At 43.2% G+C, this 207905-nt stretch overlaps 2 protein-coding genes and 2 pseudogenes across 11 annotated transcripts, besides 13 other annotated features; 3 read left to right on the forward strand and 1 right to left on the reverse strand.

Annotated features, from left to right (window-relative positions):
- Window positions 21523-135725, forward strand: SHLD1 (shieldin complex subunit 1). Of its 10 annotated transcripts, none has more exons than XM_047439931.1 (4): window positions 21731-21809; window positions 28042-28178; window positions 44192-44373; window positions 134354-135725. In XM_047439931.1, the coding sequence occupies exons 1-4, from the start codon at window positions 21744-21746 to the stop codon at window positions 134791-134793; spliced, it is 825 nt and encodes a 274-aa protein (XP_047295887.1). In that variant the 5' UTR covers window positions 21731-21743; the 3' UTR covers window positions 134794-135725. The 10 variants fall into 10 exon arrangements, with proteins under 10 accessions (XP_011527479.1, XP_011527484.1, XP_011527480.1 ...); NM_001303477.2 differs by lacking the exon at window positions 28042-28178 and adding an exon at window positions 36424-36514; NM_001303478.2 differs by lacking the exon at window positions 28042-28178 and adding an exon at window positions 59973-60042.
- Window positions 21557-21606: an enhancer, noted in NCBI's record as "active region_17527". NCBI's record gives its function as "activates an Ori minimal core promoter by ATAC-STARR-seq in GM12878 lymphoblastoid cells {active_cell/tissue: GM12878}" and the evidence as "EXISTENCE:reporter gene assay evidence [ECO:0000049][PMID:35858748]".
- Window positions 31960-32109: an enhancer, noted in NCBI's record as "active region_17528". NCBI's record gives its function as "activates an Ori minimal core promoter by ATAC-STARR-seq in GM12878 lymphoblastoid cells {active_cell/tissue: GM12878}" and the evidence as "EXISTENCE:reporter gene assay evidence [ECO:0000049][PMID:35858748]".
- Window positions 33733-33782: an enhancer, noted in NCBI's record as "active region_17529". NCBI's record gives its function as "activates an Ori minimal core promoter by ATAC-STARR-seq in GM12878 lymphoblastoid cells {active_cell/tissue: GM12878}" and the evidence as "EXISTENCE:reporter gene assay evidence [ECO:0000049][PMID:35858748]".
- Window positions 69453-69652: an enhancer, noted in NCBI's record as "active region_17530". NCBI's record gives its function as "activates an Ori minimal core promoter by ATAC-STARR-seq in GM12878 lymphoblastoid cells {active_cell/tissue: GM12878}" and the evidence as "EXISTENCE:reporter gene assay evidence [ECO:0000049][PMID:35858748]".
- Window positions 94158-94297: an enhancer, noted in NCBI's record as "active region_17531". NCBI's record gives its function as "activates an Ori minimal core promoter by ATAC-STARR-seq in GM12878 lymphoblastoid cells {active_cell/tissue: GM12878}" and the evidence as "EXISTENCE:reporter gene assay evidence [ECO:0000049][PMID:35858748]".
- Window positions 98183-98684: an enhancer, noted in NCBI's record as "H3K4me1 hESC enhancer chr20:5807499-5808000 (GRCh37/hg19 assembly coordinates)". NCBI's record gives its function as "activates a minimal SCP1, AML or CMV promoter by ChIP-STARR-seq in naive H9 embryonic stem cells {active_cell/tissue: H9 hESC(naive)}" and the evidence as "EXISTENCE:reporter gene assay evidence [ECO:0000049][PMID:30033119]".
- Window positions 115647-115716: an enhancer, noted in NCBI's record as "active region_17532". NCBI's record gives its function as "activates an Ori minimal core promoter by ATAC-STARR-seq in GM12878 lymphoblastoid cells {active_cell/tissue: GM12878}" and the evidence as "EXISTENCE:reporter gene assay evidence [ECO:0000049][PMID:35858748]".
- Window positions 148479-148679: a silencer, noted in NCBI's record as "peak4135 fragment used in MPRA reporter construct". NCBI's record gives its function as "represses an SCP1 promoter by STARR-seq MPRAs in K562 erythroleukemia cells {active_cell/tissue: K562}" and the evidence as "EXISTENCE:reporter gene assay evidence [ECO:0000049][PMID:32103011]".
- On the forward strand, window positions 161385-161543 carry RNU1-55P (RNA, U1 small nuclear 55, pseudogene; annotated as a pseudogene).
- Window positions 163631-163841: a silencer, noted in NCBI's record as "fragment chr20:5872947-5873157 (GRCh37/hg19 assembly coordinates)". NCBI's record gives its function as "represses an EF-1alpha promoter that drives an FKBP-Casp9 reporter gene in an ReSE screen in HepG2 liver carcinoma cells {active_cell/tissue: HepG2}" and the evidence as "EXISTENCE:reporter gene assay evidence [ECO:0000049][PMID:32094911]".
- Window positions 182840-196683, forward strand: CHGB (chromogranin B). The gene is made up of 5 exons (NM_001819.3): window positions 182840-183012; window positions 187656-187702; window positions 188156-188249; window positions 193665-195430; window positions 196302-196683. The coding sequence occupies exons 1-5, from the start codon at window positions 182964-182966 to the stop codon at window positions 196377-196379; spliced, it is 2034 nt and encodes a 677-aa protein (NP_001810.2). The 5' UTR covers window positions 182840-182963; the 3' UTR covers window positions 196380-196683.
- Window positions 182970-183039: a silencer, noted in NCBI's record as "silent region_12658". NCBI's record gives its function as "represses an Ori minimal core promoter by ATAC-STARR-seq in GM12878 lymphoblastoid cells {active_cell/tissue: GM12878}" and the evidence as "EXISTENCE:reporter gene assay evidence [ECO:0000049][PMID:35858748]".
- Window positions 183080-183129: a silencer, noted in NCBI's record as "silent region_12659". NCBI's record gives its function as "represses an Ori minimal core promoter by ATAC-STARR-seq in GM12878 lymphoblastoid cells {active_cell/tissue: GM12878}" and the evidence as "EXISTENCE:reporter gene assay evidence [ECO:0000049][PMID:35858748]".
- Window positions 195140-196339: an enhancer, noted in NCBI's record as "BRD4-independent group 4 enhancer chr20:5904456-5905655 (GRCh37/hg19 assembly coordinates)". NCBI's record gives its function as "activates an origin of replication core promoter dependent on BRD2, P300/CBP, MED14 and CDK7 cofactors, and independent of BRD4, by STARR-seq in HCT116 cells {active_cell/tissue: HCT116}" and the evidence as "EXISTENCE:reporter gene assay evidence [ECO:0000049][PMID:35650434]".
- KANK1P1 (KN motif and ankyrin repeat domains 1 pseudogene 1) lies at window positions 198475-200649 on the reverse strand (annotated as a pseudogene).
- Window positions 205278-205327: a silencer, noted in NCBI's record as "silent region_12660". NCBI's record gives its function as "represses an Ori minimal core promoter by ATAC-STARR-seq in GM12878 lymphoblastoid cells {active_cell/tissue: GM12878}" and the evidence as "EXISTENCE:reporter gene assay evidence [ECO:0000049][PMID:35858748]".

A 207905-nucleotide genomic window follows, 5' to 3' on the forward strand; every position in this document is an offset into this window, starting at 1 on the left:
AATGGCATGATCTTGGCTCACCGCAACCTCTGCCTCCCAGGTTCAAGCAATTCTCCTGCCTGGGACTACAGGTGTGTGCCACCACGCCCAGCTAATTTTGTATTTATAGTAGAGACGGGGTTTCTCCATGTTGGTCAGGCTGGTCTTGAACTCCCAACCTCAGGTGACCCACCCGCCTTGGCCTCCCAAAGTGCTGGGATTATAGCCCTCCTCGGCCTCCCAAAGTGCTGGGATTATAGGTGTGAGGCACCGTGCCCAGCTTTTTTTTTTTTTTTTTAGACAGGGTCTCACTTGTCACCCAGACTGAAGTTCAATGGTGCAATCTCAGCTCACTGCAGCCTCTACCTCCTGGACTCAAGGGATCCTCCTGTCTCAGCCTCTTAAGTAGCTGGCACCTGGTGCACCCCACCACACTCAACTAATTTTTTTTATTTGTAAGGATGAGGTCTCACTATGCTGCCCAGGCTGGTCTTGAACTCCTGGGCTTAAGCAATCCTCCCACCTCGGCCTCCCAAAGTGCTGGGATTACAGGAGTGAGCCACTGCACCCAGCTGCAGGTAGCCTCTTGAAGCTGGAATAGGCAAGGAAACATTCTTCTCTGGAGTCTCCAGAAGGAATTCAGCCCTGCTGACCCAACAAACTGTGTTGTTTTAAGCCACTAAGTTTCTGGTAATTTTTTATAGCAGTAATAGGAAACTAATGCAAATAGCTTTTTTTGGTGGTTGTTTGTTTTAGATATTGCATGAGGTTTATTGTGAAAGCTGGGAAGAATTAATTTCTACAAGTCTTTATGAACTGAGACTGGATCAATGTGATGGGGGTTTAAATGAAGTCCTGGGCAGTGCCTTCTGGAAGCAATACATGAAGAGATGAAGAACAAAATCCAAGATCACTGTCCTAAAATAAACTTTCCTTCTGCTTAGGGGCATAATGACTCACATAGGGTATAACATAAACATCGCATCTGACACTTGAACTGCTTAAGTTTGTTATTGCAGGCCTGGATCATATTTATATAAATCTGAATACGCTTTCAATTTGGCCAGGAATTTGTTAACACTTTTTTTTGAGATGAGGTCTTGCTGTTACCCAGGCTGGAATGCAGTGGCACCATCTTGGCTCACTGCAACCTCCACCTCCTGGGTTCAAGTGATCCTCTCACCACAGCCTCCCAAGTAGCTGGAACTACAGGTATGCACCACCACACCTGGCTAATTTTTTTGTATTTTTTTGTAGAGACGGGTTTTCACCATGTTGTCCAGGCTGGTCTCGAACTCCTGAGCTCAAGCAATCCTCCTGCCTCGCCCTCCCAAAGTTCTGGGATTACAGGTGTGAGCCACCATGCCCAGCAACACACCCCCACTTGTTGTTTTTGAGACAGTGTCGCTCTGTTGCCCAGGCTGGAGTGCAGTGGTGCAATCTCAGCTCACTCACTTGAGTCAGCTCACTTGATCAATCTCATCCTCGACCTTGCAGGCTTAAGTGATCCTCCCCCTCCAGCCTCCTAAGTAGCTGAGACCACAGATGTGCACCACCATTCCTAGCTAATTTTAAAACTTTTTTGTAGAGATAGGTTTCACTGAGTTGCCCAGGCTGGCCTTGAACTTCTGGACTCAAGCAATCCTCCCACCTCGGCCTCCCAAAGTGGTGGGATTACAGGCATGAACAGCTGCACCAGGCTTGTTGACACTTCTGACCCCAGGTTGTATGAAACAGTGATACATGCCATGTCAATAGACTATTCAAAACTCAAATATGATAACTGTGAAGTGGGAAGTTAGCCATGCCTCAATGCTACAGTTAGCTACAACTAAACAAATGGAATATTTTATTTTTCAAATCTTTGTTAGGGCATGTAAAAAATAGGATTCTCTTGAGAAAGGCCCAACTCATGTTTTCTGTGTGCCCATTTAGACTCACTTGTGCCCTTCTCCATCCTGCTGTGTCCCTGGGCTTCACTGCCTTCCAGCTTAAGAATTTGGCAAATGGAGAACCCTTGCAGGCAATCAAAGGGAATGAAGAGGGTGACTTTCCTCACAAATAACCTGCTACTCAAATCCTGATTCAAGGTCTTCTTCTGGGAGAACCCAGTCTAAGACAGCATGTATCTAGGAGCTGCCCCCTCTTTAGGATGGGTCCTTGCAGACTTGCTTGTACCACCCATAGCCGTCTGGACCCAAGTTGGGCACCTGGCCCATGCTGTACCCATCAGATTCTCTCTTTCTCTCTCTCTTTTTTTTTTTTTTGAGACAGTCTCACACTGTCACTCAGGCTGGAGTGCAGTGGTGCAATCTTGGCTCACAGCAACCTCCACCTCCCAAGTTCAAGCTATTCTCTTGTCTCAGCCTCCCAAGTAGCTGAGATTACGGGCGCACCACCATGCCTGGCTAATTTTTGTATTTTTAGTAGAGACAGGGTTTCTACTAAAACAGTCAGCCATGTTGGCCAGGCTGGTCTCAAACTCCTGACCTCAAGTGATCCACCTGTCTTGGCCTCTCAAAGTGCTGGGATTACAGGCGTGAGACACCGTGCATGGCCCTATCAGATTCTCTTTCCCTGAGTTTTTGTATGGGAACAGAGAGCACGTTGATTAGTGTCTGCAGAAGCCTGGAGCTTTCACATGTGAACTTGGAAACTTTGCAGGGACATAGTTTACCATGTGGGTAGGGAAAGCAAAGAAAGCCTTTCTGCAGAAAGGGAGAAAGAGAGAGAGACAGAGAGACAGACAGACAGACTAGGAGAGAGACAGGAGAATGGGCAAGAGAATAAGAGATGAGAGATTGCTTTCTGTTCTAGGGTCCCTCCCTTTCTGAAACCCTCCTACATCCAGCTCCTGGTCTGTGAATGCTGCCAATATATGTACAATAAATTCCCTATTGTCTCTCAAGCTAGCTCAAATAACTTCTATTACATATCACCAAAGAGTCCGTTAGTCCAGAAAAGCATCATAAAATTACACTCTGATTCTCAGTGAGCCAGAAAGTTCTGCCCTCACTATGCCCCTTGTAAGAATTTCCTTCTCACAGCCCTGAAAGGGCAATGATTGTTAATCTCCCCACAGGTGAATGAACAAGTCTTCCACTACCCTCCGGCATTCATAAAACCTGACTTGAAGACCTGGCTGGCCATAGAGTAAGGCCTTTGTGGTTCAAGACAATCCGGGGTGGAACAATGTATTTCCTAACTGCCTTAGCTAGAACTGCACAAGCTCATGAAGCAACCCCAAATTTAGAGATATGTGGCAGTAGGAGGGAAGGCAGGATATGCACAGGCAAGAACAGACTGTGATGCCAATTCTGCAAGCTTCCTGACTCCTGCTTGCTGTCTACCAGGGTTGCCAGATCCTCAGCCTCGCTGTCTTTGTGACTGGGCTGCTCGAAGCTGTGGCTATAACAGGCAGCTCTCAATGTCATGCTGACACTGGGGAGCAGCAGCACCTTGACACAAAATCTCTTCTTTCTCCCAGCCTGCCACAGTTCATGAGATCCTCATTATTGCGTTGTTCTTTTGCTTAAAGTATGATTGACAGAATGTCACTTTCAGAAGCACAGTGTATATTACAAAAGAACAGAAAGAAGACTGGAAGCATAGTCACTACCTATATGTTCTGCTGCTCTGGGCCATGGAGCTGCTCAATGACCCCAGGTTTGGTCGCCAGAACCCTCACTGCTACTTTATCCTCCATAGACATCCATCCACACAGACCTCTCCCACTGAAGTCCTGCCACCTCCCAGGAGCTCTTGCAGAGGCAGGGGCTGGATCCATCTCTTCTCCTAGTGTTGGGGGGTGAGTGTGTCCAGGGTGGGGAATCCATCATCGCACCCCTGATCTTATCCTAGAAAAAGAAAACTGCTTTCTCTTCCCTCTCTGGGACAATTGATATAATTCTTCTAGACAGACCAGCCCTCTTAAACAAAGGCCTGAGACTGGGGAATGTGTTCGGCCCCTATGTTCCTGGCCAAAGAAGCCCGGAAGTTTATCCTTTCGTTCCAGAATAGAGTGGCAGCAGGGAGATTTCTTTCTTGCTTTTTGGTGATGAGAGAAAGGATAGAAGCAAGGGATTACAGCAGAAACAATGAAAGGGCCGCAAACTCTGCTGGGCTTAGATTCATTCATTTGTTGAACAAATATCTGTTGAGTGTCTATACCAAGTACTGGGAATACAAAAACAAGGTCCTGCTCTTGTGAAACTTAGAGACTGAACAAGGAGATGGTTAGAAATCAGATAATCACTCCAAGACAGCGGTTTTCAACCAGGGGGCAATTTTGCCCTCCAGGGGACATTTGGGAGTATCTGGAGACATTTTTGTCACAACTGCAGGGGCTGCTACTGACATCTAATAGGTAGAGGCCAAGGATGCTGCTGAACAGCCTACAATACACGGAACAACCCCTGTACAATAAAGAATGATCTGGCCCAAAATGCCAATAGTGCCAAGGCTGAGAAACCCTGCACTAAGGCAGTGGTTATCAAAGTGTGCTCCACAGACAGGTGGCATCAGCATCGCCTGGGAACTTGTTGGAAATGCAGATTCTTCAGTCCTATTCTAAACCTACTGAATCAGAAATTCTGGAGGTGGAAGCCAGTGACCTATGTTTTAATGAGCCCTCCAGGGGATTCTGGTGCACACTAATGTTTGAGAACCACTTAATTAAGGAATGGAAGGGATCTATCATTACAAACGGAGACAAATGTTCTGAAGGAAAAGGACTGTACCAATGCTACTCACAAAGCGGATCGGCGGCATCAGCATCATCAGACAGCTCATTAGAAATATGAATTATTGGCAGGGCGCGGTGGTTCACGTCTGTAATCCCAGCACTTTGGGAGGCCGAGGCGGGCGGATCATGAGGTCAGGAGATCGAGACCATCCTGGCTAACACGGTGAAACCCCATCTCTACTAAAAATACAAAAAATTAGCGGGGCATGGTGGCAGGCGCCTGTAGTCCCAGCTACGCGGGAGGCTGAGGCAGGAGAATGGCGTGAACCCGGGAGGCGGAGTTCACAGTGAGCCAAGATCCTGCCACCGCACTCCAGCCTGGGCGACAGCGTGAGACTCTGTCTCAAAAAAAGGAAAGAAAAAGAAAAAAAGAAACACAAATCATTGTGCCCCATCCTAGACCTACTCAATCAAGGGGAGGTGGGTAGGGACCAGATCAAGAAAACCACGAAGGGGGGTGGCATTCTAAGTAATTAAGACTTTACAGGCTGGGTGCAGTGGCTCACACCTATAATCCCAGCAGTTTGGGAGGCTGAGGTGGGAGGATCATCTGAGGTCAGAAGTTCGAGACCAGCCTGGCCAGCATGGTAAAACCCCATCTCTACTATAAATACAAAAATTAGTCAGGCATAGTGGTGGACACCTGTAATCCTAGCTACTCTGAAGGCTGAGGCAGGAGAATTGCTTGAACCCAGGAGGCGGAGGTTGCAGTGAGCCGAGATTGCGCCACTGTACTCCAGCCTGGTCGACAGAGCAAGACTGTCTCAAAAAAACTAAAAACAAAAACAAAAACCCTAGAAGATAGGTGTTGTAGGGGAGAATGATGGAGATAAGGTTGTAGATAGGAAGATGGGAAGCTGAGGTACCTCATGCCTGAAAGCATCCATTTGTCCGGGTTGGCAGAGGTCAGAGAAGGAGGAAGACAATGGCTTTAGAAGATAGTGAAGGTTTAAAGCAGGCTTCATGGGACTGGAAGAGGGAGCTGACCAGGTACCAGTGCACAATTAACCGAGGTGCCAGGGTCTGCTTGAGGGTCAGTGGTCACGTACGTGGCCACTAACTGCAGCTGTGTAGTACTCAGCAGTCTTGGTGTGGGGACTAGAAATATGAAGATTGGCTCAATCTATGAATTTTCTCCAAATTTCATTCCCTGCGACACAGCTCCTCTTTTAATTCTTCTGATTATATGCTGGGGCAGAGACTGTTACTTGAACCCTATTATTCATTCTAACTTAACTGGGCACATGGCTTCCTTGAGTAAAGATTACATTTCTAAGCCTGTCTTCCAAGTTTGATGTGGTCACATGACAAAGTTCTGACTAAAAGGATATAACTGGAAGTTTTGTACATGATTTGATTACCAGTCCTTAAAGGGGCAGGCATGACCATCATTCTTTCTTCCTGTTTCCCCCTGGCTGGAATGCAGACACAATGGCTTGAACTCAAGCAACTGCTTTGGGTCATGAAGGGGAAACCACGTGTTTAAATGGCAAAGAAACAAGATAGAAGAAATCTTAGTCTGGTATGATAATGAAGCCTGTAATCAGCACTGGACCAGCTGCCCCTGGTCCAGTGCTGATTTTTTTACATGAAGAAAAAATCTACATGCACAAGTTTTCTGTTATATGTAACTGAAGCTAATCCGAAATTGTCCGTTCTCCCTGCTCTCGTGGTCAGCCTCACCTGCATTTATATTCTGTCAATTCCAGATGCCTATGTCTTTCTCAACTCCCTGTTTCAGCTTCCTCTGGGTCTTTTTGAATACCTAACTCATGGTTTGACCTGGCATCAGCTCTGCTTGTTCAAATCTCTGATCAAAGGCATACCAAATTTGCCTCTGGGGCATCTCTGTTTATATTTTACTTCTGATTAAATTGCAGTGGAAATCCCACAAATTATTTCTCACTTATTTTTGGTACTGCATCATTTTCATAGTGCTATCAATAACTATGCCATCATGTTTTATAGAAGAAAACGTATGAATTCCTTTATATCTTGTGGGTGGAAAAAGGTATTTCTAACTCAAAGTTGAGATGTAATAAAAGATTAATAAATGTGATAATTTAAAAAGAAGAGGCCAGGCATGTTGGCTCACACCTGTAATCCTGGCACTTTGGGAGGCCAAGGCAGGCAGCTCACCTGAGGTCAGGAGTTTGAGACTAGCCTGGCCAACAAGGTGAAACCCCATCTCTACTAAAAATATAAAAATTAGCTAGGCATGGTGGCAGGCGCCTGTAATCCTAGTTACTTGGGAGGCTGAGGCAGGAGAATTGCTTCAATCTGGGAGGCCGAGGTTGTAGTCAGCCGAGATCGCGCCACTGCACTCCAGCCTGGGTGACAAAGCAAGGCTTCGTCTTAAAAAAAAAAAAAATCACACACACACACACACACACACACACACACACACACGCACGCACACAATAAAATGAAGAAATTTTGCATGACAAAAAGTACAATAAGCAAACTAAAAAATAACCCCACCATAAATAAAGTCAAAAGACAGGTAAATGACTTGGAGGAAATAATTTGCAACATGTATTACATGTGTTATGGATAAAGGGATTAATCCCCTTATCTGTCTATTGAACAAGTTGAGAGGGAGAAATTGGCTGGAGAACAGAAAGGAAGAGAAGGGGAGGGAAAGGAAGAAAAGGGAAGAGAAGGAAGGGGAGAGGAGGGGAGGAGAGGAGAGGAGAAGGAAGGGAAGAAAATGAACAGAGTGAGTATCCTGTGAACATGCTGGGACAGAGGATAGGGCATAGGAAGACAAAAAGGGACTGTCATCAACTTTGGTGCTAAACGAAGGGAAAGAGGAGCAGGTGGCCCAGATCTGGATGGGTTTGGATGTTTAATTGCATGAGGAAGCAAGTCAACAGCTGCGAAGGAGAAGAGGGAAATTTAAAATAATCCTGGTGGAGGGGAGGAGCCTGTATTTGGCTAAAAGACCAGACTCTGTTGAGTGAGTGCAGCTGGTGAGGATGAATTTACAAAGGAGTTGTTGTCCCTATGAGTGACTTTTCCCTGGCAGTTCTTGAGAATAGAGTTATTTGACTTTTTATTGTCTTCTCACGCAAAGGAGTCCCTTCTAATTTGACTTTGTCATTATGGGAACTTTTTCCCTACAGATCCATAAGGAGGAAAGAAATGAAGGGATGGTCAGCAAAAAGCAGTTTAATTACTACTAAAAATAGCATAGGCCGGGTGCAGTGGCTCACAACTATAATCCTAGCACTTTGGGAGGCTGAGATGGGTGGATCACTTGAGGTCAGGAGTTCGTGACCATCCTGGCCAACATGGCAAAACCCTGTCTCTACTAAAAATATAAAAATTAGTTGGGCTCAGTGGCATGTACCTGTAATCCCAGCTATTAGAGAGGCTGAGGCAGGAGAACAGCTTGAACCTGGGAGGCAGAGGTGGCAGTAAGCCGAGATCATGCCACTGCACTCCAGCCTGGGCAACAGAGCGAGACTCCATCTTAAAAAAAAAAAAAAAAAAAGCATAGACAAGGCATGGTGGTTTACGCCTGTAATCCCAGCACTGTGGGAGCCTGAGGTGGGAGGACTGCTTGAGCCCAGGAGTTCAAGACCAGTCTGGACAACACAGTGAAACTCCCTGTGTAGCTAGGCATGGTGGTACATGCCTTGTATTCCCAGCTACTTGGTGGGAAGTGGGGAGGGAGAATAGGGTGGACTGCTAAGGCAGGAAGATCACTTGATCGTGGGAGATCAAGGCTGCAGTGAGCCATGATCGTGCCACAGCACTCCAGCCTGGGTGACACAGTGAAATCCTGTCTCAAAATAAATACAAATTTTAAAAGTATGTTCAATTCATTAAGTTTGTCAAGTAAAACAAGTAAGCAACATCAGACACAGAGAGAGGTAGAAAAACTCAGAAGTTTCTGAAAGGGACATTACGGACAACTGTTAGGGGAAGGCTGGTGGTAAGTTTTTCTTATCACCTTAATTCAGAGGACACTCTCACTACTTTTTGCAACATGGTTGGGTGACTAAGCCCTTGCTCAGAGTTCAAAGTCCTAATGCTATTAATCTCTGAGATGATTCTCTGAAGAGGGTAGGACGCAGATTGTCTACGTCTGAAGTGGCTGTGGGTGCAGAAGATATCTAAACATTTGCAATTTGTTTGTTCCTTCTTTGCCACAACCCCACCCCCACTCCATGCAATCTGCAGATTAAATACACATGAATTGTTTCCTGTTATGAAAATCTCCTCTGCTGGGTGCAGTGGCTCATGCCATGACTGAGATCACGCCATTGCACTTCAGCCTGGGCGACAGGGCGAGACTCCATCCCAAAAAAAAAAAAGAAAATCTCCTCATGCCCAGGGCTCATAAGAATGGCCTTGGGCCTTAGGGGATGGTAAATTACATGCTAAGAGAATGTGAACATGGCTAAGTTATTTTGTAAAGGGGAAAAGGCATTAGGACCTTGGCATCCTTAATGAGAGCAGAATACTGACTAATGCTCCATAGAAAAGATTAGCAAATCTGTAATGACAATATTATTAAAAAGAAAAAAAAAAAGCCAGTCCTCTGGGGTTCAGAGGAAGGAAAAGTCTCAGGTGTCCTGCCTGGAAAGCTATGTCTGCATCTAAGTACTGCCAGAGCCCCAGCTCTGTGGGTCTGCAGGGCTGTGCACCAGAAGACCGAAAAGCTGCTATGGAGTCACTGGTCTGCTTTGATGGGTAGCTGCTGTTTGTTGGGAAACTGCTGTTTTCAGGTAGGGAAGGATGTGATGTCAGGGAGAACCCAGCCAGAGTTGAGATTTCCTTGCTGTTTGAAGGTAGATTGTCAGCGTGGGCTTGTTTCTGTGGGTTATGTTGACCTGGAAGTCTTCCAGCCCTTAGATCCATAGGGCTGGTTCTAGGCAAGAAGGTCTGTGTCTCCCTCCTGAGAAGCCTCCGATACCCCCTGACTCTGGGAGAGACTTCTAGGCATCATTCTAATAACCCAGCTTCAAACTTACTGCCTATGCAGAGAGCTGATGTGAAAGTATTTGCATTTTGAAGGGGGACTCCACAGGACTCAAAGAAATGCATTTCATTTTGTTTTGTTTTAAGATAGTCTCACTCTGTTACCCAGGCTGGAGTGCAGTGGCACAATCTAGGCTCACTGCAACCTCTGCCTCCCAGGTTGAAGCAATTCTCCTGCCTCAGCCTCCTGAGTAGCTGGGACTACAGGCGTGTGCCACCATGCCTGGCTAATTTTTTGTATTTTTTGGTAGAGATGGGGTTTCACCATGTTGGCCAGGCTGGTCTCCAACTCCTGGCTTCAAGTGATCCACCTGCCTCGGCCTCTGAAAGTGCTGGGATTGCAGGCGTGAGCCACCACATCTGTCCAGGAATGCATTTCTAATGGTGGAACTGCAAGTACGTAGAGTGAAAAAGATACTTTGGGCAGGATGTTCTACCCTGTGCTGTTCAAATTACCTGTTAAATAGGAATCAGGTAATTTGTGGGTATTAGTGGGTAGCCACCCACTTCATCCTTTTGAGAGCCTGGCTCTGCCCTTTGGAAGTTTAGAAACATCTGGCTCACCGTTTTTCTGAAAAGTATGCTGACTTCAGTCAGTTGTAAGGACTTACTGATAATGAGTATTTACAACTAGACACTATTAGTGGACAGCAGGTTAAGTGCTTTTCTCTTTCAGAGAAAAGGTTTTATTATCTCCTTTTTTTTTTTTTAGGGGGGGACAGGGTCTCACTCTGTTACCCAGGCTGGAGTGTTGTGGCATGGTGTCGGCTCACTGCAACCTCCATCTCTCAGGTTCAAGCAATTCTCCTGCCTCAGCCTCTCGAGTAGCTGGGATTACAGGCACCCACTATCACACCCAGCTAATTTTTGTATTTTTAGTAGAGACCATGTTTCACCATGTTGGCCAGGCTGGCCTCAAACTCCTGACCTCAGGTGACCCACCCGCCTCGGCCTCCCAAAGTGCTGGGATTACAGGCGTGAGCCACCGTGCCCGGCTGCCTCCTTTTTATAGAACAGGAACAACAGGAGCCCCAGGAGCTGGTGCTGCGGCCTGCAGGAGACATGAAGTTAGCACTTTGCCTCTCTCCTGAGTCTATATGGCCATCCACAACAAAGGAGGAAGCCAATTAAAGATAATAAGCCTAAGGAAAGCGATGTCTTCAGATTATTTTCTACTTCAATTGAGTTGGGGCATCTGAGTTTCTTAATTACACATTTTTCTTTCATTTATGCTTTTATTAGTGATTTTCCATGGCTTGGGCTTTAAGAAAGCCACTTTAGCAACGAGGCACTCTGACACTGGGGTTGTTATAACACACATGAGAGATGTTTCTAAAACACACAGAGGATTTGGGTCACAGCTATTCAGTACAGGGTTGTCTGCTGTATCTATTTTAATGATTTAATAATTAATGAGTTCAACATGCTCTGGTTCAATTTTTTTCTTCAATTAATACTAACTTTCAAATTATTTTCTGAGATTGGGAATAGTAATTGTTATTCATTTTCAGATAATAGCACTCTTCGCAGTTTTTTTTTTTTTTTTTTCGAGACAGAGTCTTGCTCTGTCACCCAGGCTGGAGTGCAGTGGCATTATCTCGGCTCACTGGAACCTCTACCTCCAGGGTTCAAGCGATTCTCCTGCCTCAGCCTCCCAAGTAGCTGGGACTATAGGCACGTTCCACCATGCCAGGCTAATTTTTTGTATTTTTAGTAGAGACGGGGTTTCACCGTGTTAGCCAGGATGGTCTCGATCTCCTGACCTCGTGATCCGCCCGCCTCGGCCTCCCAAAGTGCTGGGAATACAGGTTTGAGCCACTACGCCCGGCTCTTTGCAGTTTTAGTATTTTAATATCTTTTTAGCCAACTCTGCCACATATGAGCTCTGTCACGGCTTATCTATTAATACATTCTCTGCCTCAGTTTCTTCATCTGTAAAAGGGACATAATAATAGTATCTTTTTTTTAAGAGGTGCTGGGGAATGAACCCAGGGAATAACAATATCTTAATCACAGCATTGTAGTGAAGAGTAAATAAAGAAATTCATGTAAATCATGCTCTTATTACAGTTCTGGAACCCTCTACCAAGTTTAGCTATTATTAACATTATTATAATTGTTTTGAATTACAAAATTAGTATGTGCTTGTTATTAAAAAAAAAAAAAAGAAAAAAGTTCAGGCCGAGTGTAGTGGCTCATGCCTATAATCCCAGCACTTTGGGATACTCAGTTGGATCGCTGAGCTCAGGAGTTCGAGACCAGCCTGGACAACATGGTGAAACCCCATCTCAACAAAAAATACAAAAATTAGCTGTGCCTAGTGGTGTGTGCCTGTAGTCCCAGCTTCTCGGGAGGCTGAGGTGAGAGGATCACTTCAGCCTGGGAGGCGGAGGTTGCAGTGAGCCAAGATCGTGCCACTGCACTCTGACCTGGGTGACAGAGTAAGACTCTGCCCCCAACAACAACAACAACAACAAAAGGCGAGGCACTGTGGCTCATGCTTGCAATCCTAGCACTTTGGGAGGCTGAGGCAAGAGGATCATTTGAGGTCAGGAGTTTGAGACCAGCCTGGCCTGGCCAACATGGTGAAACCCTGTCCTACTAAGAAATACAAAAAAATGAGCTGGGCATGGTGGTGCGCACCTGTAATCCCAGCTACTCAGAGGCTGAGGCAAGAAAATAGGTTGAACCCAAGAGGCAGAGGTTACAATGAGCCAAGACCAAGCCACTATACTCCAGCCTGGGTGACAGAATGAGACCCTGTCTCAAAAAAAAAAAAAAAAATTCAAAACAATCTAAAACATAGAGGTTTATAAAGTAAGAAATGATAGCGTCCTCTCTTGACCCAGCCCCACCCAATCCTGCTTTCTGGAGATAACCACTGTATTTGGACCACAGTCTTTCCAGGCATACTCATGCAATGTCTTGGAACTTTGCCTGTCCCATCTAACAAATTGACCATGACATCTCTCCACAGCAGCTCTGCGGGAAGCACCTCTTTACATAATATGGGTATCATCTGACCTTGCCTGATTTGTATGTGGCTCCAGTATGTGTTTAGAGTGTCTTTCACATTACTGTGTAGTTAAACCCTCCTTCTTTTCCTTAGACCTACTGGGTTTTGTCTAATGCTTTTAAAGACCTTTGCAGTCAGGAGCATTGAGAAATACACTTGCCAGGATTGGAAAATGAAGAGGTCCGGTGTGGTGGCCTGTAATCCCATCATTTTGGGAGGCTGAGGCAGGAGGATTGCTTTAGTCCAGGAGTTTGAAACTAGCCTAGGCAACATAGTGAGACCTCGTCTCTACAAAAAATGATAAAAAAAAAAATCAGCTGGGCATGGTGATGTACTCCTGTAATCCTAGCTTCTCAGGTGTGTTAGGTGATAGATCACTTGAGCCCAGGAGGTTGAGGCTGCAGTGAGCTCTAATCATGCCACTGCATTCCAGCCTGGGCAACAGAGTGAGACCGTATCCGGAAAAAAAAAAATCCACTCAAAGGTATTTGTCAAAAAAACAAGTGGATATTCAAAAAGAGAAAAAAAACTGAGTGATTGTTACATCTTTGACAGTGAGATGTTTCTATTAATATGCTTTTTAAGTTGAAAGATAAAGTTGTATATATTTACCATGTACAACATGATGTTTTAAAATACACATACATTATGGAATGACTAAATCTAGCTAATTAACACGGGCATTGCCTCACATAGTTTTCACTTTTGTGGTAAGAACACTTCACATCTGCCCTCTTAGCATTTTCCAAGAATACAATGTATTATTGACTATCACCACCACAATGTATAACAGATCTCTTGAAGTTATTCCTCCTATTTAACTGGAATTTTGGCCATCATCTCTCCAGACTGTCCTCCTCACAACCACCTCATCTCCTGGTAACCACCAGTTTACTTTCTCTCTCCTCTTTTTTTCATTTTTATTTTTTTGAGATGGAGTGTAGCTTTGTCGCTCAGACTGGAGTGCAGTGGCACAATCTTGGCTCACTGCAGCCTCTGCCTCCCACATTCAAGTGATTCTCCTGCCTCAGCCTCCCAAGTAGCTGGGATTACAGGTGCATGCCACCATGCCCAGCTAATTTTTGTATTTTTAGTAGAGACAAGGTTTCACCATGTTGGCCAGGCTGGTCTCCAACTCCAGACTTCAGGAGATCCGCCCGCTTCAGCCTCCCAAAGTACTGGGATTACAGGCATGAGCCCCCATGCCTGGCCCACCATTTTACTCTCTACCTCTGCAAGATCAACTTTTTTGGTTTCTACATTTAAGTGAGATCACACAGTATTTGTCTTTCTGTGACTGGCTTATTTCACTTAACATAATGTCCTCTAGGTTCACTGCGTGTTGTTGCAAATGACAGGAGTTTTCTTTTATGGCTAAATAGTATTCCATTGTTTGTATATACCATATTTTCTTTATCAGTTTATCCATTGATGGACACTTAGACTGATTTCTTTCTTCCTTTCTTTCTTTTTTTTTGAGACAGAGTCTCACTCTGTTGCCCAGGCTGGAGTGCAGAGGCGTGATCTTGGCTCACTACAACCTCCACATCCCGGGTTCAAGTGATTCTCCAGCCTCAGCCTCTTGAGTAGCTGGGATTACAGGCATGCACCAACACACTCGGCTAATTTTTGTATTTTTATTACAGACGGGGTTTCACCATGTTGGCCAGGCTGGTCTCAAACTCCTGACCTCAAGCGTTCCATCCACTGTGGCCTCCCAGAGTGTTGGGATTACAGGTGTGAGCCACCGTGCCCAGCCTGGTCAATTTCATGTCTTGGCTATTGTGACTAGTGATGCAAAGAACATGGGAGTGCAGATATCTTTATGAGGTAGTGATTTATTTTCCTTTGGATATATACCTGGTAGTGGGATTGCTGGATCTTATGATAGTTCTATTTTTAATTTTTTGAGGATTTTCTATAATGCTTTCCAAAATGACTATACTACTTTACATTTTCACCAACAGGTACAAGGGTTCCCTTTTCCATCCTCACTAGCACTTGTTACCTCTTGTCTTTTCTTTTTTTGTCTTTTTTTTTTTTTGAGACGGAGTCTTGCTGTTGTCACCCGGGCTGGAGTGCAATGGCATGATCTTGGCTCACTTCAACCTCGGCCTCCTGGGTTCAAGCAATTCTCCTGCCTCAGCCTCCCGAGTAGATGAGATTACAGGTGCCCGTCACCACTCCTGGCTAATTTTTGTATTTTTAGTAGAGACAGGGCTTCACCATGTTGGCCAGGCTGGTCTCAAACTCCTGACCTCATGTGATCCACCCGCCTATGCCTCCCAAAGTGCTGGGATTACAGGCGTGAGCCACTGCACCAGCCCGGCCTACAGTGTGTCTTTTTGATAACAACTATTCTAACCGGTGTGAGGTAATATCTCACTGTGGTTTTAATTTGATTTTCCTTGATTATTAATGATGTTGAACTTTTTTAATACATCTATTGGCCATTTGTATGTCTTCTTTTGAGAAATGTCTATTCTGATCCTTTGGCCATTTTAAAATCAGGTCATTTCTTTCCTTGCCATTAAGTTGTTTGAATTCCTTATGTGTTTTGGATATTAACTCCCTATTAGATGCATAGTTTGCAAATATTTTCTCCCATTCTGTAGGTTGCCTCTTCACTTTGTGGTTTGCTGTGCAGAAGCTTTTAGGTTGATGTAATCCCATTTGTCTATTTTTGCTTTTGTTGCCCATGCTTTTGGAATCACTTCAAAGAGTCATTGCCCAGGCCAGGCGTGGTGGCTCGTGCCTGTAATCCCAGCACTTTGAGAGGCTGAAGCAGGTGGATCACCTGAGGTCAGGAGTTTGAGACCAGCCTGGCCAACATGGTGAAACACCCTCTCTACAATCTACAAAAAATACCAGGGCATGGTGGCACGTACCTGTAGTCCCAGCTATTAGGGAGGCTGAGACAGGAGAAACGCTTGAAGCTCAGGAGGGGGAGGTTGCAGTGAGCCAAGATGGTACACTGCACTTCAGCCTGGACGACAGAATGAGACTCTAGCTCAAAAAAAAAAAAAAACAAACTTGAAGATAGGCAGCATTGTAAGCACATAAAAATCTTTATCACCGGCCGGGCACAGTGGCTTACACCTGTAATCCCAGTACTTTGGGAGGCTGAGGCAGGTGGATCACAAGGTCAGGAGTTCGAGACTAGCCTGGCCAACATGGTGAAACCCCGTCTCTACTAAAAATACAAAAATTAGCAGAGCATGGTGGCTTCGCGCCTGTAATCCCAGCTACTTGGGAGGCTGAGGCAGGAGAATAGGTTGAACCCAGGAGGCAGAGGTTACAGTGAGCCAAGATTGCCCCACTGCATTCCAGCCTGGGCGACAGAGCAAGGCTCCGTCTCACAAAAAAAAAAAAAAAAAAAAAAGGAGTTTACAGTCCATCTGATATTTTTTCTTCTTGGCTGTCAACTTACTGTTTAATTATGCCTTTAGACTACTGCATGATTGAAAAAGCACTAAGATGTCTTTTTTTTTTTTGTCTTTTTTTTTTTTTTTTTTGAGAAGGAGTTTTGCTCTGTTGCCAGGCTGGAGTGCAGTGGTGCAATCTCAGCTCACTGCAACCTCTGCATCCTGGATTCAAGTGATTCTCCTGCCTCAGCCTGCCGAGTAGCTAGGACTACAGGCGTGCGCCAACACGCCCAGCTAATTTTTGTACTTTTAGTAGAGATGGGGTTTCACCATGTTGGCCAGGATGGTCATGATCTCTTGACCTTGTGACCCACCCGCCTTGGCCTCCCAAAGTGCTGGGATTACAGGCGTGGGCCACTGTGCCCAGCCTTTTTCTTTTTCTTTTTCTTTTTTTTTTTTTTTGAGACAGAGTCTCGCTCTGCCCCCCAGGCTGGAGTGCAGTGGCACGATCTCAGCTCACTGCAATCTCCACCTCCCAGGTTCAAGTGATTCTCCTGCCTCAGCCTCCCAAGTAGCTGGGACTACAGGTGCCCACCACCATGCCCAACCAATTTTTGTATTTTTAGTAGAGATGGTGTTTCACCATGTTGGCTAGGCTGGTCTCGAACTCCTGACCTCAAGTGATCCACCTGCCTCGGCCTCTCAAAGTGCTGGGATTACAGGCATAAGCCACCGCACCCGGTATAACCCCATCTCTACATAAAATACAAAAGTTAGCTGAAAGTGGTGGCAGGTACCTGTAGTCCTAGCTACTTGGAAGGCTGAAGTGGAAGGATGGCTTAAGCACAGGAGGTGGAGGTTGCAACGAGCCAAGATTGTGGCACTGCACTCCAACGTCGGCAACAGAGCCAGACCCTGTCTCAAAAAAAAAAAAAAAAAAAAATGCCTTGAGACTCATTAATTATTATACTTAACCCTTGAACTTTTGTGACGTTTCCTTATCTCTTTCTTAAAGCCAAGTCCTTAGATGAGAAAGTAATTAGATCAAGGTTCAGAATGGCAAAGAGAGATAAGATAATTGCAAATAACATCATCCTACTTTGAAAGAGCTATTTTGGTCTTTCAACTAAAATGACTTTTTCTGCTGAAAGAGATTTGGCTGAAGTAGCTGGCTCAGCTGATGGCAGAGAATCAACAAAATATGAAGAGCTTCATAAAATTGTGGCATAACCCAATTTATGCAGCCATTATATAATCAATGGCAAAACAGAAGGGAATCTAAAACAATTTATAATTTACTTTGGGAATACAATAAACTATTTTGTTGTCTCTGGCAAGATTTTGTTGTGATGCTTATTTCAATTAGTTTTCATTTCTTAGGCATGGACTAACTAAAAGTGTCAAGACAGTATGGTCGGAGGCATGCTTATGAAACTGCCTTTGCAAAAATTACAACTGAGAAAATTATGACAGTGAAAGAGATCTGACCTAACTGACTCCATCTTGCTTCTAACCTCCAAGCTGTCCTTGTTCATTCCTGGGTGTAGGCTGCACTAACTTTGGGAGTTTATGGCTTCACTTTGAAACAAAGATGATAACAACCCTTCCCCAAAACAAATCCCTTTCCTGGAGACTAGACTGCCTTTGCAGGACTAGTAAATAAGCCTCAGGGTTAGAAATCATGGTTTAGGATTCATGCAGCTGGCTGGCGGTGGGGAGGGGGGAATCACTTGAGGTCAGGAGTTCAAGACCAGCCTAGCAAACCTGATGAAACCCCATCTCTACTAAAAATACAAAAATTAGCCGGGTGTGGTGGCACGCACCTGTAGTCCCAGCTACTTGGGAGACTGAGGCAGGAGAATCGCTTGAATCCCTGAGGCGGAGGTTGCAGTAAGCCAAGATAGCACCAGTGCACTCCAGCCCGGGTAACAAAGCAAGACTCCACAACAACAAAAACAACAACAACAAACTAAGACCAGTGCTTGAGATATTTTCCAGACCTTGCACTTGACGGATTAGCTGGCATCGCTCAGATCAATAAACAGGCTCATCTGGTCTTGTGGCCCCCACCCAGGAATTGACTGAGTGCAACAGGACAGATTCGACTCCCTATGATTTCATCTCTGACTTGATCAATCAGCACTCCCCACTTTCTGATCCCCCTACCTACCAAATTATCCTTAAAAAACTCAATACCTGAGTTTCAGGTACTAATCTGAGTACTAATAAACTCTGGTTTCCCGTGCAGCTGGCTCTGCATTTATTACTCTTTATCTATTGCAATTCCCATGCTTGATAAATCAGCTCTGTCTAGGCAACGGGCAAGAAGAACCCACTGGGTGGTTACACTTATGTGGCAAAAAAAGTCACTATCGACTTCAGAAATTTGCACCAGCAGCCCACAGAAAGAAAAATAAGGCTCATCATGGAAAAGCCACAACAGAATAAATAAGAGTTAATTTATACCTAGACTTTTTTTTCAAGCAAAGGTAGACACTAGCAAAGGCTTTAAGGTTTGTTTCACTGATAACAAGCCATGAAGAAGTCATGTTTCTGAGATTTCTTAGAGGGTATAAAGTTGAGTGGGTTGTGAATGAGGAGTGGGGAACAGGTGAGACCTGGGAAAAGACTTATTTATTCGTGCATATAACAATGATTTCACTTATATGTGAGTCACTGAGCTGGGCTCTGAAATACAAGCAGAGAAAAAGATAAACGTGGTCTTTGCCTTTGAGATACTTACAGTTTGGTGGGAAAAGCAGAAAGGACAAAGGAGTTTAGAGCAATCTGGGTAAACAGAGGAAAGTGAGCTATTCTTGCAAGGGACCACTAACTCTTTTCAGATAAGTCAGAGAAGGTTCCTGGAGGAAAAATTGGTTAAAGCTGAGATTGTAAGGAAGATAAACATCAAAGAAGAGAGAAGAGTGTTCGTAAGGGAAGAAATTGCATGGGGGAAGAGCTCAGAATTGAGAGAAGGCAAGCATGGAGTATTTAAGGAAAAGAAAGTCCGGGCATGGTGGCTCACACCTGTAATCCCAGCACTTTGGGAGGCCAAGGTGGCGGATCATCTGAGGTCTGGAGTTCGAGACCAGCCTGACCAACATGGTGAAAACCCATCTCTACTAAAAATAAAAAAATTAGCTGGGCATGGTGGCACATGCCTGTAATCCCAGCTGCTCAGGAGGCTGAGGCAGGAGAATTGCTTGAACCCGGGAGGCAGAGGTTGCAGTGAGCCAAGATCGCGCCACTGCACTCCAGCCTGGGCGACACAGTGAGACTCCATCTCCAAAAAATAAATAAATAAATAAATAAATAAAAGGAAAAGAAAATAGTGTATAGGTAAAATATTTATCTTAAGTCCAGGACTCCTAATTTATGGGTTATTATTCCAATTTAGGCATCGATAGGAGGCTATGAGTATACACTACTCTTTCAAGAAAATGGTGAAAGGGGAAAAGAGCCCTCAGTTTTGTTAAATTTTATAAGAGGCAATTGATTTGGTCTGACCTCCTCCACTAGGCCCCAGCAGGCCAGGCCAAATCAGAACTGAGTTACTTGTGCTAAGTGCCATGTAATCAAACTGAACTTTGAAACAAGCCCATCTTCCAGAAAACGGGAGATTCCAGTCAATCTGAGTAAATATAATAAGGAAGTCTTCTCTGTTTTAACCCTACAAGGAAAGTAACTTTGAAATGATCAATTTGCAGGGCCGGGTGCGGTGGCTCATGGCTGTAATCACAGCACTTTGGGAGGCCCAGGCGGGAAAATCACTTGAGATCAGGAGTTCAAGACTAGTCTGGCCAACATGGCAAAACCCTGTCTCTACTAGAAATACAAAAATTAGCCGGGCATGGTGGTGCACGCCTGTGATCCAGGTACTAGGGAGGCTGACACACAAGAATCACTTTAACTCAGGAGATGGAAGTTGAGATCGCACCAGGACACTCCAGCCTGGACGACAGAGTAAGACTGTCTCAAAAAAAAAAAGAAAAAAAAAAGGACGATCAATTTGCTTTTTGTTCAAATCTCTTTCTGCATTCTTTAGCCCCTTTTCTGCCTATGAAGCTAACCTTGTCTGCTCAGCTCATTGGAACATTCAATCTTATAGAATGAGATGCTGCCTGATTCTAGAATTGTAAACAAAAGCCAATTAGATCTTTAAGCTAAATCTTAATTTTGTAATTTTGTCTTTAGACAGTCTCTTTTTTGTGGTCCTGCAGTTGTGGCAGTTATGTAGTTATCTGCATGCATCAGAATATTACAATATTTTCATCCTCATCTTTAATTTCTACTTTTCATATTTTTAAAATGTAGACATTCAAGTTTATTTATTTATTTATTAAAACCATTTTGTAGGCCGGGCACGGTGGCTCACGCCTGTAATCCCAGCACTTTGGGAGGCCCAGGCAGGCGGATCACGAGGCCAGGAGATCGAGACCATCCTGGCTAACACGGTGAAACCCCGTCTCTACTAAAAATACAAAAAATTAGCCGGGCGTGGTAGCGGGCGCCTGTAGTCCCAGCTACTTGGGAGGCTGAGGCAGGAGAATGGCGTGAACCCGGGAGGCGGAGCTTGCAGTGAGCCGAGATGGCGCCACCGCACTCCAGCCTGGGCAACAGAGCGAGACTCCGTCTCAAAAAAAAAAAAACAAAACCATTTTGTAGAGACAAGGTCTCCACTGTGTTGCCCAGGTGGGTCTTGAACTCCTTGCCTCAAGTAATCCTCCCATCTTGGCCTCCCAAAGCAGTGGGATTACAGGGGCATGCCACCCCACCCTCTCCAAGACATTGAATTTTATTTATTTTTTTTTTTGAGACGGAGTTTCGCTCTCGTTGCCCAGGCTGGAGTGCAATGGCACGATCTTGGCTCACCACAACCTCCACCTTCTGGGTTCAAGCGATTCTCCTGCCTTAGTCTCCCGGGTAGCTGCGATTACAGGCTGCACCACCACACCCAGCTAATTTTGTATTTTTAGTAGAGACAGGGTTTCTCTGTTGGTAAGGCTGGTCTCGAACTCCCGACCTCAGGTGATCCTCCTGCCTCGGCCTACCAAAGTGCTGGGATTACAGGCGTGAGCCACTGAGCCCAGACGAATTTTTTTTTTTAAAAGGCAAGGTCTAGCTCTGTTGCCCAGGCTGGACTGCAGTGGCAAGAACATGGCCAACTGCAGCCTTGACCTCTCAGGCTCAAGCAATTCTCCCACCTCAGCCCCCCAACTACCTGGGCCTACAGACATGTGCCACCATGCCTCGCTAATTAAAAAAAAATTTTTTTTGTAGAGACAGTGTCTCCCTATGTTGCCCAGGCTGGTCTCAAACTCCTGGCCTCAAGTGATCCGTCTCAGCCTCCCAAAGTGCTGGGACTACAGGCGTAAGCCACCGCTCCCGGCCAACATTTAAATTTTTGAATATTTTTTCTGTTCCCTTAGGGTTTACCAAGCACATTTATCGACAAGCCTCCTCAGGAAATTGCCCAAAATAGCCACATGTGGCAAGCCTCATTGACAGGCCAAAAGCCTCAGTCAACATGGCCGCGACCGGCTTCCATTGCCCTTCACTGCCCGCAGTAAGGATGGCTCCGGTGACTTCCTTCGAACCTCACATTTCCCATAAAAAAGATGGCGCCATTGCTTCCGCGTTCCGGTTGCGGATGGTGAGTGTGTCGGGGGGCTTGGCGGCTTTTCTCCTCAGTTTTCTGGAGTGCTTTGGAGGAGAGGTAAGCGCGGGATGGGATGGGGGGGGGTTGGAGTGGTGGGGGCGGGGGTCACAGCAATGCATCTGATCGTTCTCTCTCAATTAGGAAGTTATGGAGGCTTTCCTAGGCATGTCAGGATTTCCTGCTAGCTCCCCGCCCCTTCCGCCCCAACACACGGTGTCTGCAGCCTGTGCTTTGGGGAATTTTGGGAATTTGTGGATAGTGAGTATGGATAAGCTTCGGTTTTGTTGTTTTTTTTTAAATTTTTTCAGTGACCTGCCACTTCAGGAGGTTCTGCTAAAAAACCAACAAACAAAAAAACAGCTTTCTTGGGAAATTTCTATTCACCTACTAAGTAAAATTTGCCCATTTAAAGCGTAAAAAAAAATCAAGCCTAGCATAGTGGCATTCGCCTGTAGTTCCAGCTGCTCAGGAGACTGAGGTGGGAGAATCGCTTGTGCCCCGGAGTTCCAGGCTGCAGTGAGCCCAGATCGCGCCACTGCACTCCAGCCTGGAAGACAGAGCAAGACAACGTACCCAAAAATAAATAATAAAGGGTAACATTAAGGGTTTTTTTGTTGTTGTTGACAGAATTGTGCATCTATTACTGTGATCTCATTTTAGAATACTTTCATCACTCCAAAGAAAAATCCTGCCTCCAGTAGCAGTCATTCTACATTCACCACGTCCACTCCGCCTCAAGTCCTAGACAATTGCTAGTATACTTTCTGTCTGTATAGCCTTGCCAATTCGCACGTTTGATATAAATGAAATCATACAGTGCAGCTGGCTTCTTTCATTAAGTATAATGTCAATGTTTTTGTGACTAGCTTCTTTCATGACTTTTGTTCTTTTTTTAAACGGAGTCTCATGACTCTCACTCTGTAGCCCAGGCTGGAGTATAGTGGCACGATCTTGGCTCACTGCAACCTCTGCTGCCCAGGTTCAAGCTAGTCTCCTGCCTGAGCCTCCCGAGTAGCTGGGACTACAGGCGCCTGCCACCACGTTCGACTAATTTTTGTATTTTTAGTAGAGACGAGGTTTCACCATCTTGGCCAGGCTGGTCTTGAACTCCTCAGCTCTTGATCAACCTGCCTCAGCCTCTCAAAGTGCTGAGATTACAGGTGTGAGCCACCACGCCCGGCTATCTTCTTATACTATGTATAATATTTTCAAAGCTTGTCTTTGTATCATGTGTCAGACTGTTAGCAAATAAATAAAACTCTGTAAACTATTTTAAAGCGGTTTATTCTGAGCCAGTATGATTGACCATCGCCCAGAGAGAAAACACAAACCCAAAAAGTCTTTAGTAAGTGATCCCGAGGCAGTTGGGTTATAGTTTGTTTTTTTTACATTTTAGGGAGACAGGAGTTAACAGGCAAAGACATAAATCAATACATGGAAGGTATACATTGGTTAGACCCAAAAAGGTGGATATGTCCAAGGGTGGTCTTAGAAGTCTTAGGTGGATTTTAGGGATTCTTTAGCTGACAGTTGCTTGAGAGAGTTAAGCTTTGTCTAAAGACTTGAAGTCAGTAGAAAAGAATGCTTGAACTAAGATAAGGGAGTTGTGTGGTTCAAGGTCCTTGTTACGTAGATGAAGTGTGAGTAGCAGCCTCAGAGAATAGATGGGCTAGGTGCCATGACTAGAGATGGGCTGGGCTCCATGGCTCACACCTGTAATCTCAACGCTTTGTGAGGCCGTGGCAGGCAGATCACTTGAGGTCAGGAGTTCAAGACCAGCCTGGCCAACATGATGAAACACCATCTCTACGAAAAATAAAAAAATTAGCCAGGCACGGTGGCGTGCGCCTGTAATCCCAGCTACTTGGAAGGCTGAGACACAAGAATTGCTTGAACCCAGGAGACAAAGGTTGCAGTGAGCTGAGATCGCACTACTGCACTCTAGCCTGGATGACAGAGTGAGACTCCATCTCAAAAAAAAAAAAAACAAAAAAGAGAGAATAGATGGTAAATGTCTCTTTTTGGAAATTTAGGTGTCAGAATTAATCTTTCCTGGATCTGGGAAAGGCCTAGAAAAGGAAATCCTGGCTGCATTAATGGAGATTCTCTACAGATGCAAATTTCTGTTACAAAAGACAGCTTTGTAGCTTTGTAGGGCCATTTTAAAATATGTCAAAGAAATATATTTTGGGGTTTTTTTTTTTTTTTTTTGAGGCAGAGTCTTTGTTCTGTCACCCAAACTGGAGTGCAGTAGTGCGATCTCGGCTCACTGCAACCTCTGCTTCCCAGGTTCAAGCAGTTCTCCGTCTCAGCTTCTGGAGCAGCTGGGATTACAGGTGTGCACCACCACACCTGACTAATTTTTGTATTTTGTTTGTTTGTTTGTTTTTGAGATGGAGTCTTGCCCTGTCACCTAGGCTGTAGTGCAGTGGCGCAGTCTCAGCTCACTGCAACCTCCACCTCCTGGGTTCAAGCGATTCTCCTGCCTCAGCCTACGGCGTAGCTGGGATTACAGGCACGCATTGCCATGCCTAGCTAATTTTTTGTATTTTCAGTAGAGATGGGGGGGTTTCACCATGTTGGTCAGGCTGGTCTCAAACTCCTGACCTCAAGTGATCCACCCGCCTCTGCCTCCCAAAGTGCTGGGATTACAGGCATGAGCCACCGCACCTGGCCGACATAAAATATTTTTATTTCATTCAGGGTTTGCTATCTGTCATGTGATGCTATACCAGTGTCAGGTTGGAAGATAAGCCACATTATACCAGGTTAATAAAAAAAGAAAATCCCATTTAACAAGATTTTATGGTCTGTAGGATGTATCCTAACCTATGTCTTGCATGGCCTAGGTCTTGTTTATAATTTGGTATCTTTTTTAACAATATATATAAATATAAAACATAGAGACAGGGTCTTGCCGTGTGGCCCAGGCTGGAGTCGAACTCCTGGTCTCAAAGGATCCTCCCACCTCGGCCTTCCAAAGTGATACAGAAGCTAAAAAGAAATTAATTAGGCAGTTAGCGAGGGTTAGGGAGTCCTTGGTAAAGTTTTCCTTTTAATAAAAAGCAGCCCCAAATCATTTCTAACAAAAAACAGCCTGAAAAATCAAGCTGCAAGCGTAGATAAGCAAGCTGGAAGCTTGCATAGGTAAATGCCGGCAGCTGTGCCACTAGAAAAGGGATTTCTGGAAGCCAGGTATATTCAACATAGAGGTTTCCTCTTCCCTTTACTTTGTCGCCACGTGTACAAGCAACATGGCACTGGCCAGGTTAAATCTCTATTTGTATAATAAAAGATTAGGGTGGGATGGCCAGCCTCTTAGCATGCTTTGTTAAAGGCACACCTGGTCCAACCAACCCTCTCTCTGTGCCCTATGTAAATCAGACACTGGCTCCTCAAGCTCATCTATAAAACCAACCTCATCTTGCCCCAAATGGGGGAGATCCGTTCGGAACCCCCCTCCCTCTGCATGGGAGAGCTTTTCTCTTTTGCCTATTAGACTTTCCTCTCTTAAACACACTCCTTGTGTGTTAGCGTCTTTGATTTCCTTGTCATGAGACAGTGAACCTTGGGTATTACCGCAGACAAACGACGCCGCTTCAGAAGTGCTGGGATTACAGGCATGAGCCACCACACCTAGCCATAATTTGGTATCTTATTGCCACAGAGTCTGTTTTGTCAGTCATATGATCTATTTTTTTTTCTTGAGACAGGGTCTTGCTCTGTCACCCAGGCTGGAATGCAGTGGTGTCATCTCAGCTCACTGCAGCCTCAACCTCCTGGGCTCAAGCAATCCTCCCATCTCAGCCTTCTGAGTAGCTAGGACTACAGGCAGGCACCACCATGCCTGGCTAGTTTTTGTATTTTTTGTAGAGTCGGGTTTTCACCATGTTGCGCAGGCTGGTCTTGAACTCCTGGGCTTAAGTGATCTTCCTGCCTCAGCCTCCCAAAGTGCTGGGACTACAGGTGTCAGCCCCTGCACCTGGCCATGATCTCTATTTTTAACATTAATGCTGGTCATTTGTGCCTAAACTCCAAAAAGAGGTGGTTATAACAAGGTATGTCTGACCTCCTTTCCCATTGTTGATGAAAAAAGCCAAACTCTGTAAAATATTTAAAGAGGTTTATTCCGAGCCAAATATGAGTGACCATGGCCCGTAACACAGCATCAGGAGGTCCTGAGAACTTGTGCCCAAGGTAGTTAGATTACAGCTTGGTTTTATACATTTTAGGCCTCAAAATGTATAAATGTTTGGGGAGAGGGTTTCAGGTCATAGGTGAATTCAAACTGATTGGCAATTGGTTGCTTTGCCTGAAGTGTTGAAATCAGCATAAAGAAATGCTTGAGTTGGGCCGGGCGTGGTGGCTCACGCCTGTAATGCCAGCACTTTGGGAGGCCGACGCGGGCGGATCACCTGAGGTCAAAAGTTCAAGACCAGCCTGGCCAACATGGTGAAACCCCATCTCTACTAAAAATACAAAAATTACCTGGGCGTGGTGGCACATGCCTGTAATTCCAGCTACTCGGGAGGCTGAGGCAGGAGAATTGGTTGAACCTGGGAGGTGGAGGTTGCAGTGAGCCGAGATCGTGCCATTGCACTCCAGCCTGGGCAACAGAGCGAGACCCTGTCTCAAAAAAAAAAAAAGAAAAAAGAAGAGAAATGCTTGAGTTAAGGGGGTTTGTGGGAGCCAAGGTTCTTGTTGTATAGATGAAGCCTCTAAGTAACAGGCTTTAGAGAGAATAGGTACTAAATATCTCTTACAAGGCCTTAAAAGAGGCTTCTGGATGAGACCTACTAAGGCAGGGATCCTCAATCCCCGGGCCATGGACCAGCACCAGTCTGGAGGTGAGTGGCAGGCGAACTAGCATTACTCTCTGAGCTCTGCCTCCTGTTACATCAGTGGTGGTATTAGATTCTCATATGAGTGTGAACCCTATTGTGAACTGCACATGCAAGGGATCTAGGTTGTGTGTTCCTCATGAGAATTTAATGCCTGATGATCGGAAGTAGAACAGTTTCATCCCAAAACCGTCCCCCCACCCCCAGTCCATGGAAAAATTGTCTTCCATGAAACTGGTCCCTGGTGTCAGAAAGGTTGGGGGCTACTGTAGTAAGGGAAGAACATTTTCTTTTTCTTTTTCTTTTTTTTTTTGAGATGGAGTTTCACTCTTGTTGCCCAGGCTGGAGTGGAATGGTGTCATCTAGGCTCACCACAACCTCCGCCTCCCAGGTTCAAGCGGTTCTCCTGCTTCAGCCTCCCCAGTAGCTGGGATTACAGGCACGCACCACCGCGCCTGGCTAATTTTGTATTTTTAGTAGAGACGGGGTTTCTCCATGTTGGTCAGGGTGGTCTCAAACTCTCAACCTCAAGTGATCCGCCCACCTCGGCTTCCTGGAGTGCTGGGATTACAGGCATGGGCCACCACGTCTGGCGGGAAAAACATTTTGATAGCATGCAAATGTCCCCTCAAAAGATGGCTTTGCAGAGCCATTTCAAACTATGACAAAGAAAATATGTTTTGGGGTAAAATCCTTTGATTTCCTTCAGGGCCTGCAGTCATGTGATGCTATACCAGAGTCAGGTTGGAGTTGCGTATCTTATTGCTATGAAGAATCTGTTTTGTCAGTCTTATGATCTCTATTTTAATGTTAAGGCTGGTCAGTTGTGCCTACACTTCGAAGAGAGAAAAGTATAAGGAGGCATCTCTGACCCCCCTTTCCATCATCGCCTGAACTAGTTTTTCAGGTTTTCTTTGTGGCTCATGTCTGTAATCCCAGCACTTCGGTAGGCCAAGGTGGGAGGATTGCTTGGGCCTAGGAGTTTGAGATCAGCCTGGGCAATATAGTGAGACCCCCATCTTTACAAAAAAAAAAAATTTTTAAGCATTATATTGATCTTTAGTGACCTAAATATCAAAGATATTTCTATTTGGGGGACATTGCCATCTTAAAATATTAAGTCTTTTGATCCACGAACATGGGATAGCTTTCCATTCCTTTAGATCTTTTATTTCTTCCAACATTTAAAAATAGTTTTCAGTATACATCTTACATGTCTTTAATGTATTTCTAGGATTGTATTCTTTTCTATGCCATTGTAAATGGAATTGTGTTCTTAATTTTGTGATCATTTATTGCTAGCATACATAAATATGAATGATTTTTCTGCATTGATCTTGTATCATGTGACCTTGTTTAACTTTATTCATTCTATAAGATTTTTTTTAGCAGATTCCTTAGGATTTTCATTTTCTTTCTTTCTTTCTTTTTTTTTTTTTTTTTTTGAGATGGAGTCTCACTCTTGTAGCCCAAGCTGGAGTACAATGACAATCTCAGCTCACTGCAACCTCCGTCTTCCATCAGCTTCCCAAAGTGTTGGGATTACAGGCGTAAGCCACCACATCTGGCCTAGGATTTTCTATATGTAAGATCATATCTGCTAATAGAGATAGTTTTACTGTTCCCTCTCCAATCTGAATGTCCCTGCCTAATTGCCCTGGCTAAGGCTTCTAGTACAATATTGAATAGAAGTGATAAGAGTAGACATCCTTATCTTGTTCCTAATCTTTGAGGGAAAAGCATTCAGTCTTTTACCATGAAGTATGGTATTAATTATGGGTTTTTCTTTTTCTTTTTTTCTTTCTTTCTTTTTTTTTTTTTTTTTTTGAGACAGAGTTGCTCTGTCACCCAGGCTGGAGTACAGTGGTGCAATCTTGGCTCACTGCAACCTCTGCCTCCTGGGTTCAAGTGATTCTTCTGCCTTAGCAGGAGAGTTACAGGGTAGCTGGGATTACAAAGTACACCACCACGCCCAGCTATTTTTTGTATTTTTAGTAGAGATGGGATTTTACCATGTTGGCCAGGCTGGTCTCGAATTCCTGGCCTCAAGCAGTCTGTCCACCTTGACCTCCCAAAGTGCCTGGTGTAAGCCACTATGCCCAGCCTTTTTCTCTCTTTATTTTTTATTTTTTTACTTAGCAACCTACTTGATAAACTATGGGTTTTTCAAAAATGCCCTTTATCAGGTTGAGGAAGTTTATTTCTATTCTAACTTTGTGGAGTATTTTAATCATGAAAGGGTGTTTGACTTTGTCAAAAACTTGTGTGTGTGTGTATATGTGTGTATCTGTTTTGGGTTTTGTCCTTTATTCTACTAATGTAGCATATTACAGCAATTCTTTTCTTTTCTTTTTATGAGATGGAGTTTCACTCTTGTTGCCTAGGCCGGAGTGCAGTGGCACCAACTCTGCTCACTGCAACCTCCGCCTCCCAGGTTCAAGCAATTCTCCTGCCTCAGCCCCCCGAGTACCTGGGATTACAGGTGCCCACCACCACACCTGGCTAATTTTTGTATTTTTAGTAGAGATGGGGTTTCACCATGTTGGCCAGACTGGTTTTGAACTCCTGACCTCAGGTGATCCACCCGCCTCAGCCTCCCAAAGTACTGGGATTACAGGCATGAGCCACCATGCCCAGTCCACATCAATTATTTTCAAATGTTAAAACAACTTTGAATTCCTGGGATTAGGTCCATGTTAGAGTATGATCCTCTTATATGTTGCTAGATTTGATTTCTTGCGCTATCTTTACCTGGCTTTGATGCAGGTAAATACCCTGATGTCAGGGTAATACAGGATGCATAGAGTGAATTGAGAAGCGTTTCCTCCTCTTCCATGTGTTAGAAGCGTTATCCAGGAGAGGGAGATGCACCTCTGCTGGAAGGAAGGACAAGTGCAGTGGGAGGAAGCAGGGTAAATTGGAGAACCTGAAGGAGGTCCATTATGTCAGATGCAGGGACAGTGAGGGGGCCTGAGGTACAAGCTAAGGTGGGGGGATTTGGGCTAGAGATGTTTCTTGGTGGTAATTAATGTCTCAGAGAAGGAAAGGGAAGGGAAGGGAGGGGAGGGGAGGGGAAGGGAGGGGGAGGGGAAGGAGAGGGGGAGGGGAAGGGAAAGGAAGGGAAGGAAGTGAGCTTTGGGCCAAGTATTATTTTTTTTTATATTTTTTTTTTTTAGATGGAGTCTCGCTCTGTTGTCCAGGCTGGAGTGCAATGGCACGATCTCAGCTCACTGCAACCTCCACCCCCTGAGTTCAAGTGATTCTCCTGCCTCAGCCTTCCGAGTAGCTGGGATTATAGGTGTCTGTCATCATGCCTGGCTAATTTTTGTATTTTTAGTAGAGATGGGGGGTTTCACCATGTTGGTCAGGCTGGTCTCAAACTGCTGACCTTGTGATCCACCAACTTCAGCCTCCCAAAGTGCTGGGATTACAGGTGTGAGCCACTGCACCTGGCCTTGGGCCAAGTTTTAAGGAAGTCCATTTTGAGATGGAGGATAGGAACAGGCAAAGAGGTGGGAGGACGCTTTGGGAAGGTCATCCTGAAAAGAAAAGAAGTACCTGCAAGTTATGAGTTGAAATGAGCCAATTGTGGGGTCTTTTGAGAAGTCTGTGGAGGGGAGAGGGGACTAGCTATGAGGAGAGCAGATGTCAAATGTGTTTTTTTTTTTTTCTCATCTTTCTTGACAAGTTTTTTTTTTTTTTTTTTTCTGAGATGGAGTCTCGCACTGCCCACCGGGATAGAGTGCAATGGCGCGATCTCTGCTCACTGCAACCTCCATCTCCTGGCTTCAAGTGATTCTCCTGCCTCAGCCTCCCAAGTAGCTAGGATTACAGGCACCCGCCACCACGCCCAGCTAATTTTTTGTATTTTTAGTAGAGACGGGGTTCCGTTATGTTGCCAGGCTGGTCTCAAACTCCTGACCTCGTGATCCGCCCACCTCGGCCTCCCAAAGTGCTGGGATTACAGGCATGAGCCACGGTGCCCAGCCGACACCTTTTTTTAATTAATTTTTTTTTTGAAAGTCTTGCTCTATTGCCCAGGCTGGAGTACAGTGGTGCAATCTCAGCTCACTGCAACCTCTGCCTCTTGGCTTCAAGCGATTCTCATGCCTCAGCCTCTCCAGTAGCTGGGATTATGGGTGTCCACAACCACGCCCAGATAATTTTTTGTATTTTTACTAGAGATGGGATTTCACCATGTTGGCAAGGCTGGTCTCGAACTTCTGGCCCCAAGTGATCCACCCACCTTGGCCTCCTAAAGTGCTGGGATTACGGTCTAAAAATTTTTTAGACAGGGTCTAGCTCTGCTGCTCAGGCTGGAGTGCAGTGGCATAATCACAGCTGACTGTAGCCTCGACCTCCTGAGCTCAAGTGATCCTCCCACCTCAGCCTCCTAAGTAGCTGGGAGTACTGGTACTTGCCACCACGACTTGCTAATTTTTTTTGTTTGTTTGTTTTGTAGAGATGGGGTTTCACCATGTTACCCAGGCTGGTCTCAAATTATTGGGCTCAAGCAATCTACCTGCCTTGGCTTCCCAAATTGCTAGGATTGCAGGCATTAGCCACTGTGCCCAGCCAACTTTTTATTTTGATATAATTTTATATCTTAAAAAAAATGCAAGACTAGTACAAAGAGTTCCCAAATAATGTTTTCCAGATTCATCAGTTATCTACACTTGCACCATTTAACCATTTACTTTATCATTCTCTGTCTCTGTATTTTTATACACACACACACACACACACATATACATATACATCTATATTTGACAGTATATTGCAGACATCATGTCTCCTTATCTTTAAATATTTAAGTGGCATTTCCAATGAACATCCTCTTTTTTGTTGAAAATGGGGGAGATTTGGGTATGTTGAAGAGTTTAAGTGAAAGGTCCAGTCGAACAGAAAACAGAGAAGGGATTGTTGTTGCTGAAGGCTTCTGGAAAGGTCTAGAGAGTGGGATGTAAAACCCAGGTGTGTGTGTGTGAGGGGGGCCTTTGCTAGGGGAGGGTCAGCTCCGCAGTTGCAAGGAGAGGTGAAGTGGAGTGCAGGTGTGGGAGGCTTTGTTATGTTTGATAGGGGAGTTTAGGAAGTTCCTCTCTGCTGGCTTCTGTATGTGTGTGTGTGTGAATTAAGGACCAAGATGAGGCCGGGCTTGGTGGCTTACACCTGTAATCCCAACACTTTGGGAGGCTGAGACGGGTGGATCACCTAAGGTCAGGAGTTCATGACCAGCCTGACCAACATGGCAAAACCCTGTCTCTACTTAAAATACAAAAATTAGTCGGGCATGGTGGCTTGCACCTGTAGTCCTGGCTATCCGGGAGGCTGAGGCAGGAGAATTGCTTGAGCCCGGGAGGAGGAGGTTGCAGTGAGCCGAGATCATGCCACTGCACTCCAGCCTGGGCGACAGAGCGAGACTCTGTCTAAAAAATAAAAAAAAAACAACAAGGTGATTATGAAAAAGAGGAGGAAGGTGTGTGAGTGTTGGAGGAGGGTCTGCATTGAAGAAGAGTGGAGAAAACATGAAGTGGTCAAGGAGAAGAGAAGAGACAGTTACGAAATAAGCATTTTAGTATTCATTTAGTGAGACAGCCTGTTTCAGGTTGACACTTGTTCACCTAGAGCACAGCCAATCTGCCCTGTTTGGTGACTCACATGGAGAGTGAGGGGTGGTTGAGTTCATCTAGGCTGGGGTTTTGCCAAAGGGGTGTGATGAAAGGACAAAATGGGGAGGGGGAGGGAAGTTTAGGACATTAACAAGATTATGGATCATAGAACGTACTGGATAAGGATGAAAGAAGCTGCAGCCATAAAAAACAATGAGTTCATGTCCTTTGCAGGGACATGGATGAAGCTGGAAGCCATCATTCTCAGCAAACTAACACAGGAGCAGAAAACCAAACACCACATGTTCTCACTCATAAGTGGGAGTTGAACAGTGAGAACACAGGGACACAGGGAGGGGAACATCACACACTGGGGCCTGTCAGGGGTTAGGGTCAAGGGGAAAGAGAGCATTAAGACAAATATCTAATGCATGCAGGGCTTAAAACCTAGATGACGGGTTGATAGGTGCAGTAAACCACCATGGCACATGTATACCTACATAACAAATATGCACCTTCTGCACATGTATCCCAGGACTTAAAGTAAAATTAAAAAAAAAAAAAGGATGAAAGAAACAAAATGGCCCCTGGATGGGAAACAGAGGAGCAAGTGAACTAGAGGCAGGCTGAGAAGATAGGAGCCTGTAATTTGTTTCTTAATGATTACTATTTTACTTATCAGAGCTAGCCATCAGTGAGCCACAGATACTGTGCTAAATATTTTTCATGTCTTAATTTCTTTTTTTTTTTTTTGAGATGGAGGCTCACTTTGTCGCCCAGGCTGGAGTGCAGTGGTGTGATATCGGCTCACTGCAACCTCCGCTTCCCAGGTTCAAGTGATTCTCCTGCCTCAGCCTCCCAAGTAGCTGGGATTACAGGTGCACGCCACCGCGCCCAGCTAATTTTTGTATTTTTAGTAGAGATGGGGTTTTACCATGTTGGCCAGGCTGCTCTCGAACTACTGACCTCAAGTCATCCACCTGCCTCGGCCTACCAAAGTGCTGAGATTACAGGCATGAGCCACTGCACCCGGCCTCATGTATTAATTTCATATAATTCTTATGACATCTCTAGAAGGTAAGTATTTTTTTTTCACTAAAAATTACAGGTGGCTCACACCTGTAATCCTAGCACTTTGGGAGGCTGAGGCAGGTAGATCACCTGAGGTCAGGAGTTCAAGACCAGCCTGACCAACATGGTGAAACCTCATCTCTACTAAAAATATAAAATTTAGATGGGTGTGGTGGTGGGCACCTGTAATCCCAGCTACTCGGGAGGCTGAGGCAAGAGAATTGCTTGAACCTGGGAGGCAGAGGTTGCAGTGAGCCGAGATTGCACAACAGCCTGGGTGACAGAGTGAGACTCTGTCTCAGAAAAAAAAAAAATTCTTTTATTTATTGACACCAGTTTTGGTTTAGAAATACCTTCTCTCTTTAGATTTTTCACAACATGCATTTAAGGGAAGGGAATTAGAAATAAATAAATAACAAGCTGATGCCTAAGTCACTTCTAAACTCACCCTAGCCCGAATTAACCCCACAGGCCCACTGGATCTGGGAATCCAGCCATACTCTCTGAGTGGGTAATGATGTAGAGGGGTGAGCTTTTGGCCAATGGCAGAAATAAAAGTGAGCAAACCAGCAGGTACATTTAATAACAAAAATGTTAGTCTTTCTCACCTGCAGGATTTGGGGACCAGTGCCTGCTCAACACTTTTTGGGTACTTGCTGAGTCCCTTGGCTATTGTGGGGGAGGCACTTGTCATTTCCCGCCATATGAAGGCAGCAGACTGTGAAAGAGAAAGTAAAAATAGCACCACAGGCCAGGCGTGGTGGCTCACGTCTGTAATCCCAGCACTTTGGGAGACTGAGGCAGGTGGGTCACGAGGTTAGGAAACAGAGACCATCCTGGCCAACATGGTGAAACTCAGTCTTTACTAAAATACAAAAAATTAGCCAGGTGTGGTAGTGCGCGCCTGTAGTCCCAGCTACTTGGGAGGCTGAGGCAGGGGAATTGTTTGAACCTGGGAGGCGGAGGTTGCAGTGAGCCGAGATCGCGCCGTTGCACTCTAACCTGGTGACAGAGTGAGACTCCGTCTCAAAAAAAAAAAAAAAAAAAATAGCACCTAATTGCCACAAAGAAGTGTGTCTGTGGCTGGGCACAGTGGCTCACGCCTATAATCCCAGCACTTTGGGAGGCCGAGGCAGGCGGATCACCTGAGGTCAGGAGTTCGAGACCAGCCTGACCAACACGCAGAAACCCCGTCTCTACTAAAAACACAAAATTATCCAGGCGTAGTGGCGCATGCCTGTAATCCCAGCTACTCAGAAGGTTGAGGCAGGAGAATCGCTTGAACCTGGGAGGCGGAGGTTGCGCCATTGCACTCCAGCCTGGGCAACAAGAGCAAAACTCCATCTCAAAAAAAAAAAAAAAAAAAAAAGAACTGTGCCTGTAAGATAAGTATTATCATTGTAAAAGGAAAATAAAAAGTCAGGACCCCAGTTGACTCTGCCAAAAGGAACAAATTAAGCTGAAAGCTGAGTCATGCAAGAAGCTGTCTTTCCTTTTGTTCCTAAGTAGAATACTACAGGTAAAAGGTTAAATATCTCCACAGGTAGCTACTGTATGTTCATCTTATCTTCTGTAAAGTGCCCATTTACTGAGCATGAGACCAATGTGTAATTGACGATTCTCCTGCCTGTTCCTTTTCTCTTGTGACACATGGACAACCATACTCTTCCTCTTTCCCCTAAGCCCACTTTTCCCTTTTAAATATTGAAGCTCTCAAATTCATCTTTGGAAAAAGGCACAGACCACCGGCAGTTCCTGTGATTCTGGTTTATTTCTTCTGGACATGTCCTTAAAGTCAGCAAAATAAACTTCTAAACTGATTGAGACCTGTCTCAGATACTTTTTGGTTTACATCATCAAGCCATTTTATAGACAAGGAAACTGGCCGGGCGCAATGGCTCACGCCTGTAATCCCAGCACTTTGAGAGGCTGAGGTGGGTGGATCACTTGAGGTCAGGAGTTCAAGACCAGCCTGGTCAGCATGGTGAAACCCCGTCTTTACTAAAAAAAAAAAAAAAAAAAAAAATAGAAAAATCAGCTGGGCATGGTGACATGCACCTGTAATCCCAGCTACTCGGGAGACTGAGGCAGGATAATTGCTTAAACCCAGGAGGCGGAGGCTGCTGTGAGTCGAGATCGTGCCACTGCACTCCAGCCTGGGTGACAGAGCAAGGCTCTGTCTCAAAAAAAAAAAAAATATATATATATTTATATTTATATATATATATATATTTTTATATATATATATTTTATATATATATATATTTGTGTGTGTGTATATATATATATATATATACATTTCTTTGTCTATTTATAGAACAGGTTAAGTGACTTGTCCAAAGTAACACAGCTAAAAAGTGACAGCAGGGGTTCAAACCCATTCTCTTTAACTCCACAAATGAGTATGGTTCTCCAATTCATGCTTCCTTCAGCTAACAGAGTGTTCAAAAATGCAGATTGTAAAGGCCAAGTGAGGTGGCTTATGCCTGTAATTTCAGCACTTTGGGGAGCCAGAGTGTGAAGATGGCTGGCCTGAGCCCAGGAATTCAAGACCAGCCTGGGCAATATAGTGAGACCTTGTCTCAAAAAAAAAAAAAAAAAAAAATTTTGCCAAGTATGGTGTCTCATGCCTGCAGTCCCAACTACTCAGGAAGCCAACACAGGAGGATCACTTGAGCCCAGGAGGTTGAGGCTGTAGTCAGCTACGATCACACCACTGCACTCCAGCCTGGGCATCAGACCTTTTATTAAGATATAAATGGAAATAATGTGTTTTAAAAATATGATGAATTGATGAGTGGGTAGAAAGTTGGATAGATGGATCGTTGTGTGATGAAGCAAGTCATAGAAAGAGTCTAGGGGTAGCTCTATGGATGTTTGAAACTTTTCATGCAAAATATTTGGAGGGAAGTGGCTGAATGGAAGAAAAATAAGTGAAGTGAAATCACTTCTTATGTGTGCACCTTGATTGACTTGTATTTGTAGGTCTGTAAGAATCTGTAGAGTAATAGAAGAATGGCTGTCTCCTCCTGGTAAACAGGTTTTTATGCCCTATACTTAGAGACTTCTTGTGCCTGCAACCCAGGGAACCCTACTCTCCAGTATTGAAAAAGAATGTTTATTTATTTATTATTTTAATTTTTTTTACAGACAAGGTCTTGCTATGTTGCCCAGGCTGGTCTTGAACTCCTGGCCTCAAGCGATCCTCCCAACTTGGCCTCGCAAAGTGCTGGGACTACAGGTGTGAGCCACTGTGCGCAGAAAAAAAAAAGAATATTTACAATAACTTTTTTTCATATTTGTTTATTTATTTATTTTTTGAGACAGAGTCTCACTTTGTCACCCAGGCTGGAGTGCAGTGGCACGATCTCAGCTCACTGCAACCTCCGCCTCCTGGGTTCAAGTGATTCTTCTGCCTGAGCCTACTGAGTAGCTGGGACTACAGGTGCACGTCACCACACCCGGCTAATTTTTTTTGTATTTTTAGTAGAGACGGGGGTTTCACCATATTGGCCGGGGTGGTCTCAAACTTCTGACCTTGTGATCCACCCACCTCAGCCTCCCAAAGTGCTGGGATTACAGGTGTGAGCCACCACGCCAGGCCACGTAATTAAATCACCCTTAAGAGAGGAAAATAAGCACTTCTAGAGAAGGAAGTTGAACCACATTATCAAAAGGTTTGGGACAAAGGATAATAATTACATTCTACTTGCTGGCCCAAGGTTGTTCACACCACAGGAAGGGTTTAATCTGCCTCCACTTCTGGTTTTTTACTTCCGTACAAATTCACTGAGTCCCAAATAATGTATTTTATACGCACAAATCCTTTTTTTTTTTTTTTTTTTTTTTTTTTAAGTAGAGGACAGGGTTTCACTATGTTGGCCAGGCTGGTCTCAAACTCCTGACCTCACGTGATCCACCCATCTCGGGGTCCCAAAGTGCTGGGATTACAGACATCAGCTACTGCGCCCAGCTGACATGTCTTCTTTTTGTGGTCCAGTTCCCAGTTTGTGATGTATTTGGCATTTAAGTGATTCTGAAAACAAAGAAAATATAGGTATCATTTCAATGTGCTATTTGTTTTCAAAAAGGATTCCATTCATTTCATATTGCTGATGACACTCTCAGTTGATGGTTGATTTCACGGCACCTTTGCAGGCAGGCAGGATATGCCAGCATCATTCATTGACCCGTTTGTTCCCTTCCAGAAGCCTCTAGAGCAGAGTGTTAGGTAACATGAAGGGAGAAGGGGGAGGACAGAGTTGCCTGGTGCAGAGGTGTTTGCTGAAGCTTCAGGCTTGGTTGGCTAATATAGAACCTGTGAAAAGACAGGATGTTCTTGCTTCTTTAGGAACCTTGATCACTCCATTCCTTTCAAGACCAACCAGCTGATAGCTTGGCTCACTCTCAGCCTGAGCGAATGTGTACAACAGCACGTGACTGGGTGTCCTCAAACAAAAAGATCTTGCCAGGTCTCACTGTTGATTTGTTTTAATATGTCTCCTATCTTTGCCTAATCGCATGGTAGTTTAGGCTGCAATACTGGGGCTATGCAGACACAGGATGCTGGGAGGACTTTTGGCTGCGTTCATCCTAGCTTGGCTGCTTTCGAGATGTGTTTCCCTGGGCAAGTGACTTTACTACTCTCTGTGTCTGAGTCTGACTGTTAAAGAGGGTACTGATAGGATTACCTGCCTCATAGGGTTGTGACAGATGAAGCTCTTAGCACAATGCCTGGCCTCTAACAAGCATTCAATAAATGGGAACTACTCTTATGATTACACTGCTCATGTTATTCTGAAATTACTTCTTTTTAAAATTAATTATATTTTTTCTCTTCTTATAGCGTCAGGGTCTGGCTATGTTGGCCAGGTTGGTCTTGAACTCTTGGCCTCAAGCAGTCCTCCCACTTCTGCCTCCCAAAGTGCTAGGATTACAGGCTTGAGCCACCATGCCCAGTCTGAAATTACTTCTTTCATGCAAACATATGTTTTTGAGATCTTTGAAGTTCTGACTGTCGTTTTAACAGCTGCATAGGATGCCATAATTTGGATATTGCCTCCTCTGAAAACTGTTTCTTTTCCTGTCACCTCTAACCCAGTTAATAAAAAACCCAGTCACCGAAACTGTCTCTCCTTGTTGACTCTCAGCTCCTCTTTAACACATTTCTCCATTCACATTTTCTTTTCTTTTCTTTTCTTTTCTTTTTGAGACAGAGTCTCGCTCTGTCACCCAAGCTGGAGTGCAGTGGCACAATCTCGCATCACTGTATCCCCAACTGCCTGGCTCAAGTGATCATCCCATCTCAGCCTCCCGAGTTGCTGGGACTACAGGCATGCACCACTCTGCCTGGCTAACATGTATTTTTTAAATTTTTAATAGATACAAGGTCTTGCTATGTTGCCCAGGCTGGTCTCAAATTCTTGAGCAGCAATCCTCCTGCCTCAGCCTCCCAAAGTGGTGGGATTACAGGTATCAGCCACCGCGCCTGGCCTCTTTATTCATTTATTAAGTTCTACTCTCATTTCAGTTAGTAAATCTATTCTTAATCTCTCTGAATCTATTCTTGACCCGTGGGTCCCTGACCTCATTCATGTGCTCTTCCTTTCCCACCCGGACCACTGCAGGCGAATGAATTCTTGTTCATGAGATTGCCTGCCACCAGGCTTAAGTGCGACAAGTCCACCTGCTACCCAGCTGTCAAATCTGCAGATCTGACCTGATAACTGCTCTGCATGTGCCCATGGCACTCATGACACCTGGTGCCAGCTATCATAAGAGTTATTGATGACAGCAACTTATGAGTCAGAGAGTAATGGAGGGGTAGGGAACACCTAGTGTAATGTCCAAATGCTGAATCCACTAAGCCACCTTGGAGGTTTCCAGAGCTTAATTAAAGAGTCTTTGTATCCAAGTTGCTGATAGCAGCCAGGCCTTCCCAGAGCTGGCTACAGGAGGAGAAGGGCTCTGTAGCCATCCAGCTGAGACCACAGAGTTTGTCCTTTCCCGTTTACTCACTGAGTGACGAATTCTTTTTTTTTTTTTTTTTGAGACAGAGTCTTGCTTTTTCACCCAGGCTGGAGTGCAGTGGTGTGATCTCGGCTCACTGCGACCTCTGCCTCCCGGGTTCAAGCAATTCTTGGGCCTCAACCTCCCAAGTAGCTGGGATTACAGGTGTGTGCCACCATGCCCAGCTAATTTTATAGTTTTAGTAGAGAAGAGGTTTCACCATGTTGGCCAGACTGGTCTGAAACTGCTGACCTCAGGTGATCCACCCGCCTTGGCCTCCCAAAGTGCTGGGATTACAGCACTTGAGCCACAACGCCCAGCCAATTCTTGACACTCACTTTAAACCCCTGATACGCTGTGGCACTGTGCTTGTCCGAGCTGGTTCTTCCTGAGTGCACACTTTCCCCTAGCCATGGCTGGCCTGCCCCACGCTTGGGGAGAACCTCTTCCAGAAAGCCTCCTGCCCCTTCTGGGCTCTTCTGTCTTGACTCACTGTGTTAACAAGGTATGTGTCTGTGTTTGGGTCACTCCAAACTAGGAGGGAAGGGTCTGTGACATTCACCTTTGTGTTCCCAGTGCCTGGCACCAGGCCTGTCACATTAAATAATTGACTGACTGCATGTTTGGTCCGTAGAGGAAAATGCAAATCACCTGTAATCATATTACCCAGATAACTAGTGAAATTAATTCACTGGATATACCCTTCTAGACATTTTTCCTCCTAGCTTTATCTATCTATATTTCTTACACATACATCTTACACATGGCATTTTATTTTATATAATCTGGATCAAACCCTACTTAATGTTTTAGAACCTTTTTACATTGAATATATCATGTGTGTGTATGCACGTGGGCACATTGGCTGGGAATCAAGCCCAGGTCAACTGCTTGGAAGGCGGCTATGCTCACCACATTTAACGTATCATGGACAGTTCTTCTCATGTAATTGTTTTTTTTTTTTTTTTTGGTAAGACACAGGTCTCACTCTCGTTTGGGCTGGAGTGCATTGGCACAATCACAGCTCACTGCAGCCTTGACCTCCCAGGCTCAAGTGATCCTCCCAACTCTGCCTCCTGAGTAGCTGGGACTATAGGCACATGCCACCATACTTGGCTAATTTTTAAAATTTTTTGTAAAAATTGGGTCTTGCTATGTTGCCCAGGCTGGTCTTCAACTCCTGGGCTCAAGAGATGCTTCTGCCTCGGCCCCGCAAAGTGCTGGAATTACAGGCGTGAGCCACTGCACCCAGCCTTATCAAATATTCTTGTAGGCCTTGAGTTATGGTGCTGTGTGGTATTTCATTGAGAGAGTGCTCTCTGATTGAACCATTCCCTTTTCTGACATGCAGTTTATTTTCCAGCTGAAATTATTAATGTTTCTTCTCTGCTGAGAGCAATTCTTTCTCATGATGAAGAAAACAGGGTAAACAAATACTGAGTTAAAGACCATCAATAGCAGGGGAAAGTACAGCAGTCCTGCCTTACCCTTGAGGTGGACTACGGACCCCCCAGGGGATACCCGAAATGGCAGATGGTACTGAACCCAATATGTACTACGTTTTTTCCTATGCATATATACATACCTATGATAAAGGTTAATTTATAAATTAGGCACAGTAGGAGATGAACAACAAAACTAATAATAGAACAGTTATTAAAATATACTGTAATATAAGTTATGTGAATGTGGTCTCTCTCTCAAAATATCTTATTGTACTATAGTCACCCTTCTTTTTGTGGTGATGTGAGATGATGAAATGCCTACGTGGCTGAGCACTGTGGCTCACACCTGTAATCCCAGCACTTTGGGAGGCTGAGACGGGTGGATCATCTGAGGTCAGGGGTTCGAGACCAGCCTGGCCAACATGGCAAAACTCCGTCTCTACTAAAAATACAAAAATTAGCCAGGTGTGGTGGCACATGCCTGTAATCCCAGCTGCTTGGGAGGCTGAGGCAGGAGAATCGCTTGAACCCAGGAGGCGGAGGTTGCAGTGAGCCGAGATTGTGCCATTGCACTCCAGCCTGGGCAACAAGAGTGAAACTCCTTCTCAAAAAAAAAAAAAAAAAAAAAAGGAATTACCTATGTGATGAGATGAAGAGAGGTGAATGGCGCAGGCACTGTTAGTGTTCGGCTACTATTGACTTTCTGAGGTTACATCAGAAGGAGGATCCTCTGCTTCAGGCAATACTGGATCATTGAGCCATGAAGATCTCAATGCTTGGGGATCCTTGATAGTGTTTTTTGATGAAAACTTTTGGAAGAACATTCTAATCAGAGGTTGTTGCCTTTCTCTAACTCAAAAGTGTTGCTGCGAAGTTGTAGGCGATTTTAAGCTGCATTCCATCTGAGGATCATATGCCATAATTTTGTGCTTTAATGTCAGTGCAGTTTGAAACACTTCAGCAAATTTTAGTAATGTCCACATGGCTGGTTCTGGTTTAGTTTTTTCTTCATCTTCCTCTTCCTCTGTGGAGGACATGAAAGTTCTTCCAGTTCCTCATTTGCTAACACTTCTCAAAGGCCTTCAGTATGTCCTTCTATTTCATCAAGCATATCAGCAAATCCTTCTCCATCAACTTGTCTTGTTGCATGGATGATTTTCCTAATTCATCTATCAATTTCAGGCAAGCCTTTAAAATCATTCACAACTTCCACTCCATCAGTCCTTCCAGCAGGCATTTGGTTTGTGGTTTAATTCATCCATTGCAACTTGATGAGTGCTATTGCATCAGCAATAGTGAATGATTTCCAGCACTACATTATTTCCAGTTTAGGGTCTGCATCCATTGCTGTTGAATGTGATCAAATACCAGGCAGATGTATGTGGCCTTGAGAAAATGAATGATGTCCTAGTCAAGCGGCTGAAGCAAAAGGTTGTATTTGCAGGTAAAAATACAACCTCAGCATTTTCATTTTCATGGCAAACAGATTCAGGATGGTTAGGTACATTATCTATTATTAATAGGTCCTTAAATTCCAGCCCTTCCTCTTTCAAATATTTTTTCACTTCTGGGAACCATTGATACATTGGTGGAACCACTCTATAAACAAGACAGCTGTCACCCATACTTTCTGATTATATGGCTAGAACACAAGCATAAATAATTTTTGGTTTTGCTTTTGAGAGCACATGGGTTCTTTGCTCTGTACACTATGCTTAGCTTTATCATATGCCCTGCAGCGTTGCCACAGAGTACCAGAGTTAATCTGGTACTTTCCAGTCTTTTCATGCTTTATGCCCTGGTGCTTCCTTTGCACTTTTATGAATGTAGGTTCTATTGGTCATCTTCTTCCAGAAGAGGCCAGTTTTATTGCAATTGAAGACTTGCTGTGTATGGTATCTTTTCTCCTTAATCTACTTCTTCAAGTCTGCTAAAAATGTTGCAGCAGCTTCTTCACTGGCAAATGCAACCTTTTTAGTAATTTTTATGCTTTTCAGCCCAAACCTATTCTTGAATCTGTGTAACTGTCCCTTACTTGCAGTAAATGGCTTGGTGTCACTTGTTTCAGGGGATCCTTGCTGATGTCTTTGTGTAGGTTCTGTGCTTTCTGGTACAACACACTGCTATCAGAACACCTTTCTGTTCATATCTTCCACGCACAAATGTAAGGCCTTTTTCATCTTAACTAAGCACTTATGTACTGTGGCCATAACTCCATAACTTTTTTTTTTTTTTGAGACAGAGTCTTGCTCTGTAGCCCAGGCTGGAGTGCAGTGGTGCAATCTCGGCTCACTACAACCTCCGTGTGGCTATAACTTTTGCAGTTTGAGGTGTGTCAGCAAGACTAACATGAATTTCTTTTTCCTTCTTCACAATTTCACGGATAGAAGATTCATTGTTACAGTAGATCTTAGTAGCCTAGGCATATGATTTTTTTCTTTGCTTATTGAGTTGAGAACTTTTACCTTTTTTTTTTTTTTTTTTTTTTTTTTTTGAGATGGAGGTTTGCTCTTGTTGCCCAGGCTGGAGTGCAATAGCACGGTCTCCGCTCACTGCAACCTCCGCTTCGCAAGTTCAAGGGATTCTCTTGCCTCTGACTCCCAAGTAGCTGGGATTACAGGCACCCACCACCAAGCCTGGCTAAATTTTTGTATTTGTAGTAGAGACAGGGTTTCACCATGTTGGCCAGGCTGGTCTTGAACTCCTGACCTCAGGTGATCCACCCACCTCAGCCTCCCAAAGTGCTGGGATTACAGGTATGAGCCAGTGTGCCTGGCCAACTTTTACCTTTTTGCCTAAAGAAAGTATTTTGTGGCCTATCTTTGGCATATCTGACTTGCTGGCATCACTACTCTTGTGTTTTGGGGCCATTAATAAGTAAAATAAGGGTTACTTGAACACAAGCACTGTGATACCACAACAGTCCATCTGGTAACTGAAAAGGCTACTGAATGACTAAGGGGCAGGTAGCATGTACAGTTCAGATACGCTGGACAGGGGTAATTAATGTCCCAGGTGGGATGGAGTGGGACAGCATGAGATTTCATTACAATACTCAGAATGGTGCACAATTTGAAATTTATGAATTGTTTATTTCTGGAGTTTTCCATGTAATATTTTTGAACCACAGTTGGGTGAGATCAACTGAAACTGCAGAGAGCAAAATCGCACATAAGGGGGGACTACTGTAAATCATTCTGATTTCACTGTTGTTTGACCTTTAAAATTTTTTGGGTGGGTATGGTGGCTCACACCTATAATCCCATCACTTTGGGAGGCTGAGGTGGGAGGATTGCTTGAGCCCAGGAGTTCAAGACCAGCCTGGGCAACTTAGTGAGACCTGATCTCTACAAAAATAAAAATAAAAATAAAAAACAAATAAAATTCTTCAAGCTCTGTCTCCAATGAAGGATCCTGCTATGTGGTGCCTTTTGTACTGAATTGTTTTCTTTTTTCCATGGCAGGACTATGGCAGCCAGGGACGCCACTTCAGGCAGCCTGTCAGAGGAGAGCAGTGCTTTGGACCTGCCATCAGCGTGTGACATAAGAGATTACGTCCTGCAGGGACCCAGCCAAGAAGCCAACAGCGAGGCTTTCAGTTCTTTGGAATTCCATTCTTTTCCTTATTCTTCTGATGTGGATCCAGGTAATAAGCAGAGTTTAAAACAAACTAACTTAAAAACAACTAGCAGCAATACGGGTGTGTGATAGTTTGTTTCTCTCTCTTCCAATAGCAGATCTCTGAGAATGCTTCATTGTCTTAGGCAGAAAAACATCTTACCTAAGCAAAGCTTTCAGGAGGAACTTCAAAGGACAGCTTACCTGGCACAGCAATGACAAGGAGCTGTTTCCTGGATGTCTTTTTGTTATTGTTGCTGTTAATCTCAGGTCTCTTTCTAATCTCCCTCAAAATGAATTCAGAAGCAGGGGAATATTTGGTTCAACAAAGAGAGAGTGGAATTTTTTTTTGTTTTGTTCTTTTAAAACTTCAGAAAATAGCAATGTGGGCCTGTTATGTGTGATGAGTAATAAAAATAGAGACTTTAGCATTCCTTGTATGAAGTATGCTGTGGATTTAAGTAACAACCTTTCTACAAGGTTTCCTGACTAGATTGCCGAAACATCTATTATTTAAACTAATGATAATTCCCTGATGTAGGTAGTGGCCGTCTTTAGTGGTAAAGCCCTCTCTTTCATATTAATTACCTGATCTGAGTCTGGAGGCCCGCAGACCTGGATTTATTTATTTATTCATTTATTTCTTGTTAGTTTTGGTTAATCCCCTGGGTTTATCACACAGACCTGGATTTAAAGTTCAGCTCTGCCACTTGCTGGCTATGTGACTTGGGGCGTGTTCCTTAACCCCTCTGAGCTCCAGAGTCGTCTACAAAATGGTGATCAGAATGCTTGCTCCACCCAGTCAGGTTTAGCTTAAGGTAAACCTGTAAGATACTTAGCATGGTTTTTCTGCCATCGATGGGTGCTCAGTCAATGTTGTTGTCGTTAATATTAAGAAATCCAAATGGCCGGGTGTGGTAGCTCACACCTGTAATCCTAACACTTTGGGAGGCCGAGGCGGGTGGATCACCTAAGGTCAGGAGTTCAAGACCAGCCTGGCCAACATGGTGAAACCCTGTCTCTACTAAAAATACAAAAATTAGCCAGGTGTGGTGGCGGGCGCCTGTAATACCAGCTACTCGGGAGGCTGAAGCAGGAGAATCGCTTGAACCCGGAAGGTGGAGGTTGCAGTGAGCTGAGATCGTGCCACTTCACTCCAGTCTGAGCGAAAGAGCAAAACTCTGTCTCAAAACAAAAAACAAAAAACAAACAACAACAAAAAACAAATCCAAATATATATTTTTAGAAAGAACTCATTGTGGGTACTAAGCAAATGTAGGCTTTAATGATGATGAATTCAGTGATGACTACAGGTAGGATGTGTAACTGTCATTGCCTTCAAGAATTCTATGGAGAAATATGTTTGGGATTCTCTGCTGATTTTCAGGACACAGAGTAATCAGGATCAGTAAGTCTCCTGTTTAATTTAGTACCTGACTGTGTTAGTTCATTCTCACACTGCTATAAAGAGATACCTGAGACTGGGTAATTTATAGAGAAAAGAGGTTTAATTGGCTCACAGTTCTGCAGGCTGTACGGGAAGCATAGAAGCACCTGCTAGGCATCAATCAGGGCGGAAGGCAAAGGGGAAGCTGGCACTTCACATGGCTGAAGCAGGAGGAAGAAAGAGAGGGGGAAGGTGCTACACACTTTTAAACAACCAGATCTCATGGGAACTCAGCACCAAGGGGATGGTGCTGTAAACCAATTAGGAGGAACTGCCCCATGAACCAATCACCTCCCACCAGGCCCCACTTCCAACACTGGGGATGACAATTCCACATGACATTTCGGCAGGGACACAAATCCAAACCATATCACTGACCAAGAATTAGATAATTCTTTATCCTTTTCCTTTCTAGACTTAACATCTTAGTTCCTTTAACCTTCCCTTTTTTCCCTGCCATCCTGCTGCCTCTACATGACTTTCCATCCCTAAAACTGATTTTGTTCATCATCCCTGGGTAGCAACAGCATTTCTTAGAATGAGTGAATGGAGGCAGTTGAACAGAACTTTGTTTGTGTATGTATTTATTTATTTAGAGACAGGGTTTTGCTCTGTGCCTAGGCTGGAATACTGTGGTGCCATCATAGCTCACTGCAGCCTTGAACTCCTGAGCTGAAGCTATCCTCCTGCCTCAGCCTCCCAAGTAGCTGGGATTACAGGCTCACATCACCATACATGGCTTTTTTTTTTTTAATTTTTTTGTAGAGACAGGGTCTTGCTGTGTTGCCCAGGCAAGTCTCGAACTCTTGGCCTCAAGTGATCCTCCCACCATGGCCTCCCAAAGTGCTGGGATAATGGGAGTGAGCAACCATATCCAGTTTGAACAGAACTTTAGAAGTATTAGCATGTTGAAATACTTCAAGGCAATGGCTCTATTCCCTTAGGGAATTCAGTGTGGACTCAGTTTTTACTTTTTATTGCCTGTTAGTTGACTAATCTGTAGAAAAGCAACTGTTATTAATTGGAATTGGTTGACAGCTCTAAAAATAAGGAGCATGTTGAAATATTTATGTAGGGGTATTTGTTAAAAATATGGATATTCTATGCCAAAAAGGTTGTTTGGGGAACCCATGTCTAAACATGGGAAGGGGTACTCAAACGCTAAGACAACCATTTTACACGGTAGTAGTGGTGGTCGTGCTGGATTAGACAGCCTGGTTGGAATTCTGGTTCTGCTTCTTCCCCTGGTTTGACTTTGGGCGAGCCACTTAGCCCCTCTGTACCTGTCTCCTTATTTGTAAAATGGAGATGATAACAGCACCTCCTTGTTGGGGAGGTTATAAGGTTGTACAAGGTAGTGCATGAGGCATAGTGTGTGGCAGGGAGTGGACTCTCAGGAGATCCAATTCCTCATCAGCTGGGGTGCTTAGCACACTGCAGTACTGCCTGGTCAGCTCAGGATTTTTTTTTTTTTTTTTTTTTTGAGATGGAGTCTCGCTCTGTCACCCAGGCTAGAGCACAGTGGCGTGATCTTGGCTCACTGCAACCTCCACCTCCCAGGTTCAAGCAATTCTCCTGTCTCAGCCTCCCAAGTAGCTGGAATTACAGGTGAGCGCAACCACACCTGGCTAATTTTTGTGTTTTTAGTAGAGACGGGGTTCACCATGTTGGCCAGGCTGGTCTTGAACTCCTGACCTCAAGTGATCCACCCGCTGTGGTCATCCCAGGCATGAGCCACTGCTCTGGGATTACAGGCGTGAGCCACTGCGCCCAGCCAGCTCAGGCTTTTATCACAAATACCATACACTGGGTGGCTTCTCACAGCTCCAGAGGCTGGAAAGTCTAAGGTCAAGGTGCCAGCAGATTTGGTGTCTGGTGCTGTCCCTGTTCTTGATTTGTAGACAGCCACCGTCTTCCTGTGTCCTCATATGGCCTAGAGAGAGAGCCTCTTTCTCATGTCTCTTATAAGGGCACTAATGCCATCATGAGGCTTCCACCCTCAAAACTTAATTACCTCTAGCTGGGCACAGTGGCTCATGCCTGTAATCCCAGCACTTTGGGAGGCCGAGGCGGGTGCATCGCCTGAGGTCAGGGGTTCTAGACCAGCCTGGCCAACATGGTAAAACCCTGTCTCTAATAAAAATACAAAAATTAGCCGGGCGTGGTGGCAGGCGCCTGTAATCCCAGATACTCGGGGGCCTGAGGCAGGAGAATCACTTGAACCCAGGAGGTGGAGGTTGTAGTGAGCCAAGACCGCACCATTGCACTCCAGCCCCGGCAACAGAGCAAGACTCCGACTCAAAAATAATAATAATAATAAATAAGTAAGCATAAAAAAAAAGCATTCACATTGGTTTACTCATCCTACCCCATGGAAGGCTCTGGGTGTGATAATTGCTCTCTGCATACTCCACACTGCAGTGTTTTAGGGCACATTAATAGTGATCACTCCCATTTATTGAGCATTTACTACCTGTCAGGTTTTATACTGTCAGGCTCCATGCTAAATATTTCACAAACATCATCACTTTTTTTTTTTCTTTTCAAGACAGAGTCTCACTCTGTTGCCCAGGCTGAGTGCAGTGGCACAATCTCGGCTCACTGCAACCTCCACCTCCCTGGTTAAAGCAATTCTCCTGCCTCAGCCTCCTGAGTAGCTGGGATTACAGGCGTGCACCACCATGCCCAGCTAATATTTATATTTTTAGTAGAGATGAGGTTTCACCATGTTGGCAAGGCTGGTCTTGAACTCCTGACCTCAAGTGATCCACCTGCCTCAGCCTCCCAAAGTGTTGGGATTACAGGTGTGAGCCACCACACCCAGCCCAAACATCACCACTTTTAATTCTTATCACATACCTGAGAAGTGGAAATCATTCCCATTTAATAAGTGAGGAAACAAACTTGGAAAAGTTAGGAAACTTTCCCAGTGTCACTTAGCAAATGACAGAGCTGACTGAATCCAAAGGAAATGTTTCACTTTTTTTTTCTTTTTCGAGGTATGATCCTGCTTTGTTGCCCAGGCTGAAGTGCAGTATTGTGGTTCCCCTGGACTCAAGCAATCTTCCCTTCTCAGCCTCTGAAGTAGTTAAGACTATAGGCGTGTGTTATCCTGCCTAGCTAATTAAAAAAAATTTTATTTTTTTTTTTTGTTTAGAGATGAGATCTCACTATGTTGCCCAGGCTGGTCTTGAACTCCTGGGCCCAAGCGATCCTCCCGCCTCAACCTCTCAGTGTTGGGATTACAGGCATGAGCCACCACACCCAGCTAAAATCACATTGTTATTGGAAGAAAAAGAAAGCTTTTTCTAACCTGGGAAGTGACCAAGAGGATGATACCACTGAGACAAGGAACTGCTGCAAATAAATTTAGGCAAGTTTTGTTAACTTGATAGAACAAACACTTTGGAGAGGTGGAAGGAGTTTTAGGGAGGAATATTAACTTTTTGATACTATTTTATTCAAACTTAAACATTTTAAAACAATTTTTATTTTGCTGTGCACTCTGCAATTCTGTAGTACTTTTATATGTTTTGCCACAATACCCACTAGGTTTGTTTTTAAAAAGGACCAGGGCTGTGAGTGGTGGCTCATGCCTGTTATCTGGCATATCTGGTATATTATGAGGCTGAGGCAGGAGGATCCCTTTTTCTTTTTTTTTTTTTTTTTTTTGAGACAGAGTCTCGTTCTGTCGCCCAGGCTGGAGTGCAGTGGCGCGATCTCGGCTCACTGCAAGCTCCGCCTCCTGGGTTCACGCCATTCTCCTGCGTCAGCCTCCCAAGTAGCTAGGACTACAGGTGCCCACCACCATGCCTGGCTAGTTTTTTTTTTTTTTTTTGTATTTTTAGTAGAGATGAGGTTTCACCGTGTTAGCCAGGATGGTCTCGATCTCCTGACCTTGTGATCCGCTTGAGAGGATCCCTTGAGTTCAGGAGTTTGAGACCAGCCTGGACAACGTAGCAAAACCCTGTCTCTACTAAAAAAAAATTTAAAAATTAGCCGGGTGTGGTGGTACACACCTGTGGTTCCAGCTACTCTGGAGGCTGAGGTGGGAGAATCACTTGAGCCTGGGAGGTGGAGGTTGCAGTGAGCCATGATCGTGCTACTGCACCCCAACCTGGGCGACAGAGCAAGACCTTGTCAAAAAAAAAAAAAAAAATAAGGACCAGATCACCCAGAGCTTCCCAAGAACTAAGTGAGAATGGTATCTTTCAGCCATGACAGGAGCAGGGAATACACTAGAATCAAATGGAAGCCCAGCCGTTCTGTTATTTAATAACACCATCTCTAGTAGATCACCCTAAGCAGAAATAAACGTGCTCAGGTTTATCTATCACAAAGAGAACTTCATTTTAACATCACTAGGAGACTTTTACACAGCATGGAAGGCTGTTGATTTTTCTGTAAACATTCCAGAGCTACCTTTTGTGAGAAATTATCTACAAAAGTCAGTTAGGAGGCCAGATGCAGTGGCTCATGCCTGTAATCCCAGCACTTTGGGAGGGCGAAGCAGGTGTATCGCTTGAGGCCAGAAATTCAAGACCAGCCTGGACAACATGGTGAAATCTCATCTCTACTAAAAATACAAAAATCAGCCAGGCATGGTGGTGGGCACCTGTAATCCCAGCTACTGGGAGGCTGAGGCATGAGAATCACTTGAACCTGGGAGGTGGAGGCTGCAGTGAGCCAAGATGACACTACTGCACTCTAGTCTGGGCAACAGAGTGAGACTCTGTCTAAAAAAAAAAAAAAAAGTCAGTTAGGAGAGGTTATCACTGGTAATCTTGCTGTTACCAAGCAATGAACTTGAGGTGACAGCCTTAAACTCTGAAGGAGGTCACTGCCCTAACAGCCCAACCTGGTTTACTCCGACCTAACCATTTTCCACCTTAAGTTTCAGAATTGTCCAGGGGCCTGGGTTTTTCATTTATAAGTTGAGTCCATTTTCTTTTCCATGCCTCTTGTTCATAGGTAGCTGTAGTTACGGGTTCTCTCCCCATGGCCCTTCAGGAGGCTCTTGCCGACATTTTAATCTAATTCTGATGACTCTGGATCTATTGTTTGCTCAGAGACATGCCCACCTTTACACTAATCTCTACTGGGCCACCATTCTATCTCAGATTCTTAACACCTCCAGTTCCCAAGCCAGTTTGATGTTCTCTCTTGCTTACTTGCTGTTATGTGTTGTAAGGAAGTTGATCTTCCAGGGATTGGGAAATATAGCCAAGGTTTCCAGTTGGAGGGTCATTCAGGGTGACTCACCATTGGTCTCTGCCCATCCTGGTATTTACTCAGTGAGGCACACACTGTTGGCTACCTTCATGTAGCTTGTGCTTGGCTCAAAATAGAGTTGACTATCTCAAGAACTGGCAGAGTATGGCAGGTTGCTTACAGCTGAATGGGGGGTCTAAGGGTGAACTTGGGACCTGGCTCCCCCAGCTACTGGGTGAAATAGAGCCAAGCTTTGGTCATTAGGATTCATTAACTTGGCATAGTTTTTACAATTTCTGTTTTTTTTTTTTTTTTTTTTTTTGGAGACAGAGTCTTGCTCTGTCACCCAGGCTGGAGTGCAGTGGTGCAATCTCAGCTCACTGCAACCTCTGCTTCCCAGGCTCAAGTGATTCTCATGCCTCAGCCTCCCTAGTAGCTGGGATTACAGGGGTGCACCACCACACCCAGCTAATTTTTGTATTTTTAGTGGAGACAAGGTTTTGCCATGTTGGCCAGTCTGGTCTCAAACTCCTGGCCTCAAGTGATTTGCCCACCTCAGCCTCCCAAAGTGCTGAATTACAGGTGTGAGCCAGTGCACCCGGCTTGACTGTAAGAGTTCAGTCATATCATCTGTTATCAAATTCTTCAGTCAAAATCCAGACACAGAGTTGGCAAGGGGTTGGGGTTCACAGTGGAGGCGTGGCGTAGTCTTCTGGTGGCACAGCACAGCCCAGCAACAGGCACGCTGGAGAGAATACCCAGAAATCCAGGCAGGTGGCAGGCAGTGTGCAGGTGCCTTCTCAGTGAGTAGCAAGGTCCCAGCTTCCAGGTTGGAGTCAGTGTCACAGTTCTAACCCCTGGAAGAGTAGTAGGCCAAGGAAGGGTGACCTTAGATTTAGGATATAGCAAGGACCGCTGCAAAACCCAGTTACAAGAACATGGGCCCAGGCTTAGGCTTAACTTGTGTAAAGGATTCCCCATTTCACCTTGCAGCTGCCCCTGACCATGGGCCTATCCCTGCCCTGCTTTTCCCAGCCAGGCTTTTTGAAGGGGCTGCCTGCCTTCCTCCTCACTTCTTCATCTCAGGATTGCTCCTCATTCCCAGGCACATGGCCTCTACCTCCATTCCCCTCTGGACTAAGCCTGCCCTTACTCAGATGCCAATGATCTTCCCTAGGAGCCAAACTGGATGGACGCTTCTCTGTCCTTTTGCTATGTGCCCAACTGCCGCATCACTGTTCATACTCTGGAGGAGCAAATTAGTAGCAAGGACATGAGACTTAAGAGCACTTTCCAGAAAACTACTGGGCTGATAAGAATCTGAGAGTGTTAGAAAAACCTCAAAAGCCTTAGTCATTCCAGTATGAGTATGTAAAGATGGGTAAAACTAGGCTATATATGTCTAATAAAGACACAGTCCATCTGGCCTGAAGTTCCCACCCAGCCACTCCTCATGAAATGATGGTAAAATAAACAACTTTTCACTTAAAGCAGGTGCAGGATTATAAAATCCTCCCCTCAGCCCTTCCTAGTGAGATATGGCAGAAGACCTGCTACTGCCAAACAGGGCTTCCTGAGAGCGAGTGCAGAGGCTCATGCCTATAATCCCAGCACTTTGGGAGGTCAAGGTGGGAGGATTGCTTGAGCCCAGGAGTTCGAGGCTACAGTGAGCTATGATTGTACCACTGCACTCTAGCCTGCGGGACAGAGTGAGACCCTCTTTCTAAAGAAAGAAAAATATAGAGTGTTCCTGGAACACCTTTTCCATAACATTCTTCTGTTTAGGTCCCTTTGAGATGTCATATTACACTACTTTTGTCTTTAGACTGAGTCTCGCTCTGTTGTCCAGGCTGGAGTGCAATGGTGCAATCTCGGCTCCCTGCAACCTCCGCCTCCTGGGTTCAAGCGATTCTCCTGCCTCAGCCTCCTGAGTAGCTGGGATTACAGGCACCCACCACCCTGCCCAGCTATTTTTTTGTATTTTTAGTAGAGACAGGGTTTCACCATGTTGGCCAGGCTGGTCTTGAACTCCTGACCTCAAGTCATCCGTCCACCTTGGCCTCCCGAAGTGTTCGGATTACAGGTGTGAGCTACCACACCCGGCCAATCTTACACTACTTCTTTCCTTCCAGCTCCAATCAAAAAGCTCCTCTGCCTTGTTTTCGGGACTCTGTGTAATCTGCTGCCTGGAATATTTGTTCAAAATATTTAATAACCAATACAGCAGTATTGCAATATTTCAACAACCGGCACGACTGTACAGGTGCACACGAGCTGAATAGAGGCCCCTGCTGCTGTCCAACTGCACATTAACACAGGCCTGCCAGTCCTGTCGGGCTTGCTTTTAGGCTGAGCCAACTGTTAATGTCTTAGCTGCATTGTTCCCCTCTCTGGAATGTGCCCCCTCCTCCCTGGTCAACTCCAGTCCACTCCAGAGATGGCTGAATTGAATCCATTAATTAGTCCCAGGTACAGACTTGCTGCTGGACTTGAACACCCTGTCTGTTAGATACTTGTTTTCTTTCTCGTTTGCTGCTTGGCTCAAGGGAAGCACAGAGTATACAGAATGGAAGAGCGGAGTTAAGAAACAGATGATCTTGGTTAAACCTCTCAAAAGCAAGATCACAAAGGTCACCCGAAGGCCCAGTCCCACATGTACTGCTAGAGCTTGATAAACTCTGGGTAGCTCATGTGGCGTATCTCACCTGCACCCTCTGGAACCTTTGTCCTGGAGAGCATCCAAGGTACTTTCTAATATAGGACAAGGAGTTTTCTCTGAAGTCGTTGTTAGACATTAACAATACAGATGTAGGAAATATCAGCCCTTTCCTCAAACTTGAACTTCTGCCTAAGAGCAGTGTCGGGGAAATTGGTTGCATGTAGACAGCAAATTGAATGTTAAACACAATAAGTCTTTGATGATTAAAGGCCATAGCTGGCAGGCAGTTATAAGTTTAAAGTAAATAGTGATTTAATGCACCTTTAGTCTTATTCTGGGAATCTGTCAACATCCCACTCTTCAAAGCCCATTTTGTAACTTGTGTATTTAGGCATTTCATCCAAGGAATTTAGTATTTAAGAGTAAAAAAAAGTTTGTTGTCTTCCTCTCTATAATTCATATTTCTTTGGAATTCTATAAAATTTTATTTCCAAAAGGAATGAATTATAAGCTCTTAGATAAAAAAACTCAAAATAAAATTTATATACTAGTTGTCAAATTCTTGATGTGTTGTTGTAGTTTTAAAATAGGAGTCAGGGTATATTTTAGATATATACATAAAATGCTAAAGACATTTTATAGTTGCATTAAGTGATATCCAACCTAGTGGCTAATACCCAGTCACTAGACCAAACCTGAGATACAGAGAGTATGGAGAGGAAAGGAAAGAAGGGAACAATGGTTATTGAACCAATTCTCTGAGAAATAACTGAGGACACAATTGGGTACATTTTATCAGATACCAAGTAGATGGGCTTTATTTGGAAGGTTTGGGTATTCTGTGTGGCAGTGCTTCTCTGCTTTTGTTGCCTCTTCCTAGATTTGGGGTTTTTGTTGTTGTTGTTGTTTTGAGACAGAGTCTCACTCCATCACCCAGGCTGGAGTGCAGTGGCAAGGTCTCGGCTCACTGCGACCTCCGCCTCCCAGTTTCAAGGATTCTCCTGCCTCAGCCTCCCGAGTAGCTGGCACTACAGGAGCCCGCCACCACACCCGGCTAATTTTTGTATTTTTAGTAGAGACAAGGTTTCACCATGTTGGCCAGGCTGGTCTCAAACCCCTGACCTCAGTTGATCCACCTACCTTGGCCTCCCAAAGTGCTGGGATTATAGGCGAGAGCCACCATGCCCAGCCTCCTAGATTGAGTTATGCAGATTCAGCTATCTAGACTGGATTTTCAGCTCCAGAATCGGATTTTGAGCTCTTTGCATGCTGCTGTTAGAAGGCAGCAGTGAATTTTAATTGTATGGCCTGAGGCGTGAAGGATAAACCATAAGTGTATATGACTGAGGCTCACAGAGTTAGAGAAGGTTACAGTCTCCGAGCTGGTGGTTCCTCACAGCTCTTTAGGAACTACAAGTTTGAGATTGAGTGGGGTCATGAGCTTGTGGGGCCCTGGATGCTCTACCTTATGCATCCAGGCAGGCATTCATCCAAAGAAAGGGTGCCAGAACCAGGAGGAGTTCGAAAACCACTAAGCGGCCGGGTGCGGTGGCTCACGCCTGTAATCCCAGCACTTTGGGAGGCCGAGGCTGGTGGATCACTTGAAGCCAGGAGTTTGAGACCAGCCTGGTCAACATGGCAAAACGCCGTCTCTACTAAAAATACAAAAATTAGCCAGGTTGGTGGTGTGAGCCTGTAATTCCAGCTACTCAGGAGGCTGAGGCAGGAGAATTGCTTGAACCCGGGAGGCGGAGGTTGCAGTGAGCCGAGATGGCGCCACGGGCACTCCAGCCTGGGCGACAAAGTGAGACTGTCTTAAAAAAAAAAAAAAGAAAAAAGAAAACCACAGAGCCCAGCTAATCCTCTCATTTTCCACATGGGGAAGTTGAATCCCAGGATAATGAAGAAAATCACCCAAGGCCATGTAGTAACCTGGCAACTCCTATTTTCTGGGTGACCCTCTGTGCAGACTAACTGTAACTTCTCTATCCCTTCTTTAAAACTAAAAAAGTATAGTTCTCTATAACTTTCGATATGTACTGCTAAATTATGTGTCACATTAAATAGTCACTGGAGAGGATAATAATAGAATTATTTTATTTATTTATTTATTTTTAATTTTTTTTATTTTATTTTTGAGTTGGAGTCTCCTCTGCTGTCCAGGCTGGAGTGCAGTGGCGCGATCTCGGCTCACTGCAAGCTCCGCCTCCCGGGTTCACGCCATTCTCCTGCCTCAGCCTCCCGAGTAGCTGGGACTACAGGCGCCCGCCACCACGCCCGGCTAATTTTTTATATTTTTAGTAGAGACGGGGTTTCACCGTGTTAGCCAGGTTGGTCTCGATCGCCTGACCTTGTGATCCGCCCGCCTCAGCCTCCCAAAGTGCTGGGATTACAGGCGTGAGCCACCGCGCCCGGCCCAGAATTATTTTTAAAAGCTCAAGAATGTTATTTGCCACCTGTGACATCTCTCGTTGTTCCTCACTCTTAAGTTTCAAGGGCACGTGCTATGGGGGAAGAGGCTTATTTACTTCTGTGTACTTTGCCTGCAGTCACAGTTTTAAAAAGAAATCCCAACTGAGTTGAAAAACTGGCCATGTTACTGTCTCAAGCCACACCTCCGGGGCACTTATCTGCCGAGTCCAGGTGCACAGCAGTGTGACCTCATGTTCTGGCCTGATAGCTCCTCTCAAGGGCTTCTTCAAGTAAGCATTCATCTGACTTTTTACTCAGCTATGTCTTCTTAAAATACAAGGAAACAACTTGATTACAATAGTCAATCCCAAAGACCGTAGGCCATAAGACCCCCATTTCAAACAGACACCGTCACTAGTTTCATTCATTGTTATGTATTTATGAGATAAAGGCTATACACAAGGGAAGACCAAAAGATGGCTGGTTTTTCCATTTGTTGTGCACTTACATTTCAGGCACTGTGCTATGCATTTCACACACGTTGTTCTTTTGATTCTCACAGCCACACCCAAGAAGTAAATCCTATTATGATCTCCTTGTTACTCATGAGGAAACAGTTTTAGAGAGGCTCGTTTCATATTAATGTTACCCACAGACTGGTGGAAATCTGAGACTCAAACCTGGGTCAGGTTGACTGCAAAGGCAGACCTTTAAAGAAATGCAGACATCTAGGTATGATTACATACTATGCATTAAGAATTAAGCTTTAGGCCAGGCACGATGTCTCACGCCTGTAATCCCAGCACTTTGGGAGGCCAAAGTGGGCGGATCACCTGAGGTCAGGAGTTCGAGACCAGCCTGGCCAACACAGTGAAACCCCGTCTCTACTAAAAATACAAAAATTAGCTGGGCATGGTGGTACACGCCTGTAGTCTCAGCTACTCGGGAGGCTGAGACAGGAGAATTGCTTGAACCCGGGAGACAGAGGTTGCAGTGAGCCGAGACTGTGCCACTGCACTCCAGCCTGGGTAACAGAGTAAGACTCCGTCTCCAAAAAAAAAAAAAAAAAGCTTTAAATATGCAGTTACTTCTTTAAGTCTGAGCTAGCATCTTTCTACTAAGTCAGTATCTTCAAGCCGATATTGGTACCCTGTCAGGGTGACTGTGACTCCTGGTCCACTGGACCAGCATTGTGTCCACTCTTCACTGTGCTCTCCTTTCCATTTCTCCCATCTTCCTGTTGTGGAAGAAGCTTGAACTACTTGTGCACTAATTGGAGAGAAGGTGTTGGGGCTCAGAAAGCAGTACCCCAAAATGAAGGTCTCTGCAGCAGCCTCAGAAGCAAAAGTTTTCCTTTGACCTTTGTCTGCCCTCTTGTCTGAGTCTCATTCTCCACCCAAGGCCAGCCATAGAAGCTAGAATCCCTCTTCCCCAAGGTGGGTCATAGAAACCAGAACCCCCTTTCTCCAAACCAGCCATAGAACCTAAAAATATTACTCTAATTTTCCCTCTGCCTTTCTGGGTAAAACTTGGCCATAAAGAAATTATCTGGCTGGGTGCAGTGGCTCACCCTTGTGATCCCAGCACTTTGGGAAGCCGAGACGGGAGGTTCGCTTGAAGCCAGGAGTTCGAGACCAGCCTGGCCAACATAGCAAGACCTCGCCTCTACAAATAAAATAAATTAACTGGGCATGGTAGCATGCACCTACAGTCCCAGGTACTTAGGAGGCTGAGGTGGGAGGATTGCTTGAGCGCAGGAGGTTGGGGCTACAGTAAGCTACAGTCGTGCCACTGCACTTTAACCTGAGTGACAGAATGAGACCTCATCTCTTTTAAATTAAAAAAAAAAAGAAAAGAAAAATTATCTGACCTACTTTGTTTGACTGTAGGTGATAAGACCCCCATTTCAGAGAAGGTCCTGTCCCATGCCCTGAAGGAAGGAGCGCTGCTCAGAGAGGCCAAGAAGAATCTAGACAGACAGGCCTTGCTGGGCTCCCCACTGAATCTATTAACATTAGATCTTACCTTTTTTGTTCAATCATATTTCTACACTTTGATTCCCCTTTCCCAGTGCCTCCCATCTGCCCCAGTGAATATGGGCAGGGAAGGGGAATCTCTGCCCCAGGAAGACAAAAAGGCTTCTCAAGCCAGATCATTTGATCATTTGTTGAATTGGCAGGATCCTCTCATGTGTGCCTCCTGACCACACTGCTATTTCTGCTGTTGTAGAAATATGAAGGTCTTATTTCTACAACAAAGTCCATAGTTTATTGAACCTAAGCATAAAAATGGACAATTTCCCCTGTATCTTTGGGTTTGCATTCTGAAGGCTTCAGTGCATACACATTAAATAAATTTGTATGCCTTTCTCCCATCAATCAATCTGCCTCATGTCAGTGATTTTCAACAAACCTCCAGGGGGCCAAGGGCCTTGGTCCCCACAAAGGCATTGCCTTCTCAGTTAAATTTCTCACACCAGGTAGGATCCAACTTCTTATGTGAAAACCCAGGGAAGAAAACAAGTCAGGAATTTTAACTCCCTTTGCTGGAATCAATGAAGCCCTTGATCACTTTTTCTACCCAGAAGAAATTTTCTCATCTGGTGCCAGAACTCTTCTTATTCTTGGCTCTTTGCCCTTGAAGTTGCTGTTTGTCTGCTGAGTGGCTGCCCTTGGCCAACCTTTTAGCTCCCTGGAGTTTTTGATAGTTGGCTTTTGGTAACATGCTTGAAGTTACAAAAACCCAGCTTATTAGAACATAACTTTTAAGGATAAAGGCTTTTATGTTAATTCCTGGGTCCCCCATGTTTGACTGACCAGGTTCATGTTTTGCCCACTGCCTGGCCTAATCACACAATGCCTGCAGCTTCTGCCTGCTACGCCTAGACCCTGGTGTGAGTAGGGAATAAGGGTCAGTCAGTTCCTGGCACATGGTAGGTGCTCAGTAAAGGCTGGTGAATGAATAAATGAAAAACACATATAAGTGAAACTTGATAAGGTTTAAAAATGGAGATCAAGTATTTATCACGGTGCCCTGCTCATCCATTTGTAAAATTATCATAAAATTTAAAGCTCTGTGTGATCTGTGTAGGATAATATAACATTTCTAAGTTAAAAGCATATATTATTACATAAGCCCTGCAGATTTGTTTAACTCTTGACTAGAAAGTCAACTAGTCTCTCTCAAAAGCCCCTGGCTTTTTTTCCTTGAAAAGAAAACAAGTAGAGAAATGAACAGCTGTAAGGAGATATAGTGCTACTGAGAATAGAATGTTATTCCTACATTTCCCCATCATGAAGAAAGCATGTTCCTAGTGGAGTTGTTTCTTTTTTAGCAAATATTTCTGTAATAACCATGTATGCAATTATGGCTTTAAGGATACCCCTAAATTGCTTTCAAAGCTATTTTCTTAAGAAAACTGTATTCCATATTTTAAGTATGTGAGGTTTTTTTCCTTCTTAAAAATAATACAATTGAGGGGCAAATTTAAATAAATTGTAAAAAACAAAAAAACAGAGGTGTACCCCCATTTCTTCCTAGTATATTCAGTAGTTGTTGTTTTGTCCAGAATTTTCTTTTACAAATTGGAAAATATTAGGGATTGTAAAATGCAGTATAAATAAGATGAGGAAGTGACCCTCAGACTAACACCATTTTAGAAGTTGAGTTTGAGGAAAAATGGTTAAAATAATATTGCATGTTTTCAGCCAATAATACCCAGAGAGCTGCTGCTCTGAGCCTAGGCCTGGAGGTGGTGCCTGGCGAGTTCTTGCTATCAGACAGTGTTTGAGTCTACTGCCCTCTGGTGGCTACTTGTTACACTTTCCTGAGCCTTACTGAGAAAAAGAATTTAAACGTACCAGATGTGTGTTAAACCTTTCTCATTTGTTCTTTGCAGAGTTCTGTGCCTACTCGAGGTAGAATTAAAAGTTCTCAGAGATTATTTTACTCAACTGAAATCCAAGGAGGTAATTTCTCTTAAGGTCACCACTGTTAGTTATATTCACTGCACATGAATTATATAATTTGAAATCTTTTTTCATTTATCCAGCTGGGTTGATTTCAGGCTAGAATACACACATGAATAGTGATGTCTAATTTTTTTTGCTGGGCTCAGTGGCTCATGCCTGTAATCCCAGCACTTTGGGAGGCTGAGGCAGGTGGATCACTTGAGATCAGGAGATCGAGACCAGATTGGCCACCATGGTAAAAACCCTGTCTCTACTAAAAATACAAAAAATTATCTGGGCATAGTGGCACGCACCTGTAATCCCAGCTACTTGGGAGGCTGAGGCATGAGATTCACTTGAACCCAGAAGGTTGCAGTGAGCTGAGATCGAGCCACTGCACTCCAGCCTGGGAGACAGAGAGAGTGAGACTGTCTCAAAAACAAAAAAACAAAAAAGAAGAAAAGAAAAAGTGATGTCTGATTTTTCTTTATACGTTTGCCAATAAAAGTTGTGCTTTTTTTTTTTTTTTTGGCAAAGATAAGACCAAAGGATTTAAATTTTACTTTTTTGATGAAATTATAGTACCATTAAAGGGTAATTGGCCAGGTGCAGTGGCTCACACCTGTAATCCCAACACTTTGGGAGGCCAAGGTGGGCAGATCACCTAAGGTCAAGAGTTTGAGACCAGCCTGGCCAACATGGTGAAACCCTGTCTCTACTAAAGATACAAAAATTAGCTGGGCGTGGTGGTGGGCACCTGTAATCCCAGCTACTAGGGAGGCTGAGGCAGGAGAATCACTTGAACCCAGGAGGCAGAGGTTGCAGTGAGCTGAGATTGTGCCATTGCACTCCAGCCTGGGTGACAAGAGCAAAACTTGATCTAAAAAAAAAAAAAAAAAAGTAATCACAAAATTGAGAAAAAAAAAACTTTTGGAACTTGTAATCTAATAAGATGGCATGAAACTATTTCTCCTTGTTCTTCCCTGCTAAGCAACTATGAACCCTGGAAATGCAAGAGGCAACCAAAGGAGAACTTGGAGATTTAGTAAGAAGGTGAATTAGTTTGGGGCCCCAGGACTGGAGGAACAATATGGTGTCCGAGTGTCTTCTGTCCTCCTACCCAACTGAAGAAGGTGACCCAGACCCAGTGCATCCTAACCTGCAACCTAGCAACAAGAAGGTGGCCCGGGACCTTCTCCCCAGGACTGACAGATTATCTATCCAACATGACCAGGAAAGCCCAGCCCCCGGGAAGGGGAGATTAATAGGAGGCCACTAAGTAGCCAGAGGAAGTGCTCACCTTCAGAGGGCCTGGGACTTCCTTCCCCTGCTGAGTGAGAGCTCTGTGGCAAGCATGCACATGTGGGAGGATTCTGCCAGTTCAACAAATGATCTGGCCTGGGAAGCCTCTTTGTTCCCCTGGGCCAGAGCCTCCCTCCCCTGCCTACATTCACTGGGGAGCTGGGGGGCACTGGCAGAGGGGATCCCACTACCTCAGACAGCCCAACCCAGGGACCTTCTTCCTCCCAGGGAGCCTGAAACTTCCTTCCTCCCCTAGAGATTCCCATACTCTGAGCATGAGGCCTGGGAAAACATCTTCCATTCCTTCAGGCAGCACTAGCAGGAGCCTGTGGAAACTCAGCAGTTCCAGATAAACCAAACAGATCAAAAACAGCAAAAGCACTGAAAATTAAACTTTCATTGAAACCACAATCACAAAAGTAGGCCAGGACCTGCATGCTAACATAAAGGATTTCTTTTTTTTTTTTTTTTTTTGAGTTGGAGTCTCACTGTTTCACCGAGGCTGGAGTGCAATGGTGCGATCTCGGCTCACTGCAAACTCCGCCCCCTGGGTTCAAGCTATTCTCCCGCCTCAGCCTCCTGAGAAGCTGGGATTACAGGCACCTGCCTCCATGCCCGGCTATTTTTTTGTATTTTTAGTAGAGACGGGGTTTCACCGTGTTGGCCAGGCTGGTCTTGAACTCCTGACCTCAGGTGATCCACCCACCTTGGCCTCCCAAAGTGCTGGGATTACAGGTGTGAGCCACCACGCCTGGCCAAAATAAAAGATTTCAGTAGGACCAAAATTCTCTAAATGTAATAGACAAAATGTTTAGATACAACTAAAGATCACTTGTCATACCAAGAACCAAAAAATTACGACTTGAATGAAAAAAGACAGTCATGGCTGAGCGCGGTGGCTCACGCCTGTACTCCCAGCACTTTGGGAGGCTGAGGCAGGTGGATCACTTGAGGCCAGGAGTTTGAGACCACGTTGGATGATATAGTAAGACCCTGTCTCTACAAAAAATAAAAAAATTTGCCAGGCAGGGTGGCACGCACTTTTAGTCCTAGCTACTTGGGAGGCTGAGGCAAGAGGATCGCCTGATCCCAGGAGTTCAAAGCTGCAGTGGGCTGTGATTGTGCCACTATATGCCATCTTGAGCAACAGAGAAATACCTTATTTGACAAGGATTTTAAAGCAGCCATTATAAAAATGCCTGAACAATCAATTATAAGTTCTCTTGAAATAATGAAAAAACAGAAAATCTTAGCAAATAAATAAAAGTTATAAAAAGAAGCAAGTCAGTTGGGCACAGTGGCTTCCACCTGTAATCCTAGCACTCTGGGAGGCTGAGGCAGTAGATGGCTTGAGCCCAGGAGTTCAAGACCAGTCTGGGTAACATGGCGAAACCTCGTCTCTACAAAAAATACAAAAATTAGCTGGGTGTGATGGGGCACTCATGTAGTCCCAGCTACTTCGGGAACTGAGCTGGGAGGATCGCTATTGTCCTGGAGGTCGAGGCTGCAGTGAGCCATAATTGCACCACTGCACTCCAGCGTGGACCACAAAGCAAGACCCTGTCTCAAAAAAAAAAAAAAAAAAAAAAGGAAATGATATAAATGATAGAACTGAAAAATATAGCCAAACATTGATAAATTGGACCTCATAAAAATTAAAAACCTTTGCTTTGTGAAAGCCCATGTGAAGAGAATGAAAAGACAGGCCACAGACTGGGAGAAAATATTTGCAAATCCCATACCTGACAAAGAACTAGTTTCTACAATATGTAAAGAACTCTCAAAACTCGACTCTCAAAAAAAAATGCAGTTCACTTTTACAGGTCAATACACAATTCAGTTTCTCCACATCCTTGCCAACAACACTTGTTATTTTCTGCTTTTTTGATAGTGACCATCCTAATGGGTGTGAGGTGATATCTCACTCTGGTTTTGACTTGCACTTTTCTGATGATTGGTAACGTTGAACATATTTTCCACATGTTTATTGGCCATTTGCATACCATCTTTGAAGAAACATCTATTGAAATCCTTTGCCTATTTTTAAAATTGGGTTGATTTTTTTTGTTATTGAGTTGTAGGAGTTCTTTATGTATTCTAGATACTAACTTCTTATCAGATATGTGATTTGCAAATATTTTCTTCCTTTTTATAGATGGCCTTTTCACTCTGTTGATTATGTCCTTTGATGTGCAAAAGTTTTTGAGTTTGTCCATTTTTGCTTTTGTTTCCTGTACTTTCGGTGTCATGTCTAAGAAATCATTGCCAAGTCTAATGTCATGAAGCTTTTCCTCTGTGCTTTCTTCTAGGAGTTTTATAGTTTTAGGGCTTATGTTTAGGTCTTTAATCCATTTTTGAATTAATTTTTGTATATTGTGTAAGATAAGGTTTTGAGTTTGTTCTTTTTATCTTTTTGTTTGTTTGTTTGTTTTTGTTTTTTTGAGACAGAGTCTCACTGTATCCCTCAGGCTGAAGTACAGTGGCATGATCTCGGCTTACTGCAACCTCTGCTTCCTGGGTTCAAGCGATTCTCATGCCTCAGTCCCCCAAATAGCTGGGATTACACGTGTGTGCCACCACGCCTGGCTAATTTTTGAATTTTTAGTAGAGACAGAGTTTCACCATGTTGGCCAGGCTGGTCTCGAACTCCTGACCTCAGGTGATCTGCCGTTTTCTTTTTTTTAAAAAAAAAAAAGAAAAAGAGTCTTGGTCTGTTGCCCAGGCTGGAGTCCAGTGGCATGATCCCGGCTCACTGTAGCCTCTGGCTCCTGGGTTCAAGAGATTCATGTGCCTCAGCCTCCCGAGTAGCTGGGATTACAGGCGTGCGCCAATATGCCTGGCTGATTTTTTGTATTTTTAGTAGAGACGGGGTTTCATCATGTTGGCCAGGCTGGTCTCGAACTCCCGATGTCAAGTGATCTGCCCACCTCGGCCTCCCAAACTGCTGAGATCACAGGCATGAGCCACCACGCCTGGCCTCGACTTTGTTCTTTTGCATGTGGATATGCTGTTTTCCCCTCACCATTTGTTGGAGAGACCTTCTTTTCCCTATTGAGTAGTCTTGGCACCCTTGTCAAAGATCATTTGAGCATATACGTAAGGGTTTATTTCTGGGTCTTTGTCCTGTTCCATTGGTCCGTATGTCTGTCTTTATGACAGTGCCACACTGTTTTGATTACTGTAGCTATGTTTTGAATCAGGAAGTGTGGGTCCTCCAACTTTTTTTTTCCTCGGAATTGTTTTTGCTATTTGGAGGTCTGTATGTATTCTTTTTTGATGTACCTATAAATATATTTTAGTGTGGATAAATATGTGCATGTAAATTTATGTATTTTAGTGCATTTGTTTATGTAGAGATTTTAACAACAAAAAACCTGTAACAAAAACATGCTGTTCTGCAACTTGCCTTTTAAAATTCCACATTAGGCCAGGCACAGTGGCTCACGTTGTGGGTTTTTTTTGATGTATAGAGATTTTAGATTCCTATATAGTCAAGCTTATCAATCAATGCTTCTGCTTTAGCATAAAATTAGGAAAACCATTCTTGCTTTCCAAGATTATATAAATAGGCACCTCCATTTCTTAGTATTTTTAAAAGTTTAATTTTCAACTTTGAAGTCTTTATTTTAGGGTAAAGTATGAAACAAGATGATAGCTCTATTGTTTTCCAAATGGAAGCCAGTTGTCTCAATGTTATTTATTTAATCATTGTATTCCTTTCTCTCTGGTATTTTTTTTCTTTCACTTTTGTTGCCCAGGCTGGAGTGCAGTGACACGATCTCGGCTCACTTCAACCTTCGTCCCTGGTTCAAGTGATTCTCCTGCCTCATCCTCCTGAGTAGATGGGATTATAAGCACATGCCACCGTGCCTGGCTAATTTTTTTGTATTTTCAGTAGAGACAGGGTTTCACCATGTTGGCCAGGCTGGTCTTGAACTCCTGACTTCAGGTGATCTGCCCACATCAGCCTCCCAAAGTGCTGGGATTACAGGCCTGAGCCACCACGCCAGGCCCCTTTCTCTCTGGTTTTAGATGTTCCCCTCACTTAAAAAAAAAAATCACGTTCTACATTTTCTGATTGTTTGTTTGTTTTGGAGCCTGACTGGTCTGAGTTTTCACCTTGATTCTATAGCTAGCTAAACATGCTAGCTTTCTGACCTTGAGCAAGTGACTGCACTTCACTCTTTCTTAGTTTCCTCATCTATAAGATGAGGACAATAACACTATCTGCTTCATAGGTTGTCATGAGGATTGAGTGAGACACCTGGAGCTGAGTAGACTTAGCAAAGGCTAGCTGTCATTACCACCACTGCTGTTACAACTAGTGCTGCTACTGGGGTTGGTTTCTGGATTCACTTCTTTCTTGAGTTCCTTTCAGGAGTCTAAGACTTCCACTTCTTTATGTTGCTCAGTACGAGGCAAAAAAGTGACTTTTCCTGGGACAGGCCCCTTACAGAGAAGTTATTCGGATTAACACTGACCAAAAGTATCTATAGAATTACTTCTTAGCATTTGCTATGAAAATATATATTTTCTGCTAACTTTGGATATAATTTTAGGCAAATTATTGCATCCTGTTCTTATATAATCTCTTCATTGTGAGTGTCATGTATATTTGTCAACAGATGCCTTCTTATTTGCAAAGTGCTTTGATTTGTATTTGAAAGGTGTTCCTATGTTGTATTCTACAAATAGTCTTATGGTGAAGGATCCCTGTTAATCTGGGGTGTCTTTAAGCAAAGCCATGTTTGTGAGACTGTATTAGATACTATGTTTATTAGACGTCTAATCAGTGAAATGAATGAGACCATTTTTAAAATTGTTTTCTCTGTACCGTGCTACAGATTGAGGGTGATATAAATCAGTGAGAACACAGGATTCCTGTGCTCATGGAGTTGATCGTCTAGTTGGGAAAATAAGATATGTAAACTTATTTGTTTACATATGTAAACAAAGTGATGGCCGAGCTTGGTGGCTCACACCTGTAATCCCAGCACTTTGGGAGACCAAGGTGGGCAGATCATCTGAGGTCAGGAGTTCGGGACCAGCCTGGCCAACATGGTGAAACTCTGTCTCTACTAAAAATTCAAAAATTAGCCAGGCGTGGTGGCACACACCTGTAATCCCAGCTACTCGGGGGGCTGAGGCACAAGAATCACTTGAACCCAGGAAGCAGAGGTTGCAGTAAGCCGAGATCACACCACTGTACTTCAGCCTGAGGGATAGAGTGAGACTCTGTCTCAAAAAAAACAAAAACAAAACAAAACAAAAAACACACACACACACGCAAAACCAAAGTGATAAAATCAGGCTGTATAGGCTGGGCATGGTGGCTAATCCCTGTAATCCCAGCATTTTGGGAAGCCAAGGTGGGCAGATCACTTGAAGTCAGGAGTTCAAGACTAGCCTGGCCAATATGGCAAAACCCCCCTCTGTACTAAAAATACAAAAAATTAGCTGGATGTGGTGGCACGTGCCTGTAATCCCAGCTACTTGGGAGGCTGAGGCAGGAGAATTGCTTGAACCCGGGAGGCAGAGGTTGCAGTGAGCTGAGATCATGCCACTGCACTCCAGCCTGGGTGACAGAGCAAGACTCTGGTCTCGCAAAAAAAAAAAAAAAAAAAAAAATCAGGCTGTGTAAGTTTCATAACTACACAGAACAAATAGAAATGAACAAACTCATTACAAAAAATATCATCTATTGGCCGGGTGTGGTGGCTCATGCCTGTAATCCCAGCACTTTGGGAGGCCGAGGCAGGTGGATCACGAGGTCAGGAGATCGAGACCATCCTGGCTAACACGGTGAAACCCCGTCTCTACTAAAAATACAAAAAAAAAATTAGCCGGGTTTGGTGGCGGGCACCTGTAGTCCCAGCTACTCGGGAGGCTGAGGCAGGAGAATGGCATGAACCCAGAACCCGGGAGGCAGAGCTTGCAGTGAGCCGAGATCGCACCACTGCACTCCAGCCTGGGCAACAGAGCGAGACTCTGTCTCAAAAAAAAAAAAGAAAGAAAGAAAATATCATCTATTCCGGAACAGTAGATATCTACTTATTTCTCCACATCAGAATTCTCTATGTAAAGATTAGCTGTTGAAGCTATTACATTCTGGGTGGTGCTAGAAATCATTACTTAAGGAATAGAAATTAGAATGTTGTTATACATTTACCAAAGCAAAAGAGCAATAATCCAAATTTTAATCAGATCTTAGAGGAAACATTTTTATAGCTGTTTATTACAAGACCTCAGAGTTTTCTTACTGTGAGCACTCTCAAAATTATCTAAAGTATTTTTTTAATTGAACTATTGGTCATAGTTATTAATGTTATTAATATATTACTATAAAAAGGCATAGAAAAATCATAATAAGAAACAGATAATTGCTAAACTATGATTTGAGTTGCCCCTCTAGAGTTTTTTCTTTTGTGGTCTATGTGAAAGGCACCCTATGGTTTTCCATTGCTTTATCTCTTTTTTAAAACCCATAGCGAATTCCCTAAATTTGAATTTGAAACATTTTCAGCGTGAGTTAGAAAGGGGGGAGATGAGGCCGGGCGCAGTGGCTCATGCCTGTAATTCCAGCTCTTTGGGAGGCTAAGGCGGGTGGATCACTTGAGTCTAGGAGTTTGAGACCAGCCTGGGCAACATGGAGAAACCCCATCTCTACAAAAAAATACAAAAAATTAGCCAGGCAGAGTGGCATGCGCATATAGTGCCAGCTACTCTAGAGGCTGAGGTGGAAGGATTGCTTGAGCCCAAGAGGCGGAGGTTGCAGTGAGCCATAATTGCACCACTGCACTCCAGCCTGGACAACAGGACAAGACCCTGTCTCAGAAAAAAAAAAAAAAAAAGGTGGAGAGGTGAGTTAAAGGATAATTGGCTGCAGTTTTACAGTCTACAGTTTTAGACTGTAAATCGGCATATCACTTTTCAAATATTAACTCAACCTTCAACAGGCATGAGAAGCTGAAGTTGTTTCTAACTAGCCAGGAAAATGAGAAGTATTATTGCATATCTCTCAGCATATTAGGAAGAATTGGAAGAAAAACAGACCCAGAGCTCTGGATTCTATCTTTTGCTCCAAAGTAATGATAGGAAGCTTTATTCATCTAACAATGGATGCTGTGATTTTAAAAATTTAAAACTACTCTTCTTGATGAAATAAGGAAAAACAAAAGGGGGAAGGAAAGGAATTAGGAAAGGAAAGAGGGAGAGGGGAGCAAGGGAGTGATTAGTATGCTTACATTTTATACTCTTGTGAGGATTAAGAATAATGTGTGTGGGCTGGGCACAGTGGCTCATGCCTGTAATCCCAACACTTTGGGAGCCTGAGTTAGGAGGATGGCTTGAGCTCTGGAGTTCAAGATCAGCCTGGGCAACATAGTGAGACCCCATCTCTACAAAATATAAACAAAATAAGCTGGGCATGGTGACGAGTGCCTGTAGTCCCAGCTACTCAAGAGGCAGAGGTGGGAGGATTGCTTGAGTCCTGGAGGTCAAGGCTGCAAGTGAGCTATGAACATACCACTGCACTCCAGTCTGAGTGACAGAGCTAGACTCCATCTCAAAAAAGAAGAAGAAGAATATGTGTGAAGTCCCATATAGTCCCAGTCCCAGCACACTGTCCCTACTTACTTACTAGACACAGTATTATAGTATCTGTGACAGTGATGGGCATGTAAAATTGTATGTTTAGTCAAATCATATTTGACTGGAGACATGTCTAACTTGTTTAATAAGTCACATTTATAATGCCTTTGCTACTCATGAACATCCAGTCACTTGATTTCACTGATACCTGCAGTCCTAGGCTTGCCAGTGTCCCAGGCCTCTTTGTTCACTATTTCCTGGGCTACTGCTTAGGCTCTATGCCTATTATACATGTAGATATGACCCTCTGTTCTCTGTCATCAACAGCAGTTGAATCAGAGGCCTTGTTTTGGTTATCTCTTGCTGCCTAACTACCCCAAAATTTAGTGGTGTGGAACAACAACCATTATGTTCTCTCTCACAATTTTGTGGGTTGATGTGCTTCAGCTGAGTGGTTCTTATGGTCCATGTGATATTGGCTGGGGCTGCAGTCACTTGGGGGCTTGAATGGTCTGGAATGTTCAAGGCTGCTCATTCACATGGCTGATAGTTGATGCTAGTCATCAGCTGGGAGCCCAGCTGGGCTGTCAGCTGAAGTGGCCACCTGTGGTCTCTCCATGCCCATGTGGCTCAGGCTTCTGACAACATGGTGGCTGAGTTCTGAGAGGGGAAATCGCAAGAGTGAGCCTTCCAAGAGAAGAAAAGTAGAAACTCTCAGTTCTCTTTTTTTTTTTTTGAGACGAAGTCTTTCTGTCACCCAGGCTAGAGTGCAGTGGCGTGATCTCGGCTCACTGCCAGCTCCGCCTCCCGGGTTCACACCATTGTCCTGCCTCAGCCTCCTGAGTAGATGGGACTACAGGCGCCTGCCACCATGTCTGGCTAATTTTTTGTATTTTTAGTAGAGACAGGGTTTCACCGTGTTAGCCAGGATGGTCTCAATCTCCTGACCTTGTGATCCGCCCGCCTCGGCCTCCCAAAGTGCTGGGATTACAGGCGTAAGCCACTGCGCCTGGCCTAACATTTTAGTTTTCTTTTTTTTTTTTTTTTTTGAGACGGAGTCTTACTCTGTCGCCCAGGCTGGAGTGCAGTGGCGAGAGCTCGGCTCACTGCAAGCTCCGCCTCCCAGGTTCACGCCATTCTCCTGGCTCAACCTCCAGAGTAGCTGGGACTACAGGCACCCACCACCGTGCCCGGCTAATTTTTTTGTATTTTTAATAGAGATGGGGTTTCACCGGGTTAGCCAGGATGGTCTCGATCTCCTGACCTCGTGATCCGCCCACCTCAGCCTCCCTCAGTTCTCTTAAAAACTAGCCTCAGCCAGTTGTGGGGGCTCATGCCTGTAATCCCCATACTTTGGAAGGCCAAGGTGGGTGGATCACTTGAGCCCAGGAGTTTGAGACCATTTGTGAGTCTCTACATGGCAACATGGCAAAACCCCGTCTCTACAAAAAAATACAAATACAAAAATTAGCCAGGCATGGTGGCGTTCACTTGTAGTCCTAGCTACTCAGGAGGCTGAGGTGGGAGGATCACCTGAGCCTGGGAGGCGGAGGTTGCAGTGAGTCGTGATTGCACCACTGCACTCTAGCCTGGATGACTGAGCGAGACTCTGTCTCAGAAAAAAAAAAAAATTAAAGGCTAGCCTCACTTCTGTTGCATTCCCTCCCCTCCCCTCCCCTATTCTCTCTCTCTCGCTCTCTCTCTTTCTTGCTTTCTTTCTCTCTTTCTTTTTGAGCCAGGGTCTCACTTTGTCCCTGAGGCTGTAGTGCATTGGCACCATCTTGGCTCACTGCGGCCTCAACTTCCCGGGTTCAAACAATCCTCCTATCTTGGCCCCCCAAGTAGCTGAGACTACAGACATGCACCACCATGCCTGGCTAATTTTTTTTTTTTTTTTTTTTTTTTTTGGAGAGACAGGGTTTTGCCATGTTGCCCAGGCTGGTCTCAAAACTCCTGAGCTCAAGCAATTTGCTCACCTTGGCCTCCCAAAGTGCTGGGATTACAGGTGTGAGCCACCGCGCCCAGCCTTCTGTTATCACAGGCCAGCTCAAATTCAAAGAGTGAAGGAATTGACTCAGCTCTTGATGAGAGATTGGCATGTGCATATAGGGAATGGCCTTCTTACTATAGGGTCAGTACCATATTCCTTTCAAATTGCCTTCATGAAGTGTAAGTCTTTTTAAAAGGATACTTACAAACTCAAGATTCATACCCTAGAAGTAATTCTGGAAAAGGTGGTAAGATATCATTGACCTAAACATGAGAACCTGGAATGATTTGTCTTGGACCCAGTTGTATGGCATTGGAACCATACTTGTGTCAGTACATAAACATGAAAGAGCTAATCTCTTTTGAATGGAAAATGTGGCCCAATTCTGTAAGAAAGGGTTTAAGGCCATACGTGATTATTGCTAGAGCAGTGGTTCTCAAAGTGATTTTGTCCTTCAGGGGGTATTTGGCAATGTCTGGAGACATTTTTGGTTGTTGCAACTGGGTAGGGGGCAGTGCTACTGGCATGTAGTGCATAAAGGCCAGAGATGAAGCTAAGCATGATACAATGCACAGTGCAGCCCTCTCCCACAACAAAGAATTGCAGCCCAAACATGTCAATAGTTTCAAGGCTGCCTGAGCTACAGCAAAGATTCTTCCCACACTGTCTTGGAAGTTCATACAAAGTACATTGCTTTTTATACTCCAAGACATCATTTGTGCCTTTTTTCCTATAAAAAACTTTTCTATCTGTATATTTCCAAATTCAAATTGTGAGATTTCTTTAAAGGCTCTTTACAACTTCTATTTATTTTTTGTATTTAAATAATTTATAGGGCCGGGCGTGGTGGCTCACGCCTGTACTCCCAGCACTTTGGGAGGCCAAGGTGGGTGGATCACTTGAGGTAAGGAGGTCGAGACCAGCCTGGCCAACATGATGAAACCCTCTACTAGAAATACAAAAATTAGCTGGGCACGGTGGCAGACACCTGTAATCCCAACTATTCAGGAGGCTGAGAAAGGAGAATTGCTTGAACCTGGGGCGGAGGTTGCAGTGAGCCAAGATTGTGCCACTGCACCCCAGCCTGGGCAACAGACCGAGACTGTCTCAAAAAAAAAAAAAAAAAGAATTTATGTACAGAGGTTGGATCAAGGTGACTTGTAGGGCACACCAGTTCCATCCCTTTTCTTCTACCTCAAACTCTAAGAGATGACAAGAAAAAAATTACATCTATGTATAAATCCATCTTTATCTGTATCTATACCTGTGTGTGTGTGTGTGCGTATGTCTATATCTCCTGAAAAGGAAGAAGAGGTGATGACTATGGATCAGAAATTTTGAGCATCATTGAAAGGCTGTGCATCAGGAAAGGCTAAATTATGCTGTGGTAACAACTCCCAAATTGAAGTTGTTTAAAAAACTATAGACTATTTCTCATTCATGCTCATTTGGACTGTCAGAGGGCTAGTTGTTTAGGGACCTAACAGCCACCATCTTTTTTTTTTTTTTTTTCTTTTTGAGACAGAGTTTCTCTCTTATCACCCAGGCTGGAGTGCAGTGGTGCGATCTTGGCTCACTGCAACCTCCATCTCCCAGGTTCAAGCCATTCTCCTGCCTCAGCCTCCCAAGTAGCTGGGATTACAGGCGTGTGCCACCAGGCCAGCTAATTTTGTATTTTTAGTAGAGACGGGGTTTCACCATGTTGGTCAGACTAGTCTCAAACTCCTTACCTCAAGCGATCCACCCACTTCCGCCTCCCAAAGTGCTGCGATTATAGGCATGAGCCACCATGCCTGGCCCAGCCACCATCTTGAATGTTGCTATTGCCTTACAGAGGCAAAAAGAGAACTCCGAAGGGCTTCTCATTGGCAGTTGAATGCTCTGCCCTGGAAGTGAACGAGAATCAAGTATCCTACTCACAGTTCATTGCTCAGGACTACTTACGTGGCCCCAGGACGTGCAGTCCTGTCAGTGGCCTGGAGAGGGGAGAATGGAAAATGTTTGACATATGGCTTGATTAACTCCTTCAAAGGCCAGGACAGATGGGCTCTACTGGAAGGAAGAAGCCACAGCTCAAGTGTGCACAGGGCAGGGCTCCTCTGGAAGATGGGAGTGGCTCCTGAAGATATAGCAGGGAGGAGAGGACCCTGTACAAAAGACAGAGTAATTTATTAGAGTACTCTCACAGGAATAACCTGGGAGATTGATTCCCCCGCCCCCCGTATCCCATAGATGGGAAAATTAGGAGGAGTGCTCTATTTTAACATTTGGAAATGTCTTAACATTTGATCTTTAATGTGCTATGGAAGTTACATAAGTCTCCACTATAAAGTTCCGTGTTCAAAAGCATTGTGCCTAGTACTGTGTGTGCTACATTGGATGTTCTCAGTGGGTACTCATTGAATTGAATGATGGTTCTAAACTTACCACAGGAAAAATGCATACACTGTTTTTAAAAATTATCATTGTTATTATTATACCATTATTCTATCTTACAGAGAAGTTTGGATTTGGAAACAAGTTAGAGTCCTGTGAGGGCCTTTTAAGGAATTTCTCCTGCCCAGGAAGCTGCCAGGATCCAAAGAAAAAGCATGTCCAGATCCCAACTTCCCTTGTATTGCTGCTTATTTTTCCTTGCAATTTCCCTGACCCAGCCACCATGCTTGCTCTTTGCACCTTCTCAGCTTTGTGAAAGGATGTCCTTGGTCCTCCAGGCCCTGCTTTCCTGTTGGTGGCCTCTATCTGGATTGGGTCTCTTGAGACACTGTTAGGGGTCAGACTTCCTGGGGCCAGATCTGCTACCCACTAGCTCTGTGACTTTGGGCAAGCTTCTTAATCCTTCTGGGCCACACTTTCCTCATTTGGAAACTTTGAATAATACTAGTACGTACATCATAAGGTACTAGGGTTAGTATGAGATGCAGTGATACTTACAAAGTGGTTAGAGCAGTACCTGGTGCTTTGTAAGTGTCTGATCCATGTTAGCCATCGATGTCATCACCACCTCTCCTCCAAGCTATATCCATGTCTTTTCTTTTCTTCTTTCCTTCCTTTCTTCCTTTCTATTTTTCTTTTTCTTTTCATTTTTTTGACAGGGTCTCACTCTGTTGCTCAGGCTGGAGTGCAGTGGCGTGATCATGGCTCACTGCAGCCTAGACCTCCTGGGCTCAGGTGATCTTCCCACCTCAGCCTCCTGGGTAGCTGGGACTACACATGTGCGCCACGTTGCCCAGTGTCTCAAGCAATTCATCCACCTTGGTCTCCTAAAGTGCTGAGATTACTGGCGTGAGCCACTGTGCCCGGCCTCTTGAGCTTTCTTTTAATGATTATACCAAGAATTCTTCATCACTCACTGCAGGGCCAGGACCAAGACAAAGTGTTAAATGGGTTCCATTTTGCTCTGGCTTCCATCTGGCTTGATTACCAGTCCCGGCCTTCCCTTCTCGCTGTTCTGGGCTTATTCTTGCCTTTAATATACAGTCAATAAGCAACTCAAGAGGGGCCGTATTTCAATCCAGCATTCCTGAAGACCAGGGGGCCTTGTGAACACATTTGTTCTTCACCTTATTTGATTGCAGATCTTTTTTTTTTCTTTTTCATTTTCTTTGAGACAAAGTTTTGCTCTGTTACCCAGGTTAGAGTATAGTGGCGTGATCATAACTCACTGCAGCTTTGAACTCCTGGGCTCTAGCAGACCTACCTCAGCCTCCCAGGTAGCTGGGACTTGAGATGAGTACCACCATGCCTGGCTAATTTTTTAAAAAAATTCTTTTGTAGAGACAAGGTCTCACTATGTTGCCCAGGCTGGTCTTGAACTCCTGGCCTCAAGTGATCCTTCCGTCTCAGCCTCCCAAAGCATTGGGATTATAGGCATGAGCCACCAAGCCCAGTCTGTAGATCCTTTTGAAAATCTGATAGAAAGAATGAAAGCTCTCCCAAATGTGGGAGCCTGTGGCTTCAGGGGAGTCTCCAGAATTCTAGGCATTAGATTTAACATTTAAAAAAAAACAAGGGCCAGTCGCGGTGGCTCACACCTGTAATCCCAGCACTTCGGGAGGCCGAAGCAGGCAGATCACAAGGTCAAGAGATCGAGACCATCCTGGTCAACATGGTGAAAGCCCATCTCTACTAAAAATAAAAAAAAAATTAGCTGGGCGTGGTGGCACACACCTGTAGTCCCAGCTACTCAGAAGGCTAAGGCAGGAGAATCGCTTGAAGCTGGGAGGTGGAGGTTGCAGTGAACCGAGATCGCGCCACTGCACTCCAGCCTGATGACAGAGTGAGACTCTGTCTCAAAAAAATAAAAAAGATTAAAAAAAAAAAACAAAACAAGAATGACGAAAGAGCAGGTGGTGTGGACTTGCTATTTGGAGGTTGAGGGCCTGTCTTCTGCCCCTTCGATCATTAAGGAAGTTATCCAGTCTTATGGCGAGATCAATATCATTACTGTATGGCCGGGCGCAGTGGCTCACACCTGTAATGTTAGCACTTTGAGATGCCGAGGCGGGCAGATCACTTGAGGCCAGGAGTTTGAGACCAGCCTGGCCAACATAACAAAACCTCATCTCTACTAAAAATACAAAAAAAATTAGCTGGGCGTGGTGGCACATGCCTGTAATCCTAGCTACTTAGGAGGCTGAGGTATGAGAATCATTTGAACCCAGGAGGCAGAGGTTGCAATGAGCCGTACTTACTATATATATATAGTAACTTACTATAGGTCTTTGTATATATATATAGTTACTGTAAGACATTTGTATATCGCAAAAAAAAACTATATATATATATACAGTTACTGTAAGACATTAGTATAGTGTAAAAAAAAACTAGAAAAAAAAACCAAAAAACAAACAAGAAAATCTAGCTCCTGTGTGTTTTTTACATGACCTTGTGGCACCTGCAGGCTAATTTTGTTTGTTCAGGTTTTGCCACATCCTGTGATCGTTCATTATCTTTGACTTGATATGTGACCGTACAAGAACATTTCAGTTATGGCCTAACATAATATGTGCTCTAAAAATTCCATTGCAGAAATCATACTTGATGAAGGTGGCCGTCATTCATTTTTGTCACCTAATCATGAATGCCAGTGCCACTTTCCATTTCAGGACTGGCATGGAAAGTTATGCCTGTGCATCAAACAAAAGTTTGCATGAAGAAGGAGCCTCTTGTTCAATTTTGCATGAGATGTTTCCTATTGACTTTGAAAACTTGAAGTGTTTGAAGGCAAGGGGGAAAGCAAATCAACCCAAGAGATTCCACATATTCAAAGACTCCAGCACTTTGTTTACCTAACACAGAACTGTGTGCTGGTGGCGAAATAAAGCCTTTGCCCTGAACAGGAAATCTTGGTGGAGTCCAGGCAGCAGGAGGCCTGGCAGCATTCCACAGTGATCAGCTGAAGGAAAAACAAGAGTTTACAATACTAACCCCAAATGCCCTTTTTGTCTCCCAGGAGAATAATACTATCTTGGCCTAGGAGGGTTGTGCCTTCATGCTCAACTCTTGGTCTAACAGTCATGAAGCTGCAGTAACATTCTGTTTTCCCCTCCTTAATCTTCTTTATCAAAGTCTTAATCCTTTGCTGCTGTTGTTTTTGAGATGGAGTTTCGCTCTTGTTGCCCAGGCTGGAGTGCAGTGGCGCGATCTCGGCTTGCCACGAACTCTGCCCTCTGGGTTCAAGTGATTCTCCTGCCTCAGCCTCCCAAGTAGCTGGGATTACAGGCATGTGCCACCATGCCTGGCTAATTTTGTATTTTTAGTAGAGACAGAGTTTCTCCGTGTTGGTCAGGCTGGTCTTGAACTCCAGACCTCAGGTGATCCGCCCACCTCAGCCTCCCGAAGTGCTGAGATTACAGGCGTGAGACCCCTAATCCTTTTTGTTTGTTTATATTATGAAATTAGGCCATTCTATAAGTGGTACACTTTTCAATTTCTTAAAAAAGGGAAAGGTAAATTATTTGGGGCAGACAACAAAATAGGAATGTAAATGCTTGAACTGTTGATTAAATTTGTGTGTTGTGTTGTTTTGTTTTGCTTTTTGAGCCAGAGTTTTGCTGTGTTTCCCAGGCTGGAGTGCAGTGGCGCAATCTCGGCTCACTGCAACCTCTGCCTCCTGGGTTCAAATGATTCTCATGCCTCAGTCTCCCGAGTAGCTGTGATTACAGGTGTGCACCACCACATCCAGCTAATTTTTGTATTTTTGGTAGAGACAGGGTTTCACCATTTTGGCCAGGCTGGTCTCAAACTCCCAACCTCAGGTGATCCGCCCTCCTTGGCCTCCCAAAGTGCTGGGATCATAGACATGAGCCACTGCGCCTGGCCTAAATTTGTGTTTAATATGGCAGGAGTGACGGCTGGGTCTGGTGACCTCCATTTCTCTATTGAATGGGGAGAAAGCACAGCCTTTGGGGTTTGAAGGGCATTATCGCTTTAAACATGTTTTTTGATTTAAATTTTTAAATATTTTTTAGAGATGCGGCCTTGCTCTGTTGCCCAGGCTAGTTTAGAACTCCTGGGTTCAAGTGATTCTCCTGCGTCAGCCTCCCAAAATGTTGGGATAATAGGTGTGAGCTACCACATCTGGCTGCTTTATAATTTTTTACTTGGCGTTTCTTTATCTGTTTTATGGGGACAATAATATCTACCTGATGGGTGGACACATAGTAGCTGACATAAGTGAGAATCTCCACCCACAAACTTTAAAACTGTTGCTTACGCATCATGCTATTGGTCCACAGTATATGGATTTGTGGATCGTGTCTTCTTCCTTCCATTTGAAAACTAGAACATTTGCTTATCTCCCGTCCCTCTATCACTTACCCCATCCTTTGTGATGGTTTTGAAGCACTGATCATTTTCCTGTATTACTGTGGGGAAGTGGATTATCTGCAATACATGCCTTGTGTTCATTTCCTCTCCTACCAGTCAGGCATGCAGTTTTGATAAACTACCTCCCAAGTTCTGAAGGAATTAGGCTTAACCTAAAATAAACAAAACAATAGAATTTTGATAGAAGTGGAACAGAGGCCTGCAGTGTTGTCCCAGGAGCTGTTGAGGGCAGTGGCGCCTGCTTCTGGCCATGGACAGAGAGATTCAGCATCACCATGTCATTGCAGAATGAAGGGAGAGTTGGCTTTGTTAACCACCTTGGCTGCCCGTGATGCACTGATCAGTTAAGATACCAACATTTCTTATTTACATCCTGTGTTGTTGTTTCTCCGCACCCAAGGGATGTGAACAGAGTGGTGGCAGTGATGGTTGCCAGCCCTCTGTCACCACCCTCTCCACTAGAATGCCATGTATTATGTATTTCCACTGAAGGACTTGATTTTAGCACCGAAGAGTGAGTGAGTGGTCGTGTAACCTGTACCTGCAATCTTGGCCTTGAATTCTCATTTTATTCCTCAATGCACTGGCTTAGAAATCAGCTGGCTGGTAGCTGTGAGCCAGGCCCATGCCCACTGCTTTCAGCTGGAGCCCTGCAGGGCTTTGCCCTCCTGGGTGGCCTTTGCCTGGTACGCCTCTCTTGTGCTGGGCTGAGGGCAGCTCTTGGTTATGTATGATTAGCTCAAATTGTGATTCAAAATTGGCACAATTATATCATCCTAATTAAAAAAATAAACCTGAAAATGTAGTATAAATTCCTAACTTCTGAAAATTCCTCGTAATACCCATCCCAGTTTTCAAAGCAGTTTCATAAGTTACTATTTATTTTTTCCTTCTTTTCTTTTCATTCCTTCCTTCTTCCTTCCTTCCTTTCCTTCCTTCTTTCCTTCTTTTCTTTCTCTCTCTTTCTTCCTCTTTCTCTTTTTTCCTTTTTTTTGAATTGGGGATCTTGCTCTCTTTTGATAATGCGATCATATCTCACTGCAGCCTTGAACTCCTGGGCTCAAGCCATCCTCCTGCCTCAGTCTCCTGTGTAGCTGGGACTACAGGTGTGTTCCACCATGCTTGGCTAAGTTTTTACATTTTTTTGTAGAGTTGAGGTCTCGTCATGTTGCCCAGGCTGGTTGCAAACTTCCAGGCTAAAGTGATCTCCCACCTCAGCCTCCTGAGTCACTGGGACATATTTCTGTGGAATCTCCCAGTTTGGCAAAACATTAACCCTAGAATTACTTTAACATTGTTGGAAAAGAGGTACCCCTTCGACTTCCTTTTGGAGAATATAGCCTCAGAATTTATGCTCCCTAGAAACCAGAAGTGATTTCAAGCAATGAGCTAGAAAGAGGAAATCTCTCTTCTTTTTGTAGACTTACTGCTACTAGTCTTTGGAGGAAGGTCCCCAGGTGGGTATATGTATCATTGTTGTGACACTTGTGATAAGGTTAGCCTATTTTTAATGATAAAGCACTAATCATCCTTTTCTTTTAAAAAATCGTTATAAAAATAAACAGTACAAAAGAGTATAAAATGAAATGTAAGGGCGGGCGCGGTGGCTCATGCCTGTAATCCCAGCCCTTTGGGAGGCCAGGGTGGGCAGATCGCGAGGCCAGGAGTTCGAGACCGGCTTGGCCAACATTGTGAGACCCTGTCTTTACTAAAAATATAAAAATTAGCTGGGCATGGTGGCACACACCTGTAATTCCAGCCACTCGAGAGGCTGAGGCAGGAGAATCCCTTGAACCTGGGACACAGAGGTTGCAGTGAGTCAAGATCACGCCACTGCACTCCAGCAAGACTCCATCTCAAAAAAAAAAGAAACGTAAAAGTCCTAGGTCTTCATGCTTCTCCCCAGAAGTAATTATTGTAGATAACTTTTGTGTATCCTTCCATATACACACCTACAGATCTATATACATAAATATAGATAGACATACATACATATGTACATGTGTATATTGTACACACACAAACAGCACGTATATCTTTTTTTCTAAATACCAATGGAATTTTACCAAAATATTATCTTGCATCTTGCCCTTTTTTCACTTATTGCTATAATAAGGCAGCTTGCCATGTTGGTACATGTAGCTCTCTCATATTTTTACTGTCTGCATAGTATCCCATTGTATGATTGGATCATAGTTTATTTAACGAGATGTCTATTGATGGATGTTTAGATTGACCCATGTTTTTACTCATAAACAATCTTGCAGGGAATCTCCTCTTACACAGCTTATCTAATGCATTTGGTGAATGAATATTCTCATTCATGGAGTCAAACTTGGTAACTATATTGTTGTATTTTGAATATTAGTGATTTAGTGGATTTAAGCAGAAAATATTTTAATGAAATTTAATGGCTAAGTAACAAAAGATCGCCTTTATTTGCACAAGAAACATTCTTACAGATGGTGAAAGTGTTACAGAAGCCAGTTTAGTTGGGTTAATATTATCGGTTAGGAGTTAATTCACAGTAAAGTGTTTGTTTTAGAACATCAAATTAATATGCCATGAAGGAATTTAAGGGGGTGGCATTTTTTATGAGTTGCCATAGTGGCAGATACAGAGTTGTGGCACATACCTCATGAGAATGTACTTCCAGAGGTAGAACTAAAAAAGAATAATTTCTCATAAGAGGAGGTGAGAAATGTTGGGGGTGGATTTTTCTTTCTAAAACCATGCTCATAAGTGATGAAAAGGACAGCTTTTAAAAATCACCAAAGAACTAAATGTATGACTAAATAGTGGAAAGGATCTTAACGTACATGTTTGCACAAAAATAAGAAACTCATTTTAATTCCATGAAACAAATACTAACTATGGTTTAGAGTGAATCTTGACAGCATTCATAGATATGGCTCTCCTTAAATAGACTCTTAGAATTAGATGTATTTGCTCTGAGCTCAGAGTTAAATCCTCATTTCCCCTTATGTCACACCCTACTGCCAAGTGTCTGATTAGCAGCATCCTGAAAGGAAAAGCCGGCTGCCTCCCCTGAAGTGGGTCCCCAGTTCTGTAGTCCAGCTTGCTCCAGAGGTTATTGTCACTCTGCCACCAAAAACAACCAATACAGTCAAAGCTCAGCAGCTCCAGCTCTAGCTGGATGAATTATCTTCTAACCACTCTTACCCCACATTGTACAACTGCATCCATCCTTCCTCAGTTGTACAGACAACTTAAATATTTCCTCTACACCATTGGTTCTCAACCAGTGGCCGTTGCCCCGTGCTGCCACCACCAGGGGACATTTGGTGGAGTTTGGAGACATTTTTGGTTGTTAAAGCCATAGGATGCTACTGACATATAGTCGGGAGAGGCCAGGGATGCTTCTAAATATCCTGCAATGCACAGAATAGTTCCCCCACCCAACAAAGAATTATCTAGCCCGATAGCGCTGAGGGTATGAAACCCTGCTGTACACAGTGATGTCACATACTGAGGTCTCATTGTTATTTCAGTTTTCTGGCATATCTAGTTTATCACATACTACACCTTTGTCAAAAATTGGATTGTTCGGCCAGGCGCAGTGGCTCACACCTGTAATCCCAGCACTTTGGGAGGCCGAGGCAGGCAGATCATGAAGTCAGGAGTTCTAGACCAGCCTGGCCAACATGGTGAAACCCCATCTCTACTAAAAATACAAAAATTAGCCAGGCGTGATGCTGCGCGCCTGTAATCGCAGCTACTTGGGAGGCTGAGGGAGGAGAACTGCTTGAACCCGGGTGGTGGAGGTTGCAGTGAGCCAAGATCGTGCCACTGCACTCCAGCCTGGGTGACAAAGCAAGACTCTGTCTCGGAAAAAAAAAAAAATTGTATTGTTCAATAATGGACCACCTTAGACATCGAGTAACTAAGGGGACTGATACTGTGGTAGAGTGATCTTAGCATTAGGCTAGGTGGCAATTAGGAGATAGGTGTTCTAATCTCATTATTGCCTCTAATTAGCTATGGGACCTTCCGAGCCATTTAATTATCTTTTGTGAAATGAGAGCATTTGCCTAAGTTGCCTAGAGTCTTTCTAAGTCTTAAAATATTCCATTACTCTGCCATTGCACATATATTTTTTAAGTGGGATAAGGATGAACAGTAGGTACATACAGGTGTTCCATTGATTCTTTCTATTTCCCCTACCAATAGACGTATTTCTGTAGGCCTGGCATGATGGCTCACGCCTATAATCCCAGCACCTTGGGAGGCTGAGGTAAGCAGATCACTTGAGATCAAGAGTTTTGAGACCAGACTGGCCAACGTGGTGAAACCATGTCTCCACAAAAAATACAAAGGTTAGCCAGGCATGGTGGTGCATGCCTGTAACTACATCCCAGCTACTTGGGTGGCTGAGGCAGGAGAATCGCTTGAACCCAGGAGGTGGAGGTTACAGTGAGCAGATGTCATGCCACTGCACTCCAGAGTGAGACTCTGTCTCAAAAAAAAAAAAAAAAGATAATTCTGTTATATAATCTTTTGTTAACTCTGCAGATGTCCTGGCTTTAAGATCGTCCTGTATGATCATCCAATGCTGAGAAGTGCTGATGACCTAATACTAATATATCACATAAGACACTTCATTTTCCAGCAACAGTAATATATAGCATTAGTTCATTCATACATCTACTTTTGATCAGACATTTACTGAGGGGTGATCGATGCCAAGTATTTGATCCATATAGTAATCCTGCAGCCAGGCAGGAAAAGGCTTATTCTCTCCAAATTACGTACCAGAAGCCACAGCTCAGAGAGATGTCCCAGGTCATATGACTCCATAAGTGACAGTTCCAAGACAGATGTTTCCAGGACTCCCTTAATTCTTGGAGAGAGCACCTTCCTTCTGTGATCTAGCGAAGTCATAGGACAGGAGAGCCACAGCCAGCAACTGAGAGTGGAAACTTTACTTATCAGATTAGAAAACATATGCCCCCAGAAAGGTGAAATCTCACAAAATAGACACAAACCTCAGGAGTTTTAATTAAAAAGGACAGCTTTTTAATTCCCTTCTCTTCCAGTTCTCTAAATAATGTATTTCTGACATTAAGTGTATTAGGACCAGACTGGTGTCTTCTGGCAGTAGAATGGTAGACAAAAAAAAATGTGTTTTCAAGCTGGAGACCTGAGGCTGGGCATGGTGGCTCACGCCTGTAAAACCAGTGCTTTGGGAGACCAAGGAGGGAGGATTGCTTGAGCCCAGGAGTTCAAGACCAGCCTGGGGAACATAGTGAGACTGTGTCTCTACAAAAAAATTTAAAAATTAGCCAGGTGTGGTGGTGCACACCTTTGGTCCCAACTATTTGGGAGACTGAGGTGGGAGGAGCACTTGAGCCCAGGAGGTCGAGGCTGCAGTGAGCCATGACCATGCCACTGCACTCCAGCCTGGGCAACAATGTGAAACTGTGTCTCTGAAAAAAAAAAAAATGAATTTGAACACCTGCACTAAACCCCATCTCCACCACTGCCGGCTGTATAACCCAAGGCGAGTTACTTTCTCTTAAGCCTTAATTTTCTCATCTGTAAAATGGGGATTACTAATACTTAGTTCATAGGATTGCTATGAAGGGTAAGTGGGATAATATGTATCTGTAAGTCCTAGTCTAGGAACTTCTTTTTCTTTTTCTTTTTTTTTTCTTTTTTTTTCTTTTTTTTTTTGAGGACCCGACCTTTTATTTTGCCAAGCAAAAATCTTAAAAACAACCTATACCAATATCTCCACAAATCTATTAGCATTTCATAAAAGAAAGGATATTTTAACATTCAAAATGAAAGAAGGACCTAATCCCAAAATAAAGATCAGTTTTCTGTAGTCCCTAGTGTTTTTTTCTCACGTATCCATGGACTAGTAAGGGTTTCATCATGGCCTAGCATGAGTCCATAGGCCACTGCTTGGAAAACTTCTATGTATCCAGTATACAATGCACTGATTACTGTGCTCAGTGCTTAACAGGCAACTGGAAGATGGTAAGAACTATTATTAATAACAGACACTTAGAGGTTTTGATATATGTAACTTTAGAGTCCTTCTTTCCATTTCTAAAAATTCCGACAATTTTTGAACAAGTGAACGAGTGGCCTCTTGTAAGACAACAGAGCCAGAAGTCCTCAGGAGCTCAGTACAATTGTGTCTTTGCTTTATAAAATAAATCATCATGAATGAGAAGTAGCTTTGCCATGTGTATTACTTTCACCAGGTATTATGCCTCACTAAATGCAGAGTTCTTTTCTGTTTCTCCGTATTATGTTAGATTGTTTACCTGAACCCTGATGGCTAGCTTCTTTACAGGGTTGTGAATGTTGTCCCTTCAGTCATTAGCGAAATGCTTATTGTGTATCTACTATGCTGCAGACCCTGTTCCTAGGGTCGGGGATACACAGTGAACAAAATAGACAAAGGCTCTCCCTCTCTTTAAGGGGCTTTTTATTTTTATTTTTATTTTTTTATTGAGACGGGGTCTCACTCTGTCACCCAGGCTGGAGTGCAGTGATATAATCGTGGCTTACCACAGCCTCAACCTCCCAGGCTCAGGTGACACTCCTACCTCAGCCTCCTAAGTACCTGGGACCACAGGTGTGTGCCACCATGCCTGGCTATTTTTTTCTATTTTTAGTAGAGGTGGGGTTTCACCATGTTGCCCCGGCTGCTCTAGAACTTCTGGGCTCAAGTGATCCACTCGCCTCGACCTCCCAAAGTGCTGGGATTACAGGCGTGAGTCACCATGCCTGGTCTTTAAAGGGCTTTTTAAATTCTAGTTCTTTGGCTGGGTGCTGTGGCTCACGTCTGTAATCCCAGCATTTTGGGAGGCCGAGGCAGGCGGATCACCTGAGCTAAGGAGTTCAAAACCAGCCTGACCAACGTGGTGAAACCCTGTCTCTACTAAAAATACAAAAAAAATAGCGAGGCGTGGTGGCACGTGCCTGTAGTCCCAGCTACTTGGGAGGCTGAGGCAGGAGAATTGTTTGAACCCAGGAGGTGGAGGTGCAGTGAGCCGAGATTGTGCCACTGCACTCCAGCTTGGGTGACAGAGCAAGACTATGTCTCTAAATAAATAAATAATTCTAGTTCTTAGGATCATGGTTGGAAGGGGCAGAAGGGGTATATAGACACTAAAAGAAATCTGTAACAGCTGCTGCTGTGAAGAAAGGAAAGCAGTGTTAGAGATGAAGGGTGTGATTAAAATATGATGGCCTGGATAGGTTTCTCTGATAAGGCAATGTGTGTGTAGAGTCTGGAAGAATTTTGGTATTAAAGGAGTAAATTAATACATTTTTGTTTTGCTTGTAAACTTAATTCTCTGATGAAGTGCCTCTTCTATTACCTTTCTGTGGAAGAGGAGAAAATGCAAATATTGGAAAAGAGCAAGAGAAATAGTAACATACTTATGGCACTATTTCCTCCATTTATAGAGCAAAAATGAAACAAACAAAAAACTGAATTAAGTGGCTTTTAAACTAAGACACAAGCCTGCTTTTCTCAAACACCTTTTTCCTTTTCTTTCTTTTTTTTTTTTTTTTTTTTTTTTTGAGACAGGGTCTCACTCTGTCTCCCACGCTGGAGTGCAGTGGCACAGTCTCAGCTCACTGCAAACGCCGCCTCCCTGGTTCAAGCGATTCTCCTACCTCAGCCTCCAGAGTGGCTGGGACTACAGGCGTGTGCCACCATGCCCGGCTAATTTTTGTATTTTTTTTTGTAGAGATGGGGTTTCTCCATGTTGCCAAGGCTGGTCTTGAACTCCTGAGCTCAAGCGATCCACCCACCTTGGCCTCCCAAAGTGCTGGGATTATAGGCATGAGCCACCGCGCCCGACCCCTCAAAACACCTATTATTACTGCTTTTCCTTTATGGCTGCCTGGGTATCAATCCAAGAAGCATCTTTGAAAGTGTTAAATATTTACTTACACTGGCAAAAGTAAGCTTCATCTGTGAAATTGTCTTATAGGACCCAAGAATCTTAAAGAAAAATATTGACCACTCAGTGGTGGCTTATTTAGGAATATCTGTATATTTTTTGTTAAATGTTCTAGAATTTAAAATTCTTCTGAGCACAGTCCCTATAGAATTGAATTAATTCTTTTACATAATTCCAAAGTTGAAAAAGATGAATGACTTGTCTACTTTCAGCTAGATTTTAACTTTTGAGGTAAAATTGCTAACATCCTTTCAAGTAAGTTCTTTATTTCCAAAATTACTTTTTCTTTTTCTTCTTCTTTTTTTTTTTTTTTTTTTTTTTGAGATAGGGTCTCACTCTGTCACCCAGGCTGCAGTGCAGTGGTGCAATTTCCTCAGCTCACTGCAACCTCTGCCTCCCAGGCTCAAGTGATCCTCTCATCTCAGCCTCCTGAGTAGCTGGTACCACAGGCGCATGCCACCACACCCACTAATTTTTTGTAGAGACGGGTTTCATCATGTTGCCCAGGCTGGTCTCGAATTCCTGGGCTCAAGAGATCTGCCCACCTTGGCCTCCCAAATTGCTGGGATTACAGTCATGAACCACTGCGCCCGGCCCCAAAATTACTTTTTCTAATGACACACAACACCAGAGGATTGGAAGGAAACATCCAGAATTTGCTCCAGTGTTCTTTTTCATCACTTATGTTCCTTGGGGGTTTCTGTGGTTCCAGAAGCCATTCATGCCTGCGAGACAGCGGCCCTGGGGGAGAATTGAGCTTTTTTCTCTCCTGAGCAGATACGCTTGTTGGATTGCATTAAATGAGCCCCTTGAACCACTGTGCTCAGCCTTGTCTGCACATCGGCATCAACTGCAAGTTTTAATGATCTTGATGCCCGGGACTCATCTCCAGAAGCTCTGATTTAATTGGTATATAGGGCAGCCTGGGAATCAGGATTTTGTAAAAGCTCAAGTGCTTCTAATATGCAGCCACGCTGAAAAACCACTGCCTTAGAGCAGTGCTTCTCAAAATGTAATGTGACTATTAACCACCCAGGGATCCTATTAAAATACAGATTCTAATTCAGTAAAGTGTGAGGTGGAGGCCAATGATGTGTAAATAAGACCATAGAGCAGGAGTCAGCAGCCTCTGGCCTGTGGACCAATTCTGACCCTATGCCTGTTTTTGTACAGCCTGCAAGCTAATAATGACTTTCACATTTTAAAATGATTATTTTTAAAAAGAAGAAGATGTAACTGGGCATTGAAGGTCCACAAAGCCTAAAATATTTACTATCTGGCCCTATACAGGAAAAGTTTGCTAACCCATGATCTATCTTCATAAGGTTCCCCATAACCACTGAAAGTCTCTTCTCAGTATTATCCCACTTTATTGGATCCTATAGCCTCTTGTCTTAGGAATTCCCATACTTAGGAATTTGTTTTTATATAAAAGAAATGAGGTCTGGGTATAGTGGCTCATGCCTGTAATCCCAGCACTTTGGGAGGCCATGATGGGCTGATTGCTTGAGGCCGGGAGTTTGAGAGCAGTCTGGCCAACATGGCAAAATCCTGTCTCTACAGAAAATACAAAAATTATCCAGGTGTGGTGGTGTGTGCCTGTAATTCCAGCTACTCCAGAGGTTGAGGCATGAGAATCACTTGAACCCAGGAGACAGAGGTTGCAGTGAGCTGAGATCACACCACTGCACTCCAGTCTGGGTGACAGAGTGAGACTCTGCCTCAAAAAAACGAAAAAAAAAAAAAAAAAAGAAAGAAAAAGAAATGGCATAAACTGGTAGAATACACAGCCCATGAATTGTTGGTCATAAAATTAACTGCAAATGTAAATATTATTTTAAAATTTCAACTCTATATTTTTTAAAAATTATTTTGTGATTTTATTGTAAATGTAGTTCCAAAAAGACACATTTTCCTTGAATGACATTTTTTTTATTTTAAGTAAAGATTGCCAGGACAGAGAGAACCAAGAGTCACTGAAGATTCCCCTTCAGAAATAGTAAAGTTCTACTGCGTATATTCGGGGTTTGCCAACAATGATTTGAAAAATAAAAGGTTGCTTTCTACTGAAATGCTGAATGAATAAATTTGGGTGCATGAGAGATTCACTGTCTGTGGGTAAACAAGGGGCAGTGTGAGTCTTAAAAAGGAAGATTGTTGAGGGCAATATCTACATTTCACAGATGAGGAAACTGAGCTTTGGAAAATGCAAGTGAAAATCTGAGGACCATAGCGAAATAGTGGCAGGACGAGAACTGGAAGTTGCTCTCCTGATTTGTTTCCAGTTCATATTTTTTCTGTGATTCTGCATTCTACTCAAGAACTAATATTATGATTAAAATGCCTGACAGTATAAAAGGACCAGTTTAAAAACTATCACAGATATTCCTATTTGTCATACATTATGTTTTCCTTTAAGACCCTGAGGATAGGCTGGGCGCAGTAGCTCACACCTGTAATCTCAGCACTTTGGGAGGCCGAGGCGGGTGGTTCACTTGAGCTCAGGAGTTCAAGACCAGCCTGGGCTACATGGCAACCCTGTCTCTACAAAAAATACCAATAAATAGCTGGGCGTGGTGGTGCCTGCCTGTAGCCCCAGTTATCTTGGGGGCTGAGGCAAGAGGATCACTTGAGCTCAGGTGATGGAGGCTACAGTGAGCCGAGATTGTGCCACTGCACTCCAGCCTGGGTGACAAAGTGAGACCCTATCTCAATAAATAAATAAAATGAAAATAAAACCTTGAGGATATTTATAATATTAGCTGCTTTCACGTCCTTGTTTGTTAATTCCATCATCTTTATCATTTCAAGATCTGTTTCTGTTGACTGATTTTTCTCCTGATTATAGGTAATATTTTCCTGCTTCTTCCCATGTCTAGTAATTATGAGATGCTGGACTTAGTGATATTACATTGTAGAGTGTCTGTATTTTGCTGCCTTTTTATAAAAAGTATCAAAGTTTGTTATGGCAGGCAGTTAAATTACTTGCTTATCAACTTGATCCTTTCAAGACTTGTTTTTAAGCTCACGGGATATTTTCTCTCTCTCTCTCTCTCTCTCTCTCTCTCTCTCTCTCTGTGTGTGTGTGTGTGTGTGTGTGTGTGTGTGTGTGTGTGTTGGGATTACAGGCGTGAGCCACTGCATCCAGCCTAAACTCACTAGGGAGATTTTTTGAATAGCCTGTACTCTGTAGCTAGTTTAGCTTGCTACCAAGGTTTAGCCTTTCTGGGTCTGTACTGAATATCCCAGGTATTCAACAGTCATCTCACTCTGGCTGTCAGAACATGCATGTCTCCCAGCCCTGTGTGAGTTCTGGAAGTTGTTCAGCTCACAGCTCCCCTGGCTGTGCCTGGCATTATGACTTAGTGTTCACTGTGAAATACTCAAAAGAATCCCTATGCTGATTTCTGGAGCTCTTTATCTGTTTAGCTCCCTCATCTCCAGGACTCAGCTTCAGAAATTCCAGGCACCTGAAACTGATCTCTGTCTCTTTGCTGAGGAAACTGCTGTGAGGCAGTGAGATTGCTGTGCTCTGTTTGGATTCCCCTTCCCTGCGCTGTGGTCTAGGAAGTGCCTCCAGCAGAACACTGGGGGCAATTGTAGGCACATCTTGCGTCCCTTCTCTCAGTGATCAAAGTCCTATACTAACTGTGACCAGGATCTGAAAGCAGTTGTTTTTTGTCCAGTTTTCTTTTCTTTTTCTCCTTTTTTTCTTTTTCTTTCTTTTTTTTATTTTTTTATTTTTTTTGAGACAGCCTTGCTCTGTTGGAGTGCAGTAGCACTATCTCGGCTCACTGCAACCTCTGCCTCCCAGGTTCAAGCGATTCTCCTGCCTCAGCCTCCCAAGTAGCTGGGATTACAGACACCTGCCACCACGCCTGGCTAAGTTTTGTATTTTTAGTAGAGATGGGGTTTCACCATGTTGGCCAGGCTGCTCTAGAACACCTGACCTTAAGTGATCCACCCGCCACAGCCTCCCAAAATACTGGGATTACAGGCGTGAGCCACTGCACCAGGCCATTTTGTCCAGTTTTATAGCCATTTATAGCAGAAGGGCAAATTTGGTATAGTTAACTCTGCCATTGCCAGAGGCTGTTCACTTAGATTTGTCTTGTAACATTTTTCTGTAGTAAGTAAAGGCAGGGATCCTGTACCCATTTTATAGGTTAAATAATGCAGAGTTGCCAAGAAATAAGAGGGTTGGAATCACATACTGGGTTGGTTGGTAGGTAGGTCATATGATCCAGGAACTCTTGGTCCTTGCAAGGAGATAGGAGGAAATGCTCAAATTTGTCTCCCCAAATGGGGGCCTGGGTTGAGGTTTATAAGCATATGGTAATGAGGCGTGAATGAGGTGACTGGATTGATCTTGGAATGAGGTGATTGATTGGATCTTACAATAAGGCGATGATGTTGGGGGTCATGATCTAACTGGAATCCACCATGGGGTGACTCCAGGGCTCAATCTGATTGGATCCTGGATCCTGCCATGCAGTGTCCACTTCTGTTTTGTTTTGTTTTGTTGAGATGGAGTCTTGCTCCATTGTCCAGGCTGGAGTGCAGTGGCATGATCTCAGCTCACTGCAACCTCTGCCTCCTGGGTTCAAGCAATTCTTGGGCCTCAGCCTCCCAAGTAGCTGGGACTACAGGTGTGCGCCATCACACCCAGCTGATTTTTGTGTTTTTAGTAGAAACAGGTTTCTCCATGTTGGCCAGGCTGGTCTTGAACCCCTGACCTCAAGTGATCTGCCCGCCTCAGCCTCCCAAAGTGCTGGGATTACAAGTGTGAGCCACCGTGCCCCGCCAGTGTCTACTTCTTAATTCAGTCCCACTCCTCGGTCTGAGCACTTAGGTTCCCCCTAGTGGAACTAAGCATGGTTGCATGCTTGGTTCATCTGGGCATGCTCAGGTTATGAGACCTGAGGGTCCGTGACAACTGAAAAACAACTCACAACTTTGTTACGTAAAAGTTGAACCAGATTGATCTGGTGTGACCACACTCTTACCCTTATCTGTTATTTCTCATTCCAAACTTTGCTTATTAACTGTAATGTTTGCCTTTGTAATTGCTTCACTTTCATCACATATAAGAAGTACTCAATGAATGCTTACTGATTTCATGCACTGTAGGAACAACACCGACTATTGTCATGTTGGCTGTTGTCATATTAAAACATCATGTAGGCCAGTCATGGTGGTTCACATCTGTAATCCCAGCACTTTGGGAGGCTGAGACAGGAGGATCCTTTGAGGTCAGGAGTTCGAGACCAGCCTGGGCAACACAGCAAGACCCTGTTTCTACAAAAAATAAAAAAATTAGCCAGGCATGGTGGAGTACACCTTTAGTCCTAGCTACTTGGGAGGTTGAGGCAGGAGGATGGCTTGAGCCCAGGAAGCCAGGGCTGCAGTGAGCCATGATGGTGCAACTGCACTCCAGCCTGAATGACAGCGTGAGACCCAGTCTCTTAAAAACAACAACAATAAAATCATCATGTAACTTGCTAAGACAGCCACACCTTTGTGTTGTGCCTAAAAAATTACTGAGTTCTGGTGGATACATAATGAGGACTTGACAGTGTTTTTTTTTTGTTTTTTGTTTTGTTTTTAGAAGGAGTCTTGCTCTGTCGCCCAGACAGGCTGGAGTGCAGTGCTGTGATCTCAGCTCACTGCAACCTCCATCTCCTGGGTTCAAGTGATTATCCCGCCTCAGCCTCCCCAGTAGCTGGGATTACAGGCGTGTGCCACCATGCCTGGCTGATTTTTCTATTTTTAGTAGAGACAAGGTTTCACCATGTTGGTTGTCCAGGCTTGTCTCCTGACCTCAGGTGATCCGCCCACCTCGGCCTCCCAAAGTGCTGGGATTATAGGCGTGAGCCACCATGCCCAGCCAGTCTTATTAAATGCTTCAAATATATGTCACATTCAGCTTCATGTCCCTGATGGTTCCCTGCACCATGCTACGCCAATAAACACTCAACGGATACTCAACGGATACAAAAGAGTATTTGGTAGATCTTCAGAGACGGAAAGCAAATTCAGTGCCTTTATTCAGCAAAAATTCAATGAGCAGCTGCTATGTGCTGGACACTGTGCTAGCCCCTGGGGATGAAGTGTGAATTAAAGGCAGTGTCTGCCCTCTTGAAGTTCACCACCCAGTGATAGAACACCCAAGAAACCAGCCTCCAAGATGTTCAGATTAAAAGAAATTCTTCCACAGTGACATTTTCACCAGGCAAACTCAGAGTTGTTTGACATGAGAAGGTTTAAAAAAGGATAGTTGTGAAAGACCAGGCAAAGTTCACAAAGTGAAGAAGGGAAAATATTATTTCAGACTGATATTAAATGATGGCCTAGCCTGCTGCCATACTGTCTCACAGGGAAAAGTTTTATTTATGTCTCCTTTGATCTTTTCTCCTTTTTGTCTCTAGGTTTGATGTACAAGCTTTAGCTTGGGCCTTTGATTTACAGTGTTCTGGAGAAAGAGACCAGGGATGACAAAGCCAACCAGGCTGTTACCTAAAAACCTGATATATTGTCCTAGATCTAGGCTGTCTTAGAGCTACACAAAGAATTTCCAGCAGACTGCTCAGGAAGAGCCTGCTGGGAAGGCAGTTCCCCTAAAGTCCCATAAAATAAAGAGCTTCCCAGTCCTTCTTTGATATCCACGGTTTGCTTAAGTATTGGATGTTAAGGCAGCAACTTCTAGTCCTGTGGAAAATCTTTTAATATCTGTGCTTAATCAACTGAGAAAATAAAAATTTATAGATCCATCAATGACAAATATATTAAACATGGGGCTTTAAAAATTGCCTGGAAGTCTGTGACCAACATTTTTTTAGCCTGTAAAATATAGTTTGTTTAAACTTATTAAGGCTGGGCGTGGTGGTGGCTCACGCCTATAATCCCAGCACTTTGGGAGGCTGAGGTGGGCGGATCACCTGAGGTCAGGAGTTCGAGACCAGACTGGCCAACATGGTGAAACCCCGTTTCTACTAAAAATACAAAAATCAGCCGGGCGTGGTGGTGTGCACCTATAATCCCAGCTGCTCAGGAGGTTGAGGCACGAGAATCGCTTGAACCAGGAGGCGGAGGTTGCAGTGAGCTGAGATCACACCACTGCACTCCAGCCTGGGTGACAGAGCATGACTCTATCTCAAAACAAAACAAAACAAAACAAAAAAACTTGATTATAGTATACTGGATATTGAGGGATAGGGAATTTAGTTATCAGCTGGGAGTAATAACAAATTTCTGGAAAACTCAAACATCGATCATATCAGAGTTTCTGAGGATCAGAAATCCAGGAGGGGCTTAATAGGGTAGTTCTGGCTCAGGGTCTGTCATGAGGTGGCCGCCAAGTGAAACCTTCCCTGGAGCTGGAAGAGCTGCTTCAGAGAAGACTGCCACCGGATGCTTGGCTGGAGTTTTCAGTTTTTCTCCACATGGGCCTCTCCCAGGGCTGCTGAGTGTCCTTGAACTGTGGCAGTCAGCTTCCCCACAGTGAGTCGTGAGAGAGGGAGACAGCCAAACAGAAGCCCTGGAGTCTTTCATGATCTCATCTCAGACATGATGGGCCATCTCCTCTGCTGCACTCGACAGTCATACAGACCAACCCTGGGACCACATGCAAGGGGACCACCTGAGGGTGTGAGTGCTAGGAGGTGAGGAGCCATCCTGGATGCTGGCTACCTCATAGGTGACTGGCCAGGCAAAGTTTATTAACTAAAAGTTCTTTGTGTTGACTCAGGTGAACTAACATTTACTGCTTCAGTTGTTCATTTAATTTAATTTTCTTGAGAGATTTAAAGTAAGTGCTCAAAGCCAGGCATGGTGGCTCATGCCTGTAATCCCAGCACTTTGGGAGCCCAAGGCGGGCAGATCACCTGAGGTCAGGAGTTTGACACCAGCCCAGCCAACACGATGAAACCCCATCTCTACTAAAAATACAGAAAATTAGCCGGGCGTGGTGACGGGTGCCTGTAGTGCCAGCTACTTGGGAGGCTGAGGCAGGAGAATCACTTGAACCTGGGAGGCAGAGGCTGCAGTGAACCAAGATCGCACCACTGCACTCCAGCCTGGGCTACAGAGTGAGACTCTATCTCAAAAAAATTAATTAATTAAAAATAAATAAATGAATAAAGTGAGTGCTCAGAGCTGTGTTGCTTTGTTGTGTGCATGTGTGTGAGTGTGTGTGCTTGTGTCCCTAAGTCCCAGCAGTGAGACAAATTGTGTGGTTCCTTATCGTACCTGAGAAGCAGGGAGCAGCCACCAAGAAGACTGTTACAGTGGGTGAGTTGTTTATGCCCTGCTTAAGGCCAGCCCCTCCACTTAATCTTCATCTCCTCTCTCCTAGTCATGGACTTCACACCCACCGTTAACCCCTCACTCCTGCATTATCAATCTTTCTCTCTTGACTGGCTCATTCTTGGCTACATACAAAGATGATGTAATATTTCCCATCTAAAAAAAAAAATCCATGACCCCAGGTTCCTCTTTAGGTCCTGCCCTGTTTCTCTGTTCCTTTTTATAGCAGAAGGCTATGAAAGATGTGTCTTATTTGTCTATACTCACTCTCTCCACCTCTTACCTTCCCGATTTCTCTCCAACCCACTCCAGTCACACTTTTGCCTTCCCTCCCCCACCCCGCCCCCACCCCCATATATACTCCACCACTGCTATTGTTATGGAACTGTGGTGTCTTTTGTCCTTCCAAATCCAGTGGTCGGTTCCCAGTCCTTTGTATTTGACCAAGCAGCAGCGTTTTACACTGTTGATCCCCCCCTTCCCGGATACCTGTTCTTCCCTTGGCTCCTGGGACCCCTCCCTCAGCTTCTCCTCCTGCCCTCACTGGCTGCTGTTTCTCATCCTCCTCTGCTGGCTCTTCAAGGCACTTCTTACTGACCTCAGGCCTCAGGCCTCTTCCCTCCACCCCTCTGCCTTCAGTCCCTTTTGTATTTTTTTGTAGAGACAGGATTTTGGCATGTTGGCCAGATTGGTCTCAAACTCCTGACCTCAAGTGATCCACCTGACTCGGCTTCCCAAAGGCATGAGTCATAGTGCCTGGTCTAGCATAGACTTGTTTTTTGTTGTTTTTTGTTTTTTTTTTTTTGAGATGGAGTTTTGCTGTTGTCACCAGGCCGGAGTGTAATGACGCGATCTCAGCTCACTATAACCTCTGCCTCCTGGGTTCAAGCAATTTTCCTGCCTCAGCCTTCCTAGTAGCTGGGATTACAGGCGCCCGCCACCACACCCAGTTAATTTTTGTATTTTTAGTAGAGACAGGGTTTCACCATGTTGGCCAGGCTGGTCTCGAACTCCTGTCCTCAAGTGATCTGCCCACCTCAGCCTCCCACACTGTTGGGATTACAGGCATGAGTCACCGCGCCCAGCCAAAAATCTCATAATGTTCTAAGAAAGTTTACACAGTTGTGTTGGGCTGCATTCAAAGCCATCCTGGGTTGCATGGGCAAGCTTCCTCCACTGCCTGCATCTGTCCCCATAGGCCACCTCTAGAATGTGTTCCAAATAGAGTAATGTCTCACCACCTCCTCCACTCTACCCAAACCCCAGCCACCATCTTCCACAACTCCTGCAGTAGCCTCGTACCTGGGCTCCAGTCCCATGCTTGCCCTCCTTGGTCTCCTTTCCAGCAGCAGCACCAGAATGTCACTTCCACCTGCTTAAAACCTTTCAGTGCGCTTAGGACACAATCCAAGCTGCTCCATCAGCTCTCTGGGCCCCACAGGATCTGGCTTCTCCCTGCCTGGCTGTGACTGCTTCTCCCACCTCTTCCCAGCCGCACTGGCCTTCTTTCTGGTCTTCACACATAAGCTCACTCCCACCTCCGGGATTTTGCACTTGCTGGTCCCTTAGTCTGGAATGTTCTTCCACTACAGCAAGACCTGTTCCCTCACTTTCTTCAGATCTCTGCTCAGATGTGACTTCCAAGAAGCCTTCTTGCCTTCCCCATCCAACCTGGGCCTCCATTCACCTCGCTCTCTATCCCCTTCCTCTATTTTATCTTTCATTATGGCATTTATCACTGCCTGTGGTTAAATTCCTTATTTATTTGTTTATTTTCTGTTTCACCACTGGAATATAAGCTCCACAGAGCAAGTAGCTTGTCTCTCTTGTTCACTCCTGTATCTCCAGCACCTAGAATAAGCCTGGCATACAGTAGCTGCTCAGGAAATTTGTGCAAAATGATGAATAATTAATTATTATTTCTCTTCTATGATCATTGAAGAGCTATGTTTTTGTTGTTGTTTGTTTTTTTTTTTTTTTTGGGACAAACCTGGCTCCCAACCTCAACTTCAGGAGATGAAGGTTGCATTTTTAAGGGAAAAAAATGTACCCAAGGAACAATTTGATGACAAAATCTCCAATTTTCTGTAACATGGATTGAAGTTTGTGTCTTCCCAGTTTTATTCGAAGATCCTAAAATTCATACTGCTTTTTCCAAATCCTAACATTTAGATTGTTTTTCAAATCTAAAGTTGTGGATGAATTCTTGTGACTTCTGTACGTACTTTGACTGCTACGGTCACTCGAAGCTTCCTTTTCAAAACCACAGGATGGCTTAGCTAAACCATGTCCTTTCCAAACTACTTTACTGAGTCCCTCCTGTTATACCCCAAAGAGAAGATGTACTCCTTTATTAGCAGTTGGAACCTGAAAGAATAAATAATTCAAAATAGATTCAGCCTTTGTTGGTTTCTATGACTATGAAGGTATGGAACATCATTCATTAACAAGTGTCGTCGGCTGACTGCCTTCTCTTGCACATAAAAAATGAGCATGCATATAATCGCAGCAACCTGCCTTTGCTGCAGAGTGAACAGCTTCAGAAATGGACCATTCTGTCTCATCCTGTCTTTACATATGTGGGACCCAGCATGAGGCTATTCAGAAACAACAGAATCAGGTCGAGGCCAGTCAATACAGTCGGTAGCTGTTATTGAATGCCCACTGGGTGGCTGCAGGCTCCTGGCTGACCACGTTTCTAAGAGCTGGTTAATGGAGTCCTCGTTACAGTCTTGGTTAAGCTAGCACATTTAACAGCCCGCAGTGCAAATGAAAAATACATAGGTCTGACTAGGGAGCATTTTCCCTTTCTGTCTTTTTCCGTAAAGAGAGGAAAGTGATTGCTCTGGAAGTTTCTGACATTAATAGCCATGTTGGCATGTGGCTGTAAGACAACCTGAGTTAAGATGGTGATATGCCACTTAAAATAACAAGGCCGGCACAGTGGCTCATGCCTGTAATCCCAGTGCTTTGGGAGGCCAAGGTGGGAGGCTGGGCTTAAGCCCAGGAGATCAAGGCTGTAGTGAGCTATGATTGTGCCATTGCGCTCCTGCCTGGGTGACAGAGCAGAACCCTGTCTCTAAAAGAAAAAAGTAATAGGGTGTGCTGTGCTATTGTTACATTTATAAACCACTCCTTATTTTCCAGAGCATGGTTGTTTTTATGATCTTATCTGCTGCAAGAGACCTTAAATGATATTGATCAATATTTTCCTGACAGTGTAAGTTTTCATTCTCAGAACTGAGTATTATGCAACTGACGACATGGGGAGTGGGGCTTGAATTTTCTGGACCACTCAGGGTTGGGATGTGAGTGCCACTGGAGAGCCCCTTGGCCCACAGGAAGGAAGGGCTGCACATGGGTATAGGGCCACACGGAGGTACTGTATGAGTGGTGGGAGGCCAGCTGGCATCAAGCACTGTTCTCTACCATCAGTGGGTGTGAATACGACTGCAGGTTATTTTTCTGTGCTGTTCAGGTTTTGCTTTTATTTCTCTTTTGTTGGTCTGATCAAGCTGTTTATTGTTTGCAGATGGTAACAAAATATAATTAAGTTGTTTGTTGTTGAAGCTCCTGTAGGAAAAAATTATCTAGTTTTATCAACTCTGTAACCACAGCCCTCCTTTTCCCATATTGAAATAGCTATTTATATGATTTTTTTATAATGTGAAGTTCTTAGGAACATAGTTATTATAGCAGAGCTAATTGTAATATGTTTGAATGCAAGGATCCAAATCATTGAGGATTACTGCCATTCTGATACCTGTACAAAATTATGCACTGTCAAAAAAAAAAAAAAGAAAAAGATTATGCATTGTCATTGAGGCAGTTTGTATAGGATAGCAAGATCTTCTCCAAGTGGCTTTCCTTTGACAGTCCTCACAGATGGCTTTCCTGTGAGTTGCCATCACAGTCCCTTGCCTCCCCCAACATCTCCAGCTCTGAAGTCCTCCTCCTTGACCTCAATCGGAGTAGTCAGTTCAGTGCAGTAGTTGAGAATATGACTCTGGTACCGGACTCTCCTGGGTTTGAATCTGAACTTCACCACTTACTAGTTTGGGATGTTGACCAAGTCACTTGGCCTCTCTGTGCCTCAGTTTCCTCATCTGTTAAATACGATGCCTCATACAGAATCTGCATGGGTTAAATGAATTCTGTGAAAGCCTGGGGAAGAGGGCCTGGCACGCATAGGTTTCACGTAAGTGCTGTGGTCTGTGGCTAGTCTGTCATCGCCCCTCCCTCATATCCCCCCCTTCACCACATCACCACCTACCATCCCCCAGTCCCCTCTTTCTCCCAGACCCTCCCTCTCTGCATTTGCCCCTAATGCCGTCAGTAGCCCCCACTCCCACCCCATTTCCTTGCTGCTTGACTGTATCAGCTCAAGTCCTGGTGGAGAAGAGATGAAACAGTCCAACCAGGTAAAGTGAGGAGAGCTTAATGAAGAGCTTATGTACAAAGGCATGAGTGGGCGTGGCACCCACAGGGAAAGCACAGAGCCTGGGGCCCGCCACCATGAGAGCGTGTGCTCGCAGCAGCTGTGTGGAGGGGCTGTCTTGATGCGAGCTGTGGGCCTGCTGGAGGGATGCCGCCAGCCCAGGAAGGGATCCAAGGATGTAAATAGTCCAACCTTGCCTCCTCCCTCCTTCCACCTCCTGCCAGGCCTCCTCTTGGCTCCCAACCCGAAGCTGGAGGGCAAGGGCAGCCATCAGCCATAGTCCACGTAGTCCGCCTCCCAAGGGCAGAGCAGGGTGGAGACGGGGAGAGCAGATATAGACCAGAGGTCAAGTGGAAGAGCTCTGCACAGTGCCCTATGGCACCCCCAGTCTGCAGCCCCCACCCAGCCTGGAGTCATGGGCCCCCGCAGTCTGGCCCACCTGCCTTCACCCACAGGCCCCCCATCTCTGTCCCCATACCCTCCTCCCCTGCCATTCTGCCAGTCTGCAGCCTGCTCACCAAATACACAATGACCTTTGCACTTCTTTTCAACTTTTCACACCTCTTCCCTTTCCCAGGAGTGCCTTTCCCTCCTAGGCCTGGAGAAATGCTATATAGTCTTAGGATCCAGCCTGAATCCCCTTGCTCTCTGCAGATTTCCCTTGCCTCCAGTTAGCTTCCCTTACGGCTGATTCGACACGTACTTCATTACAGTGCGTACTTCACTAGGGTGCACTTCATGCTGTGGTCTTGCCAGTTATTTGTGGACCACTTCCTCTATAGACCAGATCATTCACTCTTGTGGGTAGAAACTACACCATGGTCATCTCTGCATTCCTTTGTGGTACCTCCAAGTAGTTGAAATAAAAACAAGTGCTCAAAAAATTAGTTGCATTGAAATGACTGATGCAAAGATACGATGAATATCATTTACTTGGTTAAAGGTGGTGTTAGTTATAAAGAGTAGAGTCAGCATATTCAACACTGATTAACTATATTGCATGTTGTATGTAACCAAGTCACTCCCTAACTTGCCTCCCCCCAACATACATCTAGATTTAGTCACTGTCATCTCCTCTGGGGACACCCTTTGTGTCACTTATTAGAATTTATCTGTATAATTATTTATCCTGGGTTCTACCTCCTCTTCTAGATCTTTAACTCCGTAAGGGCAGGGGCCATATCTGTGCTAGTCATCACAGAGTCTCTAGACCTTAGAACAGTGTGATAGGTCTTTCATAGCTGTTTGTTGAATGAATAAATATGTTGGTCATAATACATTATAACATATCGTAACCTTAAAGGCCTGCAGAATGGGGACTCTAGGTGCCATGGAAGGGCCTATGAAGTTCCTTTCCATGCCCCTCAAACCATTTCCTGCTGCTGGAAGGAGTCATTTCTTGATGACTCCATTCCCACATCATTAGAGCAGCCACCCTTTCCACTTGCATGGAAGTAGGTCTTGTACCAAGAAGAACAAATTTCCTTTTCCTTCTGTCACCATAAGGAATATAGTAATATTGGGGGAATTATTCTTTTTCTGCAATTCTTTTGCTTCGCATTTCACTGTCCTTATTGTGCTGATTTGCAGTTTCTTAAATTGATGGTGCCAAGTAAAATATATTTGATTGTAGTTTGTACCATTTCAAATCGATTTAGTAATTTTGAAGATGTGTAATAGGCATTATCAGGTCTTAAAATTGAAAATTGGCATGATTTTATGTCATTTTATATCATTTCACTAATGTGATAGTCTAGCCAGATTCTATTATTATTGTCATTATTATTATTTTGAGATAGGATCTCTCTTTGTTACCCAGGCTGGAGTACAGTGGTGCAATGTTGGCTCACTGCAGCCTCAACATCCCCAGGCTCAGGTGATTCTCCCACCTCAGCCTCCTGAGTAGCCGAGACTACAGGCATGCACCACCATGCCTGGCTCATTTTTTGAATTATTTTTGTAGAGACAGAGTCTCACTATGTTGCCCAGGCTGGTCTCAACTCCTGGGCTCAATCTATCTGCCCGCCTTGGCCTCCCAAAGTGCTGGGATTACAGGTGTGAGCCATCATGCCCAGCCAGATTTTATTATTAATTAATGAGTTCAGGGAGTTCTTTTTAAAGGTCACAAATGATGTTTAATAACATGAAAAAAGATTATCTTTTGGAAACAGAAAGTAGCAACATAGCCTACAAGCCTTAATTTATTTAAGCCCTACTATTACTCACTAATCTTTTTATTTGAGGTTTAACATTCTGACCAATATGTTCTGGAAAGGAAATTAAACTCAACATTTGAGATAACAGAGCTCTTATGAAGCTTATATACTGGAGATATTGGAAAAAGATACTAATCTCCCTCTCCCCTCAAAAAGCAAGAAAGCAATTAGTCTGGAGGGACTGTCTAAATAGGATTGTCTAAAGGAAAACCTGCAAAAAAATTGGGCAGATGGTCTTTATAAACTTAGAGAAGATTAACTCCGCAGCCATGTTGTAACAGGTTTTTACGGATGCATTTGTTGCAAATTAATTGCCTCTTTTCGGCCTTAATAACCTAAATTTAAGTTTGGGGGTTTGCATAGAAGCAATTCAAAGCTCAATACTGTCATGTTTTTCATTAATTTACCAGTGAGTGGTTGGGTTTGTATGAATAATTTGATTTATTTTGAAGTTAAATGTAATTATAAGTTGTGTTTTGCTAGGCAGCTTGTCCTTTATAATAGAATTTGCCTTGAACTACAATATAATTTATTCTACCCTTCTTGGTTAACAGCCTCTTCTTTAGGAAAAAAAAACACAGGCAATATCTGTGAAGATAATATTTTTAAGGTAGATGCAATAGAATGGTTTGGGAGTCTTTCAGTCTTGGGTGATAGAAGATCAGATTTGGTACAGATCTGGTATAGAACCCCATCATTAGGACTAAAAGCAGGCAAAAGCAGAACTGGGCCCTCAGTTCTCAGATAAGCTGTTATACCTATTTGCAGTTTCTTCAAAAGTGAGCATACATAGACAGTTCTACTCCCAGGTAAGTACCTAAGAGAAATGCATCCGTATGTTCATGGAGAGACATGCACTGAAATAGTCACAGCAACACTCATAACGGCCCTAACTAGAAACTCTATACATGCCCTTTATCAGATAAATAAATGGTAGTGTGTTCACATCACGGAATACTATTCATCATTGAAAATGAACAAACTGCCACTGTATGCATATAAGGTTGAGTGAAAGAAGCCAGATAGCAAAGAGTACATACTGCATGATTCCATTTATATAAAGTATAAAAGACAAAGCAATGTGGCCAGATGCGGTGGCTCACGCCTGTACTCCCAGCACTTTGGGAGGCTGAGGTGGGCAGATCACCTAAGGTCGGGAGTTCTAGACCAGCCTGACCAACATGGACCAACATGACCAACCCTGTCTCTACTAAAAATACAAAATTAGCCAGGCGTAGTGGCACATGCCTGTAATCTCAGCTACTCAGGAGGCTGAGGCAGGAGAATTGCTTGAACCCAGGAGGCAGAGGTTGCAGTGAGCCGAGATTGCGCCATTGCACTCCAGCCTGGGCAACAAGAGTGAAACTCCGTCTTAAAAAAAAAAAAAAAAAAGCAATGTAGGTGTTAGAATGGTGGTAAGTCTTAGAAGGTAATAGTTGAAAGGAGGCAAAAGGAGGTCTTCTGGGGTTCTGGTGCTGTTCTGTTTCTTGATCTCAGTGCTGATTATACTGGGTATATTCAGTTTGTAAAAGTTAATAGAGCTTATGATTTAGTATACCATGAATATTATATACCATGATTTGTAACTCAGCTCCTCTTATTACCGCTTAAATTTTATTTATTTATTTAATTTTTTAGGGACTACATTATGCATTAGGCACTTTGATATACGCACGTTATAATTTAATAAAAAGTAAAAAAAAATCAGTTTGAAAATAAGGCATTGCAATAATTTAAGGAAGAGTTGGTCACCATCCTTCTGTGCTTCACCTCTAGGTGGGTGCTTCGTGCTGGCTTATGAGAAAAGGAACACCACAGCAGTGCAGACCATTGAAAATGACAGTGATCCAAGGTTAAAGGTCACACAAGTATTTAATTGTCTTTAAGCAGAACTTTATTACCTACCAAAAGAAACTGTTGAGATACTTCAGCCTAGCCATGGTCTTTTTGTGAAGAACCATAAGCATTTATCCAACTCCCCACCTCCTTTGGGGGTCAACTCAGGTTTCTTGGCTCAGTGAAGTCTTTATAGCACCTCTAGCTTCTGTTCTCTGTAAGCTGTAATTTACAGCCATCATCAAAAGAGCATAGTTTAGCGGTTAATACTACTTTACGTATTTTATTTCTTTTGAATATTCCTTGACCACAAGTTCGTTGAAGCCAACAGCCCACCTTTCATATCTCCATTCAGGAGATATGAAAGGCTGTGCTGTTGCTTACATTTCTGGAACCATGTGGTGACTGGCCGGCAAACATTTAATAAATACTGGACAAGTGATGGACTGTGGCCTTGAAGAAACAGGAAGATGAACAGAAGCCCTACCTGAGGCAGCAGCAAAGATTCGCTTTTAAGTGACAGTAGTTGTGTTGCTTCCCTGGAGTTGTCTCCATTTCAGTTGCCGAATCCCTTTGATCTCTCTCTCTCTCTCTCTCTCAATTTTCTTGTTTACATGTTCATTGTAGAAGATTAGGAAATGTGAAATGTGAAAAAAGCACAAAGAAGAAAAAGGTAAACACTCATAATCCTTCTACAGAGGGAAGCTCTTACTATTTTGTTGTATTTTTTTTTCTTCTTTGGCTTTTCCTATAATACATGTGCTTTCATGCTCTCTGCCCCGTGTTCCCCACCCTTTCTTTTCATTTCTTTCTTTGAAACGGAGCCTTGCTCTTTTGCCCAAGCTGGAATGCTGTGCAGCTGTCTTGGCAACCTCCGCCTACCTGCTTCAAGTGATCCTCCCACCTCAGCCTCGCAGGTAGCTGGGATTACAAGCGCGCACCACTGCGCCCAGCAAATTTTTGTATTTTCAATAGCGATGGGGTTTCACCATGTTGGCCAGGCTGGTCTCAAACTCCTGGCCTCAAGTGATCTGCCCACCTTGGCTTCCCAAAGTGCTGGGATTACAAGCATGAGCCTCTGCGCTGGGCCTCTCTTCATTTCTAGAGAATAATGGAAGTGAATCCAGGAGACAGACTTCTCCACATTGTTAAAAGCTCCTCGGGCAGAGTGGAACTGCACGTGTTGCCACTTTGATTTTCTTTACTCCAAATACAAAGGTGTAACTTGGATTAAGATCGGGGCTTTCACGTCTTGCTGGAAAATAGTAAGCCATAATTTGTAACTCAGCTCCTCTTATTCACCACTTAAATTTTATTTATTTAATTTTCTTTTTTAGAGACAGGATCTTGCTATGTTGCCTGGGTTGGTCTCAAACTCCTGGGCTCAAGTGATCCACCTGCCTCAGTCTCCTGAATAGCTGGGACTATAGGCATGTGTCATCACACCCAGCTACGGCTTAAATTTTTAAGATTAGTTTGGCTAGTATATACATTATGCTCCAAATCACGAAAAAAAAGTATTCTTCCGGGGTAAAACCATGCAGTCTACTAATATAATCATCCTCAGTCTCATCCTGAAAGCAGGGATCATACAAACCTGCTCAGCCTGCATGTGTACCCCTGAACTTAAAAGCTGGAAATCAAAATAATAAATAAATAAATAAATAAATAAATAAATAAATAAATAAATAAATAAATGGGGAAAAAAGCAGGTATCCAACATATTTTAGACCTTAAAATCCCATTAATCCTGGTCCTCTCCTGAGAATTATAACAGAAGATTTGCTTTTCCAGGTAGAGGGTATCTGAGCAGTTGTGCAAGGCTGTGCTGTTGCTTACATTTCTGGAACCATGCGGTGACTGGCCAGTGTTGCATGGCTGACGTGTCCTCCTTCTCCTGACCTGGAGCTCCTGGGCTGCTGTGCTCCTGGTGCATACACCATACAGTGCTAGTACTCTTGCTCTTTCCTCCTAAAAATAGACTCCTAAAACAGTCCTAAAATAGACTCCTCGGCTTCTCTCCTTTTTGACTTTTTTTCCACGAGACTCCTCTGAGCTTGTCCCCAGTTTTGCTTTAGACTCCTGAAATATTTATTTGTTTTTTAATATCTTAACTTTTATTTTAGGTTGAGGGGTACACGTGCAGGTTTATTATATAGGTAAACTCACAACTCGGGTTTGGTGTACAGATTATTTCGGACTTCCGAAATGTTGAAATAATACTCATTTAAATGAGGTTGTCCATTGGTAAGAAGAAAAATCACTCCTGCAACCCTGACAGACTGTTTCTCCTGACCTTTAAAAGACCTTAATGGGTACATTGTTTTGTTTGTTCCGCTCTGCCCTGGTTGAGGGCAATGTGACATTTGCATTATCTCTCTAGGCCTCTGCTTGATTATGTTGCTATAAATTACTGTCTGTCCTGAACAGAGTCCATCTAACTGAGTGTCCTGCTGCCTGTAGGAAGAGAGAGAGAGAGACAGAGACAGGGAGAAACAGAGAGAGAGAGAGACAGAGACAGGGAGAGACAGAGAGAGAGAGACAGAGACAGGGAGAAACACAGAGAGAGAGAAAATAGTTTTCTGGAAAAGAGAAAAGAAACATAATTTGGATTCATGTCTAGACAGAGATAGGGAGAAAAAGAGAGAGAAAGAGAGAGGGGGCAGGTGAGGGGCGGAATAGTTGTCCAGAAAAGAGAAAAGAAACATAATTTAGATTCACATCTTTGTCATTTCCATTTGCTCTAACGCTTAGCCTACATTCAGTTACCTAAAGTGGTCCTATAGCCCTCTCTTCTGGAACCCCATTCATCTCAGATAATACTTCTGTCATTGGCATTGAGGAGGTGAAACTTCAAGTGGTATTTACATTTGATTCCCTTCAGCTTTGTGACCCTTAGGATCCAGATATCTGCCTACTTTGTAGATGTGATATTTATGTTCTGCTGATTTTCAGTGAACAGTGCTCAATTTTGGGGAAAGCAGATCGGGAGCTACCATTCCTGTCTGAGCCTTCTCCTGGAGGCCGGGAGGGTGTCAGGACTTAGCAGGGAAAAGAGCTCCCTGCCTCCAGGAGAAAGGTTTATGGAAGAGTCTTCCTGCCTTCAGGAGTGGGTTCTCCTATCCTGTGAGTCCTTCTCTTCAAATATAACTTTTCCAAGTTAATTTTTTTGAATAGAGAAATTAGCATGTGTGACTTTTATGCAGAAGAACTTAGGAAAGAGATTATTTATATAATAATATAGGCAAAAAATGCTACAAACTCATCCAGCTGGGTTACATTCTAATTTGACCAATGAGCTGAGTCAAGTAGCATTCTTTTTTTGTTTTTTTAATTAAAAGTACTTGTCCTCAATGTGAAAAAACAATCTACAGAAGTACAGATGTTTGAGAAGAGTAATGGTAATGAAAACAGTAGTTAGTATTAATCAAGCTTAGTAGCACTTTGCCTGGATTGCCTCATCCCATCCTCTTACAGTTCTGTGGGCTAGATACTGTTGTGCAAAGGTCTTTGGTAAAGATCTGTTTGATGTTTTTCACCCTGTGTCTTAGTCTATTTGGGCTTCTATAACAAAATACTGTAGATTATGTGGCTTATAAGCAATAGAATATTATTTCTTACAGTTCTAGAGGCTGGGAAGTCCAAGATCAAGGTGCTAACAGATTCAGCATCTGGTGAAGACCACTTCCTGGTTCACAGAGGGCACCTTCTAGTTGTGCCTTTACATGGTGGAAGGGGCAGGGGGGCTTTCTGGGGTCTCCTTTATGAGTTCCATTCATGAGGACTCCTCCTTCATGACCTAATCATCTCCCAATGGCCCTATGTCTTAATACTATCACCTTGGAGGTTAGGATTTCAACATATGAATAGGGGAACACATTCAGATGATAGCAGGCTACCCTTCTCAAACTTATTAGAAAATGGAGTCCTTTTTTTTCATGGAAGCCCCACAACCATCCCTGAGAACATAGGTGGTATTCTGCAGACACAGTTTGGGAAATAAGAGAAGTCTACCTCTACACTGCTGGCTAGGGGTTGAGCTGGGAACAGACACATTTGCCTCCCCTTTGTACTATCTAGCTTTCCAGATTCTTCCCGCTAGTTGTGTTGATGGTGATTTGGGATTGTTCTTTCACATTCAAAGCTAGGGCTATACACTAATTCATTCATTCTCATTCACTAAAAAATATCTACCATCACACTGTGCCAGGAGACCATAGCTAGAACAGGGTCCCTGCCTCTGGGAAGTCCCCGTGCCATAAGAAAACAAACACAGATATTCAATGGGAGGTAAGACCTGCCAAGTACCATCTACTGAGCACTGCAGAAGCTGTGGTGGGGGCTGGCCAGCTCTACCTGGGGAACTGGGGAAGGCTTCCTAGGGGAGGGGATGGGCACAGCGTCCCCAGGGAGCACCAGGTGAAGAAAACTGGGAAGCAGAGAGTTGAGAATGTGTTTGGCAGCATGTGAGTGCCAGGGCTTTCAGCAGTGGGGGCTGGTGGAGGAGCACAGATGGCCTTTAAAGTCAACTCTGAGTCACTCTCTGAAATTACAGAAATTCAAAGAGAAGGATCTGGAAATCCTCCAACAAGTTATTTGACCTTCTGGTCTCTCAATAACCATTTGGTATCTAGCTGATAAATGGAAATTCTCTGCAAAATTGTGTTATACAGGAAAAGTTGCAGAAAAATTGTTAGAGAAAGAAAATCATTCTCCTGCCTTCACCTGTAAACCATAGAGCTCACATTTTTCCTAAGGGGCTTTATGCTAGCAACTTGCCCCTGGATTCTCCATTCATGCCTCAATCTACTAACATGACCGATCGGAGGTTAAATAAAACTTCCAAAGCAGGACCAGGAGTTATTCAGCTTCACTATGTAACAGTGGTTGAGATAGAAACTATTTTCTGTCTATTTTTTTTTCTCGTTGCCTTGACAACTGGTTGTTTTTTTTTTTTAAGCTTTTGATTTTTTTCAACAACATGAGCTGCTTCCTTTGGTTGAGCTGAGACATGTGTACAGATTTATATCTTATTCAGAGAGTCTCTAGTGTAAATGTTTACGAGATACCAATTTTTTATTTTTCAGAATCTTCAGTGTTGAACAGAGTAGATAATTGCACAAAACTGTTAGCCTGCCTGATTAACCAAACAAAGGCAAATCAGTAGTGATTTTCCATGTCTGATGTCAAATACTGTAAAAAATGATTCCAATTCATTTTTACACAATATCATGGAATATTTTAATATTTGGCTTTTTAATGTCCCTGACCAGGTCTGTGTGAAAGTTGTTTCCATATACCAGAAGTGCATGTCCTCCTTCCTGCACTCCCCCTTGCTCCCATGGCTCTAGCCACAGTGGCCTCTCATCCTTGCAAAGCTGTTCCCATCTCATGGCCTTTGCCATTTCCTCTGCCTGGAATCTGCCTACCCCGGATATTCGCATTGCCCGCTCCCTCCTTGCATTTATGTCTCTGATTCAATGCCACCTTCTCCTCCTGGACCTTCCTGTCTAAAACACCATCCTTACTTGTCACTGGCCAGTCAGGACGTGGGAGGATCCCTCTCTGGAAAAACAGTTCAGTCATCCTATATGAAACTCCCCAGACCATAAGCCCTACCCATAGCAAGAGCTTCCAATGAGCATTTTAATGCCTCACCCTTAGATTTGAACTCACAGCCAAAAATCACCAGCTATTTGAGGAAATCCCCTATTACAAAATATAGAGACCAAGACTGATAAATAAAGAACTTAAAAGAAACAGAGACAAGGATGGAGCAGGAGAAATCTGCAACAAAACAAAACAAACAAAAAAATGGAAAATGGGGCAATGGGGCAGAGGAAGGCATCCTAGAAATCATACAAGAAATATAGGAGTGGAACTGAGTGGGGCCCAGGTCAGCAGCTATGGAGCAAGCCTGGAGGGCAGCCAGGCCAACTGGAGCAATAGGACAGAAGATTCTCCGGGAGGGCTGGGGTCCTGAGGAGCTATCGCAACAGGCTACATGTGGAAATTTGTATTGAGAGGCTATTGGAGGGTATGGGTAAAATTAGGATACAGTTGACTCTTGAACAACAGAGGGGTTAGGAGTATTGGCCTCCCCTCCGCCCACCACCTGCAATAATTTTTGACTCTCCAAAACCTTTTTTTTCTTCCGCTTTTATTGTAAGCTCAGGGTTACCTGTGCAGGATGTGCAAGTTTGTTACATAGGTAAATGTGTGCCATGGTGGTTTGCTGCACACATCATCCCATCACCTAGGTGTTAAGCCCAGCGTCCATTAGCTGTTCTTCCTGATGCTCTCCCTCCCCCCACACACCCCCCACCTCCAACAGGCCCCGCTGTGTGTTGTTCCCCTCCATGTGCCCATGTGTTCTCATCATTCAGCTCCCACTTATAAGTGAGAACATGCGGTGTTTGGTTTTCTGTTCCTGCATTAGTTTGCTGAGGATAATGGCTTCCAGTTCTATCCATGTCCCTGCAAAGGACATGATCTCGTTCCTTTTTATGGCTGCACTGACTCCCCAAAACTTTAACTACTAACAGCCTGCTGTTGACCAGAAGCCTTACAGATCATATGAACAGTGGATTAACAACATAAATAGATTAGTATCTACATATGTTTTACACATTCATGACATACCTAATTTTTCTTATTTTTTTGATATTTTTAGGCTACGCAATTTGTCTGCAAGTTTTTTCAAATTGTTGCAAATCTCCAAAACATTTTCCAATATGTTTATTGAAAAGAATTCTCATATAAGTGGACCTGCACAGTTCAAACCTACCTTGTTCAAGGATCAGCTGTAGTTACAAAACAAAGCAGGCAAAGACGGAAAAAAAATACCTATTTACCACAGAAGCAATAACATTGTACAGTAAATGAAACGTAGTACATTTAGTAGCGATCAATCTTTGTATAGTTATGATAGTATAAACACTGAATATTGCTCTAATAAAAATTGGATATGAGCATATTTAGAGAATGGGGCAAGGGAAGCACCTGTGTATCTGTGCATATATGAGTTTGTGTGCATGTGTGTGCCTGAGACTTATATGCTTACCTGCTGTAATAGGATGTCAACACATAATGTCTAAAACTGATACATTATCATATATGAGCATATTAATTAGACATATAAAGATTTTAAAAGCCAAAAGGAATAGTAAGTTGGAGTGGTAGATTATGGGAAATGGAAAGGAGAATGGAAGGAATAGAAAACTTCTTTTTCATTGTAAGACTTTTAGTCTCATCTGACTTTTAAAAGCTATGAGTATATATTATGTAGATAAAAATAAAAATTAGTTATGAATTAAAAGATAAATTTTGGCAGGGTGCAGTGGCTCATGCCTGTAATCCCAACACTTTGGGAGGCCAAGGCAGGCAGATCACCTGAGGTCAGGAGTTCAAGACCAGCCTGACCAACATGGCAAAACCCCATCTCTACTAAAACTACAAAAATTAGCCAGGCATGGTGGCAGGTGCCTGTAATCCCAGCTACTCGGGAGGCTGAGGCAGGAGAATTGTTTGAGTCTGTGAGGTGGACGTTGCAGCGAGGCAGAGGTTGCAGTGAGCTGAGACGGCGCCACTGCACTCCAGCCTGGGTGACGGAGCGAGACTCTGTCTCAAAAATAAATAAAGAATTAAAAATAAAAGATAAATTTTAAGCAGCCCTGCTTCTGTGTACATGTCACTGATAGTTTGATGTGCATTTGATTAATATTAAATTTTGTCCAGCATGTGGCTGATGTCCTTGTCAGGCTCATGTGTTTAACTAAACCCATTTTAACTTGCTCCTGGAGTAATTAACTCAGACTCACCTTGCTGGAAGTCATGCTGAAGATATCTATCATTTCCTCCTACACCATGGAGATAGATTGGACTGTGGCTCATGCTAGTTGAGGTTGTATGCTTATTAGAAATGGAGTAGATGCATGTGATATTAAATTGAGCTCTTTAATTTCTTTAGATTTAATGACGTACCTTTGTCATGTACTTAATCTTCAGCAAATATTTACCCTTCCAAAACTGGCAGATTTGCATTTTACAACTTGTCATGTCAAATGAAATATTTTCTCTTTTCTTTGCCCCTAGAAGGATTTCTGCTCAAAATTATAATCTTTTAAAAAATAGCTGACACATTCTCCTTTGTGGGGAATATTCAACATTTCTATCCTGTGATTTGAAACTGACCCTTCTCACTTCTCTCCAGCTTTAGCCTATACATATTGATATATTTATTTTGGATACAGTTTAATGTTTTTATTCTTATATCTGGGTCATAGAGAGATGAATGGGTAAATGAAGAGATGGATGAATGGATAAATTAGATAGAAAGATAGATAGATAGATAGATAGATAGATAGATAGATAGATGATAGATAGACAGATAGACAGAAAAGCAGACCAAAGTATACCACAGATGTGTGGAAGTACATGTTCAGATAACAGAAAATACACTGCAAGCTTTAGTCTCAAGCTCCCTAGACCATAAAAGCTTATAGAATGGTCAGCTTTCCAAAGCAGAGGCTAAATAACTGTCATTCTGTTGCATCCAACATAGCTTCCCAAACTTTGTTGATGTAGGATTAGTAAGATGTTCCATTAGAAACTCCTAAAATAACTTCAGGATGCTTTTAAGTATTCTTTTCATTTGTGCCATGGAACTAATGTGAGGAGCTGGCAGTTGGAGGTGGTTATCGAAGCCTGGGAATGGATGTCTCCAGTCACTGTTTGGTGGAAGAACCTTTTTCAGGTTGTCCCTGCGCCCCCACAATACTTGAGAACACTTTCTAGACCAGAATAAAATGCTCAAGTAAATTAATGACATCTGTTTGCATTTTGAAGATGAGAAACTGTGAGACTTTTAATTCCTAGAGGTAATAGCAGGATAATTGAGTACAGTAAATTAGAAGTTGCTATTTATGAGCAAAAGTATGTATGACTAGAGACTTCATCCCCATGAGCTTGCCTGTTCACCATATTGTTATTTTCTTGCATGCTTTATTAGTCTTTGGAGCCATACTTCTTGAGTTTGAATCCTGGCTCTGCCACTTAACTAGCTAGCTGCATGCCTTTGAACAAGTTTCGTAATCTCTGTGCCTCAGTTTCATAATTTGTGAATCTGTTGATTAGTCCACTCAATACCTATTCCAATCCCCTTTTAGCTTGATTTTTTTTTTCATCTGACAGAGAATGGAAACTTTCCATTTCCAGAATCCCTCAAAGCTACTGTTCAGGGTTTGTTAACTAAATGCATTTCCATAAACCTTTGAATTCAGATCTAGATTGTGTGGGATGAGAGATGGGACATAGGACCTTCATTTTTTGCTGGTATGGATAGTGGCAGAGGCAGCATCGTTCTGGAACTAGTCGCTGTAGTGATAGCGTCCTGATTTAACAGTCAGCTTTTTTATTGGGAAGCTTCCAGTTGTTAGTTTGGAGCAACATCTGAACCGGCAGCTTCCTAATTCTTTAGGTTCTTAATAGTGATCAAGGCAACAGCCCCTTTGGCCGTTCATTTCTGCTGAATGGTTTAAGAAGTAATTCCTAAAAGCTAGGCCTAAAGTCCATTTCTGCAGCTCTCCTAACAATGATGTCAACTATGTGTTCCTTAATATGTCTTTTTGCTTGAAGCAGCCAAAGTGATTTATGTTGGTTGTAACTAAAAACCCAGAAGAATCAACTTACCTAATAGGGCTTTTGTGAGTTGTAATAAGGTAAGGCATTTAAAGTGCTTAGAACATTATCTGGATTGCTATTTCTTTTTTTTAATATTCTTAGGGCTTGTTCTGGCCTTAGTCAATGGAACACCTACAACCATAAATAAAAGATATTTATTAGTTTCTTTGTTCATTCATTCATTCATTTATTCATTCACTGAAACAAATATTTAGTGAATGTCTTGTCAAGGCATGTTTCAGTAGCCTTAGGATAGTGGTTACCAATTAGAACCATCTAGGAATCTTTTTGAAAAAACTTAATTTCTATGCCACATCCATAACTTACTGAAAATAGCGAGTGTGTGTGTGTGTGTGTGTGTGTGTGTGTGTGCACATGCATATGTATACATAAATATTTTTTTAATTGGAATACCATTTACATATAGTAAAGTACATAAATCTTATGTGTTACAGTTTGGTGAATTTTTATATATGTGGGTGTATACCCACATAACCACTACCTAGATCAAAATATAGAAAAACAGAAATTTGCATGAAAGATTTATTGTGTGCATGGGTGTTTTGGGGGCCCCATTAGGAGCTAAAGCTTCAAATGCATTTGAGGTTTTGCCACTTAGAGGTCAAAAAAATTTAGTCATCCAGAATGACCAGTATAATTAGGTTATTTTTCATTTCTTTTTCTTCTTCATAGCATCCTTCAAATTTGTATTCCTTTTTAGGTTTATGCATTTATATGTGAAATGAAATTTATGGAGAACCTTAGATAACAGAAAATTCTAAAATGTTAATAAGGCAGTAAATGTTATCAGTAATAACTCCATGACTCATAATTTCTGCCTCTGTTTATCTTATGATTGGCATAATTTATTGACTAAAAGTACATTTAACTGCTTTCTTGAAGCTTAAACAGCTTCTTTCTCATGATCTCTTCAAAGAGTGAATATCATGAAAGAGTAGAAATAATTATTTTCCCTTTTTTCCAAAAGAGTGTTTGGAATAGATATCTTTGTCTGTGGGCCAATGGCTGCACACTCAGTAGTGCAATGCAGAGGCTATTAGAGCAGCACGCATGAGCTGAGTTAGGAAGATAAAGTTACTTAAAAAGCAAATGGAAATAGTTGACTATGGAGAAAGAGAACATTGTCTACAAAACATTAATAGCCTTTACAATTTTTATAAAACCAACCTAGAACAACTTTGAAGTTGAATGATTTTGCATAACTGGCTTATTATGGAATGAAACTTTCAGAAACAAAATATAGAGTGGAGATGAACTGTATACTTTTAAGATGATCACGTGTGATTTGAGATCAGAGTCTAGCATTGGAATACTGTTTCAAGGATAGCTGGACTACCTTGGTGAATTAAATAGATGTGTCACTAAAGGAATAGAAAACCTTGAAATTGTATGTAGCTCCTTCCTCTACCTTCAGATAAAATTTCTGTACATCAGCCTAAGTGGTAAGAATATTGTCTATTTCAAGCACTTTTAGAAAATGAGCTTTGGATATAAGGGCAATCTGGGTATGACATTTATTATTTTGGTCGATCTGGCCAGTTAAGAGACTGATGTCTTAACTCCTTCACCATTGCCTGCACGTCCCTAAGTTGGTAATTATTTTCTTGGAACTTTGAAGGTCTTGTTTCATTGCCTTCTTGTTTACAGAACATTGTGATTAATAAATTTGAGGATTTGTGCTTTATCAGTTCTGAGAAATTCCCACCCATTAACTCGTTGTCTCATTGTGCATTGCCTTTCCTTCGTTCTCTCTGTTAGCTCTTTCTGAAATTCCAATTACATGCATGTTGGACCATCTCACTTTGACTTCCATATCTCTTATTTTTTTCTCTATCTCTCTCTCTATGCTAAATTGTAAGTAATATCTTCAACTCTGATTTCTATTTTCTAATTATCTTTCCACTGGACTCTAGTCTTGTTTTACCTATTTGCTGAGGTATAAATACCTATTACTATATTTTTTCTTTTTCTGTAATTTAACATTTTCTCATTGTGCTTTTTGTTTATTTTTCTCATTTACCTGTTCATTTTTTGTAGTCTCTTGTTCCTAACTCAAACTTTCAACTTCCCATTTTATTTCTTTAACATATTAAGCATATTTGCCTTATATCCTGATTGTGTTAACGCCAATATCTGAAGCCACCATGGGCCTTGTTTGCTGGCTCACTTTGCTTACTCCCACTCGGTAAAGGTAGATTTGTTTTTTCCCTGTGCATTTTGAGCTCATGTTCAATGGAACTCTGTGTGGACGGTTTCTTTTGGTGTTTGGTTGAAAGTACATCCCTCTAAGGTTTACGCTTGCTTTCACTAGACATATGAGGGCATGTCAGTCTGGAACCATATTAAAATAAATAGCTGGCTTAGAGGTTTTTAGACCACAAAAATAGTTTCAATTTGAGCACAAACACATGTGAGTTCTGGCTCATGATCAATTGTTTTTTTCTTTTTTTTTTTTCCTTTTATTTTCTTTTATCAGGTTAAATCTTGGGGCAGATATTTCTTTTTTTTCTCTCTCTCTCTACCCAGAGCCAAGGCCAAGACAAGTTTTTGTTTGTTTTGTTTTACTATAACCTTTTACAAGGCGTATTTTGTTCTCTAGTTCACTTTTTCTCTGGTGGCGTAACTTCAGGGCTCTCAGCTTTATGTGGTGATTTCTTGTTAAGCACCCCCACCTTGCCATGGCCCTAGGCTTTGTGTCCTGAACCCTGTGTGGACGTTGAAGCTGACATGCTAGGTCTAGACACCAGCTCAGGGTTTGCAGACCTCTCAGAACTTCTATTCTCATTTTGCTTTTGGTCTGTACAGGCTTTCCTTGCTTTGTTACCAGCTCAGTCAAACATTTTAAAAGATTTTTCAAAAATATTTTATCCAACAGTTTTAGATGTTTGGTAACAGGAAGGATTTTCAGAATATCTTGTCTACCATATTCTTTTGTCAAAAATAAGTAACTATTTCTGTGACCACACTAGAGGTATCCTCGCGAAGGTGGAAATTCAATTCCATGTATTCCTCACTTCTAGCCCTTAATAACTCATGTTAGAAAATTTCCCAACACAAATGCATCCCAAACCCATCTTTCTCTGTCACTTAGCCTCAGTTTTCACTTGTCTTCTGTCTATATTCCTTTTCTGCGTAAGTTGTATCACGCAAATTTTAGATTTTGTGGCTTTTTTCCAGTTTCTTTGAGTTTTCTGTGTTCTCCAATGTTATGTGCTTCAGGAGAGAAGGCTCAAAGCTTTGCTCTCCTTAAATTCAAGTGTAAATGGGAGGCATGGGTGTTGAGAGTGATCTCCTATAACTGATCTCATGGTGTTTCCTTCTTGTCTTGCCCGTTTAATTCAGCGCTGTGATTCTGACTCAGCCAGCAGTCATTCTGTGAACTCTAGATCTTCTCTGCCTATTTTCACAATTTTTTGTTTTATTTTTAATGCTGCCTGTTTCTCTTCTTCAGTGTATTTACTAACTCAAACTTTTCCTGAAGCTCTTTGCTTGATTAATAGCTGTCATCAACTTACAAAAACCACTGCCACCATCAGGCTCTCTGGAGGTTGAGTCATTTCAGTCCCACCCACATCCTGGTGCAGGTCCCCCTTAGAGGGATGTGTTTGGGGATGGCTGGAGGGCTCTACCAGCCTGGGCTTCTGTGTTTGACACTCCCACACACTGAGGCACCTGCTGTTTCTGCCCACACTAGGATCATGTTTACTTTGCAGAGGGTGCACCAGGGACCTCTGTATAATCATAGTCCTCCTGCTGTGAGATGGGTAATGTTCACTATGATTCATCCCTTCAACTCTAATGCCAGGATGGGGCAGTAGCTATTGGTAAGGCTGATGTTCCTTCCAGTTACAGTTACAAATAAATGCTTGTTTGTCTGGAGTTTCCTTTTGATATAATATCTATCACTGTGTAGTAGACATATATATATATATATATATATATATATATTTTTTTTTTTTTGAGACACAGTCTCACTCTGTCGCCTAGGCTGGAGTGTAGTAGTGCGATCTCGGTTCACTGCAACCTCCGCCTCCTGGGTTCAAATGATTCTTGTGCCTCAGCCTCCCGAGTAGCTGGGACTACAGGTGCACGCCACCATGCCTGGCTAATATTTTTTGTATTTTTAGTAGAGATGGGGTTTCACCACGTTGGCCAGGCTGGTCTCAAACTCCTGACCTCAGGTGATCCACCTGCCTCGGCCTCCCAAAATGGTGAGCTTACAGGCATGAGCCACCGTGCCCAGCCAGACATATATTAATAGAAGCATTCACTATTCACTTTGAAAAATCCCAGACGTTAAAGAACAAGTACCTTAATACTCTAACAACTCTGCTGTGGGTACTATTCTTGTTACTAAGGTACTAATTATAAAGTATCTTTTATTTATTGAGCACTTAGCATGTGCTGGGCTTCCTGCTAATAAATCATTTAATCCTTACAAGAGCCCTATGAGGTAGGAGCTGTTACTAACCCCATCTTATAGATGAGGACATGGAGATTCAGAGATGTGAAGTAACTTGCCCAGGATCTCATAGCCAGTAAAGGACTTGCTAGGACTCAAACTCAAGGCTTCTTCCCAAGTCCATGCTCACAGACATCTCTTCTCTTAGGACAAAACCAGATTTCTGATCTATGGCAATGAACTTTTGCAAAGGCCAGAACTTAAGTCTACCTTACAAGGTAACATATTTGAAAGTAAAACTGTGTTGCCTGCATTGCACAGAACTGATGTTAGAATACCTTTGCGAAAACTGCTTTGAGAACCAGCATGTGTAACATAAGAAAATCAATTTTCTTTTGTAGACAAACCTTGCCTTTCACCCCAGGCCATGTTATCCTGCTTGATCACCTACATTATTTACAGATTTCACTCCTCATGCCTCTTAACAGTTTCTAAAAAGGAGATTCTGTCCCCTGAGGATGGAGATTTGTCACCAATGAGGACATTCATAAGAAGCTTCCAGAGGGAGTGAAGATGACTCCTAAGGGGCTCCAACAGGTTCTCAGCGATGTCATTTTACAAATAAGAGCTCGGCCCTTGGGGTGATTACTTTAAAGGGGAAGTGCTCGGCTGTATCAGTACATTCTAGTGTGTTTGTTTACAATCCATTCTCTGACTTCATAGATATACTTAATGTCGACTTGATATGGAATGAAATCTGTTTACAAAAATCCACATCTAACAAAACTTCTATGGCATATGGAAAAACGCCAGACTTTCCTCATCTATTACAGATGTTACCTTCTCTGGGAAAGGCTTATTGCAAATGTCAACACTGAAACTGGCTCTGTTTTGATAGAAATCTTGTTCTGTTTCTCTTTAAATCTAAGAACTACCAAATATTGACTTGTTGATTTGGACAGATTGTGGGAGGCCCACAATCTCCTCTTGAAGGAAAAAGGATCAGGTTTCTGCTTCCCCAGGAAACGGGGAATTATCTCTCTGCTGAATATGTATGTATCAAGCAACCCTCTGGTGTCATTTTTAAAGTGCTTATATTTTTCTTACGCGTAAGGTTGACGTTTGAAGCATCATCTTAATTAGCTGCTCACATTTAATGTGACTTGGCCGCAGTAAACAGTCGTAATCAAAATAGCAATGTTGCCATAGCAACCAAGATCCAACTCAATTGCTTTTCCTTTCTACTCACAAGTGCTGCTTACCATCTAGGCAAGGATATGAAACAAATCTACTGAAACCTCGTGTGTGAAATGAAAGTTTAAAAACCACTGGGGAAAAACATCCCTGAATGATTGTTTTAAGTGTTTCAGTGAAGCTCCTGGCTCCAAATGGCTCCTGAAGGAAATTGCCTCCCTGGTTCTCTTGTCTGACAGCTTTGCCTCCTGAGAGCTGTTCCCCACACGTGGACGGGATCGGGGGAACCATAGATTTATTCCAGCTGAAGCTGCAAGGTCCAGAAAGTGGGAGAGTTGATCCAGATAATTCCCCATGGCTTTTCTAGCTATAAAGTGTTAGGTTCCGATCCTTTAACTTGGTTATTTCTTTATTGCAAAATGCAAAACCACGCTGTTTTAAAACAAGCCTCGGGGTAAGCCTCAGTTTCATGGAAAAGAAGACAGAGGATTATTAATCATTTTTATGCTGTAAGCCGGTAGTTCCTAAATTTTTATTATCTGAATCCTTTAGGGAAGCCCTCGAACTCCCCTGCTCGGCCCATCATCACCAGCACTTGTTCTAATGACGTCAAATGATAGCCATATGAAGATCATATTAGGGTTTTTTTTTTCTTTGTTGTTAATTATTGCATATCTTGGTATGAAGATCATATTAATGAAGAAAATTAATGAGCAGATAGACCTTTTCTGTGTTCTAATTGCCAACCCCTTCTTCCAGTGATCCTGGAGACTTGGTCTTGGTCTCAATTTTCTCATCTGGAAAATAAGACACAGTAGAGCTGGATATTTTCCCTGCTCTTGGATCCAGCTTGGTACATGACTTCTTTATTAAATAGAATAGAAAACCAGTATCACCTTTGGTAGTGATAAGCCGATGCCGTGAGGGTTGTTTTGCTTGAGAAAACAAAAACAAACCCTGTGGCTTCTCCGGAGGTCCTTGTTTCACCCTCACCTTCTTTTTATCGCTTTCCATGTAAGAGACGGAAATAATCTAATTGTGAGATTAATCAGAGAAATCAGACAAAAATGTTTTCTGTGTAATTCATTTTGTATGCCATTAAAAAGAAATAAGATAAAAAGAGAGAGTGAAAAAAAGTAGGAACATGGTCAATAATATGAATAAGCAGTTCACAGAAAAGGAAACACAAGTGGCCCCTAACTGTATGAAAAGCAGCTCCGCCATAGAAGTTGTCAGGGAAATGGAAACCCAAATTGGAGATACAACTTTAGTGTCTGACAATATCAGAATTTGGCAAAGATGTGGAGAAACAGGAAAACCCAAACACTGCTGGTGGGGGTGTGATTGTTATTCTACAACCATTTTGGAGAGCAATTTGGCAGGATCTAGTCAAGTCGAAAATGCACATTCCCTTCGATTCCATAATTCTCCTTTTGGATGTATTTCCGGAGAAAGTCTCCTGATACATGTGCACAAGGCGGTATTTATCAGGAGGTTCACTGAGGCCTTATTTGTGATAGTGAAAATTAAATATAGCCTACCTGTCTATCAGAAAAGAATGGATGAAAAATAATGTAGCATGTTCCTATATTAGAATACTATAGAGCAGTTTTACATAATCAGCAATGGCTAAAAGTAAAACATCATAAAGTAGCATGCAAAACTTTGTATTTTGAAAACAAAATGCAAAACTTTGCATATTGAAAGTTAAAATGACTACCACACACAAAGCAACACTCTTGCATATGGATACATATATATGTGTGTGTATGTGTGTATATATTTATATGGTATCAAAAATGGGCTGAGGGCTGGGCATGGTGGCTCATGCCTGTAATCCCAGCACTTTGGGAGGCCGAGGCGGGCAGATCACTTGAGGCCAGGAGTTTGAGAACAGCCTGGCCAACATGGCAAAATCCCCTCTCTACTGAAAATACAAAAATTAGCTGGATGCCAGCTACTAGGGTGGCTGAGGCACAAGAATCACTTGAACCCGGGAGGCAGAGATTGCAATGAGCCAAGATTAATTTTTAAAAAGTTGGGGAGGGGCTTTTGGTCAATGTCAAAACCACAACTACTTTTGCACCAACCTATAATATCTGTGAAGAAACAGTCAGCTTTAAGTGTTTCATAAGAAGAAAGTTTTGAAGCAAATAGGACAATGTGTTCATTGCCAATTTGGGGTGGTGTGAGCTTGGATGTTACAGTTCTCTGTTAATTTTTCAAGAAAAATATAAAATGCCAAAGTAGAAGATTGCTTACAAATCAGAACATTGGTCTTATTAAATTGCCCTGGCGCCTACTTTTAGGACTATTTACTAAACACACCTGTCTTTGTTTTTTTTCCGGCATTCATTTTATTCCTCCGTGGTGGCCTCTTAGAGGACCGCGTCCTCTGCTCATGGCATCTGTGTGTCATTAGGATGAAGGGTGATAGCATATGCCACTTTCCCTCTGAGTGATTCATCCAGTTTGAACTTTCAGATATAAACAAGTACAGAGACTGTGGTTTCAAAAGCACCTGACCAAACCATCCATCCCTTTGAAATGTTAATTTGTATTAAATATCTTGATATCCACACACTCTCACTTTGTGAGGATGTGGTTTTGTCCTTTAAAGGAACAGTTGCAAATTCTAAAATATATGAATCGTGGAAGGCAGGGTTGCTATTAGGAAAAAGGAAGCTTAAGTTTATTGTTTTTCTGTAACTAATTTTATGTAACTAATAAGATAGGATGTAAGGTGCCCTAGAACTCCAACCCTGGTGTTACGACGCAGCAGGGAAAAGCCAGACTAAACCAGAAAGAGAACTCCAGCGAGGTGCCGATGGTTCAGAGTGAATCAGGGCCAATTCACTTGCTGGACAGTAACCAAAAGGTTTGTACAGCTAGGAAGTGGGAGAAATGCCAGTGGTGAAAACAGGGAAAAGGAAAGGAGGATTGGCTTGGAGTGTCATAGGACAAATCCGTGGAGGTTTAGCCAAAAACAAAAGTCTGTAGACACCTTATTGTTTATAACATGGACTGGGATGATTTCCAGCATCAAATCTCAGCCCTCTGGGACATAACTGTGTGGTAGGAACTTTCCACTGTTAACCCAGGTATATCAGCCCCACTCCTCCAGCACCAGGTTGCATAATGTGTCATAATACATGTATACATGTAATGAATTGTGTGATCAAGGGCCCTCTAGAAAATGAAAAGGGGTGCCATTAATAATTCATTGAGGGGCCGGGCGCGGTGGCTCACGCCTGTAATCCCAGCACTTTGGGAGGCCGAGGCGGGTGGATCATGAGGTCAGGAGATCGAGACCATCCTGGCTAACAAGGTGAAACCCCGTCTCTACTAAAAATACAAAAAATTAGCCGGGCGCGGTGGCGGGCGCCTGTAGTCCCAGCTACTCGGGAGGCTGAGGCAGGAGAATGGCGTGAACCCGGGAAGCGGAGCTTGCAGTGAGCCGAGATTCCGCCACTGCAGTCCGCAGTCCGGCCTGGGCGACAGAGCGAGACTCCGTCTCAAAAAAAAAAAAAAAAAAAAAAAATTCATTGAGGCTAGGGTGATGGCTTATGCCTGTAATCTCAGCACTTTGGGAGGCCGGAGCAGGAGGATCACCTGAGCCCAGGAATTCAAGACCAGCCTGGGCAACACAGCAAGACCCCGTCTCAATAATAATAATAATAATAATAATAATAATAATAATAATTAACTGAGACAACAGGCCTAAACCAGGACTGTCCTGGGCAAACTTTCCAGTCACTCTATTGAGTACCAGTCCCTCTAGTAAGAGCACACGTTTATGGAAAGGAATGCCTGAAGTTGAAAGGTTAGCAGAAGTGTTTACCTGGCTTCTTAGTCTAGCCCCCACGCCCTCCAGAGCCTAACCCCATTTCTTCCTCTCTTGTAAGGATTCTCTGCACCTTCCAGACCACCTCTCACTAGGCTCTTGGGCATTCTCATGTCTGCACCTAGCACTGGGCTTCCCCTCCCTGAAGTAACTTTCTTCCTCGACCTGGTCTGTCTGAGGATGACTTGCCTTCCCAGTTCCAGCTTTTTTTAGTTTTAATTTTTTTTTTTTTTTTTGAGATGGAGTCTTGCTCTGTCGCCCAAGTGGGAGTGCAGTGGTGTGATCTCGGCTCACTGCAACCTCCACCTCCCGGGTTCAAGCAATTCTCCTGCCTCAGCCTCCCGAGTAGCTGGGATTACAGGTGTGTGCCACCACACCCAGCTAATTTTTGTATTTTTAGTAGAGACGAGGGTTTCACCATGTTGGCCAGACTGGTCTCTAACTCCTGACCTCGCGATCTTCTTGCCTGGGCCTCCCAAAGTGCTGGGATTACAGGCATGAGCCAACGCACCTGGCGCCCAGTCCCAGCTTTACTTCTCATCCGGCTTTACTCTGCATTGCCTCCTGGAACTTGGCCATCCTTCACTGAGCTGAACCTGTGCCTTGGCTGGTCGATGCTCCATAATTATTGAGTATGAAAGGGAGGGACAAGTGGGCCACTTTGGAAGGCTGGTCCTTGCTTCTTTGCAGGAGTGGTCTCCAGGGGCAGCTGGCCAAGGAGGACAATACAGCACACAGACCAACTAGTATGGACGTCTCATGCTCTCTAACAGTGGGGGACATTGTAGCACAGCACAAATCAACATGGCTGCCATCCGAATGCCACCTGATCTCTGGGAGCTTCAACACAAATCTTCAGGAAAGATTATTGGAACCAAAGCTTTCTTAAACCACAACTATAAAGAATGTCTATCCAGGAATGGTGGCTCATATTTGTAATCTCAGCTACTTGGGAGCCTGAGGCCAGAGGATCACTTAAGCCCAGGAGTTTGAGACCAGCCTGACCAACATGGTGAGACCCCATCTCTACAAAAAATTTTTAAATATTAGCTGGGCATCATGGTGGTGCATGCCTGCAGTTCTAGCTACTCAGGAGGCTGAGGTGGGAGGATCCCTTGAACCTAGGACTTCGAGGCTACAGTGATCTATGATCATGCCACTCTGCTCTAGCTTAGGTAACAGAGTGAGACCCCTGTCTCCTTAAAAAAAAAAAAAAGAAAAGAGAAGTCTACACCAGCCGTTGTCCAATAAAAATATTATGTGAGTAACATAGGTCATTTTAAATGTTCTAGTAGCTATAGTTTAAAACATAAAACAAAAAAGAAGAAAAAATAAAAACCTAAACTATTAATTTTAATAATATGTTTTATCTAACTCAATATATCCAACATATTTTCATTTTAACATGTAATTGACATTTTTAAATTACTGAGATATATATTTGATATCGTTTGGATGTCTGTCCCGTCTAAATCTCATGTTGAAATGTAATCCCCAGTGTTGGAAGATGGGGCCTGGTGGCGGGGGGGCATTTTTAAATTTTTAATTAAATTTTAATTTAATTAAAATTAAATTAATTAACATCTTTAGGAAATATCCCTGAGTAGTATTGTGTTTGGGCCATGAGGGTGGATCCCTCATGGCTTGGTGCTGTCCTCGAAATAGTGAGTGAGTTCTCATGAGACCTGGCTGTTGAAGAGTGTAGCGTCTCACACCCCACTCTCTCTCTTGCTCCTACTTTGGCTGTGTGACATGCCTGCTCCAGCTTCACCTTCCACCATTAATAAAAGCTCCCTGAGGCCTCCTTAGAAGCCTAGCAGATGCCAGCGCCATGCTTGTACAGCCTGCAGAACTATGAGCCAATTAAACCTCTTTTCTTTATAAATTACTCAATCTCAGGTATTTATTTATAGCAACACAAGAACGGACTAATACAATATTATTTTTTCATCCTAAGTTTTTGAAGTCTGGTGTGATTTTCTGCTTATGGATCCATTCAGACTGGCTACATTTCAAGTGCCCAGTGCTACATATGGCTAGTGGCTGACTGCTGTATTGGACAGTACAGATCTAGATGCATTATGTTGCTCAAATCACCTTCCTTTCCTTCCTTCCTTTCCCTCCCTTCCTTCCTTCCTTCCTTCCTTCCTTCTCTCTCTCTCTCTGTCTTTCTTTCTTTCTTTTGAGACAGAGTATTGCCCTGTCACCCAGGCTGAAGTGCAGTGGTGTGATCTGCAACCTCCACCTCCTGGGTTCAAGACAGTCTCCTGCCTCAGCCTCCTGAGTAGCTGGGATTACAGGCATATGCCACCACTCCCGGCTAACTTTTGTATTTTTAGTAGAGACGGGGTTTTGCCATGTTGGCCAGGCTGGTCTCTAACTCCTGACCTCAAGTGATCCGCCTGCCTCAGCCTCCCAAAGTGCTGGGATTACAGGCGTGAGCCACTGCATCTGGCCTCAAATCACTTTCATTAGAGTGTGTAGACTTCCTTACTTTTATTGCTATTATAAAGTTTTTTAAAAAAATCCTTGAACTATGTCAGTCTTTAGGAAATATCCCCGAGTATTATGTGTGTTGGGACTAGAGAGGAGTTTGGCTACTCATACTTTTAACTTTTGTTGCTTGTGTTTCTCATTCAGAAGTGGTTACCTTTGTTTCATTCATTTGTTTATTCATTCCACAAATGTACCAAGTTCCTGGGCTCTGGAATTATTAAACATACAGGAAAGAGGTCTATTGTGTATTAAAGGTTTATTATGCCTATGAAAATAAAACTCATCAAATAAAAACATCCAAATTTTTAAATATACTGGGTATCTACCATGTGCCAGACACTGTGTTAGGCCCTGGGGAAACAGCAGGTAACAAGAGAGACAAAAATCCTTGAGTGGGAGAAGATAGAAAATAAACAAATGGTCGGGCATGGTGGCTCACTTGAGGTCAGGAGTTCAAGACCAGCCTGGCCAACATGGCGAAACCCCATCTCTACTAAAAATACAAAAATTAGCTGGGTGTGATGGTGCACGCCTGCAGTCCCAGCTACTCGGGAGGCTGAGGCAGGAGAATCGCTTGAACCTGGGAGGCAGAGTTTGCAGTCAGCCAAGATCGCGCCACTGCACTCCAGCCTGAGCGACAGATCGAGACTCCATCTCAAAAATAAATAAATAAATAATAAACAAATCGTGTGTGTGTGTGTATTTAGGTGATATTAGGTTTGTTGTTTTTCATTCAAGACCTTTTATGAAAATAGTTACAAGGCCACGGTTATCTGTTTTTTCCTTAATCTAAAACTTTGACTGATTGGGTTGTTTAGGTGACAGAGTGATCCAAACTTTTATTACTGATGTAAGTATACCCTCAGTAGTGTAGTCCAGGGTTGGGCTGCTGTCATCTACTAACCTGCCCATTAGTGTCAGAAGGTTTGCCTGGGTATTCCCTAGACTATGTCCCCTGCCTCTGTTGCTCAGGGTGATCTTTGATAAACACCCTAGCCAGCACTGCAACCACCTTTTATTTGCCTGTTCATAATAGCAGAGTCTCCACGTCTACTTTTTTTTTTTTTTTGGAGATAGGGTCTGGCTCTGTCGCCTAGGCTGGAGTGCATGATGTGACCACTGCTCACTGCAGCCTCCACCTCCTAGCCTCAAGCAATCTTCCTGCCTTAGCCTCCCGAGTAGCTGGGACTATAGGCATTCACTGCCATGCTCAGCTAATTTTTTTTTTTTTTTTTAGACAGAGTTTTGCTCTTGTTGCCCAGGCTGGAGTGCAATGGTGTGATCTCAGCTCACTGCAACCTCCACCTCCCGGGTTCAAGCAATTCTCCTGCCTCAGCCTCCCAAGAAGCTGAGATTACAGGCATGTTCTACCATGCCCAGCTAATTTTTGTATTTGTAGTACAGATGGGGTTTCACCATGTTGGTCAGGCTTGTGTCAAACTCCTGACTTCCAGTGATCTGCCCACCTCGGCCTCCCAAAGTGCTAGGATTACAGGCGTGAGCCACCACACCCGGCCTTATGTTTTTTGGTATTTTTTTGGTAGAGACAGGGTTTCGCCATGTTGCCCAAGCTTGTCTCAAACTCCTGAACTCACGTGATTTGTCCGCGTTGGCCTCCCAAAGTTCTGGGATTACAGGTGTGAGCCACAGCGCCCAGCCTCCACTTCTGCTATGATAAAATTGTGTTCCTTGGTAGAAGCATTCCTCCTTAAGTTACTAAGGCTTCTAAACTAGCAGAACACAGAAACCCAAGAAAGGCAATCAAGCTATGAGTGGGACTTTAGATATTAGCTTTGTAAGAAACGTAAGGCAGGGAAGGGAGATAGCGACAGCCAAGACTCAGGGGAGTGGGAGAAATGTAATTTTTAAAAAATATGATAAAATGCACATAACATGAAGTCTTAATCATTTTGAAGCATATAGTTCTGTAGTATTAAGTTCATTTGTATTGTTGTCAACCAGTCTCCAGAACTCATCATGTAAAACTGAAACTCTGTACCCATTAAACACTAAATCTGCATTTTCACCTTTTCCCTCTCCCCAGCTTCTGGTAACCACCATTCTGTTTTCTGTCTCTATGACTCTTTTTTTTTTTTAAGAGACAGGTCTTGTGCAGTCACCCAGGCTGGAGTCCAGTGGCAGTGGCGTGATCACAGTCCATTGCTGCCTTGATCTCCTGGACTCAAGTGATCCTCCCACCTCAGCCTCCCAAGTAGCCGGGACTACAGGCATGAACCACCATGGCCGGCTAAATTTTTAATTTTTTTTTTGTAGAGGCAGGGTCTTGCTATGTTGCCTAGGTTGGTCTCAAACTCCTGGCTTCAAGTGATCCTCCTGCCTTGGCCTCCTAAAGTGCTGGGATTACAGGTGTGAGCCATAGCACCCAACCCTGTCTCTATAAATCTGACCACTTTAGGTACCTCATCTAAGTGGAATCATACAGTATTTTTCCTATTGTGGCTGGCTTATTTCACTTAGCATAATGTCCTCAGGGTTCGTTCATGTTGTAGCGTGTGTCACAGTGTCCTTTCTTTTTAAGGCTGAATAATATTTCATTGTGTGCACATACTAACACATTTTGTTTTATTTTGTTTTATTTTTGAGACAGAGTCTCGCTCTGTCACCTAGACTGGAGTACAGTGGGATGATCTTGGCTCATGGCAACCTCCACCTCCCGCGTTCAAGAGATTCTTGTGCCTCAGCCACCCGAGTAGCTGGGACTACAGGTGCATGTCACCACGCCTGGCTAATTTTTGTATTTTTAGTAGATACAGGGTTTCATCATGTTGCCCAGGCTGGTCTTGAACTCCTGGGCTCAAGAGATCCACTTTCCTTGGCCCCCCAAAGTGCTGGGATTATAGACATGAGCCGCCGCACCTGGCCTGCCAACCACATTTTATTTATCCATTTATCTGTTGATAGCTGGGTTGCTTCTAACTCTTGGCTAATGTGAATATGAGAAATGCAATTTGAAATAGTGTGCCCAGGAAATGTATGGTAAACTGAATTATTGTTCACCAATATTCTCTGCCTCTCCCTACAGGATATTCTTTCATCCTCATCCTTTTGAAATCAGGCTTGGCCATATGACTTCACGTTAGCCAGTGAAATATGAACAGAAGTAATAGAGCTGTCCCAGTCACTGCTGATTTCCCCATACTCTTTTTCCTCTGCTATAGTCACTAGGCAATGTTGAGATAGTAGCTGCTCTGTTGGTCTGGGTTCTGGAGTGAGGGTGAGGATGAACAGATCTACTTGTATATGTGTATACTTGTAGTATGACACAGATCTCTGGGTAATGAGAATTAACCCTTTGCTGTTTCATGCCCTGGATATTTGGGGCTTGCTTGTTAGGCAGCATAACCTGGCCCATTCTGACTGAGAAGGCCTCACTGATTAACGTCTGAGCAGAGACCTAGAGGACGTGATATGTGGAGCAAGCATGTTCGATGGCAGAGCAACAGCAAGTGCAAAGATTCTAAAGAGAAGTTTGTTTCAAGGCTCAGGAAAGAAGCCAGATTTATGAAGGAGGCAGTGAAACAGACAGAGTGGTAGGTGCTAGTCAGACTCTCATGCAGCCCATAGGGCTGGGCTGGAGGTGGGACTGAATCTTGTTCACCCAATGATTCTGTTCCCTCCTCCTTTCCTCCATGGAGCATGGAATGGGTGGCAGTAGTGAGGGGGTAGAAGAAGGAATGAAGGAGAAAAAAGTGAGGCGTGGAGCAGGAAGATGCAGACTAGCCCAGATCCATGGCCCATGGCCCCTCATATACTAAAAATGATAGTATCACACATGGAGGCACCTTATCCAGGGCATGGTGAGGCTTCTGAAGTCTGACTTCTGTCATAAGATGAATAGTGCATCAAGAGTTGCTGATAAGTGATCATTGATGACCGGAACATCCCCCACTACTCCCTGGTTCACCTTGTCATTTTCATGCCTGTGACTTTAAAAAAAATTTTCTTTTAATTTTATTTTTTAATTGGAAGAAGCATTTTATATTTGCAGTTCAACTGATAATGCCAACACTTGTTACTGTACAGCACATTACAGGATTTGTGGTTGCAAAAAGTTACGTAATTTAAGTTTACTGGTATTGCTACTCACCTAAGTCTAAACTAAATCTTATGTTCCCATTTGCAATTTAATTTGTAAATTAAAGGTTTTGTTTGTTTGTTTTTGTTTCTATTTTGTTTTGTTTTGTTTTGTTGAAACAGAGTCTCACTCTGTCGCCCAGGCTGGAGTGCAGTGGTGCAATCTCGGCTCACTGCAACCTCTGCCTCCCGGGTTCAAGTGATTCTCTTGCCTCCCGAGTAGCTGGGACTGCAGGTGCCCACCACCATGCCCAGCCAATTTTTGTGTTTTTAGTAGAGACGGGGTTTCGCCATGTTGGCCAGGCTGGTCTCTAACTCCTGAGCTCAGGTGATCCACCCGCCTTGGCCTCCCAAGGTGCTGAGCCACCACACCCGGCCAAATTAAAATGTTTTAAACATATAAGTCCATTATGAACATTAGTTTAAAAGGGGACCCATGACTATTTTTAGAGCCACACAAGCCCAGGGAGCCTCCAACAGACCAACCAAGGAAGCGGGGCCTGGGAACTTAGGAGTGTGCCATGCAGGGCCCTGAAAAAGGGACAGCTTCCCATCCAAGCAGCATAGAAGGAAACCTAATAAGCCACATACTCCTTCTTTCCTTAAATCCTGATACTTTTTCATTTTTAAAAACTTAAGTCTTGGTCAGGTGCTGTGTCTCACACCTATAATCTCAGCACTTTGGGAGGCCGAGGCGGGCAGATTACTTGAGCTAAGGAGTTTGAGATCAGCCTGGGCAACGTGGTGAAACCCCGTCTCTACAAAAAATAGAAAAAAGTTAGCCGGACCTGGTGGCATGCACCTGTAGACCCAGCTACTCAGGACTGAGGTGGGAGGATCGCCTGAGCCCAGAAGGTGGGCTCAGGCAGTGAGCTGTGTTGCGCCATGGCACTCCAACCTGGGGACAACAGAGCAAAACCCTGTCTAAAAAAAAAACCAGGTGCCCTGGCTCACGCCTGTAATTCTAACACTTTGGGAGGCCAAGGCAGGTGGATCACGAGGTCAGGAGATCGAGACCATCCCGGCTAACACGGTGAAACCCCGTCTCTACTGAAAATACAAAAAATTAGCCGGGCATGGTGGCGGGTGCCTGTAGTGCCAGCTAGCCAGGAGGCTGAGGCAGGAGAATCACTTGAACCCCGGAGGCAGAGGTTGCAGTGAGCCAAGATCGCGCCACTGCACTCCAGCCTGGGCGACAGAGTGAGACTCCATCTCAAAAAAAAAAAAAAAAAAGTCTTAGATTTCTTTCAGCTCTGTAACCTCCTTGAAACCATACATAGGTCCTCTTAATCAGCAATTGCTAGTAAAAGAAACTCTGGACAATCAAGCAGGGTGGGTGGGTGGCTATTGATTCAGATGCATGCAGAAGGCAGAATTCTAAATATCAAATCTATTTAGTAGAAACTTGTTACAGTTGAAGGCAAAAATGTTTCACGGAGATGAAACCCTGCTGTGCATTTATGAACCACAGAAATAGCCATGGAAAGTTCTCTGGAAGAATCCCTCATTAGATATCTGGGTTTCTAAAGGCTAATGGCATCTCTTGCAGAACACAACTATTAATCTCAAGTGCTCCATGCCAGTTGACTGTCTTCTGAATTCAAATAAGCACCTACAACTCCTAAATATATAAAAATATTTTTAGGTGTATAACAATCTCAAGTATCAGGCTGAGCGTGGTGGCTCATGCCTATAATCCTAGCACTTTGGAAGGCCAAGGTGAGCAAATCACTTGAGGCCAGGAGTTCGAGACCAGCCTGGCCAACATGGCAAAACCCCATCTCTACCAAAAATACAAAAAATTAGCCAGGCATGGTGGCACACACCTGTGGTCCCAGCTACTCGGGTGGCTGAGGTGAGAGGATCATTTGAGCCCAGGAGGTGGAGGCTGCAGTGAGTTGAGATCATGCCACTGCACTCCAGCTTGGGTGACAGAGTAAGACTTCACCTCAAAAGGAATCTGAAGTATCTATATGTTATCTCTTTTCTTGTTGGCAAAGAGAAAATTTAACAATTGGATGCATGCAAAAGCATTGTGATATCAAGCCCTGCCCTCCTCCTTTTCTTCTTGTAAATTTCTAAAGAAATCCTATTCATGATGGAAAATATATAAAAAGGCAAGTTCCATTCAATTTAAATAATACCAGAATCACTGGGACCAGGGCCAATGGTTTTCCCCCTCAACCATTGTTGTGGGGTAAAAAAGCCATCTCATGGTCTGAGAAGGGAAAATGTGTAACTCGAATAGGTACCAGCAAGAAGGGTGCTGTGCAGGGAATGGGGACCAACAGCAAAAGTCTCTTAGGGAGCTCAAGGCAAATCAACATATTACAGTGCAGCGGGAGTCAACATTGAGTTCCCACTCCTTTCAAGATCCATCCTTTGACCCAGGGGAGGGGTGAGGGGCAGGGGGACATTATTGGTATTTGGGAGATGGACCATTCTTTGTTTGTCCTGTGCACTGTAGAATGTTTACATCCTTGACCCCACTCACTAAATGCAAGTAGCACTTTGCAATCCCTGACACAAAAACATCCCTAGACTCTCCCTGAAGACGTTGCTATCCCCCTTTGACAGCTCTACAAGGTTGGAATATACCAACAGAGAGAATAAGGTGGGGTTTGAACGTAACTGGGAGGATGCATCACTGAGCACGAACTGACTAGTACCATCATTCTTTCCACACATGGACACATCAGGAAAGGAAAAGCAATTAGCTACATTTGCTGGCAAAGAAATGGTGACATCCAAAAGCTACAACAGCCTTATGATTAGAGAGGAGGCTTTATAGTTGGTAGTAAAGCAAATTTTAAAAGGAAATCAAAAACTGAAATGGACTGCAGGCAGCATTCAAAATAACTGACATAGTAAATGACTCAACCCGTATGTCATTGGTCTTCTGAAGGGGAAGGGTTGTTTCTCTGAAGACGACTGGCAGACTGCCTGACATGTGCATGAAAAGTATAGGAGACAGCTAGCTTTTAGCCTCTTTTGTGGACACTGGATTTCAAAATTTTTAAATTAAATGAAACACAGATGAAAATTTTAAATCCTGCATATCAAAGCACATTGACAATTTACTTACCAAGTACGTGCCATGTTGCTTGGCGTTTTCTATTGTACGTGGACAGTTTTGAGGGTTCAACTTTCCCAGTGTTGTTGGTGGGCATCCCCCGCTCTCTCCCACCCACCCCATTGGCCCTTCCCAGCTTCTGTCTTCCAGCCACCACCTCCCAACCCCTACCCAGGACAAGGTCATCTGCGGGTAAGAAGGTAGGAAGGGACCCTTCATCCTGCCATCACGGGACCCCATTCCCTCTCCTTCTCCCTTCAGCTTTCTAACAGCAGCATCATTTGTTAGGCAATTACCCAAGCTAAGGCTTCTTATTTGGTTGCTTGATATTAAAGTAGGCCAGCAAAGGAAGTTTTTACATCTATCCCCCCAGAGGTTTGTTTTAATTTTTTTACAACAATTTTTTAAAACAAAGAGCCCTTTTTTATGAATTATTTGAGATTTGCTCACAAAAAATCAGGCCACCAATCCTGATTTTTCTACAAACAAGGACATTCTCTTCTAAAACAATAAAATCATCAAAATCAAGAAATTAACAGTGATGCATTACTACCATCTAATCCTCAGACCCCATTCACAGCTCTCCAGTTGCCCCAGTAATGTGCTTTACAATGAAAAGATGAAGTTTAAAAAAAGTTTTTTTTTGCATTTGGCTGTCATGGCTGTTTTAGCCTCCTTCATTCTGGGACAGTAGCTCAGTCCTTCCTTGGTTTTCACAAACCTGGCACTTCTGAAGAGTACAGGCCAAGAACTCCTCTCCTGCTGCTTCTATGCCATCAGAACAAGAAAGAGACCAGCATCTGTCTCCCTCCCCTTCCACCCATCCTGGAGGCTTCAGTCCAGTGATAGTGTTCTTGGGAAGAACTTGGGTAAAAGCTCTGGGCATAGCAAGGTCAAGGAAAGTTTCTTTACTATTCTTTAAAAAAAAAAAAAAAAAAAAAAAAAAAAAAAAAAAGACGGGCCTGGGACATAGCTTTAAGCTTTCTGGAAACTAGTGTAGTGGAAATACCATCCCTGCTATCGAATTTTTTACAAAGCGTGTTCTCTGTTTTGGGTGCCCCCTGGCCATTCTGAGTTCTCTCTCTCCTTGAGCCTCCAGGCTGGGTCTCAGGCTGCTGAAGAAAGGCCAGTTGGCAGAGGAGGAGAACTGGAACCAGCCAAGGAGACATTTAGTTTCTATTTCTTCTTGCCACTGGCCTTTTGTTCATCAACTCTGCTTCTCCATTGCGTGGTCCTTTCAGAATAAGATTGCAGGTCACCTCCTCTGAAGAGGGAGCATGCACTCATTCTGCTACCCTGGCACTGCATGTTTCCACAGAGTCCACAGTGTCCCAGTTAATGTCACTACATCATTTCATATCTATGTACATCCTGTGACTATATTTCAGTTGTTTAATGTCTGTAACGATGTCTCTTCTTCCTACTTAGATTCCAAGTACCTCAGATGAGGGACATGATCTTCAGCATCCATCTGTCTATCTTCAACAACTTGTAATGAGTTGCCTTAATATCAGCTTTCTATAAATAAGTGTTGAATGGATGAATGCTTGTCCATGTGTAGGCCTGCGTGTGACTCAAAGAACACATGTCCATATTCTTTTAGAATGTGCTGATAACTTCCGGATAATCTATTTCTCTGATCTTTACATTACCATAGACATTCTAGAAGAGAGATTGTTTAGTAAAACCCTCATTTTAAAGTTGAGAAAGTTGAAGCCCAGAAAGGTTGTATGACTTGTCCAAGATGTCATTTCCAGCTAGTAGCAAAACTAGGGCCCAAACCAAAATCCTACCTCCTTTCCTAAAGCTCCACCCACTGTACCATGCACCTTACTTCAGCATTGGCAAGTACAGATATGTTTATTGTAGCTACTGATTGAGTTCGTAGGGGCAGGGAAATGTCAAAGCTAGTGATTTATAAAAGCTTATATCAGGGTCAGGCGTGGAGGTCCAAGAGCAGGGTGCCTGCCTGGTCAGCTTCTGGTGAGGGCTCCTTTCCTGGCTTGTAGACAGCCGCCTTCTCACTGTGTGCTCACATGGCTTTTCCTTAGTGCTTGCAAAGAGAAAGAAAAAAGAGATCTCCTTTTCTCTTCCTCCTCTTATAAGGATCCTTTCAGATTAGGATTCTACCTATAGACCTCATTTAACTTTAATTACCTCCTAAAAAGCCCTCTCTCCAAATATAGTCATGTTGGGGGTTACAGCTTCAACACGTGAATTTTTTGCGGACACAATTCAGTCCATAGCATAGTGATAGCGTAAAAATTTAAAACACCTTCAACATACTATAATATGATATGAAAATAGTTGTTGTAGTGTGTAGTGGGTCCCCCACCAGGTGACTTAAGAGTGTATGTCTGCTGCTTGAACCCTGAAGGCTGAGCAGTGAGCCAAGGCCATGGTGCCCAGCTGAGGAGTAGGTGTCCTTGAGAACCCAGACATCCCGGAGAGAATCTGAGAACCTACCAAGGAAAACAGTCCCATCGTGCACACGCACGGATCTCTAGAGCTATCCTGCTGCCATCCAGGAGTGCCCTGTTATAAGCCCTAATAAACTCAACTACTCATCAAGCTGGACTTGTCCAAGTTATTCTTTGGTCTTTCAGCACCTTCCCAGTTTGGGGGTGGGTACTACAGTCCCAAGTTTTTCCTGTAACAGCTGAGATCTATTGGTGACAAAGTTACAGGTACTGCTATTAATACTGTGGTTTGCTGCCTACATTCATCATGGGAGGAAATGCTTAATTTCAGGTTGTGGTTAGTGAAAATAAATAAATATATATGTATATTTTTTACATCCAAGTTCACAGGCACCCTGAATTTCTATACAGGGACATCGGGCTAAGAATCCTTGGTCCACACAAGTAATATGTTCTCGTTGTGAGCAAGCAAGTGGCATAACCTCAGGATGGTGAGAACAGATTTTGAAATCAGCTGATATTTCCCATTGCCAGTTACTCAGGAACAGTAAGCATGTTGAACTGAAAATAGACATCATCTGCTCTTGGCTTGCTTTCTGATATTTTTGATTGTGTGTTTGAGTATTGGAATACGTTTTGTCTTGCAGACACCAGTAACTTAAATATAGAACAAAATAACTCCTGGACCGCTGAGAACTTCTGGCTTGACCCTGCTGTGAAAGGCCAGTCAGAGAAGGAAGAGGATGATGGCCTTCGGAAATCCCTGGATAGATTCTATGAAATGTTTGGTCATCCACAGCCAGGCTCTGCAAACTCACTCTCTGCATCTGTCTGCAAGTGCCTGTCTCAGAAAATCACTCAACTAAGAGGCCAGGAGAGCCAAAAGTATGCCCTCCGCAGTTTTCAAATGGCCCGGGTGATCTTCAACCGGGACGGCTGCTCCGTCTTACAGAGGCATTCCAGGGACACCCACTTCTACCCACTGGAGGAAGGAAGTACATCTTTGGATGATGAAAAGCCAAACCCAGGACTGTCAAAGGATATTACTCATTTCCTCTTGCAGCAGAATGTAATGAAAGACCTGTAACTGGTGCCGGGCAGTGTGCAGGGTAGTAATGGAGGTGCTGTGCCATGACCAGCAGTGTTGGTGGCCACCCAGATCCCCTAGGGTCTCTGGCCAGCTCTGTGTGCCCAATCCCAATTAAGTGCTTTGAGGTTAAAGGCTGGCACCTGTGACCTGGTATTGGAGCCAGTCAGCCCATATGGAGAGCCAGCAGGGTCTGGGAGTTCTCCGTCCTCTTGGCCAAGGCCGCTGACTGACTGGGCTACGAGTCAAAAGCCCAGCTCCCTTGCCTCAAGGAAGGACATTCTCTGAGGAGTAATTTATGCTCTAGCACTCCCTTTCCTCTAGATCGGCCTGAGGCTGGGACATTACATGAAATCACACCCTTGCTGGGCTTAATCCCTTTCCCTACCCTCCCATTTATTTACTGGTGTCTCTGGGAGCCTTTCCTTAATAAACCTCTTATATCTGAATCCTTGACTCAGAGTCTACTTCTGGGAGAATTCACCCTGAGAGAACATGCTTCTGTGAGATGAGGTTTTAGAAGGATACAAAGCTCTACACCGAATCAGGTATAAGGAATTATATCAAGTTGTAAAACTGAGACCATGTCATTGAGAATACATGTCCTAAAATAATATAAAGATTGAAATACAGTTGAGAAAAGTATATCACATCTTGATCACACCCTTGCCTCCTCTCCAAAGCTAGAAATCCATGTTTTATCATACTAACTGGGTGTGGAAGGAACATTTGGACAATCTAAAATAACAGCGAAAATTCACAATTCTTTTTAAAATCTCTTGTCTTTTATCAGATTGCAAACGTGAAAGGTGAGAAGGTAACAAATGTGCACCACCCACCACAGTATATGTAAGCACAATTATGCTACGCTAGGCTGATGCCACGTGGCCTTGTCAAGTTGTGTTTGAAGAGAATAAATAATCCTTTGCCCAGGTGGGGCCCTACTTTCTCTTGTCTTCTGCCTGCCTGCACCCTCTGTCACCTTGTGAACGCTTGGCCCCTCACCCCTGCCCTGTCCTTGCCTCCAACACCCTGAGCTCCATTTGCAAAGGCTTGCCCAGAGCAGGACTTCTTGGCCACCTTGTCCCTGTCCTCCAGGCATGAGCCCTTCCTCACCAGGGAGCTCTTTAAATAGCCAGTGCAGGTTTGCACTGGCAGATGCTCCGCTCTGCGGGTCGTGTCCTGAACCCCCATTTGAGACTCAGTTGGTAGAATTACATCACCTGGCACCGGGATCTCAAGCTGCAATTGGAAGCCTCATGCTAATCCCTATCGCAGCAGTGCTTTCAACAAATTGCATTGGCAGAAAGGGTTATATTGCCTTTGGGTTGGGGGGAACAACAAAAGAAGCTGGCAGCCCTGAGCAACTAGATTTTGAGACACTTGAGGTGAAATTTAATTGGCCTAAGATTCCAAAAGCTTTCCAGAAAGCGGATTATGCAAACGGGTCAGCCTTAAAGTATACATTGAGAGTGAGTGTGCCATCTCAGGAAGGTATCCCAGGGACTCTTGGATGGAGAGAGAAGCCTTTTAAAGGTTAGGAATGACACACTCACACTCAGGCTTCCAGTGCTGGGGAGATTAGGTGTAAGAAACAGTGTTCCAGATTGAAGTGTAGAGGCACCTCCTGGAAGGAGACCCAGATGATAGAAATAGGAAATGAACAGGTCCTTGAGAGACACTGGAGAAAACAAGACTTCAGGTTTTCCTCTGACAAGCAATCGTCTGCTTCTTTCTCCATGGGCGTTTCCTATTCAACTGGCCCCCAAATAATCGTGAAGCCAGGGGGACTTATAATTGAAAACCTGGCAATTAAATTTTAAGGTAGCTAGCTTTATTGTTTTTTTAATGAGAGGCATATTAATAGATGTCCTTGAAGAACGCTATCATTTTTAGTATGACTCAGTCACTGCAATGTTTGCGGTTCGTCTCCATGGCTACCCACAGAAGGAAACTGGATTATTTTATGTTGTTTTTAAAAGGACAAAAAATACGAGTTATTTGAATCTTCATGTTGGAAAGCAGCAGCTTCTATTTGGCAATGAGATTTTAGTGTCAAACATTTCATAACCTTTATTTAAATATGTGTGCCAAGAGTGCCCGGTGAGAGGATAGCCCAAAAGTAGAGAGTTTAGAAGTCTCAAAGTCAGAATCACCTCAGGTTTAAAAAGAGTGTGGTGTGTGTTTACTTGCATCTGAATAAGTGTTTGTGACAGGTCAATACAAGATATTTGATTCCCTGCAAACTCACTGCTTAATTTGATCTCTGTGAGGTTAGGATGGCATTTTCCATTTATCTCTGTGAATCTTTAATAAAGGCTAACAGATAAGGATATTGAGGCTTTGGCCTTTGGCATTATTGTCTAATTCTGCCCCACAGATAAATTCACCAACATTATACCATCTCATGCATGTTATGACTGGCCTGTGATATCATCTGTGGCTCTTTTCAGGTCTTTGTGAGACATCAGAACTAAGAGCGCAGAAACATCACAACCCTTAAGAAGAGAACTCCTACCGATGTCTTAAATTCATGTGCTATTACTCATTTCATTAGTCTATTTCTTTGCATAACCTATGTAAAGGCCCATGTAACAGATCTTATTACCAGTAATTAGCACAAAACAATAGAGCCATGCTTTTTTATTTTAAAATAATTTATTTGAAAAAATAGAGATGGGATCTTGCTGTGTTGGCCAGGTTGATCTTGAACTCTTGACCTCAAGCAATCCTCCCACATCAGCCTCCCAAAGTGCTAGGATTACATGTGTGAGCCACTGTGCCCGGCCAGCTTTTTAAACTTTTTAAAGCTTTTAACACTTTTTATTGGATAATAATGATTACACAGAAACATACATATATCATACAAGTGAACACCTTGATGATTTTCACAAACACCCTGCCTGTGTAGCCAGCATCCTGATCAAGCAACAGATATTACCCACCAGCCCAGGCCCCCTTTTAAGTAGAGAACCGATGAGAACAGTTTGCTGTGACCAGTGTTTCTCAAACTGCTAGTAGCACAAATAATTTTAGATACTACATGGAAAAACAATGTTTATTTTAATTGGTAATCTATTCAGTTTAATATGTTAGAAAAATAGAACTACCACATCTAGTCCATGCTTTCAGATGTATTGCATAGGACAAGCCTAATATTAGTATTTGAAATTTAAAACTGGACTGAATTAATTTAAAAATTAATAATAGTGCAGGTAACATATATGTCCAAATGTATAAAAGTGGTATACCTGAAAATGACTAAGGTTTGGAATTCAGTGGTGTATTAATCTGTTCTTATGCTGCTTATAAAGACATACCCAAGACTGGGTAATTTATGCAGGAAAGATGTTTAATTGACTCACAATTCCACATGGCTGAGGAGGCCTCACAATCATGGCCGAAAACAAATGAGAAGCAAAGTCACGTCTTACATGGCGGCAGGCAAGAGAGCTTGTGTAGGAACTCCCCTTTATAAACCCATCAGATCTTGCAAGACTTATTTAACACTATCATGAGAACAGCATGAGAAAGACCCACCCCCATGATTCAATTACCTCCCACCTGGTTCCTCCCATGACACATGGGAATTATGGGAGCTACAATTCAAGATGAGATTTGAGTGGATACACAGCCAAACCACATCAAGTGGGATAGGTGATCCATCATATCCCATTAGTGTCCCACCATTGCTCTTCTGGAATACTGCAAGAAACTTCCATCTGGTCAATCCATATGTACCTTTGCCTCTCTTTACCCTGCAGCCACAATGCAAATTCTTTTAAAAAGCTAAACATGCATGAATAGCCAAAAAATTTAAAAGAAGGAACTAGCCTTCTCAAATGTGAAAACATTTTTAATTCTATAGTAATTAAAGCAGCAAAAAAGGCATAGACAAAAGAAAAGAGTACAGTCCATAAATAGATATAAATGCCTATGGAAATTGAGTATATGGCGAAGGTGGCATTGCAAACCCATAAGGGAAAGGTGGAGGTTTTAGCAACTGCTCTTATTCACTGGCTCCCCACACTGGGGGAGGGAGAGTGAAAAAGGCTGGATTCCCCATCTTATTTCTCATATCAAAATGAATATTAGATGGATTAAACACTCAAAAAAATAAAATAACAAAAATGCTAGAATAAAACACAGGTGATATGGATACCTAAATAGAGATATCTATATAGAGATATATTGGAACAGGGAAGATTTTTCTAAGACTGACACAAAACCTAAAAACCATAAAGGACAAATTTGATAAAAATAACTGCCTAGCCATACGCAAGATCAGAACTAGGAAAAATACTTAGAACACGTCTAACAGAGGAACTTTTTCAAGAAACAAGTTGTACAAATTATTAGAAAAACAACCGAATGGAAGCATTGACAAAAGACATGAACAGGTGGTTAAGAATATATATAGAATATATATATATATGTAAAATGATCATGAAATCACGTGCCACTACACTCAAACATAAGGAACTACAACTTTGAACACCAATGAGATATTCTTTGTTTTTGCGTTTTGTTTCTTGATTCTTACATTTTGTAGGGCTGTAAAAAGTTAAAAGGAATCTAGTGCTGGCCACGATGCGGAGAGAAAAATGCTCCGATTGACTCTCAGTGGGAATGTAAATTGCTATAGCTTTTCTCAGTAGAATATGGCAACCTCTATCAAAATTATAAAAGGATTTTTTTTTTTTTTTTGAGATGGAGTTTCGTTCTGTCGCCCAGGCTGGAGTGCAGTGGCGCAATCTTGGCTTACTGCAACCTCCACCTCCCAGGTTCAAGTGATTTTCCTGCCTCAGCATCCTGAGTAGCTGGGATTACAGGTGCCCACCACCATGCCCAGCTGATTTTTTGTAGTTTTAGTAGAGATGGGGTTTCCCCATGTTGGCCAGGCTGGTCTCGAACTCCCGACCTCAGGTGATCCACCCGCCTCTGCCTCCCAAAGTGCTAGGATTACAGGCGTGAGCCACTGCACCTGGCCTAGAGGATATCTTTGACTCAGTAATTCATCCTACTGAATTCCAAGCTTTAGTCATTTTTGGGTACACCACTTTTATACTTTTTTACTTACCTGTATGTCACATGCACTATTATAAATTTAATTTTGTTCATTTAATCCACTTTTAAATTGTAAATATTTATATAGGCTTGTGCTATGTAATCTATGGGAAAGCACAGATTAGATGTAGTCATCCCAGGACTGCGACCAAATCTCCACTACAGCTAGGGCCGCAGCAGTGAACCAGACCTGGAAGATCTCCTGCTAGTGAGGGGTGATGGACAAAAGCAAGTCCATTTCAAATAGTGAGAAGCACCCTGGGATAATAAAGAATGACATGGTAGTGCCTGGGGTGGCCACTCTGGACAGACTGGTGTGAGGAAGACTCTGAAGAAGTGGCATTTGAGCTTTCAGCTGCAGGAGTCACAGGGCCAGGCAGACAATGGCTGGAGCATCCAGTCAGAGGGAACAATATGTGCAAAGTTAGTGCAAACTCAGCCTGGGATGAGCTGAAGTGTCTGGATAGAGGGAGTCCCATGTGGCTGGAGGACAACCCTCAGAGGCAGAGGGGTAGATGAATTTCAGAAGCAGGCTATGGTTTTTTAGGCCAAGGGAAGGAATTTGAATTTTATTCTAAGAACAATGTGAAGTGATTTAAGGATTTTAAGCAAGAGAATAAGATAGGTGTTCAAATTTATGGAAATTTATGGCTAACATTTTTAAGTGCTGGTAAAGGATGAATTACCTAAATATCCAATAAATGGTGAGATCCCTACCTCACATTATACACAGAGAAAAAACTTCAGATGGATTAAGGATCTAAATGTAAAAAATAACACTATAAGAGTTACAGATGACAATATACCTAAGTGTTTTTACAGTCCTGCATGAGAAAGGCCTTCCTAAAACCGATAGCAATGCGAAATAATAAAAGATTGACAGTTTTTTGTTTTTTGAGACAGAGTTTCACTCTTGCTGCCCAGGCTGGAGTGCAGTGGCAAGATCTCAGCTCACTGCAACTTCTGCCTCCCGGGTTCAATTGAGTCTCCTGTCTCAGCCTCCTGAGTAGCCGGGATTACAGGCGCATACCACCACATCTGGCTAATTTTTGCATTTTTTGTTTTTTTTTTTTAAGTAGAGACAGGGTTTCATCATATTGGTCAGGCTGGTTTTGAACTCCTGACCTCAGGTGATCCACCCGCCTCGGCCTCCCAACGTGCTGGGGTTACACAAGTGTGAGCCACCGTGCCTGATTAACAGTTTTAACTACATAAAAATTTTAAACTTATTTTTTTAAATAGATCAGGGTCTCACGGTGTTGCTCAGGCTGGTCTTGAACTCCTGGACTCAAGTGATTCTCCTGCCTCAGCCTCCCAAGTGTTGGGATTATAGGTCTGAGCCACTGCACCTGGCCAAATTTAAAATTTAGAGTGAAAGATATCATAAATATGTGATAAAAGCATTGTGGTTTTGTGAGAAAATATCCTTATTTCTTAGAAATATATATTGAAATATTTAAACTAAAATATCTTAACATCTGTAAATTACTTTAAATATATTTCAACAGAAACAAGATAAAGCAGATATGACAAAATGTTAACAAGTTATCACATCCAGATGATGAGTATATGAAGGTTCACTATTCTTTCCACTTTTCTATGTATGAAATTTTCAAACTATTTATTTAGAGACAAGGTCTCACTCTGTTACCCAGACTGGAGTGCAGTGGCGTGATCATAGCTCACTACAGCCTTGATCTCAGGTCCAAGCAATCCTCCTGCCTCAGCCTCCCAAGTAGCTGGGACCACAAGTGCATGCTACCACGCCCTGCTAATTTTTTTTTTTTTTTTTTTTTTTTTTTTTTTTAGAGAGAGAGAGAGAGATAGGGTCTGCTTTGTTGCCTTGGCTGGTCTTGAACTCCTGGTCTCAAAAGTAATCTTCCTGCTTTGGTCTCCCACAGTGCTGGGATTATAGGCATATGCAATTTGTCTCAAAATACTTGTTTATTCCTTTTCCCCTCTCAATTCTCATTCTGTCAGGTCACTTCACAGTACATGGCTCTCTCTCACTTTGCTTTCTTTCTCTAGTGGAAAATCACCCTCCCTGTGTATCTGAGAACTCAGTCCTCATGAGCAAGGTCACAGTCAGAGAAAGAACATATTAAGGCCATCTGAATGATGGCCCCTTTGGGATAGATGATTCTCTCTGCAAATATGCTTGTGGACCAGACCAGGCCTGTTTGCTTGTTTAACACCCGAAGGCCTTATTCTCTCATTGCCTTTTTCTTAAATCCCCGAAAGCTGTGCATCAGAGATAGCAGTTTTACCAGCAACCGAACCAAGAGTTCTCCAAATCCTCCCAAGTGAATCCTTTCCATCTGCTGTCTCAGTAGGCAGTGCACTGACGAAGGCACACAGTTTAGCATTCCTGCTCTCTTTGTTATTTTCTCCTCTTCCTTCAGCATTTGCAGCTGAATGTCAGATGCCTTAAGCACATATTATTTCACCAGGATGTAATTAATGTGTATTCAAACTGTGGGACTTTTCTGGTTGCCCTTACAAGCTCCTCCTGGGATCCTGATTAATTATTGTTACATTGTTTCTCTAGAAGGCATGAGGACCATTAGGATGTCAGGTGCGCAATTGTCCGTTGCTCTAGTTAGAATCCCGGTATGCAAAAATGTCTAACCCTGCCCTGATTTTCACATTATTTTCCCACTATCTCATATCCTCAAGCCCTCTCCTTTTTCCTCTCTCTTTTTCACCATATATTTAAAGGTCTTCATTATTTTAAGAAAATTGTGCACACACACATATTCATGCACTTTTAAAAACTTGATTTAATCATGGTTTACTTCTGTTCAGCTTTTCCTCTCCCCTTTGGTACCATCTTCTAGACCCACAACCAAAACACAAGAAGCTGCTGGAATTTGGAAGACCTAGGTTGGGAACCCCTGGCTTAAACCAACAAGCATGTGGTAAAAATCCTGAGGCAACTTCCAGTTTCAGGAGAAGATGTTATAGACTTACTTTTTCTGGCTTCTTGTTAAACACAACCAAGTACCACGGAAAGAATTCAGCAATCATAAAAGGACTCTGAATGGCAGAAAGAAGATGGATGGACTAGGGACTCAGGACTTGAAGAATAACCCAACAGTTGGTTTTCTGGATTTTCTTTATCTTCCATATATCCTGGACACCAGCCAGCCTGAAACCACAGACAGGCATAGGAGAGAGAAAGAGAGGGAAGGGAGGGGAGGGAAGGGGGAAGAAGGGGGAAGGGGGAAGAAGGGGGAAGGGGGAAGGGGGAAGAAGGGGGAAGGGGGAAGGGGGAAGAAGGGGGAAGGGGGAAGGGGGAGGAAGGGGGAAGAAGGGGGAAGGGGGAAGGGGTCTTCTCCCTCTGGCTAAGGGACCAGGAAAGGAGAACTCAGTGAGGAGAGCCACACCCAGTGGCAGTGGTGGACCCAATCTGCTCACAGCACTAGCACCAGCAGAAATGAGCTTCCAACCACTCCCCTACTCCACAGCCACAGACAGCAGCAGGCCAGTATCCCTGCAGCAGTGGCAACAGAAGAATCCAAACGGGCCAACCCACTTCACATCCCATCTCCACCAGCAGCAGGGGGCTCAATCTGCCCGTATTAGTGGTAACAGTGAAACCCATGCAGGCCAGGTCATCTACTGCTCCACACCAGGTGACAGCAGGTAGGCTCCTTCACTTGCACAAGCAGTGCCAGCAGGTCTGGTGTCTTTCAGCCATTCACGCAGAGGCAGAAGGCGATCTAGGGCATCCCCCACACCCACATAATGACACCAGTCAACCTAGAGCAGTGCCTTCTGCCTCTGTAGGCACCATATGTAGCAACCCAGTAGGAGCTTAAGCAGAGCCCCAAGAGCAAAGCAGACCAGAATAGCACTGCGAAGGCTCAGAAAACACAACTGTCGTTAAAACTATAGCCCACAAAAGTAGGCAAAACTGACACCATAAACCTAAACAGGGCGGTTGCCTGCTAAAATAGAAGATTTATACAGAATCAAGAGTCTCGTAACATAATGTGCAGAATGTCCAGGATACAATTGAAAATGACTTGTCATACCAAGAACCAGGAAAATCACAACTGGAGCGAGAAAAGGCAATCAGCTGACATTGATAGTGAGATGAATCAGATGGTGGAACTATCTGCAAAGATTTTAAAGCAACTCCCATAATGTAGTTTCAGTAAGCAGTTATAAAATCCTTTGAAACATGAAAAAATAGAAAACCTCAGCAAATAAATAGAAGTTACAAAAAGAACCAAATGGAAATCACAGAATTGAAACATGCAGCAACAAAATTTAAAAACTCACCAGGTGGGCTCAGCGGTAGCGTGGAGATGACAAAAGATAAAGTCACTGACCTTGAGGACAATTCCACTGAATTTATTCAATTTGATCAACAGAGAGAAGACGGATGAGGTAGAGGATGGGAGGGAAGGAAGGAACTACGAGACAATAACAGAAGACCTAACATTCAGAGCCCCAGAAAGACTCCAGAAAGATTTGAGGGCTAAACAAGTATTCAAAACATAAGGGCTGAAAACTTCCCAAATTTGGTGAAAGACAGAAACCTACAGATTCACAAAGCTAAGTGAACCCGAAATAGGACTGATCAAAAGAAATCCTCACCAAAACACATTATAATTAAACTTCTGAAGATGAAAGAAAAAAATCTTAAGAGCAACCAAGGAGGAATGCATTATCTATAGGCAAATACCAATTTGAATGAGAACAGATTTTTCATCTGAAACCAGGGAGGCCAGAATGAAGTGGCTCAACATTTTTCAAGTGCTGAAAGAGAAGAACTGTCAACCATGAATTCTACATACAGTGAAACTGTATTTTAAGAATGAAGGAGAAATAAGACAATGTGTGGCCAGCAGTCCTACCCTTAAAGAATGCCTAAAGGAAGCTCTCCAAACAGAAAAGAAATGCCAAAAGAAGACTGGAAGTTCAGAAAAGAAAGAACAACAGAAGGGATAAAAAGAAAAGAAAATATAATAGACTATTCTTCTCCTTATGAGTTTCTTAACTCATATTTGATAGCTGAGGCAAAAAATACAACATCTATTGTGGTGCTTAATAGATGCAGAGGAAATACTTGAGGTAATTATACTTAAAAAGAGAGGCAGGTTACAATATCATGATGTAATAAAAGATACATATTTGTCTCTGGCTCTAGTTTCTCGCACAGAGCTGCTAAAACCATTGTAAAGTCCTGAGCAAAAGACATGCCAAGTGCATCTTTTGTTCTAATATTTGGTCTTTTTTTTTTTTTTTTTTTTTTTTTTTTAGATGGAGTCTCACTCTGTCGCCCAGGCTGGAGTGCAGTGTAATATTTGGTCTTTAAGCCCAGGTCCTGACACAGAGCTCCTAATACCATGGAATTTCCTGGGGGATGGGAGGGTCTTTTGTTCTATTGAGGCAACTCTTGGTGGATTCCTAGGTGGAGGCTGGTGACCAGAAAGACCAAGCCATAAGTAGAAGCTTGAAACTTTCAGCCCCACCTCCCATTCTCTGGGAAGGGGAGGGGAGCTGGAAACTGGGTTAATAGTAGATCATGTAGACATGATGAAGCTTCCATAAAAATCCCTGAACTACAGGGTTCAGAGAGTTTCTGGGCTGCTGAACACACGGTGGGGCAAGGAAAATGATGTACCCAGAGCGGGCAGGGAAGCTCTGCAGCCCTTGCCACAGACTTCGCCCTATGATTCTCTTATCTGGCTGTTGATCTGTATTCTTTATCATATACTTTAATTTTATTTTATTTTATTTTTTGAGATGGAGTATCGCTCTGTCACCCAGGCTGGAGTGCAGTGGCATGATCCCAGCTCACTGCAGCCTCCACCTCCTGGGTTCAAGCGATTGTCCTGCCTCAGCCTCTCAAGTACCTGGGATTACAGGCGTGCACCGCCACGCCTGGCTAATTTTTGTATTTTTTTTCATCTTGTTGGCCAGGCTAGTCTCAAACTCCTGACCTCAAGTGATCACGCATCTCAGCCTCCCAAAGTGCTGGGATTTACAGGTGTGAGCTACCGCACCCGGTCTATCATATACTTTATAATAAACCAGTAGATGTAAGTGTTTCCTTGAGATCTGTGAGCCATGCTGCCAAATTATCAAACCTAGAGAGAGGGTTTTGGAAATCCCAATTCATAGCTAGAAGTATAGGTGACAATGTGGGGCATGAGATTGGTGCTGAAGTTGGGGTCAGTGTTGTGTGACTGAGCCCTTAACCTGCGGGATCTGATGCTATCTCTAGGTAAATAGTGTCAGAATTGAGTTAAATTTTAGCACACTCGGTGTCTGCTGGAGAATTGCTTGGTATAAGGAAAAACATTCTCGTATCTGATCACAGAAGTGTGTAGTGTGTTGAGTATGAGAGTAGAGTAGGAGAAAGCAGTCAGTTTATTTTTTCCTCCCATACACACAGGTAAAGGGACCTAAATGGAAGTAGTGTTTCAGTATGTCACTGAGTGATAAAATGTCAATATAGGATGCTGCAATAAAATATGTGTATATATTTTAACACCTAGAGCAACAACTTAAAAAAAACTATACAAAATGATTTATGCAAACACATATAAATAAAACACCAAGGTGACACCCTCAAAAATGTTCAAGTAACTCCTAGAAAGGCAAATAAAAAACAGATTAAAGAAATACTAAAATGGCAAACTTAAGCCCTGACATATCATTAATCACTTTAAATGTATACAGTCCAAATACACAAATTACAGTATAGATATTGTCAGAATACTCCCCTCCCACAAAAAACAAAAAACCATGGCCCTACTATATACTGTCTAAAAGAAACTAACTTCAAATATAACAACAGGTAGGTTTAAATTCAGGGAATGGAAAAATATATATTACACTAACATTAATTAATTGTAAAAAAATGGGAGTAGTGGCTCACTGTAAAAAAGTGGGAGTGGTGCCTGTAATCCCAGTGCTTTGGGGGGCCAAGATGAGAGAATCACTTGAGGTCAGGAGTTTGAGACTAGCCTGGGCAATATAGCCAGACCCCATCTCTTAAAAAATATATTTTTTCAATTAGCCGGGCATAGTGGCACAAGCCTGTTAGTCCTAGCTACTAGGGAGGCTGAGGTGGAAGGTTGTTTGGGCCCAGGAGTTCAAGGCTACAGTGAGCTATAATTGCACCACCGCAATCCAGCCTGGGTGACAGTGAGACCCTATTTCTAAATAAATAAATAAATAAATAAATAAATAAATAAATAAATAAACAAAAAACAGGGGTGACTATATTGATATCATATAAAATGAACTTCAAAGCAAAGAAAACATATTACACAATTATGAAACAATCAATCTGACAAAGCAATCTTAAATGTATATGCACCAAACAACAGAACTCCACAATTATAGTTTGGGAAATTCAGCACCCTGCTCTCAGCAATTAATATAACTACTTGACATAAAATTAGCAAATATATAGAAGAAATGAACAACACCATCAATCAACAAGATTTAACTGATATTTATAGAATATTCTATCCAGCAATAGTAGAACATACATTCTGTACAAGCCTCCAAAAAGCATTCGGCAAGATAGACAATAACCTGAATGATAAAACAAACCTCAATAAATTTAAAATAATTGAAATCATACAGAGATTTTCTTCAATCATAATGGAATCAAAATAGAAATCAATAACAGAATATAACAGGAATGTCTTCAAACACTTGGAAATTAAGTAACACACTTCTAAATAAATGAACAAACTTCTAAACCCATGAGTCAAAGGTGAAGTCTAAAAGTGTTGCAGGGGAGACACACAGAAATGAATTAAAATGAAAAAATACATCATTTTAAAGAAGGGTGTAGCTTAAGTAGTGCTGAGTGGGAAATTTATAACACTAAATGCTTGCGTTAGAAATTAGGAAAGCAAATTCAAATTTAAGTTCTTAGTTCAAGAAATTAGAAAAAGAAGAACAAAATAGATCCAAAGTAAGCAGAAAGTAGGAAATAATAAAAATAAGAGCAGAAATCAACAAATGTGAGAAAAAGAAAACAATACAGGAAATCAGACAGGGCAAAGTGGCTCACACCTGTAATCTCAGCACTTTAAGAGGCGGAGGAGGGAGAATTACTTGACCTCAGGAGGTCAAGGCTACAGTGAGCCACATGTGCACTACTATACTCCAGCCTGGGTGACAGTGTGAGACTCTGTCTCAAAAAAAAATAAGAAGAAGAATAAAAAAGAAAATAAAAGAAAATCAGTGAAACCAAAAGCTAGTTCTTCAAAAATAGAGAAACTGTAAAAATCACCGATATCACTATTCTGTATGATAGTGGATACATAAACTTACACATGTGTGACAAAATTGCATAGAACTAAATATGCACAAGTGAGTACAAGTCAAAATGGAGAAATTGGCATAAGAGCTATCAGTATCAATGGCAATATCCTTGTTGTAGATATTATACTACAGTTTTGCATAATGATATCATTGAAGGAAACTGGGTAAAGGATAAACAAGATCTCTGTCAGTTTTTACAACTGCACATTTGTCTACATTTATCTCAAAATAAAAAGGTTAATTTTAAAATGTTGAGGGTCAACAAGTTGGGCCAGTTTCATCTGAGCAGTTGGGGTCACTCATGCAGTTTCAGTCATCTGCTATATCACCTGGTGTTGAATGCTCCAAGATGGCCTTGTTTGCATTTCTGGTAGTTAGGGCTGGTGTTGACTGGGGCATTACATGGAGGTAGAGTTCCTAGAGGGCATATCCCACCACACAAGCACTTTTCAAGCCTCTGCTTACATCACATGCCCCATTGGCCAAAGCAAGTCACATGGCCATACTCAGAGTCATTATGGGAAAGCACTACACACGGGCATGTAACACAAGGAGGCATGATTCATTGGCAGCCATTTCTAAAATGATCTCCCACAAAGGGTGAGAATATTTTTCTTTCTTTTTCTTTTTTTTTTTTTTTTTTGAGGCAGAGTTTTGGTCTTGTTGCCCGGGCTGGAGTGCAATGGCGTGATCTCGGCTCACCACAACCTCTGCCTCCCAGGTTCAAGCGATTCTCCTACCTAAGCCCCCCCGAGTAGCTGGGATTACAGCCTTGCACTGCCACTCCCAGCTAATTTTGTATTTTTAGTAGAGATGGGTTTTCTCCATGTTGATCAGGCTGGTCTCGAACTTCTGACCTCAGGTAATTTGCCCACCTCGGCCTCCCAAAGTGCTGGGATTACAGGTGTGAGCCACTGTGCCTTGCTGAGAATATTTTTCAATAATATTTCTTTATGAACATCTATCACTTGGATCTGCTACATATTTTTCTTTTTCTTTCTTTCTTTTTTTTTTTTTTTTTTTGAGACCAAGTCTTGCTCTGTCACCCAGGCTGGAGTGCAGTGGCACAATCTCAGCTCACTGCAATCTCCACCTCCCAGGTTCAAGCAATTCTCCCTACCTTAGCCTCCTGAGTAGCTGGGATTACAGGTGCCCGCCATCACACCCAGCTAATTTTTGTATTTTTTAGTAGAGATGGGGTTTCTCCATGTTGGCCAGGCTGGTCTTGAACTCCCAACCTCAGGTGATCTGCCCGCCTTGGCCTCCCAAAGTGCTGGGATTACAGGCATGAGCCACCATGCCCGGCCTGCTCACATATTTTTGAACACCTTTCCACATTTAGATATTTCCCAGCCTTGGGAAACACCTTTCCCAGCTTCCCCTGTCAATGTGCTACACACACAGGACTTGGCTCTGCCAACCAGACACAAGTGTGAGGCTGAGAGATGACCTGTGAAGAAACAGGCAGGGCATTTGGGCATCCATTGTGTTGAAGCTGAGGCAATTGGAAATAGCATATTTCTGGAGGGGTGGCAACAACAGCTTCTCGACTGTGGCAGAGGTGGTGTGATTCAGGGCTTGGTGAGGGTGAGGGTGGTTTCCTGACCAGGATGAAGGAAGCCTCGTACAGAAGTCAGAGGCAGCCACATTTCCCTTGCCATTCTAGTTCTGTGGTGTGAGCTGGAAAGTTGTTGCTATAATCCCAGCCTATAGCTTATTCCTGTAGCCCTTTCAACATTTTGATGCATTTCTAGCAAATCCCAGTTCCTTAAATTAGCTAGAGTGGTGTGGGAAACCAAAATATGCCACCCCAAAATATACTTCTTTGGCATATTTCAAGTTGGTTATTTGGAAAAGCTGCAGATGGGAATAGCTCTGAAAAAGCTACCCTCCTGTAAAAGAAATTTACATCTATCTACATTAGTAAAGCAAACAGGAGATGCAGGCACAGGCTTTCTCTGAGGTTCTCTTATCCATATCTAGGAAAGAGTAACTCACAGGAAAATGAGACTGGTGGTCTGACACTTTTATCTTTGTTTATTTATTTATGTTAGTTAGGGTCTCACTTTCTCACCCAGGCTAGAGTGCAGGGGCATGACCATGGCTCCCTGCAACCTTGAACTCCTAGGCTCAAGCCATCCTTCCAACTCAGCCTCCTGAGTAGCTTGGATTATAGGCACATGGCACCAAACCCAGCTAATTTTCTTTTAATTGTTTTAGAGATGGAGTCTTGCTATGTTGCCCAGGCTAGTCTTGAACCTCTGGCCTCAAGCAATCCTCCCACCTCAGCCTCCCAAAGCAGTGGGATTACAGGTGTGAGCCACCATGCCCAGCCTGATACTTTTAAAGGTCTGACAGAGAAACCTTTACCACAGGCTGCCATCTATTTTGTTCTCAGGACTACTGTCTGAGAGATTTCATCTGCATAGTAAGACAGGCTTTGCTTGACTTGCCTTTCTTCCCTTCACCCTCCCATAACCTGTTACCACCTATCCCCAGGAGCCCCAAGCTCCTATTTCTTTCCATATGGTATAAGAACTTCAGTCATCTGGCTCTTCTTTGAGTCTCATATTTTGTATGGCTTCTGTGCATTTGCATGTAAATAAATTTATATGCCTTTTCTCCTATTAATCTGTCTATTGTCCATTTGTTTTACAGACCCAAATTATTGAACCTTCAGAAGCAGGGGGAAGAAAAATTCCCTTCACCCCTACAGTGGATTCTGTTGTCTGCAGGTGGTAACGCTGGTGGATAAAAATCTCTTTTTGAATTATCAGCTATATGTCGGTCTTGCCTATTCAAAAATAAACAAAAATGTAATTTAAAAATGAATAATGTAAAAGGGTGTGATCTAAATCTTCCCCAATCCCTGTTTAATGTCTGTCTCCCAAGCAGTCCCTCTCCCTCCTGACCTTGACCTCTCATTTTTCCCTGAAGCACAATCTTGAGCCCTGCTTGATCCGTATGAAACCGCTATTTTTGTTGGTCAAAATAGCCAAGAACTAGCAATTCCATAGTCTTCAACTTCACACTTGCCATTTGTATTAGTCTGTTCTCAAGCTGCTAATAAAGACATACTTGAGACTGGGTAATTTATAAAGAAAAGAGGTTTAATTGACTCACAGTTCCACATGGCTGATGAGGCCTCACACTCATGGCAGAAAGAAAATGAGGAGCGAAGTCACATCTTACGTGGTGACAGGTAAGAGAGCTTGTGCAGGGGAACTCCCATTTATAAAACCATCAGCTCTCATGAGACTTATTCACTACCGTGAGAACAGTAAGGAGGAAACTGACCCCATGATTCAATTATCTCTACCTGGTCCCTCTCACTGCACGTGGGAATTATGGGAGCTACAATTCAAGACGAGATTTGGGTGGGGACACAGCCAAACCATATCATCATTCTTTGGAATTTATCTTCCCTCAAAACTCCAGCTATTATTCATCTGCCAATTTTCAAGTCTTTACCAAGTTTCTATCCTATATAACTCTAATTTCCCATGGAACATTCTACTCATATGTGTCCTTGTCGCTTTAAAGAAAATGTATAGAAAATCAAATGTATCCTCTTTCCCACAAGTTAATATTCTCATTTGATGCCTCTAATCTATCCATGGCACTAACATTTGCTGTCACTCAGGCTTGACGAAGTGTGGATTCATTATGACTTTTACTTCTAAATGTCTCACTGTATACAGCAAGAAGTGGTGGTTAAGAGCTGAGACACAGGAGGCGGCCTGCCTGGGTGTGAATTTTGACTTGGCCATTTATTAGTGTATGTCCTTGGGCATGTTATTTAACCTGACTGTGCCTCAGCTTCCTCAACTGTAAAACAGGAATAACAATAGTGCTTAGTTCAGGAGGCACAAATGAGTTCAGATTTTTACAGACAGTTCCTGACTTATAGCTCAACTTAAGGTTTTTTATCTTTACAATGGCATGAAATCATTCAGTACACTCCTCAACTTTTGATGGGATTACAATTTCATAAACCTATCATAAATTGAAAATATTCTAAATCAAGCAACTTAAGATATTTTCAATTTATGATGGATTTATCGGGATATAACCTCATCTTAAATCAAGGAACATCTATATAGTATTCAGAACAGCACCTAGTATATAGTGGTTTTTTTAAATTTGTTTGTTTGTGATGAAGTTTTGCTCTTATTGCCCAGGCTGGAGTGCAATGGCTTGATCTCAGCTCACCGCAACCTCCGCCTCCCAGGTTCAAGCGATTCTCCTGCCTCAGCCTCCCAAGTAGCTGGGATTACAGGCATGTGCCACCACGCCCGGCTAATTTTGTATTTTAAGTAGTAACGGGGTTTCTCCATGTTGATCAGGCTAGTTTCGAACTCCTGACCTCAGATGATCTGCCCGCCTCAGCCTCCCAAAGTGCTGGGATTATAGGTGTGAGCCACCGCACCCAGCCAGAAAGCACTTTGGGAGGCCAAGGTGCACAGATCGCTTGAGCCCAGGATCTTGAGACCAGCCTGGGCAACATGGCAAAACCCTGACTCTACAAAAAAATACAAAAAATTAGCTGGGCTGAGAGGCGTGTGCCTGTAGTCCAAGCTACTTGGGAGGCTGAGGTACGAGAATCACCTGAACCTGGGAGATAGAGGCTGCTGTGAGCCATGATTGTGCCATTGCACTCCAGCCTGGGGGGCAGAGTGAGACCCTGTCTCAAACACACACACACACACACACACACACACACACACACACACAACCTCTTACACCTGCCTTGTCTTTTTCTTCCCAACACCATCACCTGCATCATTTTCATCTCCTTAAGGACCTCCTGAAGGTTTTCCCTGCTGCCAGTTCTCCCCTTTTCAGCCTCTTCCATTCACTGTTGCTACCACGTTGATTTTCCCAAATCACCGAGGGTATCCTATCTCATCCCCCACAGAAAGCTCCTTAATGCCAACAAAAGGAAGCCCCACCACAGGTCCACACTGATCGAACCCAGATGTCCTGCCCTCTCCACATTTCTGAGACTGGACCCGCCAAAACATTCCTTTCCTTCTCTAGCTCCCACGGCTCTACCCAGCTACTCATTTGCACTTTAACTGCTACACAGCAGGACTGTCCTTTAACTGTTAACATGTGTACATCTGCCTTCCTTGAACAGGCAGAAAGTTCTTGAAGGCTGGAGAGCTTATACCACCCATACCAGGCACAGAGTAGTGCTGGGTAAATAGCAACCAAGACGTAATTTTTTTCTGTATTCACACTTCCTTTTCAGCTTCCTGGTGGAGTCAGCTTGACAACATCTTTCTCTTTCCTACAACTGAAACTATAATTTTAAAACCAAGAGCAAGGGGCCAGTGTCGGAGATGGGTTCGTACCTTCTGAAAGACATCATGGTGGAAGGAAGAGTCCAGTTGCAGGCGTGAGAGGCTAAAGCACTTCCATTAACGAGCAGGGTGTCCAGTGAGGCTCATCTACCTCCTCTGAACTTCATTTCCGTGTCTGCAAATGAGGACATTAACAAAGCTCCCGGTCCCCCTCAGGCTTAAACGTTCTGTGACAAATCTCTAAGAGGGTGGATTCGGGAAACTAATTTTCAAATTAATTGAGCAGTGTGGAGTTATTGCACGGAGAATTAAACTGCTGTCCATAACAGTTCATTTCCTGAGTTTGTTTATCAACCACTGTTTAATAGGCACTATTTATTCTGCAGTATCATGGGTGGAGTGCTATGGAGACACAGAAGTTGTATCTCACCAGATCCATAGCTTCAAAAAGTTTATTATGTAATTAGAGTTTATTATATAATAAAAGCTCACCAAGCTCATGATCTGGCAAATGGCATTGTTTGTTTACCTAAGCCTTCTTTTGTAAAATAAGAAAGTTTTACTTGAATCATTATGTATAATACCCCTGGGAGCTGTGTGTTCTATGTGTCATTTCTATGTTATTTTATTTGAAATACACACACACACAGTATGTTTCAATGTAAACATATGCATTTAAAATGTATATTTTTAAATATCTCCATCAACAGGCTGATTTTTAAAACTTTTCAATATACCAAATAATGTAGATTTTCAAATATACACAAAAATAGAGAGAATTGTATTATGAACTCCATGTACTGATCACCTACCTTCAACAGCCATCAGCTTTCTGCCATTCTTTTTCAGCAGATCCCACCACCACCTCCCTCTGTGTGTGTGTGTGTGTGTGTGTGTGTGTGTGTGTGTGCGCCAAGACACTGCTCCTCAAGCTAAGGACTCTTTTGTTCAATTTCCGATCTGCCATGGACCAATACCAGCACACAGCTCACACCCAAGCCACACATAACACACTATGCAGGTTTGACAACACCCAAACTAAGTTCTATTCTCATTAGAGTCCACCACTCACTACTTGGATGCCATGGCAATGTCAAAGTACTATAGCCATTTCTAAATATTTGTTGTCAATTTCTGCACTTATTACAGACCAAGAGCACACAATTTGCAAACTGGCCCCAATCCTCAGACTTTGAGTAGTACTGCATGCGCTAGAGTATTTTAAAATAAAATCTACGGCATTATTTTATTGCAGCTGCAAATTCAGCATGTATCTCCAATGGATAAGTATGTTTTTGTTGTTGTTGCTCTGTCACCCAGGCCGGAGTGCAGTGGTGTGATCTTGGCTCACTGTAGCCTCTGCCTCCCAGGCTCAAGTGATCCTCCCACCTCAGCCTCCCGAGTAGCTGAGACTATAGGTATGCACCACCACACCCGGCTAATTTTTTTGTATTTTTGGTGGAGAAAGCATTTCACCATGTTGCCCAGGCTGGTCTGGAACCCATGAGCTCAAGCAATCTGCCCGCCTCGGCCTCCCAAAGTGCTGGGATTATAGGCATCAGCCATGGTGCCCAGCCTTGTACTTTTTAAAAACAACCAGAATATAATACTCCCAAGAAAATAATCAATAATTCCTGAACATCATCTACTATTTAGTCCATATTCAATTTTCCCCAGTTGTCTCAAAAATGCCTTCTTACAGTTGGTTTGTTTGAATCAGGATTCAAACAAGGATTTTGCATTTGGTTGACATACCTTTTAAGCCAAACTATAGTAGTCTCTCTCTCCTTTAAAAGCTGCTTTTAAGCCACTCTCCAAATAGATTGGTTTACCATTAACTATAAAAGGTTTCCTGACCCATATTGCTTCAAGCAGTTTTTCCATGCATTTGCTTTGTGCCACAGTGTGACTGTGGCTTAAAAACCAATTACTTCTTCCCCCTAAAAATGCCCATTATCTGTGCCTATTAGAGGCACATTTACATTCCCCAGACTTTTTGCCAGGGCACCAGAACTATTTAGATTACCATGTATTAAAAAAGTGCCAGTCACTCTCACTGTCTTATCACCTCTGGTTCTCTTTGTCTCCAATGGGCCCATTCATTGAGCAGATATCTGTGCATGTTGTTAAATGAACCATGGATGTTCTTGCCCTTGATGTACCAAAGCAGTGTTTACCAGGTACATTCATTTCTTCGGGGACCTATGCAGACATATAGTGGGCATAGTGGGAAAGTGAGGAACTGAATATGACTTGAGATACTCAAGTGATTTGATTTGGACCAGACCCATCTGTGGCTGTCACACAATGACATCTTTTTCCATACTCGTCACCACTAAGGCTACAGGAGCTCAGGTAGCTTTGGGTCTTCACTGGCCAACATTTTAGGAAGAATCATAGAAAAATCATAGAACAGAAAAATAATCTCAGCAACTATGCAGTCAAGCCCCCGAAGGGTTGGAGACAAAAGCCCCCACAGCTATCTAGATGCCTCCTGGACAAGGGCCCAGGTCTCTGACCTCCAGAGGAAGCTCTGTGTATATGGGATATCAATTTCTATGCCACTCAGGGTTCTCAGTTGCACATAACAGAAGAGGATTCTGGCTGACTTTAATAGAAGGATAGTAGGTGGCTAATAGAATTGACAGGATGGGTAACCAGGTTTTGAAATCAGGCAGGCTCTGAGGGAGGCCAGGCAGCAAGGACACAGCCTAGGCCATGCTTCAGGGGCAGTCTGGGTAGGATGTCCCTAACTGTGGCTCTGCTGCCACTCTGGCTGCTGGACATCAACACAACTGAACACAGGAGCCAGATGCTGCGGCTGCTTGAAATTCTAAACTATCCCTGAGTCTAAATTAAAAGTCCTGGTGTAGGCAAAAGAAAGAGAGATCAGACGGCTGCTGTGTCTATGTAGAAAGGGAAGACATAAGAAACTCCATTTTGACCTGTACCCTGAACAATTGCTTTGCCCTGAGATGCTGTTAATCTGTAACTTTGCCCCAACCTTGAGCTCAGAGAAACATGTGTTATATGGAATCAAGGTTTGAGGGATCTAGGGCTGTACAGGATGTGTCTTGTTAACAAAATGTTTACAGGCAGTATGCTTGGTAAAAGTCATCCCCATTCTCCAGTCTCGATAAGCCAGAGGCACAATGCACTGCGGAAAGCCGCAGGGACCTCTGCCCTGGAAAGCCGGGTATTGTCCAAGGTTTCTCCCCATATGATGGTCTGAAATATGGCCTTGTGGGATGGGAAAGACCTGACTGTCCCCCAGCCTGACACCCGTGAAGGGTCTGTGCTGAGGAGGATTAGTAAAAGAGGAAAGCCTCTTGCAGTTGAGAAAGAGGAAGGCCACCGTCTCCTGCCTGCCCCTGGGAACCGAATATCTCGGTATAAAACCCGATTGTACATTTATTCTATTCTGAGATAGGAGAAAAACCGCCCTGTGGCGGGAGGCGAGACATGTTGGCAGCAACGCTGCTCTGTTATTCTTTACTCCACTGAGATATTTGGGTGGAGAAAAGCATAAATCTGGCTTACATGCACATCCAGGCATAGTACCTCCACTTGAACTTATTTGTGATACAGATTCCTTTGCTCACATGTTTTCTTGCTGATCTTCTCACTATTATCACCCTGCTCTCCTACCGCATTCCTCTTGCTGAGATAGTGAAAATAGTAATCAATAAAAACTGAGGGAACTCAGAGACCGGTGCTGGTGCTGGTCCTCTGTATGCTGAGCGCCGGTCCCCTGGGCCCACTGTTCTTTCTCTATACTTTGTGTCTTATTTCTTTTCTCAGTCTCTCGTCCCACTTGACAAGATATACCCACAGGTGTGGAGGGGCAGGCCACCCCTTCATCCTGGGTGGGAGCATTTGATTTGCTGAGACTAGATAATATGACTGTCCTCTAGTGGCCAGGGACCAGCAAAAGGGCATCTGGCTCCGCTCCTTTCTATAGTGGGAAGTAGATCCTGCCTGCCTTCATGACCACATCACAGAGGGAAGGGCATTAGGATGCTAAGTAACCCCTACAACCGCAAATGACTATTTCACCTCCCCATTTGGACTTCTGTGAGCATATAGACATCACCAACAGTTTTGTTTTCGTTTTGCTTTTCTTGAGACAGGGTCTCACTCTGTCACCCAGGCTGGAGTGCAGTGGCATTATCATGTCTCACTGCAGCCTCTGACCTCCTGGGAACAAGCAATCCTCTAGCCTCAGCCTCCTGAGTACCTGGGACTGCACGCATGAGCCATTATGCTTGGCTAGTTTTTTATTTTTTAATTTCTTGTAGAGACGAGCTCTTGCAATGTTGCCCAGCCTGGTCTTGAACTCCTGGGCTCAAGCAATTCTCCTACCTTGGCCTCCCAAAATTCTAGGATTAGAGGCATGAGCCACTGTGCCTGGCAGTTACTTTATTTCTACAAAACATGGAGGCATTTCCTATCACTCCTCAAATGAGTTACACCCCCCACAAAAAGCACTGTTCTAAGTGCTGAGTTTGCAAAGGCTTTAACCTCACTGAAGGGGAAAGAATTTCTTCTTCTGTCTCGCTAGTTCACTGATTGCCTCCTTCTGGCCCAATGTCTGGGGGAAAACCAAAGATCAATGTGTCCACTTGACTTTTGCTCAGATGCTTAGTGTGCAGTTAGCTTCCAGGAGCATGGAAACTTCTTCTCCAAGGGTTCCATTAGTGATTAGACGTGCACTTTAAAGTATGTCATGCTGCCACGTATCAGACTGGGACAGAGATGAACTGGAACATGAGAGATGTGTTGAGGTGACAGCCAGGATTCTGCCATTGTTCTTTCAGTGTATTTCTGATGCCTCTCAAATTCCATAAGGGGAGGTGTTGATGTCTGTGGTTAAGTAACATGAGGCCAGAGCTGACGCTGTGGCAGCTGCTCCCAAAGGCACAGAGTTTCTTCGTTGCCAGGAAAAGATGCCCTTGAATTTTCTGGGCTGAGGTAAGAAAGTTTGGCAGATCCTGCCTTCTCTGCTTTCTGTTTGCCTTAATGGATATCAAGATAGAAAATAAGGAGCCAGAAGGACCTTCAGAGAATCTATTCACGGCCTGTGTGTCTTAGGCTCCCCCCAGAAATAGACTCTCCGGCACAAATTCAAGTGCAAGTAGTTTATTTGAGTGGGAAAGCAAGGAACTGAGACAGGAGAGGGAAAGAAGCAGTAAAAGGTACATTATCAAGCAAGTTACCACTGTGGGCATCTGGAACTTAAGCCTACTGGAGCCAGTGCAGATTGTAAGCTTCAAAGTTATCCTGCAAAAGGAGTAAGGCAGCTAGGGTATTTAAACACCAGTCCCCATCCATCTTTGATTGAAGGCTGAAACTGGGAGGGCACTAATTTCCAAGTGCTTCCAGCTTGCTGTGTGAATGGGCAAAGCAAGCTCTGGCCACCAGACAAAGCCCTCGGGCAAAGAGGCAGATGCTGGCAGTTGAAAGTCAGGTGCTGTGGCACAAAATGCTAAGGCCCGAGGGGGCATGGGCAGGGCACCCAAAACATCTGCTGTACTGTGTCCACTCTCATCCTCCAGACTTGTGGACAAACTTCCTGTTCATCATTCATTCAAAGCCCAGCATAAATCTTCCCAGAATCATCCGGGCGTGGTAGCTCACGCCTGTAATCCCAGCACTTTGGGAGGCCAAGGCAGGCGAATCACCTGAGGTCGGGAGTTCAAGACGAGCCTGACCAACATGGAGAAACCCTGTCTCTACTAAAAACACAAAATTAGCCTGGCTTGGTGGTGCATGCCTGTAATCCCAGCTACTCAGGAGGCTGAGGCAGGAGAATCACTTGAACCCGGGAGGCAGAGGTTGTGGTGAGCCAATATCGCACCATCGCACTCCAGCCTGGGCAACAAACTCCGTCTCAAAAAAAAAAAAAAAATTCTTCCCAGAATCAATCAGGAGGTGCACATCCTCCACCAGATTCCTAATTGGTACAGGTGGTTTATTTCACTATTTACTGCTCAATAACTCTCTACCCGTGTTGCAGAGTCACTCAGGTTTAATCTTCTTTCAACCCTGCCAGAAAACTCATCAGCAGCCCACAGACCCTGACCACAGCCCTGGCATAACTGAATAAATGCTGACTAATTGACTAACTCTCATTTCCTTCTATTCAGCAAATGTCCTGGATATTTGGAAATGCCACAGTTCACAGCCAATGCACTTTCAGCAGGTCCTGAAAAATGATTTGGAGAGGTTTACAATTTGCTAAATGTGTTGAGTCTGGGATTGGTAGAGAACCATGACCTTGGGAGAATAGAATGTTTCTCTTCTCTGGGACATAGGTCGGGTTCCTTCGGGACTATGGATAGAATTTGCTTAAACTGTGGGTCAGCTAGTTGTGAGTTGGCAACTTGGGGATGTCTGTGAGAGGCTGGGATTGTGGGGAAAGCAGAAACACTTGCTTAGTTTTGTCTGGTGTGCGAATATCCTACTAAGATTTACTGAAGGAATAGAAAGACCATCTGAGGTTTCCCATGTGATCTTATATTAATGAAGGGATATCTTTGAGTCTCATGTCTTGCTGGTTTTCATCATTCATTTTTTTTTCTTTTTCACCCTGAGTATCAGCCTTTAATAGAAATTGTGATATCTCAGGATCAGGTGGTTACATCAAAAAGAACCTTAATAGGTCACCTGGGCAGTCTCTCAGTCTCCAGGCTATACCGTGCTTAAACTATTCCTAACAGGACGCTGCTTATCCACCGTCTGGAAATTTTTCCAAAAGTGGGGTCAGGCTGGGTGCAGTGGCTCACTCCAGACCGACCAGCCTGGCCAACATGATGAAACCCCATCTCTACTAAAAATACAAAAATTAGCCCGGCTGGTCTGGCTACTCGGGAGGCTGAGGCAGGAGAATCGCTTGAACCCAGGAGGCAGAGGTTGCAGTGAGCCGAGATCTCGCCATTGCACTCCAGCCTGGGAGCAGAGCGAGACTCCATCTCAAAACAAAACAAAACAAGACAAAACAAAAGGGGGTCAAAGAAATGCCATCTGCATTATCAGCACATATAGTTTTCTGCCCAGATCATAAAGTTTATAACATCTGCCTTATTTATATCAAATATGTCATCTATGTCAATGTTTACAGCTATATCATTTATCTATAGGCTGTATCTTATAACATCATTTGCCTCTATATTTACACATACTCTGCCTACATCTGTGTTCACAGCTTTATCATCTACAGCTACATTTTCATCTTTACTATCTACATCACCTATACCTATGCTTATATTACATCATTATCTACATCAACATTTTTATCTACACCTTCTGTACCAGTGGTTCTCAACTGGAGAAACTTTGCCCAGGGACATTTGGCAACTTCCAGAAAGACTTCTTATTGTTACAACTCAGGGTTGGGGGAAGAAATGCCCTCAGCATCTAGGCCAGAGATGCTGCTAAATCCCAGGGATACTGCTAAATCCTGCAATGCACAGGACAGTCCTTGACAACAAAGATATATCCGGCCTAAAATATCAATAGTGTTGAGGTTAAGAAACTCTAATCTACATCACCTACCTCATCTGCATCCATATTTACAGCTATGCCATGCACATCTGCATCTATATTTGCATCTACTCTATCTAAATCTGTGTATATATCTACACCATCTACTCTACATTGGCATCTACGTAGTCGACAGCTACCTCTACAGCATCTACAATATCTATGTCAACTACATCGACGTCATCCACTCCATGTACATCATCCACATCTACGGGATCTAAACTTTGCATGCACATCTATATCTAATTATATAGATGATATAACAATCAACACATGCTTGTTATATCAAAATGAGTGGTCCTTTTAGACTAGAAAGCAAATCTAATTTTAATTTTTCCCTCCACTGGCCACACACATAAAACGTGAGTGGAACAGATCCTTACCTGGCAGGGGAGATACCATGATCATGAAGGTGGTTTTCCCAGGGTGAGGTTCCACTGCACTCCAGAGGTGCTGATCCTGTGATTTCCCCAAATGTGGGAAACGCAACTGCATAATTTGTGGCAGTGGGAACTATGTTCTCACTATCCCCTGTTTTTGTTGTTGTTGTTGTTGTTTGTTTTTTGTTTTTTTTGAGACGGAGTCTCACTCTATCACCCAGGCTGGAGTTCAGTGGTGCAACCTCGGCTCACTGCAAGCTCCGCCTCCCGGGTTCACGCCATTCTCCTGCCTCAGCCTCCCGAGTAGCTGAGACTACAGGCAGCCGCCACCATGCCCGACTAATTATTTTGTTTTTTTTTTTTTTTTAGTAGAGAAGGGGTTTCACCGTGTTAGCCAGGATGGTCTCGATCTCCTGACCTCGTGATCCACCCACCTCGGCCTCCCAAAGTGCTGGGATTGCAGGCATGAGCCACCGCGCCCAGCTCTCCCACTTTTTTAAAAAAGGGAGTAGAACAGAGGCCAATCATTGTCTATTATACTCCTTAAAGTATAAGAGGCATGAGCTGTTTTCCAACTTTGTCCTTGCTAGCAAACACCTCAATATTGTTGGTTTATGGGCTTTGATAAGCAACGAAGGAGGCTTCCATTTTGATTTGGGTCGAAGTGAGAAGTTAAACACGTGCCTGATAAATTTCATTCCTGCTCTGTCTTTGCTTGCCAGCATCCCGGGATGAGAGGGCATCAGATGCAGAGACACTTGTGTCACAATTCATCACAATGGTGATAAAGAATAGTTTCTTCTCAGAAGAGCGATCACTGCACTTAGAGAACCTGATATGGTTGATCACATCTTGTTCCACCGGAACTGGTCTGGGCTGGAAAACACGCAGTTGACACATGGGAAGCCGCAGATGCTGCTATTTCACCCTGGGCTCTTTGGGCCTCAGAATAGTAAAAGACATCTGATTCCATGACCAAAACAGCAGCTCGGGTTGCCACGTTCAGTTAAGCTTCCTTAGGTACATGAGCTGATTTGTCAGCCAAGATAAAAGTCAAGTGATGTTTCTAGATGAAATTGAGAACACGGGAGATAGACAAACAAGAGCAAATCCCTGTGGCTTCTTTAGCCTGTGACATTTACTCAATAACTTCGCTTCCTGGTAGAAACCCATGCCTCCTGGAGACCATTATTTTTCCTCCAGGAACAAGATTGGCCTGAGGCAAAGTTTCAAAACAGACTCTTACTCACCTTTTTATATTCTCATTTTTTGTAGTGTTTTCAAATTCTCAATAAATATTAATACTAATACCTAGAACTTGGAAATGAGAAATCGGAAGTTATTTACTCATTATTCTGGATTTAACATTTTTTGTTTGTTTGTTTGTTTTGAGACTGAGTCTGGCTCTCTAGCCCAGCCTGGAGTGCGGTGGCACCATCTCGGCTCACTGCAACCTCCGCCTCCTGGGTTCAAGCAAGTCTTGTGCCTCAGCCTCCCGAGTAGCTAGGATTACAGGTGCCCCCTACCACGCTCGGCTAATTTTTGTATTTTTAGTAGAGACAGGGTTTCACCATGTTGACCAGTCTGGTCTGAAAGTCCTGGCCTCCAGTGATCCACCTGCCTCGCCCTCCCAAAGTGCTGAGATTACAGGCATGAGCCACCGTGCCTGCCTAGATTTAACTTATTTTAATAAATAAGAAATATTCTGTCTAGTAGTATTTACAAAGAACTATAACCTATTGCAAATATCCAAACCTTGTCAAAGGCTAGCAAACATTACTAAGTAGTTTTTGAATCAAATCTAGCCCAGCAAAGTTAACAGCATTACATAGAAATCGCAATTCAAAATCATCAATTTATAGATTTTTTTGCTTCCAAAAGTTGTTATTTCTTGGAACATCACTCTTAGGGTCTGTGTAAAGTATGCTATAAAAAGTGCAAAGTTCTTTTTTCAATTTTATTTTTAAAACTTTCTCTTTGTTTTTTTGAGATGGAGTCTCTTTCTGTCACCCAGGCTGGAGTGCAGTGGCACAATCTCGGCTCACTGCAACCTCTGCCTCCTGTGTTCAAGTGATTCTCCTGCCTCAGCCTCCTGAGTAGCTGGGACTACAGGCACCCGCCATCATGCCCAGCTAATTTTTATACTTTTAGTAGAGACAGCGTTTCACCATGTTGGCCAGGCTGGTCTCAAACTCCTGGCCTCAGGTGATCCACCTGCCTCAGCCTCCCAAAGTGCTTGGAATACAGGTGTGAGCCACTGCACCTGACCTAAAAAGTGTAAAGTTCTTAATATTTATTTTATTTGCAAAAACGCCTCCCAGTTAGCAGCAGACAGGGCCAGGAACACATGCTTGTAACATGGTATCAGTTATAAGCAAGGCAGACTGATCAGCCCATGGCACCTTCTCTACATGTGCTCCCTGCCTTGCTCTCAGAAACGTTGACCTCAACCTTCAACTGCTATGTCAGTTGATCTTGCCTTCAGTGGATCCCTCGATGAATCTCTCAAACCACTGGGGCCTCTGCTGATTGTTAAGCTTTAATTCTCGCAGAATTGCAATACATTTTTTCCATTTTCTCAACTGATTTGTCTCAGAATTTGGGATGTAGAAGAGTATATAAATTGTCCAGAAATGCTGGGAAGGAATTTTCTCATGGCCACACTACTCATCACGTCATCAGTGGGGACTCCCTCTTTCCTGGCCTGTTGCTCTGACCACCCAAACTTCCCTTCTACCTGGTCCGTCTCGGCTTACCCTTTTCCCTTAATCATTTAAGCTTCAAGGATACACACTCCCTACCAGAAAAACTCCAGGATTCTCCAGGCTGGACTTTAGACTTGAAGAGAACAGCAATCCAACTGAACTATTTCACCCTGAAGTATGAATAACTAATATGCCTTCTGTAGGAATTAGAAGCATAATCAAAATAACAAATATTTCTGCAAGTATGGGAAAAATAGTCCAACAAAGCATTCCCTTCAGCGATAGCAGAAGCAAAGGTTTTCAAGGGCCACCTAGATGATAAACTGTGGGCACTGGGCTGGATGTGAGACCGTAAAGAGTGGTGGAGACAGAGTGTGGTCAAACTTCAACTAAAGGCGTTTGAATTCAAATGTTTAAGACAACCAACCAGTAAGAGCCAAACATAACTCACTTTAGTGACAGCCAAGCTTGGCCCTCAGGCTACTAGTTTTTTATCTCTCTGTTGAATACTCCAGTGAGATATGGGCCTAATGGAAGCCAATTCTTGTTGCTAAGCCAACTTCAGATCCCAGAGAGTTAGAATCACAGATTAAAACGTTCTAACCACCATAATTAAAAAAAAAAAAACCAAATAGGTAAAATGTCATCATTTTTAATGTTAGACTTTTAATAAATTTAGTAATTAGATGAGAAAAATCATGTCCCATATGTAGGCTACGTATTTGTAAACAAGGTAAGGTGAGGAATTCAGAAAATTATAATTACATGCTCCTCCCATTTAACTAGTGCACATACGTTAGAAATGTTCCCTTATATTACATAATTGGTTGATCACCCTTATCCGTATACAAATTCAAATGAAATCCTAATGGTAAAATGAGAGCATAGCTCACTGCACTACAGCCTTGAACTCCTGGGCTAAGCCATCATTCTGCCTCAGCCTCCCGAGTAGCTGGGACTATACATAGGCATGCACCACTGTGCCTGGCTAGTCACTGGCTTTTTATCCATTAAATATATCCTGAATGCAGTGCAATACTCACCACAGTAGCTTGATGTGATTCTTCCCTTTTAACTCTGTTGGAAACATTTTCACAGTCGAAGTTTGTCTTATGTGTACAAATGTGCACAATGTTGTCTCCCTGTGGCCTGCTGTTCTAGTAACCAGATTTTTATTCCCTTAACTGTGACATTTGACTGCAATGCTGCATAAAAGGCACCATTTGGGGGGAGAAAAGATTTTAATCAACATATACCTCAGCTGCTCTATCTCTTCTTAACATGATGGTGGGTTTCCTCCAATACAAAGGGTCTCAGTTCCCCTATAGAATTTTTCTTAGCATGTCTGTGATTACTTGAAGTGTTATTCGTTAATGACTTCCAAATCTTTCTACCAGGTTAAGGTGATCTTTGCAATGCCAAAGATATTGAACTCTACTTGGGCCCTAAAATCTCATTGTCCTTCTTCCTTGATGTAGACATTGAAGATTTTAATATCTCATTTCCATCTCCATCACTTGAGATTGTTGAGATGGTTCTTGCCCACCTGGGACAGAACATCAGCCAGGCAGAGGAAGGAATGTGAGCATTAAAAGCCAACAAGGCTGTTTCAAATCAGAGTTCTGTCATAAATAGCTGTGTCACCTTGAGCAAATTGCTTTTTTTTTTCTTTTTTTGAGATGGGGTTTCACTCTTGTTGCCTAGACTGAAGTGCAATGGCACAATCTCGGCTCACTGCAACCTCTGCCTCCCAGGTTCAAGTGATTCTCCTGCTTCAGCCTCCCGAGTAGCTGGGATTACAGCTGCCTGCCACCACACTCAGCTATTTTTTTTTTTTTTTTTTGTATTTTTAGTAGAGACAGGGTTTCACCATGTTGACCAGGCTGGTCTCGAACTCCTGACCTCAGGTTATCCACCTGCCTCGACTCACAAAGTGCTGGGATTACAGGCGTGAGCCACCATGCCCAACCTGCTTAACGTCTCTTAACTGTGCTGTTTTTATCTTCAGGACGAGCATAATGAACTCTGCCTCATGGGAGTATTTTAAGGATTCACAGAAATGATGTTTAAGATGCAGGAAGCACATCATAGGAATGGAGGAGGCTTATAGAAGCCCTCAATACATGGGAACGGCTCTTATCCTTCCCCATCCATTGCCCATCCCTTCTACATCCCCACCTCTTTTTCCTTATTCATCCAATTCTGTGTCGGTTTCCTTGGGCTGCAGTAACAAACTATCACAAACTTGGTGGCTTAAAACTTATTCTCTCACGGTTCTGAAGCTAGAGGTCTGAAATCAAGAATCGAGGTTTCACCAGGACTGTGTTCTCTCTGAATCCTACAGGGAAGCATCCTTCCTTGCTTCTTCCCAGTTTCGGATGGTTGACAGCAATCTTCTGCATTCCTTGGCTTGTATTAGGTTGGCGCAAAACCAATTGCGGTTGTTGCCATTAAAAGTAATGGCAATTGGTTTTGCACCAACCTAATTGCTACATATCTCCATGTGTCCCTCTTCACATGACATTCTTTCCTGGGTTTCCTCTGCTTCTCTGTATCCAAATCTCCCTCTTCATATAAAAACACCAGTTGTTGAATTTAAGGTCTTGATTCAGTATAACCTCACCTTAACTAGTGACCTCTGCAAGGACTCTATTTCTAACATAAGATCACATTCTAAGGGTCCAGATTAACTTGAATTTTGGGGGGATTCTATTCCACCCAGTATCTTCACTTTGGGATGTTCAAGTCTTGCCCACCAGGAAGGCCCAGATCAGATTCCATCACCTAGGTGTATTGTCCCTAACTGACAGCTGCTATGACTATCCCATGGTATAAACCATGGGAACACATCTGTCCTATGCCCAGCGGTGCACTGGTAAATGTTTAGCAAACAGCTCCACTGAGTAGGTGCTGGCAGGGAAACCCTGATATATATGCAGCTGGTTTATGTGCTGTATTCTCCCACCATGGCCAAGTTCAAGCTACCAACATGATGTTAATCAACTCTTGAAGTTTCTGAAAATTTAGCAATCAGCTCTCTCAAGCTAGTATGAGGCAACTCAAAGATGAGTGGCACACTTCCTGTAACTACTGTTTTGTCTTTAATGTTACTCATCATCCTATGAAATAATAAGCTTCTCTGACATATATTTACTTACGAGCCAGTTAAAAATCATCTCCAGTGGAAGCCTTGAGGGCCTCTGCCAACCTTTGAAATATCTAGTGGCCCAATTTTGTATTTTGTATTTTCCTCCAAAGAAGCACTCATAATCCTGTATTATAATAATGTATTTGCTTCTTTGAATTCTTGACAGGCTCACTGAGGGCAGTTACTGTGTGTCCTAGTTGTCCCTGAATCCCAACAACTTGCACAATGTCAGACTCTCTGCAGGAGCTCACTTGTCAAATTGAATTGATCGAAAGGATCAGGGTCCGGTCAATGTCTTGTTTTGTCTTCCACAGTGTCATGCACATAGTAGGCACTCAGTACACCTTTCCCCAAATCACACTATATCATAATTTTGGCCCCAAGAGTAGACCACCCACCCTCATGCTGTTTGAATGCCCTCCCTAATAGTGGTTCCCATACCTGGTTGTGCATCATTCATTCATGCACATGCAATATGCATATTGTTGAATGAATGAACGAAGCACAGCCAGATATGGGAACCGTCATAGCAGCCACTATGAGCCAGGTACTGTTCTAGGTGCTTGGAATAGAGGACACAATGAAACAGGCGAAAACTCCTGCCCTCATGGAGCTTAGACTCTAGTGGGAGAGATAGGAAACAAACAATTAAAACATACATGGTGTTTTACTGGTGTGGTAAGTGCTTAGGAGAACAATGGAACAGAAGAAAGGATAGAGCATGCTGGCAAAGGGAGAGGGAGAAAATCTCAGAAGGCCACACCGAAAGGTGGCATTGAAGGAAATCCCTGAAGGAGGGAGGGAAGGAGGATGAGAATCTCTGGCCCTGGATGAGGGCACAGTGAGTGCAAAGGACCTGAGACAGAAGAATACTTGGCATGTCTAAGGAACAGCACAGAGGCAAGTGTTCCTGGAGAAGAGTACATGAGGGGGAAAGCAGGAGACATGAGAGACATACTGAGAGCTGAATTGTAAAGGGCTGGTAGCCACTGTAAAGACTCTGTCTCATGAATGACACGAGAGCTGTTGAGGGCATTTTCAGAAGAGGAATGACATGACTTGACTAAAGACATTAGTGTACTCTGTTTAGATATTATATGGAGGAAGGATTGTAAAGAGACAAGGACAGAAGTAGGAAGACCACTGAGGAGGCCGTTCATTGTGTAGGTGAGGGTTGATGATGACCTGTGGCAGTGGTGGTAGTCAATGGAGGTGGAAATCAGTGGCCAGATTCTGGATATATTTTAAAGGTTGAGTCCACAGGATTCTTAAAAAGATTAGCTATTGGATATGAGAGGACAGAGGAGTTAAGAATGACTCCAAGGTTTGTGGCTGAGCACCTGAAATTATGGAGACACCATTTACTGGGATGAGGAAGTCTAAGGGAACAGCACATTCACATGGGAATATCAAGAGTTTAGTGTCGGACAGGTGAGGTCTGAAATGGATATGCAACATCTAAGTATAGATGTCAGGTAGGCAATTGCATATTTGAGCCAGAATTCAGAAGAGCAATTGGAATTGGAGTTATAAATCTTGAAGATGTCACCTAATTAATGATGATACTTAAAATCAAGAGTCTGGATGAGAGCACCAAGAAGGAAGAATGGATAGAGAAGAGAAGAAGTCCAGTGCTGAGGTTTGGGACACTCTGATGTTTAGAGATTTGGGGAATGAGGAGACAACAAAAGAACCTGAAATGAAGAGCTCAGAGAAACAGGTGAGTGCAGTGTCTCAGGAACTAAGTAAAAAAAGGATTTCAAGGTGGAGAGAATGATCAGCTGTGTCATAGGCTACTGATAGGGCAGGCAAGGTGACTACAGGGCAATATTATGAGTAAATGTATGCCAACAAATAAGAAAACAGATGAAATGGACAAATTCAAAGAAAAACAAAAACTACTTAACTGGACTCAAGAAGAAATAGAAAACCTAGGCTGCATATGGTGGCTCATGCCTGTAATATCAGTACTTTGGGAGGCTGAGGTGGGCAGATCACTTGGGCTGAAAGGTTCGAGACCAGCCTGGACAAGAAGCAAAACCCTGTCTCTACAAAAAAAAAAAAAGCAAAAATTAGCTGGGCATGGTGATGCATGCTTGTGGTCCCAGCTCCTTGGGATGTTGAGGTGACAGAATCACTTGAGGCCAGGAGGTTGAGACTGCAGTAAGCAGTGATCATACCACTGTAATCCAATCTGGGTGACAGGATGAGACTGTCTCAAAACAAAAAAAAAAAAAAAAAGGGAAGAAGAAGAAATAGAAAATCCAAACAGATCTATACCAAGTAAAGAATAGTCAATTAGTAATTTTAAAACTTTCCCCAAAGGAAAGCCTAGTTTCAGATAGCTTCATGGGTGAATTCTATCAAACATTTAAAGTAAAATTAAGATGAATCATTTACAAACTCTTTCAAAAAAAAAAAAAGAAGAAGGAAACACAGTGAAGAAGAAGAGGAACACTTCCCAACCCTGTCAGGCCAGTGATAACCTAATACCAAAACCAGACAATGCCAATGTACCTTATGATACACATGCAAAAAGCTTAAGCAAAGTACTAGCAAACTGAAGCCAACAATATATAAAAGGCATTAGATGTCATTAACAAGTGGGATTTATCCCACATATGCAGGGCTCATTCATTATTTAAAAATCTTCCAGCATGATATACCTTATTAAGAGAATAAAAGGAAAAAAACTACCATGTGGTCATCTCATAGATACTGAAAAAGCATTTGACAAAATCTAACAGTCTTTTGTGATTTAAAAAAAAAAGTCAACAAACTAGAAATCTAAGGAAATTTTCTTGACCTGACAAAGGACTACTATAAAAAGCCCATGGCTAACACCATACTTAATAGTAAAATACTGAAAGCTTTCCCCCTGAGATCAGGAACAAAACAAAAATAAGACAAAAATATCCACTCTTGCCATTTTTGTTAAGCAGTTTACTGGCAGCACTACATAGGCTAATTAGACCAGAAAAATAAATGAAAGGCATCCAGGTTGGAAAGAAAGAAGTAAAAATATACCTATTTGCATATGACACAATTCTGTATATAGAAAATCCTAAGAAATGCAAACACACACGCTGACACACACACACACAACTATCAGAACTGATAAGTTCTAGTTCAGAAAGGTTGCAAGAAACAAGAAGAATACACAAAAGTCAATTGCATTTCTATATACTAGCAATGAAAGGAAATTAAGAAAACAACTTCATTTACAATAACATCAAAAAAAAAACACTTAAAAATAAATTTAACAAAAGAAATGCAAGACTTCTACACTGGAAACTACAAAACCTTGTTAAATTAGATGATACCTGAATAAATGGAAAGGCATCCTGTGTTAATGGATCATATGACTTAATATTGCTTAGATTGCAGTGTTCCCCAAACTGATCTACAGTTACAATGCAATCACTATTAAAATCCCGTTTTTTTTTTCAGTAATAGGCAAACTGATCCTAAAATTTGTATGGAGATTCAAGGGGTCCAGAATAGCCAAAATAGTCTTGGAAAAAAAAAAAAAAGAACAAAGTTGAATGACTCACACTTACTACAAAGCTACTGTAAATAAGATTGTGTGGTACTGGCATAAGAATAGACATATAGGTCAACAGAATAGAATTGGAATACAAAAATAAAAACATACATTTATGTAAAATTGGTACAAGGGTGACAAGACAATTCAAGGGGGAAAGAATATTCTTTTCAACAATAATGCTGACTCATCTGGATATCCATATGCAAAAGAATGAAGTTGTATCCCTACCTTACATCACATACAAAATGAACTCAAAATGGATCATAGACATAAACATAAGACCTCAAAGTATAAAACTCTTAGAAGAAAACATAGGAGAAAATCTCGAGCCTTAGACTAAGCAATGATTTCTTAGATATAAAACCTAAAGCAAAAGCAACCAAGGAAAAAGTAGATAAATCGGGTGGCATCAAAAGTTAAAACTTTTGTGCTTCAAAGTACACCATGAAAAAATTGAAAAGACAACCAGAAAGTGGGAGAAAATATTTGCAAATCGTATATCAGATTAGAGACATATACAAAAGATATAAAACAATTCACAACTTAGCAATAAAAAGACAAATAACTCAATTTAAAAATGACAAAAGGATTTGAATATATATTTTTTTCAGAGAAGATATACTAATGGCCAATAAGCATGTGAAAAGATGCAAATATTATTAGCTATTAGAGAATTACAAATCACCATGAGATATAATTTCATATCCATTAGAATGGCTATAATCAAAAGGACAGACAAGAATAATTAGTGAGGATATAATGAAATTGGACCCCTCATATGCTGTTGATGGGACTATAAAATGGTGCAGCCACTGTAATAAACACTTTGGCAGTTCCTTAAAAAGTTAAACATACAAGTTAGCATATGACCTGGCAATTCCACTCCCAAGTATACACTCAAGAGAAATGAAAACATATGTTGCCCCAAAAGTTGTACACAAACATTTATAACAGCATCATTCAAAATAGCCCCAAAGTAGAAACAACCCAAATGTCCATCAACAGATGAATGGGTAAACAAAATGTGGTATATCCACATAATGAAACAGTACTCAGCTATGAAAAGAAATGAAGTACTGATACATGCTGCAACTGGCATGAATATTGAAAATACTATTTTAAGTGAAAGAAGCCAGACACAAACAGCCACATATTATATGATTATATAAAATGTCCAGAATAGGCAAATCAATAGAGACAGAAATACATCAGCGGTTGCCAGGAGCTGAGGGAGGGGGAATAGGGAGTAACTACTTATAAATACGGAGTTTCTTGCTGGGATGATGAAAAGCTTTTTGAAATTAGACAGTGACTATGGTTGTATAACTGTACATAGATACTAAAGTACTGAATTTTACACTTTAAAGGGAAGTATTTCATTGTGTATAAATTACATGTCAATGAAGCTGCTATTGTTTTGAAATCGCAATAGCAGCTGCCATGTCTTGAATGCCACCGTGTGCCAGGCACAGTAGTAGGGGGTTACAAAAACTAGCTCATTTCCTGCACAGGCCAGGCATCTGAGGTTGGCATTGTCATCCTTCTTTTATAGATGAGGAAGGCAAGTTTCATAGTTAAGTCACTTGTTCCACAATCACACAGTTGGTAAGTGGCCTAAATGGGATTTGACCTGAGGTCTCAAACTCTTCACCATACATTACACAATCTTGGACTGCAGTGGAGGTGGCTGGGGACAGGTCAGAAATGAATCAGAAACAAGACTAGTTACAAGAACTCAGACTCCAGATGGGGCCAGACCACCTACAAATGTGACCTGATACTGAACTCTGAGGGGCTGAACTCTGTGTATCTCCCTTAACAGACTCTAAGGGAGGTTCTGAGACTCAGGCAAGGCTGAGCCCATAGGAATGGGGCAAAACGTGTTAGTTTTGGACAGATGAGACCTGTAGAAGCAGTCAAGTGATGCCACAAGATCCTTAACCAGCTGAAATGCAGACATCCTGATCCAGGGAATCATCCCGGAGGTTGGGCAAGATGCTGTCAGGGTCCAGAGATAAACAAGACCCTCCTCCCAGGAGCTCTGGACGGCCTTCCAACCCACCACCCACTTTGCAGTCCTCACAGAAATGTCCACTTCGATGTTATCATGAGAGGAACTGTTTCCAGACGAAGTCAGAGCAGAACCGGCCCACTAGGGGCCACAACCCACAGGCTATAAACTGAGGGATCTGGAGAAGGTTCTTAATTAAAGAGTGTCCCTGGGGGAACCCCTGCACTGGGTCTGAAATTCCAATCATGGACTCTGTCCCCTTGGATGTCTTCAGGAACAAGTCGTTATGAAATGGTTCCAGGAATGATATTGGTTTGGAGCCTCCTAGCATCAATAGCACTTTTTAATAGCACATTTTGTGCAAACTACCTCTTCACTTTTGGATCTGGTGTGGTGGGATGTTAATTAGGTACTCATGGGGCAGGCAGATTATGTAATCTGGGTCGTTTGGATGCTTACAACAGGATGACAAGGAGACAGAGCATGGTCTCTGAGTTACTTCTTCCTTATCTCCCAAAGTTTTCTTGGTGTCTTCCTTACATCTAGAGGGATCAGGAGAAGTATAAAAGAGGTTATGGAAAGGAAAGCTTTGCGGGCCACTGTCTGACTTGGCATTTCAGTGCCTGCTTTGAGCTTTGCATGATCATCTATGTATCCTTTTTCCTCAAAGCAAGAAGCAGCAGCATCCATGAATACCACTGCGTGGGTTTACCCACAGCAGAGGGCAGGAGCTTGCGTGTTACACTCTGCCTCTTACGTACTCTCCCTGTTTCTTTCTCCCACCACAACCCCACTGCCAAAACTGTGTTTAAGCATTGCAATAAAAACACTACATTATTATGTAAACAAGCCACCACTCTAGCTTTGAAGAATGCTATCAATTTCATGAAGTCCTTGGGTAAATTCAAGAATCAAAGAGTTCAGCTTCATTTTTCAATGGCTAAGATGTTTCTCTGGAGGCAGTTCCCATCCTTCATGATGCCCTAACTATTCTTTTTTTTTTTTTTTTTTTTCTTAAGACAGAGTCTCACTCTGTCACCCAGGCTGGAGTGCAGTGGTGTGATCTCGGCTCACTGCAACCTCCGCCGCCCAGGTTCAAGCGATTCTCCTGCCTCAGCCTCCCTAGTAGCTGGTATTACAGACGTGCACCACCATGCCCGGCTAATTTTTGTATCTTTAATAGAGATGGGGTTTCACCATGTTGGCCAAGCTAGTCTCGAACTCTTGGCCTCATGTGATCTGCCCACCTCCCAAAGTGCTGAGATTACAGGCGTGAGCCACCGTGCCCAGCCAACCTGATCATTCTTCACTCTCTTGTTGGGCTGTAATTGGGTAGATCTTCTGGATGCCTCTTTAGTTCCTCTTTTACCTCTAGGCTGGAAACTGGTCCATGTTCCAGTAGACTGAGGCCTAATAGTACCTGAGGTTTCTACTTTAGTCTGTAGGGCCTGTAATACCACATTGCCCCTTGGGTTATATTTCTGCAAAAGTTTTGTCTTTTCCAAAATTAACTGTGTATTCTGCCTCCATTGTACTTTGAGGAGTGAGACCAAATCCAGTAAGTTTTCTAATATTTATTTTCATAACTGGCAGGATAAAATGCCTTCTAAAAGACAAAAAGATTAAGGTGAGACTAGCTCATCCATTAGTAATTTACAGTTTCAGACAGTAACATGTTTATATGGCAATATAAAATTATTTGGTGCTCTTTCTGAGTTGATTGAGTGAATATAAATGGAAGGAAAGTCAGCTGGAGGAGAGGGAGAAAGAGAGGGAGAGGAGGGCCGGGCACAGTGGCTCACACCTGTAATCCCAGCACTCTGAGAGGCCGAAGCCAGAGGATTGCTTGAGGCTAGGAGTTTGAGATCAGACTGAGCAACAGAGTGAGACTACATCTCTACAAAAAATTTTAAAAATTAGCTGGGCATGGGGGCACACACTTGTAGTCCCAGCTACTCAAGAGGCTGAGGTGGGAGGATCACTTGAGCCCAGGAGGTCAGTGTTATAGTGAGCCATGATCACACCACTGCATTCTGGCCTGGGCAGTGGAGTAAGACCCTGTCTCTAAAAAAATTTAATTAAACTAGAAAGAAAAAAAGAGGGAGAGCAACTCTTTAATATAACTTAGGAGAAGTGGTTCACTATAGAACTATATCTTTGTTACCCATAACAAAAATATGGGCAATTACGTCTTGGGAGGTTTTAGACTATGCATATTTACATAAAAATAATGGCTCCTCAAGGGCCATTATGAATTACTGAAAAATAAAATATTCATTGCTGTAAAACTGAAATTAACCTACATAAAGTTTTCCTGGAGTCTACATCTATAGAATACATTTTTGTTGAGGAGAGGTCTGCCTGGGAGTTGGTACGCTCTAATATTCACTATAAGTAATTAAAAATTGAGCATCTGCAGAAGAATGCCTCCTCTCAGAGCAAAGTCAGCCAAATCTCTCAGAATAGCAGAAGCAGAACCAACTTAACATTTCATGACTCCTGAGGATGAGCACAGAGAGAAGGGCCAGGGAGATGCAGCAGGAAGAGAAGGGGAGGGAGAGCTCAAAACACAGCACAGGACTGCTTCTAGGTTCTCAATATCAGCATTTCTGGCCTGACAGTGGTGTGATTTCAGGGTCTTGGCCACCACGTCTGGCTTGGTGCTGGAAATTCTACATATTTATGTACATATTTTGTAATAAGACCAAACTTCAAAAGTCCCTAGAAGGAGTGCCATATGAAGAAGGCTTTTTCAGGGGAAGAGGAGAAAAAAGTTGTGAGTATCAAGGCACCAGAGGTGGAAAGAAGTTGCTACTAAGAGGTGGAAAGAATCCCAACAGAAAAGGATGCAGCCCTGACATCTCAGCGACCCACTGCTTCTCACAAGTGCTGGAGGAGGGAAGGGCCACACTGCCTGTACTCCCACCAGGTACCCCATCAGATTTCTCCACGGTTACCCCCAGGTTCCCTTCTGCTTTCAGGATCAGAGAAACCCCAAACCTCCTCCAATCTTTTTCATTAGTCCTATCCAAGTGGTATGGATGAGGGAAATGGGCAAGGAACCAGCAGCATCTGCTGCAGGGTGTGCCTGTGTGTGTGTGCACGCGCACAGGTGTGTGTGTGCATATGCGTGAGAACATGTGTGTGAAATATCTCCGTAGTCTCTTCTGGAGCCTGAAATCAAAGGAGACTGGAGCATGCTCTTATCCTGCCACACTGACATAGTCTTTCTGCTATCAATTTAATGAACAGGTATTAAATAAAGGATTAAGAAAATGAGTAAAATGAAGAGAGTGTTCTCTCAGTGGGTTTCAGGCTCTTTCTCTCTGCCTTATCTGTGCATTACCACTGAGTAACTAAGAATAACCTTTGGCCCTAGGTCCAAGGCTTGAGCATATGTGTGAAGTAAGTGAAGCATGGTTTGGTCTTTTTCTAGCAGCCGTCTACCCAAAGCATCCCAGAATCGAGACACCCATTCTCCCTCCAACTCTGGGGTGGGGGTTGCACTAGGTGGAAATGTTATGTCACAAAAGCATCAACACTCAAACAATCCAAATTCAAATCCCAGTCCCCGGTACGACCATTTCAGAAACCTGGTAGTATGTGCTGGGAATGGTGGCTCACACGTGTAATCTCAGCACTTTGGGAGGTGAAGATGAGAGGACTGCTTGAGGCCAGGAGACTAGCCTGAGCAACAAAGTGAGACTCCCATCTCTACAGAAAAAAAAAATTAGCTGGGCATGGTGGCATGTGCCTGTGGTGCCAGCTACACGGGAAGCTGAGGTGGGAGGAGTGCTTGATTCCAGGAGGTCGAGGCTGCAGTGAGCTGTATTCATGCCACAGCACTTCAGCCTGGGCAACAGAGTGAGATTCTGTCACAAAAGAACAAACAAAGAAACAAACAAAAACACAGTATCTACTAGAGCTGACCCAACAATTTCACATACACATCTAACACATATCTAACGAGTGTATTAGAAACAAGAGCTTATGTCTGCCAAGACACAAGTACACAAGTGTTCATAGCATATTTATTCATATTTCCAAACTGAAAACAATTTAAATATCCGCCAATGATAGAATATAAATATACTGTTTCACCATTCATACTATGGAATACTACATAGCAATGTAAAGGAATGAATTATTGCTATACACAACAGATGTAATATTGAGTGAAAGTAGTCAGATATGAAGGAGCACATACTATTAATACATGATTCCACATATACAAAGTTTTAAAACAGGCCAAAATAATCTATGGTGGTAGATTTCAGAGGAGTGGTTATCTCTGGAGGGAGTGTTGACTGAAGGCACAAGGGAGCTTCCTGGAGTGCTGGGAATGTTCTGGATCAGGGTGTTGACGACATGGCTGTATACATGGGCAAAACTCGAATGATCTATATACTTCAGGTGTGTGCACTTCATCACTTGACTATATGTTAACACATTCAATTTTTGAAAAAATAATTGTCTTAAAATTAATTTTAAGAAGTGAACCAAAAACAAATCTCAGCCTGCTTCTTTCCACCAAATGTTTTGATCATAAACAAAATACTTCACGTTTTTAATTTTAACCTCATATCCTTCACTTGTAAAGAGGGTGTTAAGAGTCTTCAGCAGTCAGTTTCATAACATTTTTTTGTAAAAATCCAATGTGCAGCATCTGTGAAAGTGCTTTGGAAACTTTAAATTGTTCTACGAACTGAGTGTGACTTTCGGGGCGGGACATAAAAAAGACCTGCAAGCACCCTTCATTCTAGATCCTTTCCAAGTGATATGTGGCAAACTACAGATTTGTCAAGAGATTTGGCTCTTATCAATTCATCAGACCCAAAGCATAGTTATCCTATTTCTCAATATTAGTTGCTTGATTTTTCTCCAATTATAAGAAGTGAGACTGTTCATCTGACCATCGCATTATATGTAAACTCCAGATTTTTAGACGAACATCCCCTGCTTTGTCACACCTGAATGGTTGTGGCTCTACCTCTCGCCTTCCCTTGAGAAATGTTAATTTTTACTAATAGGTATCTGCATGCAAGTCGTATGGAGTTATCTTACCCATAATTTGGTAGATTTTAAAAAATGATTTCCATCCTCTCTTTGGATGAAAGTTTGGTTTCTGATTTCTTAATTATGTTCAAGTGCATCAGGAATCTGACCTAAGAAACCAGGTACTAAATGTGTTCTAGGACCAAACTACCCAACGAAAACTACTTGTTGACATAGTGCCCTTTATTAGGAAAACACTTAAATTCACAAGAGATCAATATTTATCCTGTTGGCCAGAAACCCATGGACTTCTGTAAACGTCCATTTTCAGGTCAGCAGTTTCCAGAGTGGTGCCAGTTTCACTGGATGTGGTGCTCTCTTGCCCTCCATTTCTGGAACAGGAGTCTAACCTACACCTCCCTCAGCTTTACTCGCTGACTGGCTGGTGAACTCTGCTAGAGTAGGCAGAGCACCATTAATGTTGTGATTGATCATGTAGCTTGTTATGACCAAAGAAATATGTATTTACCACTGTGCTTGACACCTAATCAGCATTCACACATGCAAATGAAATGAATTTGTGAATTTTAAGAGAAAATCTAAATTCAATACCTCTACTCCTGGGTGGTTTTGATCTACATGGCATTTATTTGTTGGTTTGCTTTTCAGTTCCCTCCCCTGCTCTTTTCTGTGTCACTGAGGGGACTGGCTCTTGCAAACTATATTTCCCAGGCTTCTCTGTCAATTGTTCCCAGGTAGGTTCAGCCACTAAAAGGCACTAGCACTAAAGAGAAGAAGCCAAGGTATTTCTGCCCCTTTCTCTTCTTGGGAGGAAGGGGATGCATCTCTAGCAGTGGCTGCGTCTCTTCTGTACTTCCAGCTCCCATCATACAGCCCCTCCTCCCCATGGCCCCAAATCCCACCTACCTAGCTGGCAGAGGTTCCCACTCCTACCAAGTGGCTAATGTTTCTGGGCTCCGGGTAGGCTCATCCTTTCTTTATCCTTCCATCCCTATGGGCGTAGCAGCGCCTGCAGTTGCTAATCTTTGGGTTTTCTCACTTTCTTCTTTTCTTCCCTTTTTCAACTTTTCTGTGTATTGTTTCCTGTATCAAATTCCCTCTGTTGGCTTCATTTTCCCAGCTGGATTCCTCTGATGGAAAATCTATCTCAGGAGCCATGTACAAAACCATGATTTATTCTAAAGCCTAGTTCCGAAAGGAGGTATGTTTGTTTTCCCCCTTAATTATTTGAGAGCATTTCTGAAAGATACTCTTTCCTATGTCTTATTTTCCTGGTATTTTGTAGTATTTGAAATAAGATTATATTCAGAACATTAACAGCAATCAAAAAGCTAAGTCTGGGCCAGGCACAGTGGCTCACAGCTGTAATCCCAACACAATGGGAAGCGAGGCAGGAGGATCATTTAATCCATGTCAAAAAAAAAAAAAAAAAAAACCAAAACCTAAGTATGCCCAATATTGGAAAGACGCCAACTGTTCCTAAATTGATCTATCGATGTGATGTAATTCCTGTCAAAATCCTAACTGGTTTTTTTTTTTTCATGAAAATAGACAGTTGATTACAAGATTTGTATGAAAATGCAAAGGGCCAAAAATGGCCCATACCATCCTAAGGAAAAACAAGGTGGGAAGACCTTTTTCAGCAGACATCAAGACTTAATGGCCAGACACAGTGGCTCACACCTGTAATTCCAGCACTTTAGGAGGCCGAGGCAGGCTGATTGTTTGAGCACAGGAGTTCAAGACCAGCCTGGGCAACATGATGAAACCCTGTCTTTGCAAAAAATACAAAAAATTAGCCAGGCACAGTGACACATGCTGGTAGTTCCAGCTATGCTGGAGGCTGAGGTGAGAGGATCACTTGAGCCTGGGAGGCAGAGGTTGCAGTGAGCTAAGATTGGGCCACTGCACTCCAGCCTGGGTAACAGATTGAGATCCTGTCTCAGAAAACAAAAAACAAAAAAACAAAAAAAAAAACAAAAAAAGAAGACTTATTAAAAATTAAGAAGATATGGTGATAGAGAAAGTGTGGTGCTGCTTCCAGGAACAAATAGTTCAGTGATATGGAATGGACCAATGTTCTGGAAGAGTCTGGCAACTTACCTATGGACTGTAGATATTTTTTTCAAAGTGACATTGCAGAGCAGTTGGGAAAGGATGGTCACTTCAATAAAAATTTCCAGCACAACTGGGTGATAATATGCTAAAAAATGTGGCTGGGGACAGTTGTTCATGCCTGTAATCCCAGCACTTTGGGAGGCCGAGGTGGGCGGACCACGAGGTCAGGAGATCGAGACCATCCTGGCTAACATGGTGAAACCCCGTCTCTACTAAAAATACAAAAATTAGCTAGGCGTGGTGGCGGGCACCTGTAGTCCCAGCTACTCAGGAGGCTGAGGCAGGAGAACAGCATGAACCCAGGAGGCAGTGCTTGCAGTGAGCCCAGATGGCACCACCGCACTCCAGCCTGGGCAACCGAGCGAGACTCTGTCTCAAAAAAAAAAAGCTTCTCCTTATGGCTGTTTTTTCCATAGAGATCTAAATGTGAAAGGCAAAAATCATAAAACATTTGTACAATGATGAAAAATTTAAAAAGAAAGCTAAGTCTGAATGTGGGAACTGGCTGTAGGCCAGGGTTGCCTTTTTTTTCTTCATTCCAATTGACAAAAATAAAGAGATCTTTCCTGCTTCAGGACTTGATGAGTAATGAACTCAGACCAAGCCCCCAGCCTGAGAAGCCACAAGATGATGTTAACATTGTTTAACTCCATGCTTTTCAAGGGAGCAAGAAGAGAAGGAAATCACTGGAAAGTCGAGATGCAGATGCTCCTGGAAGGTGGTAACTTTAAAGAATTGTTGGCAATCAGCGCATCTTAAAGAGTATTAGAACCCTTATATAATTTCAGCTCTAGAGGAAAAATTGCTTGCAGATCTGCAGTCAAAGAACAGCCCTCACTCAACAGCTTCTTTTTCTGTACCTTCTGCTCTACAGAGGTTTTAAACAGACTCTTTTGTGCCCCAAATATTCTTTTTTCAATTTTAAAAGTATTTCAGATTTCAGAAAAATGCAAAAATAGTAAAAAAAATTCCCTTATACCTTTCTCCTCAATTCCCTGAATGTTAACATTTTGCCATACTTACCTTAGCATTCTCTTTTTCTCTATCTTTATATTTTTTTCTAAAAATGTGAAAGGAAGTTGTACATATGATACCCTTTTACACCTAGTCACTTCAAGATGTGTTTCCTAAAAACAGGGACATTTTCTTACATAATCACAGTACAATTTTCTTTCTCTCTCTCTTTCTTTGTTTTTCTTTTCTTTTTTTTCTTTCTTTCTTTCTTTCTTTTTTTTTTTTTTTTTTTTGTATTTTTGGTAGAGACATGGTTTCACCATGTTTCCCAGGCTGGTCTTGAACTCCTGAGCTCAGGCGATCCACTCGCCTCAGTCTTCCAAAGTGTTGGGATTACAGGCGTGAGCTTCCACACCCGGCACACAGTACAACTTTCAAAATCAGGAAATCAACACTAATACAATACAATACAATACAATACAATACAATACAATACAATACAATACAATACAATACAATACAATACAGTAACCTATAGATCTTATTCAACATTTATCCATTGTTCCACTAATATCCTTTTTAAGTCCATTCTTTTAACTGTTCTGTGGCTGTGGTCTTGGTGAAATACTTTCCAGCTTTTTCAGGAAGATGTAGCCATTCATTCAGCACATACAAAAAGAATTTGAACCTCATTAATTTTCAAGAAAAGTAAACTGAAACCTCGCTTGAGCTGTGCATGCAGACATCTTCATTCCCTGAATGAAGAGAACCCAGTGAAGTCTCACTCCGTTCCACAAAGCCTGTGTTATTCCTATTCTGTGCAGGTCACCTGCCTGCTGCTGCTTCCCGATTCCTCATTAGGCTGAGGGAACCCACATCAAAAATATCCTGGAAGATGCTTTCGTCTTTTTCTCACACATCATAACAAAAATACTTTACTGTCTCAATTTGAAAGCAAGAGAGGATGCACAGGGTTTGTAGCATCGACTATTTCTTACTAGCAGGTTATTACACGACCCACCCCTGAGACTAAGGCTGTGTTGTAAAGGAGTAAAGACCAAAGGGTAACAACCTGAATGAATGCTCATTAGAAAAGGAACTGGTTAAATACATTCTATTGTATCCATTCAATGTAATACATCATTCAAAAGAAGATGCAGCTGTATATGTTCCAAAATAAGTCAAACCTAAATTATAGGAGTAGTAAAGTTGTGTTGACTGAAAGAGGAATTGAGGAACTTGAGATTTGGAAATAAAGGGAGAAGGGAGACTTTTATAGTAAATCCTTTTGTACCGTCTGATTTTTTTTTTAAACCATGTGTATATGTTATGTATTCAGAGAGGGAGGAGGAAGAGAGACAGAGAATCATGAATAGGAGATATAATCATGGATAGGTAGATGGATATGCAGACAAAAAGAAAAGTTTGAGAGAACAGCAGGTCCCATATTCTCCGGCTGCACTTTTAACTTTTAAAGCTATCACTGTCTTTTCCATTTTCCCTGACCAACCATTTAGTTCTCTCTCGGTAGCAGGAGTGTTTTCCTCAGCTAGGTCGAGGAGACACAAACAGACCTCGTCACGCACACATCTCAGCACACAGGCATATAGTCTCAAACACACGGTTTTAGATTTGATGGTGTGTGGGGGGAGATGGGGAGCAGGCTGAGGCACTCGAAGCGGGACCTCCCGCCTCCCCTACCATCTCAGATCTGCACTACTCCCCTCGGCCGTCCATTCTTTGGCCCGCCTTTCCCCCACCCCCGCTCCAGACCCTGCACACCAGGCGACTGGACTGGCGTAAATTTCCGCCCATTTGCGTCGCCGCCTGGGGGTGCTGCTTCGTGACGTCAGGGCTGAGCTAGGGGGCGCCCGCTCCTGGCTGCCCGCTCCTCCCGGCCCTGCGGCCCCCGCCTGCCCTTTAAAAGAGCGGGGCCTGCGCCGGCCGCGCCACACCGCGGGGACCAGGAGGCACGCTGGTTTTCCGGGGCCGCTCCATCGCGCCTTCCTCCTGCGCCTCGCTTCTCCGGTCCAGCCGCCATCTTCCTTTCCGCACAGGGGCCGCCGAGCGGGGCCATGCAGCCAACGCTGCTTCTCAGCCTCCTGGGAGCCGTGGGGCTGGCGGGTGAGTGGGCGCGGCGGGCCGGTCAGCACCGCGGACAGCGCCAGCCTCGCTCTTCCCCGCCGCTCCCGCAGCCAGGCTGGCGGATCCCGGGAGAGAGGGAGGGTTGAGGGGAAGGTTTACCTCTTGCTTCGTTTCTTCTCCTCCCTGGGTGTTTTCCTTCAGCTCCTCCCACCCGTTTGACTTGGAAAAAGCTAGAGGGCTTCCTAGCCCAACCAGGGGAGCCTCAGTCTTTCTGTATCTGAGTTTTCCTCTAGATAGGAAGGAAGAAAACGTGCCATACCTGCAAGGAAACCTCACATTTTGTATTCGCTTCTAAGATGTCACACTCTCTCTGCCCGTCTAGAGAGATTCTGTTGTCTGATTCTGTATCTGTTTGGCTTTTTAAAGCCAGGCGACTACAGAGAGGCAGGAATACATGTATGATGCTATTTAGTGCCTGCATAATTTCCCTTATTATTGTTATTGTCATGTAAGTATGATGAGATAAAAGTGAGTCCCATATATATATAAGATATATCCCTTTTCTTAACATGTCCATATATAATGTGTGTGTATGTGTGCTCATGTATGTACAAGTTTAATATAATATGTTCCTCTATTTTGTATTTCCATCTCTAGGGACAGGTAATTTCTAATTTCACACTCAAAGGAATTATTTTTTTTTAACCTGTGAAAGCCTCAGCAGTCCTGAGAACATGTGCTCCTCATTTTTTAGTTATGAATGGAAACCGCAGTATTTTGACTTCTGTACTCCAGGAAAATTATTAGAGTACAAAATAACCACAAAAGTTCCTTTGGAGTAGTAAAAAAAAAAATGTTTTAGCCAATTTAGGAGGATTGAATTTTAAGTAGTAGATATTTGACTGTTTCCCTTTTGTAGGGAAGATTGTAGGATTAATCTTTCAAACTACCCTGAATCTCAAACAAATGATCTCTGAAGATCTGAAGTGTGTGTGTGTGCATGTGTGTGTGTGTGTTGAAGTCGAGTCACCTACCGGTATTGAGATATTGAGACTATTGAGAAGTAAGTATACTAGCACCAAATTAAACTACAGGTTTTCTTCAGCTGTTTTAATGATTTAGAAAATTGTCCATATCTGAGATTGAGACTCCTACCTAGAATTGAGATACTGCCATCCATGAATATGAAGCTTTTATTGGCAGCAATTACTAGATCCAAAAGGTAGAAACAAAATGAAAGCCAGTCGTAATTAATTTTATTGTAAGCTATATACATTCAGAATTTGCTAAAATTCTTGTCATTCTCACAAATTGTCAATAAATGTTCTCAATTTCATTAAAGAAAATCAAATGAATATTTATAATTATTTCTGGTCAAAATACTTTCAGAAAAGAATTGCTTTGCTTAGGAGGCTGTAGACCACAAAAACAGTGACATTTGTGGGAATGATTTAACTATTGTGGTACAATACTTACAGATCTCTTATGTAACAGAATATTTTAAATAAAAGTTTATATTTTAATAGCAGCTAAAATGAAGACATAATCTTTTTAAAAATTGAGCTTAATTTGTATATCATATAATCCACGCTTTTAAATTATATAGTTCAGTGGTTTTTGGTATATTCGCAGATTGTGCAACTATTACCACTATCAAATTTCAGAACATTTTCATCACCCCAGAAAGATACCACAAACCCATTAGCAAGCACCTCTCCATTCCCACCTCCCCACAGCCTCTGGCAATGAGACATGTTAGACTTCAAGTAGAGCTGGTAATTTGCAAAATTACAGGGCTGGGGGAAGCCTCAAGAAACCATCTAGCTCATTCACTTATCCTTAAGAACTTCTGAAAGATATGCACAACCTTCTATGGAAGCTATTGTGCACTCTAAAAATTAATATAAGGGAAGTAGTAAAATGATATCCATATTATTCTAGGTAAAATGGTTTCTTTATCTTTCTTTTTCTTTTCTTTTCTTTTCTTTTTTTTTTTTTTTTTTTGAGACAGAGTCTTGCTCTGTTGGCCAGGCTGGAGTGCGGTGGTGCAATCTCAGCTCACTGCAACCTCCATCTCCCGGGCTCAAGCAATTGTCTTGCTTCAGCCTCCCGAGTAGCTGGGATTACAGGTGTGTGTCACCACGCCCAGCTAATTTTTTTGTATATTTAGTAGAGATGAGGTTTCACTATGTTGGCCAGGCTGGTCTCGAACTCCTGACCTCAGGTAATCCGCCAGCCTCGGACTCCCAAAGTGTTGAGATTACAGGCATGAGCCACTGCACCCGGCCGGGAAAATGGTTTCTAAATTCAGAAGAGCTTATTTAACTTATTTTACAGTTATATTTTCAATCCAGTATCAAACCTTAACAGTATTAGATATTAATACATCAGAAGTTGCTCTCAGATTTACCAGATTATTTGATAATTTTTCTACCATTTGATTGCTTTACTTTTAACACGAGCAGTAGGTTTTCTTTTTTTTTCGTATATACCTACAGAGAGCATTAGATTTTCTGTTGTGCCACCTGAATCTTACTGTATGCAAAAGTAAGTTGAACTACTTTAAGGATGACAACATGCCTTTGGCTATTACCTTGTTGTCACAAATTTTACCGGAAAAATACAGAAGCACCTAGATGTCTCACCAAGATGTATAATGTATGTTCAAAAGCAGACCCTAGTTTTTTTTTCCATCAAAAAGAGATCTGAAGAGCCTCAGTCAGAGAAACAACGGTTTCATAAATACAAACCTAAGCTACAAGTTGTCTAGAGTAATAAAAGAAAAATCTTTCTCTGCCCCCAAATCTGGTAACTATTAATACTTCAGCAATACCAGTAGTTAATAAAAACATCTATTTTACATTTGTAAAAAAAAAGGGAAAGTATTAGCAAGAAACTGCATTATCAAGAAGGCTTAGTAAAGCTGCATTTTTTAAAAGTCATCTGATTTATTAGGGGAGTTATTCTCTCGCAGTCATTTATTTGCAGAAGATATTACAGATTTCCAGCGGAAAGAGAAAGTGCTGAAATGGGTGTGTTCTCAAGTAGCCATTTGGAGGATGAAAGAACAGTTGAGTATATTGGACCTTGGGTACCAAAAGTGGGCCAACTGGATCTTGCCTGATAAGCATTTCAGGAGGAACTTGGGGTCTTCATAGCATAACTTTGGGCTTCTTGAAACAGTTGAAGTGATCCCAGATCATGCTTTGAAAAGAAAAATTTGGTAAAGTAAGTAAATGAATAGGTGTTTTATTTCCAGGTTGAGCCCCATGATATGTAATTGATAGGGGGTGGGGAATGTTTAAAGAGGCTTAGAGCAAAGCATTTTGCAAGGAAAGGTCAGGTTGCTGCATTTGAATAGCTTTCATGTCTGATGTCTGAGAACTTGCCCCAGCTAGCTCTACTCTCTTCTCAGGGACTTAGAAGAATTTTCTGCACTAGCGTCTCCTGCTCAGTTGCCTGCTACAGGAATGCCAGGAGAACTGTAGAGATGGACTTACATGTAAATGCTTTGGGCTGTTCTAATAGAAAGGGCTTAGAACAAAGTCAAAGTGAAAAAAGAATCAAAGCAGCTTTGAGACAGAAAAAAAATGGCACTGAAAAATTAAAATTACCTGAAGCATTTTTGAAGAAGACAAAGCAACTTCAAACACTGTTTTAAGATAGGCGGAATCCCATGAAATTTTATTGAAATAAATTAAAATTTTTCTTTTAAAATATTCTTATAAACCAATGGTTAAACACCAATTTGCATAAAATATTATGGACTTGATGCTGTACTAGGAGGGTTAGATATCTGCCATGTTCTTTACATGGTTGCAAACAGTGTGGAGAAAGAGAAACACAATGTTGATACGGATGCATAAACGAGCTTGTTCAGGCAAAGGCCTTGCGGGTGAAAAATGAGGTAATTAATTATGGAAGACATCCATAACCATGTTTTTGTCAAGGAAGTAAGTTTTGGGAGGATATATTTTTGGAAACAGAGATACGGAGAGAGAGCCACAGATCTTTACCTATTTGGGGTAGGCAGAGAAGGACCAAGGAGGGCATTCTTGTTTTATTAGACTTAGTTTGGTTTAAACTTTTTTTTTTTTGAGACGGAGTCTGGCCCTGTCACCCAGGCTGGAGTACAGTGGCACGATCATGGCTCACTGCAACCTCCGCCTCCTGGGTTCAAGCAATTCTCCTGCCTCAGCCTCCCAGGTAGCTGGCGCGTGCCACCACGCCTGGCTAATTTTTTGTAGTTTTAGTAGAGACAGGGTTTTGTCATGTTAGCCAGGTTGGTCTCGATCTCCTGACCTTGTGATCCACCAGCCTTGGCCTCCCAAAGTGCTGGGATTACAAGCATGAGCCACCGCACCCAGCCCTAGCTTAAACTTTTAATTGAAATAAAATATATAGAAAATGGAACAGATCATGAGTATACAGCTTAATACGCACACCTGTGTAACCAGCACTGAGATTAAAAAATGGGACATTTCTGGTTCCCCAGAAGTCCCCTCCTTGTCTGTGGTCTAGATTTGATTTATACCGGATCTAAAATAGCATTTGTTTCCAAATATATTTAAGACATTGCCAGGGGAAAAACAACAACTAATGTGGGGTGATTTTGTCAGTTGGGGTCACACAGCTTTCAAAAACCAACTCAAGTCATTTTCCATTCTTTTTCTCCTTCAAAGCTGTCAATTCCATGCCAGTGGATAACAGGAACCACAATGAAGGAATGGTAAGTTGCAATGTCAATCTTAGAATCTAGACTTGTGTCTAGACTCTAGATTCTCCCAGTCCCTATTATACCAAACCAAACACACGCATGACATAATCTTACAAAGCCAGGTTTTCATTGCTGACAGAATGTGAGCAAGGGATGCCCCTCCTGCACTGAGCTCCTATGTCCTGTCAGGATGGTTTAGCACCCCTGAGGATAGCTGTGCCATTGGTTCAGAAATGGGTGTTTATTTCCCTTCTCCAGATAATCCCAACTCAGTGCCTTCTTGCATTATTCTGTGTAGAAGTTTGGAAGATTTCATTCTGTTCCTGTAAATCTGTATCTCCGCCCTAAGAATACTGCATCAGCCCAGGTCACGTAATCAAGTCTTCCTTGACAGCAGCTCTGGGTTGAGTAGTCTGTCATCCAGTGATACCAGCTTCTCCAACCTGCTTTCGGGTTTCCCCCCAGGTGACTCGCTGCATCATTGAGGTCCTCTCAAATGCCTTGTCGAAGTCCAGCGCTCCACCCATCACCCCTGAGTGCCGCCAAGTCCTGAAGACGAGTAAGTGTCCCACACGGCAGGCAGATCTTGGTCACTGCAGTGATCCTTGTTCCTACTCCCTCCACATCACCTTCTACTTTATCTACAAATGACCTGGGGGCATAATGCACTAGGAAGAGTATTGATTGACTAGGCCAGTATCTGGGAGACAGAAGATATGACTCCTAGTTCCTGCTTTACCACTTCGCAGCTGTGTGACTATAGGAAAGACAGTTTGCCTCTCTTTTCCTCAAAGTAAAATGAAGGAGTTGAACTCAGTGATAGTCTTTCAGATGTCTATCCGTTCTTAAATTCCTTAGTTCCATACTTTGGATTTTTAGAACCGGACTTCCTTTGGGTGGAGGGGGTTTGGGAAATGCTGGTTTGTGATTAGATGAGGAGGGGGGTTATGGAAGTGTTGGACAATGACAGAGGGAGATTTAAAAATCATTCTTCTCTTTGCCTTTTGCTCTTCTGACAGTGAGAATCAGGAAGCTGAGAAGCAAGAAACTTAGAAAGGTGACTTAAAATTCTGGCCTATTTACACAACAAATTAGCTAAGATATTTTAATGTATAGCTTACTAGAATAGAAGGTGCCACCAAATGGTACCAGGAGTTCCAGGCCTGAGAACTGGAAGGGTTTCAGGTAGAGGCAGTGCATTCCAGTGAGGCAGACTAATGGCTTTCTGAGTCCAGCCTGTGAAGTGTTCTCAATATGAAACCATTTCTGCTGAAAATAAAATTTGAACAGTAATATAAGCAGTACCCATTGGAAATTGACATTATGAGGTCAATTTTACAAAACTATGCAGTCTCTGTTATGCATGAAGCCACACTGATTCAAACAAATCCAGAAAACACTGCCCTCTTCAACACTGTCCTCTGCTTTTAAACTTTTAGTCAGGCTGGGAACAGTAGATTTTATCTTATTTTTTCACCTTTAAAAATCTTTCAGGTGGGCATAGTGGCTCACACCTGTAATCCCAGCACTTTGGGAGGCCGAGGCAGGTGGATCACCTGAGGTCAGCAGTTTGAGACCAGCCTGGCCAACATGGTGAAACCCTGTCTCTACTAAAAATACAAAAAAAAAAAAAAAAAATTAGCCAGGCATGGTGGCAGGCACCTGTAATCCCACTACTCAGGAGGCCGAGACAGGAGAATTGCTTGAACTTGGGAGGCAGAGACTGCAGTGAGCCAAGATTGAACTCCATTGAACTCCAGCCTGGGCAACAAGAGTAAGACTCCATCTAAAAAAAAAAAAAAAAAAAAAAACTCTCATTGCCACCAGCCTGGCCAATATGGTGAAACCCCATCTCTACTAAAAATACAACAACTAGTTGGGTGTGGTGGCGGGCGCCTGTAATCCCAGCTACTTGGGAGGCTGAGGCAGGAGAATCGCTAGAACCTGGGAAGCAGAGGTTGCAGTGAACTGAGATCGTGGCATTCCACTCCAGCCTGGATACAGCCTGGGTGGCAGAGTGAGGCTCCATCAAAAACAAAAACAAAAACAAAAAAAACACCAAATAAACACCTCTCGCTGCCAGACAAGACTCTCTTGCTATAGCTATACATGAGCCCTCATGCATGAAATGGTAAAAAGCAAATAGTGATTGGCCAAAAGAGTAACCTGAGGCCAGGCGCAGTGGCTCACACCTGTAATCCCAGCACTTTGGGAGGCTGAGGCGGGCGGATCACAAGGTCAGGAGATCAAGACCATCCTGTCTAACACAGTGAAACCCCATCTCTACTAAAAATACAAAAAATTAGCCGGGCGTGGTGACACACGCCTGTAGTCCCAGCTACTCAGGAGGCTGAGGCAGGAGAATCGCTTGAGCCCAGGAGGTGGAGGTTGCAGTAAGCCGAGATTGCCCCACGGCATTCCAGCCTCAGTGACAGAGCGAGTCTCTGTCTAAAAAAAAAAAAAAAAAAAAAAAAAAAAAAAAAAAGAGCAACCTGAATTAATTCAATCTTTGGGGGCTTCAGGTAACAATGGTAGCTGTGGGGGCCTGAGCCTTTAGGGACCCTAGAAACAGTGGATGGAAGCTTTCCTACCACTCCCAGCCCACATACCTCTTTCTGAGTTTCTTTCCAACTTCTTTTTTCCAGCAGTTACAGGAAGTGAGTAAGAGCAGAGTGGGTCACTAGGCAGAGAGTAAAGGCTGCTCCTTTTGGCAAACCCATCTTGGTATCTCCCTTTCCCTTTCTTTGTTTACTAGACCAATGCAAAAGTGAGGGGCCTGTCCCATCAGCTCACTAAAGAACCACAGTTGCTTAGGAAAAGTTGCCTATGCCTGCCTGCCAAGATCTTAGCCCTTAGATTATGGCATAGTAACTCTAGCCTCTGCTCCAGCCCTGATTATGCCCTGAGGTCTTTTGGTGTCTGTTGAGAGAGACGTAGGGAAACTGGGAAAAATCAAATGTATCTAAGGATCCTGGAGATGTTATACCCAGAGAGTGACAGAATGCTGAGATGGCGAAGGTTTAAGAGCTCTTCTGTGGTTGAGCCTTAAACACCAGGCAGAGCTAGACAGACAAATAACACAAAAGAGTAAGGCAGGACAGGAAGTGACTCACAGACTGGAGGGCACATGCCTTTTCTGAGAGGGAGCAGGTAATTCTCAGCTCTAAACCCGTTATGGAGAAATACAGACTATGTTGTCAAATCTTGGGATTTTTCAAAAGAAGTTAAAATTTTGATTTTTAAAAGACATCTCCTGGTATTTTCATATCGCCTCTGAATTCAGATGTACTAAAACTGCTGTTTAGGTCAAACAGAATTTACCTCTGATGCACCAGTTTGCAACTTTTATCCTATTCTAGTTCTCTCTCTCTTGTTGGCATGTCGTAAACTGATCAGAAGACTGGTGGAGCTTTTGCCCAACTGGTTGGATGAATGCCTTTATACAGCCTCTGTTCCACCCCACGCCCATCTCCACTCCCACTCCTACTTGCATGTCTCAGAGTCAGCATATACTCACTGAGCAAATGAGTATTTGGGGAGTAGGACAGAATCATTGTTTTATGGATTTGAGAGACCTCAGGGAAGACGTAGTCTAATTTCTTCACAGGTACAAGAATCTCTTTGACTAGGGTTGATCTGGTCATCCTTACAGCATGACAGATGCATTTCCCTGTTTTCGCTTGAAAGTAAGTGTGAGCTTCACAGCTTGATTTTACAGCTTGACAGTGAGTGTGTGCTGCTATCACAGCCTCTTCCAGGCCCACCTGCGGGGCTTAAAGCTAAATTTAGTAGGAAGAGCTAAGCCTCAGGCACATGCTGCTCAGGCAGTACATATTTAATTGGGAAAAAATAAAAATACTTCTGTTCCTGACACTTAAGACTCACAAACCAGTAGGCAGTAGGAAAGGGACCACAGTGACTCGGCCCCTGGAGGCTGAGATCTTGTCTGATCAGCTCTATTTCAACCAACTCTCAGAATGACATCAGTATCTGTCTGTCTTAGTCAGCTTGGGCTGCTATATCAAATACCATAGATTGGATGGCTTAAACAACTAACATTTATTTTTCACAGTTACAGCAGTCGGAAGTCCAAGATCAGAGTGTCTTATGAGGGCCCACTTCCTGGCTTGTAGATGGCTGCCTTCTGTCACTGTATCCTCATCTGGTGGAGACAGAAATCATCTCTTTCTCATATCTCCTTTCTTAGGGCACTAATCCCATTGTAAGTGCTCTACCTTGATGACCTAATTACCTCTCAGAGGCCCCCACCTCCACGTGCTATCACATTGAGGATTAGGGCTTCAACATTTTGGAATCACACAAACATTTAGTCAATAGCACTGCCCAGAGCCACCATGCTTCCCTGTGCCCATCTGGCTAGCCATGCCCCAATGCTATACACACCACCACTGGCTTTTAAGAGGCAAAGAGACTGGTGACAGATGGGCCTTCTCTCAGATGTCTGGAAAAGGCCAGGGACATTTTCATTGCCTCATAAACATGAGAATATTATTATCATGCCAGACTGGACTTTAAACAGAGAGGTACAGAGAGTCCACTATTTCTTGGACATTTTTACAAAATAAATAATTTTTTTCCATTTTGCAAATATCATTTCAAAATAACTTATCAGTGCCACCCAATAGAAATATAATGTGAGCCACAAATATAATTTCAAATTTTATAGTAACCACATTTAAAAAGTAAAAAGAGACAGGTGGAAATTAATTTCAATAATATATTTTATTTTTATCCAATTTTTTTCTGATATATAATTTTATAAATCTGATCTATTTGAAATATATATTATCCAATACATCCAAAATATTATTTCAACATATAATGATATAAAAATTGTTGAGATTATTTTACATTATTCTTTATTCTCAGAAGTCTGATGTGTATCTTACATATATAGCATGTCCCAGATCGGACCAGCCACATTTCAAGTGCTCAACAGCACTTGGGCTTATGGTGCCTGCAGTGTAGACCCAGAGCTGTCAGTGGCCTTGGCTTCAGGCATTTTATCTGAACTCTGTGACATAGGTTGAAATCCAAGCCCTCCCAGCTAACAACTGAGACAATGCTAACTGCCTATCTCCTTTCATGGGGTGCCCTTGAGTTAAGGAGGACTTAGTAAAGGAGCTATTGATATTTGGAAAAGATGGACGAGAACAGCATTCAATTAAAATATCAGTTATACCATGTACTCTGACTCTGGAAACACAAAGATAACTCACTGTGCTGAAGTCTGTCCCCAACATCTGAGAACATGTTGGGTGGATGGAACCTGAGTGAAGAAAGAAATGGCCCTTTCCACTGATGTGCAGTTTTCTCAGGCAAGAAATGTACACCCTTATCACCAGCTACTAAGTTATATATCACATACTGCTAGGTTGAGCCTACAGTTGATTGGATAATAAAAGTCTGATATAAACTAATAATTTCAAATGTTTAAATCCTCCTTTGAATCTTGATATTTCTTATTTTGGCTAGTTAACTATCTAGCTGGATTATTGTTAGAGCCATTCACATAGTGCTAACTTTTTAACTCCTACTTGAAGAAAATATGGAAAGAATGGTCTTGGATTATACCATGCTGAGTCTCAATGTCTGCAAAAAGAAGAGGTTGGACTGGATTAGATGAATTCTAAGATGTTTCCTGCCTCTAAATTCTAATATTTCATAAATCTATATCTCGATTTCAGTTTGATCATTGGTAGTACCAATGAGAGAAGCTGGCTGGGCATTATGAAGACATAAAAATATAGACAGTTTATTACCAGATTTAAACACAGTCAAGGAGCTTTCATAGCATTTACTTTCAAAAGGAATCTGAGTATATTCTTCATTAACTTAAATAATTATCCAAGCAATTTTCAGTGTCATCAGGATTTGTAGTGATTACTGAGGCTGGTGCTTGTGGAACCACAAGCAATTCTGAAATTATACCTACTCTTCATTTTCATTATAGGTAGAAAAGACGTCAAAGACAAAGAGACAACTGAAAATGAAAACACAAAGTTTGAAGTAAGATTGTTAAGAGACCCAGCTGATGCCTCGGAAGCCCACGAGTCCTCCAGCAGGGGAGAGGCAGGAGCCCCAGGGGAGGAGGACATCCAAGGCCCAACAAAGGCAGACACAGAGAAATGGGCAGAGGGAGGCGGGCACAGCCGAGAGCGAGCGGATGAGCCCCAGTGGAGCCTCTATCCCTCCGACAGCCAAGTCTCTGAAGAAGTGAAGACACGCCATTCTGAGAAGAGCCAGAGAGAGGATGAGGAGGAGGAGGAGGGAGAGAACTATCAAAAAGGGGAGCGAGGGGAAGATAGCAGTGAAGAGAAACACCTTGAAGAGCCAGGAGAGACACAAAACGCTTTTCTCAATGAAAGAAAGCAGGCTTCAGCTATAAAAAAAGAGGAGTTAGTGGCCAGATCGGAAACACATGCTGCCGGGCATTCTCAGGAGAAGACACATAGCCGAGAGAAGAGTAGCCAGGAGAGTGGAGAGGAGACAGGGAGCCAGGAGAATCACCCCCAGGAGTCTAAAGGCCAACCCCGAAGCCAGGAAGAATCTGAGGAAGGTGAGGAAGATGCCACCTCTGAGGTGGACAAACGACGCACGAGGCCCAGACACCACCACGGGAGGAGCAGGCCCGACAGGTCCTCTCAAGGAGGGAGTCTTCCCTCTGAGGAAAAGGGACACCCCCAGGAGGAATCTGAGGAGTCAAACGTCAGCATGGCCAGTTTAGGGGAAAAGAGGGACCACCATTCAACCCACTACAGGGCTTCAGAGGAAGAACCTGAATATGGAGAAGAAATAAAGGGTTATCCAGGCGTCCAGGCCCCTGAGGACCTGGAGTGGGAGCGCTATAGGGGCAGAGGAAGTGAAGAATACAGGGCTCCAAGACCTCAGAGTGAGGAGAGTTGGGATGAGGAGGACAAGAGAAACTACCCCAGCTTAGAGCTTGATAAGATGGCACATGGATATGGTGAAGAAAGTGAGGAAGAGAGGGGCCTTGAGCCGGGAAAGGGACGCCATCACAGAGGCAGGGGAGGGGAGCCACGTGCCTATTTCATGTCTGACACCAGAGAAGAGAAAAGGTTCTTGGGTGAAGGACACCACCGTGTCCAAGAAAACCAGATGGACAAGGCAAGGAGGCATCCACAAGGTGCGTGGAAAGAGCTGGACAGAAATTATCTCAACTACGGTGAGGAAGGAGCCCCAGGGAAGTGGCAGCAGCAGGGAGACCTGCAGGACACTAAAGAAAACAGGGAGGAAGCTAGGTTTCAAGATAAACAATATAGCTCCCATCACACAGCTGAAAAGAGGAAGAGATTAGGGGAACTGTTCAACCCATACTACGACCCTCTCCAGTGGAAGAGCAGCCATTTTGAAAGAAGAGACAACATGAATGACAATTTTCTCGAGGGTGAGGAGGAAAATGAGCTGACCTTGAACGAGAAGAATTTCTTCCCAGAATACAACTATGACTGGTGGGAGAAAAAGCCCTTCTCTGAGGATGTGAACTGGGGGTATGAGAAGAGAAACCTCGCCAGGGTCCCCAAGCTGGACCTGAAAAGGCAATATGACAGGGTGGCCCAACTGGACCAGCTCCTTCACTACAGGAAGAAGTCAGCTGAGTTTCCAGACTTCTATGATTCTGAGGAGCCGGTGAGCACCCACCAGGAGGCAGAAAATGAAAAGGACAGGGCTGACCAGACAGTCCTGACAGAGGACGAGGTATGGTCTAGGGCTTCTGTTTAAAAGTACTTACTCTGGTCAATGTTAGCACATTATGTTCAAGACTATCCGATATTCACGGGGAGAAATTGGTGGGAATTAATCACTATGAAAATGGTGCTCTAGTAATGGAGTGGAGGCCACCTTGGGGGTCGGTTTCCACCTACCTCTAGCCATCGTCCACATCCTTGTCCACCTCACTCGGTTGCATTGCTTCTCAACCTTGTCTGCACACTGGGGTCACCTGGAGAGCGTGAAAAATTACTGTGTTAGAGATTCTGTCTACTTAGTTCCTAGGGTGCTGCCTGATCATCAGAATATTTTAAAGCTTCCAGATGATTGCAGCGTTCAGCCAACGTTAACAACTGCTGTTCTGGTATCTTCCCCTTGGTCCTCTTATTGTTCATCACTCTCTCCCTGAGGCAGGGAGAATAGGTGATAGAGAAGTTTACTTGCTTGCCTATTTAGTTTGCTATCTTTATTATTTCATGCCCTACTGCCATCAGAAATTTGTATCTGGGAGAGGTAACACTACTGGAGCTGAACCTACCCAAACAATGTTTTTTTTCCTAATATTGATTATGTAGGTTGGTGCTTCTCAAAGTTGAATGTACATTAGGATCATGAGGGATTCCTAGCCCCCAGAGTTCCTCATTTAGTAGGTCCCAAGTGAGACCCCAATATCTGCATTTCTGACAAGTTCCTGGCTGATGCCACTGGTCAGGGGACCACACTTTGAGAGTTACTGAGGTAGGTTGACTAATGCAGCTTCTAACATGCCTAAAATTCCCCTTTGCACTCATGCTCCATCAAACTACAGCAAAAGAAATTGGTTCGGGACCTCATGCCTCCACTTTTCTGTATTTTCCAGAAAAAAGAACTCGAAAACTTGGCTGCAATGGATTTGGAACTACAGAAGATAGCTGAGAAATTCAGCCAAAGGGGCTGACTGTCATTGGAGCGGTGGGCACTGTTAAGAAGCAGCCATCACATGATCTGTTTTTCACCACTTCACTGAAAGACACCATTTATCTACCCAAGGGCAGAAAGTAGAACTTACTATTCATTAAATGTTTGACACAATTGGAATTGTCTTTAATTTCTGTCAGAATGCTATTGAAAATGTGAATTGCATGACTTGTAGCATATTCTTTTCTGCAAAATAGACATATTAACATGCTTATGACAATGACTGTGCTACTGTCTTTGGAAAAATGTTTGTCTCAGTTGGAAATAATAAAAGATTCACCTGAGACCAAAAGCTTCATTGTTCTCAGCTTCTTTTGGGCAAAGAGAGAGGTGTGTGACTTTTCAAATCTATTCTTTGAAGTAAATTGCAAAAGATGGCCCTAGGATTTGTTGGGTTTTGGATGCATAATAGAATAAAAAAGCAAACCTTTTGAAGTAATGTGCAGGATATAAAGAGAAATAGATTAGAAAAAGACATCTACTCCCCCATGCTGAGAGAGATTACAGGGGCTTGAAGAACCTGTTTCAAAAACAATCATAAGATATTACTTTAAAAATTCCTTTATCTAAAGAGCTCTACAAGTAGCCAGCCAAAGTTCATTTTTCAGGGCTGAGAAGAAAGCTTGGATAATGGGAAGAATTCCGGGGTGGGAGTGAAAACATCTGGATTGTCAAGACAGATCCCTGGCCCCTCAGATCTTGTCTGATTTCTACTCCTTAAGAAGATAGAGGCAGCTGGGTGCGGTGGCTTACAGTTGTAATCCTAGCACTTTGGGAGGCCCAGGCAGACAGATCACGAGGTCAGGAGTTTGAGACCAGCCTGGCCAACATGGTGAAACCCCATCTCTAATAAAGATACAAAAAAAAAAAGCTGGGCATGGTGGCGGGCACCTGTAATCCCAGCTACTTGGGTTGCAGTGAGCGCAGATCAGGCATTGCACTCCAGCCTGGGTGGCAGGGCGAGACTCTCTCAGAAAAAAAAAAAAAAAAAAAAAAAAAATATATATATATATATATATATATATATATATACATATATATATATATATATATAGAGAGAGAGAGAGAGAGAGAGAGAGAGAGAGGCTAGGCATGGTGGCTCACACTTGTAATCTCAGCACTTTGGGAGGCCAAGGCAGGTGGTTTGCTTGAGCTCAGGAGTTTGAGACCAGCCTGGGCAACATGGCGAAACCCCGTCTCTACAAAAAATTTAAAAATTAGCCAGGCATGGTGTTGTGCGCCTATAGTCCCTCCCTACTCAGGAGGCCAAGGCGGGAGGATCACTTGAGCCCTGGAAGTTGAGGCTGCATTGAGCCGAGATCGTGCCACTGCACTCCAGCCTAGGTGACAGAGTAAGGTCCTGTCTCAAAAAGAAAAAAAAAGGTAGAGCTTTTACTCTGCTGACTCTGTTACTAAGTAGCTCTGACTTTGGGCAAGTTACTTTTCCTCTCTGAACCTCAAGATCATCAATGAAATAAGATATTTGTCTCATTGAGTTGTTACAAGGATGATAGAGTTGATGCAAAACAGAGCAGTGCCTGGTGTATATCAACGGCATAGGAAGTGTTAGCTGCTGCCGTAATCATTCTTGCAGCTTCTTAGGACAATACAGTTGGACAATTCCCCTTCTCCCTTTTTTTACCTGTCATTTAATTCCTCACCCTTGGTGGCTTCTACTTGGTTGATTTCTACTGTTTTCACAGTTTTGGTAAAGAGTTATTCTCTGGAAGGTGGTGCAGAAGAGAGTAAGACCTTCTCTTTACTCTCTGAAGGTTGGATAATTAAGTCTATGGAATAAACTGACCGTAGGCAGATTAACAGGAGAAAAAAACATTTTAATTACATGCATAGGCCCAGGAGTCCCACACAATAGAAGACTCAGAAGGGCCAGATGATTGAAGTTTTTATAGCATCCTGAGCTACAGAAGAGAATAGGGGGCTTGGGGTTCCTGGGGGACACAGTTATGGGAAGGTAGCAGGAGGAATTGTATGATAAATAAAGGTTGTGTTGTTATGCAGATAAAATCTCTCAGGTAATCAAAGTGATCCAGCAGCCTTCTTTTTTTTTTTTTTTTAAAAGCTTAATGAAATTTTATTTTGAAAATATGGCAAAAGTCTAAGGCACTTCAAATATTTAAATACATGTAGGACCAAAGTAAATGTGACACAGTATAAAGGAATCCATAAATACAGAGAACTACACTATATTTCTCTAGAGGCAAATACATAGCCAATTCCTCTAACACAATTCAACCTTTATCATTAGATACAGAATTGTGCAATTATTAACAAAAATATGATAATGTTACATGTAGTTCTTCATGTCTTTAATTAGTATGAAATATAAAAGTTGAAAATACTGTGCCAATTTCATATACTCTTTTTTTTTAAAAAAGTCATATTTACATCTACCTAGATGAAACCAAATGAAAATATTTTCTTTTGTAAGTTTCATAGTTTTTGAGAGTTCTATCTAGCCCAGACTGAAGTTACTGATGATCAACTTTCTTACTTTAAAATAATACAAGAAAAATCAACAAAACTGTGCTGGGATGGAATTTTGGAAGAGCTTTCTAATGGTGCCACATTTGGTAAATATAAATATTTGTGGAAAAATTTTAAAACGTGATGCCAATGAGAACCTGACACTTCTCTGTGGTGGTGGTCTGGGAGTGGAGAGACGGAATAGAAGGTGCCCATTCAGGTCAGGTCAGGTCACAATTCCCTATGGCTGTACATAACAGAGCAGAGACTCAACAGCAACACAGAGTAGGTTAAAGTGCACCGTACGCAGACAGAAGATGGCCAGAAAGGAGGCATGTGTGCCCAGGCTGGCAGTCTCTGCACTGTGAAAGCTTCAGTCTTTAGCCCTGGGCTTTATGCTTCTGTTTGCTGGTGAGCTCAGGCACAATGCATATACATTCAGTGTCTGTCATTCCAACAGGCACAGTTGGCAGCTTAATGGTGGCATTAAAATGGAGGGCTATTTGCATACAATCAATCAAATGAAACTCTGTGGCTTCATTCCAAGCCTAGGGGTGCCCGGAGACTGAGCTTTTGCAAAGCTGATGTGGGCATACAGAAGAACAGTGATGCCCTTGTGCCCCACTTCCAGGGCGATCGAGAGCATGGTGCTGCCATCATTGTCCTGCAGGTGGACGTTGCAGCCCAGCTGGGCCAGCAGCAGCTTGATGATCTCCATGTGCCCGTGCTTGCTGGCACAATGAGGACCATGGAGCCCTTGTCGTCCTGGAGGTTGACCTGAGCCCCACAGGCCGGCAGACCATACACCATGCCGATCTGCACAGTAACTGACTGCAGCATGAGGGCCATCTGCCCCAGCTGACTGGCTTTGAGGCTCACCTTTCAGCCAGAGTTCTTCCCCAACCTGCATGTCCTCTGCTTCCGCAGCTGCGAGGGCCGCCAGCATGATGAAGGTATAGCCCCTTGTTCTGGTGATCCACGTTACACATGTGGGTGTCCAACAGCAGCTTCACAATCTCAAAATTGGAGTGGGACATGCTGTAATGGAGGGCTGTGTTGCTGTTGCCATCTGCCAAGTTGATGACCTAGTAGAGGGCATCCAGGGAGGTAGCCTCAAAAGCAGCTCTGTAGTCTCCCAGGGTGGCTGCAATGGCTAACTTCTGACTGGACACGCAGAACCCCTTGTGCTGGAGGGTGTTCAGACAGAACCTCATATCTTTGCTGGTCACAGCTTTGGGGTCATTTATATTATTTTTCAGTAAGTTGCAAGCAGACAACATTTTTTCACTTAATTTATACCTCCCTCTGATTTTCACCTTCTCAGGTTCACGTTCTTGAAACTGCATTTCATCTTCCACCCTGGCCAACTTGAAACCTTCAATGTTAATGGCATGGTGCCCTTTGGCCATTCCCCAAGTGTCTTCATCCTCGTCTTCTTCAAGAGGATACTACTCAATGACACTCAATGACATCACACTCGTCATCTGACTCAGAAGAAGAGCTTTCATCTGTGTGAAAATCATCACTTGAAGTTGTTGCATAACCTCCATTAATGCCAACAAACTGAAGATTCTTTTTCATGCCATTTGAATCTTTGTTACCATCTTTCTTCTTCATAATGGGCTCCAGTGTACTTTCATTGTTTGTGCATATGGAGGCCAGCGGCCATCTGGTTGTCTGTCAGGTTCACTAGAGACCATGTCCTTTCCTGAGCGGGGAAGGCATCCTGGCTGCTGACCAGCTTTCCTTCTGAGATCCCTACCTCTGAGCAGCCTTCTTCCTGATACAGATACTTTACTAATGTAGATTTCCTTTCTAGATGTACATTTCCTTGTAAAAAGGACAGCTTTTTAGAGCCATTCCTGTGTCTGTAGTTTCTCTGAATAATCAGCTCGAAATATGCCAAAGAGGTATATTTTTGGGTGGCACATTGTGGTCTCCTCCAGTCATATTTTGGGATGGTGTGGGCCGAGCCCCAGCAGAGGCAAAAATAAGACTTAAAATCACGTAGGACTTTTATCCATCAAGGAAGACCTGGTTCTCCTCCTCTTGGCTAAGTCAAGAATTGCCTGTGCTACTTAACCAGATTCTTTTTAGATGAACTCTCTGTGACATACTTTTCCAGGAGCATTGCTGCTTTGTCATATGGGGAGCCCATCAGTGCTATAAATCTGATGGCAAATTTTTCTAAACCTGGACACACACTTCTAGAAGGTTTCTTGCTATCTCTCTGCCTGCATTTTTTTTTTTTTCTGGCCATGGGATTGTGACTGCCTGTTTGTAAAGGGCAGTGATGGGGGTGTGAGGAGGGGAAGGCTGCTGGAGGAGGTAGCTCTTATAGTGGACAAGGGGGGTTGGTAAATACATACCATACTAGTTTTCTGGGGCTGCCATAACAAATCACCACAAAACGGATGGCTTAAAACAAGAGAAATTTATTCTCTTACAGTTTTGGAGGCCAGAAGTCCAAAATCAAGGTGCTGGCAAGGCCATGCTCCCTTCAAAGCCTGTAGAGGAGGATCATTCCTTGCTTCTTCCTGGTTTCTTGCTTCATCCTTGCTTCTTCATTCCTTGCTTCTTCCAGGCCTTCCTTGGCTTGTGGCAGCAGAGCTCCCACTGCCACCTCTGTCTGCACATGGGCACTCTCTCCCTGTGAGTCTGTCTGTTAACATGGTGTTCTTCATCAGGACACCAGTCATATTGAATTAAGGACCCATCCTACTCCAGTATGACCTCATCTTAACTAATTACATCTGCAACCACCCTATTTTCAAGTCAGGTCACATTTACATGTATTAGGGGTTGGGACTTCAACATGTTTTTTTTCTGGGGACACAATTCAACCCATAATAAAGCAGGCCAGCACCCACCCCCCTCAGGTGGAGAGACACTGAGGCACATATTCTGCACTGCCTCCCAGACTTCCTCTGTGGATCATGCCCCAGGTGCCACAGCAGTGACCTGCCCAATAATGCAGCCTTTATTGGCTGCCTTTACCTTTTCCACTGCCCACTGGTGACCCTGCTGGTGTTTCCTGGGATCATCTCTCATATAAACTGCTTGTTTTCAAATACTTGTCTCAGGGTTTGCTCCTGGGGGACCCTGACCTAAGAAACTATCCAAAGTCAAGGCTTATATTATGCCAAATAGTATACCTGCACTTGCAACCCCTTGTCTTAATATATCCTGATACAAGATACTGGGAAATGCTCAGCATGTACTCACATGCACAGAGTACAATGTCTCTTCCTTTTTTCCTATCACAGCCCAGCAGAAAACAAAATCCTTTCCTAAAGAGAGATTCAGGGGCCCAAGGTGAAAAATGATTTACTGTCTATAGGAGAGAAAATAAAACCCAGCAATACACCAAATGCCAGCCTGGCAAATCTCACACACACACACACACACTCACACACTGGGCACTGCTCACGAGGAAAGCTGCTGGAAGCTAGAGTGCAATGCATATGGCACCCCCCAGCTTCCCCCTGGCATCTGCCTTGTTGAGGTTCTGCACATTAGTACATCTTTTCATTTTAGTTTGCAAACACCCCAGGGGAGGGAAACGTGAAGGTGTAGATGGTCTATCAAAGATGAAGGAGACATCCAAGAGAATCCCACCCAATACGTGCTGCTCAGACGGTACAATTAGGATCTTGGGGATGTCACCATTTCTTCAGGAAGAAGTGAAGAACAATCTAGTCCACTGTTTTTCCCACTTTTAATCAAAATAATTTATGTCCATTGTAAAAACATTAAGTAGTCCTGAAAGGCTTATAAATGAGGATTATGGGTTGAATTTTGTCCCCAAAATGAAGAAGTCTTAACCACTGGCACCCATGAATGTGACCTTATTTGGAAATCAGGTCTCCGCAGTTAAGATGGGGTCATTAGAGTTTCTAGTATTATTGGTGTCCTTACAAGAAGACGGAAATTCAGAGACAAACACACACACAGAGGAGAATACCATGTGGAGACAGAGGCAGAGACTGGAGCTATGCCTCTTCAAGCCAAGAAATGCCTGGGTTACCAGATTTTTCTGGTACGGTCAAGGAAGGATTCTGCCCTAGAACTGTCAGAGGGAACACTGCCTCTGCCAACAATTCAGTTTCAGACTTCTGGCCTCCAGATATGCAATAGAATACTTTTCTGTTGTTTTAAGCCACTCAGCTTGTGGCACATTGTTATGGCAGCCCTAGGTATCTAATACAATGAGAAACAATGGCCTCAGTGCCCCATCCTCCAAATCTGTGTGCAGATGCAGCCACCTGTAATTTAACTTTTAGATTTATTTTCTTATTTGAATATATTGTCATGATTTATAATATCATGACAAGTTTATCGAGAAGGAGTTATAACACAGAGCTGGGACAGGAGGAAAGAAAGGGTCCTATTATTACAAAATGAAAATACACACCATGCCACTGTAAAACATAGTATAATCAGGAGGCCGGGTGGGTGGTTCACCCCTGTAATCCCAGCACTTTGGGAGGTCGAGGCAGGCAGATCACCTGAGGTCGGGAGTTGGAGATCAGCCTGGTCAACATGGTGAAACTCTACTCTACTAAAAATACAAAAAAATAGCTGGGTGTAGTGGCAGTTGCCTCTAATCCCAGCTACTCGGGAGGCTGAGGCAGGAGAATCACTTGAACCCAGGAGATGGAGGTTGCAGTGAGCTGAGATCGTGCCACTGCACTCCAGCCTAGGCAACAAGAGCGAAACTCTGTCTCAAAACAAACAAACGAACAACAAACACATAATATAATCAGGAGATTTCAGGTGCTGAAATAATTAATTAATTGCAGTAATTACAATTCTGCAGTCCAGGATCCTGACACTCACATATATGACAGGCTTCACTGAGAAAGTATCTGTTGATGAAAGACCTAAAGAAAGGGTGTGAGCCATGTGGACACCTGGGGCAAGGACATTTCAGGCAGAGGGAATAGTAGGTGCAAAGGCCCTGGGTCAGGAATGTGTTTGGCATGTTTGAAGAAGAACAAGAGGCCAGAGTGGGAGACTGTCGTAGGAGGTGAGCTTAGAGAGGCAGCAGGGGCCAGGTCACGCAGGGCTCTCTGTAGGTCCTGGTAAGGACTTTTGTTTTACAATTGGAGAGTTCTCAACGGATGACTGATAGGATTTGCTTTATGTTTATAACAACACTGGCTGCTGGGTTGAGTGATGGCTGTAGGGGAAGTGAAGGCAGAAACACAGAAACCAATAAGGAGGGCACTGTAATGACCCTGGTGGGTCATTGTGATGGCAGGGTCCAAGGTGGTGGCACTGGGAATGGGGAGAAGTGGTAGAATTCTAGATCTATTCTGGAGACAGAGCTGACACGTAGGGCTGCTGGTTTTGGTGTGGCATGAGGGAATGAGAGGAGAATACCAAGGCTTTAGGCCTGAGCATCTGGGAAAACAGATGGGGAGACTGCAGGAGGGACTGGTTTGGAAGGGTAGAGATGGGGAGCTCAGATTTGAACTTGTTAAGTTTGAGACGTGAATAGATACCCAGCAGAGGTGTTGAGCTGGGTATATGAGCCAGTGCTGGAGGAAAAGGCCTGTGTTGAAGACTGCATGTGGGAGTCATCATCATAGAGACGGTATTTAAAGCCTTAAAACTGGGTGAGATCACCTAGAGTTATATAAATGAGTGAAAGATGGCCTCTGTTTATTGGCTCATAGATTGTTTATTTCTTCATTGCAGGCTGACACTGATTACTGCAGAAGCCAAACTCAAATTTTTACACATCCAATTATTTTAAACAAATTTTATGCCAATTTTTAGCCATTCAGGGCCTTGCTGGTACATACCCGGTGAAACTATACCCAGCATCTGTTGGCCATTGATAACATAGAGCCTTGTGGTTATAAGACCTTAAGTGCGATGTTAATCCCAGCACTTTGGGAGGCCGAGGCAGGCAGATCGCTTGAGCTCAGGAGTTCAAGACCAGCCTGGGCAATGTAATGAAACCCTGTCTCTACTAAAAATACAAAAATTAGCTATATGTGGTGGCATGCGCCTGTAGTCCCAGCTACTTGGGAGGCTGAGGTGGGAGGATCACTTGAGCCTGGGAGGTGGAGGTTGCAGTGAACTGAGATCATGCCACTGCTCTCCAGCCTGGGTGACAGAGTGAGACCCTGTCTCAGAAAAATAAAGCCAAAAACAAAAACACAAACCTCAAGCCGTCCCTGTCCTTCGGAGCTCTCTGACCCAGAGACTCCCCTCTGTACTGCTGTGCAACACCACCTAGACACATAAGCCTTGTTTCTGACTCTCCCCTCCCTCGGGGGTATCCTTGCCTTTCCTCCTCTCCTTCTGAGTAGCAACACCTGTAGTGTGTGCTCTTTGCACAGACTCTTGCTCTAAGGGACATCCCCCTACCCCTATGCAAACCTGTCAGAGTGTCACCATCACCAATAAAATATGTGTGTGCTGCTGCCATCTCATGGTCATGTCTTTCTCTTTGATCAGTCCCCAAATCCTCCAAACACCCTAGGGAGTTAGTGTAGACAAGAAAAGGAAGAAGTGCAAGTGCTGAGCCCTGAGGCATGCCAATGTTTAGAAGTTTCAGAGATGAGGAAGAACCAGTAAGAGAGATACAGAAAGAAAGGCTGGAGAGGTAGGAGGGAAACCAGGAGAGAGTGGTGTTCTAGAAGCCAAGGGAGGAAAAGCCTGGCAAGGAGAGGGATGGACGGTGTCAGACACTGCTGATAGGTCCAGCGGACCGAGAAGGAGCTCTGGATGTCACACTACTGTCCATTGTTGCTTGCTGCCCACACCAAACCTGCTTCCCACTGTGGCTGCTCCAAAGGGCTGCTCTCCCGTTTCCACCAGTGCCACAATCCGTCTCATCACGCCACTGAAATCAGTGATCAGCAAAGTTTTTCACAAAGGCCCAGAGAGCGTGTATTTTAGGCTTTGAGACCATATGGGCTCTATCACAATTATTCAACTTTGCCACAGTGTGAAAGCAGCCATTGACAATACATAAACAAATTGAGAGTGGCTGCGTTCCAATAAAACTTCAGTTTGAATTTCATGTAATTTTCCCATGTCACAAATTTATTTTATTTTTTATTTTTATTTTTTTTACTTTTCCGCTTCAACCACTTAAAAATGTAAAAATCTTTCGTTACAGGCCATACAAAAAACTTGTAGTGGGCCAGATTTGCTGCCCGCTGATTTAAATTAATCATATTCTTTCTTATTTTTATCTCCTTTCTTGAATCTGTCACCATATGACTTTATTTATTTATTTATGAATGACAGAGTCTCACTCTGATGCCCAGGCTGGAGTGCAGTGGTGTGATCTCAGCTCACTGCAACCTCTGCCTCCTAGGTTCAAGTGATTCTCCTGCCTCAGCCTCCCAACTAGCTGGGATTACAGGTGCCGCCACCACACCCAGCTAATTTTTGTATTTTTAGTAGAGAAGGGGTTTCACCATGTTGGCCAGGCTGGTCTCAAACTCCTGACCTCAAGTGAGCCACCCTCCTTGGTCTCCCAAAGGGCTGGGATTACAGGTGTGAGCCACCAAGTCTGGTCTATATAATTATTTAATTTAATTTAATCTAGTTTATAGCTCCTATTTTGTGTCACTCACAGGTGACAGGAGAGCACTGAGAGGTCACTACCCACCTAAGCATTTGATTAAGGAAAAGTATTCCCAAAAGGCAAAAGAATGCCTGCTATCATTTCCCCTGGATTAATTTCTCCACTCTTTAAAGTTTGTTGGCTTAGAATTATAACACTATGTAGACCAAACATCCAACAGATTGACCTACCCCTCTTTCAAAACAAAATATCCACAGCACCTTGTTACCTGTCAAAGCAAAAATGAAATGTCAAAATCTTTCCAGTCTTGTTTTAATGATATCTCAGCTAAGAGTAAAAAAAAAAAAAAACAAAAACAAAAAAGCCCCAGGTTATTAATAGAACTGTAAAAAGGGCCTTCCAAAAGGAGTGGGTAGAGTATGATATTCATTTCCTATGCTTCAAAGATCTTGCCCTTTCTCATAAAAACTCAGATAGCTGTGGGTGCCTAGTAAAGGTTAATACGGTAGTTGAAAGGTTACTGGTTGCTTTTTAAGTAGCTATTCAGGGACTTACCTCTCTCACCATCTGACCTGTGCTACATAGTTAAGTTCAAGGAAAATTATAATCCTTTTTACAAAAATTAATACTAGCCTAGAGGCAACATCATATTTCAAGTTATTAGATACACTCTGTTCCTTTCTAGCACTGCACTTAAAGGCATTACAAAATCAGGATAAAGTGAATCCTGATCATGGATTTTTAGGACATGCGTTTTAGTATTTAGTACTGTTCTTGCAATACTTACAACCAACACTTTAAAACAACATGCAAACACTCCATTTTTTTTTCCCAAAGCTTCACTATGTATTGAGAAAAGGCTATTTTTGGCTTTTCAATATACAACCAATGCATGAATGATTGCTCAGTATTTGCTTCATACAATTTGAGTGTACCTTTAAGCTAAAAAATGCCCTGTAATGGGTGCCATGCTATATTGCCAAGTACCCTAGTCCAGTGGAGGAACAGGATGGATGTTACAGAATGATTTTTGTCTTTGACTTCTTGATTGCCATTCATTAAAGTGCTATTCTACATAACTCCTCTGGTGGCTGGATGTCCAAAAATCATAAAATTATCCGTTCATCTGCTCCAAAGGTGAATGTCCATTTTAAACACAAGACAAAAACATCCTGTATTTAGCTGTACCCATGATGTGCATGCACACAGTCGTGGTTCCCAGTGGGCGGTTCCTGGACCAACAGCACCAATATCACCTGGAAACTACTTGAAATGCAAATGCTCTGTACCACTCCAGAAGTACTGAAATCTTATTCTGTGGGGTGGAGGGCCCAGTGGCCTCTGCTTACCAAGCCCTCCAGGGGAATCTAAGTTTTCCAATGCTAAGTTTGCAAACCACAGAATTCAATCATCTGTACGCAGATTAAGTAAACTATATGAATGAGAAAAAAAAAAAATACAGATTAACTT

This window comes from Homo sapiens, chromosome 20 (assembly GCF_000001405.40).
Source record: "Homo sapiens chromosome 20, GRCh38.p14 Primary Assembly".
NCBI lineage: Eukaryota > Metazoa > Chordata > Mammalia > Primates > Hominidae > Homo > Homo sapiens.

Coding starts and splice junctions, on each gene's coding strand:
- CHGB (NM_001819.3), top strand. CDS start 182,964: ATGCAGCCAACGCTGCTTCTCAGCCTCCTGGGAGCCGTGGGGCTGGCG. Junction 187,703..188,155: donor GGAACCACAATGAAGGAATG/GTAAGTTGCAAT, acceptor GTTTCCCCCCAG/GTGACTCGCTGCATCATTGA. Junction 188,250..193,664: donor CCGCCAAGTCCTGAAGACGA/GTAAGTGTCCCA, acceptor TTTTCATTATAG/GTAGAAAAGACGTCAAAGAC.
- SHLD1 (XM_047439931.1), top strand. CDS start 21,744: ATGGTGAGTGTGTCGGGGGGCTTGGCGGCTTTTCTCCTCAGTTTTCTG. Junction 21,810..28,041: donor TGGAGTGCTTTGGAGGAGAG/GTAAGCGCGGGA, acceptor TTTTTTTTTGAG/ATGGAGTCTCACTCTTGTAG. Junction 28,179..44,191: donor TGGCCTAGGATTTTCTATAT/GTAAGATCATAT, acceptor TTTCCATGGCAG/GACTATGGCAGCCAGGGACG.